The sequence below is a fragment of the Sphaerodactylus townsendi genome, linkage group LG01 (assembly GCF_021028975.2).
Source record: "Sphaerodactylus townsendi isolate TG3544 linkage group LG01, MPM_Stown_v2.3, whole genome shotgun sequence".
NCBI classification, from domain to species: domain Eukaryota; kingdom Metazoa; phylum Chordata; class Lepidosauria; order Squamata; family Sphaerodactylidae; genus Sphaerodactylus; species Sphaerodactylus townsendi.
The window spans coordinates 153183382-153416305 of NC_059425.1; the positions used below are offsets into that span (position 1 = coordinate 153183382).

Consider the following 232924-nt stretch of genomic DNA (forward strand, 5'->3'; position numbering starts at 1 on the left):
TCCTCCCTTTTTTAGAAGGGGAGGGAATTCTTAGATTGGAATATAGGACGCCATCCCTCCCCCCTTTAGGAGAGGGGAGGGAACCATAATAGCAGATTGCTGAACGCCATCTATCTTACTGTAACTTATTATATTTATTAGAAATGTTTTATGGTTGTCGCTGCTTTTAAATGTTTTTACTGCTTATATTGTTTCCTTTTATGCTGTACACCGCCCAGAGCCCTTCGGGGATGGGGCGGTATAAAAGCTCAATAAATAAATAAATAAATAAAAATGTAAGTAGCTAGCCTGATAGCTGTAAGCTACTCAACAGACTGAGATTGAATCCAGAAAAGATGGAGGTCCTGTGGCTGGGTTGGAGGGAACCAGCTGAGGGGTTTCAACTGCCTCAAGTTGACAGTGTGGTGGTTTAGCCTGCTTCAGCTGTCAAAAGCCTGGGTGTGACCTGGGCCTCCATCCTTATCTATGGAGGCCCAAGTGCCACACATGGCAAGGGTAGCCTTCTTCCAGCTCCAACAGGTACAGGCAGTTGGCCCCTTACTTGTCCTGTTTGGACCTAACCACAGTGCTCCATGTGACAGTCACCTCCAGACTGAATTACTGTCACTCACTCTATGTGGATCCAGAAACTAAAACTGGTTCTGAACATGCCTGCAAGGTTCCTCACTGGAACACAGAGGCGTAGCTACAATTGGGACATCCGGGGACAAATGTCCCAGGTGCCCACCATTGGGGCGCAGAAAATTGTGGGCTCATTTCTAATGGGGGGGGTATTTTTAGTGTTTTTAGGCTGTTGGCCAGCAGGGGGTGCAGTTTTTAGGCTAGCGCAGGGGTAGGGAACCTGCGGCTCTCCAGATGTTCAGGAACTACAATTCCCATCAGCCCCTACCAGCATGGCCAATTGGCCATGCTGACAGAGGCTGATGGGAATTGCAGTTCCTGAACATCTGGAGAGCCGCAGGTTCCCTACCCCTGGGCTAGCGGCACCAAACTTTCAGGCTATTGTCAGGTGACACTCCTGATGATACCAGCCAGGTTTGGTAAAGTTTGGTTCAGGGGGTCCAAAGTTATGGACTCCCAAAGGGGGGTGCTCCCATCACCCATTGTTTCCAATGGGAGCTAATGGTAGATGGGGCTACCCTTCTGAAAGTCCATAACTTTGGACTCCCTGAACCAAACTTCACTAAACCTAGGTGGTATCATCAGGATATTATCCTGCTGATACCAGCAAGGTTTGGTGAAGGTAACTTTGAGAGGGTCAAAGAAGTGGTCTGCTAGATTATAATGCGGGTGGATCATATGCAATGGTGACTTTGAGATGACCTGGTGCAAAAAAACATTGTATGGTCATGGTGGGGGAGGGTGGCTGCCCATATGGGAGGGCGCAAAACTCAGATTTTGCCTTGGGCTCCATTTTCCCTAGCTACACCTCTGCTGGAACAACACTGTTTTGCACAAACTGCACTGGTTATCAGTGAAATTTTGGATCAGATTCAAGATGTCAGTTTTTACTTTTAAGGCTTGTACATTCTGGGGTCCTCATATCTTTAGAACCGCATTTCCCCATGTCAGCTAAGGAGGAAACTTTGTTCTTCTATAGTAATCATTCAGCTGAGTCCCACAAGCAATATGTGGACCAACTTATCTGAATGCCCAAAATACTTAACCTGAAACTTATCCATGAGGTGCCCAGAGACGCTGATCCCATCCTGGATGTAGTGGAGCAGACTAACTTCTCACAAATGAAACTGCAGACGGTCAAAGGTATCATTCACATTGCTGCTACAGTCTGGACAAAGGGGATTGGTTTGTGGCTATAGATCTGAAAGATGCTTATTTTCATGTGGCAATCAATGAATGTTACCACCATTACCTCAGGTTTGCTGTGTGCATCCAGATTTATGAGTTCTGTGTCATCCCTTTCGGTCTGTCATGAGCCCTAAGGGTTTTCACTAAGGCAATGGCAGTGGTAGTCAAATACCTATCTTTGCAAGGCTGCACTATTTTTCCTTACTTAGATGACTGGCTTTTTGTCTCCCATTCCATAGGAGCCAGCTAATTACTACACTGTGCACATTTCAGGCCCTGGGGCTGGTGGTGAATATAGTGAAATCTGAAATGCAACCTACTCACAGGCTGGAGTTTATAGTTACCATCCTAGACTCAGAGGTTGGCTGAGCAATTCTCCCTGTTAATAGGGCTAGGACCATTCAGAAGTTAGTGGCTGGTTTTCACAGGAACCATTTTCAGAAAGCTGTTTCTATCTTTAAAACTTCTTGGCTTAATGGCCTCGGCTATGTCTATAGTCCATTTTGCCATACTACAGATGTGATCCTTACAGAACCAGTTTGTTAGGGCATTTAGGATCAATGTAGATCTGCAGTGGCCCCAGTTGTCTATCTCTCGATATGTCTTGAAATCACTGCATGGCAGTATTGCTATTGATATCACATACAATTAAATTTCATTTTAATAAATAACAAACAACCATAGATTTTATGGAGCTCATTAGAACAAATGAATGGAATTGTCAAACAGCAACATCCTGTCCTTCATTGAACCCCTCCTCAAAACTAAAAATTGAGACGATTGTGATTTCACCGAGAAGAGTTATCTACTATTAGAATGTTATCCCATTGTTCCTCTAAGGAGCTCACAGCTCCTCCAAAAAATCCTCTGTAAAATGGGTGATTTTGAAGAGTGGCTTCCCCAAGATCATCCAGTGATCATCATGTCAATGTAACTAAACTCAAACCTCTCCAACACTCTAACCACAATATCATACAGGCTCTCTTTAAAAGGAAAAATAAAGCAAACTCCATGTTCAATTTCTTCCATCATAACTTCCCAAATAAACCACAAGCCCACACTCAAAATTGCCTAGAATGCTTTCTTGGCAATATATACTCTATGTGGCTTTATCTAAATGGTCTCCAAACCCCCTGAATAGCCTTCTAAATGAATTTAATAAAAATTATCTTTCCCTCTCTCTCTACAGCTACATCTGCCATCTGGTTTCATAACTGATAAAACTTTCAAATAGTGGTAATACTGTATTAAACCACAGACTGGTTCTACCAAACATTCCAATTTGCTGCCTTTACTCCAACAATTTTGTTTTCTTCATTGCTCTTTTATGAGAAAAATTGGAAACATGATCTCTAAAATAACGTTAAGCTTACTGTAAGGAATGTTTATTTGCCAATAAAGAAGTGGTCTACTAGAATATAATGCAGGTGAATCATATGCAATTCTTCTTCTTAGAGGAATTAATTTTGATTATGCCCATGTTAGACTAAAACCTCAAGACAACTGGATAGCCCAAGCTAGGCTGGTCTTGTCAGATCTCGGAAGCTAAGGAGGGCTGACTCTGGCAAGTATTTGGATGGGAGAACTCCAAGGAATACTGGGGTCATGACGTGAAGGACCTTGAGCTTGTTTGGAGGTTCTAGCAGGGGAGCGCAGCTATCGTATACCCTTGACCAAAGAACGGTACACTCCTTCTATCTGGGATGGTCGTCCTCTTCCACCGAGCGCGCAGCTTCGGGAGGGATGCACATGGAGCGGGGAGGGAGGTAGGGGACACCCGCCTAGCCAGCCAGATCAGCCGAATCAACCCTGGCGATCAATGGGGTGACAGATGTCGCAGCCAGATCGCCCTCACATCCATGACGCAAAGGCAGGCAATGGTAAACCATCTCTGAATGTCTCTTGCTGGGGTCTCCATAGGTGTGACTTGACAACAAAAAAAAGGATTAAGAATCTATTACAGGGCTTATCCAAGAGTGTGAGCCTTGCTGAATGTGCTGTTCACATAGTTCTTAAGGGCTTGGGACCATGGCAGTGGCGTACCACTAATGGGGACATGGGGTATCCCATATCCCTGGACGCAAGCCGTTTCATCAGATGACAAAATGGCGTGTGCCCAAGCCAATGTGCCGCAGCGCCCTACCCCCCTCTCGACCTCCCTGCAGACTGGCTTCTGCTCTCCCCAGGCCCTGCAGGCTCCCCAGGCCGGGGGGCAGGGCTAGGTGGTGGGCGGCTCAGGCGGGTGCCGTGGCACAGGCCAGCACAGGAGCCAGCTTGTTGCTGCAGTGCCCATCCGAGCCACCCCCCTGAGCCCGACCTCCCCCGACCTCCCTGCTGGCTTCTGTAAGTGGGGCGCAAGGAGCCAGGCCCGGGGGGGCGGGGGCGGGGACGCAGTCATATCCCCAGGCACCATTTAGGCCTAGTAAGCCACTGGACCATGGTGCTGCTTAAATGGTTTGACTCTTTTCCCAATGATCTTTTCCTGCTTTGTGGAGATAACTATATGTCACAAATAAGTAAATTGGGGCAAATAGCATATGCAGAGGTCCAGGAAAAAAGCACAAGCCAGGAGATTAAAGTCTTCTTCGCACAACACCCTGGGCATAATCCAACCGACATCCCCCTCCCCACAACTATTTTTCATGGGCATTTCTATCTACTACATTTTTACCATTTTCCTCCAAGATGCTCAGGGTAAAAATGCACCCAATCCACATAGCATGTAACGCTTTGCTTGCGAACTTTCCCGAAAAACAGGTTTGGGAAAGATCGAAGCAAAGCAAGAGAAAACCAGGGAAGACATTGGACAAAGCATTTTCAAAAACTCACCTGGCCTTTTCAGTCTTTTTGAGTATTTAATTATAGCCATTTTTCCCCATCGCTGTATCAATAGCAGTTATTAGTGCAGAATTATTGGGATTTAAATAGAGCGCTTATTCCAATAACCAAACAAAACATTGTTAAGTATAAGAGTATTAGAGTGAGAACTTCCATGGTGGGAGAGATCAAAGAGCTGTCTGGCCTGGCTTTGTCGTTACACAAAGCATGCTTTTATAAATCTACTCCCACACTGGGTAACACTTATTCTTAAACAAAAGGTTCCCATTTTAAGCCTTTGTTAGGCACCAGCTTCATTTAAACTATGTACTTTATGTACTTGCTTCAGCACAGTAGTATCCTCTTTGAGATGACGACTAGAACTATATACAATATTACAAATGCAGCTATATCATAGATTTATTTATTTTTGATGGAAATATAATTTACTGGCTCATTTTCACTGTTATGGTTCACTGAATCATGTTCTTTTATTATGAGTCACTTCAGTCCTTTCCATCATATCAGTGTCTGTGTTCAAATGTAGGTATATCACTATTAATTTCCAAGCTCCCATTATAGAGGTCATAAAATGATGCACATGGGAACTTCCCCATTCAACTGTCAACTGAAGTAAACAGGATGTATAATAGGAGCACTATTGTGCAAACAGAGTTCTGCATGCATGGTACATGAGTATCTTCTTTCTCCAAAGAGACCAGGAAGGGTTTTAATTCCTCTAATACCTTCTAGGCTTGATTATCTTCTTATATGTCTGCCACTCTCCTGTTCTCTGAGATATATATTTCTCCAAGATACACGGTTGTCATCCCTTAAGTCTCAACTGTCTATTAAGATTATTTAACCAGAGAAGAGAAGTGACACTATGTGATTGAAATGATAAGAGTCTAATAAACAGAAATAGAAAATTACCACTGGCTAGGAATTGAAATTCTTCATCTATTTTGGCTTATAGACAACCTGCTACAGACTAAGCCTTTCAATTTCTTATTTTAACAAGTGAAATGCCCATCATTAGCCGCAGCCACAGACCAGCTCTGGCCCACCCTGGCCAGCATCCCTATCAGCAGGGAAGGCAGGAGGCAGCCTGCAGCTGTGGCAAACAGCTCAGCCAGCGAGTGGTGCACCGGCATGGAGGGAGCCTCTGGGTGCCGTCCATATCACAATAATGTATAATCTATATATATATATATAAATGTAACCGTGTGTTTGTTCATCACACTCTAACGCCGAAACGGCTGGACCGATTGCTCCCAAATTTTGACACAACGTGGCTTCCCATTGAGGGCAGGTTTTGCGACCTTCACCGGGCTCGCAGGTCACAACAGAGCCCAGTAAAACACATGTTTCCCCAAACCTGCGGCGGACCAATGAGGGACCGCCGTACCGGGGGAGGGGGCGTGGCTTGGCCGCAATCACCGCAGCGTGCGCACTCATGCCACGCGAGCCAATCTGCTGCTGGAAGCACCCGCAACACACAGGGACAGGAAGGAGGAGCGTTCCAAGCCACGCCATGGGAACAAGCCTCTCCCCTTCCTCCTCCCTTCCGTGCGTGGCTCCACACAGTAAGCCACAGCAATTACACTTATTTTAATAGTGTTTTTAATTCTTGTGCTATCGTTTTATTACTAGGCCCACTGTGGCAGCTATGGGCAGGAGGAGGGAGAAGGGAGATATGAGACTATAAAGGAACTGCTCTATGGACTGAAGAATGTCTAATTTCCCACCCTGGCCTCTTCAATAGATTCTTTAAATCCCAACTGCCCACTATCAAATAAAAAAGGGACATAAGCTTTGCTTGAGGATTTGATAGCATCTAAGCTATGTGTTCCCTAGAGGTTTTTTTCTTTGGGAACCTGCTAGATCAAGGGTGTAATTAGTTGTGAGCTAAACAGAAGTAATCTTTTCCTAGATATTTGACTAGCCAGACAAGACACAGATAGATACGAACAGCAAAGGTTTATTTAGCAGAAACTGGAGTATTTAATAGGCTAAATGTTTCATGTGGATGGCTTCAACATATAAAGTAAAATGGGCTCTCAGCTTCATTCCCAAGAGTCACAAACTTTCCCCCAATGAAAGTAATTACTTTGTAGCTGAGTCTCAAGTAAAGTGAATAAACCCTGACGGAAGAATTGATTCCCTTTTCTCCAGACAGGCTAGCTCAGCAAATTGAAGGCTGCGCTTTTTACCACACAGACCTCCTCTCCACAGCACCTGTAAACATAAGTTAGGAAAGTACAGTACAGTAGTTGAAATAAGCTTTCTTCCCTAAGCTGACCCAAACCGTAACTAAATGCCAAATAAAAGCCTGGCTAAGCTAAGATCCTTATCTAGAGCTATGAAATCCCTGTCTGAAGGAGAGAGAAAAAGCCAAACTTCACCCTCCTTAAACTGAGGCTGACATTCCCCTCCCGTTCAGTGGACTTTGATGGGCTCCGATTGGCTGACTTGGAGTTGCATCAGGCCAAAATCACAGGAATTGGTTCAAAGCACTGGAGGAGTGGTGGGACTTTTGAAAATGGTTGCCACAGCCACCTTGACACATTTTTCATTCAAAAGTCAGGATACCATTTTTTAATTATGAATGATAGTGTGCAGAAGCACAGGCACCAAACTCCAGGCAAAATTCCTTTGCCTGCTTTTTGATTTCTCCGCTTCTCCCACTGCCTCCTTTCCCACCGCTGTTCTTCCATGCCCTCCTCCTCTTCTATCCTATCTCCTCCAACTATGGTCCAAACTTTCCCCTCCTCCACTATCACATTTCTCCCCCTGGATATCTCACTGCCCCCTTTCTTCCTCCCCCTCTCACTGGGAGAGAAAAAATAAATCAGCCAGAGGAGGCAGGCACTGAACACTGGCAGTGTTTGGGCCCAGAAGAAGCAGGCTGAATGCCCACCTCTTCTAGCAGCAGTGGCGTAGGAGGTTAAGAGCTCGTGTATCTAATCTGGAGGAACCGGGTTTGATTCCCAGCTCTGCCGCCTGAGCTGTGGCGGCTTATCTGGGGAATTCAGATTAGCCTGTGCACTCCCACACACACCAGCTGGGTGACCTTGGGCTAGTCACAGCTTTTCGGAGCTCTCTCAGCCCCACCCACCTCACAGGGTGTTTGTTGTGAGGGGGGAAGGGCAAGGAGATTGTAAGCCCCTTTGAGTCTCCTGCAGGAGAGAAAGGGGGGATATAAATCCAAACTCTTCTTCTTCTTCTTTTTCATCTGTTGTGGTGGCAGCACCCACAGCTGCTGCAACCTCTCAGTGGTTCCTTATCCCACAAATTATTTAATACATATACAAAGCAGCTTTATACAATAGCTGGTATTCTCGCTCCAATGCATTTTTCACATTGCCTGTCTGCAGGCAAGCTCACTGTTGGAGACAATTCATTCATGACAGCCAAGACTCAGGAGCACATGATCGAATTTGCTTAGTACACATTTCTCAACCCTTAATATTCTTCAGCCATGCTCTGAAAGGCCTGATTCAGCATGGCTGCCACTGAAAAACATCTCCCACGCAGTTGGCCCAAAAGCGATACAATATGTTCATGCAGACATCAGTACTTCCTATGTCACTAACACCTCCGCCTGAATTTTAGATTTATTGATTGATTGCATTGCATTCCACGTAGAGGTAAGTCAACATGACCATCTAGATGTTAAGGAGCAAGGAACACCACAGAAGTACTCCTTGATATGCATACACGTTATTATTTATTTGTTTCTTTTAGAGTCCAGCTTTCTCATAGAGACATATTCAAGTTTCTGAAGACATTACTTGAATGTCTCTCCCTAACAATTAAGTATAAACATAGCTAAATATTCAAGTGGCAGAGTTTCAGGACCTCTTCTCCCTCCCATGGCTTCTTGCCAACTTAATAAATGTCTTGGAGGCTCAGTCTCATAGAATGTAAAACTTGAATACTTGGGACAGCTGTTCTCCCACCCTGCGCTGACTGGCCTGTTTGGTTACAGCTCCTGGCAGTGATCCACAAGTGCCACACATACTATAGCAGCAGTGGATAGCTCAATGGGTGTTCCTACCAAAAAAAAAGAAGCATAACTGGACACTTTAGCCTCTCCGAGAATCCTTTTGTGATCTGAGAGGGTAGATACAGATGAGCGTGTAACTGAACGATATGTTTGTAATAGATATTGAATTGATCATCCTGCCATATGGTAAAAGGAACTGGATCCTAGGTAAATTAGAAGAGAAGAGAATCAGAATGAGGGCTCAACATTAAATTCATAGTCATCATTTGGGCTATGCTCAGCTGAGCTGTTCGTCTATTCCAGGGATCTGCAACCTGCGGATCTCCAGATGTTCATGGACTACAATTCCCATCAGCCCCTGCCAGCATGGCCAATTGGCTGATGTGAATTGTAGTCCATGAACATCTGGAGAGCCGCAGGTTGCAGACCCCTGGTCTATTCTTTTCAACCATCTAAAAGTCATTAAGCAACTAACTAAATTGAAAACTTTTAAAAGAACACACATAACAATTAACAAAAAACTAAACGAGAAATACTAACTTCTGTGAACTTCCAAAACAAGCTTTCAGAATTCAGACCATAAATTCACTCCTACACACTACCAATCCACAAGCAAATATTTTATTGTTTATTTATTTTATTTACAAAATTTATGTCCCACCTGTGTCCGCAGAATGGCCACCAAGGCAACTAAAAATTAAAACATACATAATAAAATCACATTATAAAATCATTAAAATCCACCCTCCCAAAATATTCACATCATTAAAACAGTTAACAAAGAGCAAAAATTGTTGTTGTTGTTGTTGTTGTTGTTGTTGTTATTAATTCAATTTGATAAACCGCCCTACCCCCAGAGGGCTCAGGGCAGTGTACAACAAAAATACATACAATAGCATAAAAACCACAATTAAAACATTTAGCAGGAAGAAGGGGTCATTGAAGGAATACCATATGGAAGAAAATGAGCTTCCCCCTGCTGGCAGAAGATGGCAACAGGCGATGGATGAATCTCTTTGGGGAGAGGGTTCCAGAGCTTCGGTGCTATAACTGAGAAGGCCTCCTCCCACCTCATGCCTCCCATGTAAAATCAAAAAATAGGGGAACCCAAAGCATGACCTCAAAAGATTACTACAGTGGTCAAGCAGGTTCATAAAGAGCAGTCAGTCCTTCAAGTACTTTGGTCTCAAACTATATCAGATCAACAACAGCACCTTGAATTGTGCCCAGAAGCAAATTAGGAACTAGTGTAGATAGGACAAGAGGAGAGTGACATAATCCCTACAACCCGTAATCAACATCCTGGCTGCAGCATTTTGTTCTAACAGAAATTTCCAAACACTTCTCAAGGTCCAACCTATGTAGACTGTATTTCAGTAATCTAATATAAATGTTACTAGGACATGAATCAGAGCGACCAGACTTTTTTTCCCCCTAGAAAGGCCACAGGTGGCTAACCAGATGAAGCTGGTAAAAGACACTCCTGGCCACACAGCTGCTATCTGTTTAGCCAGGTCCAAGACAGAATACTTCCAGACTATGTACCTGTTTCTTCAAGGGAGTGCAGCCCCATCCAGAAAAGGTGACACCTTAAATCCCAGCTGACCTTCAGCTCACCAGTAGCATTTCCATGTTGATATTAAGCTTTCAGTTTATTACCAAGCATCCACTTCAAAACGGTCTCTTGGTACCAATTCAGGGTTTCCACAGTGTCTCTGAAATTAGCTGGAAAGGCAAGATAGATTCATGTTTCATCTGGATATAAGCGACAGCCCAGCCTCAATCTTTGGATAATTTTATGAATTGGTTTCACATAGATATTAAAGAACATAGGGAACCACATGGAATCTTGCAGAACCACATCAGCCAAAACTCAAGGGGCCAAGCTGCAGTCATTGAGCACCACCTACTGAAACATATATTCCAGATAGGACAGGAATCAGCACAGAAAGGTGATCCAGAAGGATACTATGATTAAGAAGAAGAGGAGTTTGGATTTATATCCCCCCTTTCTCTCCTGCAGGAGACTCAAAGGGGCTTACAATCTCCTTGCCCTTCCCCGCTCACAACAAACACCCTGTGAGGTGGGTGGGGCTGAGAGAGCTCTGAGAAGCTGTGACTAGCCCAAGGTCACCCAGCTGGCATGTGTGGGAGTGTACAGGCTAATCTGAATTCCCCAGATAAGCCTCCACAGCTCAGGTGGCAGAGCTGGGAATCAAACCCAGTTCCTCCAGATTAGATACACGAGCTCTTAACCTCCTATGCCACTGCTGCTCCTTAACAATATCATAAGCCACTGAGAGGCCTAGGAGAATCAACATAGTTGCCTTCCCTCTGTCCATTTCCTGGCATTATGGTGACCTACATTATTTCAGTCCCATAACTAGACTTCAACCCAGACTGAAAGGGATCTAAACAATTTGCCTCAACCAGAAATGCCTGAAGATGTCCAACCACTACCTGTTCAATCACCTTGTTCAACAATGGAACACCTGAGGCTAGTCAATAATTATTGAGATCTCTCGAGTCCAGGGTCGGCTTCTGGGAAATGAATGCACTACAACCTGTTTTAAGATTGGATCAACAGCCCCCTCTCTTAAGAAAGCATTAATTACTTCTCAGACCCAGTCAGCCTCCCCCACTCCACCCCATGCAGGTTTAAGTAACCTCAAGCCTGAGCTGAAGCAGTCTACCCTTTACCTCTTTCCTGAGGTGTGAAAAGCAGACAGAAGGCAGCAGCAACAAGAGAAGGAGGTGGGGAGAAATGAGAACACCCAAGGAGAGAGTAACTCATGTCCATCTACCCCACTTTTCTTGGGAAGCCAAAGGAAAAACCACACTTTCCCTGCTCTTTGAAACAGTGGAGATTATCAAATTGATGGGGTTTTAAAAGGTATGCAAAAAGATTCTTAAGTAGCAGAGTTGCGCAGTGGCGAAGTAAAGATACACAGGGATGTTGAGTTGCTTTTCTATAAAAAATATACTTTACTTAGCAAAAAGAAGGGAAGGGTTATGGGCAGTGGTAGGATTCAAATAATTTAACAACCAGTTCCGAAAGGACTCAGTGGTGGGATTACAACCAGTTCTCTGAACTAGACAAAAAATTAGCTACCGGTTCTACCGAACTAGTGCAAATAGGCTGAATCCCACCACTGGTTATGGGTATAAAACAAGAAATGCTATACTAGCAAATACACAGTTAAGACTGCTTCTTGTTTGGTTCTATCTGACCATGAGGTCATCTCCTCGTGTTCTGTTCTACACTCTTTCAAAAAAAGAAAGTCAGATAACTTTATAACCTCTGATATACATGCTTGCTAACATTTAAGCAATGGCGATTTACTGACAAATAGCTGATCAACAGACTGGGTCATAAAACAGTGACCTCTCTACCTTGTTTGCATACAAACAGTTAACCCCTTTGTAGCTGGATTGTGACAGACACAAATAGCAACACAGATATGCGGTGCAGTGAGTGTGGGAGTGGGGAAAAGGTGTCTATAATAAAAACTGTTCCAAAGGGAATGTAGGCTCACCATGGGGCAGAGCACAAGTCCATAATGGGCCACAGAGTCCAAGACTGAACAGATGTGAGAGATTTTGTCTTCCAAGTGCTGAGCAAAACAGATGATTACTAAGGAGTCTACCTCCTTCTACAGGCCAGTTGCCAATGGGGTTATGACCACCTGAAACAGTTCTATTGGCCAACACTATTCAGATGCAATTGGTGAGAAAGTGCTATTCTTTGCCAAGGCTCCAGTTCAATGCAAAGTTACTTTGGAATGATTCCTAGTAACCCAAGAATGCTCATTTATGTTCTCTTCCATGCCCTCTTCACCATGATATTATACTTCTGGATTTTCTCAGTTCTCAATGGGCAAACATGTGAAGCAGTGGAAACTCCCAAAGTTATGAGATGATAACATAGTATTGTCATTTTCAGTGACATTTTTAGTTATCTGTAATGTATATATCTATACTTATTGGGACTGTCTAAGATTAAATAGGACTCACAGCAAAGATGGAGACTCGCAATATTTCTACTAGCAGTAATAGCCAGTGACTATCTCCAATTTGCATATTTTCCTCTGTGTTTTGACCAAATATTTAGAGTCTTAGACAAAGAACTATAATTAGCGATATCTGTTTTAACTGCTTTTGTTTTTATTTTCGGCTGTCTCATTTAATGTTAATTAAAATTACATGCATGAATATTATTCATATTATCATATTACTATACATATACACATATTATTATGTATGCGCATTAATATTTATATAAAAGGTTTGTAACAAAATGTGCATATTGTGATTTTAAAAGAATTGTGTAATATTTGTTCATATCTTGTGCCTTACAAACATCAGAAGTTTATTCTATGTGGCTCTTACATTAAGCCAGTTTGATCACCCTTGACACCCTATCTGCAGCTCAATCAGTATCCAAGGGAGTAGCCCCCCTCACTTTCCATGTAGCAAGAGTCAGACCGGAAGGCCTCTGTTGGGTTCAACATACTTGCTTGGCTCCAATTTACATTTTGGCTGATTTGGTGGAAAAGTGAGTCTCTGGTCGATTCCCCATGCACAATTAGAAGAAGAAGAGTTTGGATTTATATCCCCCCTTTCTCTCCTGTAGGAGACTCAAAGGGGCTTACAATCTCCTTGCCCTTCCCCCAAGATACGTGCTTGTTACTCCAAATATCCAGGTTTCCTGCAGAACTCCTCACTTCACCAGCGCCAAATGCGCATTCATCCCATTTCTAGCGCCCCCCCCCCCCCCCACTCAGCACGTGTTATTTTAGAACCTGGAAGAAAGTAGACCTTTTCTAAAAACCCTTGGGCAATCTGGAGCAGTGGGGAAGTTGGGGGGGGAATCCAGATTCGAACTACCCACCCTTGCGAGTGACATGGAGCCTCCCATCCAATCAGGACGCAGTGGGCTGTGTGTGATGCGCGCGCAGCCCTTTTTAAAAAAATTTGCGGACCGGAGATCCACATGGATACAAAGCAATGTGTGGCCAGTTTTGACTGATTGACTGAGTAGAAGGCAATACAAAGCAGTGCTACACATCGTATCTCTGTGGATCCGAGTACATGGAAGTGTGCGGAAACAGGGATTCGTTTTAATCCCCCTTTTCTTCATCTCCACGTAGAGTCGTTCTGCGCATGCTTACGCAGATGTGGATCCATCAGTTTGAAAGTAAAAAAATCCTGCCCCAGCACAACGCAGCAGCCAATCAGGATAGGCCCTGAGCGGATCGCGTGTTTGATTCGCCAACAGTGGGGACTCCTGCATGGCTGCTGCGTTTCTGGGAACAAGGGGGCAGAAGCTGCAGTGGGGACTATGAAACCGTGTTCAAAAGGTCCCGAATCTTACCAAACCGGTTTGTATCTACTTTCATTTTTGAAGTGCGGAATCGACCTCTATTGTATTTTGCTTTTCAGTTACATTATTGTTACATTGCATTTTGGAAATGGAACACTAGGGAAGGATAGTGCTTATGTTTCCTTGTCAAAATAGCTTTCTGTTCTTGCTTGCTTCGTTGCTGCTGATGCTGCTTTTGCTGTGGGAGGGGTCTCTTTATTCTTGATTGATAACAGTAATTTTTTTCATGAGTTGAGGAGTAAGTCTGCTTCAGCCAAAGCCAGGCTCAGGGTGGCTAACAGTGTCTCATATGCATTCAATACAAATCAACTGCAGAACAACTTTGAACAGTTCTAGTCCCAGACAGTCATGACAGCAAAAAGACTTAGATTTTGAGAGTCTTAGGCCCCTTCCGCACACGCAAAATAATGCATTTTCAAACCACTTTCACAACTGTTTGCAAGTGGATTTTGCTATTCCGCACAGCTTCAAAAAGCACTGAAAACAGTTTGAAAGTGCATTATTCTGCATGTGCGGAATGAGCCTTACTGTTCCTAGGTGCAGAAAGCACAACGTGAAGATGCTGGATGTGATCCTCCCCCCTTTTCATCTTCTAAGGATTTCTACAGGAAAGTCACTGTTAGTATCTACAGCAGTTTACACAATCACTTTTCCTCAGATGTGTCCCAACACATATGCAAAACTGAAAAGTTTGCTGTAGGAGAGGATGATGGTACATACATTCCAAACTATTACAAAACTAACTTGGATGCTGCCTAACTACAGCTTCATTGGGACATGTTTTTGGATATTGCAAGGGAGCAGAAAGTTAAACTTTCAGCTTTTTGTGATGTGATTGATTTATTCAGTGGACAAAAAGAAAATGTCTGTGTAAGCAAATATCAGAATTAGCTAAAGTCGTCAGAATAGGCCTTACCATACCTCTTTCCTCCTACACCTCAGAAAGGTTGTCCTCATACTTTTATAGAATAAAGACCTTCCTACAGTCAAACCTAAGACAGGCAAGGCTCAATCACATGGCTCTTCTTCAATGGCATAAACAGATCTCTCAGGAAATCAATAGCATAGAACCAAGGAAGCAGGAGGTGCGATACACCAGGCGTGCACCCCTGTGGGGGCATAGCAAGGGTGTGGAGGGGCGTGGAGGGATGGCAGGGGCACAGGGCACACACGTGCCCCAGGCACAGTTCCCCCTCACTCCGCCCCTCCAGGAAATTGATCTTAAAGTTATAGCTAATTAGTTCATTTGAAGAACATCAATTAGAACAAACACATTCATTATCTAAGTACAGAGTGTTTTTTTTAATTGTAACATCTTAACAAGTGGGTTGTACTTAGATAAGGCCATCTTTATAGGACATTGGGGAGGACCAGTGGGATATAACAGGAGAGGATGCTTGTCGGAAGGTAGTAGGGGGTTAGGAGAATATTTGATTGAATTGTAATTTTTTAAAAAAAATTAAAAAAGAAACAGTTTGTGATGTTAATTAAAAATGAAAGTTGTATTTCAGCTATCTGAAGATCATTTGTGGGAGCTAAATGTGTTTTACAAGATGAACCTAAAGATCAGAAATTAACTTTGCACAGGAATGCAGTCATTTCCCATAAACTGATTTATGTTTTTAAGGTGGAGTTTTTAAACTATATGCTAAGAAATCAAGAAAGCTGTATGCTAAGAAAGCAAAATTTAGGTGGCATGACCATAGGTTTTCTTTGGGACCATGCCTATGGGCCCTGTTCTGAATTGCCTCAAAATGTACTTGTACGCACTTACAGGATATGAGTTTGCAGTGAGTAGAACATAGCTACTACTCTGAACTCTCTACACTGCCCCTCCCTAAATCCCCCATGGCCCCACCTCCATAGATAGTGGCAGTGGAGGCTCCACACTGTGATACCACTGGGCCGCTGTGATACCACCCCCAATATTGGAAAGTCTACAGACCTGGCATGGGCAGCATATAACTTATCCAGAATGGATAAAAGATTAATTGGGTGGTAATTTGCAGGATTCCCCCTTATCCCTTTTTTTGTAAAGTGAGATAGCAATATCTTTCCTCCAAGTCCATGGGATGTTCTTGGATGTGTTGATCACTTTAAATAATGTAGCAATTACTGGATCCCACAATGTAAGTTTTAAACAAACTTGCAGGTATATGATCAGGCTTGGGAGCTTTACTGGGTTTTTACAAAAAAGCTAGATTTCTGCCTGTCACCTTTTCAGGAGAAGGGGTGAGGCAGAGAACTAAAGATTCCCTCGCCTTTGCCTCTTGAATAACAGGGACTCTGTGAGATGTCGACTTTAAAAAAGACCACCCTTCTCACTCACTCACCTGCGTGAATGTCATTTTTAATTCTTTACAAATTTCCCACCCTGCCCATCGAACTAGTTTGGAAAAAGTCTGAAATTTACATTGCTTGTACTTAGGCAAAAACTACAGGCTCATTAGAATGTAGCTGGCTGCAAGCAGTTATAATTGTATGAATGTTCAATTATGTAGCCAGGGAGATTCATTATAAAGCTTTTAGAGGTTTGAGTGGTATTATCCAACCACCAAAATCAATATGAAACAGCATGGAGTGAAATCCCAACTCTTGTGTTCATTAGCTCTCTTTGAAATCATTGTGAACCTCTTGCTCAATTAATAAATCTGATATAGAGATCTTAATGACTGCATATATCTTTCTGAGGTTTGTTTTTAATTGAAGCAGTGTGCAACAACAATTATTTAGAGTTAATATGATTAAAGAAAATATAAATGCATGGCTGCTATGGAAAACAGCAGCCCAAATCTCTTCGGCTCATTCCGCACATGCAGAATAATGCACTTTCAAACTGCTTTCAGTGCTCTTTGAAGCTGTGCAGAATAGCAAAATCCACTTGCAAACAGTTGTGAAAGTGGTTTGAAAATGCATTATTTTTGCGTGTGCGGAAGAGGCCCTGGTCTCTCTTCTCTCATATAAAACCATTTAGTCATGCTACAGGAGCAAACAGAGCCGTGGAATGCCAAAAATAGATTTACATTTTGAGCACTCACATGATGCCCCTCTGCTCATTAAAAAAAAAACCCACACAATTGGGTCACACATAATCTGGAAGAACCCAAGTTTTAAAGAAAAATACCAAATCCTACTAAAAATTATGGACCCCAGTAAAGTAAAGAACAATTATCAGAGGAAAAGCAAGGTCCAAGTAGCATGAGAGCAGCAGTGGCGTAGTGGCTAAGATCAGGTGCACTCTGATCTGGAGGAACCGGGTTTGATTCTCCGCTCTGCCGCTTGAGTTGTGGAGGCTTATCTGGGGAATTCAGATTAGCCTGTGCACTCCTACACATGCCAGCTGGGTGACCTTGGGCTAGTCACAGCTTCTCGGAGCTCTCTCAGCCCCACCCACCTCACAGGGTGTTTGTTGTGAGGGGGAAGGGCAAGGAGATTGTAAGCTCCTTTGAGTCTCCTACAGGAGAGAAAGGGGGGATATAAATCCAAACTCTTCTTCTCTTCTTCTTCTTCATTTTAGGCTGCTGCAGTAACCCAAAATGGCCTTTCACATTAAGGCAGGGGTGCCAGCTGCCACCTCAATAAAGGAGAAGCAGGAGCTGAATGTAAGGGGGAACCAATGGTAAGAAATATGTAGAAGGGAATGAAGCAAATGGCAGTAGAGATGCAAGAAAGGTTTCCAACACTACCTTAGCAAATGTCAGATTTACCACTTCTGGGTAATACTCTAGGCTGCTTCTAGGATCTTTACCATAGAGATCGGGGGAACTACTACTGTCACTGTGTGGAAGCTGTGTTTTCCTCCTCAGTTGCTTGGGGGCGAGGAAATGGGAGACCTAGATAAAAGAGGAAAAATATAAACTGAAGCACTGAGAAAATTAGAGAGGCTAGATGCTGTCGGTGGAGTAAGTTGGACCAGCAGGAAGTATGGGATTTCCTATTTCACACCTCACATGTCTACCCATATTATGTCATCAGAAGTGTCAAGACAGTGACAGTTGCTTCTGGCATTATATGGTTCCCCAGTGTCCATGAATGGCAATAAATGAACCAAAAGACAGCAGGTAATGAAGAACACAAGAATGTGCTATCACTGAGTATGTACTATGGAGGGAAAGACCAGGAAGAAGAAATGACCCATGGTCCCATAACATTTAGTTTCAATCTAACTTGGCTTTTAAGCATAAGCATAAGCATTTTATTGTCATTGTGCACGCACAATGAAATTTACAGCAGCATTCCTCTATGCACACTATTTCAGACTCATACCCCATCCTCACTTTCCCCTTCCTCCACCCATCCCTACACAGCCCCAAACACATTAACACGAAGCCGCAGAGTTTAGCATAGCCACAGCTCTAGAGTAGAAGCTGTCTCTAAGCCTCTTTGTCCTAGTTGTCTGAAATACATACACACACACACAAAAATGTATTTTTACAAGGCAATCTTAGTCATTTGATCCCAACAGAATGTCAATAACAAAAACAGTTCTTCCAACCATCACACATTTCTTTCAAGAAAGAAAATGGATTTTAATACTGTGATCACTATTGTTTCATTTCCCCCTTTTCTCCACTAGATGGTGCCACAAAACATCAAAAATCCAAGCTGCTGTTAACAGCGAGAAACTGATTGGTCTTTCCAATCCATGTCTTTCCCTTCTCAAAATTGACAGCTAGTGCAAGGACAAAACCTTCCCAAAAAGGACTAATGTTCTAAATAAGGCTTTCAATAATCAAAGCACAGCTGTCTGATTATGATGCCCATGTGCTCTATTTTATGCAAAAGAGGGGAGAAATATCTCTCTCAAGTGGGAAGAAGCAGAGGCAAGGATGCAATTTGAGAGACTGAAGATTTCAGCTCTATTTCTCAATAATTAATATTCCTTTTTAAAATCTTGGATTAATCTTTACCACTTTTCTTTGAATGACATCTCATAGGAACAGGGACAATCACAAATTTCCTGAGGGACAGGAACAGTTCCTGTTCCTGAGGGACAGTTTGATTTTCAAACTGATCCTTATTTGGATGTACAACAGGCATTCAAAAACAAACTTGCAGTGTCAAGAACAGATGACGCATCACAAAAATGCCACTCTTGTTCTAGGGTGATCTTATTCCTTAATTTGTTGTGTAATGTTCAGCAAGTTGCTATATTTCTCTAGCAGTTTTTATTTATCTCGTTTGCACCCTCATTTGGACTGAAAGAAGTCCAAACAGAAATTTGGGAGGAAAAATTAAAAGAATAGGCTACAATGGTCAAACTGACAAATCTTGTAAACAGAAAGCCAAAGTCTGCATTTGATGAGAAGTGGGAAGTATATTTTAAGTATATTTATGCAGAAAATTAATTTTAAAATTATTTTTTTAAAACGTGGAAGGAAAAACGGAAAACAGAACAAGCAGTTTTCATTCAAAACCGCTGAGCCCCAGGCTGCCAATGGAACACATGTGGCTTTGTATCAAGAGGTTAAAAAATCCATAAGTAGCCCAAAGCCAAAATGGTTGTGTCTGAAATGATGCAAAAAAAAATCTGTTAGCAAACAGCTGCTTAAACAGATTATAAGGGTAGTTTGAAAGAGAGCTTAGTGTCTTGATTCTATTTCTTCTCTCCCTCCTGCCCCACCCCACCCCATATCAGAATAAAAATATCAGCCCTCTTCTGGGAATGTAGCTTGGTAGCCTATTGACCACCATGTATAAACCAGTGCTACCCTAAAATTATATTAATCCATCCATAATGAGCATGATTACTATTTTGTCCGAAAGGGTGAAATGCATGAATTTTTAGCCATGTGTGCAAAGGCTAAAAACCCAGCATTCACACAGCATGCGTGGTCAAAAATATCATCTGAAAAGGGCTTAAACAAACAGAACAAGTGGATTTTACCAGGCCTGCCGTGAAAAACAACATCCCCATATGGGGCACCCTCGTAGAAAGCACACTCCAGCAGAAACGGTTGTTTTACTGAAGGAAGCTCAGCCTTCAGCACATCATCCTCAAAACAGCAGTATCCTATCTAGGTCAGTCAGCACTTTGAAAGGCCAGAAGCACGAGAGCAAAGGGATTATGTGGTGTCAGTACAAAACTTGCTTTCCCTAACCATCAGCTGCTTTCTTCCCGGCCATCTGCCTCCTGGCAAAACTAAAGCCTCCTTGAAATGCAGCACAATACTTCTATCTCATAGTACCACCCCTACATCATCTAATATACTGGAAATATTGTTCAAACAAGAGTCATTTTCACTGATCCTTTAAATCTCAGTCCTAAATACATACATCTTATAAACTAGCTGCTCAAATGCCATTCTGATTTGTACAAACCAAAATGCAAAGGTTTCTTGTCTTCAGCTAAAAAGGTCTACAGTCAAGACAAAGGGTTCCACAGAACTTCTGGTTGCTTTGCATTACTTACAAGTCATTGCGCTGTCCAGTGGATGGACATTGACTCCACTCAGTTTCTTTTTAAATGTTAGGGAATTTATTTATTTGAAACATGTCTATGCCACCATTGCACCCAATTAGGGTGTCCAAGGCAGTACACATAAAACATTAGAACAATTATGAAATAAACATTTTAAACAACACTATAACAAGGGAGGAGGACCAATAATTATTATTGGGGCATGCAAAAGAAAACATACAAGTCTTCACTTAGCAGTGGAAGGCACCAATAGAGGGAGACAAACAAATCTCCTTGGGGAGGGAGTTCCAACTTTTGGTGCCATGATCAATAAAAGCCTTATAGGACCACTGTGATAATCACCAGCACTTAGCCTTATTTTCTGCAAGTGGAATGCAGCCCACAAGGAGTTAAGTAAGGACTGCTTGTGAGTGGCGGGCTGTGAAAGGCAGAATTCTAAATGCTGCGTGAGAAGATTTGAAGGTTTGTTTTAACAAATCAGAGTGCTAGAGTGAAAGGGTGTGTGCCGATTGGGCTCCATTCTAACTCTGTTTGAGGGACTAGAGGGTCAGATTAAAAGGAGAATCTGTGCTATGTCCTTGGTGAAAATAAAAATAGTGACACTAAATAAACACACAGATTGCTTGGTTGTTTCACTCTGGCCCCTTCTGCACATGCAGAATAATGCACTTCAATTCACAACTGTTTGCAAGTGGATTTTGCTATTCCACACAGCTTCGAAGATCATTCAAAATTGATTGAAAGTGCATTATTCTGCATGTGCGGAAGGCGCCCCTGAGGAAACCTCCACTCAGATACTAAGCAGTGAAGCTTATGAGAAGCTGGGGTTTTTAATATCGAGATAAAGAGTAGAATTGGCTTCCTGAAGGATAACTGAATTCTTGCTCTTTGAAGTTATGTATGGGTTAGACGTAACTAGCGGAGAGGATTGTCTAGAAGTTAGTGTTTTAAGGAACTGGGATTAAAAAAAAAATACTTACCTTTTCAACCAAATAGTAAAACCAAAGGAATACAGAGAATACTGGTGTGTGTGCCTTTTTAAAATAAATTGAATGTATTATCTTGAAGACAGTAAACTAGTGACCTTAGCCAAACTTGCAGCCCTTATAAAGAAAGATACTGTAACTACTTGAATATAAGAACCACTCAATACCAGCCTCTTGTTTATTAATATTTGTTCCTTTGCTCAAATATTTCTAGTTTATGTAAATAAAATCTTCTTGTTCCATTATATTACTTTAGAGAGCGTCTAGTGCCTGCTTTTTATTTATTTTTTTACAGAAGGAAAAGGAGCTATTTTTGTGTCCCCTCAGAGAGGTTTTCTCTGCCTGAGTGAGAGGTGCCCAGCTGAGCATCTGAAGAACATTTTTACGGTTTAATATCAACATAAAGGTGGGAGAACACAAAGTGAATAGAAATCTATATATATAAAAAGCTAACAGTCATGCCCTAACGCCGAAACGGCTGGATGGATCGCCCCCAAATTTTCACATGACATCCCTCCCTGTTCTGGGCAGGTAATCGGACCTTCAAATCACCGAAAGTCCATACCTGAGCCAGGTTAAACGTCTTTTTCCTGGCGCACCAGGCCATGAAGCTGGCTCTGTTTAACTGTCACCCTTAGAATGTTCGTGCAGCATGTCTGTGGCCTGAGGGGTTGGTATGCCCTTAGAATGTTCATGCAGATGGGCAGATATGAGCAGTTAAAACAGTAAATAGGCAATACTGTTAGGTAATACAAGTGGAAGTGAAACACATACACACTTTGCCATGTGAGACGTCAGGTGGGGTCCCCCCCCATACATGCAGGTAACTTTCACTCTCTGTGCCTCACCCACTGCTACCACACAATACACGTACTCTCATACACATCCAGCTCATCCTCACACACCTCACTCTGCCCTCCCTCACATCCAACCACCACTTACCCATTTCCTCACCCATATTCGCCACAGCTCTCTTTTACTAAAAGCGAGCTGGAGTTTGCTTTTTTCTTCTAAGAAAATCTGCGGGGTGGGGGCAAACCAACACTACTGGCTCCACTTCTTTTGCACATGGCCCTTTAAGAACCCAGGGAACTGGCCTCGATCTGAACACCTCACCACCCTGTCTCTGCTGCCTGACTGGGATAGCCTCCTTGCCCCAGTTCTGCCTTACCCAAGCCAGGACTATGCGTGTCAACCAGCGTCACGGACAGTGGGATTCGCACTCTGGACAGTTCCATTGTGGAATGGAAAAGGTTACCTTATACCAAAAAAAACAAGACACCACCATATAACAATGTGAATTGAAAAGGGAAAGAGGGATTCCATTTGACCACCCCAAAAAGCTATGCTGCGGATCATTGGACCTGCATGGACATCTGTGTGGGTTGCAGACTGTGATGAGAAGGACAATTGCCACAGCAACGCGTGGCCGGGCCCCGCTAGTAAAGTAATATCAGAACATTCATGCTACTGCATCACAATATTAACAGACCAAAGGGCTACTCAGGCAAAGCATGCTTGACAGTTGGACCTTTTGGAGGGAAAATCTCCTCAGGGCACTAGTATGCAGAGGAAGGCGCTTGGGGGTACAACAACAACCATCTTTCTAGTTTTAGATGGCAGGGACAACTGAAGCAGAACCTCCAAAGATGATTGGAGTGAGTCAATTCATATGGGAGACAGTGGCTCTTAAGGTACACTAGTCCCAAGCTGTACAGGGCTTTAAATACCAGTACCTTGAATTCATCCTGGAAGCAAATTGAAAGCCTGTGTAAGTGGAACAAGACTGTAATAAAGGGATTCGGGAAAGGGATTTGGGAAATTCAAAAGAAAACATGTGTATTGGCTGTCATGGAGCAAAAACTACTCCACTAGGCTTAGGATAGGATGTGAAGTAGGCCAAGGTCTTGTAAAGCAGAACAGCCTTAAGCACGCTAAGGCTCCTTCCGCACATGCAGAATAATGAACTTTCAATCCACTTTCAATGCACTTTGCAGCTGGATTTTACTGTGTGGAATAGCAAAATCCATTTGCAAACAATTGTGAAAGTGGATTGAAAGTGCATTACTCTGCATGTGCAGAAGGGGCCTAAGAGCTGCAGCAAAGAGATGGTTTTTAATTCCACCCAAGGCAGAACTGAACAGTTTTGCTCCATGACAGCCCAAATGCCTGGGGCGATTAGGGTGTATTAGAAGGCGACCAAAGTTTACGTAACTACTAAGTGATAAAGCTCACTCAGGCCGAACTCCCACTGAAATTTAATCTAGAAACAACCTTGTTTCAAAAGAATCGGCACCTTTTCATCCAGGTTCCAACATCCTCACTGCAGCATGTTTCTAGTGAAGACGTCTAGGCCTGCCCCTTGGGGGGGGGGGGTGCCTGCTGCCAGGGGTGCAGTTGTTAAGCTAGCAGTACCAAAATTTCAGAGTATCTTTAGGAGACCCTCCTGATGATACCACCCAGGTTTTGTGAAGTTTGGTTCACGGGGGCCAAAGTTATGGACCCTCAAATGTTTAGCCCCCATCTCTTATTAGCTCCCATTGGAGTGTTTTTCCCCCCAAAAAGGTGCATATACAAGCAGGTCCAGGAAAATCCCGTGATAAGGGGGGGGGAGCGCCAGAAATGGGACTGATCTGTGTTCTGCGGTTCGGCAGTGGAGAGATCGCGAGGAAACCTGGATATTTTGGGTGACTATCCCTGGATTAATCGCCAGTGGGCAATCACCCTCAGTAACTTTAGAACTATCACTGTGTTCAGACATCATCTGATCCCTTTGAGATGAAAGCAAGCCTAAAGTTTCTTTATTATTATTATTATTATTATTATTATTATTATTATTATTATTATTATTACTATTACTATTATTATTACTACTATTACTATTCTTGGACTGCAATGCTACCTCCTCCCTCCTATCCTCAATCTTAGAGCTGTAATTGATGACTGGTTTAGGAAGATTGATTTAGGAACTCTGTAATCTAAACGCAGTTTGCTGTGGCATCTGAATGTAGGATTTGGAATGAACTAGGATTTCATTCTTGAAAACTTGGTTGGTAAGAAACAAAACCCAGTTTGCTGAAGGACCTGGTTTGAAGATTACAACAAATCAATGTTAGATAGAAGACTCCTGAAATCAGGAATCTTCCACCCTGATTCCATGAGCAAGGCAAGGGAAAAGGGAAATGAGTGCATGCTATTCTGAGAACAAACCAAGCTCATTCTCATAGGAATACAGGCGCTGTCCTAGCATATTTCAAAAGGTAGTTGCTAGAAGTAAAGGGGTTGCTTTTGTTCAGTTTGATTTTCTTTCTTGTTGCTAGGTGGCTTTGTTCAGACACAGGAGCTTGGAATCAGTCTCCAAACTGGTTGTCTATGAACATAATGCAGTCATTGAGTATAAGCAATTGCTGGTGCTATCCTGAATTTTTATACATAGGTTGTCCTGCTGGAAATTAGTAGAAATAACAAATGCAAGGCTTGCAACCAAATCCACTTTAGTGTATCTTATTTTGAGATTCATTCTCAGTCCATGAATAGATGCATTGTTTTAAAAGTCATGCTATAAATATTCCTAGTGGTTACATATGGGGGAGGGGGAATAAATATGCCCCCAAATTAGACAAATACAGGTTTCACAGAGTGAAAATGTTCTCTGCCTATTGAAAGAAAAACATTTGGAGTGAGAACACACAGCTATCCTATTCTGTTGTTGAATGGCTTCCAGACAGAGGAACAGTGGGGATAAGAAAGGGTTGTTGTTTTTAAAGGTTTCAGGAACTATTATCAACTCAACTATTATCAACTCAAGACCAACAGGCAGAATTTCAAACACACACAAAGAAATCCATGAACTTGAATGTTACCAGACCAATCCATGGAGGGGAGACTTTGTATTAAGACAGTGATGCTGCTACCCATTCTGTCAACCCTTGGGGTGCCTAGCAGTGAAGTGCCAAAATGGGGAGCCCATTCTCTGCATTGTCTCAGTGTATCCACATGGACTTTTCTGGACTTGCTCTCATTCATATCTATCATATAAAGCACCTGACTCACACCCTTCCTGAAGGGATTAAGAGAGCACAATGGCCCTGCCCTGAAGAGCATTCCCATCTCCCACTTGGGACTATACATCCCTGCAAAGACAAAGGACACGTTGATGTGTTTGCCCCAAGTATGCCTGCCCAGTATTAACCCAATGCTTCTTTCTCTGACTAATACTTCTCTAATGACTGTCTAATTTGCATTGACATTGTTCTATAACTGTAATTTTATCAGCTACCTTCCCCCTTTCAGGCACTCCGGAGTTTGGGTCATCAACCTACTGCCTCAACCCATTAGATTAATGATCCAACCATTCAGGTTGTTGCCTGTCTCTTGTCTTTCCTTGGAAAGGGCCACTCTGCATAACCCCAAGGGTCCCTTTTTCCCTATAAGAAGCCCCCTCTACCAGCAGCTCTTGTTCAATATCTTTGGACCCTTCTCTGTCTGTTGATATTGTTCCACAATGTGTTGTTCTTCTACCAAAGCTAAGTGTAGGCCACTTAGCTCTGTTTATCAGACTATTTTGCTTCAAGATCAGGTAACTATAAGCCTTAGTCCCCAGTTCCCTCATCTATTCCAGGCCTATCCACTCAACACTGTTTATACCTTAGGTCCCTGTTTTGCTGTTTTGATTATTGTGTGCTTGTGTACCCCAATTATCCCTGATTAAAATTGTCAAACTTTATTCGCTGTCCTGCAGAATTTCTTGCAAAAGCTGACTTTGGTAAAACATAGGCAACCAAGATCTCGAGCTTGCCCAGCCTTTTGCTAAGCCAACAGTCTGCTCTCACTGATTCCCCACTCTAAAAGGGAGAGACTCCCACCATTTTGGGTAACACGCATCTCTTCTTTTTTTCCCAAGATCTGCAATGAGCAGTCTCTTACAGTCAAGAAATTGGCACCTTTTTATCTAAAATGGGACACTAGTGCATTTCAGTCATATCTGTGATATAGCAAGGAATTCCAGCATTTGGATTAATACAGGGAGGATTTTTTTTAAAAAAAAGAGCAACCTGAAAAATCACATTTCTTCAAATGCCACTGTACATTTTAAGATGCGCTCATAGGGCAGGAACTTGAGAGTTCAATAATTTATTCTTATATTCAGTAAATGGTGCAATGTTGTGATATGTTCACCATAAAGTACTGGCTCATACTTAGTAACAGAAGAGTCCTGCTGAATCAGATCAAAGGTACATCTGTTTCAGCCTCTTGTTTAGCACAGTGATGAATGAGATTCCTCTAAAAGATATACAGGCCATAATCATCTCCTGCAGCACCAAAATCAGAACACAGAAATTTTAACTAGACTTAATGGCTAATACCACTGATTGATTTTAATTTATTAAACTTCTTGCTAAAGCCACTGAACAACTAAAACAGCCACATTTCATAGTATCCATAGAATGTAAATTTCAGGTTTCTATTACTTCAATTTGCCTCAGGGCAGTGCTAGCAGGGGAAAGGGGCCTTTCAACTGCCCCCTTTTTCACAAGCCTAACATCTGCTCCCTCTTCTGGCTGATACTTGAACTGCTTACTAGCAGCTATACTGAACATGCTCCTTTCACTGATTGGATTTTTCAGAAGATGTAGCTGCCTCTTAAAGGTAACTCCAGATATACAAGCACAAGGCCAGGATCACATATTAATCAGAATGTGGTGGTATAACAGACTGCAAATAGAAAACCACATTTTAACATGTTCCCTTAAACTTAAAAGCTCCCTACAAATAGAAAGCTAGACTAGCAAATAACAAGAGGGCAGTACTGCACTCCTGCACTGGTTTTCTATTCAAATGAGTTATGTTTGTGCCAAGAAACATTCAAAGCTGGAATCTACCACTTGCAGTCTGTGGTAATGCAATCTGTCCTGCTATCTCATTTTCCTGCATGCAGGCTTGCCACCTCTTGCTTGGGAAATTCTTGGAGATTTGGGGTGCAGTTTGGAGAATAGAGGTGGAAATGCAAGACTGTGATGCTACAGAGTCCAAGAATGCCATTGATCATAAAGATCTGATAAAATCAAATTGGCATATTAATCACAGAAAGATAGTTTTAAAGAACGTTTACAGTTCTGATGCTGGTAAAACTAGCTGTCGGATGGTTCCATAATGGGGGATCCACTACTGAGGTTGACCTGGTCCCTAGCCTAATAGATGAAACTATCCAAAGATTATTTGAACAAGTGAGGAGAAGGACATTATGATCCTTCAAGCATCTTGAGCCCATAGTGTAAGATGCTTTAAGGGTGACCACCAACATCTAAAATTTAGCCTAGAGACCATTTTTGTTACAAACCCATGAAGTTCATGTAAAATCCCTGGGGCAGAGGGGATTCCCTGTTTGGCACAGCCAGCTCCTGTGGCGCGAGAGCAGCACAGAGCAGGGCACCGCTGCCATTCCTCCTCTGCCCCAGGGAGAAGGCAGCTGCCTTCTCCCTGGGGCAGAGGGGGTTCCCTACTCAGCGCCCCCCACGGTGCCCCCCCCGCAGGCCCCCCCTCACACACACACACTTACTTTATCAAACGGAGCAGGCTTGAGTAGAAACCTGCCTGTTCCCTTCCAGGCTTCAAACAACTTGGTGGAAACTACATTTCCCAGGGTCTCCTGGGAAATGTAGTTCCAACAGGCCATTTGCAGCCTGGAAGGGAACAGGCAGGCCTCTTCTCAAGCCTGCTCCATTTGTTAAAGTAAGTGTGGGGGGTGCCATGGGAGGGGGCAAAAAGTCACTGACTCACATATAAGTCGAGGGGGGCATTTTTCAGCTTAAAAAAGGACTGAAAAACAGCTTTAAAAAGGACTTATACGCGAGTATATACGGTAAGTAATATGTATTTGTTAAAAAAACAACCTTACCCACATTTAATGTTCAGTTTTCTTTTAACAGCATTAATAACTGCTGTGTCAACAGCTCCCCCCCTCCCCAATATTGTTTTGGAAAGTAGGTCTAAGCAAAGTAATGTGAGCAATTTGGCAGACATGATGGAGGTCAGAGGGCACACTCTGTGCTGTGCTTGAAAGGATCCACAAGCACTTCGCTCATGTTTAAAGACGAAAAAGGGTCATATTATTGGGCAGGCATCCTTAGCTGTGTGGTATTCATAGTGCTTTTCTTTAATTTTATCCTGTGGCTTCCAAATTTTGTTGGAAAACAAAGAATCTTTAAACAATATTTGTAATATCTTTGTAACACACTGTTGATCACAAAGTGAATTTGCTGAAACAAAAATAAAGCACCAAAGATGATGGAAACCCTGCTGGAAACAGTGGAATGAACACTAAGGATTTCAACAAATGTTGGCATGGTCCTCTCTCTTCTTCACTGCAAAGATCTCTCCAGGAGAAACCACAGATTTCTAGATCAGTTGTCTCTTTCCTTGGATGACTGCACATACTAGCACATTTTTGCAGAAAACCATAGGTGTATACAAGTCTACTAGTAGTAGCTCTATGTGCATTAGGGTCCCTATTTCCTGCTGCGGTGTTCTCAAATGTTTATACCAAGCCTACATATGTATGTACATAGGGCTGTCTGCAGACAGATGTCTGGGTGTAGAGATGCCTGAGGGGCAGGCCTAGTGAGGACACTCCCACTTCTTTCTCAGAGGGTCAAAATACACAATATGTCTGAACCATGCCAAGTCACGGGTGTCCTGCCTGACCTGCAGTTAGGCACACAGTATGGAACTCACCTGTGTTCATTCACTCAGTGTTGCACAGAGCATTACAAAAGAAGGAGGAGAGTCAAGTTTCCTTTCCCATCCTGCCTTTGGCACCAGGAAGAAGACTTTTTGCCCCTTTTCTGTGGCTCATTTTGCCCTATGAAGAACATGGCAGGAAGGAAACGAGGCAAAAATGGGGCAAAAAGCCTGTCCTGCTGCTGTTTCTGCTGACAAGGGCAGGGCAGGAAGGAAACAAGCGCCTTCTACCTCCATGCCTCACTGAGCAAATGAGTGCTGTTGCAGGTGATCCCCTCCAGTGTATATCTGATTTTCTGGCTCCTCCTTGCTTTGCTGGCTCCTGGCTCTATTCCTTGGAACTCATCTGTATCTACCCCCAGACATCTCCAAGCCTCAAACTCCAGATTTAAGGTTGTATGTCCCTTCCTAAAACTTCCCAGTATTCTCCCTTCTACCTTTCATAAGTCTTAGTGTGTACATATGTGATTACTTAGGAAATAAGTTCTCAGGTTGTTAGTGTAGGTTATTTACATTTTTTATTTTTTTTTGTTCTGTATACAATAAAGTTATCTGTTTGTGTTTAGTTGTATTGGGTGACCTTGTGCTAGTCACAGCTTTTTGGAGCTCTCTCAGCCCCACCCATTTCACAAGGTGTTTGTTGTGAGAGGGGAAGGGCAAGGAGATTGTAAGCCCCTTTGAGTCTCCAACAGGAGAGAAAGGAGGGATATAAATCCAAACTCCTCCTCCTCCTCCTCCTCCTCCTCTTCTTCTTCTTCAGTGTTCTCTTACATTGTCTTCATCATTTTATTTTGTGGTATGGAGGTCCACCCTGCTATACAGAGGCTAGTAGGTGTTACATTATGCCTTTATAGAATGCTTTAAAAGCTAATGTCTTCTTCTCTGAGTCCAGTTTGGGTAACAAGACCTGAGGAAGGTTAGGGGTGAAGCCTTTCCTACACTGGAAGATGGCTGGCTGGAGAAAGAGAGTCCAGAAGTGCTGTTAATTCCCTCCTCTGTAGTCTCTGAGACTGCCACCAAAACCTGGTTGATCAAAAGAGGATCCTGAAGGGAGTGGTGGCCCAGGACCCCACCCTGGAGGAAGAAGAGCCAGCCGAATGAATGAATGAATGAATGAATGAATGAATGAATGAATGAATGAATGAATGAATGAATGAATGAATGTGTATATATATAGGTTGTCTCTTCATTTATGAAAAAATGTGCTTGAAGGTTGTCTCTTCATTTATGAAAAATGTGCTTGAAGAACTGAAAGGATAGGATTTCCCTCCCTATTTCTAATGATGCAAAGTAAGAGAAATTTAATAATAATTCACACTTACTCAATAGTGTTGTACAGTATCTGGAACCACAGAATCACAGTTTTCTATGAATATATTAAAAAGTACCTGATATTAATGCTAAGGCAAATCTTACTGAATCCAGCTTAAACCTTTCCTTTCTTACCTCACTGGCAACTTTGGCCAACACCATTGGCTTTGCAAGAACATTAAAAGCAAGTTGCTCCACCCCCCCACCCCCCCATTTCCACCAGTCAGAATTAACCCACTGTCATTAATATAAATACATTTGCAGTCAAAATCTGTAGGAAAATGGTGGTAATGAGACTGGCAGTTGAAGTATGTACTGAATTTTCTTCTTCTGAAAGTACATTGAAGCACTGATAGACTGCTGTGAATCTGTGAACTCCAAATACCAGAACGTACTGCAGTGTTTCCCCACCAGGCAGCTATTCCTGTTCCCTGCTGTGGGGCACTGTGTAGAAAAGTGCTCTGTTACAGGCGCATCAAAGACTATTTTGCATTATAAAGCTCCGGAAGGTGGAAATTCACCTCCCTGCATAGCTTTCAGGCAATTCAGAAAAAAACAGAGCAAGCACACTGAATACTGTTTCTCACATGAGACAGGGAAGACACTGAAGAGTGTTTTTAAAGTTGCTCAAGTGAATTTGGCCTGTAGTTAAATGTAGAATATTGTTAGCTCAAGAACAGCTATTGCTTTCTTGTCTTGCTAGCTATGCTTTCCCAAAGTATCTGTTCTGTCACAGAAGCAGTCTATGTACCTTGGGGAAGGGATTGTGGGCCAATGGTGGAACATCTGCTTAGTATGCAAAATATCCCAGGTTCAATTCCCAGCATCTCTAGTTAAGGATTGGGTAGTTGTAGGTGATGTGAAAGGTCTTTATCTGAAACCGTGGAGAGCTACTGGCCATCCAAGTAGACAATACTGAATTTGATGGACCAATATAGTTGACTTTAGTATAAGTCAACTTCATAGCATCCAGCTGTTAGGGCCCTGCGGGACCTTGGGGAGTTCCGCAGGGCCTGTAAAACCGAGCTGTTCGGCCGGGCTTTTGGGGAGGCTGGCCGCTGAGTCCGCCCCTCTCTGTTGCCCTGTGTGTCATCGGCTTATCTGAAAATCTGCCAGTCCCCTCCCAGGGTTTTACCGGACGTCATCTACCTAATTTATTAATTATGGAAAGGTTATTGCTGCTACCGTGTTTTCTCAAAAATAAGGCAGTGCCTTGTATTAATTTTTGCTCCCAAAGATGCGATATGTCTTATTTTCAGGGGATGTCTTATTTTTCTGTGTTCTGTTCGTCGGGCATGCTTCCAAACAAAAACTTTGCTACGTCTTACTTTCGGGGGATGCCTTATATTTTGCACTTCAGCAAAACCTCTGCTACGTCTTATTTTCAGGGGATGTCTTATATTCAGGGAAACAGGGTACTGTTTTTATTGTATTTATTGTTTTAATTGGGATTATTCGATTGTTTTAGTTGCAATGTATTGTGTGTGGTTGCCTGTAAACTGCCCTGAGCACTTCGGGGGTGGGGCGGTCTAATAAATTGAAATAAATAAATAAATAAATAAATATGTACCAGCTCATTACCTCCCTGACTCCCCACTTCTGTGAGAACATAAGTGGCATAGAATTTTTAAAATAAAGACTTTTAGCATGCCATGCCCAAAGGCAAATTGTGCATGTTGTTAATGAGAACAAAAACAGAAAATCAGCAAATCAATTAACAAAATAAATCAAATCAGAAGCCAACAAGCCAATTACAGCAGGAGAGGCAGAAATCAGCTGGATTTTACTGTGCAGAATAGCAACACCCACCTGCAAACCATTGTGAAACTGCATTGTAAGTGCATTTTTCTGCATGTGCAGAAGGGGCCTGCATAGGGCACTTGAGTATTGGTCATAACGACTTGCCCGTTGGTGGAGGATAGAGGAATGATGATGACATCACCATCTGACAGCTACACCATCACCATCTGACAGCTACAGATCCTCTCCCTAGTGCAGTGATTGGGGTTGATCAACATATGGCTCATTATCAGTAATGGAACTATGTCTGTTTCTGATACATTTTTTACTATATATGTTTTATTTCAATGGTTTAATGGTTACAATGAAAATGTGGCATATAGGGAAGCTTTGGCCCTTTGGTTTGGTTTTGACAAATTGTTACCTTAAACCCACAAAAGGAGACTTGTTCCTATCCTTCCCACTACCCATTTCTCACCACAATGGCTTGGTGCAGAGAGGAAAGATGACACAACCATTCTAGAATTATACAGATAAAGATGGGAATCCGAAAACAACAATTCAGAGCTGAATTCAGAGCTGATCTTGTCTTTTCTGGCTGACTCAGATCTCCCATTTTAACTGATAGACACGAATAGAAGAGAATTGCACTTCCAATTCAATGAGAGGATATGAAATTCCTCTTAATTAAATTTCTGTAACAAAATTGCCTGTTCTACCTCCATAACAAAACTGCTGTCTTTCTTCCTAAAGACTAAAATTACACCTTGATAGGAAATTTCATCTATTACTTGTATTGTCTAATTTAGCACTTGTCTTGTCTACCTTGCAGCACTTGGGGTGGATTTTAAAAGTTATTTATATCACATTAAAACAAAACCTCTGGGGAAACCTAACCTCAGCAGTTATAAAATAAGTAGTGCTTATTATTCCAGAACTAAGGATGAATTTAAGCAATAAAATTTCCCACCCGTTGATTTCTGCAGCTGCAAAGTAATTGAAATTAAGTAGGTGGAGGTTGCCTGAAGAATTCCAATGGCTAATAGCAATTGCTTCCCAAATGTGGGAGAAAAAAAGCTTTTTGTTTTAATGATGTTGTTGAGTCTATTGCTATGTTGTCCCATTAGCTCTAAAATTACATTAAGGAATCATGAAGAAAGAGGAGAAACCAATTGAAGCGAAGCCATGACTATTTCTTCACTGGGTATGCAGCTTCCTATTTGGAAGAAAATCGAAATACAATATTCAGGGTCTGTGCAAAGTCTTCTGGGAGCAGACTGTGTCCTTTCGACTCTCACAGAGTCATGGGCCCTTTCCTTATGGTGTTGGCCAAACCTTGCAGAATGCTCTTCAAGTGATGGCTGAAATAGGATTTCAATTTAATAACAATAATCCGTTGAGAAAAGATATGGAAGATCACAGAGCTGCCACAAATTATAGGCGAGGCTAGATTTTGGATTAAAAACGGGTTGCCAGAAAGAAACATTTAATTAACTTGGGGGAGTATGTAACCCCTATGATCAGAATGGGTTGACCCAGAAAGGGGTGGAGACTCTAAGCCTCAGAAGGCTGCAAAACTGGTGAAGTTGGAGGAAGCAAGGCTACCAGGCTGGGACCTTGATTTAATCCGTTATAAGCTCTTAACACCTTGTTTAAGGTAATTGCCAAGTTGTTGGGAACTAGTGGGAAGGGAGTTGGTTATTTTTGCTATAATTGTAAATGTTAGAATTTATTGTTTCAGGGCTTGCTATGTATGTAGTTGATGGGAGTTCGTTTGGGGACCTTCATCATCTTGGATCCCATTCACCAAGCCTCTGAAGTCTTCATAAGCCAACCACCAGCAGGAATTGGACTTTGCATTTATCAGTAGTTTGTCAAGATAAGGACTTGAAATGCAACTTAGAAGGACTGTAACTTGTTAATGTTAAATGAAAATGTTAAAAGTTTTATTTGTTAAGTAAACCATTTTGTTTTAAAATTTAGTTCTTTGCAACTCCTTCCAAGTTCTGCCCCACAGAACCCACAGTTAGAGGTTACAAGTACAGTACTCAAGCTTTTCAACAAGCCAAGCAGCCATCTAATTTTATATTTGTGTGTGTGTGTGTGTGAGAGAGAGGGGGGGGCGGGGGGAGAGATTTGCATGTGCACTCTAATCAGCAGCACGTTCTCCCATCTCTGTAAGGGGAAACAGCAGCTCTGCTGAGGCTAGGCCTAGGAGGAAGTTCTCCAGTCAGGCATGTTTTTGCTCCTTTACAATAACAGAGCTGGGAGGAGATGGTGAAATAATGACACCTACCACGATCCTAAATGCTTGTCTGTGCTTAGCTTTTTACGTATATCCTGTCCTGTTTTTTCAAGCTTGTGGAGAAATTGCTCCTCTCCCCTTCCTTTCCCCCCCTTTTTTTCCTCCACTCATCACATCAGGTATTATAGATTTGGAGGACTTTAGAATTCCAGATGAACCATCAGGAAATGCTACCTGACCTAGAGGGAAAAGATATCTTGACCCAGCCTGACCAGGTCAAAGGAGGGTGGGGTCTGGGATCTGATAAATTGCTGGGAGTTGAGGGGTGAGGGCTCTTCTCTCTTTCCTTCTGCTGGGGAGCCGACCTCTTGCCTGGGCTGTGAAGGGCGCAGCCATTTTTGGACCATATGCTCAATCAGGTAATGGGAACTCTTTGAGAATTGCAACCTTCTAAGTTTTATATGTCTACCCTATGTTCAACAACTCCTAGCTAGGGTATGTTAAGAGACAGAGGCAGGGGATTTGCAGTTTCATCTCCTTTGTTTTGGTGCTGTGCTAAAAGATACTGGTATCCATTTTCATCTATATATATATATATATATATAAAAAGCTAACAGTGTTTTTGTTGATGATAGTATAACTCAGTAACTGCCCAGCCACCTGAACATGGCCCACCCACCCTAGCAGAGGAAGGGGAACTTTAGGGAGGGACCGGCCGTGTTGCCATGCAAGGGAACGGGAGAGAGGGAGGGGAGCAAGGGGCCTCTTGCCCTCCCCTCCCTTGCAAGCATTGTGCAATGACACACGTTCGAACCGTTCGCTTCCCCTTTTCTTTCTTTTTCACTTCACCAGACTCAGCCACAGCAACGCGTAGCCGGGCACGCTAGTTTTTAATAAATACTTTTAAACCTTTGATGTGGAGAACGGTTCTCTGTACCACGAATGCCCCACTGTCTTGATTGCGCTATCTAAGTAGAAGGAGAGAGAGGAAGGCTGAGCAGCTTTACCTCAAGGATCTCCAATCTACCCTGTGGAACCCAGGAGAGGGGAACCAAGGGGAAACTGAGGCAGAGGCCTCATGGTTGAAAAGGAGGAGGAGGAGGAGGAGGAGGAAGAGTTTGGATTTATACCCCACCTTTCACTCCTGTAGGAGACTCAAAGGGGCTTACAAACTCCTTTCCCTTCCCCCCTCACAACAAACACCCTGTGAGGTGGGTGGGGCTGAGAGAGCTCCGAAAAGCTGTGACTAGCCCGCCCAAGGGCACCCAGCTGGCGTGTGTGGGAGTGCCCAGGCTAATTTGAATTCCCCAGATAAGCCTCCACAGCTCAAGCGGCAGAGCAGGGAATCAAACCCGGTTCCTCCAGATTAGAATGCACCACTCTTAACCACTACACCACTGCTGCTCCTGATCTTCCTCAGCGGGCAGTCCTCAAATGATCAGGTGGTGGCAGCGGTTTACCCAGAGAGAAAGCCCAGGAAAGGTTGGCAACCCCTGGGAGAGTGCAGAGAGTGGAATAGGGCCTGCCAGGCAGAGCAAGCCTGTTTCGCCTCAAAGCTTAAAAGCAGATCTCACTACATCAGGGAAGAGACGAAATACTGTATATATGCAATTCCAAATACAGAGGTAGGGGCTTCCTGCTTTCTACTTCCTGGGATTAAAACAAAATTCTTTTTTTGCATTCTGGCTAATACAGAAGAAACGACCACACCCAAGTGATACACCTGCCCCTCTGAAGATCATATTAAAAACAACTGGCACACTACTACTAATGGTAGATTCCACCTATATTCCCATGTTGCAGAAAGATATTTTAAAACAATGTGTTCTTTTGAAAAGGAATATTGGCTCCTTCTGCACATGCAGAATAATACACTTTCAAACTGCTTTCAATTCTCTTTGAAGCTGTGCGGAACAGCAAAATCCAATTGCAAACAGTTGTGAAAGTGGTTTGAAATGCATTATTCTGCATGTGCGGAAGGGGCCGCTGTTAAACAGCGCTTCTGCCTGAAATGTCAGTGTTATGTTCTGTATTCTGCAAGCAGGGCCTGTCAGGTCACTTTCAGTGGCAGTGCCCACAGGCTTTGATAATGAAGCTTGGAGCATCAACAGGCACTCGAGGCAAGCAGTTAGAACAGTCACATGGCTCAACCTTCTGTGGCAGCCATTTTGAGGTGGCATTTACAAGGTGCCTATAGACTAATAAAGGTTAGGGACTCTGGACTACAGCATTGCATGACCTCTTTCACTGGTGTTTTTAAAATGCTACTGGGTAATTTTTCTTTCACTCAACAGATTTTTTTGGATCTAAACCCACCATTTTTTCCCTTATTCTATCTAAAAGGCAAATCCTACTTTAAGGAATTTAATTCTTTCCTCTTCATTTCATGCCCTGCAAAGGGAAACCACAGTAGAAAAAGAACAAAGAATGTTCTACACTTCAGAGCCCTGAAAGGATTTCACCAGCTTGGCAAAATCACTTTACATTCACTGTGCTCTCCTGAAAGAGTTGCCTGGGCAGGGAAATACAATCTCACTGCAAAGAGAAAAGCCAGCATCATCTAAAAACTACATCTCATATGCTTGTTCTAAGAAAGACTGGATTCAGAACTTTTGGTATCAATAGACAGGTCCTTGTGAAAACAGCATAGACACAGTCAACTCCCCCGCCCCCCCTCCACTTTAAACTATCCATCTGAACTTTAGTCAAGAGTTCTTTCAATCTGCCCAAGTGGGCATCACGGCTAAGCTGTTCTCAAGTTTCTGTTTCCCCACCCTATTAACATCTATGACTCACTGAACCTCCAAAACAATCATTAACCATTCTTGCAGATTTTGAAACAAAATGCTCAAATTCTGAATGGCTCACTCCATTCTAAGCACACAAAAATCACACTATAAGGAAACAAATTGATCTAGTAAAAAGCACATTCATCTGAACCACCTACATGTCGATTATTGTATCCCAAGAAGCTCTTTCACAAGAATGAACGTGATTCGCTTAGAAGCAAAACCCACAGAGTAAGCAATGCATGACTTGGGCTATATAAACAGAATGGAGAAAAGCAAGGAAAGAAGTCTTACAACTGCATTCAAGCACCTGCTCCATATCTAGACTATAATCAGCATAAATTGCTCAAGGAAGGCCTACAAGCCTAGTGAGTTATTTCCACTGGAATGTTTATTCAGCTGCAAGTCCTGCCTTTGTTTGTTTGTTTGATTTATATCCCACCCTCTCTTGACCAAGATTGGGCTCAGGGTGGCCCACAATTTTAAAACTTTATTTATGTCTTTAGTTTATTTCTATCCCATCCTTCAAATAAATCCCTGGGCAGGTAAAAACAATCTAAAATGCTTTCTGCATTGCAATATAAAAATTCCTAAAATCTAGATAAAAGTTCCTAAAAAACATACCTAAAAATACCTAACCAATAAAAACAATTAAACAACACTAAACAAAACCACACCCAAACCTTCCCCAAATTCCACATCCCCCTCCCCCAGGTACAGGTGGAGGTAAAGCTCTGAAAAACCTTAATGGTCTAAGGGTAAATGGCATGGATCAGTCAAGTTCCCAGGCAAAAATGATGGTCTTAACCAGGTGAGATAGGTGTGTGGTCAGTGGCATATCTCTTCTGGTCACATAGGGGTGCAAAATTGGCCCCCCACGTAACCAGGAAGTCCTGTTGCCTCGCCGTTTTTGAGCACGCTTGACCCCGCCGATATGTCATCGACATGGGCAGGGTCAGGGGCGCTTGAAGACCACAAGGCAGCACAACTTCCTGCTGCCTCATTGTCTCCGAACATCCCTGACCCCGCCCATGTCAATGATACATCGGCGGGGGCGAGGGCGCACAAAAAGAACAAGGCAGCAGGACTTCCTGCTGCCTCGTTGGCTCCGAGCGCCCTTGACCCCACCCATGTCGCCATGGACATGGGCAAGGTCTAGGGTGCCCGGCACTCCCCCCCGCTCCCGGCTGGACTCCCAGCCAGCAGCCTGCAGTCCCTTCTGACCTCCCCTTCGAACAGGCCAGAAGAGACTGCAGTCCACGGCCTCAGAGACCTGCTTTTATAAGCACTGAGGCCAGGGGTGGGGCTTGGGGAGCAGGAAGTCTTCAAGTGCCCTCGTCCCTGCCCGTGTCATTGACATGGACAGGGTCGAGGGTACCCAGCAGCAGTGGGGGGGGCAGAGCTTGGGGGGCATCCGGAGACAATTTGTCTCCAGGCGCCATTTACCCCCAGTACGCCTCTGTTTGTGGTGTCTATGCCTCTGTGTGTGGTGTCGGTGCCTATGGGACCTTTAATGGGAGGGCATTCCATAAAGTGGGGGCTATCACAGAGAAAGCCTTCGATACAGCCCCCATCCCCTCACCTCAAAGTGGGAGAGGACCAGTAGCAGAGCCCCCACCCCCACCTCAGCACCTGGAACAGTCTGCCGGGGAAAGGGCAGAAGGTAAATTTAAATAAATGAATTAATGTATGACAGAAGGCACTCTTGCAAGTAGTTTGTTCCTAAGCTGTTTAGGGCTTCGTAGGTCATAACCAATGTCTTAAATTGAGTTTGCTAGTGAACTGGGAGCCAGTGCAGATCCTTCAGCACTGGCATAACATGTGTATGGCCTGTAGTATTAGTCAGCAGCTGAGCTGCAGCGTGCTACACCAGCTCCAGCTTCCTGACCGTCTTCAAAGGTAGCCTTACATAAAGTGCATTGCAGTAGTCTAACTTGGAGGTTACCAGAGCTTGATCAGGTCATTTTAGTCCAGAAATGAGCAGAGCTGGTGAACTAGCCAGAGATGTTGGTAGCCCCCTCCCCCCCGGCAGCCAGAGCTGCCACCTATGCCTCCATACAAAGCTGTATACACAGGAGGACCCCCAAATCTCTCACCTGATCCTTTTGGTACATCAACACTCCATCCAGACAAACGTGACCTCTATGGACTGGACCTTAGAAGACAAAACAGCACCTCCATCTTGTCAGGATTCCACTTCAATCGATTCACCACCATCCAGCCCATGACTGCCTCCAGCACCTGCACTGCCTCACCTAATGAAGATGGAATTGTGAGCAATGACTGCGTGTCATCAGCATATTGATGGCAAGCCACACCTAACCTCCTGATGACTTCTCCCAGTGGCTCCATATAGATGTTGAACAGTTCAAGGGACAATGCTAAGCCCTGGGGAACTCCACAAGACTGCTGTCAGGGCTCCAAACTCACATCCACCACAACTACCCTCTGGAGCCATCCACTAAGGTAGGAGAAGAACCACTGTAAAACAGTGCCTCCTGCTCCCATTCCCCACAGACAGTCCAGCAGGATACCATGGTTGATGGTATCAAAGGACACCAAGAAGTCAAGGAGAATCAGCAGAGACCCATGATCCCTGCTCTCTCTCTGATGAAGCATCAGGGCAACCAAGGCAGTTCAGTGCTGAACTCCCGCATGAAACCGGATTGACATGGATCTAGATAACCCATTTCTTCAAGTATACCTGTAGTTGATCCACCACCATCTTTTCCAAGATCTTGGCCCAAAGGGGGATATTGGCCACTTGCCTATAATTGACATTGACTCTGGGATCAAGGAGGTCTGCTTGAGTAGGGGGCAGGCCACAGCCTCTTTCAAGGCTGACGGCATCACTTTCCCTCTCAGCAAGTCAATAACCATCTCCTGGACCCATCTGGCTAACCCCCTATCTTCCCGACTAGCTTTAATTAGCCACGGTGGGCAAGGAGGGTTACTTGTCTACATCCTCAAGTGTCAATAATTGAAACTGATCCCAAGAAACTGATTAGGTGGTGCTGTGGACTTCTCCATAGGACCACTCATCCTGTTGGAGTCCATCTTTCTGTGAATGTGGGTGATTTTATCCTGGAAGAACCTAGCAAATGCTTCATAGCTGGGTCCCAAGCAAGGCGATGCCCCCACTTTCCTGATTGAGACAAATAACCCATTTACCATCTGGAACAACTCAGCTGGACAGCTACTCACGGACGCAATGATTGCAGAGAAAAAAGCCTTTGCCACCACCACCACATGGTAAGCCTGATAATGTATGGTCCGATTCACAGAGATTTTCTCCATCTGCACTCTAATTATCACCCTTCCTCCTTCACTGCCTTCAGCTTCACCGTCTACCATGGGGATCTCTGGGCTCTGTGGGCTGGGTGAGGGCACCTCTTAACGATCATGTCCACGGCCCTTTGCATCTTGCCATTCCACAGCAAGGCCAAGGTCACAGCAAAAGCACATGACATGTTGGCTGGGAAATCCCCCAGAGCCCTCAGAAATCCATTGGATTCCATCTTGCTTTAAGAATAGACCATTACAATGGGTCCTTCACCCCTGCAGCAGATGAGTAGCCTGAGTCCAAATTTCACCAGATAATTGTATTGTATTATTTGATTTGTATACCGCCCTCCCCCAAAGGGCTCAGGGCGGTAAACAACAACAGTATAATACCAAACATCAGTAATCATAACATCAAGCAAAAAAAAATCAATAAACATAGTGTCAATAAACATAGGACCCCACCCCCTGCAGGTGTTTCCAATGGGGTGGGTGGGGAGGGACTCTCACTCCTTCCCATGGGCAGCAGGTGGCAGCTCATCAGGTGGACTTCTGCTTGGCTGGCAGGCAGGCAAACCAACAGGGAGGATTTGTCCCAGGCAGGGCTGAACAAGCTGGTTGCCTTTGGCTGCTGGTGGAACTCCAGCTAATGATCCGTCTAACAGTTGTTCAACACATCCCTCCACTAACAGATCACTTCCTGCCCACTCAGTGGCAAATACCAGGTCTAGGGTCTGACTAAGCCTTTGCCTGCCACCTGTCTCAACCTTGGACTGTCTAAAATGCCATAATTGCCCCTGCCCAGAAGGACTGAGTTTCTACCCCCATTTGCTCCCCACTCCCTCCCCCCCGGCACACGACCACATCCCCAGCCACTGAACAGTCCCAATACCCCCTCAAATCCATCCAGCCTTTCTATGGCAGTGTGCACCCTCTCACCTAGGAAACAAACAGGGGCTCCAAGATCCCAATCAGAAACAGGGCAGCACTCAGGCTGCTACCCAGTGTGGTGCCAGACACCCATGCCAACCTACCCCCTTGGCTACTGCCCCCTAAATTTCTTGGCCCAACCTTCCAATGTTGAGGTACCAGTTTACTCCTTCCTCCAACCAGTCAAACCAATTAAAATCTCACTATCATCCTACTCTGCCACACTATTCCTACTGGAACCCAGCTCCTACCCCTTTCCCTCACTACAATTCTTCACCCAACCCAACCCAGGTCATCTCCTAAATACAGTTGCTACAACAGTCTTATGGCTGCAGATCCTCTCTTCAGCCTCCAGCCAAAGCAACCTCCAGTTGAAATGGACAGGTAAAAGGGGCAGTGTTGCGTCCTTGGCCAGAGCAGTGTTGGGTCATCTGCTGGTTCAGCTCAAGAGCTCTCCTCTCCTAGCAGCCCTTGGTCTCAGCTGTCTCTATTTGGAGTAGGCAGGTGATAGGAGCAGCATCGTGTCCTCTGCTGGAACAGCTCAGCAACTCAACAATCAATATTTCATATACAATTAAAATCAAATTCTATGTCACCACCTGGATGAGTACCAAGAACATAAAGAAGGGAAACCAATCATACCCAGCTACTAAAGAAATAAGACAAACAAGATACATAGGAATACATGTAAATAAAAATACAGTAAGAATAGAGGGTAGAGTGGTGCGCAAAGATGTAACCATTGCTGCCTCAACCATAGGCCTGGTGGAACCTCTCCAACCTACAGTCCCTGCAGAATTGAGCCAGATCCCTCAGGGCCCAGGTCTCAGTTAACTGATGGGATACAGGCTGAATATGAGATCTTAATGATTTACACATAAGAACCCTCGCTGTTGCACTCTGAGCCAGCTGAAGCTTCTGGAGCAGTCTTAAGGGCAGCTCTGCATAGCCTAGAAGTGACCATTGCATGGGTCACCATGGCTAGGGCAGGGCAAAATAGATGGGGCACTAACTGCTTAGCCCAACTGCTTAGGCCAGTGAAGATGAAAAAAATGCCAGTCTAGCTGTATTGGCGACCTGTGCCTCCACAGAAAGGGAGATATTCAGAGTCACCTCCAGGTTCTTGACAGTAGGTGTAGGCGTCCCAATTCTGAATCTCCCCAACCCAGTCACAGGATCTCCATCTTCAGTGGATTAACTTTCAGTCAACTGCTTCATTGGCAGTGATCGTGATTCTATGATTACAATTAAGAGAAGGAGGTTGTCTATCTGGACATATTCAAGATACATCGTTCTTGAGTCTTCAGCCAAGTAGAAGCACTGCATTCTTCACCCTTTGAATCCCTATGATATAAATCTCCATGAAATCTGAATATATTGATTAAAATGAATTCCAAGGTAGAAAAAATGACAGACAATAAATGTACTCTTCTGGCAAACCTAGGACTTTTCTTGAAAGTAGGATGGACACACGCACACACACACACCAAGTTAACAAAAAATAAAAATAAAGCACATTAACAAAATGTGAAATAGTGCAATTTTCTAACTGTGACCTGAAGAGCACAAAAAAGTTAGTGTGGCACATTAAGAAAGGACACAGATAAATTGCAAACCTCTATGAAGGAGCATTTGCTTTTTGTTTGTATTTATTCCAGTACAGCATAGGCCAAAGTACATAAAAAGCTTTATGGAGATTTTTTGTTTGCTTGTGCATTTAAAAACAGACCAGTAACAAATTACATTTGTTCTGCATGTCGTTTACATGACTTGTGCACAGTGTCCAAAGCATTTGCATGAATTGGTGATAAGTGGCAGCATCAGCACAGTCACTGGAGGGAAGAATTTATCCAGATGTTGCCATTAGGAATTCAATCATTACAAAATACCAAGCCAGCTTCCTGAAACATTAATGTATAGTATCCAAGATGTGATTCTATCACAATAAAAAGAGAGAGGCAGAGAGAAGTAGGGCTAACAGTGTTTAAGATATTATTTTAAGTGTATCAGCCATGTGTTGAACACTGGCTGGATTGTGTCGGAAAACAGGTCAAGTGTTCAGAACTGCCTAGAATAGAACAGGCCTTATGATGACACAGTTGGCAGTAATCCTGCATTCAATTTATCATGTGTTAATAGTCTCATTGTAAAGACAATCCCATAGGACTGATGGCAGGGTGGAGGGTAGACTCTTTTTTCTGTTCCTATGGAAATACTTTTTCAGTTATTGCACACAATTGTCTAATGGCACCCTAGGCAGTCTAGCATGCAATGTTTATCTGAAGAAGTTGTTGAAAGGAACTGTATGATTGTCTGAAGAGTCTAACACATAATGAACTAGATGGTCAACATACTTTGGAAAATAATGAGCCATGGTGCACTGAGGAACTTCAAATCATCTTATTCATGGCTTTAAAAAGAGGGAAACAAAGGATTGGATCAAACCAGCATTCTGAAAAATGAAACCTTTTCGACCATAAAAAGACTATATTGAGAATCATGGGACCCACATCTACAAAAGCCAAGTGGAGCAGGAGCTATAGTAAAATGGGGATTGGAATAAGAATGAATGAAAAGACTAAATCCAACTCAGTATGTTACTCTGCAGATACCTGCTAGATACGTACAACCAATTTTTACCTCTTGTCTACCCATTACTATTTTGATAATTAAAACAGCAACAGGAAAGGAAACCTATTCATCATACTTATACTCTCGCTCTCCTAGGATGAAATGTTATTCTTTTTTACTGTGACTTCACTGAAGACAGAATCTCACTATTGACTGATAAATGCTGAATTCTGTGCAGTGTGTGAGAGCTAATAAATCATGAGATATAACATTGATTTTGGCAGAATTCTGGAAGTTCTTGATAGGCCAAAACATTAGCAGAAATAGTCTATTGTTTAGACTATGAATTTTGTTCTTGGGGAACTTAATGCAAATTATTTCCAAAAAATAGTAACAGAAAATTTACTTTTTACATGTAGAACACACGTATCAAAACACATCATAATCCTTGATGCTAGGGCCAGAGGTTTTCTCTTATCTCCCTATAGCATCCCCCTTTTTTCTACCCACAGACTTCCACAAACTACACTTATAAACACTTCAAATTTTAAAAGCTGTCAGTGTGGTGTGACACACTGTTGAGCATGGGATGAGAGGTGTTGTTCCTCCTCCACAGCTGCCCATTTTGTTCTTTTGACTGCAGCTGCCGTTGTGACTTTAAAAATCATTAACTCATTCCATTAAAACCTACACTAACAGGAATTTCACTGAAGTCAATTAAATTCTTTATGACTAAATTCCCTGCAGGTCAATAACTCAAAAGCTATTTACTCTGCTGTACTGTTGCCTTTCATGGGGTGACTCTAGATTAATTTGACAAGTGCCATCTTTTCCCTAGCTGAAATAAGTATTGCTTTCCAATGGATCTGAACAGGCTTTTACAAAGCATTCTTCTACAGCTTGGGTCCTATTCTGCTATCTGCTTATCCGAGGAATTCACAAGTAAGGCCCCTTCCACACATACAGAATAATGCACTTTCAATCCACATGCAGAATAGGGCACTTCAATCCGCAACTGTTTGCAAGTGGATTTTGCTATTCCACACAGCTGCAAAGTTCATTGAAAGTGGATTGAAAGTGCATTCATCTGCATGTGCAGAAGGGATCTCAATGTCACAATTCAACTGTGCTTACACATTAGAAATAATGTAAGTTTGATGCTGGAGTAAAGACAGAGTATTGCCCTTCAAAAAGATTGCTTTATTCTACCAATGCCCTTCAAATGCTTCTGCAATCATAAGAAGGAACCGTTGTTCAGTAGCATCCCCCCATGAGATTGCTAATGCAGTACATGAGCAGTATCAGTCACATCATTTTTTTAAACTCATAGACATCCACAATTCCAGCCAGAAGACAATTGTTTTGAAAGAACCTAAATAAAAAGTCTTATCTGCTTCATGCCAGACCTTCACCTGCTGCTAGGGACCACTTTTAGCAGTGGGTGTGGGCACAGGTTTGGGCAGTGGGCACAGTTGGCAGTGGGCACAGGTTTGCCCCAGACCTCTTCCCTTTGCTGACAGCCAGCATGTCATCTCCCCCACCCTCAATTCTCTTATGATGCTTTGCACGCTTCCCCCTTGCCCTACTCCCGGTTGCCAACTCCTTTTTGCTTCTCTAAATGCTTTTATTGATACATCAATATCGAGCTGAGTCTCTTTCTGGCTTCACCTAACCTGATCTGCTTCTGTCCTCGCCAATGATTGGGAGGGTATTTTTAAAACTTTCTTTCAGAGAAGCTTTTTTTAAAAAAAATATGCCTCTCTTTTGCAGCAGCAGTGAGAGTGAGTGGGTGTTTGTGTGTAGGGGAAGGGAAGGGAATATCAGCAAAATCTGTGCCTTTAAGGTTGCTGATGGGCAGAGTTAAGAGAAGCAACAAAAGGAGAGGCCGACTGAGACTTCAGGAAACAGCTGCACGGCAGGCACTGGGCTGCCTCCTCATGTGTAAAGAAGAAATGTGAGGAGAGCCCTCTGCAAGCTCATTGTGCAGATAAGAATCCAGAATTAAGTGTTCACTGCTTCAAATTAAATGTCACTGAGGAGAAAAATAACTTTAGCAATAATAAACCATTCATGAGTTGAAGGCCCAAGGGAACAAAAATACAATTCCTCTGATTGCTAACCCAAAGCAGGAGAGGGAGGTGCTTTTTAATGGGAATAATTTATTCTTTTTTAGCAACTGAAATTGTATCAGGTGTTTATTTACAAGAGAACTTGTTGTGCATAGAATAGTCATTAGATACCACACAGTAGTTTTATTCATTAAACAGGTATGATTAGCATCACTCCCACACAATTTCATGAAGAGTCTTTGATAGATCAAATATAAGGTCACTCCTTTCCCAGCTTTTTCTGTGAAAGGTTTTGTGGAGCTTCCTGGATTTGTATGAAATGATGCTGAAGCCATATAGTCTAATTGCTCACTGTGATTTCCATTCACTGTTTATGTGTGGTCAAAATGCTTGAAATTGAAATTAAAACTCCTGAGGAAAACCCCGGTTACTAGGGTCTGTGTACTAGAAAATAGGGGCACCTAAAACTTTGAAATCAGTTTAAGGAGTGCCTTATCACGTTGCCAGAAAAGTCGCTCATCTGGATATGATTTTGAGGACATCACATAAAGGAAACTACATTTAATGGCTTGTAATTAAGTCCAGATTATGGTATGGGAAAAACTCATGTGTTTCACTTTGACTTCAAAGAAAATGCAATTTTACCCATGTTGCAGCATTAGAGTTTTACATCTGTTTCTGGACTGTATGAAACTGTGGAGATGGAAACAATATCTGTAAAAGTTTTGATCCAATCTGCTTACAGGTTTTTTTTTTACATGAATGGGCTATACATAAATGCTTGCTGAATATACAGAGGAAGGCTGTTACATGGCAGAGCCAGGGCACAATTTAAAGGTTTGGGGGAATTGAGCGGGGGGGGGGGGGGAATTGAGCGAGGGGGGGGGGTTAATTCAGCAAATGAAATAACTTCGGCAACTTCCTGGTTCTGATCCACAGCACAATTTAAACATTATTAGGTATTTAAAATGTCCTCAGTAGAACTTTATGAAAGGGCTACATCAGGCTCCATGTTCAGGAATATTCAGGAAACTACATGTTGTCATTCAGTGTCCTGTCATGTACATCAGGGCATGTTTTTGATTTTTAAAAAGCATTCCACAGCCTACAGGACATTTGATTTTCTCCTTGCTTGTGACATAAAGCAATCAGTTGTACGTAGATCAATCTTAGCTGATGGGTACAAAACATACCCTACAGAGAGAAATGGATTGTATGTAATTTTCAACAATTCAGTGAATTAATTTGCAGCACAATCCCTGGGGGGCAGGGGGGGGGATGCCAAAGGCATCCAATGCCTTTGGATGCAGTGTGGGCTTCTGCATGTGTAAATGCCCTCTCCAGGGCACTTACACCAGCAGAGGTACACATTTGTTGTCTGCCAGCTGCGACACCTTGTTTCACACCACGCTTGCACTCTGCTCCTGCTATGCCAGCATTCCAGGGGGTGGTACCAACCTTAGTCAGCCTCTAGACACCCCCCCCCCTTCGGCCCCCATACACTGGTGGAGTTGCTGGCAGAAATATGCCACGATTTTCACAGCCTATTTCTATTCTCCCCTATGGGAGAGTTGGAGACTTTTTCTTAAAACTCACACTTTTTTGGGCTTCCCATGCTGTGGCAAAGACCTGTGGAACAGGCAGAGTGGTGCTCAAGTGGCGCTGTCCCAGTATGCCCTAGCTCTGGACTGCGCTGTTGTTTCTTTGGGCCCACCCTTGACAACATTAGGAGGACAATCCACTTGGTCTTCTATAGACACTGTGAACTGCTTAGCCCTTTGTAGTACTCAGTTCATGGGAAAGCTGCCATGGGAAAGAGAATAGGCAGAAAGAAGCTCTTGCATACAACAATACAGCAGAGGACTCCTGTACAGGAGCTGGATCAACAATACTTGTCTAACATTGCACCTTTCTACTGAATTCAATAGGCTATGACTCCCCTTAAACAGGTAAAGATACTCCCCTGTGCAAGCACATTACTGTGAGGTGATACCACATCACAATGTTTTCTGGGCAGACTTTGTTTACAGGATGGTTTGCCATTGCCTTCCCCAGCAAGCTGGGTACTTATTTTATTGATTCAGAAGGTTAAAAGGCTGAGTCAATCTTGAGCCACCTACTTGAAACTAACTGACTTCTGGCAGGATCATGCCAGGATCAAACATGGTCATGAGCAGAGCTCTTTGACTGCAGTACAGCAGCCTACTCTTCTGCGCCACAGGGCTCCTATAACTCTTCTTAGAATTGCACTTAATACATGGATTTCATTATACCTATTTCAGTGGATAAATTTAATTAAAATAAATTTCTAAAACACATGATTTTTCTTTTTAAATCTCAAGAGTGTTTTTGAGATCTTTGGCCAAAACATACCAGGAGTTCTCTCCACAGAATCATTTAGCCCTCAGACCTTTTAGACTGAGGCTATGGCTGATTAGACTGACAACATTTATTTTGAATAGGACTGTCAACTCTAGGTTGTGACATTGCTAGAGATTTGGGGATAGATCCTGGGGGGTGCGGGATTTGGGGAGGGACCTTAGCAGAATGTAATGCAGTACAGTCCACTGTCCAAAGCAGCCATTTTCTTCAGGGAAACTGGTCAGTGTTGCCTGGAGATCAGTTTTCATTCTGAGGCACCTCCAAGCTCCACTTGGAGGTGAGAAACCACAATTTGGGTTCCAGACCTTTTTGGATGGATGGCACTTAGGATGTGTGCGAGCAACTTTTGTGCCTACTGGGCAATTTCTCTACCCTTAACTCTGCTGCTTTATTTATTAAAAAAAATTACATCTGTCCTTACAATGGCCACCAAGGAAACTAAAAAATTAAAATGAATATAATAATATGACAATTTTAAACCGTTTTTAAATTGTAAGCTATCTGAATTCCTTGTTTGGTGCTCAATGTCATACAAAACTGCGGTGATTTTGCTTCTAAAAATTCTTCTAGGAGCTATCAATTATTACTTTTGATATCCCAGCTGCCAGTTCTTTTGTTGGCTTTTCACTACAATTTGAGCCTCACCCACAGGCCTAGGAAGTTGTAATGTATTGGCGTAGTATTTGTGCGGATGTTATCGTTATCATTAATCTGCCAACACAATTCTCCCACTATCAGTAGGTGGTATTTTAGAGAAGTTGCTTGTATATCATACGTTGGAAATAGTATATAATGGTTGGTAAAAAATATTTTTAATATTTTGCTTAACAAAATTTTGAAAAAAATTTTTTGATTAAAATATGCCACAAGATTTAAAAATGTTCATTGTTATACATCCTTAGGTTTTCCAGAACAATGGCTGTAAAGCATGATTGAATGGCCTTAGTCCAACTATATACTATATTTATTTTCTTGACAGTTTTATCACATCTGTTCTTTTAAGAATCAATATCATTTTTAGAAACCACTAAAGAGAACTGCTTTCTTTAAACCCATTTGGTCAACATTTTTAAAAAAATCTAACTATTGTTTCACCTTGGTTTGCATACTTTACTTTTATATTTGTATATTTTTATTCTTACTTTTCAACGAATATATCTTGCATACTTATTAAAGCAGAACTATTTTATTAGGGTTTTATATATTATTGCAATAGATTTTATTTGTCCCTCAACTTTTTTTGGCTTATTGACAGTATTCCCAAAACCTAATATATGGCCAATTCTAAAATGTCCATTCATTTCCTGTCTGTCCATCAACAGATTGATCTTGAAGTATGTTTTGTTGCTGTTAGGACAAGGGAAACCCTGTTAGGACAAAGGAAACCCACTCTACTATGAAAACTTGCTTGGGTGACCTCGAGCCAGTCACACACTTTCAGCCCTGACCCAGGTTAGCATTTGGATGGGAGACCTCCAAGGAATATCAGGGTTGTAACATGGAAGCAGGCAATGGCAAGCCACTTCCAAATGTCTCTTGCCTTGAAAACCCTCTGAGATTATGAATTGGCAGCAAAAAGGTGACATTTTAACAAAATGAAAGCCAATAACCCACAGGGCAGCTGCTGCGCGCTGGCAGCTGGAGCGTGTCAGGGCAAGAAATCTTGTCCCGAAGCGCTTCCTCCCTACCATGCACCAAGAGAGGAAGTGCGCCGGGGCAAGATTTCTTGTCCCAATGTACTTCCTCTTGTGCCGCTTCTTCTTGCTTTCCCCACGGAAAGCCAAAGAATGTCTGGCGTGGCTTCAGTGCCAGAGCGAGGCAGAGCCGCCTGTGGCCAATCAGTTGAAGTGTCTTCAGTGGCCCTTCTTCGAACTAAAACTTCTATGCACTATAAGCAGCAGGGCCAAAGTTCAATTTTGCTGAATCATTATTAGCATAAATACTGGCATGGTCCAGCTGCACTGTGAGTGTAGTTCCCATGCATGAAGGCTGCTCGCCAGACTGCACAGAATCCTTTGTTCCCCTGCCTGTCCTCCTCAGCTGCACGTGAGCACAAACACAAGAAGCATGATGTCTGTTTGCCTCCCTTCATGCCTCAGTCCAGACCACTCTCTTTCCTCCAATTAGCAGGAATAACTTGAGGGGGGATGCTGGGCAGACAGATGAGAAGACATCTTCTATAGCTCTATTTTTTAAAAAAATTCCACTGCACGTGTTTGTATTTTTGGACAGGCAGAGGCTACAGAAGAGAACTACCTTTCAAACATAGTCTGCCTAGTTTACATTGTGATAGGACGTCCTGCCGTGGATCAGTATTGACTGGTGCTTGCATCTTTACTTTTTTTGCAGGCAGAGGGAGTGGGAAAACAGGACTCTACCAAGTTCATGGGAAACTTTTTACAAGAGCACTGTGCCCAGTGTAGAACCGGACTATTGTGTTGCTCAGATCTATTTTTTCTAAATAAAAATCTTTATCTGTGGTAATGTTTAAAAAATCAATATGGCAAATTAATCTATTGGGTTTATAGGTATAAAAAAATGTAAACACCTTTTAAAAATATTTTCTGTTTGAAAGCTTACACTTGGGAGTTGAACCGAAGTGGCACTTTAGAGACTTTGGTAAAATGCATTCTACTGCACTCCTGCTGCTACACGCTAACAAGGTTATCAGCTCAGACTTTAAGCCCAATCTGGGGTTTGTTTGTGTGTGTGTGTGTGTGAGAGAGAGAGAGAGAGAGAGAGAATGGGCTTGTGGAACATAAGTGCAGGGTTGCACTTGTGTGTTTGTCCATGCCGTCAGCGTATGTGACACTTACACCAACGGGGTGAGCAAACTGGGAGGCAGACAGGCAGGCAGTGTAACCTTGACAAAACCAGGCCTGGAAGAGAGCCCAGCCCCCAGAGCAGCATTGACATCCAGGATGACACCAGCATGGCTGGAGTGTTCTGAGGGCATTCCCAGAAGCGGAATCAACTTTAGTCATCTTCCACTGGGCTTTCAGCCTGGTGAAGCTCTTAGACTCTGGTGGCATAAGTCCATTTTGGGCCATGGAGAGCTTTCAGACAACCGGGGTTTTGATGATCTTCACTGCCTCCAGGAGGTCTTCTTGAGTTGGCGCAGTGGCATAGTGGTGGAGCCATCCCCAGCTGTGGCAGCATCTGGATCGGACTGCCCGAGATTGATAGGAAAATGTATTTCAAAAGTATATTGTCAAAGGCTTCCACATCCAGAATCAACCGGCCCTTGTGGGTTTTCCAGGCTGTAGGGCTGCAGTCTGGTGGTTTTAGCTCCTAACGTTTCTCCCGCATCTGTGGCTGCCATCTTCAGTGGCATGTCATGGTAAAATTTATCTCTGTAGTACAGTGTGCCCCTCAAAATCCACTATTAAGTGATTAGCATAGTACGGACTGTGCCATGGAGAGAAACACATCTTACAGTGACATACCTCTGAAAACGCTAGCCATAAATGTGAATGACCATTAGGAGCTAGAACTACCAGACTCTGGCCATATAGCCTGGAAAACCCACAACAGCCAGTATGTTGAAATTGACTGTTATTCACTCACTAACTTGAAACTAATTCCCAGAGTGGGACCTATTTTTCAGTAACATGCCACAGACTCAAGAGTGTTTGGATATAAACTCATACCAGAGTTTCCAACATAAAAATCCACATCTAGAGTCCATAAACCATAATCTGAGGGAGAAAGGAAAATGAAGGGACCTATGAAAGGGATCCTAAGCAGGCCTACTCAGAAGTAAGTCCCATTTGATTTAAAAGGTCCTGCTCCCAGGAAGGGGCACTTGGGAGTATAATGTAACAGTGCTATCCTAAGCGGACCTAATCAGGTCTACTCAATAGGGCTCATACCCAGAAAAGCATTCTTAGGATCACACTGAGATCCTTGTTTTGATGCTTGCTGCAAGACAAATGGCCTTTGGAAGTAAGGGGATATTCAAGAGCAGTTTAAAACAGGAAGATATCAAACAGCCAACAGGCGAGAGTCCTTCTTTGGATCCTTGTTTCCACATGTGAACATTTCAAATTAAACGTGAACTGTAATTATTTGTTTTGATTCAACTTCATATAATGTGGAAAGCAAGATGCTGTAACTTCCAACAAGCTATTCCTCTTTGAACATACTGCTGGGTAAGCGATTGTTTAGGAAAAGAATTAGGATGGAAGCAAAAGTATATGTCCTGCCCATGTAATGAACTATTTTCTCAGTGTCGTGTAATGAACTAGGCAAGTGAATTATTTGTGACAATTATTCTGTTTTCCAACCTTGGGTGCTCTTAGAACAGAATGAAAATACCCCTTAGCTCCTGACACGTACAATGGAAAAGCTATTTCTTGATAAAATTGGAGCATTTCTTTGTGTGCTTCAAGAAAGCCACATTTGTTTTTCATTGGCTTGAAGTTAACAGCAGTGAACCTAAGGAAAAGGAAATCTCCCCACCATGAATTTGCTGGCCTGTTCAGTTTCACCAATATGCCAAGATCTGAACTTGAGCATTACAATGCAAAACCATGACTGAGAAACAACACTGCTAAGAACAAAGCAGAGCAAACCTTTTTGATAAATGCACATCTTAAAAACTGAAGCAAAGTGAAATTGAATAGATCACACAAACACCCCTTTTAAGTTCAGTTTTCCTCTCTTCTCAGGCAAACACATAGTTCCAGCCCTTTATGTCAGACTTCTGTAAAATCATGCACTGTGGTTGCATCTTCCTGAGGCTGCACAAATGTCATGTCTTCAATAAAGATTCTATTAAACTTGTCAAACGAAAAACAAAACATTGTAATCCAGAGGATCCTACACTACTTCTTTTAACAGAGAAAACTTTCGGTTTTATTCTGTTAATTTTCCTAAAAGGGTAGCTGGAACCCCCCACTCCGCTCCAAGGATCCAGAAGGGAGCAGAGAACCAAGATCAGAAAGTGGCCAGCCTAGGCCCAAGGCATATGTACAAAAGAACCCCTTCATGGAAATCCCTTTTAAAAGCTTTCTCGTTCCAAAATTGTAGGCAGCTGCAGAATACCTCTAGACTGGAAGGTGGCACGGACATTGCTCAACAATAACTCTATTTTAGCAGCTTTTCACCGACTGGTTCTATAGGTATTAAGAAGTGGTTTCTTTTCTACATAAAGTATGCTAGGAAGCTTAGAACGGTTGCAGCCAGCTGGTCAACACTTTAGGTGGGACGCCACAATTAGCCTCCATAGCAGTGCATGCATTGTGTGAATTAAGGACATCTAACAGTGGGCTTCAGCTAGCTTCTGTAGCTACAAAGGTGCTATATAAAGCACAGATGACTTTTCACCCCCTGGATTTTCCTCCGCTGCCTGTATAGAGCCCACCACCACTGAATTTTAGAGGACACAAGACCACATTCACCTCCTCTGATCTTTCCCTTGGTGATGTTCCTGTACTACTAACATCAATAAACAGGGCTGGGCCCTAGGATGAGCTGTATATTGGAAAGGCCACCTCTCACAACGCCAGCAAGCTCTCTGGCTCCACTGTTTTCTCTCTCTCTGGCAAGGTAAGCACAAATGGGAGGAGGACCCCTTTCACATCAAATGGGGCCTTGAGCGGTTCTGTGTCAAAGGAGCCTTTCAATCCACCGTCTGCTTCCACCTCACCATTCTGGGACAGGTTAAAGCACAGCATTCCAGTCCGGTTGACGCAGAAGATGGTGGTGCCCAAGGCAGCACAGCGGAAAGGCTGGACAGGGCTGCCGCTGGGGCGCAAGGATGCACACTGACTCCAGTGCTTGGCCACTGTATTGTAGCGGAAGACCTCCACCCCCCCAGCCTGCCCCTGCTCCCCACGACTGCTGCTGACATCAAACCTGTAGATGAAGTTTTTGTAGGCCACCATGTCAGCCGAACGTCGGCGGCTGCTGTTGTAAGGGCACTCCTGCCATTCATCCCGCTTAGGGTCATACTTCAGCAAGCGGTAGAAAAGAGATCCACCTGATACATAGATCTCCCCATTGCAGGTGGTGGCTTCATGCGCCACTGCAAAAGCGCCTTTAGGCAAAGGAGCCACCGGACTCCACCTATCTGCCCGGGGGTCATATTTCTCCACTGTGAAGAGGCATTCGCCCCCCACGGCATAAAGACAACCATCCAGGGCCAGGAGTTTGAGCTGCGAGCGAGGCTGCCCCATCGGCTTCACCTGACTCCAGGTGTCAGTCAAGGGGTTGTAGCAAAAAACTTTGTCGGAGAGTCTTGCCCGTTGGTCGCCGGAAGATGCAGAGATGCCTCCAGCCAGGAACAGGTAGTTGTAGAGAACGCACATGGCGCACCCCTTGGCGTTGGCCTCTTCAGGCAGGCGGGTCAACACCCTCCACTCTTTGGCCGCCTCCTGGTAGATGTAGAGCAGGTAGCCACTCTCATCCAAAGACACCACCGAGGAAGGGCTCTGCGGGCGGCTACTCTCGCGGCTCTGCGGGCGGCTCCCTCCGCTGAGCCTCTCGAAGGCGTCGCTCACCTCGGCCACCAACAGGCAGGGCGTGCCGGCCTCCAGGCGCCGCCGCAGGATCAGGTCCCTCTCGGCGCCGCTGAGGCGGCCGTAGACGGCGGGCTCCCGCAGCACCTGCAGGTAGTGGTCGCTCATGAAGCGGTAGGCAGCCTCGCGCAGCTCGGCAAGCCGCTGCTTCTTGGCCAGGCTCAGCAGCTGCAAGCAGTTGTCGAGGCGCAACTGGGCCCGCATGGCCTCGGCGGCGCAGTGCAACGCGCACGGCATCTGGAGCACGCGCGCGCCGCTCACCACCTCGGCCAGGTTGTCGTGGCGCACCTCGCCCATGCGCGCCGTGTACATGTACTCCAGCAGCAGGCGCAGCGCCGCGTGGCTCACGCCCTTCACCCGCAGGATGTCCCGCGAGGCGCGCGCCCGAAAGTAGTCACTCTGAGCCGCCAGCACCGCCTTGTGCGCCCGGATCCGGTGGCCCGACACCTCGATCACTAAGTCCGGCTCCTCCGAGAGCTGCGCGGCGCACGGGGCGAGCTGCTGGCCCGACGGCGGAGGGCTGTGCGCGCTCGTCGGGGCCGCCCGGCTGCTGCTGCTGCTGCTGCTTTCCTCCTCCTCGGACTCGGAGGCCGCGTTGTTGATCTCCCACTGGCTCTGCACCACGCGGCGGCTCCCGCAGGAGGACGACGGGGACGCTGCGTCGGGATCCGGCGGCAGTGCTTTGTCTGCGCTGCCGGGCGAGCTGAAGCACAGCGAGGAGCTGAGGCCGCAGGCCGCCTGCAAGGGGAGCTCCGGCGTGCTCGGCTGCCCCACGCCGCCCCCGTTGCCTTCCATCGCGACGCTGCTGCTGCTGCTGCTGTCCGCCGGCTCCGCGGCGGCGGCTTTCCCCGGGGACGCTAGTGGCGGCTCCATCTCCCCGCAGCGCTTCTTGGCCTCATTGGCATTCCCGTTCTCACCTGGGGAGGGACACAAGACAGCGCTGAGTGCTCCTCTAGGCTGAGCCCAGCCAGCCCACCTCCCTCCACAGAGCCGCGGCTCAGCCAGGGTCTCTTCCCCGCCCGCCCACCTCTCTCTTTCCCCCGGGGCGACTTTGCAGTTCCTCCGTGCTTTTTTCTTTTGCTTGCTCAACTGCTCACTTGGCGCTTGGTCAATTTCCGGACTAAGTTCTCGCCCGTCGAACGAGGCGTGGCGGCAACACCAGCAGCGGCTACAGCCGCTCACCGCTGAACTTTTGAACCGCTCCGGGTGTAGCCGATGTGGAGAACCCGGCAGTTTAATCGGAGCAGAGATTGCCTGGGAAAGATTAAAGTACAGGCAAATGTCTCCACTGCTTATCGAGGTGAGGCTCAAACCGACAATGGGATTTTTTAACCCTTTCTAAGTAATTTCCCGGCACTGTGTCAGGATTACACACTGGATCAAAAACAATTATTCCCCGCACTGTCTTTGTCTCCCCTAAATGTTAACAGAAAACTTTTTAATAGGGGCCAAAATAACCAAAGTTCTACACTAAAACAAGTGTAATTCTGTACCCTTGCAAAAATTATTATGCTTTTTCTGGTCTTGAAAAAAAGCAAGGCAGGGACTTTAAGTCCTTGGGTAAGCCTGAACAGCCCTCTGGATTCTGAGATTTCATAAGGGCATAGCTAACTGGTTTAAATCCCCCATAAAAAGAGTACAAAACTGAGTCCTCACTGGGAGTCCCTGCAGATACACTGTCCTCACTCTTGTTAGAGCCTCTGTGCAAAGCCACCGGGGACTAGAAACTTGCTTGAATTCCAGTCAACGACCATGCTCTTCAATATGCATATTAGTTACTGATTTCTAATTGCACATGTTAAAACAGTAAAATACTGTATTATCCTCAAATAAGAATTCAGTCATGCAGTCTATCTCAACACTATGCATAACTTCTGAGAATTAAGCTCAACCTTTGGTTCATGGCTTGTGCATTTAAGTTTAACCACATAACAAAACAGTAGATGCATACATTTCAGTGCATGCCCAAGTTTGTCCATCTCCCACCCCCCAATAATATGTGAATCTTTTACCAGTACTGTAAGGGTTTCCAAGGACAGGTCACACTTCACAGATACTGAAAAGCTCAGTCAGGAATTGCAATTAGCAATTCACTGCTCCACATACTCAGACTCAGCCCAGTTAATGTCATACGTTTCAAAAATGCCAGTTACAGATCCAAATTTTTGTACAGTGACTCTCAGGTCTGTCAAAAAAGCCAGTAGCAAACCAATATTGTGCAAATCCCAGGAACCATCAACTGGGTGCCACCCTCTTGCTATATTAATCTATGGATCATCTATGAATATGGAGGGGGGGGCTGAAAATACACTCCATAGGCAGAATTTTGAACCCTTAGTTTCCCATTAAGTCTGCCCAAGCCTAAGCATTTCCCAGAAGCCCATCCTAGAGATACTACTATTAAGGTTGAGCTGACAGTTGGCTGAGTGATCTTTTATAATTTTGCACAAAGCATGTACACTACTCAAGCCTCTACTATTGGGGCATAACAGAAGAGGAACAGGAGGACTTTTGCTTCCTTAAGTTTGTGTGCTTAATGGCTCAAAGTGATTGTGATTAGGAATTCCTTTCTGATTAATGGTTTTGGTTCCTGCACTCAAGAATACCAGAGACAGTGAAGGGGATTCTTGCTTCCTAGGCAGTTTGATGTTCTGGGTTTCATTTCCATAAGCCACATGGGCAGAGAGGTACAGGAAGTATATTCTTTTTTTGTTAAAGGAGCAGGCTGGGGTCCATTTTTTTTTAAAAAAATTGCAGATATGAAAATCTATTTCCACTAATGCAAACATCAAAAATCACAGAATCACAATCTGATAAGTATTTTAAAAGAAACCATTGTCTCATTGTAATTAGAAGTGTTCAACCAGATAAGCATGTGTATGTGCCATCAAGCCACAGCTAAATTATGGCTACCCATGCAGTCTTCATCGCAAGGAAGGTTCAGCGGTGGTTTACTGTTGCCTGACTGTGTGTTTGGTTGTAGAGTTCTGAGAGAACTGTGACTGGTCCAAGGTCACCTTTATGTGGAGTAGGGAATGAAACCTGGTTCTCCAGATTAGAGTCCACTGCTTTTAACTACTACACCACGCTGGCTCTCTCAACCAGGTGGGGGCAAAGATATATTCAACCTTGAGTGAATTTAGGTAACAATCTTAAGCAGGTCTACTCAAAAGTAAGTCTCATGTTAGATAGTGGGTCTTACTCCCAGGGAAGTTCCCTTAGGACTGCAGCCTTAATCACTTAAAATATATTAACTGACAGCCCATTTGATGATCATAATAATACATTAGTTCATGGTCCTGCTACCTGAAGTTCTGGTGATAGATGGCATCTTTTGTACTCCTTCCACGCAGAGTGCTTGGGAAATGTCCCTTTTTTGAAGATCAGCAACTCTCAACTACAGGCATTCCAAAATTTATTTCTACGGCTATTTCAGTAGAATAAATGAACTGCAGTACTGTATATTTTCAGAATTTTGGCAAAACAATCCCCCATCAAGTTGTCCTTTTTGGTCAGCAGGCTGGCATCAATACTTGCATATGAGCTTCAATTAGATCTTGTTTTTTTACGCAGTCACCATTCATCTTTCTTCCACCTGCATAATAAAAGAGTTTTGAATTTTGCTCAGTTTTAAAATGAAACAATTCCCATGCTTGCATTTTACTTGAATCAACTCTGAAGGGAGCTTTTATGTAACTACTGTAAATACTATAATTGAGTTCCCTTTAATCCCATAAACTGTACATTTGCTCAGGCATTTCTGTTACCTATTATAAGACCCAAGGCTGCAATTCATCGTGTGCGTGTGCGTGTGCGTGTGCGTGTGTGTGTGAGAAACACAGGGCCTATATTCAATTCTGGAAATGCGCAATTAATCTCAGGGGTGTTTCTAGCTAAAACAGCATCCAGTGCTTACCCTGGATGCCATGCTCCCCTACAGCTGCAGGAAAGATCTGGAAAGAAAGCTCCCCCTCTCCCTGGGCAAGCAGAATATGAAGTCAACTCCAAAAAGGCTTGGACAGGAGAGGCGGGTACGGGGATACTCTTGCATGCTGGGCTGATAAGCCTGGGATACAAGATCACGGACCACAAACGCCTCCCTGAGCCTGGTTGCGGAGGTGGGGCTCCAAGCACTTCTCCACTCCATCAGCCCCCAGTTCGGAAGGGTCCCAGAGATGGGTAGAGGTGACAAAAGGGCAGCAGTGAGGACTCACAGCCTTGCTGTCACCCCCCCTGCTTGCTCCAGGGGGGAAGTCAGTGGGAGACCGGCTGAATGTGTCCCATGTGACACTAGAAATTGGCTCCTGGGTCATATGCCCCCTCTATCCCCTTCTAGATGCATCATTGATTAATGTTGTCTAATTTGGGTGGCAATGTGCATTTCTATCAGCATCAAAAGAAACATCCCATCCATTCTGCAATGCTGAAATAAACTCTGTCTGCAGACACACTACATTCTCATCGACTCTGTATTGACTCATCAATCTCTCTTGTTGGATCATTCTAGTCTATCTACAATCTTTACATGGAGTAGGTCTAAGGAACACTTTGTGGATGTAGCATAAGAAAAATAATTGGAACTTATAAAGTAGAGGTCTGAAAATTTAAATCGTTAGATTTAAACTGATGATTAAGTTAATATTATCTAATGTGTATACCAACCCCCGGCTGCCATCCCAGAGACAACACTACATTGAATAGATAATTTAAGCTGCAATCCTAACAACAATTTTCTGTGGTCAGCCTGTGAAGAAAGAAGTGTCTTCCTAGCAGCTAAAAGGTGAGCCTTAAGGGGGGGGGGGGGCATTCCAAAAGTGAGGTACTGAAATGTGGTTTTGTGTTACCACCCTTCTCACCTCTGAAAAATCCTATACATTATTTGTAGCAAGCCTTTTTTTTTCTTTCTACTGAGGGGTGCACACCGTCTCCTAAGATTTTTGAGGTCTGGGTTAGTTTTGAATACCATAAACCTTCTCTCAGTTTCCAGGTGCTCTACAGGTAGCAAATATATACATTTTGGGTTTGCTGCTTGAGGTAAGTTTTGTGGACGTGAATGTGCTAGATAGATGGCTGAGGCACAGAGGTGGCCGAAGTGGGTACCACATCGCTGGGACCAGAGGCGTAGCTGGGCCAGAGTGCGTCCGGTGCGCACTCTGGCTTTTTCGCTGTGTGTGTGGGGGGGTAATCACGCTGGGGGCCCCGTGGCACCCCCCCCCTCTCCCACTCACTTTAGAAAACCGAGCAGGCTGGAGAACAGGCCTTCCTGGGAAATGTAGTTACCACCAGAACAGGAAGGCCTGTTCTCCAGCCTGCTCAGTTTCCTAAAGTAAGTGTGTGTGGGGGGGGCGCCGCAGGGGGGCCGCTGTGGGGGGGAATCACGCGGCACCCCCCCTGTCTAGGCATGGAGGAGGGGACGTGAGACTGGAGGCAGGGGAGATGGCTGGCTCAGAGCCCTTCCCCCATGGCTTTACTCTCCCAACCCAATCAGGTCCTACCTCCCATTACCACATCTGAGTCCCCCACCAGCCTTTTCTGGCCCAGGTTACCTTGGAAGTAGTATGGGAGATATGTGGGCAGTATGGGAGATGTCTGCCACCTAGGCTTGCATACGGCCCACTCACACTCTAGCTGACCTGCCTGCTTTGGAAAGGTAGGGGTGGGGTGTACTTTTTTGGGGGTCTGGGGGCACAACTCCAGAGCTTGCCCCAGGTTCAGATACACTTCTGTATATCAGTGTTGTGGGAATACCACAATTGATTTAGGCTACATTAATGAAACTGTAAGGAAGCAACAGACATGAGGCCTCCAGCAGCCATGAACTATGCTGACAGATTTGGCAATGACACACTCGCTACATCCTGGCCCTGTGCCCCTAATTTAACAAACTAAGGAACAATTTGGATAAGAAATTTTGCCAGGAAGAGGCAGCCTTCAGAGACGGTATTTTGAGAAAGGCTATTGGCCTACTTATCCATTTCTTTAAACATTTCCCAAATTGCCCCATAGGCTACACAGGCTTACACTGCACATTCTTGCAGTATAAGTCTACAGGCCCAAGGGCCAGCTTTCCTGGGCTGGAATGCCGGTGGAAGCCAACTAATGTCAGCCCCACCCTCAGGAATGCCCTGGGCCACCCCCTCTCCTTGCTAGCATCCAACTGAATGTCAGCATCGCACCGCAGCGGCCCCAACATTTCGGTTTTGCTGCTGTGGAGCTGAGAGGGGCCAGCCACTGATGCCTCTGCCCTCTCCACCAGCAGGGGTACCTCTTGTGCCAGTGGAGGGGGCAAATGTGTCAGCCAGGCCCTCTGCCACTGCCTAGGTGCATTTGGTCTTCCCCCATCTGGATTACGCTGCCCAGTTACCACTGATAAGTATCACACTTTTCTGTGCTACATCTTATTTTTGACAACACCCTAACCTTCAAAAGCACCAATCATCAATTTTTGTTCGTGAAAGGGGGACAGATAAAGTATATTTATCTAGGTCTGACCTTGCATACATACTTGTTCAAACAAAATCATTAACACTGGGTTCATGTGTGGGGTCTGTCAAGAACCTGAACAAACCCTTGAGATTGTAGGATGGACGAAGGCTAATAAAGTGAAGTTCAACCCAGACTAAAGTGTGATCAACAGTTAATGAAAAAGCTGCTCAGGGAATGTGGTACCGGCCTGTTCTGGAGGGGTTCTGTAATTTCCCTGCAAAGCAGGTTTTTAATTTGAGAATACTGCTGCATCCTGGCCTATGGCTAAGTCTCCTCCATGGCATGCAGCATCATTAATCAACTTTGACCAACATGCCATTCTTCATGATCTGGTCACTGTGATCTTTGCTCTGATCACATTCAGGTTAAATTAGTGAAAAGCTAATTGAAGACTGTCCAGTCCAAAATGTGGCAGTTAAGTTGCACAAGGGAAGTTGCTCAATAAGACACAGGGCTCCTATCATCCTGTGTTGGAAGACCTGCATTGGCTGGCTATTTGTCACAGGGCTGATAGTTATCTTTGAAGCCCTTAAATTGCCTAGGACCAGAGTACCTCATAGATCACCTTCTCCCATTCTGTCTAGGCCTCATATCTCAGGGACTATATCCTCTGTATCTCCACCCACAGAGATGACAAAGTGTATCTCCACCCACAGAGATGAGAAAGGCAACAACTAGAGGTGGGACCTTTGTGGTGGCACCCCACCTGGGGAATACTTCCGCTAAGAAACTTGCTTGGTGTCTATGTTACAGGGCTTTTATGTGCCAGGCCAGAAATGTTTGATTTACTCAGGCTTTCAAATGAATTTTTGTTCCTTTGTCTTGTCCTCTCCCCACTTTTATATTGTTGCTTAAATGTTTGTTCTTTGTTGTTGAATTTTATGTTGTTCGCCACCTTTAGCAGACTCTGGAGAGTATAAGAGAAATCTTTCAAATAAATAATACAGCCCTCAAGTATTTATTTTAACAAAGACTTAACAAGGATCTCTAAGATTGAAAATACTGCCAGCATCTTCAATTTCCTGAAACCTTTTTAAAAAAACCTTGAACATATAAAATTGTTTACCATACTAGCACTGAAAGGAAATGAAACAGAGTAGACTTTTACAGCAAAAAGGGTAAAATCCAATTACACACTTCAAAGTCGTTCTGATTTCAATGGAAGAAAATTTTTGAACTCTTGGAACTGCTACAGTTAAATCGGGCACAACTGACTACATCTGACTAGATAGTGCTCTGAAAGCACTTCAAGGTGGATATGAAAAGGAAAAAAATACCTTTCAGGGCTTTATAGTGAACTTCAACCTTTCTTTTAAATTATTTTTTAAACCATTTCCTATCTTCAAGACTGAAAATTTCCACATGGGACAGTTCAAGAAGACCTTTGTTTGCAAGTTAAAAGTTGTAGCCAAAAATGGAGTTTTAAGACATGTTGCCTCAACTAGCAGGTGTATCTTGAAGAGCTTAGATAATTATATCCTCAGTAAAAGTGCTTATTAAACTTCTTCCTGACCTCTCACAAAGACATATTACACTTCCAGGATGCTTTCAGTAGTCAAAATTACTTCATTTAAGCAAGTATATGTTTTTTTTCCAAACGAGCCGAACAACCAGAGCTTCCAAGAATAAGTTTTCCTGATTGGAGACTACACAAATTTAGCTGTACATAAGAATTATTTTTAAGAAATCAGGGAACGATCATTTCAACATTTAATAACAGCTTACATTTGACAAATGTGAAAACATATGCTCATGAGATATAAGGAAGAAATATTTGGGGACTGGTGGCCCTGAGGGCCTTTCTCTTGACCACAAGTCATTTTATGCAAGGTGATCAGGGTTGCCAGCTCCAGGTTGAGAACTTCCTGTACATTTAGGGGAGGAGGAGATTGGAGCTTGGAGAGGGGAGAAACCTCATTGAGGTATAATGCCACAGAATCCATCCTCCAAAGCAGCTGTTTTCTCCAGAGGAACTGATCTCTGTAGTCTGAAAGTATTTCAGAGGAACTCCAGGCTCCACCTGAGGGTTGGGAACCCAAAAGATGACACTAATGTACCTTCATGGTTCATAAAGTAGAAATATATTCATTGAGCTGCTGCTGCTCCTTCCCATATGTTGGGATGCAAGCCCATGGCAATTCTTGGTATAGAGTGGGGAGATACAGTTTCTGAGGTACACCCTACCAGTCATGTCCCTATTACTGTCACAGACTTAGTTCAGACTAAAATGGATGCTGAGTATTAAGTCTGGACTTTGTTACTAATGGAGGGGGGGGCTCTGCTCCCCACATTCCTCTCCACCCCACCCCCTAATACATGGCAGTAAACAACGCCTTTCCTGAAGGATTTGCCATTGCAATCTGGATAACAAAAGCCAAAGTCTTGGAAACGCCACAATTATCCTCTAGCTCACAAGGGGTATGCAAGTGTTAATCTGCCTCAACACAACCACCTTTCCCGAGTCCTTTCTTCTCTTCTAGACGATCTAATCATAACTTTTCCTGTCCTACTACCAAAGAACCATCAAACCTTACTTGGAATTGGAATGCCCTGAGTTGTAAATTCATCAACTCTGCCTAAAACTTAACTTTACGATATATGACTTAGAGAGTAAAAATACAAAATATGAATAGAAAACACCATGAATGTATAAAATTTTGTTTTTCTTTTCTTTTTTTTACTATATTTTTCTTAGAAGCGGAGATGAGATGTATAGTAAGGGTCAATGGTTAAACCTAAGTTTTGTGTAAGGAAAGTTGGAATTTTTTTTTTTTACTGAATTTGGATAAAATTATATAAAGTGTTTTGCTTATATATTTTGGAACCAATGTCATATACCCATGGTGGCGAACCTTTGGCACTCCAGATGTTATGGACTACAATTCCCATCAGCCCCTGCCAATTGGCCATGCTGGCAGGGGCTGATGGGAATTGTAGTCCATAACATCTGGAGTGCCAAAGGTTCACCATCACTGTCATATACTAATGCACAAATAAAAATTAATCGGACAATTGCAAAAAAAGAAAAGAAAAGAAAATCCCTGAGACTTAAGAATTGGATTTTCCCTGGGCCTGACTCATTTGAGCCATTTTCCACAGTATGGTTTTCTTCCCCCTTTGTCCAGGAAGGCTGCCTTTCTTAACCATTGCCAGAGGGCTAAATTTTCTTATATCAAGGTCTCCCAAGCAAGGGACCCTCACCTTTTGGTTCCCGAACTGCCTTTGTTCAATTCCTATGTGCCTGACGTCACCCCTCTCCCTCTGTATCCAATGCAGGCATTTGATGCTGCCTCCATGGACTTTTCTTCTGGAATTGGTAAATATCACCCTCCCTACAATGACCTCTACTATTCCACTCTATCTTTCACCTCTATCTATATCCTAGGCTCTTTGAAACTCTGTGTGTGTGTGTGCGCACGCGTGCGTGCTCTTTGCCAAACTGTGTGTACCTTTTATTATTTTTGTTCTTTGGTACAATTGATAAGTTTCACTTAAGTACTGGTTTCCTATGGCTTTCTAAAGGGAAAAAACCCTGTAAAACGTAGATGGAAAAGATCCCAGTTACTTGCCTTCTCACGGTGCAAGGTCTGTCCCCACTAATTCCCCAACCTATAGTGGGACAGACCCCACTAATTCAGGAAACACATATACAACGCTGTGGCAAAACTAAGACCAAATTGGGCTGCATCTCACATACCATATTCTCATGTTTCCTTCTGAAAATTTTCAACTGCATAGCCTGAGTTTTGGAATATTTGTTCCAACAGATATTCTCTGCTACTGTGTTCAGTTCATTATCCCATTATGTATCTGCCTGTGTCAAGAATATGCCTGAACCGATTAGGCCATTCATCTTATCAGCTGTGGCACAGCTCAAGGCAAAAATATGACACTGTCCCACTCTAGATTACACATATGGTGTCTTAGTGTGCCTACATGTAGTGTGGTCTGTTGGTGAGAGTCAGTGTAGAGGTTGGATGGTTGATTGTCATTGGAAATATCCAGTGGCTTCCATAGATAACCATGGGGCAGTCACCTTCTCTCTTAACTTAAAGCATGGATTGCTGTGAGGATGAAATGAAGGGAAGGACTATGTACAACACCCTGAGATTCTTGAGGGACAAATGGAGCAAAACTGTGAAAAATCACATGTTTCTCAACCCACAGAGAAGAAGGCAAAGTACACCCACCACATATCAGATGTGAGCTACTGCCCTCCTGTTCCCACCAAGCCACAGACTGCCTGTTCGGCTAATGGAATCAGTGCCACAGTTTAGGCACTTATTAAGATAGCTTAATGCAATTAACTACTCAACCAGCACCATGGTCATAGAGTTGACCTGTCATTTTCCCAACATGTTATGAAAGAATGAAGGGGGCTAAACAAAAACAGTCTCTTGAACTTTACCAAAAAGTACATTAGAATGGAGCTCTGAAGTGGCATAGGAGGTTAAGAGCTCGTGTATCTAATCTGGAGGAACTGGGTTTGATTCCCAGCTCTGCGGCCTGAGCTGTGGAGGCTTATCTGGGGAATTCAGATTAGCCTGTACACTCCCACACATGCCAGCTGGGTGACCTTGGGCTAGTCACAGCTTCTCGGAGCTCTCTCAGCCCCACCTACCTCACAGGGTGTTTGTTGTGAGGGGGGAAGGGCAAGGAGATTGTAAGCCCCTTTGAGTCTCCTGCAGGAGAGAAAGGGGGGATATTAATTCAAACTCTTCTTCTTAAATAGGACAATAATGATAGATAAGATGGTCTGAAAACCCTTGATAATCCTTAATTTTACATTTAAGTTAAACCTTGCTTGAAAATGTAATCATTGATGTGATTTAACGTATCCTGGGAAGCTGGGGAACAGTCTTTCTCTGCATACTTTCTTGTAATACCCTGGTTGAGGGAAGAAGTTAATAACCAGTGTATATTGCCACTTGGCAAAGGGTTGTGATTGGTCAGTCTGTATGTCCTCCCAACTGTGTGTGTCTGTTTTGCTGAGCAGAATTTGGGGATACAGATAAGGCTGAAATGAATGCCTTTCCTTCTTCCTGTGTCTGAACTTTTTACCTTTCAGCTTTAATCATAACAAACATGGCATTTGAGTGTAGAACCATTTCAGCTGACAGCTACAACTGTCACAGCATTAAACAGGCACTGGTGGTCTTGTTTCACAGTGCAAAACATCCTCTTGTGAAGTAGTCTGCTCTAACTTCAGAACTGTGCCAACAGGAGGTGGCAGAATTTTTTATTAAGTTGTATTGACAGTGCAGATCTGCAGGATTTCATCAGCTGACCTCTAAAATAAATAGAGGTTTCTTTTAAAAAAAAACATCAAGTCAGAGCCAGGATTCTTTCTTTTTCTTTTTTCTTGTTTTGCCTAAATGACCTTGTTATTTTCTTTTTAGGAAATGTGAGCTCTGTAAGTAATACATTAAAAATGTTGTGGTTGAACTTAGACACTCTTAGTGAAAGTCTGTGCAAAGAAATAAGGAATTACAAAATCTAGGCAATAACCAAGAAATAAGAGATCCTCAGCAAAACTGTTCTAATTTAAACTGAGAGATGCAGGCAAAAGGGAACTGCAGTGCAGAGTGAAAATCATAATACAAGTATCAGTATTATGTTTGCTACTCCACAGCAAAAAATACAAAATGCAAGGAATGAGAAAAGTGAGAATTTGCCATTACTGACCAAAGAACGAATGTAAGATACTGGATGACTTGAATAGGATAAATTCCCACACCCCCACTGGGTGCATGTTCTCTGACCAACTGATGCAGGCAGTGTTCCATATTCTGCAATAATTTGGAGAAGGTTAGCTCTAGTTGTTATCTGATCTCTCTAGGGCCCCTTCCACAAATGCAGAATAATGCACTTTCAATGCACTTTGCAGCAGGGTTTTACTGTGCGAAATAGCAAAATCCATTTGCAAACAATTGTGGAAGTGGACTGAAAGTGCATTATCCTGCATGGGTGGAAGGGGCCTAGCTTTGGTGGGATATACATCTGGAACCTTATAGCACATCAGTTCAAATTTTCCAAAGACATATTGCCAAGCAAGCATTCTTATATCCTTGTTCACAGGTAATAGAACAGTGAACGTGAAGTCAAGGTTCAACTTAGTAGTTCCATTCTGTTCGCTCCTTTATTCAAAACCGGCGCCAAGGCAGAAAGGAATGTAGGAGCAAAATACTGACCAAGCATTTAAAATCTGGGCATGAAGTGACTAACTGCTTATACTAGCAGAGAGACGCATCCATTTGTTTTACATGGAGGAGGCAATCCCAGGGTAGGAGGAAATTATCTCACAGGCAATCCCAGGGAAGGAGGAAATTATCATGGAGATGGAACCCAGACTGGCCCTATTACTCATCCACACGTAAAGCAAAGGCCATTACTGAGAAAAAGTGGGCCACCTGACTCATAGAAGACTGAGCAGATGTCCTCACTGTTTGTCTGCAGGGCAGGCAGCAACAGCTCTTCTCTCAGCCTTTGCTTCCAAGAAAACAAATCCTAACTCTACAAGCAGTGCAGAACTAGGACTGTAATTGTAATCCCAAACCAGAGTGCAGGAATTCAGGATGGCACTGGGCAGCAGGTCATCTGTTCTCTCCCAGTCCAACCTCTGAAAATTTTTACCTCAATTTGGGACCATCACAGGATCACTCACATGTTTAGACTCCCGCTGCAAGTTGGCTCTTACAGAGGAACTAGGATCTATGGAGGAACAAGAACATTCATCCCCCCCCGCCCCTCCCCCCCTATACTGGTAACTTGCCCCAAAGGCCTCCACACATTAAGGCAGAGCTAACAATGGCTCATAAAGTATTTATCCTTTTCCCAAGACCTGATCTTTGCTCCCCACTTGAAGATGCAAATAGTCAGGCAGCCACATCACAACATTTGTTTGTATTGATAGGATATGCTGAGGACTTTTAATTGGCTTTCCACCTTTTTTTAAAGCTGTCTTTCTAGTCTGCTTCCAGTCTGAGGACTGTTTCATGGATGTTTAGTGTGCTATTTTATTTGTGGCTTTTGTGTCTTAATATTGGCATTTCTTGTGTTGCTTTATTTTTGGTTTTCACTTTATGAGCCACCTCAACCAGATCTCTGAAAAAATGGCACATTCTATATGTTTCTTATAGTTTTGAATTTATAAGATATAAGTGTTTCAACATGAAGAAAAGGGAAATCATATATTCATGATCTGCATCCAGACAGGCCCAGCACATCAACTTCTAAACAGAAAGAGAAGTATCAAAGTCATCCTGTGGACTCTAGAAGTATATACACAATCAATTGATTCTGTTCCATAACCTTTTCCTATCTGTTTAATACACTTTATCAAAAGCCCCTATCACCTGAGCCTGCAAACTGCTCTATCTACCTTCACTCTCTCCCGTCTGACCCTTATTGTCTTATTTCCTCCATGAAGCTCAATGCTTACTGGGCACATACAGATACAAAAATTACACTAATAATTCCTCTTCACCTAGCCCACTTCTACAGAAACAAGTGCCATCAAATGCAACCAACTTACAGCAACCCAATCAAGGGGCCTCCAAAACAAGTGAGAAGCAGAGGTGGTTTGTCACTGTCTTCCCCTACAAAGTCTTCACAGGTGGTCCCTTATCCAACCCTGCTTAGCTTCCAAGAGCTGGAGAGATCAGGGTACACCATGATGCCTTCCCTCCACCATGATGCCTTCCCTCCACTATGCAGTAGTGGCATAGTGGTTAAGAACAGTGCATTCTAGTCTGGAGGAAACGGATTTGATTCCCCGCTCTGCCACCTGAGCTGTGGAGGCTTATCTGGGGAATTCAGATTAGCCTGTACACTCCCAAACATGCCAGCTGAGTGACCTTGGGCTAGTCACAGCTTTTCGGAGCTCTCTCAGCCTCACCCACCTCACAGGGTGTTTGTTGTGAGGGGGGAAGGGCAAGGAGATTATAAACCCCTTTGAGTCTCCTACAGGAGAAAAAGGGGGGATATAAATCCAAACTCTTCTTCTTCTTAAAATATATGGAATGAGAAACACCAGACATTCAAGATGGATTCAGAAAAGGAAGAAGTATAAGAGATCATATTGTGGATTATGTTGGTTGGTGAAGCACACAAGAGTTTTTCATAAGAAAATCAGCTAATGTTTCATAGATTACTGCAAAACATTTGTCTGTATGAATCACTTTGGTTTAAAAAGAAATGGGTGCGTCACAACATCTAATTGTTTTGATGAGCAAGACAAGACTATTGGGGCAAAATAAGGAGAAGCAAAATGAGTTCCGATTGGCAAAGGTAGAAGAAGAAGAGTTGGCTTTTATACCCTGCTTTTCTCTATTTTTAAGGAAAAGGAGTTGGATTTATATCCCGCTTTTCTCAACTGCAAGGAGTCTCAAAGCGGCTTACGAACTCCTTCCCTTCTTCTTCCCATGAGAGATACCTTGTGAGGTAGGCGGGGCTGAGAGAGTCCAGAGAGAACAATGACTAGCCCAAGGTCACCCAGCAGGCTTCATGTGTAGGAGTGGGGAATCAAACCCTGTTCTCCAGATCCACTGGTCTAAACCACTACACCAAGCTGGGTCTCAAAGTAGCTTACAACTACCTTCCCTCCCCACAATGGATACAATAGGTGGGCTGAGAGAATTCTGAGAGTTGTGACTATCTCACGATCAGCCTGCAGGATTCATGTGGAAGAGTGGGGAATCAAACCCAGTTCTCCAGATCACAGTCTGCAGTTCTGAACCCCTATGCTACATTGGCTCTCTGGGAAGCTCAGCATTAAGGTGCCAGACAAGGATGTGTTTTTTCTCCCTATTGCTTTAATCTAGATGCAGAATATATCCTAAGGAAAAGTGGATTAGATTTAGATGAAGGTGGAGTTAAAACTGCTGGAAGGAATATTAACAATCTGGGATATGCAGATAACACCTCATTACTGGCACAAAATAGTGAAGACTTGAAACAACTGATGATTATAGCTGAACAGCAAGAAAACAAAAGTAATGACTTCTGAGGAATTACACAACTTCAACCCGATGATAAAGAAATCGTTCACGATTTTCTATTTGTTGCCTCCATCATCATCTAAAAGAGAGACTGCAACCCAGAAATCAAAGAGACTGGGAAGGCAGCCATGAAGGAGCTACAAAAGGTTCTTAAGCATAAGGATGTGTCACTGGCAATCAAGATCAAGCTAATTCAAGCCTTAGCATTCTCCATTGGTATCTATGAATTTGAAAATTGCACTGTGAAGAAAGCTGACAGGAAGAAAGTTGACTCATTTGAAATTTGGTGTTGGAGGACAGTTTTATGGATACTGTAGACTGCCAAAAAGACAAATGAGTGTGTTTTAGATTAAATCAAGTCTGAACTCTCCCTAGAAGCTAAAATGAGGCTATTGTACTTTGGTCACATTATAAGAAGACAAGAGTCACTGAAAAAGACAATTATGGTAGGAAAAGCAGCAAGCAAAGACGATATGGGTTGATATGAGATGCCAGCATGAGATTATAGGAGTTGATTCAATCAAGGAAGTTAGGGCCCTCAATTTGTGAGACATGAGAAAGGTTAAGTCATAAATTCATAGGGGTCCCATAAGTCTGCACTTAACACACACACACAAACACACACACAATTTGCTACTGGAAATTTGAACTTGGAATATATGAATCAGTTCATCTTCTAGTACATACACATCTTCTCTAGAATTTTTTTCACAGTGATTCAGAATTTAATTGGGTGGGACAGACTCACTTGCCAAAGAAAATGACTATCCATTGCATAAACTACAATCTGCCCATAATATAATTATGGGTATAATCAGGGACCAAAGAAAGATCGTAAAAAATTGTCAAGTTGTCTGTTATCTTCAAGGAACCGGCATTACAGTAAATCAGTGGATTCCCAAATGTTTTGAGGTGGTTGTCCCCTTGGCTTCCAGGTCACATCCCTAGTGCCTCCCCACACACCTCTTTCTTAGTTTGAGGTCTACTGCCAATTCAACTTCTAACACTGTAAACACACATATGTGTTTTACAAATAAAACATGACCTAAGAAAAGTAAACCAATGTACATGACAAGTTCTCAAGCCTGCCTAAAAGCTCTCAATCCGGGCTGGCAGAAACCCTGCAGCCTGTGCACTTTTTTTGCAAAATAAAAATAAAATAAAATTGCTAAGCAGAAGGGCATTGGGGTGAGAGAAGTGGGAGGGATGCCTTGAGGCCCCATTAGGGATCTGGGGGACCCAAGAGGCCACCAACCCCAGCAGCCCTTCCTCAGCCTGGGTCAAAAACATTCGGCATAGAGGGAGTATGTGCTTTCTGTAGGGGGAGGGGGAGACAGCTACGTAGGCCTGACCCTGTAGGGCTTGGTGTATATGTGTCAAGCTCGTTTCCTGCCGCTCCTGCCCAGTCTGCCAGTCACCATAATCCCAGTCTGCCACAGGAATCTGGCCTGAGCATCTCGCCTCCCCCGGCCGCCATCACTCCTTCCCATCACGGCAGCCAAAACCGCATGGGCTGGGCAGCTTCCAGTGAGGGTCTACTTGCCCACCTCAGGGGCTGCTTCACAGGGCTATAAAAATGCCGCCTCTTCTCCTCCCCCAACCCCTCAGCCAGGGATCCTTCCCCACCCCTGCCTCCCAACCTGCTCCACAAGCAGAGGTGCATGACAGAGGTGCGAAACAATGCTTCTTGGGGCAGGACTACCCTCTTTGCAAAGGTTGTTGCCACTAGATCTGGGCTGCAGCACTGGTGTTCTATCCCTAGAACCTTTCACCCACCAGCTGGCCCAGGAATCCCTGCGATGTCACCCTACTGGCCCAAAATTATCTGCCACCCGCCTACTTCCCAACATTCCTCACTGCCCCTCTTGATGTTTCCACTGTCCCCAATGGGGCAGTAGCACGCACTTTGGGAATCCCTACTGTGAATGACTTCCAGCAGTTTCTCCTGATTATAAAACAATAGGATAGTTACAGGCTCCACTTTGGTTGCAACAGCTCTATAGATCCTGTATCTTTTAGTGAGATCCTAAATATGTGTTCTCAAGAGTAAGTCATAGGCTGAATTTGCATATACCAATTTATCAAGCAATTACAAGTGGCCATGGAGATAAGTGAATTGCAATCACATTTCAAACCTTTGTTTTTCACAATATATGATCTCAGCCTGAGTTCAATGAAGTGTGCTCCAAACTTAATAAAAAGGTTTAGAATTTGCAAACTTACTGAAAGAAAAATTCACAGCTTTTCTAAAGTCTAATTTTAGCTTCTGCTACTAAGGCCTCCCTGGATTTTCTCTTAAAACAGAATAATTTAGGAATTCTGGCAAACTGCACTGTGCATGCTCGGTAGATTTCCATTCCCCTGTGCCCTCTGTTTACATGGGATTATTTTCTTCTGAGGTAAAACCAGGGCAGCTACAAATGCTATATAATCTTGCTTTCCTGTAGGGGTGAATTTCCTTCACTTAAGTATAGGTATGAAATGCCAGTGACAGATCTGATTCCTGTAACTGAAAATCGAGGAATTACCGTATGTGTAGGCCCATTACTCTGCAAATAATTTAATATGTACATCCCTATGCAAATTATATTCAATTGCCTAAGTCATCTTCCCCTGTGGTGAAACAGTGTCTCTGGCTTTACTACTCTCTCTCTCTCTCTCTCTCTCTCTCTCTCTCTCATTCTCTCTCTCAACAGAACTACAGTTCCCAAGATTCCCTAACTTTACACAGTTAAGAAATGCAATCAAGCTACTAGGGCTACACCATTTAACTGAGTGAGGATTCTTTCATCACAAAACTGTTACAGACTATTAAGGTGTTTCTTGATTAATCAAGAAGCACTTGTGATTAGTTTGAAAACAGGCAGTTATATTAAAAAAATGCAGATGGATGGCATCACCTCACAAGAGGCATCCCCCTTACCCCATTCTCTGATATATGAGAAGTAATGCCTTTGTTTTTTCCAAAAATGATTCTTGCTACAAGTAGAGTTGCCAGCCATCAGGGGGTGGCTGGAGATCTTCCGTTATTACAACTGATATCCAGACAAAAAGAGATCAGTTCATCTGGAGAAAATGGCGCTCTGTGGCATTTTACCTCACTGAAGTGCATCCTCACCCCAAACCCAACCTTTTTCAGACACCATCTCCCAAAACTCCAGGTATTTCTCATCCTGGAGCTGGCAAACCTAGCAACAACATATAAGCTTATAATCTAAACGCAAAGAGCATTTTTTTTCATTTTGCTTCCAGTGCAAATGTTAACTGATTAATTCATCAACAAACGTGATTTACTGACCATGATTTCTTCAATTGGATGGACAGTCCCAGTAGCTATGCTCTGAAGGTGGATTTAGTTGACCATTCATAGCAGTTTAGAAATTCACCACAGCACCTGAAAGATTAACAGTGTCAAATGTAGGAAAGTAGTAGACTGAGACCCTACCTGCTGAGCTTCTAGGAGGTTAAGAGCTCGTGGTAGGAGGTTAAGAACTCGTGTATCTAATCTGGAGGAACCGGGTTTGATTCCCAGCTCTGCCGCCTGAGCTGTGGAGGCTTATCTGGGGAATTCAGATTAGCCTGTGCACTCCCACACACGCCAGCTGGGTGACCTTGGGATAGTCACAGCTTCTCAGAGTTCTCTCAGCCCCACCTACCTCACAGGGTGTTTGTTGTGAGGGGGGAAGGGCAAGGAGATTGTAAGCCCCTTTGAGTCTCCTACAGGAGAGAAAGGGGGGATATAAATCCAAACTCTTCTTCTTCTCCTCCTCTGGTTGTGGTGGGTTTTCCAGGCTGTGTGGCCGTGGTCTGGCAGATCTTGTGCCTAATGTTTCACCTGCATCTGTGGCTGGCATCTTCAGAAGTGTATCACAGAGAGAAGTCTGTTACTCCTCCTCTGTTCCTAAATGCTGGACATACATATGAGCTCAGCTGGCTCCAGGTGTTTTGGGGGGTGGGGGCACTAAGAAAGAAATCCTACAATGAGGCCCCCAACCCAAAGTGTTTCAGAAGTCCTTAACCTCTGCCCTTCTCAGCACATGTATACACGCCCATTTCTACAGTGTGCTATCTCTCTGGGGTTAAGGGAGAACAAGATATTATCCCACAGACCTCTGTGACATCCCAGGGGGCCCTGAGGTGATGTGGGATGAGATGCTCTTGTGCAAAAATGCTATGATTTATCTCAAGAAAAAAATGGATATTATCTCAGAGGCACCTTCAACATCATTCTCATTTTCTGGTGGGACAATCATTCAGAAGGTGCAGATCTCTCACGTAAGTGCTCTACTTCCTTCTCCCAGGAGATCCTTCCATCAGGAAATGGGAGGCCATCCCAGAAGCAGAGGCCTTTCCCCAAATCCCCTGCTGGAGGTCCTCCAAAGTCACCCAGCAAGCTTTCATGGTAGAGGGTGGGTTTTCCCACTAATTAAGATCTGCATAGGCATGAAGAGTATGAAATGGGGTGCTTTCAAATTAGGACTCTCCACACACATACACTCAAGGGATACAACAGTCCTATTAAGAAGTTAAACAAGACAGATGGGATTGCACAGCAGAGAACAAATATGGCTGCATAAACACTAAAAATTTAAGGAGCATGGGCCAGTCACAGTTAAGCAGCAATCTTACAAGATAATGGGCGGTGAATCCTGAAGGCACTTAATGTCAGCATGGTACAGTCAGTGGTGGGATCCAAAAATTTTAGTAACAGGTTCCCATGGTGGTGGGATTCGTAGCGCCAATGGGGTGGGGCGGGGCACAACAGGGGCGTGACCAGGCATTCTGGGGGCGGGTCATTCCTGGGCGGGGCTGTGGCAAGGACGCAGTTGCTGCGCCGGTCCTTGGGCGGGAAACAAATGCACGCAGGCGCAGGCTGCCACGCACGCCGGTGCACCTTCTGCTAGACCAGGGGTAGGGAGCCTTTAACAATCAAAGAGCCATTTGGACCCGTTTTCCACGGGAAAAGAAAACACTTGGAGCCGCAAATAATTTTTGACATTTAAAATAAAGATAACACTGTATATATTGGGTTTTTTTACCTTTTACTCCACTCATTCTGAGAGGCGCATGGATGCACCCGCCCTGCAGGGCGGGCAAGGATGGGGCCAGCGGCTCGGCCTTGCCGGCCGCCGGGAAAGCACCCGCCCCGCTCGAACAAGGCGGGTGAGAGGGGAAACCTGCGGCACTGCCCAGCCGGCCGCGGGCAATTGGTGCGCCCGCAAGGATGAAGCCGGTGGCTCAGCCTTGCTGGCCGCTGGGAAAGCACCCGCCCTGCTCCAACGGGTCGGGTGAGAGGGGAAGCCCGCAGCGTGGCCTAGCCGGCCGCGGGCAATTGGTGCGCCCGCCCTGCTGCCTGCATGGTGGGCAAGGATGAAGGCCGCGGCTCGGCTTATGGAGCCGCAGTGGAAGGGCAGAAGAGCCGCATGCGGCTCTCGAGCCGCAGGTTCCCTACCCCTGTGCTAGTCTGCTTCAAGTTCTGCGCACTACTGCTGAGAGGAGGGGCGTGACTAAGGCAAAAATCACATGGCAAAATCACCAATTAGTAACCCCCTCTCAGCACACACAAATAATTAGTAACCTACTCTCGGGAACCTGTGAGAACCTGCTGGATCCCACCTCTGGGTACAGTGGTTAGAGGAGGATCTGAGAGACCTGGGTTCAAGTCCACCCTGTACCATGAAAGCCTGCTGGATGATTTTGGGCCAATATTTTAGGTTAACCTGATTCACAGGGTTGCCATGAAGATAAAAACAAAGGAAGGAAGATTGTAAACTGCTTTGAGTCCCCATTGCGGAAACAAATCAGGGTACAAGAAGTAGTGGGCTAGCTCCAGGGTACAAGAAGTAGTGGGCTAGCTCCTATAGCAACTCTGCGGCGCACATGGTGAAACTTTGCGTTGTCAGAAGATACATGTTCTGTGATTAGTGGAACAGATTTGTAGAAGCGGAGCCAGCAGTATTCTTTACATCTTCAGAGGCAGATGACACTTCAACATAAACAAATGGTAGAGGAGTGTGACTTAAAGGACTTGCAATCTAAGTTTCAGCAGAGGAAGTGAGGGGTGGGGCAACAAGGAAAATGTATGAAGAAATTATTCAGAAGGGAATGGGGGGTTGCTGCAAAAAGTTAATGGTTCGGTTAAGGAAGGAAGGGGGCAGAGTCATAGCTGTTCTGGGGAAGGAGTTCTACGAATAATGCAGCAAGGAAAAGAGAGTATTTCCTTCTTTCCTTGTCCCATACAAGTCTTTAAAATCAATTTAACGTTTTTTTTAAAAGCATACACAGTTGGATCAAAGCATGGAGATGTGAATATAATCCTTCTTGCAAATATCTGTAACGGCACCTCTCCCAAAATCAATTTTTATTTCCTTGGAGGGCTTTCCAAAAAGCCTATAAGACCAAGCCAATTTAGACCAGTTTGCATGAAACCTTATTTTCAGCCCACATTCCCTAAGGATCGCTAACCACCATGATGCGAGGCAATGTTTACTGAGTAACTCCATGATGGTTTGGTGGTTTTCGAAAGCAAAGACATTTCCTAATAAAACATTAATCGCACAACAAAGGCTTCCAAGGCTTATATCGAACATAATTTTTCACAATAAAAAAATCCTTTGGGAGAATAGTGCCCAATCACTTAGCAGGCCACAAAGGGATGGAGCTCAGGATGAAAAACCCACAAAAATAAAACGAAGCTTTGCAGAGAAGAATATGCTCGGAGAGCCTGCAGTCCTAGTGTGCTGGCTAGGCAGTGAAGTGGATTAATCGGGATTGCGGGAAGAGAATGAGGCGAAAACATGATTAGAAGTGACACAGTTCTAAATCTCCCTTCACACGCACACATTCCGGCTGGATCTCTCCCCCCTGCACGCTATTCTTTTGCAATACCGCTTAATTAGCCGTTGCATTAGGACATCTTAGACAGATTAAACCATCGTTTCTCAGAGGATCCAGCAAATGCGGAGCGCCCACCCTTTCCAAACACATTTGAAACACATCTGAAACGAGCTCCTCGAAGCAAAGCAACAGCAAATGATAATAAGGATCGTAATGCAAATTAAAGTTTATCCCTGCCTCTCGTCGCCTGCCTGTTTCCTGGCGTCTCTTCTAACAGGGTAGTCTCGGGCCCTGGCGAGCCGTAAAAAAGGAAAGGAGGTCTGTTTGCAGCCCGAGTCACGCCAACCAAACAAGATGCATCCGTTTCTGCACAAAAGGAGAGCTCAGAGCCATGCAAGCCTCACCTTCTGCTAGACACCCCAGCCGGTGGGTCTACAGATCGGCTCCACCCGCCGTGCCATCGCAACAAGGAAGCCCTGCGCCCCAAAGCCCTCGCCTCCGCGCCAAACGCTGCTTTGCAGCCCACGCGCCCGGGGATGCTCCTAGCCGGAGCCTGGCGACGCAGCGAAGCCCGGGCGAGAGCAGCCAGCATCCCTCCCTCCCTGCCTTGGCGCGGAGAAGGGGGACGTCCCTGCCTGTGACTGGCTCCGAGGGCTGCGCGGGAGGGTGCTTGTGCGGGGCGGGTGCGCGTGCCAAAGAGCGCGCGCCACCGCCGGGCCCGCCGCACCTGCGGACGGCTGCGTCTGGCCATCCGGCTGCAGGGGGCAAGATTGCTGGGGCGCTGGGCAGGGAGGCCTTTTGTTTGCAAGCGCTGCTGCTCGCTGCGCAGCCTGGGCCACACTGAGCGGCTTGATGACCCTTTGTTCTGGGGTGCAGGGCGGAAAGGTGTGGTCGATGCGGTGGCCCGCTTCTCCTGCACTTTAAAAATGCAAACAACGCACACGCACACACCCTTTTTTCTTTTTTTGAAACGGGGCTTTCTTTTCCTAGGCTGAAGAAGAATCCTGCCCTGTGCCTCCAAACCCTGTCTTGCATTAGAAAGGCGGGCTTCTGGGGGCCCACACCCGTGCCTGAGAACAGCAAACACTGTAAACCTGTTGCTGCCTAGTAGGACGCGAGGCTTGCTTTTCAGCCGAGGACAAGCTCGTCCTTTCCCAAGGCAGCTGCAACGCCCCAGCTTCCAAAGACCAGCTCCTGCAGCTTGCTGATTGCGGGACACCGCGGAAGTGGGGCCAGAGGTCCGAGTTTAGCCATTCATGGGGATGCCGCCCCCCACGGCCAATGCAGCACAGGATAGTGGCGAGGTCCCCTCGGCCTCTTCCTCCCCATCCAAGCGGCGCGCGTTCACTCTTGTTCGGAACGGAGGCCGCAGAAGCTGCGGCTGGCTCCGCCCCGCGAAGGCAGGAAGAATATACAAAAAACAACAAACCGCAGGGCAGCGGAAAGCCATTGTCATCCTTTCTGGAAGTACAATAGCACGTGGCTGTGAAAGAACAATAGGAGTGTGTGTGGAGGGGGATGTGCTTGCGAAGTGTCGTGCCAGCATTCTTTGGCCACGTGCAAGGGCAGCTGCAGGGAATGGTGATGTTCCAACCATGTCATCCCTTCCTGATAGTAAACCAGAACTGAGGAAAATTGACTGGACTTGGACATCAGAAAACAACCGGTAGGGTTCAGTGAGTATACACACACAACACAGGATCCAAGGGCATATTCTCTATCTGTCTATCACCTGGAGGCCCATAAGGAGTTTCAGAGGGGGGGGGGGGGGATGACAACTGGGCAATCACACTCTTTACCCCAGAATCTATTAAACTCTGAAGCTTGAGCTGAATTTCCCTCCCTCTCTACTGACAGTTGTTCTCAACATTCCCTGGCCTCAGAAGAATATTTAGGCCTCATCAGATCAGGTGAATCCATCAAGCTATATTTTTTGCACACTTGAGCAACTAGTCCAAATAGAAAACTTGCCAGGTTTTGTGACTTTCACACCCCACGCAGGGGTTGACTGGATTACTGCTATACACAGTGATGTATCAGTTTCAGAACAATCGTTTTACCTGACTATAATACATCAGAAACACAGCAATAAAAGTATTAATGGCTAAAACATCACATCAGCAAGCATAAAACCTGTTGAACATAAAACGTGTTGAACAGCTTCCAAATTCCTGGTGATGGTTGAAATTGTCATTTTCTACATTCAAACAAGGAGAAAACTTCTTTGAGTGCCCTGCTCCAGCTTTTCCCAGACAAAAAAAAATACCTCAAAAGGATGGCATCTAGAGCATCCACAGCTCAAAAAATCTGAGGTGTCCAGTTGAGAGAATACTGCAAGGACAGAGGTTTGGTAATGTGTCCTGGATCTTACAGGGAATACCCGTACAGTGAAGTGAGCTCCAAAAAATATGGAGAATCAGCACAGGGGCCAGAGCGAGTGTCAGATTAGGGTCAGGGAGGCGCAGGTTCAAATCTTCTCTCTGCCATGGAAGTTCACTGGTTGATCTTGGGCCAACTGCTCTCCCTTAGCCTAATTTGCCTCACAGAGTTCTCATTGTGATTATAGAATAGGGTGGGGTAGAAGGATGTAAGCTGTTTTGGATCCCCACTGGGAAGAAATTTGGGGTATAGTTTAATAAATAAATACATAAATAATAGAGTACTAATATTACATGCTCCCTATTGATTCCAGACAAAAAGTGACCTGGAGCAGTTGAAGCATATGGTTTTTACACAGAAGAAAATTCCAAAAATAATTCCGAGTGGCTTCACCCTTGCAGTTTTCCCTGTTTCATGATTCTCCTGTTCATTGCTGGCATTTCCATACTTCCATTGGTCTCCAATTGGAATCCCAAATTTCCAGATAGTTTCCAGATCAAATCATTATGTGGTGCTTCCTTTTTTTATCTATGCTACCTTCTGCCTGAGAACATACAAAAATCACACTGGTCAGCCATATGGCCATTGACACGTATTGACAAATGCAGGGTGACAGTTGACATGCAGTGGCTGGACATGGTCAGTGCAGCATAGGACCAGAACTTTCTGTCGAACACAAGCTGTAAAGTGAAACATTAGCCAGCAGTTCTTGTTTTATGCATGACTTCTGGACTATTTGCTGCACTAAAATCCACCCTCATTATACAAACATTGACTATGTGCAAGTATTTTCCGTTCACTATAAAGTTATCCTACATCCTGGTACTTGACGATGGGAAGTGCCCACTGAATTATAGGGCAGTGATTATCCCACACTCAGATCTCATTGAAAACTCAATTTTTATTGGCACTCCCAGGGCAAAGGTAAAGGCTTTCTAGCCACATAAATTCCTTTCAAACTTTTTGTCAGATTTGAATAAACAAAAGCATAGCTTTGGGTTTACATTTTATTTAGAAATGAACCGGGCTAGTGTAACTTGCTCTACACCAGTTTGCCCTTGAGATTGCTCCGGAAATTGCAGCTGGTCCAGAATGCGGCAGTGAGAATCCTTACCGGGACTCCATTACAAGCACACATTCAACCTGTGCTGTACCAACTGCACTGATTACCAGTTGAAATCTGGACTATCTTCAAAGTTTTGGTATTAACCTTTAAGGCCTAAAGAGGTCTGAGACTGTCTCATATCTTCAGGACCAGTGGTCCCTGTATCACTCCCCAAAGGACACTGCTGTCTTCTGGAAGTAACCTTCTGGTAGCCCCCGACCCCAAGGTGTCTGGATAGCCTTAACCAGGGCCATAGTTTTTTCAGCCCTACCCCCGGCCTGGTGGAATTCTCTCTGTGGTGAGACCAAGGCCCTGTGGGACCTAGCACAGTAAAATGGAGATGTTCCACTGGGTCTTTGGTTGAGGCAGCTGTAGCTTATTTCAAACCTTTCTGGCCTCCCAAACTTTTTACCCATCTGGGCCTTTTCTCCTCCCTTCCATTTTTACAAAGATAAATTTGAATTAGAAGGAAGGTGTTAGGAATGGGGCATTGTTTAATAAGTCTGATGAACACTATTTTAGTGGAATATTTTTAATAGGTCTATGGAATTATTTATTGAATGGCATTTGTGTGGAATAGTTTTAATTGTTAAGCACCCTAAGACCGGCTTAAGACCGGTCTTAAGACCGGTCTTAAGCCCTAAGACCGGCACATTCTTATGTGCTATGAGTATGACAAAACTGCTAGCATTTGTTGCATATCTCAATAAACTTAGGAGCATAACTTTCAAATCCCACTAATTTCAGTAGGAGAGATGTAAGCTTATTCTTCCATGGAAAGCAAAGTAATGTAAAGGCAAATTGAGTCATGCCCTGCATTAATATTGCATCCGAACCAAAAGTACAGTTACAAACAACAACAAAAAACAAAGTAACAAAAAAAATCTGATTTGGATGCCTGAACTTCACCACCAAATTACGATAGAATCCTGATGAAAAATAATGTAAGCCTTGTTTTGAATTTTCTAATTTTCTTTAATGAATTCAATCATGAGTTCTTAAAATTCATTTCATAAACTTACAACGAACCATTTCACTAAAACAGTTCTGATGAGTGATATCTCCATATAATAAAATTAGACACTGCAGAACCTGATGAGAATTACTTTTGACATCTTGCATTTACGTCCTTCCTTCTTCCTGTTTTGTTGCAGTGCTTCAGTCCTCAAATTCATGCAAACTATCAATCACATAGCAGATACAAATGATGATGCCAAACATCTATTTTCCTTTCATTAAATTTTATTGTATGATCACAATTGGAAGATGTTCAGATCTTAGATCAGGTACTGTATCCTTGAAACAGTCAAGCTTGTGTTTACGCTAAATCAGTGCTGTGTACACCAAAGCTTGTTTCAGAACCATTAGGGGAGATTTAGATAACACAGCCTTTTCCCTTCACTGCAGAGTGACTCTGCAAGATTGCCAACACTTTTTGGGCTGGGCGCCTGAACTCCTTCCAACAGGTCACATTAATCAAGCAAAGATTTGCCCGTCACTGTGTTGTCTTACTCTTGTGATTGCCTCTGAAAGGAGCTACAATTTCTGCCTGTGAGGTTCGCATTCCTTATTCCTTCATAAACTTGTAGTTCTGTCGACACCTCTCAGATTTCCAACAGAGCTCTGGAATCAAATGGCAAATGGCATGGGGATCCAATTGCATCTTGCGGGGACAACGATCTGAAGGACAAAGTATACGACGAAATTGCAACAAACCTGTATTTATGGCAAATTCTGGAAACTCTCCAAGCCCCCCCCCCCCCCCAATTAATTCAATTGATCTCAGAAAAGCATGAGTTTGCTTGAATAGCCTCTTGAATTTTCTTGGTGGTTCTATAGAAACACCACCCATTTCAGTAAAGATGCATTTGGACATTGTTAGGAATTTTTCCTTGGGATAACTACCCTTAATGAACTTATGGAATTAATATTTCCCAAGCAGTTAAATCTGACTCCATCATGTAGAATTTACTCTCTTTTTTTCTACACATGTGCATTAAGCAAAACAATAGAGGTAGAATCTTTTTTGTCTGATAGGGAAGCTTGCTACATGATGGGCTTTTCTGCACCCTTAAATAATGATATTCCAGAAGGATCCACATGCTTTTCAGCTCATAAACTCTCCTTTGTATATCCTGCTTCTTAGCTTATACCGTGGCAGCCCATCTCATCCATGTTTCAAGCCTGTCTGGTAATGGATCTATCCCATTTTGCAGCTTTTGGTTCAGCATTCTGACGAGGCTTTTGATAGACTCCCATTAAAGTCCTGCAGCTCTTGAGCATCTGCTGGATTTGTTAGGGGTGCTTTTTGAACTAGGTTGTGTTGTCGAAGGCTTTCATGGCCGGAATCACTTGGGTGCTGTGTTGTTTCCGGGCTGTATGGCCGTGTTCTGGCAGCATTCTCTCCTGACGTTTCGCCTGCATCTGTGGCTGGCATCTTCAGAGGTTGTGTTCTTTGCTAACAATCCAGTTCATGTTTTCCAATTTAAGCTTTAATTAAAAAAAAAAAACACTTCATTTATATCTTGTCTTTTTCTCCAAAGGAGATCCAAAACAATTTACTGTTCTCCTTTTCTCTGCTTATCTTCATAATAGCCATGTGAAATAGGATTAGGCGGAGACTGTGTGTGGCCCAAAGGCACCCAGCAAGCTCCCATTGACAAATGGGGCAATGGCATATCTAGGGGAAAGAAGAGGGGGCAAATGACCCAGTCATGGGGGGGGGGGGCATTTTTGCTACTGCCTTTCTCTCACCCTGGCACAGGCCAGTCCAGCGCTCCTACACTGGCCTTGTCTTTTCCTTCAGATGTGTTGCCAGTCTTGGCATTGTTCACTTGGAGAAAAGTAAGGTGAATTTTAAAGGAAGTGCCTTTAAAATTCACCTTACTTTTCTCCATCTGAGCAGTGCTGGGGCCAGCAACACACTGTGGACAGACACAAGGCCAGAGTAGGAGCGCACCCTCCCTGGCCTTGTTCCTGCCCTTAGTGGGTTGCCGGCCTTGGTTGATTGACTTAGAGGAAGATTTGTAGGGGGTTTTTGTTTTGTGGGGTGGCATAGTGGGGAAGTTCGGTGGGGGTTGGGGCAGGGGATGTTTGGGGGTGGGGGGAGTTTGGCTGGAGATGGAGAGTGCAGCACCCAGGGCTAGCCCCAGGCACCATTTTTAAAGGTATGCCACTAAAGTGGGAATTTGACCCTGGTCTCCCTAAAGGGATACTTAACCGCCTAATCCAATTCCTGGAGGCAGCCTGGGATGGTGGTGTTGCTGCACCACCGCTCTCACCTCCAGAAGGCTCCCAGGCGGTGCAGGGAGCGGCAAAAAACTCCAGCTTCCTGAAAGCCCTCCATAGAGCTAAATGGAGTTATGCCACAAAAGGTGGCTAAGTCCATCGACCATCCTGGCAGTATTCCCAGGACCAGAGCCTGGTAGAAGCTGCCAAGAAACCCTCTGGATTGCTCATAGTTGCATCGGCTTCCACATTAGGCCAATGCAGCTGTGGAAATGGCAGCTGCAAGTGGGTTGGGCATAGCAGAGCTCTTCTGCACCCGCATGTCTCCCTATTTGTCCTTCCAGTCAGCATCAATGTTTCACAGGTCGGGAGAGCAAACTTGTAAAAATGAGCCTGCACCACCTCCTGTGGCCATTCCACCCCCACCCACCCCCCAAATCTGGATTGGGCTGCCCGCATTCTGCTACACTTTATTACATGCCCACATCACACATAGAACAAGGGCATTTCTGTATTTTCCAAACTATGATAATACATATGGTTGCCAATAAACTTTTAAATAATCAATAAATTAAAAATAAAACTCCAGGGACTGCATAATGTATTTGCTTTTGAAAGTCTGAGACATTTCTAGCCAACCCCGATAGACTCTAAGACATTTCTAGCCAGCAGAGACCAAAGTGTGTGTGTGTGTGCTCAGTAAATCTCAAACTGTAAAATGAGAACAACACAAGTACAGCTTTAAAGACATGTTTATTCACAGGGTGCTTACAAAACATTTTTTCAGAGTTTATTTTGGATATAAATGCAAACTTTTATGGCTCAGGTTATAACATTCATACTATTAAGGTTAGAAAATATTTAACGAACTGTAGTGGTTATACATTAGTTCCCCTTCCTCCTGTTTTGTAAAGACTTCTGCTTTCTCCAAGTCGAATCAGAACCAAAATCTGGTCCACCTAGCAACACATTCAGCTATATTTGTTGACTCTAGAAATACCTCAGCATTGGCTTGTATCCAACACTGAAACCATGCGGTATCGTTTTGCAACGTATTACAAAGCAAATATTATCGTTTACTTGGTTACCAGTTAGTATTTCAGTTAATGTACAAGTCTGTAAAATACTTTAAAGCTATTCTTTTCCATAATATCTAGCAGCATATACTTTGTATATAGGTCTATACTTTATTAGCGGTACTCAACAGCAGAATCCAAAGAACTGGTCAAGGGCCAAGTGAGCCCAGTGATATTTTTCACTTGGATGGCTGTCCCCAAAGCTCTATCCCAGATAGTTTTTGAAACCTCCATCAAAGTCAATAGTTCGTAGGATCTTGGCAAATGGCAATAAAAGTCAGTGAGTAAGACTTGTAGCTTAACCAGCTACACTATTTTTTTTGGTGGTGGTAACCTTGACTCACATGCTAGAAGTTGTTATTAATAGGAGTTATTAATAATCACTCCCATATGATATTAATAGGTGTTATTAATAATCACTCCCATATGATATTCCAAAGAAATGGGAGCACACAAGGAGCAAACAGTTAAGTGCCTACATTCCATTGAAATTAGTTGATTTCAGGAATTATTGAGCTTTGCTGGATTGCGCCTAAGGCAAGTGCTTGATTCAGATCAGAACTTGTATGTTTCAAAAGCATGTGCGGCAGCATTCCAAACAGCACTGAAGTCAACATAATTTATTTAAACATATGTAAAGAATGGGCAGATGTTGTATATAATTTGGAATTGATCTAAAAAACCAGGGCTGAAACTACTATGGTCACTTCTAGCTTTCATATAAATCCGCCAGCTCTCTTTTTGATCTGTGTCCATTGATTCAGTAACACAGGACTCAGGGATCATGTCTGCTCCTGAATGTCGACTCAATAACATTTTGCTTGAACTGCTAACATTTGTATCGTGTCCTGGGTCAGATCAGACTGAACTTAGGATCCCTTAAGTTTACACAGATGAGACTGTGTGTCAGTCACAAATGTCACATTGTCAGCCAGCATTCAGAAGTGTACTGGTTCTCACACCCTTAGCATCTAGGACCAAGAACACTGAACTCACATTCCGACCTTCTTCATTTGGCAGTATATTTGCTGATACTGGAGGCTGAACTAGATGTGACATCACAGGTTCTATGAACTTATCTCCTGTTTTGTTTTAAGAGGAAATAGCAGCTGCTGGTATGTATGTGTCAGATGAGTACCACAATGTGGAAGGAAGAGGCTTTAACTCCTTCAGGATGATCGGAAAGGTATAAAATTGCCTGGAAAAGTTTTATCTTCCCAATGTGAATTCCTCACCACAGTGCTTCCTCACCACAATGCCACATCAAGGACAAATCGGACACAATCCCACTACTCTTAGCTAGTGAAGAAATTTTGTTGCAAGTAACCACAAACTCTACTGTCCTATTCCTCCAAGTTCAATCATTTTCAAAATTCCAAGAGTAACCCATTATGTTGTTTATAGAGTATCACAAGCCAACCCCCACTTCTCGCTATGCAACTTGAGTTCCAGCAAGATCCATGTTCCAAGAAAGCTCTCAACTCAAGAAATGGCTGCCAACACCACCTTGCAGTTGATTAGAGAAGACAAAATGGCTCCTAGCTTAAACTGGAACATGCTGGGCATGTACCTGTTGACTGAGTTAGCTAAATCATAGCTGTGTTGGACTTTGCAGACTAGCCGTTTTTTGGATTCCATTTGCTCAAGCTGAAAGAAAGTGGAGGATAGAGTATGTGCAACTGGTGCATCTTGCTCCAGTTAAACAAATTCTCTTTCTTTGCAATATGGCACTATGGCAGGCTTCTTTCCCTCACATATTATGCAGTGGATTTTACCTACAGTCATGGTTAAAGTGAACATCAGTTGACCTTAGACCTTGCATTAATGTGCACTTTTGGCAAGCATTGAATAAATTTGTATAGCACTGAACTCAATTTTACCATATGAGGTCATCATGGTCTCTTCATGTTACCGTTCTTTTGAGACGATTCTTTCCAAAGCTTCATGTTACATTTATTTTTTTTTCTGCGATCCTTCCCCTGCCCGCAATTTCAAACATATACAATTTACATATCAATGGCAAACACTCCATTGCCAGCAACAGAATGTTTAATTAAAGCCCTGAAAGAAAATCTGTTACATATACCTACTGCTTAACTAAAATCTGCATTCAGCATAGGAACATCAATTGGTAAGAAAGCTCTAAAAAGAAATGTGTAAAACGTACATTACATGTCAAATTTTTTTACATTTATTTTCTGCACAGATTTAAATACTGGACCTTAAAATTAGTGTTTGTTTCAAAGGGGTATAAATCTGTGAAACAAATATTTTACTAAGTTGCATCTTTTGTGTGCATGCCTTGAGGATAATACATTACAAATTATCTCTGCATTCTGAAAATTGAGACTATACTGGAGTAGTTATTGCTCAAAAGTCTTGGGTAAAACATGCAGCACATGCATGATATTGCTTGGCAAAAATAAGTTTCTTAAGAAAGCAAAGTCCATCAATGGAATTCTGTTTGTTTCTTGACTCTTATTTAGGGCTGTAGGCCATACAACTGAAATATAAATAATGGCAACATTGTGTAAAAAAAAAAAAGCTTAAAATGAACTGAAGTAGTAGCAAAGTTATATTTCTGTTACATACAGTTAGGCAATTTCAGCAAAGTTCTCAAAGGGAGGTCATAGGATATCTTTAGAGGTCTTCTTATCTGAACAATCAGTCCTATTGACATCTACATAACTAGTCATACGGGTAGACCTTTACAAAAGTGGGCCTTCGCTTAGAACTTTTCCGAAATTACATCATCACCACCATTTTCTTTCAAAGAGACATCATGACGATGACTTTAGACTTCTGGAGCTAAAGCAGATGTCATTTGCTGAGTTGCACTGTATCATGACTTTAGATATTTAATAGCGGAATCTGCCAGATCATCACAGATGAAACCAATTCGTCTGGTCGCTGTGGCTTACACTTCCTGTTCAGTCTTCTATGCCCTTGGCCTCCAGAGATGACTAATACAGAAACTGCTTTCCCTCCTTTGGATCTATGTTTTTTACTCTGATTAAGAGCGACATCTTTCAAAAGGTCATACACAGCGCTCTCCTCAGGCCTTTGTTCGGTGGTAGAGGATCCATGAGATAACGTTAGAGACCCTGAAGATGAGGAGATGTCACTTTTTTGAGCAATAGAGCTTACCGAATCTCCTAGCCAAACAGCATTGTCATCTGCGTTGCTTAAGGAGGAACCAGGCTGCTCGTTGTGAACAACGTTCTTTTGGTCATCATCTTTTGATGCCGAGTGAGACTGACCCAGGCCATGCCTTGATTTACTTTTGCTTCGCTTGTTTGTCACAGAGGCCATTGCGAGAAACTTGACTGAACCATTATGTGCATGGTAAGAGACCATTCCCCTTCCTGCAGCCAACATAAAAAATAATAATAATTAAGAAGCATTTTCATTACCCTGGTCATTATTTTGCTGCCATTAAGTTCTCACAACAACTGAATAGAACTAGACCATGTTACAGTGCCTTTACATCAAGGCCAAACATGGGACAACAACCATATCCTCGATGGGGTAACGACCATCATCCTTGACTTTGAAGCAGAACTGCTGGATTCCTATTGTCCCTATAATATCCTCTCCTCATCCATAACATATAGTCTCTAAATAGTCTCATGTTATCATGCTGAATTTCCCTGTCTCTGCCATCTGCCACCAATACTGTGGTGTAAGGAAAGGAAACACATCTGCACACACACAATAGGAGGATTGGCCAGTCACAGTGTTTGGTGGCTCCTGTGTAAACTTTTCCTTTACACAACAGAGAGTCGGATTCTTCCACAACTTCCTGCCCACTGTCTTAGGAGTGAAGCATATAAACAGAATTAAAATGCATTGGAAGAGTTGGATAAGGCACCTACCATATACCAATGACTTTCTGACTAGTACAAATCAGAAAAAAATAAGACACTCGGAGCTAAAATTGACATACAGTTCATGCTTTAATCTGTTTTTACAACAGCATGAGTAAAGAGGTCAGCTGACTTGTTTTTGCTATCTTAACATTATACGCTTTCTCTACAATCCACACAGCCAAAGACCTTGTTTCCAATCAATCCTACCCCACTGTTTATCTCTTTACATAATGGTGCTGGTCTCACTGAAGTAAAGTTCTTTCTTAGATGCCAGGCAACAGCTTTAAAAATTAAAGTTCCTGCAGCATAATGGCATATATCCTATTGCATATTAAATTACTATCACAGACTCTCTTCTTACCTTTTGACTGAAGGAGTTGTCCTGCAAAGCAGTTGAATAGCTGTTAAAAACAGTTTAACAGCAAAACTGTGCAAGAAAAAACTGTGCAATGCAAGATGCAATGCAGCAATTGATCATAAAGAGTCAAATGTTGTGTAAGTTCCCAAGCCATAAATGTGATCAACAAACATGTGGATTACCAATTCCCACCTTCTCCAAGTTGCACATATTGGCATGATTAATAGGCTACCTAGCTAGATCTTTTGTAAAGAGGGACAGCCATGGGATAGCATTAACTCCTTTAACAGCATATGTCATTTTTTTGTATATGAACAACAAAATAACTTTTACAATCCCCTCTCCCTATTTAACTGCATTATGGTGAAGCTTGTAGATTTGAACAAAGAACAGTAATTCAGTTGACCACAAAAAAAAGTAGATCAGACATTCTACTTACCAGTTACTTTTGGAATTCCCTGCAAACGAGGAACTGGTAGTGCTACTATAATCCCTAGATTTGTCCCAACTAATAAGAGGCCATGGCATGCCAGCAAGCTGGTTACAGAAACACGATGCTGTCCTGCAAGATGTAAAGTACATTGTGTTGCTCTATGATCTTTGTCATTACAAGACTAATCTTACTGCAAATAGAGTACATATATAAAACCCTGCTTTACTCAAACTTATTTTTTGCAAAAGCTGAATGCTAGTGAATTCACATCTGGTTGGTTAAGTTTAGTTTAGTTTATTCAATTTATATCCCACCCTCCCCCGAAGGGCTCAGGGCGGCGCACAACAACAGTATAAGTAACAATATCAATATCAGCAATATCAATAATAGCAAACATCAATAAGCATCACAATATACAAGAAACATTCATAGACATGGGCAATAAAGTCAACAAAATAACAATATCGTACATTACAAAATATTCAATCACACAAAATTTATCAATAACATGACCCATTAGCATATAATGTAACAGTATCAGCAAAACAACAACAATCATGACATATACATAGCTAAATACCAATGGATATCAATAACTGGTACACAATAACATGCCCATATCATTAATTAACAGAACATCCATAATCGTAATCCTAATGATATTCTTCACAATTGCATAAAAAGTTGCAATGGAACGCTCATGTTTTAGAGATATTTTGAAAGGACAACTAACCTTAGTTTTAGAGTAATGTAAATCAGTCATGCACTGACAGGTGAGCTCACAATATGCCTGTGGCTTCAAAAGGACTTCTCTAAAGCAACCCTGGCCACATGTTAGATTAGTAAACAAATGACTGCTGTTCTAGCAGTAAGCATTACATTGTTATGGGAGAACTACTGTTTTCCTACAAAGGCACAATGTAATCAGTTCCATTCTACTCTGAAAGGAAAGTGTGTGTTTTCAAAGGATGAGTCCTTATTAAAGATGACCATTAAGGAACAAGGAATGAGGTCTGTTCACATGCTAGAACGCCCAAATGCTTCATCAAAACTGATCAGAGGGGCAGCCCAGAATGAAACTGAAAAGGTTCCTGACACTGAGTTGATCTCAGCTGGATAGAAGAGGAGAGTGGAAGGCATCTGTCAGGGAGAAGTCATTAGACCTCCCAAATAATGCCAGAAGCACCAGTGAAGGTTGTTTGTAGAAGTCAAATTAGCCAACCAAACATTAATTAAAAAGTCTCTTAGGAAACAAGAGAATTACAATGTGGAAGGCTGGTCTAACAAAAGTGTGACAATTCTGGAAGGGCAAAGCTATGGAAATCTGCTTTCCCTAACTTGCAAATATTTACACAACTGTAATAAACTGTAACTGTTTTAATAAGTATAACAACATTAAATTCAATAAAACCATAGTGTCAGGAAGTGGATTTTTCATGTGAGTGCAGCTTCCATGCATGTCAACTAGAACTCTGGAAAAATCAGGATTCTCATTCATGTCAATAGAAGCTGTACGCTCAGGGCAAATCCACACATTGTCCAGTTCACAAGAGACATCAATTGTGCGGATCACGATCCTGGGTCACATGAATGGAAAAGAAGAACAAAAGACCAATTCCTGGCACTGATTTACAGTTCAAAGAGAACATCACGAAAAGCACTTTATTGTTTGGTTTTAAACTTTGGGGCTTGTTATTCTTGACAAACATGATCATCACACTGCTGTGAAGAACTTGGCAGCCCTCCACATATATCTTTGAGTTTGTTTGTTCTTTTAATTGGAAGACCCACCCAGATCTGCTACAAAAATGTGTACTTTGGTCCTAATTTCTGTGAACTTGGCAAAAAAAGAACTATGCATTTTTTGTCATATTTCCAGTCCTGCAACATTCTACCACCTTATGAAGCTTATCGGCCAGCTGTGCTGTGTGCCACAAGCTGATGAGGGTAGAACAGATTTCTAAGCTCCTGGCACTCAAGGAACGTGTGCGTTCTCTTGAAGCCAAGGTGGCAAACCTGGAGAAGCTGAAAGAGGCAGAGAGGGTGACAGACGAGGCTTTCAGGGACCTAACAGTCGGGTCCCACTCCCAAGGTGACATCTCTTCAGATGTCATGGAGAATGAAGGCCTTGGGGATGGAGGGTGCCAGTCTGAGGTGGGGGAAGATGCTCCCTTAGATGGGATCCCTTCCTTAACTGGTGATCAGCTATCCTCTCGCACTGAGGATACCCCTCGGGGAGGTGGGGGGCTCCTTGTAGTGGGTGATTCGATCATTAGAAATGTAGAGAGTTGGGTTTGTGAGAGGCGTGATGACCGCATGGTGACTTGCCTGCCTGGTGCGAAGGTTGCGGATGTCACGCTTCGTCTAGATAGGCTTTTAGACAGTGCTGGGGTGGAGTCAGCAGTTGTGGTCCACATTGGCACCAACGACATTGGGAAATGTAGCCGGGAGGTTCTGGAAGCTAAATTTAGGCTGCTAGGAAACAGGTTGAAGTCCAGGACCTCCAAGGTGGCATTCTCAGAAATGCTACCCGTTCCACGCGCAGGGCGAGCTAGGTAAGCGGAGATACAGGGTCTCAATGCGTGGATGAGAAGGTGGTTTAAGGCAGAGGGTTTCAGATTTGTCAGGAACTGGGGAACCTTTTGGGACAAGGTAGGCCTGTACAAACGGGACGGGCTTCATCTTAACCAAAGAGGAACCAGGCTGCTGGCGCTCAACATTAAAAAGGTGGCAGAACAGCTTTAAACTGATCACTGGGGGAAAGCCGACAGGAGCTGAGGTGACTTCGGTTCGGAATACAGTATCTATGGGGATGCAGACAGAGAGGGAGGTTTTTCTAAATCAACCACATATAAGTGAGGAACATAGCAATGTGCATGTGACAAGGGATAGTGTCTACAAAAGACTTGAGGGTAAAGCACATAAATCCCAGGTTAAGGACAGAGACAGGGTATACAGGTGTCTCTATGCTAATAGTAGAAGCATTCGACCTAAAATGGGGGAGCTAGAGTACAGAGTTTTGAAGGAGGACTTTGATATAGTGGGCATTACAGAGACATGGTGGAATGAGGAGAACCAGTGGGATGCTGTTATACCAGGCTACAGGCTCTATAGGAAGGATAGGACAGGGCGCATTGGGGGTGGAGTTGCCCTTTACATCAAAGAGAGCATAGTATCACATAAAATAGACAATGCAAGGGGAGCTGGTTCCCCTACAGAATCACTGTGGATATCAATACCAGGTGTGAAGGACAGTTTAATATTAGGAATATATTATCGTCCCCCCTGACCAAAGTGCACAAGAGGATTCTGAGATGGAAAAAGAAATTAGAGAGGCCAACAAAAACAAAAATGTAGTGGTAATGGGTGATTTTAACTATCCCCATATAAACTGGAAAAATGCATGTTCAGGTCATAGTAAGGAGAGAGCATTCCTGGATATGCTAAATGACTGTGGTTTAGAGCAGATGGTTGTGGAACCAACCAGGGGAGAGGTGATCCTAGATCTAATTCTATGTGGGACCCAGGACCTGGTGCAGGAAGTCAGTGTTGTTGAGCCGATAGGGAACAGCGACCACAATGCTGTCAGATTCAGTATCTCAGAATGCGAACAAGTGGCAACTACTAATGTAGTTACATTAAGCCTTCAGAAAGGGAAATTTCTCAAAGATGAGGAGGATAGTGCGCAGGAAGCTGAAAGGGAAAATCAAGAGAGTCAAAACTGTCCAGGATGCTTGGAGGTTATTTAAAAACACAGTAATAAAAGCTCAGCTGGAATGTGTTCCACAGGTTAGAAAAGGCAGCACCCAGTCCAAAAGAAAGCCACCATGGTTAACAAGAGAGGTTGAGGAAATTATCAGAAAAAAGAAAATGTCTTTTAGAAAATGGAAGTCCAGTTTGGCTGATGAAGAATATGAGATGGAACACAAATGGTGGCAAAAGAGAAGCAAGTTAGCTGTAAGGGGAGGCAAAAGGATTATGAGGAACGCATGGCTGCGAACATCAAGACCAGCAACAAACAGTTCTTCAAGTACATCAAAAGCAGGAAGCCAGCAAGGGAAGCGGTAGGCCCATTAGATGACAAAGGAATAAAGGGTGTGCTAAAAGATGGCAGGGAGATTGCAGAGAAGCTGAATGAATTCTTTGCATCTGTCTTCACCCAAGAGGAGGTGAGGAACATTCCTGCACCTGAACCAAGCTTCTTAGGAGGCGAATCCGAGGAACTAGCGAAGATAGTGGTAGACAAGGAAGAAGTTCTGGCAGCCATTGAAAAACTAAATGTTACCAAATCCCCTGGCCCAGATTGCATTCACCCAAGAGTTCTTAAAGAGCTCAAGCATGAAATTGCTGATCTTCTCACTTTAATATGCAACTTATCCCTGAAATCAGGCTCTATCCCTGAAGACTGGAAGATGGCCAATGTCACACCAATCTTTAAGAAAGGATCTAGGGGGGACCCGGGAAATTACAGGCCAGTCAGTTTGACATCTGTTCCTGGTAAATTAGTAGAATCTATCATTAAAGATAAAATTATAAAACATGTAGAAAAGCAAGACCTGCTGAGAAAGAGTCAGCATGGCTTTTGCAGAGGCAAATCCTGTCTTACAAACTTACTAGAGTTCTTTGAGAGTGTAAACAGGCATGTGGACAGGGGTGAGCCGGTGGACATTGTCTACTTGGATTTCCAAAAGGCTTTTGACAAAGTTCCTCACCAGAGACTGTTGAGAAAACTCAGCAATGAAGGAATAAGAGGGGAAGTCCTCCTATGGATTAAAAACTGGTTGAGAAAGAGGAAACAAAGAGTGGGTGTAAATGGGAAGTTCTCACAATGGAGAGATGTAGGGAGTGGTGTCCCCCAAGGATCCGTTTTGGGACCAGTGCTCTTTAACCTATTCATAAATGACCTGGAAGTAGGGGTGGGTAGCGTGGTGGCCAAGTTTGCAGATGATACCAAATTATGTAGGGTGGTGAGAACCACAAAGGATTAAGAGCTCCAAAGCGGACCTTGATAAATTAGGTGAGTGGGCTCAGAAATGGCAAATGCAGTTCAATGTAGCAAAATGTAAAGTGATGCACATAGGGGCAAAAATCCAAACTTCACATAATATCGCTACAGGGGTCAGTGCTATCAGTCACAGACCAGGAAAGGGATTTAGGCGTCTTAGTTGATAGTTCCATGGGAATGTCAACTCAATGCATGGCAGCTGTGAAAAAGGCAAACTCTATGCTGGGGATCATTAGAAAAGGAATTGAGAATAAAACTGCAAAGATTGTCATGCCCTCTTATATAAAAGCAGAGGTGCGAACCGCGACTTGCCAGGAGTACTGTGTCCAGTTCTGGCTTGCACGATCTCAAAAAGGATATTGAGGAGATAGAAAAAGTGCAGAGAAGGGCAACAAGGATGATTGAGGGACTGGAGCACCTCCCTATGAGGAGAGGCTGCAGCGTTTGGGACTCTTTAGTTTGGAGAGGAGGCGGCTGAGGGGGGGATATGATTGAAGTCTACAAAATTATGCATGGGGTAGAAAATGTTGACAGAGAGACATTTTCTCTTTCTCACAATACTAGAACCAGGGGGCATTCATTGAAAATGCTGGGGGGAAGAATTAGGACTAATAAAAGGAAACACTTCTTCCATAGCGTGTGATTGGTGTTTGGAATATGCTGCCACAGGAGGTGGTGATGGCCACTAACCTGGATAGCTTTAAAAAGGGCTTGGACAGATTTATGGAGGAGAAGTCAATCTATGGCTACCAATCTTGATCCTCCTTGATCTCAGATTGCAAATGCCTTAACAGACCAGGTGATCCGGGAGCAACAGCCATGAGAAGGCCATTGCTTTCACATCCTACATGTGAGCTCCCAAAGGCACCTGGTGGGCCACTGCGAGTAGCAGAGAGCTGGACTAGATGGACTTTGGTCTGATCCAGCTGGCTTGTTCTTATGTTCTTAATATAATATGGGAGCCTGCTGCACATGGAGAAAATTTAGAACCTGCGTACATGGGTAAGGAACAGGGTTACCAACTCTGGGCTAGAAAGTTCCTGGAGATTAGGGGGTGCAGCCTGGTTAGGGTGGGGAATAATGCCATAGATTCCACCTTCCAAAGCAGCCATTTTCTCCAAGGGAACTGGATAGTCTGGATAGAATTTATAACTCTGGGAGATTTCTTGACCTCACCTGGAGGTTCACAACTCTATTGGAGGGATTCTCCAGGGCTCAGACTCCAAATGCATAGGTTTTACCCATGAAAGAAGGAAGCACAACTCAGACAAGTTTCTGGCCTTTATGAGAAAGGGCATCAGTACAGAGAACCCAACATCAGTTTTTCAATGGGCAGAAATGCTGTCCTGAGCTAGAAACAGAAGTCATATTGCCAGTTGTTTCCACTGCCACTACCCACCCTTCTCAGTCACTGTTGTCAGTTTTAGTAGTGGGGAAACCCCAGCACTCCAGCTGTGAAAACTGGAGGCACTCAGGGCAGCTGTACATAGGGATGTGGATCAGCTTATTTTCACAGTATGCCTGGTAGCTTCCTTTTTTTTTTTTGGTTTATAACATTAAATGCTACAATATAATCCCTACTGGCAGCTGTGCTTTAAGCAACACAATTGAAGGGACAACTGATACTAGGGTAAAAGTTATGGTCAGCACGTGCAAAAGGAGTTGGCCAGCCTGCTGTTTTGCTCGACTGCAAAACAGCTGTCTGTGTATGTATCAGTTTTTTTCTCCCCAGAAACTCCAGTTTGTTTTGGAACTCAGAGTTGCCTGTTGCACTTCCTTGGGTAGTGGATGCTTAGAGAATTGATCATTAGTTGACATTTAATATCTTCCTTAGTTGTGGACATGAGCCCTTTCCGTACATGCAGAATAATACGCTTTCAATCCGCTTTCAATGTTCTTTGAAGCTGTGCAGAATAGCAAAATCCACTAGCAAACCGTTGTGAAACTGGATTGCAAACGCATTATTCTGCGTGTGCAGAAGGGGCCATGGATGAGATGGCTGAAGCAAATAAGTCGAAGTACGGTCTGTCTGTCTTTCTTTTGCAATAATGATACTACAGCAACATCACAGTAAGGATTTAATTTCTCTCTGTCAAATAAATGAAACCAAAATATGCAGATATATGTATGTGCATGCACAAAAATACCTTAGTTGTGCAAACATATTTTTGATCATTTATTTTATGTCAACAACATTTGGATTTAGAAGAAGAAGAGTTTGGATTTATATCCCCCCTTTCTCTACTGCAGGAGTCTCAAAGGGGTTTACAATCTCCTTGCCCTTCTCCCCTCACAACAAATACCCTGTGAGGTACGTGGGGCTGAGAGAGCTCCGAGAAGCTGTGACTAGCCCAAGGTCACCCAGCTGGCGTGTGTGGGAGTGTACAGGCTAATCTGAATTCCCCAAATAAGCCTCCACAGCTCAGGTGGCAGGGCTGGGAATCAAACCCGGTTCCTCCAGATTAGATACACGAGCTCTTAACCTCCTACGCAACTGCTGCTCCTCTGAGGCGCTGCCAGTCCCTCCCAGCCTTACGACTGGGTGCCGCTAAGATTGGGTTGAACATAACTGTATACTTAGGCCTGGTTCAGTTTTTACCTTTGATAGAACATCTGCAATGTTTTCATGACAATAACATATAGAAAAGGGCAGAGGGCTCAAGGCTCATGACATGCCGTGACTACAGCAAACTGGCGATTTGTATCAGCAAAACAATATTGTTTCCACATGTGAAAATTACAAGTGATTATCTCGCAATCTAACATCTTGAAAGCAGAAAGCAAGTTTGGGAATCAATGGTTGGAAGTGAGGTCAAATGGAAATGTCCTGCTCTTAAAATGATAGAACTGTTGGGAAATGAGGAAACACCTGTATTGACATATGAACTTCTAAAACCTCCCCCACATCATTAATGTAAGGTGGCAAATGTACACAATTGTTTCTATGCACCTTCCTAGATGTGTATATACTGTATAGTGCTCAGCCTTGTACATTTTATTTCCACTGCTGAATCACTACTGCTCAGTTCAATATATGATCATTTACATTTTATATGGTTTTTATGGATAACATAACTTGGATCCACACTTTTGAGGTTGTGTAAGATCCAGAATCATAAAATTAACTTCTTCATGTTAGCTAGTCTACATTAGCATGCCTAATGTAAGTAATCTTTGACCAAAGACTTTGACCTTGTGAGGCCCTGCCACAGTGTCATCTCTGGAAGTGCCCTTCGGGGGTAGGGCGGTTTATCAAATCAAATCAATCAATCAATCAATAATATTAGTTCCATTTGAGGTGCTGCCAGTCCCTCCCAGCCTTAAGACTGGGGGCCGCTAAGATGGGTTGTTATGCTGCATATCGATCTTAATGTTTTTAGAGGTATTTTAAGTAATTTATTGACTGTTATATTGTTTGGGTTGTGAACCGCCTCGAGCCCTTCGGGGATGAGGTGGTCTATGAAGGCCAATGAGATGAATAAACAAATAAATAAGTAAGTAAGTAAGTGAGTAAGTAAGTAAGTAAGTAAGTAAGTAAATAAATAAATAAATACAACAATGTGAAGCTACACTGGGCACAGCTATGCACATACAAGGCCACAATTATAATTTTCAGGCTTTGAGACACATTAGGTCTTTCAGATATTGAAATGTGGCCAATACTTAGCATACTGCTTAAGAAAAGAAAGAGAGAAAAGAAGAATCTCTGCAATCAAAAAAGGCCATAAAATTGTATAATCAGAGAAAGAAGTATGCCAACAGATATGCCAACAGATACAAGAATTTTTGTCTGACCTATATAAAAAGATGGTAGAGACTATCAAGAAGTGAATGAATCTCTGGTGGAGGTACCAACCAAAAATTTTACATCTGAATACAGAAAAATATTGAATCAATGAATAACAATGCAAAAAATAAATCCATCTATTAGAAAAAGATAAAGCACCAGGACCAGATGGACTGACTACATCTTATTTTAAGAGGTTTGAGGAAATATTAGTTGTACCTCTTCAGAAGCTTATGAAAGAGATTCAATAAAATTTTACCACAAACATTGCAAGAAGCAAATATAACTTTGATTTACAAAAAAGACAGGTTTCTTCATTTAGGTATCTTATTCTGTGTATCTTATTCATTCCACCTTGTCTTGGAGATGTCCTAAACAATTGGACAATTTAGTTTGGAGAGGAGACGTCTGAGGGGGGATATGATTGAAGTCTATAAAATTATGCATGGGGTAGAAAATGTTGACAGAGAGAACTTTTTCTCTCTTTCTCACAATACTAGAACCAGGGGGCATTCATTGAAAATGCTGGGGGGAAGAATTAGGACTAATAAAAGGAAACACTTCTTCACGCAACGTGTGATTGGTGTTTGGAATATGCTGCCACAGGAGGTGGTGATGGCCACTAACCTGGATAGCTTTAAAAAGGGCTTGGACAGATTTATGGAGGAGAAGTCAATCTATGGCTACCAATCTTGATCCTCCTTGATCTCAGATTGCTAATGCCTTAACAGACCAGGTGCTCGGGAGCAACAGCCGCAGAAGGCCATTGCTTTCACATCCTGCAGGTGAGCTCCCAAAGGCACCTGGTGGGCCACTGCGAGTAGCAGAGTGCTGGACTAGATGGACTCTGGTCTGATCCAGCAGGCTAGTTCTTATGTTCTTATGTTCTTATGGACACTCAGAAGTCTATGGCTACTATGAAGGCAAGTATGAATTATGTGGTTTTTCTCTTAAAATGGGGCAAATTATATTCCAAGCAGCTACTAAGGCCATCATGGTGGCTAACAACTAAAATGATGCATGATAAAATTACATTTTTAAACCATTAAAATCACCCTCCAAATATATAGACAAACAATTAAAAACAGTTACTATATATATAAAACATAAAAACAGCAATTAAAACGTTGGGTAGGAAGGAAGAATCATTGAGGGAATGCCAAGTGAAACAAAACCCGTCTTCACACACTGGCAGAAGATGGCAACAACCGGGGGTCAGATGAATCTCACTGAGGAGAGAGTCCCAGAGCTTTGGTGTCATGACCAAGTTGCCACCTGCCTAATCTCAGAATTATGATCTTCATACTATAAACATGCAGCTGATGCTGAGGGAACAATATTTTTTTCTAATGTTACCCACTGAATTTGTCACCAAGATTAAATTTCAACTTCCACTCTGCTAAATCTTACTCACTGGCTACAGTTTTCACACCATACTCTCTAATCTAGGATTTACCTCCGAGGTGGCAAATTAAAGGTTTTCCCCACAGCGAATCCTATAGTCAACTGAACAATATTGGTATTCTGAGTTCCAAAAGATATCTAAAGATTGCTAAATAATATTTCTGCATCGCCAGATCTGGCTCAAATCCACCAATCCCCTTTCTGATGTTACTTGCAATATTAAAAATTGTGAATCAAAAACTCAGCAGTACCAAACTATCTTTACTGGGCTTTCAAAGCCACGAGGCTTTAACTTTCAGAAAACTGTTCAAATACGTTCTCTTTTTTAAATATTCCATTATGAAAGCCACTTGAGATTTAAAAGAAGTGAATGCCTGTTCCAAAACGGAAGCTTGTTGTACCTATTCTTTTCCCTAGTGAGGAAATGCTGTGTTTCCTGGAAACTGACGGGAGGCAGGAAAATGTATTTGTTACATTACAAGATAATGAAAGGAAACTTTGTTACATAGGTAAACTAATGTCAGTTGTAAAATGAACAAATGAAGCATTCCTTCAGAGTCAGCAGGATCCTTGTGTAGACATAATGCTTTATGAAATAAAAACATTCTAGAAAAATAATGTTTAACTGCAGGACTTATACAGAAAATACCCTATTGACGAGTTTATTAGTTTAGATTACTATATAAGACTCTTACAAGTAAACTTGGACTGGTTATAAACATGGATGGGAACTCTGAAATTTACTGGAAACCATGTCTATAGTTATGTATGGCTGTATACAGAAGTGTAAACTCTTACTATTTTTGTTACCTACAAAATTTATACCTTGCCATTCTGCCCAGTTTGGGCTACTAAGGCAGCTGACAATAAAAACAAACCATTATAGAAACATGTAATAAAACCAATTAAAACTAAAATATCCATTAAAATATAGGGCACAAAGGTAACTGGGATTGCTAAGGTATAGAAGGGTGATCAAATAATAAGAGAATTCAAATCGTGTCAATACTGAACACCAAAATCTAAACACAGACTCTTTGAGGCACAGACATTAAAAAAATCATTACCAAACTGTGTCAGAAGTTATATTTGCTGGCTCAATTTCAAGCAACTCTGGACTGTTTTCACATGACGCTTTTCCCTATGTTGGAACACACTATGCTCCTGCTTTATTGAGGTGCTGCGATATGATACTGTACTTCTGAAAATGGTTCCTGGGGTTTCTTTTTTAAGCCAGACAAAGGAAAACCTTGGCAAGTTGGAGCTTCTGTGCCAGCAGGAAAAGAAGGGTCGTTTTCACTAGCAGGAAGCAGCATGGGGACAGTGGCATGTGAATACTGTCTCCGCCCCTTTCGATCCCTCTTGCTTCTGCCCCCACTGCACAGGGGTGCAGTTTTGCACCTCACATAGAACTAGGTGGATAAGGCTTAAGTGCAAAGAAATAAAGTCTGCATTTTGTTGTCATACTGCAAATTTTCATTAGATTGTGTATAGAGCAGGTAAGGATAAGACCTTTATTGCTGTTTGTAGCTGTATAAATTTTGCTTGATCCCTGGCCCTTTTGCGCTGATCAGAAAAGCGGGGGGTGAGTTTCCTGGTGCAGTTTAGGCAATCTTGACAGGGGGCTGGTTGCCTTTTTCAGGGTGAACGCACACACCTTTTCCCCACATTGCACAATTCTTTTTGTGTACCCCCAAAAACTCTGGCTTGTTACTCTTGGGGTATGCATACTCTAGGTTGGGAACCAATAAGCTACTACACAGACAGTAGAACAGAGAAAATCTTTGATGTGGAGTAGCAACCAGAGTTTCCGGCAGGAAATGAAATGTTTTGAGCTAAAAACTATGTGGAACTCCATGTAGGAAACATTTTATTTCCTGCCGAAAACATTTTATTTGGTTTGTGTGAAAAGGGCCTAATACGAACTTTCGGAATGCGATTCAGCAGAACCTTTTTAATTCAGAAGAGGAACATTTTGTTCCAGTTATTAATGAATAAACATATTAATTGCAGGAAAATTAGTTCTGATCTAAGAGGTCTGAGTAGAAAGACTACCACAACAAGTCTCCAGGAAACTGGGTAATCTGGGATTGCTGTGATTTGATTCAAAATACTTCAAGACTGATATATCTTGATAATAGATTCATCCCCTGCATCTAAACAGTTTCTTCAAAGCCTTGAAAGTATTTCAATCCTTGAAGTCCTTCCTTGTAGACTGACATCTAAAATGTTTAGTACAGGAAAAAAAGTTCCTGCAGGTTCCTCAACAAACAAATGCTCATTCTAGTGCTTGGATACATCCCCTTTTTTTTCACACTATGCACTGCAAATAAAGCAGAACAAAGTTTCAACTTTGTTCTGATGTGAAAATGAGAACTTGAATGGCATTATGAAAGAAAGACAGGGACCAGAGTTATACCTGTTTGAAGGGGCAAGATAGCTTTAAAACTGTGTTTCATCCAAAGAACTCAAATTACCAGTCAGTGAGAAATCCTCTTTTGCTCTTCGAGGAGTACTAAAACGACACATTCCATTCTTACTGTAGTCAAATAATATCAGTCTTGTATTGCACAGTCTTGGTGCAGTGCATGTTTGTAATGAAAAACTGCCTTCATCGAAATGCCAACATCGATTTTGTCCGCGTGTGTGCATTTACACTGCATTTATACTGCAAGACATCACTCTGGAATTTTCAGGGTTTTTTTAAATCTCTCCTCCCACAATCACTTTTGATTATATGAACACAATTCTCCTAACTCCCACTAGAATAAGAAAAAGCAAATACTGGGATTTACTAGGATTCTTGTCCCTTCAGCCCCATTGTTTATAAATTTCTTTGCAGTTCTTAAAAGAATGATTGTGAAAGCTCCTAATGAAAACCTATCCCGGCAACAGTATACCCGAAACTTCCATTTTGTCTGAAATGATGACTGAAATACCTATACCCATGACTGTGACCAGAAAGAACAATGCTAAAGAAAGCATAGATGGCATTAAATAAGCATATCTGTACCTGGTACCATATTGTGAACAAGTGTAGCAACATTCACGTCCTGGAGGTGCTTAAGGGTTTCTGTGTGGAAAAGGCGAAGTGTAGATCCTGATGTGAAGGCAATCCAAATTCCAACTCCTGCCACAGCCATTTGGGAAACCACCATCCCTTCCTCTTGGTGGGCTTCAAAGTGGCACTGAGCAGATAGAAGACAATGGTCAAGGCACAGAATGACCCAACTCACTACTCTGTATACCATTTTGCTCTCAGGTAGGAAAGAACATGTAGTAGTAATACTGTTGAGTAATAATGTGCAATGAACACTCTCCTCTGCTATGTTCTTTTCTACGGCAAACAAGGCAAAAGCACCCGTGATGCAAAACTCAGATTATTATTAGGAAACTGCAACTTCGTCATGAGTAGCTTATTGTTAAACACCCACTAGAAATCACTTAGACAACCAAGAACTCAGATCTTGTTTTCTAGAGACTAATTTTTAAGCCTGAGAGAACACCTCCAGATAGTGGGGTAGATTCAGACTAAACTGGCAGTTTCTTCCAATTCCCAATGCAAACCCGTTCATGTGATTCCCCGGAGGTCCCCTGCTCCTCACAGCAGCATTGTGTGGAGATCAGTGAGTTGCAATGGGACAACAAGAGACAGGAAAGTTTCATTTTGCCACTGGAGAGCTTAGTTTGAATCCAACCCAGTATGGATTGGATCCAACCCAGTATAGATAGTTTGGATCCAACCCAGTTGAGGATAAGAGTGTTAGCTAGAGAGATCCAGGCCCAGATCCTAACTCAGCCATGAAGCACCCTAATGGCCATATTTCAGCCCCATAGGAGAGAACCACACATACCACTCTGAGCCCCACAGGAGACAGCTGAGGTAAAAAGGTTAACAAATAAAATGGACGGCAAAATGAATGGGGATAATATCAATTTTTTAAACATTATATGGTCCTTAAAAACAACAGGATTTCCTTTGCATTACAAAACAAAGAGGCCCCTAGTCAGTGCCTCAGTATTTATTGCATGGAAACCTGGATACCTAGATATACGTCTGCCATTCCTAAGTGACTTTGCTGGGCACAAAAAATAATGACAAGGTGTGATTTGGCCTAAAGCCTACTTCCCAGAGATGAACATTTTAACAAACTGTGGAAACAGTCCTTCACTGCATGACGTGTTCCCCTGGTACAAGCAGCTTCCATTCATGCATTAATAGTGTTTTACAGTGAGACAGAAAGCACCTAGCACTGAGGGAAAGTGTTGCACAACCAAAGGAGAGGCTTTGCAACAGTCAAACACGTGGTACAAACAGCTTAGGTTAGGATTCAAGCCACTGATTCAAAAACCCATTCCATTTATTTTATATCTGAAAATAAAAATCTTCTGAATTGATTCCAGTAAGAACGTGGGCAAAAAGCTTCAATTGAGGATGAAAATGATCCTACAGATAAACAGTTCTGAATGCTGTCTTTAACAAATGTGGGAACAGATGGCACTATCCAAAGTAAAGAACACAGCAGTGAAGGAAAAAAATCACATGGCCAAGAAAGGTGACATTAGTCTTGTCAAATCAGGAAAAGGTACGTGAACTAAAATCCACTTTAAAAAATCTGAAGTATTAAAATGTCGTATGCTTTTACTAGCCTTAATTTAAAGATGCATTCAAAATGGAGTTTACACAAGAAAAATTAAATAATGTCATTATTAGGGATAAATTAAATCTATCAAAGTGGGTTATTTGGGGATCACTGGTTGCTGTGTTACAATATCATCATGTGATACCACGCAGAAGTATTCCTTTCTTTATTATTAATATTGGTTAACTAGTATTATAAATATTAGTAATTTAAAAGATGTCTTGGGTGCTGTGTGGTTTCCGGGCTGTATGGCCGTGTTCTAGCAGCATTCTCTCCTGACGTTTCGCCTGCATCTGTGGCTGGCATCTTCAGAGGATCATGCCAGCCACAGATGCAGGCAAAACATCAGGAGAGAATGCTGCTAGAACACAGCCATACAGTCCGGAAACCACACAGCACCCAAGTGATTCCGGCCGTGAAAGCCTTCGACAATACATTAAAAGATGTCCTTTGGACATGGGGGAAGAGGCTTTTGGATGCTTCTTGAAAAAGTAGTGAGAATCCAATGAGAAATATTGGGATGCCAGGAAAGTTCAGTACCACAGAACAGCTGTGTCAACTTGTTTGCATAGCTATTACATCTGAGAAATACACAGTATTTCTTTTGCTTGTAGATTAATCAGTGCAGGCAATGTAGGCTCATCTTCTCTCACGGCTTGTGTCAGCAACTGAAGAGCTCAGGTTCTTATAATGTTATTTCTCAGTGTGCCTCTATATTAAAGAAACAAAAGATTTTCCCCACCACGCACAAAAAGCAGAACACCTCTGGAATAAGCCAAGTAAGATGCTGATAAGTGATGCCACTAGGCTTGAGCAAAACAAAAAAAAATGGTAGAATTCGACTTGGGTTTTTCAGGGTTCCTGGTAATTTCCTGATAAAATATCTGATTCAAGAAACCCCAAAATATTCAGGTTTCCCACTGCTCAAATTAGAGTCCATTTAAACCGATAGGGATTTTTTGGGGGTATTTTTGTGGTTTTCTGCCTGTAGGGGGTACATTTTAAGGTAGGGCCACCAGACCTTTTGGGTGGCTTGAGAAGACTCTCCTGATGAGACCACTCAAGTTTGGTTTAGGGCATCCATTAATTTTATGGGCATCCAAAGTGGGTGCCCCCATCTCCCATGGTTTCCAATGGGAGATGAGGGCAACCCCTTTGATGACCCATAGCACTGGATCACCTGAACCAAAATTCACTAAACCTGGGTGATGTTTTCAGGAGGGTCTCCCAAAGCCACCCTGAAAGTTTGGCACCTCTATTGGGAAAAATTTACAAATTCCCCAGATTCTACTATTAAACTGACCTGGCTCTATTGTAGCCACTGGGGAATTTCTGGGTGTGTATGCAGGGAGCACAGTTTTCAAGATAGAGGCACCAAACTTTCAGGGTGGTGTCAGGTGACCCTCCTGGTAAGTGCATCCAAGTTTGACATTTGGTTCGGGGAGGGATAGTGCTATGGGTCCTCAAAGGGGTAGTCCCTATCCCCCACTGCCCCGTGACTCAAACTTCACCAAAATTCAGGGATCTCAGAAGAATTTCCCAAAGACACCCTGCAAGTTTGGTGCCTCTGCTTTAAAAATTCACCCCCTACAGACACCCCCAGAAATCCCCATTAGCTACAATGAAGCTAAGTCAAGATCCAAGAATCTGGCAGTCTTCAGCGACTATCTATGGTGGGGGAAAATTTTACTTTTTCCCCTCCAGAGAATTATATGGGGCTTTTTGTTCTGCTTCATGAGCTGTAGATGTTATTGGAGGCTCTGGTGGGAGTCTTGCTCTTGGTACGGGCATCAAATTTGCCACAGGTCTGCTGGGGACTCTCCTCACAGGAATCAACTAACTTCGCTGAAGTTTGGGTGGGTTGGGGCCCAATTCTGTGGGCACCACGTTTTCCTTCACATGTGTGATTGCCTTGCCCCACCACCAAATAAATCATTGATTGATTGATTGATTGATTGATTGATTGATTGATTGATTGATTGATTGATTGATTGATTGATTGATTGATTGATTGATTGATTGATTGATTGATTGATTGATTGTGGGTTTGGATGCAAAAAAGACAACAACAGTGAGCAGAGTTCTACTGGAGGAAGCTTCCCATCTTCAACAGACCTCTGCTTTACCCAGAAAGCTGTTTTTAAGGTTTAGGAAACACAGAAATCCTGCAGAACACAACATAGTAGAAATCAGAACTCCTGTTTCACAAGCTTACAAAGCTTTGGATTAGAGCTGACAACTCCATGCTGAGGGAACTGAGCGGGAATATGATGTCATACAGTCCACCCTCTGAAGTTGCCATTGCCCCCAGGGGAAATGTTCCCTGTAGTTTGGAGTGCCGTTGTAATCCAGAGAGATGTTCATACCTCACTTGAAGGTGGGCAGTCTCACCTTGGATCAAACATTGTATTTATTACAGCTTGATCTCACCCTTTCTCCGACCAACTTACAGATCAATGTAAAATGTTCTTCCCCTTCTTTAACAAGCTTATAAAGAAAGAAATTAATAAAGAAACAAGCTTATAAAGAAAGAAAGTAATAATGACATATAGCGATTGGCTCAAGTTCAATGGGTTGGATCCAGACTAAAATTTCCAGTGGCAGAATGGAACTTTCCTAGTCCCCTGTCCCCGTCCCCCCCCCCCACTGCAGCTCACTGATCTCCACAAAATGCTGTTCCTGGAGCACAGGAGACCCTGAAAAATAATATGAGGAGGTTCTGTAGCAAGAATGGGAAACTATTAGAAACTGCCATTTAAGTCTGGATCCAACTGAATGGTTTCATGGGTAAATTTGCATGTATACATATTTGTTTAATGTGCTTCTATGCTGCTTTTCCATATCACAGGCCCTCAGATTAAAATACAGATTTAAAAACAATGAATACAACCAACAAGCCAATCCACAACAAAATCCAGGGAGATACCGAGCTCAACCCAACCTTGTTCTAATGGTTCTTCCTTCTATTAATGTACTGAATTATACCTTTTTCTCTCTATTTTAATAATTCCTGTTTGAAATCATAACTGGTTGAGCTCGAAACAGCTCTGTGGAATTCAGTGGAGCTGTTTTTGATTCACATCCAAATTGAACAGGCAGTTAATGTCAGTTTTCAAAAATGTTTCTGCTCAGTGGGATTCCACACAAATTATAACCAATGTTACTTTTTAAAATCTCTCAAGAAATAAACAAGGGAACTTCTCCAGAGAAATAAAAGGTACATCGCAATCTAAAAAGCTCACACAGGCTGCTTGTTAAAATAATCAATATTGATGAATACAGAAAATAAATCACACTGTTATTTCAAAACACCACCTGGTTAGACATTTTTTTTAAAGCCACCTCCCAGAACCATGGAGAGATATTGGATAGGACTTTGATTTCTGAGAAACTGGTTGTAGCTATAGCTAGGCTTATTTTTAAGTAGCTAGACTTATTTGTGTAGATTCTGTGCCTTCCTGGATCAAAAAGACTCTGTCATGTCAATCTATGCTTCTATAAAATCCAGGTTAGACCAATATACTATATACCATGGAAGAGAACTAGAAAGCTCAGCTGGTGCAAGATATTGCTGCCCATCTTTTAACAGACGGCGAAAAGTTTATTCAATGAGTGATGTGCAAAATGCACTCACTACTGGAATGTTTTTGGTCCCCATTCAAGGTTCTGGTTTTGAGCTAGATATTCTTTGACAACTGTGTTACCCAAAATCCTGGGGTCTGCCCCTTTTAGAGAGGGGAAATAGGAAAGGCAGACAGTGCTTTAATGAGAGGTCAGGTAAGCGCGAGATCTTTGTTGCCAACTTTTACAGAGATGGGTCTCTGCAAGAAATCCACAGGAGAATGAAGTAAAAGTTTAACAATTTGATTGAGAAACTAAAAATAATGAAGTACACAAATCACAGCGGCAAAGAATTCACACAGTCTTAGGATGTACTTAGAGTTGAGTGGATAGGTTTGGAAAAGTAAGGAGTTTGGGGGGAATAAATAGTCTGTTCAAGCAGAGCCCAGCAACCTATGCTGAGCTCTGGTAGAAGAAGAAAGATAATGCACTGGGGACAGTATCAACTAGACAGAAAGATGTCCAGAAGAAGATTGAACACTGCGTGCTGGCGAGGAGGCTAGTTATAGGGAGAAATGGGCCCTCGGGTTATATTAAGTGACCCTGATCTCCCAGGACTTTCATCTTCTGGAGGGAGGACAAAAGAGGGATACTTAAGTGTCAGACACTTAAGTTAAGAACTGAATAGTTAAAATTAATGGCTGGACACTTGGCTTAATGGTCTAAGCCTGGGAGTACCCAGAGATAGAGGGAAGCTGACCCAATCACAGTTTCTAGACAATGCCGAATGTAAATGAAGGTGGTCTTGGGAGAGGTTAGTTAGAGATTAGAAACATAAGATTAATATTTCTGGAAGGAACTCCTTGATGATCTTGGCATAGTCATTGTTTCACTGAGGTGTGTAGACCAGGACTGGAGATGGGAACTAGCTTTCCCAAGCTGGTGTATTATTTTCTTCTAATCCCTTTAGGAGAAGGGTGAGACAGGTTATTTTGCAATGCTGATGTTGGCAAGGGCTAGTTTAGACAGGTTTTCTTGTCCTTATGCAGCCAACGCAGATAATTCCCTCTATCCAGGCTACCCTTGAGATTCCTCCAGAAGTTGCAGCTGGTTCAGAATGCAGCTGCAAAAGTCATCATGAGGTACTCATGGAGACCACCCCACTGCCTCTGAAGCCTGCAGGCTTTAGAAGTGGTGCGGAAGAACTGTGTAGAGGGATCAGTGACCTGATCCCTGCACGCACTCTGTTGACTGGGCCATGAGAATAGCTGAAAGTCAAAAAAAGGTGAAATGTCTTTCATCTTTTTTTGGCTTCAGTGAGTCCACCCTATCCAGATAGCCAATTTTTTTTAATTCAGGCTTTTTTTGCAGGGGAGGGAGGGGGTATCTGGCTTGGTTGATGTACAGCCCTGCTTCTACTGATGAGGCTGCACAAATTCCTTGGAAGTTCTCTTCAACTGTGTAAGCAAGAAAGGAGACTAATAGATGTTTTAAATAAATAAACAAACAAAACTTATTGAACAAGCAGAAGAACATATTTTGATTTAGTCTGACTTTTCCTTTAAAGTGGAGCAGGACACACACACACCCCGCCTCCATTTCATTGTTTCTTACAATTTTAATAACTGCCAGTTATCTCTCTTCAGCAAATGAACAAGAGTCTGTATATCAGGAAAGCTGCAAGAAATTTGAAGTGTTTCTTTTAATCAGCCTGTATTTACCAGCTGATTTATTATACTTCCAATGTTTGCTTCAGTGCCCTGCTGAAATTCAGAGACATAATGAAAGGGCATACATAGGTCTATGCTGCAAATTACTTTAGCCTAGAGTGATATTTGGTTGCCACTGCTTATAGTGTACTGTTGGATTTGTTGAACTGTTTCCGACCCAAGTTTTTCTTCCCACTGTTGCCCCTTTGACACAACATTCCTGGGTGACTGAACACACTTAATGAACAGAGAGGGGAAAGCCGTATTGTGACAGCAAGCTGCGTCCTTTGTGCATCTTCACTTGAAGGTGTATGAGGATTCTGCATGCACACAAGTAAGCATATTTTAGTTTGCTGTCCTTTGATCAAGAACTTCAGAGAGGTTCCTGCACGCTCACATTCCCTAGCAAACAGGTTCTTCGTACAAAATCAAGAGAGGACACAAAAATCAGACATGTAGCTTGCCACCACAGTGTCATTTCCTTTCCAATACACATTCAAACTCAATGGAATTATGTTTGAAAAGGGCTCCTGTCTACCTCTCTCAGGCTACACAGAATCAAATGAAATATTCTTAGTCTATCACCCTTTATATCCCACCTTTCACTTGTGGCTGAAAGTGGTTTACAATTCCAAATTTCAAATCATACAGTGTACAGTACTGGGAGAAACTCTGCGCTTCAGAAAAAGAATGGACATAAATTGCATTGATCAACGAACCAATATTTTTAAATGATCCTTTCACATATATTACACATACAATTACAGTCAAAGTATAAAGCACCACTGAAAGTAGTAACTAGGTGATATACTAAAACACAAAGCCACACTAAAATACAAAAGAAAAACAAACCATATGTGTATACAGGTAAATAATGCTTGGGGTGGGGAAAAATGGGCCTGGTCTTTTCCAACTTTCCCCTCATTTGCCATTACTGTGACATGTGAACTGTTTCTTTCTTTCAGCAGAGAGAAAACATATACCCACAGAGACTATGGTGCTTTCCCAAATAGCATAAGAGAATATAGCACTATGGTTGTTGCCAGTTTAGGGAGTTCTTTGTTTCTTCTGTCAAAGAAAAAGAGAACAGGTATTGATGTCACAGCCCTCCACTTGGACTTTCCACAAGGGCAATGTGAGAATCTGATGAAGTGTTATGGCAGCTGTCCCTGCAAATACTTTCTGTTGGCTCTCTCTAGAGCTCTGTCTTTGCCTTTTCCTCACACATCCCTTTCTGAGGCCTTTCCTTCTCTCTCAAGTGCTCTTGCTCTATGGCAACCAAAGAGTTCCGCCACATATTTCGAATCCCACAGAGGAATCTTTTAAAACTGTGGCGCCTGAGATGCCCCGCCATTGTTATGGCAGCCCATTGCATAGTTCCGTCATTCTCTTCCCCCCACTTACACACATAGTACAGACCCTTTTGTGATTCCTGGCCCAAGGAGGGGTGCCAAGGACTGAGCCAGGCTTTCTCAAGCATAGCAAGGCTCCAGATAAAGGGCCTCATTGTTCAGGAGAAGCAACTGACTTTTTACCACTTTGGCAAGAGAATGAACAGTAGTTAGGAATACTACCAAGGAACATGAGGTATTCTTGCTTATCTAGCACATTTGAGATGCCTTTGTTTGCTTTTTAAAATAGCACCGTAATGTGTTTTTTCCACAAAAATATGGACGAGTAGGATTATTCTAAGTCAAACATTGTAATAATTTTTCTCAGAATACCAGGATGAAAGTTCAATTTAATAAACTTGATGAATGTTGAGTTTTTATGGGAATTGGACACCTATGAGATTGAAGCTGCAACTTTTCTGATAAGGCAATTTTTTAAAGTGGGACTGTGCAGGCAAACCAAACTTGGTATTCTCAGACCAGTCACACTCTCAGCCGAATCTACCTCACAGGATTATTGTTGCAAAGGCTTGCAGGAGGGCAGAACAATAGTTGTAAGCCGTTTCGGGACCCCATCATGGAGAAAAGTGAAGTGTAAATATCTAAACAGAATTACAGTATTTACATAAAACACACATGCTAAAATACACTCAACAGGAAAGTAATGGTGAACAGTGGAATGAATTCCTAGAAGAAAGCTTGTACTGTGAAATCCTAATCATTATTAAAAAAACATACTTAACCCTCAATACTGTGCACCACAGCGGCTGCCTGGGAACTACAGAAAAGAGCACTTGCTAATCCGAGTATACCAACTGCACTGGCATCACCAGTATGAGCGTTCCAGACAAATTTCACACGATATTTTGTTAAACTCGTGCCTAGTTTTTCCTCAATATTAATTTTGTAATCTATTTTTAAATTCATAAATTTAAGAAAAAGGAAAAGAGCACTGGCATTCCTATGCTGGCATAGGAATTGTATTAAGACAGATTTGGGCAGGTCTGGACATTTCTCTTGCCCAAGGAAACCAGAGTTGGTGTGGCTATAACAGCATTTGGCTTCACTGTTCCCACTCCTGCCAGTACAGTGCTGTCTCAAGACACTTAGGAGCTGCCTTTGGAGCCTATTCGAATGACTGAAGCTGGCACAGCTTTAATTCGCAGGAATTTCTTTGGGGTGGGGGGGTTTCTCCATTGTTGAGGATAGTACTTTTCATAGCTGCAGCATCCTTTAAATATTTAAAAGTCAAGTGTTTGTTTAAAACAATACAAGCATTCTTAGTTACACGCAGACCTAAAAACAATGGAATCACAGATGGCACATGAATCTTCCAAAAGGTCTTTGGCCAGAAAATCATATTTAAAGGACCAGCCTACCTCAGGCTGACAATGGGATTCCAAGAAAGATTCCAAATGACGTACACACACTGTGGGCGGAAGGCAATAGAGATACAGAGGAACATGCCAGCCAGTTTGCTATTTTGTCTTGAAAACATTTAAAAGACCAAAAAGGAAATAAAAAGCTTAAGGGCTTTGTTTGTTTAGTGAGGACTACTAGCATCCTTAAGCAGAGGCATAGCTATGGCTGTGCTGTGAAGGGGCAGATAACAATTGACAGATACTGTTGTAAGCTGGTGGGCGGCGAAGGGGGAGAGATAAGTGTTGCCCAAGTTGGTGACACACGCAGCACCTGAAAGTCTCTCCTTCTCATGTCACTTGTTCTATAAAGCAAAACAAAACACTGGGGAAGCTTAGGAAAGCTATGGGCATACATTTGCCCTGATTCCCAAACTGTGGAATATCTTAAATATGCAATATCAACCCCTCCTTCACCACCATTACTGTTTCTATATTCACACTGGTGGATGCTAGTGGGGAAAACTGATTTCTTAAATGTAGATGGGAGGGAAGGATGTGTGTTATAGTCTGATCTCATCAGCTCTTAGAAACTAAGCAGGGTCAGTACTTGGAAGGGAGACCATTAAGGAAGTCTCTGCAGAGGAAGGTAATGGCAAACCCCTCTGATTCTCACTTGCCTTCAAAGCACTTAGATGGGGTTGCTTTAAGTCGGCTGTGACTTGATGGTGCATTACACACACAAAGGTAGTTGAGAGAATAAAGAGAGCTGTTCTTTATGCATTGCTGGTCACATCCCTAAAATTACTTGAAGAACAGAAGCTTGTCAGATTGAACTCCCAAGAGTAGAGAGAACCTGAGGAGAATCTGATCATCTCCATTTCTAGCCTGATGCTGTCTGTTGCAATGGGTTGTTCTGTTTGTTGGCATTCTGGCATAGAGAGGTAGGAGACCTAAACTGGTCTGGTGACTAGGCAAGATCAACTTCTTACCCAGAAGATGGCTTTCTAGATGCTAAATTGTTTGGATATTCATTAATGGAAATCGTGGGCATAGCTTCTGCATATTGCTCATATTTATTAATGCCTCCCTGCCTTGTACTCAGAACATAACCTGCTGCTCCATCAATATACAACTTATAAGCCTCAGTACTTACATTATCCCAGCAGCTCATATTACTCCATAGAATAGGCCAAAGTATGGTTGCTATGGGTCCTGTACTACCAGGATAACTTGGCTAAATAATAGATATTGGTGCAATTAAGAGAGGTAGGACTATCTTTAAGTTTCTATTCTGTAGAAAAATGGCCCCACTTTCATGGAATTGCATTTTAAGACATCTGTTGTCTTCAAAGCATGAAAGCCACCAACCAAACTGAAAGGATACATAAGGCATACCTTTAGTTAAAAAAAAAAAAAAAGGTCCAGGACCCAAGTATCATATATAAACATAAGGTTACACTATAAGCTATTACTGCAAATACCACACACTTTTGATACCTTAACTAACAACAGTGCAACAATTGTATTTGCTGAAAGCTAAAATATATATTGTCTCATTTATCAGATTCTCTATGACTTAAAAAAAACAATAAGATTATGTGAAGAGAACATCTTCATGTAATAAAAGGCAAATCTAACACAGAAGGTACATGAGTAACAGATTTCTATGCAACTCAGACTAGGTGAGAAGTAGCTCTCTCTGCCATCTTTAGTTCAATCCTTTCTTTAAAATGTCCAGTCATTGAATGGCGTAATGTGACCACTGTATGAAAAAAAATGGTTTAGAGTACAACATGGCAGAGGAATCACATGTTAACAAGAGAATGTGATTCAGACTATTTCACTTATCACAGCAGATATGAAGTAATGATTCTCCCTCTTTGTTGCCCCCACTCACAAGAGTTGCCAAATCCAGGTTGGAAAATTCCTGGAGATTTGTGGATAGATCTGGGGAAAGGAAGGGAGGCCCATAGAGCCCATCCTCCAGGGGATGCCACTTTCTCCAGCAGGATTGATCCCTGCTATCTGGATAGCAGATGTAATTCCAGGAGATCTCCAGGTCCTACCTGGAGATTGGCAACCTTGCTACCTATTCAGGCCTATCATTAATGAGCAATGTCAAAAGGCAATACCGAAAGCAGGATTGACTTGAAAGTGCCACTTTAAACCCTTCTTGAATTGAAGACAAGCAAGCTGGAATCCAGTGTGAATCATCCATGATTAGACTGCCAGTTTTGAAGAGAAAATCGCGTCAAGCCTTTAAAGCGTTACTCATTTTCTTTAGCGCTACGCAAGCTATGAGGCACCATAAACAATTCAAATCCACAGGAAAAAAATAAAAACAAAGTTCTTCCCTGCAGGGGCAGAGCCAGGTGGAATGGCGCCTGGGGCACACGTGCACCCCCGCCACGCCCGCATACCGCCATGCGCCTGGGGCATCCCGCTCCCCCCACCCCGTTGGCGCTACACCACTGCCTCCCTCTATAGGTGTCAGTTAACCAGTATGAAAAGCATATATTTCACATCGAAAAAAAGTATTGTAAAGTGGAAAAAAGAACTGTTTACCTCCACAGCCTGCGTCTCAGTACTAATTATAAAAATTTGTCCACCAGAAGCAGCCCAAATGGTTTCTTCCATGACAAGAAGACTTCTCACTGGCAAAACACCCAATGTCACTATTTTCTGGGGTTCTGAGTTCCAGGATCCATCTTTAACAAAACAGAAAGACACAGGAGTACATAAAGAAATACACATCATTTGTACTTGCGTGCAAAGAGAAAGAGAGAGAATGCTCCAATATTTGTTCTTTGCCAGTACGACAGTGCCCCTCTTGTTCAGTGTGCACTCAGCTATTTTTTTCCTTGCCTCACTATGGTCTCTGTTCAAACAAGTTTGGCATGTTTTGTATGCCTCAAAACCACAGACAATAGCATGATAAATGAACAAACAACAACAATGAATGCATGTAACCATGGGCAACAATGGCTTTATCACACTGGTTTCAAATCTCTGAAGATACTGTCTACCCACAGCCTGTGACTGAAAAGGCAGATCTATGTCAGAAAGGAAACAGTATATGAAACAGTTCCAGAAAATCGTATGGTGCTTCTGTCATAAAAAAAACACACAAGTTGTTGTCACAGGCAAAAGCTTTAATCCCAGTTTTCAGCTTTCCCAAGACCGGAACTGCTCCACTAATTGGCTAGCCTCTTTTTGAATGTTTGGCAGCTTTCTTTGAGCCATTCTCTACAAGAAAAGGGGGCTCAAATATTATTCAGGCTATTTTTTGCTATTCCCTCATGATCTTTGCCACATGTTCAATTTGATTTGAGGGAGGGTCTCTCTCTTTTGATGTGGCCAGGACTAAGATTCCTCTTTCTGCTGTTTAATAGGTTCTCTCAGCAGCATTACTGGTATTTCAACAGTGCTGCCAAAACAGCCCTGAGAGTAGTTTGTTAATTGAGTTGTGCAACGGTGCATAAACATTTGTACATCTATTATCATGAATAGTGACTGTTGACTGGGCTTTTTTCCATGACCGGGTAGTAAGATTTAAAATTCACAGACGGCAGTGGTTACAAGGAACCTGCATCCAAGGTATTTAGGGGGAAAAAATCATCTGATTATATTTAGGACTCTTATTGTCCTCACTGATCACCAAAAGGATATCTGTGCCCATACAAGTAAAGCACATAGCTGGAGGTTTCTGTTTTACATTATAGCAGCTCTATGAATTGACAGACTTCTTGAGCTCTGGGTACTGTTCTCACCTGCATGTGCACACACTTATACTTCCTAGATCATGACCTTCTTCAATAGTAGCAACCTTCATACTTTTGGGACCGCCTTTCCCCATATGTCCCTGCACAGCCTCTGCGTTCGGCAGAGGCAAATCTGTTGGTGATCCCCGGCCCCTCGATGATGCGGCTGGCCTCCACTCTTCCTCCATCTTTCTGGGCCCTGTGGGATCTTGGTGAGTTCCACAGGGCCTGAACGACTGAGTTGTTCCACCAGGCTTTTGGAGGGACCGGCCGCTGATCGGTGCACCCCCTCTTTCTGTTCTACTTTACATCTTGGGGCCCTTTAACATCAATGGGACCCACCATTCCCCCTCCTTGGGAGGGTTTTTTAATGAGGGTTTTAATGTTGGATGCCGATAAATTTGTATTGAACGCTGTATTTTAAATGGATTTTAGTGTTATGGCTAATGGAGCCTATATTGTTCATTTTATAATTTGTATTTTGTTTGTGTGCCCCATCTGTTGTTGCTGTATTTATGTTGTGCACTGCCCAGAGCCCTTCGGGGGAGGGGCGGTATATAAAATTAATTATAAATAAATATCACAGATCTGAGTTGACAGAAAAATGCGTAAAGGTAAAGGTAGTTCCCTGTGCAACCACCAGTTCATTCCTGACTCATGGGGTGACATCACATCAAAACATTTACTAGGCAGGCTGTGTTTACAAGGTGGTTTGCCATTTCTTTCTCAGTCGACTACACTTTACCCACAGCAAGCTGGGTATTCATTTTACTGACCTCAGAAGGATGGAAAGCTGAGTCAATCTTGAGTCAGCCAAGTGAAACAAACTTCTGTCAGGACTGAATTCAGGTCATGAGCACAGCTTTGGCTGCATTACTGCAGCTTACCACTCTGCCTCCCACAGACAGATCGCCTCGTTGTGTTAGATGTAACACATTTCTCCTGTTGTATTGAATTAAAATGTTTAATCTGGACTTGGGAGTGGACAAGCGCATAAGCCTTTTAGCAATGGCTGACAGATCTTCAGCCCGCTCTAGTGTTAGTTAGTGTATACAGATCTGAAGCGTGGAAAAAATTGCCAGGTTATTTCTTTGCACCTTGGGAGTCAATGATCACAAAAGGCCTCTGAATTGACTCTCCCCACAAGTTCCAAGGGGGGGAACACCATCTGTGACTTCTAGAAAAAGCCAGATAACATTTAAGATAAGCAGTCTAACGCTCTGCTTTTACTGTCTTCATGTTTATGCAAAAACTGTGAGCTGCTAGCACATTGAAGAAGAAGAATGGCACTGTCATTTGCTTTGATGGGGTCTGAGTCCAAGTTTGTTTCATGCTCCAACTCCAGGGTTGCTTTTAATTGGCCAAGTACCCAGGGTAGAGCCTCAGAACAGAACAAGAGGTGGGGGCGTTCCTCACCATCCAATTTCCCCTCTGCTCAGCCATTTACCTGTTTCCTGGTATCTTTGAATGGGTCCAGCTCTTTCTTCCTGACTGCTTCTGGGCATGCCCTTCATATTCTTCCCCAAAGCCAATTCTGGGCTCAGCCAATCTAGCCTTGGGGACTGACAAGCCCCTTGGCCCAATGGATACTTGTCTTGGATTGGTGAGCTCACTGGCCCTTCTCCCTGGACATCTTTAAATAGCTGTCTGCCTGACCTGACCCGCTCTAAGAAGGTGAGTGCTGCTGAGAGCTGGCTGGGCTCCTTCAAGCTGGCTGACTCCTGAATAGACTCTATTAAGGCCAGGTCCTGCTGCAACCCAACAGGCATCTTCCCCAGCTGTGAGGCTTGCTGACATAGCATGTCTTTGGTGGGGCTTGCAATCTCTAAGGTGAAGGGCAGGAGTAGAGGCATCACCCACAGAAAGGCTGGAAAAACAGCTTGAGCATTACAATGACTATAGCTGAAAACTGGGGGGGGGAAACCCCAATGCAAATATGGAAAAATAACAATTGATTTGATATGCTTTTTTGTTAGCCTTATGCTTGGACTTTAACTACCACAAACACATTTTCTCACTTCAGCTCCCTGCCCTGCACAAAAAAACTGTTCCTTTGGGGGAATCCTCCACAACAACGTAGAACACAACAGAGGAAATAAAAGTTATACCTTCTGATTTGGTGTAGATGACAATGTTGCCATTGACAAGGCCAACAAACAGACAGCTGGATTTGTACGCCAGACTCATAACAGTGGACTTTTCAGGAGTAAAGAAGTGCTGAAGTCGAACTTTCTTTGAGCCTTGACTACTTTTGTAAACGGAGATGCTACTTAAAAGTAATAGGAGGAAAAAAATAATCCTTGTGAAGTCATTTTTAAACTTTAGAAATTTCCTTACAGCAACAAAGGCTGAAGCGTTTTTCAGTGTTACGCAAGAAGGACAAAACCTCAGAAGGGAAACAGCAGTTGCTGCTGCCTCTTTTCTCTTCCTTGTAACATTTACACGAAACAGTGCACAGCATGAAACCATCACACTGTACATTATCCTCCCCTAGCTCACAATGTGTGGCAGGGAAATGCACAGCATACTGGTATCACATCATATGTCGTTCATATCAAGCATTACAAAGCAGAAAGAGACAGAGTATCTCTATGACCCTTGTCATATCGAGTTTAGAACTTCACGTACATTTGGAAACAGAAATTCTAAAACAGTATTTTGTCCTGTGCCACTGACAAGGCTTCACAAAGACGAGAAAAAAAGTCCTTTTTTCATGCCAGTCTTGCAGAATTTCTCTAGAAATCCACAATCTAGTTCATTAGAACAAAGGTAAGCCTCAGATGAGAAGCTCAAGACTGAAGCTCCTGGTACTTGAAGGAGTTCAATTATCAAGTGGCCAAGGGTCTGATTTGCATTAGCATTATGGTGCACGATGTGCGTGTCGGACCTTTCCTCCTGTGCCGTTTTCCCAAACTAAAACAGCTCTGGAGAGCTACTACTACTACTTTTTACAAATTTATGTTTACCCCAAATTTATGTTTACCCTTGGGGCCATTTCAGATCAAGATAAATAGCAGGGTAAAAGTTTTGTGCCATATTCCCATTCTGAATATGCCCTCTCATACCTGATAAATAAATTTTAAGTAGCACTGTGCCACTCCAGATACAGAATTCTTAGTCTTAAACTGGTTTGCCTCTTGGTGTTTAGAATAGAATGGTCAGTCATTCTTTATTTGGTCATTTGACCAGCGTAGAACAGAATGGTTCATCGGGTACAGCAACAAGAAACCATGACAATTCAGCAATGATTCATGGGTTCAGTGGCATGACTAACAGTTGCACAAGTGTAAGTTTTTAGATACTGTGCACATTTTCATTGGCTTGGTATCAAACCTGCATGAATGAGAAGAGGATATAAGTGTGTGCTATCAGCAGAAACATGCATTTATATTTCCTGTCATGACAGTGAGCAGTTGTATGAGGGGGTTTAATAAACATGGCAGTTTATCAAGGCAGGTAAATTAAAGCCTTCAGCTTGAAAAACTCAAGCTTGCTTGTTACTCAAGGTCCTTCAGTATCTGTATCTGCATGTTGTATAAGTTAAGCAAGCTAATAAATAACTGTTCTTGGTTTTCCTGTCTCCAGAGCAGCTGTGCAGTTGTGTACAAAATGGGCTGAAAGGGACGGGGTGTGATTGGTACATAGTTTCAGTGATGAGGATCTCAAAATTAGCTTACTTATGGATGATTTACTCTGTGGGACCACAGCCTTAATTTAATGCAATCTGAATAATTCTCCGTGCTGAACAATACACACACACACACACAAAGATCTCTCTGACTGTGCTTTTTGTATGCACCAATACCTCCCTCCATAGTTGCTTAATGAGCAGACTTCCTAGTTTACTTCATTGCAGGGGGCAATTCTATGCAAATATACATGCAGACAGCTGAAAAAAAAGTCTTTTAAAAGCAACAGATCTATCATACACATTGAGGAACTGTAATCTAGCAGCTCTTCATATTCAAGATGTATCTGATCCCTGTCTTGTATCTATTCTTATATATCTATTCTTACACTTGCAGGATGATGACAGGTAATAAATAATATCCTGTTCACAGAAATTTTAAAAAAAGAGAGAGAACTACCTTCCTTCTTCTGTGCCCAGGCAGACAGTTGGCACACTGGGAGGTTTAGTAGGCACATCTTCCAGATCAGAAGGCACTTCCAAGCCTTTACATTTCTCCACTTCTGGAATGTAGACCATGCAAAGAATTCGCGATTCTACATTGAAGCATTCAATAACTTTTGGGCTGGAGTTTTGAAATGACACAATGGCAATTTGGCCCATTTGATTAGTACAACTGCCAATCTGAATCAAGGAGAAAAGATTAATGCCCTTCTGTAGCAAGATGCCTGTAAACAATTGCGTATGTATGGCAAAGCAAATTAAAGAAAGCTTTGCAAGGTTTCTGCAGTTAAAAAACACAAGCCTAGGTGATCTCAAATTTGCTCCACAGGTTTTTCCTACTCTCCCATCCCCGTCACCGTCCCGTCCCCGTCAAATCACTTGAATATGCTTTGAGGATGGATTTCAAAAACATTAAATGGGCACCCACAACAATTGGTGGCTGTGGTAAAAGGAAGGAAAGAGGTACTTCAACTGAAGGTTACATGATCCATTCTTGTCCGTCTTTGGCCCAACAATCCTTCTCAATACATTCAACTTTTTTTTAACCTTATTTAGTAATAGCCTTACCCAGTCTGGTTGTAATCCACTTCCACAGTTCTACAACTTAGCATCCTTACTAGTTAGATACCTTACAGCCTACATCATGTGGTCTAACTTGGTGGTGGAATATGCCATCAAGTCACTGCTATGGTAACCCCGTAGGGTTTTAAAGGAAAGAGGCATTCACAGCTGGTTTGCCTCTGCTTGGGCTGAAAGTTCTAAGAGAACTGTGACTGGCCCAAAGTCACCCAGCAGGCTTCATGGGGAGGAGTTGTGTATCAAACCCATTGTATACCTTAGGGAAAAAAACCTTACCCACAGAAAGCCATGTTCTATAGAAAGGGAATCTGGATCACTTTCTTCACATGAGTAAGGTTCGGGATTATAAGCTGCACATTCAACCTTTACCACAAAAAGAAAAAGAAAAGAACAAAATTGTTAGTGCAAACAAACTGATTTCCCTGGTTAGTCTCTTTACAAACCCAAGTCTGAAGTTCGGTGGTAGCACCAGCAACAATGCAGACAAGGAATCTTATGTACGAATTTGATGCGTGTACTCAGATCTTACAGGAAGTTAAAAAGGAAGAAACAAGTGAAGAAGAAAGGTAGATGCAACTTTAGAAATAAACAAACACCTGTACTGTAATCTAAATTGAGTTGGGTCTACCAGGGATGTTCTAGATTTCCTCACCATCCTAGCTATGTATGATGAAGTGCTTTTGCTAGCCTATCACAGACTTAATGTAACAGTCTTCTGACCTGCACCCTGCCCTGCCCTTCTTTCCTTTAACTTTAGCCCTTCCAATTTGAAGTATGGAAGCCTGGCCTTGGGCAGGGATCATGTTGCTTTGGTGCTTGATATTCCAAAGTGCAGCACAGAAACTCATTCTACTTCAGTAACACCACGTATATAAGCATTGTTTATTTTATTTCTTATGTTTATATCTTGCTTTTCAGTCGCAGTGGCTATCAAAGCAGCTTACAGTTCCAACTTGTAAAGATGTGATGCAAGCAACAACTGTTACTATAGATACAACCTGCATAATTTTGACTGATGGAGCAGCAGAGATCTATTTTTGGAGAGGAGCGAATCCTTGCCTACGCTGGACAGACACCACCAGGCTTCACTAGTTGGGTGCTGGAAATGGGGAATAGACATTAAGGGATGACACAGTCACCCTTGTTCCACACTCAGTTCTAGGTCCTTTCCCAAACCTCCCGGCTGCTGCAGCTCCTGCTTTTGTTCTTTCTACTCCCCTCCTGTTAACAGCAGAGGTAGAATGATGTCACTCAGGCCAAGCAGTTGACTGGCAACCCAAACTCTTTTCTCTATAGTCCTCTTTGTCCTCCTTGGCAGCTGCAAGAAAACTTGGGAGGGAAGACAATGATTGTTCAGGTCTTCTTTGTGGATTTCTTACGGACCCTGTCAAATACATTTTGCATGTTTTAATTTTAAAGAAAAAGCAGCTTGGAGAGGCGGGATCTGGCAAAGCAGAACCAGCTAAAAGGAAGGGATGTTGCTTTTCTGCTGTTGTCAATCTGCATTTCCTCTTATAATGCCAAGATATGTTTTTTCTACTACACCCCCCCCCCCTCTTCAAAACTGCTCTTATATGAATCTGTTTTTCCCTGGAAGCACTAGCCGTCATCAGCTGTGAAGTCAGTCTCTGAATGAATTTGCAGTCAGTACATAACAACTCTGAGACAGTTGTCTAGAAGACAAGATTAGGAGAGAAGAAGTAATAGCCAGCTGTAATCTTCTTAGTATTTACAGAAAGCTTGTAAAGAACTTGCCTGATTCATTCTTTGCATCTCCCCATCCAAGAAATATCCCACCCACCCCCGGTAAACTGCAAAGTGGCTGTGTGCATATTTGGGATAATACTGTCATCCCACTAACAGCAAACACAACAAAGAAAGGAGGGGGGCACCATCAGCCACAGACACCTCCCCCCGAAAGACACAGACCTCACAAGAGGTACACTACAAAACAAGTTATGGTCCAGTCCAAAAGGATTTTCTTCAGGACAAGATACTTGCACTAGCACCAGTTCACTTTTAGAACCAGCTTTCCAAAAGAGTTCACCAAATGAAGGGCCCCAAAGATTTGGGGCTGTGTCAGAATTGAAGAACAGCACCACTAAAAAATTTTAAATGATGTCCAAGACAAAATTTGCATATTCTTTACTTTTAGAAACATTTTTTCAACACTAACTGAAACATTTGTGTAATGATGATTTATAGTGAGAGACCATGGAAGGGAAAAGAAGTTGACACTCTATTCCACTGCTAATTTGGCCTCCACTGCTAAGTTGGCCTTTGCTTTTCAGCACCCAAATAAAATTTCTGATATTTCTTACAGCTAAGACAGGAGCGTTTGGGGCCTAAGTACCTGAAGGAATTCTTGTGGAAAAGTCCAGGATACCAAAATATATTTGACATGTAGTCTTCTTAGCATCTAAGATTATTTGAGCCATATTAAACCAGCAGAACAGCAGAGATATTTTGACCTGGTCCACATTTGTGTTCCTCGTATCTGCAGCTAAGGTGACTATAAAATAGTCATGGTTTTCACCTGTGTAGTGACAATCAGTACCAAATTATGTAGGGGAATTAATAAGACTTAAGTGAATATGTGGACTTAACTCAATGAAGGTATAAATCAGCCCAGTAACTGAGAAAGGGAATCCTTTCAACCAAAATATTTACTATATTCTCAATGATCAATTACGCTGACAACAGAAGAGAATCTTACCAATACATGTCATAGAATATACATAATTCCATTCCATCCCAAAAACAAAACAAACGATTCACCTTGAACTCCTGTTGTTTGGCCATCATCACAGGCATGTGTTTAACAAGAAGAGGGTGCTTCTCCTTTTTTATCTGATTCCCATCATCTTCAATGCAGAACCAACCCAACATGTTCTCTTCAACTGGGGGGAAACAACACTTTGTTTTTAGCTGATAATGCAGCTTCAGTACATAAACAAGTATCTCCAGGACAAGAAGGTGAGAACCAGTGGATTCAAGTCCATCTGCCTCCAACACTGGTAAGGTGGAGGAGGAATGGCCACACACACCCTGTCCCCTTGGCGTTCCGCCACTGGTCCATATGGACAACCTGATTTCTAATATGGCCCTTCTGAGGCCAGAAACAATTCACTTCTGCTGGCAGAAAGCTGGTAAAATTCCTTTTTGAGTTGAGTTGAATAAAAAGAGAGGAAGAGGTGGTCTAGGACTACTTTACTGTCTTATACCTTTTCCATTTTGGAAGCACTAGTCAGAATCAACTATTTAAAGACTCTAGTTCAAAGGTAAGCAGTCTTCATAAAGCATCAAGAGATGTTTTCTAAAATGTACCAGCCAAGTTGTCTGACCAGTAGAAGAAATGATAGACAACATAGGGTGATTACAGAGATTACAGAGATTAGGGCTGTTCAGAATGCTTATTTGCAATACTTGACACATTGCTGCTGCAATCATATGCAGAAATATAGCATGGTTTTAATTTTTGAAGTACATATTTTTGGCTATAATTGAAAGTCTAAAATTTTATAATCTGACAATTTGGAACAGGTAGTTTTTTTAAAAAGAAAAGACACACAGAAGAAATCAGGTGTATATATCTAACTGCTGTAACCCAACTAGCAATTTTTAAAAAACCTTTTCTTGCTTTTATGATATGAGCACATTCTCATATCATACCAATAATTCATTTTAAAATACTTCTGTTTCAGAAGTGTGCTACAGGTCTTAGAAGATAGATGCTCAATAAACACAAGACCACAGTCCTGAGCATGTCATTCTTTGATTCTGACATCTACTTTCTATGTAAAATTAGCTTCAAGGGTTACTTTTCTCTAATTCACTGATGCTAGACCATTAATGGTCACTTTATACTCTGTGAAAAAAATCATGCAACAACCAATTCTACATCAGTGTTATATAGCTAGTCCACAAGCGTCTACTGTTAAATAACTGTAGCTGTTTCAAGTTCACCGAAACAAACTCTTACCCAAAGCAAGCTTGGCCATTTGTAAATTGTTGATCCAAGACTGTTTGATTGCAGGGGTGAAAGTATTGAATACTGCTGTAAAGAAAGTAGGCCGTCCAGATCTGACAGAAAATAAATTAAATAATTCATAGGACTCCAGAAGAAGAAAAATACAGGTTTTACAAGTAGCACAAAAATAACTGGAAACCTCATGTCATGTCTTGCTTTCTCAACAAGATTAGCACACTCACAGATGGGAAGCAGAATTCATCAAACTTCAAAGACCAGTCAGGTTAATTAGGCAGGAAATGATGGAAAGACAGAGCGGCAGAATCAGATATATATTTCAAAACTGGGCCCTATGCAGAGGTGGGATCCAGCAGGTTCTCACAGGTTCCAGAGAGTAGGTTACTAATTATTTGTGTGTGCCGAGAGGGGGTTACTAATTGGTGATTTTGCCATGTGATTTTTGCCTTAGTTATGCCCCTCCTCTCAGCAGAAGTGCAGAGAACTTGAAGCAGTCTAGCAGGAGGTGCACCGGCGTCCGTGGCAGCCTAAGCCTACGTGCATTCATTTCCCGCCCAAGGACCAGTGCAGAGGCTGCGTCCTTGTCACAGCCCCGCCCAGGAATGTCCCGCCCCCGGAGTGCCCGGCCACGCCCTCGTTGTGCCCCACCCACCCCCATTGGCGCTACACCACAGTTTGAATCCCACCACCATGGGAACCTGTTACTAAAATTTTTGGATCCCACCACTGGCCCTATGTCTCCCACAAAGTTCTGAGAAGCAGTTGAAAAAGACCCCCCTAAAAAAAAATCCAACACCTGTGCTTCTTCCCCACACTCATATCCTACCTCCATTTCCTTGTTCCTCTACAGCTCTGGATCTCCTTTCAGAAGGAAAGAAGGGGCATTGTCTTCCCCGTCACCATCTTTTCTTGAGAACTGAGCTACCCCCCACTGTCTGCACGGTAGTTAGATTTTACTTCAGAAGATCATTACTCACTTGTCCGGCTTTCCTGGAAGTTGAAGCTGAATCCGACAGCGGTCTGCAGCTCGGATTTCATCTTCTTTTTTCAATATAAGTTTTTGCAAACCCGAACTCCAGTCATGTGCCACTGACTGATTTAAATTCTAGCAGAAAGGGAAGAAAGAAAACCAGATCCAAGTACTGAATCAGATTCAAGGTTTTGGTATCAACCTTCAAAGCTCTAAACATTCTGGGACTGTCATAGCTGTGAGACTGCCTCTCCCAACATGGCACTAGCCTAGCCGAATGCTCTGTTTCTAATGAGACCAGGACCCTGTGGGATTTATCTCAGTTTTGCAGAGCCAGTAAGCTGGAGATGTTCTGCCAGGCCTGTGGATGAAGGCAGCAGTGGTGTTATCTTAGCTGGCCTCTCTTTTCCTTTTCTCCTTTTTTTGTTTTGTTCATTTAGGTTTATCAGTTAGTTTCCTCCCTCTTTGGGTTTTGGGTGGGTGGGTGGCCTTTAATGGCATATGTTACAGAACTTAAAATAAGGATAAAATACAGGATAAAATAAAGGAAGATTTTGCATAAGGGAATGGTGCCACAAGGTCAGATTGGATATGTAATGTATGCAATGATTTTATTGTATATGTATGTGAACTACACTGAGCCTGTTTTGATGTGGGGAAGCATGTCTACAAATCCAACACACACATAAAATATGCTGTGAAGTGAGGTTCATTTCCAACTTTTATTTCCAGTAAGGCTACGTTTTACAATGTGAAGGATTAGGGCTCCTTGAGTCACTATTCACTTGTGGTGAAACAGAACCATGTAAAGGTCAAGCTAGACATGATGACTTTAGAAGATCCATTGCTATTTTGTAATGTGTAGTTGTTTAGAGCCCAATTTATCATAGTGTGAGAGGGCATTTAGCTCAGCCCCAGTTCTATGAACTGAATCATACTCACCCAAAGATGTGTGTTTGTAGGTACCTCTGTTTCCTTTTGTAGAGAAACCAACAATTCCAGGGAAGTGTAATTCAGAGGGCAAAAAAGGTGCAAAGGCACAAAGGTAATATTCTTTGCAGTGTTTAGCTTGGCTCTAAAACTCAAAGGCTTGACTTTTCTTTTAGTGGCACCCAAGCATCAGAAGTAACTTCAAAGGTGACCTCTACCTAACAACATATTCATTAAATTTAATCCACTTTATGGCCCAAACTAGAATCAAAGCAGTTTTCAGTTAAATAATCATGGTGTAGATTTGGGGATTGGGGGTGAGGGGGGCATCATCAAATTCATATATTTCCATCTCTTTTAAATCCTGGAATGAAATTTCTCATGCACGTACTAATTGAAATGTAATGTAATAATTTAACAATAGTTTAATTAACTATTTTAATTGAAAACTGAAATGTGTCCTAACGTACTAAAATCCAAACTGTACACTGGCAGCTAACTAACACTCCACAATTCAATGTGATAAAGGAATAGGGCAAAGTTCTTACTAACCGTTCCTCACTGTTCTTATTTCTAAATTTGAAATCCTATCTCCAAAGGTTCCAATATGCAAGTTAGCCCACTGGAAGAAAAAATACCTGAGGGGGAAGACACTAAAGAGGACATAAGAACAGGCTGGAGAAGGTTCAGAAGTCCTCCAACCGTGCACCATTTTGGCTCTTTAAAATGTAATACTTCTCCCTCACACACATGTCCCTTAGATGAATGGACATATGAAGCTGCCTTCTATTGAATCAGACTATTGGTCCATCAAAGTCAGCGTGGTCTACTCAGGGTACTTCGCACATGCAGAATAATGCACTTTCAACGTACTTTCACAATTGTTTGCAAGTGGATTTTGCAACTTTGCCCAGTAAAATCCTGCTGCAAAGTGTATTGAAAATGCATCGAGAGTGCATTATTCTGCATGTGCAAAAGTGCCCTCAGACTGGCAGCAGCTCCCCGGGGTGTCAGGTAGAAGTCTTTCACATCACTTGACACCTGATCCTTTTAGATGGAGAAGCCAGTGATTGAACCTGAAACCTTCAACTTGGCAAGCAGAGGCTCTTCTGTCATCATGTGTAGCTTGGGCCCAAGAAGCAAGACAAAAGAATATAGCAAAAGGTCAAACATGAATAGCCGACCGGTCTGAAATGACACTAAAATGGAGACTAAATAGCACAGCACTGTGATAACGTAATATCAATGCCACTGTGATAAAGTAATAGTCATAGTAGCATTTTCTTATTTAAAAAAACCCTGTTTCAAGTTTCCATATGAAATTAGCAGCTACTGAGAAAATGCTTTTATTATTACAGTAATGAATGCATGAAAATAGCAGGGTAAAACAAACAGATCAGCAAGCCACACATAATCTACTTATAATCTGAAGTTAAACCTTTGAAAATAAACTAATTAGGATATCAGCAGATTGTGTGCAATTTCTCTCACACTTAATAGCTAAGTTAAAGCTAACAGGAAGCTTTAAACACAGAAAGAGATATGAGAAGCAACTCAAGTTACACTAGCTGTTACCTGGTAGTGTCCTTTTAGGCTGCCTATCAGTTGACTAATTTGGCCAACTACATTCAAATCGTGCAAGAGATTCTGTAAATCATGGTACAGTTGTCCTGGTCCCATATAAAGCTTGTCTGAAAGATATTAGAATAAACAATTATGCACATACAGCAGGACAGGATGTTAATACATCTGGTTCTGTACATCTGGAACATTAGGTATGGCATCTCCAGCTAAAACGACAACAACAGAAGGAGTTTATCTGGTGTTACTGATTCAGGTTCACAAAATAAAGAATTGGCCTTTAAATCTGAAGCTGTGCTGGGGAAACAGGTGGCTTAAATTAGACCATGTATTTTTGGTGTTTCCATTGTCTTTCCCGCTCAGATGCATTTGTAACCTATTCATTAATGCAGAACAAGAAACAGCATAGCTTTGGTAATTATAGGCCACAATACTCCCAAAGCATTAAAGCCATCAAAATAAAGTCGACACAGTTACTACAGGATACCTGACATGAACTGATATGTTATCACACTATTTTATCCCTTCTGAAGCAGTCACAGTTGTATTCCTGGGTCTCCAGCGCACACACATGTACACACACACACAAAGACATAACCTTCTGTCATGGCTACTGGAAGTACTTTCAACCAAGTAAGTCCAAAGCATATACATCTTACTACCTTTACTGCATCAACTGCTATTAGATGCTGGACCTGAACAGGCAGGATTTCTAAGAACTAGATTTAGATTAGATTAGATGTGGCTGGGCCAAGAGCTGTAGACTCTTAAAACTGATCTCCTTTCCTCCCACAAAGCTTTTGCTGCAAGCTGTTACACACACATACACACAAATCATGGCGCTAGCTGGTCAGTTTAGGCCATGCTGACATTTTGGACGATCTGTTAACTAGTTCATGGAGAACTTTTTTCCCCACTTCACAATGTCTCCAAGAGGTAGGTATAAAGTGGGCCTATTCCTTGACGGTTATTCCATAACAAGTTGACAGGAATGGGACAGATTGTTCACAGTAGGTAGGGAAAATCAGAAAGCACCTAGAGGAACGGAGCATGGTGGTTGTCCCCTGTACATGCATCTCATGGATTCTTATGGAACAACCTTGGTGCAGAGCAGTATCACCTAAGCTGGTAGTGATGTATCAGGGGAGAATGATAAAGAGTGACAGTGATAGTTGCCATGAGTCTGCTGGGGTTAGGACAGTGATTCTCAATCTTCCTAATGCCGCGACACTTTAATACAGTTCCTTATGTTGTGGCGACTCCCAACCCTAACATTTATCCATTTTACAGATGGAGAACACTGATGCAGAGAATCTTAGGCGACCCCTGTGAAAGGGTCGTTCGACCCCCAAAGGGGTCCCGACCCCCAGGTTGAGAACCACTGGGTTAGGAGATTTCCCACCAGCAGGAGGCCAGATTGGGTAGCCAGCATGACATCCCTTCTGGGGAGACCTGGAAGTGACATCACTCTTCTCTAGAAACTGCCAAAAAACTTCAACCGTTTGACCAGAGCTTCCAGTGATTCTTAGAGAGGTGTGATGTGAGTGACACCATGCCTATGCTACTGGCTGCCCATGCCTATGCTACTGGCTGCTCACACACACACACACCAGCTGCGCCTCATGTTTGCTACCCCAGTTTCTCACTGGGTGTCAGACTGGGCCGGATAACACTATGTGCAGGTTGGCTGGCACAGTCAAGTTTGAAGCCAAGATGGATCCTTTTAACAAACACTACAATTGGCAGGCTACCTGAAACATGTTAGAATATTTTATTACACAGATCAGTAATTTAAATAAACTAATTAAGCCCGTATAGTTTTCTCATGTGTTCGTGAGGGAAGTGCCTTGGGCAGCTGCACCTATAATCTTTTTATTACCACACAGCATTCATATAAATGACCCATGTAACAGAAGCATAAAAACACAAAACCCAAAGAATAATGCTGAAGGACCAAGGGCATTATGTTCTAAACAAGCTGGCTACACTTTGATCTTTTGTTGAGATTTGAATGCAATCTTCCTGTTTAGACATGTGATGGTAATATTCATGCGCTAAATACAAGTGACAACATGGGAAATAATAATTTCCTAACAATATACAGCATTATTGAGATGAAACACAAAGCCAGTTGTACCCTAGAATAATCCCACAAAGATTGGTACAGTAAGATGCTTCCAGGCAGACATAGTTCTCATAAGGGCAATTATGCCTGTCTTGATTGTGCCTACTGAGCCATCTGCTTGTAATCAGACAACAGACTGAAACATGCAGAGATTCAGTGATTATAAGGAAAAAGATACAGAAAATTGCACGTATGCAGAAGACCATCTCAGGTCAGCTACAAATCTGTCATTCTACAGCAAAGACTTACTGGCTGTGTGAGAGATGATGACACAACCAGGATATAAACTTAAACTATGGGAAACAGTGCTTACAGCTAAGATCATAAACCAGACACTCAAACGTGTAACATATGTTTTTTTGATTTACTGAGATATTTATTTATTGGGATATTTATACCATGTTTTTCCTCCTCAATAGACCCAAATCAGTTCCCCCACCCTTTCATTTTCTCCTCATAATAGCCACTTGTGAGGTTGCTTGGGCTGAGAGTCCAACTAGTCCAAGATTACCCAGTGACCTTGCATAGTAGAGTGGGGGTCTGAAACCAGGGGCCTTTCCCCACTTACGGTTTGCGGCGCGCTACTCTCAGCACGAGTGATTTCCGCTGCGGGGTTGTGTTCCCCACTGCCCCACGCTCTGCACGGGGCAGTCAGAAGGTGCCGTTTCTTCAGCGCGCTGAGGGGACGTGAGAGCGCAGAGTCGGGGCGGCTGCGTTGTCGCCGCCCGGACTCGTGGGGAGAGCCGCTGGACCACGCACTATTTGGGGAGAGTAGCACGCAGCAAACGGTAAGTGGGGAAAGGGCCCAGGCCTCCCAGATCTTGGTTCAAACCTGCTGTTTTGTCTCCAACTGATCTTATGCTTTCATTGCAGAATAACAGTTATAAGATGCTAACAGATAAGCAACATCTCCTGAAGGAGACAGAGTGAATATTTTGAAGTGGGACTGTATTCTATCTCGAGTAGTAAGCCATGATGTACTTGTAGTGTAATCCTAAACAGAGTTGCACCCTTCAAAGGCCATTGACTTCAGTAGACAGAAGCATATGCTTAGGGTGGCATTAGTCAGTAGAGGTATTTATTCTGAGGCAATACCACTTCTGAATGAAAGCTGTGCTATTTCAGAAGAGACGTTTGCTTGACTGAACATTTCCCATGCCAAACAATAAGTATGGGAATTTGGTATGTCCGGAAGAAACATCCTGTATGCTAGTTTTCTACATGAAAGGAGACATTAATTCTTTCACTTATATTCTGAAGCAATAAAGCCCCAGAAGGCCTGCAACAAAGGACTCTCCTGAATATAAAGCGCTGCTCATCCATTCAGAACGAATATTAGATTTTTGAGGTACATTCTATAGCCTACTACCCTTTGAGAAGGGCCACATTTAAAAGGTGTAGATTTGGATCAGAGGCAGGCAACACTCAGCACCTGTGAGGAGTCCAAATCATTTTGCTTGGCACCACAGTGCTCTTGCCTCATGTTTCAAGCTTGAGTGAGGACAGGCTCAGCTCATGGGTGGAAGTCAGAGCAGGACTGTCAACTTCAGCTTAAGAATCTAGAGATTTGGGGGCAGAGCCCAGGGAAGGCAAAGTTTGGGGAGAAGAGGTTTCTCAGCGCCATTTCCTCTAGGGGAACTGGTATCCGTAGACTGAAGACTAATTGTAATGCTGGGAGGACTCCAGATCTTGCCTAAAGGCTTTCGCAGTGAAACTCTGAAAGTAGACTTTTGTGCTGATGCTCCCCTGCCCATTTAGGACCCTACTCACAAATGATCTTCAAGGAACAGACATTACACAGATTTTATTTTCTTCTATTGTGATCACATTTATAAGTGTGCAAATTAACACCAAAAAGCTGATGTTTTTCTGCTGATTCTTCCCAAGCAGTCTTATTTTAGCGTCTTGTGTGTAATATCAGGGGAAGGTTGTTGGGCCTCCAGGGGAACCGGTTGGCCACTGTGTGAGACTGGACTAGATGGACCACTGATCTGCAGAGATTTTCTTATGTTCTTAAAGTGCTGTCAAGTTGCAAGAGGCTTTTGGCAACCCTATGAGGCAACCTCTGCCTCCGCACAGTGACCCTGAATTACTTTACTATTTATTTTCTGGAAAAAGGGACATCCTAGAAGTCAGAGGTGACCTGTGGCACATAAAAAGAAGTTGTCTATGAAGAATCAACCAAGTAACCAGTGGCCCAGATTCAGCGCTGCATCAGATGAAGGAATGCAGAGTTCCCCTTCTTCCCATTCCCTTAGCACAGTGGTTCTCAGCCTTCCTAATGCCGCGACCATTCAATACAGTTCCTCATGTTGTGGTGACCCCCAACCATAAAATTATTTGTGTCTTGGTTCCTAAGACCATCGGACATATGTGTTTTCTGATGGTCTTAGGTGACCCCTGTGAAAGGGGGTCGACTCCCAAAGGGGTCACGACCCACAGGTTGAGAACAGCTGCCTTAGAAGCTTTTTTGGCCCTGGGGAAGATTATTGGAGGGGGTCACAGGGTCAGCATGGGCAAACCCCCATGCAGATTGGGTAGCGATAGCAAGAAGAGGAAGGAAAGCAGGATTGCCAATTATTGCATAATACCAACTGACTGTGCTGAGTTGTCCTAATCAAGTAAACAAGCTTGACAACTATTGGTACTAAATCTAAAAATCACCTTTCGATTCCTAGACAATTCAACCAATATTATCTGTACTGTAATACAAAGAAAGACAGCAAAAGCCCCTTTCAGTCCATAAAAAGGCAATCAAAATCCTTCCTCATCTTAGTTAGAAAGAAGGGACAGTTTCAGTACCAGTTCAGCTGTCTGTCTCCAGCTCTGAAGATTCATTATTCATGTCAAAGTCAGTGATAAAGCAAATTAGATTTATTTTTAGCTCTTGCTGCTGAAATTCCTGCACATTTTGTTATGTAAGCGACGCTCTTTACAATTGTACCACCCCACCTCGCAACAATAGACATTTTATTTGTCTTCTCTTTTAGTTAGAAGTACTGTTGCTGTTTCCATGGCTACTTCGGAAAGTTCCCTCCCACCTCCCTCGGACCACATTTTAACCACAAATTGAGAGTGAATATGCAAGAGAATGGGGCAGTGTGAATGGTTCTGGAGCTTGCTTACCATGACAAATTTGATCCAATTCATTAAATGTATTTACAATAAATATGGGATTCTTAATTGGAGAGATATGTGAAGACTCAAACGAGCCTGGAATCAAAGAACAAGGTTTTAATCGACAGAAGTACAACCACTTTTTTCAATATTATAAGAAAGTTGAAAGAGGAAACGTGGCTCAAATTGTATGTAAATTCAAAGCTAGATACAGTGAGTCATGATTAAAAGAGTTGCAGACTGATCTAAATGCAGATAAGGAAGCACTTGCAACAACCTGCTATCTTCAATTAAAACATTCTTTAGAGCTCTTCAGGAATTCAGCAAAATTGGCAAGATAAAACAATGCACCGGAACTAAACTTTCTAGGAAACCAAATTGCGCTGCCTGCAGATCTGATAATATTGAAAGTTTGCTTTGATCATCTGTTCTCAAATGGGCCCTTTGCAAATGAACACTAGCCACTGCCAGGGATATGATGTTTTCCCATTCATGGGAAAAGAGCATGTCAACATAAACACATATGAAGAAAGTCCTTCTAGCTTTTATTATTGTCATCACCAACATCCAAACACAGCATTTAAAAAAATTGCAACATTTTGTGCACACCATTTCCATTTTCTGAACAGCATACTACAGCCAGAACAGCCCTATTTTTTAGTGTTCTTTTCTGGAGGGAAACCCCCAGTTTTCCAATATACTGGTTCTAAATTACAGTTTCTTTTTTATGATAATATACTCTCAGAACGAGTTAAAGCTGAAACTCAGAGTAGGAATCAAGTGGAATCCTCCTCCCCAAGGGATGTATGTCTGTGTAGGTGAGTGTCTGTATTTAAATACTGCATGTGTCATGGCAACGTCAACAAACTCTAAATGTTGACCACATAACTATGCATGTTCTTACTGAGGCATGCAAAGGAATTGACATAAATTATTTTCAGTGTTTTTACTCTCAGCTTCAATGCTGAATGCAGATTAGATGCTCTTACTCCAGCCACTTATTTCTCTCAGTATACCTATGAGAGGAAATGGAAAGCAAAGGGAGTTTATGGCAAGGAAAGAGCTTTAATTGACTACTCAAGTACAACAATGAACATTAAAAATGAACAATGATTTGCTCCACTGTGTTTGAAAGTTCTTAAAAAGCACATATGTTTGGTGGTGCAATGAGAGCAAGGTAGAGATGGAGAAACTAGGAGTGGATTTTGTATTGCGAGAAAGGACTATTAGCTTGGTGCTCACTTAAAATCTTGCCCAGGTCCATGTTCAAAGGCAACTTGTTCATAAATCCTAAATCCTCTTATTCTACAGGAAAAAACTGACTTGTAGAAATGATTTTTGCCATCTCATTTTCTCCACTACAGCCTAAGCCCCTGCCTGGTCAGTTTAGGACAACAACAAAAACAACAAGGTTGGTGAACCCAGGGGTATCAAACTCGCAGCCCTCCAGATGTTCATGAACTACAATTCCCATCAGTCCCTCCCAACGTGAGCATTGGCTATACTGGCAAGGGCTGATGGGAATTGTAGTTCATGAACATCTGGAGCAGTGGTTCTCAACCTGGGGGTCGGGACCCCTTTGGGGGGTCGAACGACCCTTTCACAGGGGTCGCCTAAGACTCTCTACATCAGTGTTCTCCATCTGTAAAATGGATAAATGTTAGGGTTGGGGGTCACCACAACATGAGGAACTGTATTAAAGGGTTGTGGCATTAGGAAGGTTGAGAACCACTGATCTGGAGGGCCACGAGTTTGACACCTGTGACTCAAAAGCATGGGATGTGGTATGAGGGACTGCAACCAGAACAGGGAAGTGGCAGAAAGCGGCTCCCAACTCTTCCACAAGTCACAATTGAGCTTGCAGAAGAGAAGACAGACTCAAACACATGAACTTGCCGTGTACTGAATCAGACCATTGATCCATCAAGGGCAGTATCATTCACTTAGACTGGCAGGCGGCCTCCAAGGTCTGAGGCAGAGCTCTTTCACATGACCTATTGCCAGGTTCATTCAACTGGCGATGCCAGGGACTGAATCTGACACCTTCCACATGCCAAGCAGATTGCTCTACCACCGAACCACAGCTCCTCTCCACATTCCCTCTTTTTGTTGCAATGACTTGGCCAATGTTCTGTTTCTGTTATCTTCAGGAACTCAAGGAGTGTGGAGCAAAGAGGAAGTGGCAAAGAATAATTTCTGCATATCTTGCACTAATAGAGACTCCAACCTTAAGTGTGTGAGGAGGCCAGAAGAGGAGGAAGAGACCAACTTGCCTATAACAAGGGGGGTACAGAACATATACAGTTTCAGAAAATATCTGAAAAGTTCAAGGGGAAATGAGAAGTAGATTGGATAGCTGCTCAGAAGGGAACAGTTACCCTAGCTAACTGCTCCGTGATCGTTAACTGTAAAAAGGGACCAATATTCTCTGCATGGATTTGGACACTCAATTAACTATGATTAATTTAATTAGTTCAGAGTTTTGTATTACATTTAACCATACCCACAGGTTTAACTCAATCATCATGTAAAACCATGGATTAAACTAACAATGGTTAAGGTAACTGTCTGAATGAAGGCCACCTCCATGCATATGGTTAGACGTGGTCCTTCAAACCAGGAACTGACATTTGTTAACCACATAAGAACATAAGGACAAGCCAGCTGGATCAGACCAGAGTCCATCTTGTCCAGGACTCTGCTACTCGCAGTGGCCCACCAGGTACCTTTGGGAGCTCACATGCCACAGTTAATCTTAATTTAATTCTGGACTGTCCTCTAGTGATGGTCTTCCATGGTACAGAGAGACAAAGAAACCAGCATTTGTTAAGGCAAATCAAGAGATGTGCAACTATAAACTGAACTCATAGTTAAAATAAACCACGGTTTTACATAAGCTGGCATCATAATGCGACGCTGCCTCTATGTCAGGAAGGATCTTCCAGACATCAAAAGGGCCCTGTGTTCTGTTTTGTTAATGGACCTCCTGTCTCTTCTCTACTTTCGGTTTCCCACATTCCATTAATTTAAACATGTAACAAACTAAGTGCACCCAAGTGCTGGCTCCTGGTGCTATCTCTTTACTCCGGCCTTAAGAACTGAAACATTCCTGTCTTGTTTTACTTTGCCTTTGATGTGGACTGTGAAAGGTGGGAGGGGGGAATCTTGGGCCTTACCAATGTCTGTCAATAAAGACTTCTGATTTGAAATTTAGAGTCCTAAATTGATCTGCAGACCCAGGGCTCTACCTGTGCTCTACCCTACCAGTGTAAGTAGGGCCCTATACAGTGGTGGGATTCAGCAGGTTCGCACCACTTCGGCAGAACCGGTTGTTAAAATGGAGCTTGTAAACGATCAGTTGTTAAATTATTTGAATCCCACCCCTGGCCCTATATGCCCAGGAATTAAATTCTGAGCATGGAACTTCCAGACCAAATCTATAGACAGGTTGCATGTAGGGATAAGAAAACTTTTTATGGGTAAATGGGCTTTTTGTTAAATAAAGTATGAACACAAACTGTTTACTATATATCTGTTCAGAATGAGTCTCTAGTACCCAAAGAGTCTTACACTACAAGCTGCTTAGCTAGCCCTAAATAGTACACTGTTCTTAGCAGGATTAATATCCAGCACTTTTCAAAGCTCTTCTTCAGTTCTTTAGCCTCATTGCCACCAGGGAATACCACTGGCAGTATCCGTATATCGAGCAGCAACATGTGGCCCACACCTAAGTCTGCAGATAGCCCTACATCAACATTAAACAGATTTTTCTGCAACCTCAGAGGACTCCCTAGGTTTGCAGAAAAATATGAAATCTTTAAAATAATAAATTGGGGGGGGGGGGTTTAAATCCCCCCAAATAAAAACATTGCAGACAATGCAACTACCTACCTCCACCTCAGCAGTGGTGACAGGAGCCAGGATCTAATGCAGGCCTGGAAACAGTGAAACTATGTCAGACTTGGTGGCAATAGTGCTGATGGGGAGAGAGGAACCTGGGCCTCAAGCTACAAGACATACTGGGCCCAGCAGCAAGAGAGGCAGCAGTGATTGGGCGGGGGGGGGGGGATAGCCAGGCCTAGCAGTGGCAGCAACTGCAATAATTGCAGGGGGGAATTTGAACCGGCCAAGCAACATAAGCTACAAGCTGTGATAGGGGAGTGGTGATGGGGAAGAGAAGCTGTGGTGAAGTGAAGTGAAGCTGGAAGCTATGCTTGGGCCTTCAGAGATGTTGGTGAGGTGCCAGTTCTGAAAAATCCCTGTTTCTGTTTGAAAAACCCCACCTCATTTTTGAAAGCAGGCACACAGAATGCGAGACTTGTAAAGTCATATTTTGACCAGTGGGCTGGACAATATGGGAGGAGGTGGTCCTTCAAGTTTACTTTATCGACCTGATTATCCACCTAAACTGACCAATTGAGAATTTAAAAATGCGGTAGATGAAACGATACTTTAAAACGTTAACCTAAAACGATAGGGCATCTTAAAATGCTTCCTCAAAGCAGTCCAAATTAAAGAGTTTGAAAGATGCTTATATTGTGGATAAGCCTCTAAAGTTTTAATGAGGCAGAAAGTTTTTCAGGCAAAGGAGAACCTGGCTTTGCAACCGATTCAACAGATACTCACATGGGAATCACTGGACAATAGCACAGCGGTCTGCTTTGCCCTTGCCCCATGTATCTGCCTGCCATTTTTTGCTACATGAGCAATCCTGCATTTGTAGGGTTGCCAAACTGCAGGTGGTGATTGGAGCTCTCCTACAATTACAACTTATCTCCAGGCAGCAGAAATCAACTCCTCTGAAGAAAATGGCTGAAGACTTATCTCCCCACAAAAAAAATTCCCAGATATTCCTCAACCCAGAGCTGGCAACTCTCTATATTTGTGCATTCAATGGTTGAATCCCCACTACCGTCTTAGCCAGGTTTCAGAACACAAACTAACCAGGTTCGAGGGACGTCCTCCCCATTGCTTGCGTGGCAGATTCCGTTTCTGGTACTCGTTCTCCCCTTTAATCTGCGTTCCGGCAGGACCTGGTTGCAAGTGGCATAGACCCCATTAACACGGTTCAGCGCTGATCCGAGGGGAGGGATGAGGGTTGAACCCCTGACTTGTTTCCTGCCCTGGAGTGTAACGCAGAATTTGGGCAACCAATCAGCACTGCGATGCACACACAGCCTTTCCTTGGTTTTATTTCCGCTTTTGCGATCGGCCAGCCAAAGGGGATGCAAACATTAAACAGTCAAACGCGTAACTTTGAATTGTTCATAGTTTACACAGGTAACGATTAACTGTTTCCACAGTTAAACAGTTAAAAGTTAAACTTTTACACGCTGGTTTTTTTGATCACACCCCTACAATGTACGTTTCCACAGTGGGAAAAAGCCCCACCCCATCAAGGCATGCCAGCCAATCAGGGGAGACCGGCAAAGCGAGCTAGCCTGGTAGTGATGATTGTTAAGAGTTCTGCAACCGAGTGTGTCTGCTGTGTGCTCGCTGTGGTGGGGAGGGAGAAACTCCGATGAAGAGGACACAATTTCACAACGAACAGGTTTGGATCTGCTTGCAAATTTCAAGTGGGGATTCGACCAATGCTCTCAATGAAATGCAAAACTAGAGACCAGGAAGAGAAGGTAGGGCTGCCAAACCAGTCCTATGCTGTGCTTGCTGCAAAAGAGCTCAGCCCTAAGGAGGAATGGACACACTTCACTGATTGAAGTGAAGGCAGGCCCAGACCAGCTTTACTACAGTGACTTTCTCAGACATATACATATTTTATGTGTTTCTACTCTTCTTCTTGAGTCTCCAGAGCCTTGCAGTTAATGGACATGCATCTAAGTACCTTTGCCAGGTAGCCGATGGACCCCAGAAGATGATGAAAGCTGACAGAGGGTATGAATACTCACTGGTAACAAAAATAGCCCCAACAGGCATGTTATAACATCTTATTTTTTGTAAGTTCTGCTACAAGTGCTCAGCAAACCAAAGAGAATGTTCACAAGTTATTATTCATTTTTCAGAGAGCATACCATAACAAACAAGTAATTCTCCAGATAAAGTTTTGAAAATCCATTATTTTACAGAATTTACCAAAAGTAAAATAGAATACAGAGTTGTAAAAGTCAGCTATATTGCAACACTTACTCTCCTCACAGGAGAGATTTTGTAAGGTAAAAAATTTGAGAGTTCAAAATAAGGACATAATTAAATCAACTAAGGACAGAATTAAAAATAAGGAAAATGTTTTCAGAACAAAACTGATCTATACTAAGTAATCCTTAAATACTTAATTCTCCTAAATGCAACTCAAACAACTTCATACCCTCCGTTCTCTCTTAGAGCTGGACAGGGTATAAAATGGAGGCAACTAAAATGTGTAACTAGTTAGACAATCCTTCCTACTAGGAAAAACGAAAATAATTTATCTCGGAGAAATGGACTCCCCCTCCTAAATTAAGCCCAACATCCCAGCTCACAACAATCTTTCAGCCTTACCTATCTCTCAAGATTGTTGTTGAGAATGGCTCTTTCTGCACAGCCAAAATAAAACATTTTGAGAAAGGAAATAAAACTATGCCTCCAAGGAGTTTCACACAGTTTTCCTCCAAAATATTTTGAAAACAAATTATGTCAGCCTCAAAACATTTTATATGAATCCACTAAGCTAGCGATCTTCTTCCTTAAAATATTTTTAAAATGTTTCCTCCATGTCTGTGTGTAGAAACAGGCAATATTTTATTTCTCCTGTCTGAATTTGAAGCTCCATGCTCCCCTTCAATTCTGCTACTTTCGTTTTTCTGGCTGCCATTTTCTGAAATTTCCTACTGACATTCTGTCATCTGGTATCATAGATGCCCACCATTTTTGTCATTGCTGCACATTGATAAATTAATTATTGTCTGCCAATTATGCGAATGTGCCATTTTTCCTTTTTTAAAAAATATATGTCGTGCATTTGATGCTATTTAGATTTGACATCAGAATTTGCAAAGTTTCAGATATCAAGTCTTCAGAGCATTGAAGAACTGTTTTCACCTGAAACATTTTATTTTTACGGGCTATGAGAACAAAGCCCACAAAAACGATTCTTTTCAAAACGTTTGCAAAACATTCAGCAAATGTTCAAAATGCTTTGTGTGGAAATGGTCAGAATAAGGTGGAGGAGAAGAGAATGATGTGAAAAAAACCATTTGTGTCCTGTTCAGTGGGACAAGCAGGATGTAAATCAAAATAAGAAGTAAATAAAAAAAATAGTATCCCAGTAATATTTATGTAACGTTTCCTACAAAGGAATCCCCATACAGAGCCCACTACAGTAATCCAAACTCACAGTTACAGGAATACAGATTAATGTGGTAAGGTCAGCAGTATCAAGAAGAAACAACAGCTTTCAAATCAGATGTACACTGTACAAAGCCCTCCTAGCAACACCACCAACCAGTTTCTTAAGGAGCGACTGAATCCAGAAGCACTCAAGGGCTCTTCATTTGACTGAATGGGGTCAATCTGACCTATCCAGCCTAATTAGATCAGGCTCCTCAAGAACATCTGCCTTGCGAACCAACACCTCTTCTATTCAACACATCTTCAATGTATTTATACTCCCACCAAAGGGAGAACACATTCTTAAAAGAAGATGCTCTAATTTCAGAAGAGAAGATGGACAACAAGCAGCCAACCATCAGTGCCACTGATAGCAAATGCATCAGCCTCTTCCATAACTCCTTTTCAGATTTCACATGTAACTGTCATTAAAGAAAAAATGTACATCAACCTTGCTGCTGGACATCACATCTCACTTTCTCCCTTCCTTTCTCATGCTGAAAACTGCAGTTAAATGCTAAGTTATACATGGTATATGAATGTGGATACACAGGTCAACCAGAATTACTCCATCATGTACACAATAACTAGGATCCCACTGCAAGGATTAAGTGAGGCTTAGAATACTAGCTAGTACAGAGAAACTAAGTACCGATTCACAGGTTACATTGGTCTGTGTGACGACGCCCCCCCCACCCCCACCCCCCCAAAAAAAGTCCTGTTGACAATGAATATTCTACGTTTCATGCCCAGGAATTGATTCCCAAGCACATGCAGGGACAAGAGACTTAAATCTCCTTACCATTTTCCCAGCCTGAAATGGTCCTGGGGAGCCAATGTTCACTCTGTGGGTTAAACATAATATACTGATGGCTTACATATAAATAGGGCAAAAATAGTGCCTGGGCCATTTCAGATTAGGAAAACACTACCGATTTGTGTGTGTGCGTCCATGCGTGAGCTTAAACTCTTCTCTCTACATGTGCCTGAAAATTAATCTGGCTACAGAGAACTCGGAACACATCAGTGGACATGACACATGGTGGTATGAGGATTTTGTAACATTTCACCTAGCCCAATTCCAGCTAACCTGCACATCTATATTATTACATCCCAAGATGCAATTTGGGTGGGTTTCTTGGCGCAAGAAGGGAAGGAGAAGAACAAGGCACATGCAACAAGACTCACTGGCACTAATTTTATTGCAAATACACATGACGCATAAATGCAAAAATCTGAATTTGATCATTGGAAAGCATATATGACCAAAAAGGTTCTGGTTCACTAAAAAGCTTTTGTGGCAATCAATGTGACAGTCTTTAAAGGGTTATTTGGCTGTTGTTCTTGCTGCAACAGTCTCATACGGCTACCTCTCAAGAATAAACTGAATTCTAGAAACCACTCTTATGTGATCCATATACTATGAGCCCCAGAGTTACTTCTGACATTCAAAGAAGGATCTTCAGGGCCACAAAGGATGCATGAATGGTTCCCAGTTACTCCTTTTCCTCCTCCAGTGCAACGTGCAAAACAGCACATTACACATGTTCCCTTCGGAAACAGACAGAAGCTCTACAAGACCCTGCTCAAAAATATGCAAAAAGAAAAGCATGAGTCACTGTCTCTTAGAACATCTAAAGCTGCCCCCTCAGTAGTTAATAAACACTAATGATAAACCAGGGTTAGATTTTGGGAACTGACAAAAGAGGTTAGGTTTGGAAAGGAGAACTTATTCTTTTTAAAAATATTCTTTTCAAAAATAAAACATTCCATCTTGTGTAAAGGAGTTCTAACAGGAGATATCTGCCCTCCATCTTTTGTTCTTACCATCAGAACCCAGAGAACATTTTGCAACACAGAGAATGAAAAGAACAGGCTAGAAATGTCAGAATATTTAGACTTTGTTCAGTGGAGGTAGTCTAACTATCTGCAAGATTATTTACAACCCATGTTTTTGAAGCTCTGCAAATGTTATGTTAGGCTGAATTTTTATGGTATTTAGGTGACATGGTGGCACCTAAAAATAAAAGGCCGCACTTGAAATTTGTAGTCATTTTTTGTGAAGGGGTATCCCAAAGAGTGTGCGATTCTCCCAACCATGTTAGAAAGGAATACAGAAGACATGTAAGTTGTATAAAATCATAAATACAGAATCTGATCACATTATTATGGATATATCTGGGGGATACTCATCTCTTCAAAAAAATACCTGAGCTGTGGTCCAGATATGATCAGGTAGGCCCCTACTCATAACATGTACATTTCCCATTTATAAGAAAAGGTAAAAGGAATATCAAAACTGTACCAAAATCTCTTCTGCATGAGATTACCTCTTTTTTTCAGCTAAGGGGATTTTCTCAAGGATGTACATTCTTTGTCTAATTCCAAGCAATGCAAGAACAAGTCTAATTCCTAGCAAATGCAAGAACAAGCAGAACCCGGACACCCATTACTTTGTCAAATGGCCTCAAAACTATGGCCTAAATATGGCATGGGACCACAAACAGAATAAGTTTTCAGAAGAGATTTCCAATGCTGTACTCTTTCTGATATCCCTCCGGGCCCCACCCAAAGCAACTCAAAGTCAGGAGGAACTGAAGGCTGCAGCAAGAATATGGAATCAGCACAAATTCCTCCCACAGATACACGCACGCACACACAGAGACATACAAAGGGAAAAGACTTGGCTCCAGCTGTGGAGCTTGTTCTGCTTATGCCAGATCATAGGCAGGGATTTCTGATGATTTTCCTCTCGCTGCAACTTCATCCTGCATCCTGTTTTTGAGGATCACCTGATTTTCAGGAGCAGCTTTTAGAGGTGGATGGGGGTGGTGCTAAGAAGGAAGAAAATATATTTTTGACCAGCTATTTTTTTAAAAAATGCATCCATTGTGGGTGTGAGGGTTCTGAGAGGAATTCCCTTCACAAATGCTCTTAGGAGCCTTTCAACCATGGCTTTTAATCCTAGTGTGGTTAAAGCATTTATTGAATTCACACTATGAATGTAAGGAAGAGCTCTAGAAGATCACACCTTCCAAATGTTAAAGACCATGTTTTTTGAACATTAAACATTTACCTCATGTACACCAGAGTGAGTTGCATAGCACTGTAGAGGTATTGCTCAGAACTTTTCACACTCCTTTCAACATAGTAACTAAAAATAAACTTGGAGCATTACTTACTTGGTTTGGCATTAACAACAATATTCTCAGAGGAATGTTGTGGAGGGAATCTACAGTTCTCGCCTTGACCATCATTACTCCCGTATTCTATGACTTCCACATGTCCAAGGGGCACGCTCCATTTTAGTAAATACTTTTGGCCAGTCACAATGCTGCTGCTTTCATGAGATGAACTAAAATGAGAATACAAACAAGTAAAATGGCACCGACTGCCAAATATTCTCTCTTTTGTATGCAGGGTATGTTTTCCTCACATTGAACACACATGAATGTGCCTTACACTAAACTAGATTATTGATCCACCATTGTCTTATCAAGTTTGCCAGCAGGTCTCCAAGGTTTCAGCTGAAGATCTTTCAGATCACCTACTACCTGATCCTTTCTTAAACTGGAAATGCCAGGGATTGAACTTGTGACCTTCTGCATGCCAAGCAGTTGCTCTACCACTAAGCCATGGCTGCTACCCAATAAGGGATAAGAACACACCACAGAGCTCTCTTTAGTCTTGTTTTCAGTGTACAAAAAAATTTCACAAAATGTACTCACCATTTTTTAAAACTTTCCTGGAGGGAAAAATGTTTTGAGCTGTTTCTGAAAAGTAAATAAATGTTTCCTGGGAAAATACTTTTTCCTACTTAAAAGATCAGCATTCCACCACCCAAAATGAAAAAAAAAACCCCACAGTTTTATTACCTTCCATTTGCTTTCCCCATCCCATGGGGGTCTGCAATTTGAGAAAACACCCTCCCAAGCAATTCCCAGATCACCACGGGCTGTTTTTGTGCTGTGATTAGCCAGGAAAACTACTCTCAAATCAAATACAGTAGAACCTCGGTTTTCGTTGGTAATCCGTTTGAAAAGAATCGGTGAAAACCGAGGCAAACTTTTCCACAGGAATCAATGTAAATCCAATTAATCCGTTCTACGCACTCCAAAAAACATACCAAAAACACATTTTTTGGTGAATAAACACAGTGTTTAATGCTGAAAACAGTAACAAACAATAACACTAGGACCAGATTCAGAGCCAGTGGACCAATGTTGCAACAGAAAGCTGTCCAAAGAGGTCTGTTTCTGATGCCTCTTTAAGATTTGTCTGAAATGGGGCAAGACATTGTCATTAAACAAGTTGCAGACATGGCTTGCAGCAGCTTTGTCCGGGTGATTTTTCTCCACAAACCCCTGCACCTTACTGCAAATTGATGAAAACCAAGGCAAACTGATGAAAACTGAGTCAAATTTTTCACTGAAAAAATCAATGAAAACCGAACCGTTGAAAACCGAAGGCAGTGAAAACCGAGGTTCCACTGTATAGCATAAAAGGGAACAGTAAGAAGGATAATGCATAAGGAGCTGAAATCCACACGCAAACTCTACAGATAAATCTTACAAAAAAAGTACAAGCAGAAGTACAGGAACAATAATATCTCTTCGTTTCACAGATAGCAGGGCATTAATTTTTACCTGCGTGCCCCTTACATGTAGAAGCCCTCAAGCTTATTTCTGCAGCACCCTGGGTAACTTCAAGTGAAGCTACAGTCGCCACAACTGGCACAAATTTTTATGGCTTCTCTTTTCATTCCGCATTTCTAATTGGTACATAAACATAGGCCCTGTTCAGAATGTCACAGCCAGAACAGTTGCCATGGGGATACTGCCAAGAAGAATTTCTTTGCCGAGAACGGCCCAGCCTGCCCACAGCGATTGCAAATATTTGCCACCTACACCGTGAAGCAGCCCTCGCCTACATCCCCAAGAGAGGGCAGGAAACACACATAACTGGATGGGGGCAAACATTTGCAAAGCATGTAGGTCAGGCAAGGATCACTTGCAATTAGGAAACCATTTTCAATATACAGTTGTCGCAGATATGAGCATGTGCTATGATTTCCATTGTCCTACAGCTATTCTACTGGGCATTTTATTGAAGATACACTACAATTATTATTCAGCCATGCTTTGCCAACCTAAAGTAAGGAAGAAGCCCTCTACACACAGTAAGAGGAATACTAGATACAATTCTGTCCAAAATAGGGCTTAGAAGCTACATTTTACCTCATGATATTGTTCCAGGCTTTATTAGTCTAACCTATTGAGGCCTTATAATGCTGTGAAATAAATGGTGTTTATCTTGATTTTGCACAGACTTTTGAAGCAGACTTCTTGAGGTTTTGCCCTTTGCTGCATTCACCTTGCATATACGGACAGAAATGTATTTCCAATGTGATTGCAATGGAAGAGAAAGTGATATACAAACAGGAAAAAAAGTTTGTTGGAAAAAGAAGTTCCAAAGAAACACATGCTTGTATCCAACTAAATATTTCTGCTCATGGAAGATGGGGCTAGATCCTCCCAGCAAACCCTCCCCAATTCCCACCAGCACTTCAAAGGCTGATGGGAGAAAAATGGTGTGTGTGTGTGTGGTGGCATGCTGGCATCATGCCTGTGCACAATACTGGTGTACAACCAGGGAGTGCCTACATACACACACCAATCATCCCTGCCGGCAGGGAGAACCTTCCATCAAAACAGCACAACTTTCTTGACTCCCTGCCTCCCACTCCTGTTGCATTCCAAAATGCCAAAACACTTCTGGAGGATGGGAAATCTCTAAAAAAATCACGAGTGTGTGTACATGTTTGTATGCGTAAAATATCTCCAGCAGAAAGGGAGAACGGCAAAAGTTGTTCTTCTGCTGTTAATGGAAATTTTCCATGGGATCCAACTCACAATTCTTAAATTAGATCACTTAGAAATTGTAACAGAATAAAAAAAAAATTTTTTTACTAAAAGTAGTCTATGTTTTCAACATTACAATCAGAACATTTTCCTGTCTAAAATGGCAGGCTTTAGAGGCACTATTTTTATCTGGATTTTAGCAAAATTAAACGTGGATCTGTTGTGTGGCACATTTTAAGTTAAGGGAAAGTGTGCAACCAGGTCTCAGTTTTAAGATAAGTGGGCTACTATAGAAGATGTGGTTGCACTAGAACAAAAAAGAAGAAGAAGAAAGCTTGTGTACAATTTTAGGCTAAAAAGACCAAGGTCCAACACAAATTGTGAATGACATAAAACAGCCCAATCATGAAAAATGACAAAATTTAGGGTTGCCAAAAGGCCTTAAGAGAAATGTCCTGTCCCTTTAGAAGAGGGTTAAAGAGACATTATAAATATATGCCAAGTGATGTTATTTATCTCCATGCCACAAAAAGCAAATTTCCAACAACTGAGGGAAGAAGTTTCGCCAGTGGGCAGTCCCAGGGGAGGGCAGTGGACAGTCCCAAACAGAATGACACATTTGGGGAAAGCTATGTAATGCCATGATTCCGCCTGAATGCGTCACAACACTGGTCTTTTATTCAGCATCAAATCCAACCAATTATGAAGGAACAAGTGAGGACTTGCACGAAACCTGTCTCCTTACTTTTCATTCCTCCCTTCTCTCCCCCACCTCTCTCACTGTCTCTCCCCCATGTCTGTCACCCCTTTTCTCTTTCTGCTCCTCCCCCACCTCACCACTCTCTTTTGTCCCCCAACCCAATCATTCTCTTTCTACCTTGACCCATCATACTTTTTCGCCTCCCACCCAATCACTATCTGTTGCTTTCTTTCTGCCCATCATTATCCTCTCCTTCTGCCACCCACCCAACACAGGTGGGCACACCGTGGATACTAACCCCCTCATCACTAATGCACATGCTGCCCAGCCTGTTAGCATCTCACCCCCCACCCCACCCACATTTCTCTCCCTATATTAGAATAAGCATTAGCATAAGGAGCTGTGTCAAATTATTATCCTATGTCAAATTACTGAGATATCTGCATACTGGCAGGGAGACTTGATAAGAGGCTTTTTGCAGTCCATATTTAGGAAGTGAACACTGAATCTTCACATGCAAAACATGTGCTTTGCCACTGAAACTGGAAGACCTAAAATGTTAATAATGCAATGCGTCTCCCATAAATCATCTTCGTGTGTTTATATGTTTTGATTCATTGTTCTAAAGTTTGACTTGTTTGACATGTTTGTTGCTTTGAAGGCCCTGAGCTAGCTCCAAAGGTGGCATAGACATGCTCTCAGTAAACAAAATAATACAATTACAACACTAAGCTATCAAGAACACTGTTTCTGGAGCTCAACATGGAAACCTCCTATCATCATCAGCATGTGTGCACAGCTGCACATACATTTTTTCTCTCTCATGCTTTCTAGCACTTATTTCAGAGAATGTGAGCAGAGCCTTACCGGACATGCACTGTAGCACACATTAATACATCATTTAACATGAACAGCCGCCGTTCTTTGGTTTTGATTATTTCTCCTCGGTCATTGTAAACAGTTTCCAGCATATCATCTGTTCGTATGAGGTATCTGTTGCCACTGCTAAGTAACTGAAGTACAAAAATAATATATTAGCCAATGTGCAATATAGCTCTCCTTCAACGGTGCCTATGTATCTTTAAAGCATACATGAATCCATATAAACGGTATGCCATTCTTCTGTTAATCATGTTCTGTGCTGAAGACATCATATCATTTCCATCAGTGGCACTTCTTTACTATTTGCTGCCCAAGTCACCACCTAGCTTTTCTGCAGAGCTGTTTTGAAAATGGAGCAAAAGATCAAGGCTTCAACCTCAAAGCCTCTTGAGAGGTCTAGTAACAGGACTACTAACAGGGCATAGTGACTTTTCCTTCCACGTCTGTCTTTCTTTTGTCTAGGCTAGCAACTCAAAGGCCTATTATAATCTCCCTCTTAAATGTGTAACACCAAGGGGAACATCCACCTAAAGGTACTCAGTTTTACAACATAAAAAAGAAGGGCTCATAGCACATTCATCAGCCATGCCTGTGTTCAGAATGGAACCGACAGAAGAGCATAGTGGCATAAGAGCATGATCAGACTCTTGGTCTTGCCCCTCACTGCTCGCTTCTGTGTTGAAAGGCGGTTTGGTGCAGTGGTCAAAGTGTTGCACCAGGACTGGGGAGTTAGGAGCTCAATTCCGCCCCCCCCCCCTCTGCTAGGAAGCTCATTAGTGTCCCTTCACTATCATCCAGTCAGAGCTGTTCCTCCCATTGGGCAAAGTGGGCAGCTGCAGGGCGCCATCTTGTGGTGGGCGACAAAATTGCAGGTTCGTTTGTGCGGGATTTTGTATCTTCAGTGTTTTTTCCGTTTCTGGACTGCAGGGGGCACAGATTTTAGGCTAGCAGCACCAAAATTTCAGGGATGTTTTGGGAGACTCTCCTGATAATATGACCCAGGTTTGGTGAGGTTTGGTTAAGAGATTCCAAAGTTCTGGACTCCCAAAGGGAGTGCCCCATCCCCCATTGTTTCCAATGTGAGCTAATAGGAGATGGGGGCTACACGTTTGAGGGTCCATAACTTTGGACCCCCTGAACCAAACTTCACCAAACATGGGTGGTATCTTCAGTAGAGTCTCATGAAGATACTCTGAAATTTTGGTGCTGCTATCTTAATAATTGCACCCCTGACAACAGGCACTCCCTAACTTTCCCCAGATTCTCTTTTTAAATCCACTCCCTTCCTGCCAATGCTTGTTTTCTTTCTTTCTTTTATTCTCTCAATGCCTAATAAAGATGATGATGATGATGATGATGATGATGATGATGATGATGATGATGATGATGATGATGATTAAATCCACCCCCTTCGGCATGGATTTAATGGGAGAATCTGAGGTCCCCAGTTTTAACATTGAAAGGGATGCTGTTTCAGGGTGGGGGAGAATCCACCCCAAAATAGCATCACTTTCAATGTTGCTTAAACTGGGGATCCCAGATTCTCCCTTCAAGGTGGATTTAAAAGGAGAATCTGGGCTCCCTAGTTTAAACCCCATTGAAAATGATGTTGTTTGGGGGTGGATTCCAACATCACTTGTTTAAACTAGGGAGCCCAGATTCTCCTTTTAAATCCACCTTAAAGGGAGAATCTGGGGTCCCCAGTTCAAATAACATTGAAAGTGATGCTGTTTCCCCCAATTTGGGGGACTGGATACAATACCATAAAATGTTTTCATAGCAGTAATAAAACATTTTGAAAGCATTTTGAAAATGTTTTCCAAAAATTATTTCTGCTGTGTGGCATGGCCCATTGCTGTGTTCAGATTTGTGAGTTGGGGGATGTTCTATAATGTGATGGTGACTTTGAAACAACCTTGTGGAAAAAATCACATTCATACAGCACAGAAAAACCAAAACTTTCCACACCATACAAGTGCAAAAACCTCTGCATTCCAATCCATTTTCTCAATGAAGGAACTAGGAGAGAGCAAACTGCACTGTTCCAACCTTGTTTAGATATCGCTCATTCATGGCCTTTGCGATCTGTTTTATTTCACAGCGCTGATCTGCATCCTTTTTCCTTTCATTCAGTTTCTCTGCCAGCATCTCCAGCTCTGTGAGAGCCATCTGCAGTGGCAGTCTGTCAGGGTGGCCTTTAATAGTGTTTTTTAACATATCCTAAAAAAAAAAGAAGAAAAAGAAAAAGCAGAACCTTCGTGAATTCGGGCTCAACACAGTCCAGGATGCTTTATCCTCTGCAATCAATCATAATGATCATCCCTGCTCTGCCCCATCAGTGTATCTGCAATCTATCAATGGAATCCATTTGACAGCACAACCTTCATTTAAAGCATAACAGAACAGGGACTTTCTTCACGATCACAGAATTTTATGGAACCTATCCAGAGGAGGGCAACCAAAATAGTAAAAGGTCTGGAATCCCTACCCTACAAAGAGAGACTTAGGGAGCTGGGGATGTTTAGTCTGGAGAAGCAAAGGTTGATGGGGGATGTGAAAGCTAAGTTTAAATATATGAAGGGATGTCATGTCGAAGTGGGAGCAAGCTTGTTTTCTGCTGCCTCAGAGACTAGAACACAGAGTAATGGATTCAAGGTGCAGGAAAAGAGATCTTTCTGACCGTAAGGGCTGTTCAACAGTGGAATTCACTGCCTCAGAGAGTGGTGGAGTCTCCTTCTTTGGAGGTTTTTAAGAGGCTGGATGAACATATGACAGGAGTGCTTTGATTGTTTGCATGGCAGGGGGTTGGACTTGCTGGCTCTTGTGGTCTCTTTCAACTCTATTATTCTATGATTCTATCCTTATGTGAAGATTGTCAAAAACCCCAAAGTGGGTCGGTTGTATTGTCACCTTTGTGTGGAGAGTTTTGATGGAACATTTGTTTTTGAACAAATGGTTTATATACCTCCTTGAGATAGTATTATTTATCTCCAATATTTATTCAGAATTGCCCGATGAAATATTCAGTGGTCTCAAATGAATAACCTTAACTCTATCTCAGTTTCCCATAGCCCACAATTAACATTTCAACCAATCTCTTTTTTTTTCTGGCCAGTACTTCTACAATACATTGCCAAAGCATATCAAAGATTTCACAGATATCTATCAGAGCAGAAGATCCAAGAGAGAAATCCCCCATACTGTTAACACCATGACTTGCCTGTAGCAAGAGGATGAATTGAGGAAAACGCTGTATGGGTTTCATCATTAAGCCGTAGAGTGTAATTCTATCAGGACTAGATTCTTGGCATAGCTGCAAAGAGGAAAGTATTAATTATTTCTTTGTTAGCCATACTGTAAGTACTGCTTGTGAGAAAATCAAAATGTTATGCTTTTAAAACTGGATCTGAACTGGAGATATATATTGGTCGTTTCCCCACTTCAGAATTAAAGTGGAGGCAGACCGGGCTCGTATGAACCAGGTGTTCTTGAGCGCGGGTTAATGTTCCCCACTCCAGTTTGTCCTTTCTGCTGCATTTTTTTAGAAGCAGCACTCCCCACGGCTCCGCTGTCTGCAGTGATTGGCAGGTCAGGTCTCTGCTACGATTGGTTGGAGTCCTGTTTTGGAGGCTGAACCTTTCTTTTTTAAAATTTTGCCTTCCAGGAATCAACGTTGAAATGTTCCCATATGCACACATCATCACAAAGCTGCCCAATGTGATTTCCCAGCTTTTGGTGCTGGCTTTTGATTGGCCAGCACGCTGCGGCGTGAAAATTTGCTGAACTTCCTGGTTGTTCATTTGTGGCTTCATGATAATGTGGGGACAGAAACTGTGGGGATTCATTGTGCTGTGTTTTGAATGAACCTAAATAACAGTGGGACCAATTAATCAGAATCCCGCTGCTTTCAGCCCAAACAAAAAAAACCTTGTCCTGGTAAAAAATCAGCCCCAACTCCTTCGTAGACTATTTTTTTCTTTAAAAAAAATTAGTCGTCCCTGGCAGGATTAGAACTCACAAGATTTCACATTGTGGCACAAGCAGACAGAACACTGCATTAGCTAGGTAAGCCACAGCAACTCTAGTGGCAGATATGGGTAGATACTAGGCTTTCATTGAGTGCTCCCTTTCATTGCTATGTAAATGACCCTATGTTGCAACATAGGGTCAAATACACAACGATCTCTTCTTCCTTATTGGGCAAAAGGCTACACATCACTAACAGGGACGGGAAACTCAAACCCCAAATTCACCCCCAGACTTCCCCGCTGCCCCGCACTCTGCGCGGGGTTTTCCTAAAGGTGCTCTTCCGTCCAAGATCTTAAATGACGCGCACTGAGGAGAAAGGAGAGCGGCAGAATTGGGGTGGCTGCGTTGTTGCCACTGGTGTAGTGGGGGGTGCAGCCGGACCCCAGGTTATTTGCTGCCAGTAACCCGCAACAAATGGTGAGTGGGGAAACGACCATTGTTCATGGACCAACACTGGTGAGAGGACTGTGAAGTCTTCACCATTAAAATAGCACAGTGTTTGTTCTGGGATGTCCTTAGTTCAAATTTTACCTGTGTCATGATACAAAAGGCACTTTTTTTACCAGTCTGTAGTCCCTGTCAGCAATATCAGGTGTTTAACAAAGTGATTTTGCGAGGATTACAGTAAAATAATGTATGTTACATACTCTGAATGCTGGAAAGTATCACAGTAGTAGTACAATGCATTTTTACAATGCATTTTTACTAGATACATAAAATTGGAAATGGAAGTTTGGCTATGCGTGTGCTCTCACAATGATCAAATGTGAAATATTACTTAAAACTTTGTCTTAGCAGAGCGCCAAAGAATACTGAATTTTAACTAATATAAAGTAAATTTGATTGATTTTGCAATGCTAGAAGTTGTAGGGTACACTAAACAAAACAGTCAATTACTGCAAGTGATGGAGCTTCTCTTATTACCAAAGACAGCTTAAACAAGTAGAACCCAAACAGACTAATTTTCCTTAAAAGGATGTTAATCTGTAGAGGTAAAGCAGAAGGTTCTCCCAGTGCATTACTACCATACTTCTGGGACATGAGATATCCTCAGGAAAATATGATTATAGTAGAGGTTTTGTTGAAGTGCGACTTAACAGAATATAAGATATCCCTGAGAGATAAGATCTTTGGGAGCAAAAAACAATATAAAAGTTATATTAATTTTTGCTCCCAAAGATGCGCTATGTCTTATTCTCAGGGGATGTCTTAGATTTCTGTATTCTGTTCGTCAGGCATGCTTCCAAACAAAAACTTTGCTATGTCTTACTTTTGGGGGATGCCTTATATTTTGCACTTCAGCAAAACCTCTACTATGTCTTATTTTCCAGGGATGTCTTATATTCGGGGAAACAGGGTATTAATCACAGTTACATCCTTCGAACTCCGCCCCACTGTCCAGCAGTCAAACCCCAGGAATATCTGGAACCAGACAACCTCTGCAGAGACAGGCTGGAGCTGAAGCAACAGACTGCAAGCCAAAGGTGCCAACTCAGATACTGACACAATTCTAGCAGGAGAACCACCTGTTGAAGTGGCACAACCCCTAGAGCAGTGGTGGCGAACCTATGGCATGGGTGCCAGAGGTGGCACTCAGAGCCCTCTCTGTGGGCACGCACAAACAGAGTCCCCCCCCCCTCACATCTAGGCTGGCCTGGGCCACTGGACTCTATTAGCATTAAACCTAAGACCTAGTTTTGGGGAAGCAGTGTAGGTAACCCTGTTAAACCCCACTGATTTTCATGTGAAGAACTAAAGTGCGCTCCTTTACCTGGGAGTAAACTCGGTTGCTGGCAATGGGGCTTGCTTCTGAGTAAAACCTCCCAGGATCGTGATTTACCCTTTGGAAGAGTTGCACGGTTGCTTCAAAGCAAAGCCACCGACTACCACCAAGCTTACTCCCGAGTAACATACACCTCGGAGCCAACCATTTTTTCTAAACTAAAACCTCAGTATTAAGGTTAAATTGCCATGTTGGCACTTTGTGATAATTAAGTGGGTTTTGGGTTGCAATCTGGGCACTCGGTCTCAAAAAGGTTCGCTATCACTGCCCTAGAGAATGTGATATCCCAGATATGACTGGAAATTGTGGCAAGGACACTTTGGTACACAACAGAAGAATCTGTTGAGCCCACTCTTCGTAATCAGTGAGTGGGCACAGAGTGTGTACAATTTACTTGTAATGAATGCATTTTTAGTGACATGCATAGTTACAGTATATATACATGCGTACATACACATACGGTACATGAATATTTTAAAAAAAGATATACTAACACATATGAACCCATTCCGTACTATTTTGGGCTTGTTCAGTGCAGAACAGATTAATTAGAGGTCACTGAAAGGATAAAGCATTCATATCAGCTAATCACAGTTGCTATGACAGTCCACCGAACTGAGCTGTGTACCAATTAACAAAACAGACCCATCAAATGAATGGCTCAACAACACAACACTCAGGAAATTCATGACAGGACCATGGATGTTTTCAGTCCCCAACTGGCCCCCAATTGAGAAAGCTGAAAACCCAGATAAGGATTTCCAGTCTGGTATATTTATTTACTTGTTTGATTTTTCTACCACTCTCCCTGTAGCTACCGTCTCAGAACGGTATCCAATGTGGATTTACAATAAATATATAAAATACAATATAAATACACTAGAATACAGTGTAATCAACCATGCTGCCTAAAGATAATCCCAGCAAGACTGGGCTAGTCAGTTCAGTGGAGATCACCAGGTCTCCAATCAACCAAACAGAAAGAAAAGGGACAAGAGAAAGGGAGGTCAGGTAAGGTGTATAAACATGGCCTCCGTTGTCAACTGTAGGCCTGGGGGAAAAGTCCTTTCTTACAGGCCCTGTGGAATTGTGATAAGAGGTATAGTTAAGCATCTAATCCAGTTAGATTCTTCCCTTTATTTAAAGACCCATTTTGTTCTTAACCGCTCAGACATTTTAACCTAAATGCACTCACCTTTAAAAACTCGAGGAAGGCAGGCTTTGTGGCACACGTCTTCTTAAGAATCCCTACTGCTGTGCTAAAATTGTTCACATATTCACTATACGCATCTAGTACCATGGATTTAGAAAACTGAAAGTACATAAAAATAATAGCATTAGAAATGTAGCTCCTCCATAGGAGCTAGTACTAGTCAGCATGGAATATCCAGCATGTCTATTTTAACACATATACAAAGAATGTTCACACTGTCCCTAAAAACAGCAGCAACAAATTACTGACTCTATTTGGGGTGCCCCCTGTTGGCTGGGACTTCTGCTCAGCCCTTCCTAGAAGCTGGAGCCTCCAGCTTCCTGCAAGTTTTGAAGGCCTCCAAAGTGAGGGAGGAGGACTCATTGATTTCCTCTCCCTCATGGCAACCTTGGGAAGCTTCCCAGTGTGACATGAACTGCCAGCCATCAATTTCCTCCTCAAGTCCTACCCACAGATCCCTAACCCACAGAGCCAACCAGGGCCTCTGGATCTGGGCCAAGCCCACCTTTCCTTGGCCCTAGAGGCTACCTGTGCTGCTTCTCCTGCCAAGACTCCCCTGGGGTCTGCCTTGCCAGCTTCCACAGAAGCCGAGACCCGCGACTGATTCCTCTCCACCTCCTCCAAAGTGAGTGTCTCTTGGAGTCAAGGGAAGCCAGTGTGTATTGTCCCTGGGATGCCTAGGGTCTGGGGAGGTGGCTCCAACCAGCCCAAGGCTGTCCCTGCCAAGCTCAGGGACAGGGAGTGTGGCTAGCTGGCCTGGGTGACTCAGGGCTTCCTGAGTGTTCTGAGGGCTGTGGTGGCAAGGCCAAGTAGGTCTGGGCAGTTCAAGGGCTTTCCAACCATTCCAGAGATTGTAGGGCTGAGGCTAAGCAGCTCCAAGTGGCTCATGGACTTTCTGACCATCTTGGAAACTGTGGAGGTGAGGCAAGGAAGCCCCAAGTGGCCCAAGGGCTTCCCGGCCATCCCAGAGATTGTGTGGGGGTGGGAAGGAGCAGCTTTGGATGGCATGGGAGTGTCCCAAGTGGAAGACCCTCACCTGTCTCAAGACATGATTAGAACTTTTGCAAAATGACAATCTGCACTTTGCACAGATCAGCTATATGTACTTTCCTCAGTTTGTCACAAATAGGATGATGCTCTACAATTCTTAAGGCTCTAAGGGTTCACATAACATTACTTCCACCCTCACCCAATGATTGATTACTTACTGATGCTACAAAAACATCTCCAATCATTTCAACAGAATCCCACTCAGAGACACGACTGGCCAGAGCTATTTGGAGCATCGAATGGCACTGAAGAATTTCTTTAATCCGATAGAAGACCATCCTTAGTTTTCTTTCACTCAATAATTTCGGTTCCATCTCTGAAAGCGGCTTCTCATATTGCTGGAGCAAAAGCAACAAATATTACTTAAATAATCATATCTAATGAAGGATGGTTTAAAGTCATGTTTATAGTGAAAAACAAATAAACAGGTATGAATAGATCAGAAAAGCAATGAGTTTCACTCTAGTTCTAATGAAATAACAACCGATCTGTGTCTGAGGTTTTTTTTTAAAAGGTAAAATGTATTTGCTTACCTCTAGAATCCTTTTGAGAGCATCCACATAATTCTTCTCACTGTCAACAACAGCACCTAAAATATATCTTCTCACAACCTGTTTGATAAAAAAAGTAACAAATATCACACTTTAACAACTACAATTAAGAGATACAACAGCACAAGGTGATGATGTTCACTGATGATGTTATGTGATTGGTTCAAAGACACTGGCAAATATAGAATTCATGTTCTGTGTCAGCAAGGACTGTTATAAGAAACACGCACTGAAGGCAACCCCTAGAAAGATAGCTTTTGTCCACGTTACTGATGCACACTCACAGGTACCTCTTCTTGAGTACCTTTAGGAGAAGGCTAACATAAAGTCAATTCACAGTTTAGGATGCATCACAATATCAATATGATTTTTTTTAAAAAAAAACCTTAAACACCATGTTTACGAATACGTTCAAGATAATTTATGCTCAAACTTTTACCTTCCTACTTTAAAGATGTGCTTGCAGTGCTTTTACTTATTTAGAAATATCTCTAAGAGAAAATATGAACGTAAGAAAGAGCCTGCTGGATCGATAGCTAGTTTTTCTCCTGAGTTTCTTGGCTTGCACCTATAGTCACCAAAGTTCACATCCAGCAGAAGTCTGCCTTCCATTATTGCACATTTTCATGGTTAACAAGACTTTAGTCTTGCTGATGCTTGAGGGGCAAGCAATTAAGGGAGGGAGGAAAGAATGGGGAGGCAGAGCCCCAATAACAGAGAGCAACCAAACACCTCGGCTGGAGAGAAACTTTATTGAAACAGCTGCTTTCAGAGCCTTGACACAGCCCGGGGCCTTAATCCCATTATCAAGCAACCCTACAGTCAGCAGATAAATATTAGGTGACTCCATCTGTCTGCTGATATCTCCCCTGTACCCTATGCCAGCCAGTCGGCTGGGCCAGGAGGGAGGACATCCAGGATGGCTTTTAAATGGCTTCCATATGGGCTCTGGTCACTCAGTGGTCCCTTTGCCACTCAAGATGAGGGTGTCCTTGACAGCCTCCGAGCTCAGCATGTCTCCCAAAGCACTCACCCCAAAATCCCTTAAAGGGATCCTTGAAGGGAAAGGGGCACGCAAGCTGCTCCCCCCTGCCAAAGAATCCAGCTCCATGCTGTTACTGTCATGCTTTGATGAATTATAGTGTGTTCTCTGAGCACTAAAACGAGCAAATGGTAACATCCAAATCCTAAAACAGAGGCTGGTAACAATCCAGTGTTCTTTTTTGTTGTTCATCAAAATATATGATCCCCTAAAATATCTGATGATGGGTGTGAACTCCATCTTTAGGCAGCATTCCCATTTATAGTTACAGGATGCTACAAACATGAGGTCACTTTATGGGACTAAAGTTTATTTAAACCAAGTACACTTCAAGTTAAGGACAGTGCAATTAACCTGAAAGAGAATACATGAATGTCAATGTGTCATTGTAAGAATGGGCTTCTATTGAACCAATGAATTCTTCCCAGTAAACTGCACAAAAGGAAAACTGAATGATTCATCTTACATCCTGCCATGTATTGTGTGGAAATAAAAACTTTGGATGTCTCATGCACTAACTCATGCAAAAATGACAGTCACTGTTCTCTGCTTTTTTCCCTGTGGAAGAGGGGAGACCACTGTGGAACACTATCACCCTGAAGGAAAGCTTGTGTCGCTCACTTCTGTGCCCTGAAATCAACAATTTATTTATTTATTTATTTTGAGTTTATACCGCCCTACCCCCGAAGGGCTCTGGGCGGTGAACAACAGTCTAAAACATACAATCAGATCGATTTAAAATAGATACAGCGTTTAAACATATAAAACAGCGTCAGCAACAAAATCCAATTTTAAAAACCTCCGCAAAGGAGGGGGGAGGGGTCCCATAGATGGTGGAGGGACCCTAAAACAAGAACTAGAGTAGACAATATTGCGACAATGAGTGGAAAAGACATCTGGAATCAGTCATTCAACAGATGATGCAACACTTCAAAGCTTTCAGAGAAAGGGCAACAAGTTGGTCCTTTCCCCTAAGCCTATCAATTAATTATTCAATAGTAATTTCAGTTCCCTTCTTCGCATGCCTTCCCATCTATAACACCATATGGTCTAACAGCTTTAATTCCTGAAAAGTCCAAAAGTTCACAAGCACTCCATCACATCTTAACAACTCAGCCTGGTGGCCATTACAACATACCGTAGCCTTGAGTTCACTGTGAAATAATTCTTTCTGCTGCCTGTCTAGTGTCCCCAAACAGTGGTTTCAAATTAACTAGCCCTCATTAAGCATTTTTTCACATTGCTTGGGATTTTTTGAGGGGCAAGAACTGGCACGACCATAATTTATCTTGTCATCTCCCTATAGAATAGCTAATGCTGTAACAGCTTGTACAAAGGCTGACTTCAATTTAAAATACAGATGTTTACTGCATACTGTGATTGGTTCCACAGGGGGCAACGATATGTTAATGTGTCTCTGACAAATGATAAAACAATGCCAGCGGTCAAAGGTTTGTTCCAATTACCATTGTAGGTTTATTTTTAGATGGAGAAAACAAGCCTTTCTGAACTAAAATAATGACAGGAGACGGGATGAATCATTAATCTAGAAAATCTAGCCTTGCACATTGAGCAGCTAAGCACACAGGTGGAGAGTTAAGCAAGAAACAGGCATCTTATTTCGCCCCCATGTGGTAAGGAGCCACACGTGCAGCTTTCAAACAAATATTTTTCCTAAGCATACGCTACCCCAGTTAGCCTGGTGGTGGAAAGCGCCATCAAGTCACAGCTGATTTATGACAATCCCATAGGGTTTTCCAGTACAGGCTTGTAAATAGTTGCTCCCTTGGCATTGAGTAGCAAGTAACGTCATCACCAGGGAACCAAAGAAGGAAGCGTTACAAAATACAGTTTCCTCTCTCTGAAGCCACAAAAGTGTAACACAGGTGTACGTGGGCAGTTACATGAACAAAAATATCACGTAAATAGATCCCATGCTCTTGGAGCCTAAGGAATTCTACAGGTAAAAGTTACTTATTCTGCCAATTTTACTTTTTACTGCCAGTTAAAAGTTTAGACTTTTACAGATCTGCAAAAAATAAACTAAAATAAAGGAAATAAGCCCGTCAAAATTTCTTAAGTGTATTAATTAACATGCCATCTGGAAAGAGTTGAACTATAATGAAGATGCAGATTTATATGATTATGTTAAGTTCAGTTGATCTGTGGGAATAAAAATCTTAGGGCATTTGAAACACTGTTTCAGTCAGCAATACTAAATAAAATTTGGGTTTTGTTTCAAAGTTGAATGTGATTTTTTAAAAGACTGCACGTTAGAAATACACAACCAAAGTACAAATGGCTCATAGCGTGTCTGTCAAATAAATGAGCTTTTACATTCAACAGTATCTAACGGACAAACCTGTTGCTGTGATAAACCATCAGGCATTGGAGTCATGATTGCCTCTGGGTGCATGCAGTCTACATCAATAAATAGTCCTTCTTCCAGAGAAGATGATCTGTGGTCTAGAAATAATTTAACATGCTTGAATTTCAGTGTTAATTCACATATCTGAAATGATGTTCTTAAATTACATGACGAGCATGCTGTGGAAGTCAATTGCAACAGGGAAAAACTGGCAGCTACGGATATATTTGTGGCTACTTTCAACTTTGGGTTTGAGGTACAGTTCAAAAGTTGCAAAAGCATGTAGCTTTGCAAGAAACAATACTTGGAAGCAGTGGCGGAGTGGCAAGGGGATGGGGGATGTATTGTGCACCGGGCGCACACCTAGGGGCCCCAGAAACGCCTCTGGCTCCCTCCCCTCTTTCCTCTCTATGCCCCCGGGCCTCAGAAGCCTCTTTATCTTCTTCTCATTTGTTCTTTCTAGTATTTCAGGCTGAAAAAGCAAGCCTATTACAGTTCAGGTTAAAACTGCCTGAGGAATTATTAGTTCCCAGGAGACCTTGGGGCTCACAAGGTCTCCTGGGAAGTATAGTTTCTCAGGCAGTTTTTAGCCTGAACTGTGAAGAGGCCTCTTTTTTCAGCCTAAAAAAGCACTAGAAAAAGAAAAGGAACTAAGGTAAACGTGGGAAGGGGCGGGGGGGGCGCCACAGGGGGGCCATGGGGGTGGAAAAAACACACTGCGCACTGGGCGCAGTTTGGCCCAGCTACCCCTCTGCTTGGAAGTGTGTAGCAGAGACTTCACAGCTGGATCCAATGAACTCCAAATGCTTCTGTGTTGGCAGGGAAGATCTTTCCCACTCTCCTCCTTCCTCGCAACTTCTTTTGACTGTTGAAAAGCTGGTAGTGGGTGGGTCTTGTGAACAAAATGCCATTTGTCATAGGGGAATGCAGCCAGAAGTTGCCCCCAGCTCCCTCTTTTGCCTGTAGTTCCTCCGATATAAGAAAAATGAGTCAGTGTAGCTGCCCATACCCCATGGAATTTTGTTCAAGGATCCCCTAATCTCCAGCACCAGCTTTTCAGGAGCCAAAAGCAACTGCTGGGAAAGATAAATCTGTATTCACAGGTGCCTTTACAATCATACCTCACAGGAACTAACACAAAGCATAATTAAGCATCTACCCATCATTACTATTTTCTAGGACAGTGGTGGTGAACCTATGGCACTCCAGATGTTCATGGACTACAATTCCCATCAGCCCCTGCCAGCATGGCCAATTGGATATGGTGGCAGGGGCTGATGGGAATTGTAGTTCATGAACATCTGGAGTGCCATAGGTTCACCACCACGGTTCTAGGACATGTCCCCCAAACATTTCTTAACAACACACAAATACATACTCATGACAAGCACATCTTCTGCATGACATGAGAACTGGACCCAACATTCTACATAGTATGCTTTTACGATTGAGAAATCAACAAGTACACACTTCATAGTATGTACTCATTTTGACCAAGTAGTGGAAAAAGGTGGCCCACATGTAGCTTTCAACTAGGTACAGATCTCTTGTGTAGTCAGTCATATTAACATTGAGTACTCTTTGTGAAGGACCCTGATGAAGTATGTGTTTTAAAAAGCTACCTGCATTCTGATTAAATTTCTGAAATTATGATTCATCAGCAAAAATATATGACCATCTACAAACAAAAGTCAAGCTCAGTGACTTTGTAATAAACAAGTCAAACATTATCCAGTTGGTAAAGGTTAAATAATTCCTATTAGTGTCTGAAAATACATTTGTTCACTGGAATGTTCATTTATCTTCATGTCTGGAAAACACCCAGCCATACACTTTCATTGACATAAAAATGCATGACATAATACATAGTGGGAATTTAAGATATTAAATGACAAAAGTGAGAATGGCCCATTTTTACAATAACAAATGTAAAAATAGCACAATTTATCTCCCATTCTTATCATGATGCAACTTTATGGCTTCTTGCAGAAATCTGGCCACTCTCTCATTTAATTCAAGATTGGAGTTATTCAAAAGAAATCTCAATTTAGCAAAATCAGGAAGTTCTGTCCTATGTACTAGAATAGGGCTTATTCTAGTATTCTAGGACAGTGGTGGCAAACCTTTGGATCTCAAGGTGAAAAGGACAATAAAGTAGAGCATGCTGGATAGTTTCAATGCAGTCCACCTGACAGGGGCAATGCCTTTCAGAGTATGCTACATTTTGGCATCTTCCATGAAGAACTACAGATGGCATAAGCTAGCCAATCTATTGATTTGGATTCTGGAGATGGAAAATATAGTTGGCGATTTGACCTATTTTGGATGGGATCCCCAATCCCAAAGGGGAACAGGCCTTATTGGCTACACTATTAAATTTTTTGGTTCAGTCCCCAAAAGTATACATTTTATTGTTTTATAAGCCTCAGACACTGAAAGTGAATCCATGGATAAACCAAGGGATCTAATTTTTTCTTCAATTGAGGTTCAGTAGTTAGAGAGATTAGATTCTGAGAGCATTTGGTAAATAAGGCTAAGGGGATCGAGATTATGATGTAATGTTTAGATGCATGGAAAGCAGCCCAACTGCCCACTATTGCGCCCCCCCCCCAGGCCAGCTGCTTCCCACTCTGCATGCCATCCCCCCCGTAGGGTGTAGCAAGGGTGAAAAACGCCCGGTGCAAGGGTGAAAAACGCCTGGTGCATCCTCTGTCCCATCCCGCCTGGAAAGCCTTCGCCATGCCCGGACCGCCCTGAAACGCCCACACACACACCCCACAGGGTCGCAAGGATGGTACATCACACACCCCCTGGCCCCCTTGGAGCTATGCCTCTGCCCCCCGTCAGCCTGCAGGCAGGCAGGCAGGCAGGCAGGCAGGCAGGCAGGCAGGCAGGCAGGCAGGCAGGCAGGCAGGCAGGCAGGCAGGCAGGCAGGCAGGCAGGCAGGCAGGCAGGCAGGCAGGCAGGCAGGCAGGCAGGCAGGCAGGCTGGAAACAGCCAACATCCTAGCTGGCCGAAGTGAAGGCAGACTACAGAGCTGTAGGAGACTACAGAGGAAGTGCTGCTTTGAAGCACCTCCAAGAGGAACTAGCTGCTCTGGCAGGGTGGCTGGGCACTGTTTGGAGAGCCCCCCTGGCTGCCCTTGGAGTGCAAAGGTGAGTCACCTTTCCAGACAGGGACAAAGCCCAGGAGAATGCTGGGGCGGAGGTTTAAAAAGAGGAGTTACAAAAAATGCCAGAGCTCAGGGGACATGGCCCAGAACCTGTTTGGGAGCATTTCAGACTGCATCTTCCCAGCTTAGCCCTAGGCAGTGTTTTCCAAGGTAGTCCAAGAAAGCAGGATTGGGCTGAGGCGGTTCTCCCTCCCTACCAGGAAGCGCCCCCGGGCAAGCCCCATTGCACTGGTAAAGTTTGGTCATTGAGGTTTTTGTGCCAGCTCCCATAGGAACTCGAAAGACACTTGGAGCTGGTAGGGTGCTGCTGCTTTTTGCAACTGAAGACCCTTGAAGACTCCACTGAAACACTTGCTGACCTAAGGGGAGGGGATGCTGGGTACAGGTAGTCTTTAACTGGGCTTAGAGGGGTGGGGGGATGGGTTCAGATGTTGAACTCCATTGTAATCAGTGTGCACCTTTTTTCCTCCTCTCCCTTTCTCCCAGTAAGCCACAAACCTAGCAACACCTCAGCCTGTTGACTCAGCTTGAGGGTTTATGTGACAATTTGAATCTTAAAGGCCCTAAGCTGGAAGTGGCTCTAATTGTGAGCAAACTGAGGCATTTTCATTCAAATCATGACCCACACAAGCACCAGCTGGGCTTCTGGGGCTACCACCACAATTCCTGGGCTCATGGCTGAGAAGTGTGGGTAAGCAGCAGGAGCTGCTGCAGCCACTACCACGACAAGGAGGAGGAAAAGCACGGGACAGCTGCGCCTGGTGAGTGAAAGCTTAGAGCAGTGATGGTGAACCTTTGGCACTCCATATGTTATGGACTACAATTCCCATCAGTCCCTGCCAGCATGGCCAATTGGCCATGCTGGTAGGGGCTGATGGGAATTGTAGTCCATAACATCTGGAGTGCCAAAGGTTCACCACCACGGACCTAGAGTGTGTTGGAGGGGCACCGGGGGAGGGGGCGTCAGCAGCCTCATCACAGGAGGGCACAGTTTCACTGCTTGCCCTGGGTGCTATTTACTGTAGGTGTGCTCCTGCCTGTGGTCTCCATCTTCTGTTTTCTTGCTGACCAGCCAAGAGGGTGTGAGCCTACCCTGCAAGTACAGTGGAAAGGAATGATGTTCACTAACCCCAAGAGCCTCTTTCGACATTGCGGGCCGAGGCGTGGCCGGTCCCGCTCAGGTTACCTAACCTCAGTAATTGAAATAACACCAGACAACATTTTGTGTGGGTAAGAAAATTGGCCATAGCTGAAGAATTTATTGACAGAAAGCAGTAGAAAGTAAATGGCGCAGCATGGAGGGGGGCTGTCCCCCAGAGTCATCTGATTCCTCCAGACTGCCAGCTGGAGGAATATACTGCAGCGGAGAGATTAAAGTGAGGCATACCAGACCGGTGATCTGCCCATGACGGGTGCCTCCCTCCAACCCTCGCTAGGGGTGCAAGCACCTTAGTCCACCGTGGGGCGTCCCAACCATCGGCTTGCTCCACCCCTACCTCTTAAGGAGGTGTAATAACAGGGGAGCTCTTCCAGCTCCCCCTTTCAGCAGATCACCCCCCCCCCGCATGCGCAACCCGCAATCCGGCTATGACAATGAATTTAAGCCAAAACAGAAAACTGAGTTAAAGGGCTCAGGTAGGTGGGTCACGATCGGCGTCCCGGACGGAGTGGGCCCTGGACCATGAGACGGGGCCTTATGTAGGCCCTGCCTGGCCCACAATGATGATGTGCTCCCCCAGGTCTCACGAGAGCATGCTATCCAATCAGGGCCCGGACCTTGCGCATGCACGAGACAGGGGCCGAGGCTGCCCGGCCTTCGCACATGTGTGAGCCGGGACCTGAAGCCGCCCCTTCTGCCCACGACTGGGCAGAAGGCCTTCGCTGGGGCTCCCACCCCTCCACAATGGCGGCTGTGTCTTAGGGGTAGCCGCACTTTATTTTTTACTAGAATAGGCCTTAGCCCTTTGACCCAGGATTACTGTCTGTGTCACATTAGAACCATTAGTACTACTTTAATGGAAGCCAGTAAAATGCATACATGCCTTGAGAATAAAATTTATATCACAAGGTATCTTTCCATCCACTCAGAGAAATACTTTTGTTGGATTTAAGGGCTGTTACCTTCCTTACAGATAGACTGAAATGTATACACAACATTTTCAGTTTTTTTTCCTAGCACAGATGTTATCTGGACCAGCATTTTCCTGTTCTGGAAATTGTAAATATAATGTTCTATTTTACGGTTTAAAATAAACCTATTTTACATTTATAATCCATTTTCTTAAATGTCTTCCTGCTATGCAAATGACCGATTCATGACTGATACAGAGACCCAGTGATGCAAAACTGAAACATAGGTGGGCATAGGTCAATTCCACTTGCATAAGATCTTTTGTAGCACCTAGTGATTTCCTCTTTTTATGTGCAGGGTGCACAAATTAGCTCCACACAATTTTGTGCAAGCAGAAGCACAAGAAGGGACATAGTTTGACTTAGCGCAAGTCGTACTACAATCTCTGTTCTGTGCTTCCACCTGTGTAACAGCTCCAGGACAAGTGGGAATTCTGCACTGTATCCAACCTGAACACTATATATTTTTTGCAAAATATGATTCTAAGGATAGCGTAGGGTTGTTTCTGATCCTAGTCAACCCTCAACAGCCATCTGAAAACTTTACACTACTGATCAATTTCCCATCGTAAATGTTGTAACTGCATTGAAGATGTATAGAATCTGTGAGGCGTTAAATATGCATGGCCTGTAATATAGCTAGCAATTTCTGACCATTGATATAGTTGTTAGTGTCTATGAAAACAAAAATGATAACTATATACCTTGACCAATAAATGACTTTGTTTTGATGAATGATCGACCTTTCTTCACCGCAGCTTTAGTTTTTTCAAGACCATCTTTGGTGCCTTCTCTAGCTGCCCTCATTAGCTTTTGCATCTGCAAAATAGTAATAAACACATTCTACAAGGTTAGTGAATAACAATAGCAGCATCAAATGGATTTAGAAGTGCCCTAACAGACACTACATGCTTTCTTGAAAAGAATAATGTCAAGTGGCGGAGGCCAAGGACAACATTTCGCACTATGCATTCATCATTTACTTTAACATCCAACCTTTTGTCCTTCATTTTTTCCCCAAAATAAAGCTTCTGCAAATGCAAATATTGTGAGTCACCCCATAGCAGGCCAACTTGGCTCAAAGGCTGTAATTATTTGGCCCGCAAAACAACTGCATTACTGCGTATGTTCTCCAGTGATGAACTCTTAAAATAAAGGCAAGGGAATGATCCTGACCCACCCAAACAAAAAGCAGACAATCTGCCCATATGGAAACATCCACACACAAATGAGGAGATGGATCTGGAGGAAAGGAAGACTGGGTTGTCCCCTGATTTTTGTTTGCATCCTTGCACAGTTTTAAAAACCATCCTGCCTAGCCTGGCCCTCTCCTTCTATTCAGTATGGCTTTTTCCTAACTGTGCTCTGCTAGTACAGAACAGTGTCAATGCTACAAAGGAATTATAACCATATCACCAGTTTCACATTATTATATCAGAATGCGTCTGAGCTGAAAGATGAGAAAGCTACTTTATTCATATCACCTCAAAATTTAAACGAATGAAGACTGATCTTTCAACAGAGACTTTCCCCAAACAGATTTAGCCATGAAGATACATTTAGACAGATCACACTGCAACATCAAAGTTAGAAATCACTTTTTCTGTTTAATTTTCAACGCATTAAACGAAGTGAAACAAAGAGATGCTGGCTCACACAAAAGTCCTTGACAATGTTCTTTTCAGGCCAATGGTCAAATACAATATGAATACATACTGTCCAGTTTTCCCCCACCAGTCTTGTTTACTGAAACACATATTCATTGTGCTTGAAGAACAATCATTTTTAACATTTATCTTGTTACAAAAATCAGCTACGCTACCTTCAGCTCATGTTTTTGCCTTAGTTGCTGAATCTCTACTGCTCCCACCGTGTTTGCCATCAAATCTCTCATCTTTTTTTCATAGTGCTCCTTTAAACGGGTTAGGTCATGAGAAAGCTATAGCCAACAAAAAGATACAATCTTAAACTTTACACTGAATTCTTAAGCCGTAGCATGCATGATGGTGGCCAGATAAGAAAAGGGTTTGCAACAACCAGTAAAGCTGATAATTATCTGCGGTTTCTATTAAAACTACATGGGGGAATTTGGTTCATTCACAGGCAACAGCGGTGCTCCAAAAGATAAAACGTAGGAAGTTCTGCTCATCTGAATAAACACAACCTTGCTAAGTTATATATACACCATCATTGTAAAACTTGTGTGAATAACATATAGCAAATGCTGCACTTCTCTCAACATATTTTTATGATCTTAAACATGCAATTTAAACTATACAAAACAATATTATGCAAGTCCACTTTGGAGATATTTCCAGCTGCTATAAATCAAACTAATCCATTATCATCTGCCTGTTTTAGCTTGCTGTGATTTAAGAGAGAATGAATCACATTTGGCTGTCTAAGAGATCGACCTAAAAGAGTAATTATAAGGGAAGCATAGTGACAAATTCAAACCAGTTTACAGATTTTTGAAATCTAGGCCAGGGACCGGGGGGGGGGGGGGGGCCTTGGGTTTAAACCCCTCTCATTACATGTCCGGCTTGCTTGAAACAATGCATGGAATGGAAAAGCCGGAAAGCCCTCCGTCACCGAACCCACCCCATAAAAAATTGATACCTACATCACTGATCTAGGCTCGGAAGAAAAACTTGCATGTCTTAAAAGTCACACGTGTGTTGCTATTAATGAAATTTCAGCAAATAAAAAAGTTAATCACTATATTGTAAAACTTCATTTATTTGTGTTTATAAACTACTATAGGCTTGAGGGATTTGGTCACTTTTCCTAAACTGGCTTTTTGTCTTGCCCTTTAAATTATAAGCAGAGGATTCACAAGGCTCACAGGTGGGGGTTCTCCTTCTTCCCCTTTTTATTTCTTACCTGCTCTCAGGTTCCCACTTCCCCTCCCCACAGAGGGCCATGAAAATTTAGTGGGGGGTATCTTGCCTGCTTCTCCCCTTACTCTGCCTTCCTTCCCACTGCTTTGTCTGCATGCCAGCCTGCCCCCTGCTGATCTGCCCCCAACCCAGCACACTCATTCCACCTGTTGTCTTGTAGATGGAATTGGTGGGTTTTTGGAGAGGAAGGGGAGTGGTGTGGCTCTGCCTTTTCTATTCCCCCTCTCTACCTCCACCTTTCTGGGTCAAATTACAGCACCGTAGTTCCCTCCATCTCCCTTGGAAAGCCAACAGAAGTATAATATCGGCATAACCATGGAAAACATTTCTCTGTTAAAGCAACCCTTCTTTTTTAACTTTTTGGATTTCTCCACAAACCTTGGGGCTTGGACCAATCCTTTGATTTAAAGATCAACAGTGAAGGTCATGCTGAGAATTAGATATAACAAGTGGGGGACCTGCAAGCTCTTGAGGGGGCATCTCATTACCCCCTCTATACTTCTTTGTAACTATTTCTTCTTTCCTTCTGGCAGCCCCCCATAGCCTCTCCTCTTTTCCTGGTTCCTTATCTTCTTCCTACCCACCCACATACCTTTAGCCACTGTGTCATACAGTGGATGATAAAAATAAATTGGTTGGTAAAACAAAGTGCGGGAGGGGTGGGGGAAAGGAAATATGATAGCTAACAAACCCAGAAAATCTTTGTTCGTCACAGAGGAATGAGGGACCTTTTCCAGGGTGGGGAGGGGATGTTGCCTCTCAGTCTATTCCCTTCCCTCCCCTCCCTCCATGGTTCTGTTTTACAGAAACCAAGTTTGGAAATGCTTAGCAATACTGTTGTAATTCTGACAGGTAGGTGGGGATTCTTTCAATAAAGCTACAGGTGTTGTTTCTATTAATTTTGACAGCTTTAATCCGCTGATATACAGATTTTTCTGTGCACCTGGGATTTCCTTCATGTTTGCAGAGAAATCTTTCCTGGACATCATAACGCTTAGGGAACTACGGTGCTTGGAAGACTGATAAACTAGAAGAATGTGGCTGTGAATTTACATACTTGTCTTCTGTGGTTGCCACGCAGAAAGGAACTGGGCATTCCATTTTTGCACTCTGAGTCACTTTGTTCTTCATAGCTTTCAAACTCACTAGAACTCCATCCATAGTCTAGAGAGCTATTTCCACCTTCATCACCATTCTCAACGTCATCGTAAATCATCTCCTCTGTATGCATTAATTCACAAAATATTATTTTTAAAGCTATGAAAAATATCAGATATATTACCAATAGAGCCTCAATACTAGTAAAGAACATTAACATGTTTATTGTCCACAGCTTTTCTACCTCAGATTACTCCCAGGTGGCTTTCTCCCCCAACAACTATTGTTAGTTAAGAATCAAATATTATTTGGGGATGCAACATGAAATCATTTTAGACATCACAAGTCTATTTAGCCTCAGTAATATATCTGCATGTATTTTGGTGATGCACATGAATGGACCTACCATTTCCAAACATACCATTACCAATGAAGTTATTGGCTGAATTACTTAGCAAATGTGAAGTGCAATCCTAAGCAGAGTGACACCACTGAATTCAAGTGGACTTAGAAGGGTATAACTTTGCTTAGGATTGTACTGGTAGCCTTCTGGCGTTTGCTAGTCAAGGAAAATGTATTGTCAATGTCTTTAATAGTTGGATTCAACTGGCTGTTGTGGGTTTTCTGAGCTGCGTCGCTGTGGTGCAGTAGTCTTAGCTCCTAACATTTTGCCTGCATCTGTGGCTGGCATCTTCAGAGGCATGTCCGCGTTAAGATATCTTTTGCTCTGTGGCTCTGTAACATGCCTTGAAGATGCCAGTGACAGATGTGGGCGAACATAAGGAGCTAAAACCACCATACCATAACCATACCATAACCACACCAAAACAAACTGTGTAGGTAAACTTTCTATTTTGATTAATTGAAAGAGTAGGAATGAGGGATTTGAATTTCCCCAGACTGTTTGGATTTGATGTCAGAAGATTATTCACTTGCAATTGCTGTACATAACTTTTTAAAACAAATACACAATACCTATGGCAAGATATTTATTCATTATTCATAATTGTCTACAGTGTAATTTCAAGTCATTTAAAGACAAACGGAAAACATTAGCAGATGGGCCAATTTTAGAGACACATTATTTTTATAGTATGAATTAATCCACCTGTCAATACTTAATTGGTGCAACTCTTTTGCTTCTTCACAACAAGCTCCTACCTGGCTCAGAGTCTGAATTTTCTCTTGGTACATCATCATATATTACTTCATCTGCATCTCAAAACAAAACAAAACAGATTATTAGCAAACTCTTTAAAATACTGACCTGAAATAAGCATCAAATATACAATCAAATTAAAGTTAAATAGAAATATCAACAATAATATGCATCATATAAATGTGTGCTTTCTCCGCTACATGGGGAATATAATAAATTCTTTTTTTAATTTTAATTTTGCCATCAAGTTGCAACTGATTAATGGCAACCAGGTAGGTTTTTAAGACAAGTGGCAATCAGAGTAGTGAGCAGTCCTGTTATTCCTAGGCAGTCTCCCATCCAAATACTAACCACAGCTAAGCTTGCCAAGATCTGATGAGTTCAGACTAGCCTGGGTTATCCAAGTCAGGGCAATCAATTCCATTACTATTTTATAGTTTCACGTTCACTGGATGATAGAGGAAAGGATTAAGCAGAACAAATCCTTTAGCACTCAAGAAGAGCCCTACAAGGTCAGACCATTGGTATATCTAGTCCAGCCACCTGTCTCACACTGTGGACAACCAATTCCTCTGGAGGTCTAACAACAGGGCACAGAGGTCAACACTTTCCCTAATGTTACCTCCTAGCATTAATATTCAGAGGTTTACTGCCTCCCAATGTGGAAGTTCCCTTTAATCATCATGGTGGTAGCTACTGATAGACTTATCCTGTATAATATTCGCAAATTCATCTTTGTCTGTGGCTATCACTACATCTTCTGACAGTGAATTCTATATTTTAATCACTTGTTGAGTAAAGAAATATTTCTTTTTGGTCATCTAAAATGTATTGCCCATCAAGTATTTTGGGAGAGGTTCTTTCTGTCCACTCTAACCTGTACATAATTTTATGGACTTCAATCATGTCTACCCGCTGCATCATTTCCTTTCTAAACCGAAATGGCCCAGACTCTTCAGACTGCCCTCCCAGGAAAAGTGCTCCAAACCCTTAAGTATCTTGCTGAAGCTTTTTTGTACTTTTTCCAGCTCTGCAATATCTTTTTTGAACAGCAATCAAAGCTTCCAAACGAAGCCACAACAAAGATATGCGCGGGGTCATTACAGTAACTTCCAGTTCATCTCCTGACTATCCCCACCATGGAGCTTGCTTTTTCACTGCTGTCATACATTCAGCTGACATTTTCATTGAGCCATCTGCTACAACCCCAAGGTCTCTTATAACTGTGCAGTCTCAGAAAGGTTAGACCTCAATTGTGTGTACTTATCTTCGGGACTTTTTTTTTGGTCCCAGTGTGCATCACTGTCAAAAACCTGACCCGGTCTTTGGGTGGTAGCAATGCTGAGCCCTGGGCCCTGAACCAGTACTCAAAACTTGGGAGTACAATTCGAAATGGACCCAGGATTTTATTTATTGGGACTGTATGATAATAAAGAATTGTTACCGCATAAAAAATTAATAACCTATCTTATTGCAGCAGCGAGAATGATTATAGCAAAAAAAAAAAATGGAAATCCACTGAAATACCAAACTTGGAAGACTGGTTAGAGAAAATTTACATATTTATGGACATGGACTATATTTCATTATCATTACAGGCAGAGGATACAGAGAAGAGGGAAGAGGAGTGGAAACCATTGAAAAATTATTTTAACTTGAAATATAATGTATTAAAATGAGACTAATTAACTACCCATATGTTATTATTTTCCACTGTAAATTGTAAAATGACAACATATTAATTTTGGAAAGGGAAGTTTTCTAAATATCAAATAATGGATACCAAACTTCCAAACGGGGAAGTAAGATTTTTTAATTATGTTATAGATAATGTCATTGTATAGTGTCAGGTGATTTTTTCGTTTCTTTTCCTTTGTTATTGATGTTTTGTATGTCGGAGCATGTAAGTAGATGGACGTACTGTTGATGAAGTGACATTTATATGGATATAATTATTAATTCTAATAAACTTTATTATTATTTTTAAAAAACTCAAAAGACAAAAAAAATTATATTTAAAAGAATAGTTGTAATGCAGAAAATTAAAAGGCATACAGCGGACACAAAATCAGATTATGTACTGGCCTGAACCTTCTGGAAACAAGCTTACTCTTCCCCCCTCCCTTAAAAACTGAAACTTGTTCAATTAAAATACCAGTTTGCATCTGAAAGAAAATAATGTGGATGATCTTAGACCAGCTAATTGGAGTAAGGTCCTCTGATCTCCAAATACCAACACCAGCAGTTTGAGCTATGTGGAATGGTGAGAAAGGAGAAATGGTTTTTGTTAGGCCTTTCAGCATTCAAAATGGAGTCTCTCTGGACGATAATCACATTACATTTATCTACACTGAACTTAATTTGCCACACTGTTGCCCACTCACCCAATTTGTGGAGATTCTGTAGCTTTTCACAGTTGCCCCTGGTTGTCACCATCCTGAATAATTTTGTGTCATCTGCAAACTTGGCCACTACACTGCTAACTCTCAGTTCTGTAAAGTCATATAGATTTCCCCTCAGGATGCTTTGTTCCTCTATATGCCTAATAATTTTATCCTGGATTACAATTTTTACTAATTTGCTTGGGACAGATATTCGGTGGACTGGTCTGTAATTTCCTGGCTCCTCACTGGACCCTTTTTAAAAAGCCAGTATAAAATTTGAAACTCTTCAGTACTCAGTACGGTGGCTGATTTTAGAGAAAAGTTGCATACTCTGGTTAGCAGGTCAACAATTTCACACTTGAGTTCCCTAAGATAAAAAAAAAGCCAAATAGAATCTGACATCAGGAGGATCTGGGTTACTTGCCCACAATGACGGAATAAATAATAAAACATTTAAAAATTAGAAAATGTGGGAATGTTGCTTAGGAATCTAAGCTGATGAGTAACTACCCTATCCTTATAGGAAGGATACTGAATCTAGCTTGAATGAAGAAATCAGTTTCTTATGTGTCCAAGAATCCATAAAAAAGAATGAATTCACCCCAAATTAAATCAAGAAGTTGTGCTTTAGTGGTATAGTTCTAAGGTGGACTCCATGACATCTCTAATTCAAGAATCACAGAAAGCAGCTGTTGAGGGAAAACCTTTTTCAGGAAACTGGACATATCATTCTGACTGCAGCCCGTCAGAGCAGACAATATTAAACTAAAAAAGAAACAGTCCACAGATTTATTCTCAACTATGAGCCCAGATTCAATAACTTATTTAGAATCACCAATACTTACTCTCCATCCACTCAGTGGCAGGACTGGCAGCCCATTTGACTAAGGCATTGACATGTTTATTCTCCTGATTCTCCTCACTTGAAAAGAAAATGTAAAAGATTATTTATTATTTGTGTATGCTTGACATAATATAGACTATAAATATATTTGTTTTAAAAATCTATCTCTCCCCTTCTGAACTAGCAGGGAACTAGAATGCAGAATTCACAAATTCTGCTCATTACAAGCCCTTCAGTTAGGTGCAAATGACATAAACATTGTATGGTGTCTCAGCTTGGTGTAGTGGTTAAGAGCAAGTGGATCCAGGTTTGATTCCCCACTCCTCCACCTGAGTGGCAGAGGCTTATCTGGTGAACCAGATGCGTTTCCACACTTCTACACTCCTGCTGGGTGACCTTGGGTATGTTTCTGGAATTCAATCTCACCAAATGGTGACAACATAAACTTAGTTTGTTACTCCACTTCAGTTATAAACCTCACCAAAGAAGGGATCCAATTCACAATTTCCTCCCACTGTTATCTGAATTGCTCTGGTTTGTGGTTGGAGGAAATGGCTGATAACAGACCAGCTATATGAGAGGTGGGTAGGCAGTTTCCGCCAGTGTATACAGAGGTCTACACCCCAAAGAAATTCACTCAAAAACTAGAATGAAGGATTACAATTTTACAGAGGAATTAAAAGTAATAAAAATACACACTCAGGTTGCAAACACACACATAGGCTGATCACAGACAAGGTGTTTGCTATATGGTGAAGGTGAATGTCAACATGGCAAGATTTCTTGTACGGATGCATTTTCCTTAGCCCCGCTTTCACTTTCCACACTCTCTGTGGCAGGCGAATCCACTTATATAATGATTTTACTTTTGCTTTGCTGCCATAGCAGGACAGATGTGCCAGTATCATTGTACACTTGCAGTAATGTTTTCTTATAGACACATGCACTTTTAGAATGCAACAAAGGCATCACAGATACCAATGGAATAATGTTTGGTTCTTGTTAATCATATTGCTAATACGCTCCACCCAGTAGCCTCAATTCAGCAACCTGGGGTTGACTGCATTGCTTAACAAGATATTAACTTCTAATTTAGTCCAGTATAATTATTTCTTTGGAAGCACTCCCAGCAGTGAGGAGTCTCTTTCTGATCTACATAATGTAGCATGTCATAAAAGAGGAAGTCCAAAGAAGATTTCAAAAATGATCCCTAGCAAGAGTCAAGAGAAAGAAAAGCTGGCACAAAGGCAAAGTTAGGCTGATTAAAGAAACGCTGATGAAGCAGAGGAAACTGGCTTGAAAATCAAAGAGTAGATATGGGGAACAGAATGGCAGAAATAAAGAAAAAATGACCTTTCTGATGCAGTTCACCTTTTATAGAGAGTCTATTTCATGAATAAAGGCTTGTAAAATTTGTAAATTACCTGTTCTGTGGATCCTCAAAGCTCTGGGAATTTGAAAAACAGTCTTCGGCAACTATCTGAACATTTGCTACAAGGAAAGAAAGTAGAAGTTCTCTCAGTAGAAATGCAATTATTATTTTTCACTCAGCACCAATATTAATACTTCATCAATAAAATGTTTTGTAAATGAACAATGAGAAAACAGATATAGATCTGTGAGCAAAATCCAGGACAGCCAACATCTCCTTTTGATTTTTGAACCACTTCCTTTTACTGGAGTGTATCCAACCATGCAATTTATTGGAGTGTATCCAATCATGCAAAAGAACAATAGCATTTGCAGAAGAGGGAGTAGAGATTTCTCCCAATTCTTTCCTTTCAACAATTCTTTCTTTAACATTGTTCCTGACAATGCTGATCACTCCATCCCCGTAGAAATAGGGGAGCAGAGAAGTAAACAGCAAAGAAGGAAACAGGAAAGTTCCACAGTTTGAATTTCACAGATGGCTGAAACATTCTATTAGTCTATTCAGTAATCCTATTAGCAATGTCAATGTCATTAATCCTATTAATCCAGAGTAACGAAAAATGACGCTCCATATTGAAAGTCAAGAATAGGTAACATGTAAAACCGTGACAGATGTAAAGGTAATGTGTCTGGAAATATATACAAATCAGAAACGAAAGGCTCTAATTTTCACATTTCACTCAGATCCCAACAAATTTCTTTTAAAAAACAACAAGAACCAGTACCTTTGGGCAAAGTAGGCAACTATATACATTTTTGCTTTAGAGAATCTGCACAAAGCATTTTAGCCAAACAAAATAATCTGTTCAGCAATATTCAAGAATTTGGATTGCAAATGAAGTCTGATATACAAAATGTACAGAGAAATTCTATTAGTGAAAGAGGTTTCTCCCATTTCTTTCTTCTATTCTTAAATGTAATCTTGAACAAGACATTATAACCTCAGACGATAAATCCCAGAATTATACTACCTTCTTCATCCACAGATACGTTGCGTATAATAACAGGACTTGAGTACGCTGGCAAAATTAGTGGTATATTTGATGGTACAGCATAGCCACAGGGTACAGGGACAGAATATCCTCCTGATAGACTAGGGCTTATACTTCCATCTTGTGGACTTGACTCTGGTGATGATAGCTCCTTTTCTTGAACTAGTGAAATGGTTATGACAGAGTAGGGGTTTACCCTTGGCACAGCCCCTTCTGAATTGGCTTCTGCTCTCTGCGTTTTCTCAGTTCCAGTTACATTTTCTGCAGTTTCTTTGAAGTGGAAAACAGTTTTAATTTTATTTCAGAATTGTAGTCAAAATTATGTAACAAATGCAGTCCACTGAAGTCAACGGATCTAAAAGGCTGAATTTTTCTTAGGACTGCACTGTAAATTATTTAATATTGTTTCTACTGCAGAATGAAGCACTATAATCTACAACATACCACATTCCTATTGCAAAAATGTTAGGGCATTCTAAACTGAAATATCAACCCTTAGCTAAACTATTCCATCCTGTGTTGTAGCATGACACACTGAAAAATCAGAATATTTGTTTCTTCCAGCCTATTTATAAGGGATCACCTTTCTGATTAACCCATAAGACAGTAGTATCTGATTAACCAATAAGACAGTAGTATCTGTGTATATTTAATTCTAAGTTCTATTTCTGACAATAAAAGGCAGGGGGACGGCTATGGTAATTTCTGGGTCCCTTTTGGCTTTTGTGGAAGTTCTCATTAGGGTCAGGCATAGCAGAAACCACAGGATGACTAGATACTATCTGTCTGTATTACTCACTTAAGGCGGGCTGTCTGCTACTATCAACAGCAGCCACCCTATTAAAGAAGAGAAGGAAGCAAGAAAGGGTGAGAGGCTATGGGATATTCAGGGAAGGAAAATAAGAATAATGTTGAAGAAACCGTTGGGAAAAAAATGGATGAAATTTTTTTTAAGTTGAAAGAAGAAATAAAAGATGAAGTTGTTGTTATTATTGTTGTTGTTGTTGTTGTTGTTGTTGTTGTATTTATAAACCGCCCTCCCCCAAAGGGCTCAGTACTGGTTCCGGGCCCACGACTCAGCATTGCTACCACCCAAAGGTAGAGTCAGGTTTCTAAAGTAGAAATTTTACCAAAGACTTTTTCAGATCATAATCTGAGGAAGATGCTGTATTAATGGATAATGCAGCTATTGAAAAACATTTTATAAGTATTTTTATGATTTATATAAAGAGAATGATGTGACATCAGTACAAATTGGTAAATATTTTTAAAATTAACTAGAATTACAGATTTTTGGAAGCTATAAAAAGGACTAAACTATAAAGTGCTAGGGCCAGATGGACTATCAGACCTAAAATATTTTGAGGTTGAAATTGTACAATTGTTGCAAAACACAATAAATTCTATTTTACTAGGTGGTAAGATGCCAGAGTCATGGAAAGAGGCTAATGTAACATTTACCTAAAGAAGGACAAAATATAACTTCAACAAGAAATTACAGACCAATATAAGTATGGAATAATGATTTAAAAATTATTTACAATGTTCTTAGCAAAAAGATTGAAAATAATTTTGCAAGAATTTATTTATGAAGACCAAAGTAGGTTTTTACCTAAAAGATAATCCTGGGGCAATATTTTTAATGCTTAATGTTTATGGGTTGTGTAACCCACCCAGAGCCCTTTGGGTATAGGGCAGGATATAAATCTAACAAAATAAAACAAATAAATATTAGAACCATGTTAGATATTTTGGAATATTTGGAAATATATAATGAAAAACAAGCTGCTGTCCTTGGATGCAGAGAAGGCATTTCACAGCTGAACTGGAATTTTCGGGGGTGGGGGTTGGGGGTTGGGGGTTTTACCCCCAGACTATGGAGATCTATAGTGTGAGTTGCACGGGCTACCTTTATACACAGGATCCCATGTGAACAATACTTTGAAAATATGAAAGTCATAGCAAGCTACAACCATCTCACTGTTTTACTCTCATGGACACAGGGTTGCCAAACTTCAGGTGGGGCCTGGAAACCTGCCAGGACTACAACTAACCTCCACACTAGAGAGATCAGTTTCTCAGGAGTAAAAGGATGTTTCAGAGGATAAATGCTGTGGCCTTACACTTCAGTGAGGTCCCTCCCCTCCCCTCCCCTCCCCTCCCCAAACCTCACCCTTTCCATTCTCTAAATCTCCTGGAATTACCTAGCCCAGAATTGGCAACCCCTCTATATATACTTTTCTAACCACAATGAACATTTGCACAAAGCACCAGAATATTCATTTACAAATAAACAAGCAATGGTCTCATAGAGAAACCTACCTGCAGAATTCATCTGTTCCTGATCCACATTATTCCCAGAATCAGAAATAGATGGCAAAACAGTTTGTCTGTCAGCTTCTGGTATGTCATCTCCACTATCGAAATCAAACCGTTCTCCTTCTTCCTCTTCTTCATTGGTAGCACTGGCGGTTAATTCGTTTTCTAAAACTGAACACAGTGTTTAATTTGGGGTGGATTTGTTTTTTTTATTAACAAGGTTGCAATTAAATGGCCCATTTGCACAGCAAATGCTCAGATATTTGCTAGGACAACAAAGCTACCATAACAAAGTAGGAGAGTGTGTAACTCATGTCATATCCACTTCAATATATTATTTTATTTCTATTAAAATGTTTAGAATTTAGGGCCTAGAGCTTTATTGAGGGAACTGCAAATTCCTTCTCTGGACCAAGCAACAGGAATAAAGCAGCAGCAGCAGCAGCAGCAGCAAAAGCTGTGGAAAAGCACAAAAGGGATGAGGCAGATCTGCACTTCTTTCAATGAATGCTGTAGACTTGCTCTTTTCTTTGTGTTACTGGGCATTATCTGTTAGGACTGCCTTTGTTCAGAGAACCCGATCTGAAGGGCACTGAAGATAATGTTTCCACAAATGTTGCTATATTCATAGCCATTATGATTCAGTTTTACCTGTGGCTCTAAAGTTTATGATAAACGTTTGTTAAGATGAAAACAGTAATACTTCGAATGTTTCCTTTTCAAAGTCATTTCACAATTGTCCACCAAGTCACAAGGGTACTGTCATTTACTGACTTGAATCCTGTCCACTCCCCAACTCTCCAGGTGGGGAAAAAAAATTTAGGAGAGGAATCTATGGCCCCTTCCACACATGCAGAACAATGCACTTTCAATCCACTTTCAATGCACTTTGAAGCTGGATTTTACGTTGTGGAATAGTAAAATCCATTTGCAAACAATTGTGAAAGTGGATTGAATGTTCATTATTCTGCATGTGCAGAAGGGGCCTATGTGGCCAAGATTCTGCTGAGTTACAAATATATACATTGCAAACGAAAGTTTCATTTTCAGAGTCTAGAAAGATCTCTTTCGTCAGAATGGCATGTCAGAGCAGGAGGACAAATCTTTCACTTCTCTGGCACTGATTTTTCAGACAAGAACACATAGTTTGCTGTGTACAGATATCCCAGGTAGGCCTATCTCTGTCATCCACATTGCATGGGCATTACCCCAAAGTCTTTTTAAAAATTCCTTTACTACATGTTTACCCAACTCCCTGAAGATTTTTCAATAACGTGTGTGTGTATGACATCAAGTAGCAGCCAATTTATGATGACTCTGTAAGGTTTTCACAGCGAGAGATGTTAAGATATGGTTTGCCATCACCTGCCTTGTGTGGGCTGGTAGAGTTCTTAGAGAACAGTAACTGCCCCAAGGTCGCTCAGCAGGCTTCATGTGGAAGAGTGGGGAATCAAACCCGGTTCTCCAGATTACAGTCCCCTGCTCTTAACCATGGCCCTTTCCCCACTTGCCTTATGCTGCGTGCTACTCTCCTCAAGTAGCGCGGGGTCCTGGGGTATTCCCCACTACAGGGGCGGCGACAATGCAGCCACCCCGACCCTGCCGCTCTTGCGCCCCCTCAGCACACGGCATCCCTGCCGCTCCTCAAAACGGCGCCTTTTGATGGGGAAGCCTGGGCGGGCGCCAGAGATGACGCACGCTGAGAGCACCACGCAGCAAAGAGTGGTCAAAGGTAAGTGGGGAAAGGGCCCATTACACCATGCTGGATCTTTTCAATAACAGCCTAAAATAACATTTTCTCAGGTTAGGGAGGGGGAATCCAGGCACATATTTTCAATCAAGATTATTTAACATTTTCCAGGTAAAATTAGGTAGAGGCAACCCTTTACAGATCTCATACCATTCTCCAAACAGTAAAAGTTTTTATTGATTTTTCAACAAGTTAACATGCAGTACATACTCCTTAAGCCAAAAGGTCATATAAATTGCATCTCTTGACTATTTTCTTTGTCACAGCAGTAAGCATTCTTGCAAGATGTTCGATTTCTCAACAAGCTGAGCCAGTACTGCTCCTATTTCCACCATAGTAACACCTTTTATACATTGTTAATACAACATAGTGTGATCTTTTACTCCTCTAAAAAATAAACGGATATTTATTGTCAAATTAAGGACTCAATCTAAAGGAAAGGGTACAAAGCTGCAATGGAAACGGAGTGACTCCAGTGCTGTCATCCATGCTAGTGTGAGTGGTACAAGTGGCGTCGATGTGGTGCCAAAGCAGTCAGACTGGCGCACAGGAGCAGCACATCAGTGCAATACCCAAACCTGGAAGTCAAGCCAGACGCCATTGCTGCTACACCATTTAGGCATAAACCAGTGTCCAGGTGGGCATATTGAAGACTGTTTCAACCTGGCAACATCCCCTCTTCAAAGTGCAGACTTACACATGCAAAAAGTATGATATAAGTTGTTCAAGAGAATGGGGAGAGGTGAGTGTTTTTCCCCTCTTCTGATGCCCATGACACTGATTCCCCCTTTGGTTGTGGCACGGTCCCCAGCTGCCTCTCTACTTCCTCCCCCTGCCCTTGAATTGGGCTGTAAACCATCTTGTGTACTCTAAGAACTTCAGAAATCAGTATCTCTTTATTACATAACAATACATCCGCCAGAGGTGAAAAACAAACATTGTTGTAAAACTGAAACACCAGTATGTTTTTTTAAAAGTTGAACAAACCCACTGCAAAAGACTCTCAATAAGACAGACTTCAGTGTTTTTAGGTGTTTTGTTCTGGTTCTCCCCTTTAATGGGATGTCCTTGGAGTAGGAATCCTGACAATCTCCAGCTACCCTCTGGAATCTGGCAATCCCATGTCTCTCCCTTTTTCTTACAGCTGAAAAAACTATGGTATGTATGCTTAGATGGATTCAAGCTACTGATGGACAATGTCTTGTTATTTATCCCCAGATTTTCCTCTGAAAAGAAGAAAATACAGGAGGTGGGTGTTATCTAGTAATATGTGCATGCAGCCTCAGAGCTTGCACATTATCCATCCACTTCATTCCCATTTCCTTCTCCCTTGAGGGTTCTGCACAGCATTGCTTTCCCATGCACTTATACTAGGTGTTGTGTAAAAGGGATTCTATCTAAAAGAGGAAAGGTCAGGGAAATAGCTACAATCTATGGTATGATAACAATAGCTCATCCTAAAGTCTTCCTAGATCAGTGGTGGTGAACCTATGGCACGGGTGCCAGAGGTGGCACTCAGAGCCCTCTCTGTGGGCATGCGCAGACTGCCCCCCCCCCACACACACACATCTAGGCTGGCCTGGGCCACTGGGCTCGATTATTAGCATTAAACCTAAGACCTAGTTTTGAGGAAGCAGTGTATTGCTGTTAAACCCCACTGATTTTCATGTGAAGAACTAAAGCACGGTCCTTTACCTGAGAGTAAGCTCGGTTGCTGGTAATGGGGCTTGCTTCTAAGTAAACCCTCCTAGGGTCGTGATTCACCCGTTGGAAGAGTTGCACGGTTGCTTCAAAGCAAAGCCACCGACTACCACCAAGCTTACTCAACGGAGCCAACCGTTTTTTTCCCCTAAACTAAAGCCTCAGCATTCAGGTTAAATGGCTGTGTTGGCACTTTGAGATAAATAAGTGGGTTTGGGGTTGCAATTTGGGCACTTGGTCTCGAAAAGGTTTGCCACCACTGTCCTAGATTAATATACTACTTGGTTCCTAAACTAAAGCTCAAAATATTGTTAAACAACTGTATGAATTCGGAGTACTCTGGATCCAAGCATATCTCTTTAGCAACATTTGCACCCAGGACTGTGCTTTATGAACACACTGTTCCAACATAGCCAATCTTTCTCCCATAATTACATGCAGTGCTTGCACCTTTTAAGCACCTAGAGATTCCTTCAGACTAATTATATCTGTTGCACTTTTGAATTATTTAAACCTTAGGTAAACCTAATTTATCTAATGTAATTTAATTACATTTTCACATACACCCAAAGAAATAAATCACGTGTTAAGAAGAGGGAGAAACACTCACATACATACCTATATATCTACCTACCTACCTACCTACCTACCTACCTACATACATGACATAAGTCTTTTCCCAGTAAGTATCTAATGATTTGCACTTGTACACACACACAATGTATAGTTTCACCTGTCCACTACAAAAACTGAGTTACAGAAACTGAATAACATGACTAATATAACATAAAACTAAACCTGCTAGGAACAGAAATTAAAACGTGTTAGGGAAAAGTATTTATCTGAACTGGATAGCCCAGGGCCAGCTTGATCTTCTCTGATTTCAGAAGCTAAGCAGAGCCAGCTCTGGCAAGTATTTGGATGGGAGACATCCCAAGAATTCCTGGGTTGTGGTGCAGAGGCAGATAACGGCAAATCACCTCTGAATATCTCTTGTCTCAAAAATCCTATCAGGGCTTGTCATAAGTCACATGGGACTATCAGTAATTTACATTTTAAACAAGTCAAACTGGGACCCACAAAAAAATTGTGAACAAAGTGCATCCCATTTCCCTCTTTGCTTACTTCTCTCTCTCCCCACTTCTGTAACAATCTTCACACTATATCTCTCTCCACTCCTTCTCTGCCAACCTACCTCTTCTCAATTGGCCATGCTGGCAGGGGCTGGTGGGAATTGTAGTCCATACATCTGGAGTGCCAAAGGTTCGCCACCACAGGGACAGATAGACAGATCCATCAAGGGTGGGAAGTAGCAGAAGCTGAACCTGGGATCTGTCATAGTCAATGACGGTGCCACTACAGCTAACCCTGCTTAGTACTATGCTGATGAAGGCAATGGTCACTTATGACAGACTCCATCGAACTTTTGAAGAAGAACCTACAGTTTTAGAAACTGAACTGAAAGATTCACTGAGAGCAATTGGGATAATCAAATCACCAGGAGTACATGGGATGTCAATAGAGCTCTTCCAAGCCATAGAAATAAAGTCCATTCAAATCATAACAATAAATGTGGAAAACAAAACAATAGACTGGGAATACTCAATTTACATTCCCATTCCAAAAAAGGAGACATCAAGGACTGCAGCAACTATCGAACCATTATATTAATTTCTCATGTGAGTAAACTGATGCTCAAAATCTTACAGTGAAGACTGTTACCATATATGGAAAGGGAACTGATTGATGTTCAAGATGGATTCAGAAAATGAAGAGGCTCTAGAGATCATATTGCAAATATATGTTACTACAGCATACAGGAGAATTTCAGAAGAAAATCAGCTTGTGCTTTATGGATCACAGCAAAGCTTTTGGCTTTGTGAATTATGATAAACGATGGTTGGTTTGAAAAGAAACATCTGATTGTTTTAAGATGCAATCTGTACTCTGGACAGCAGGCTAGTTTTAGGACAGAATATGGAGAAGCAAAATAGTTTCCAATTGGCTGACGTGTCAAACAACATTTCAACTCCTTATCCCTTCTAACTTTATGCAGAGCATATCATAACAAAAACAATTAGATTTAGAGGAAGATACCGTGCACATTGATAGAAGTAACATTAACATCTTAAAAGCTGACAGTGATGAAACTGAAATTGTTCAAGACTTTCTGTTCTTCAGCTGTGCCATCGATCAAAAGGAAGGCTGCAAGCAAGAAATCAGAAAGAGATTGAGACTGGGAAGGGCAGCCATAAAGGAACTAGAAAAGTTTCTTAAGTAAGGATGGCTCACTGATGACCAAGATCAACATAATTCATGCCATAGTATTTCCCATTAATATGTATGGGTATAAAAGTTGGACAGTGAAGAAAGCTGACAGGAAGAAAGTCAATTCCTTTGAAATATGGCGTTGGAGGAAAGTTTTATGGATACCATGAACCACTCAAAAGTGTGTTTTACATCTAACCAAGCCTGAACTCTTCCCAGAAACCAAATGACTAAACTTATGAGAAGCTAAGACTCACTAGAAAAAACAGTAATACTAGGACAAGATGAAAGCAGCAGGAAAAGAGGAAGGTCCAGCATGAGATGAAGAAAGCCACAACCCTCAGCCTGAAAGAAAGGCTGTTAACTATAGGTACAAGGTAGCCTTTAAGCACAATTAAAATTACTAATTTCCAGAACAAAATTTGCAACAGTTTCACAAAAGAGCACATCAGAGCTGTTCAGGAAGTAGGGTATCTTATAACACTCTTGCCACTGAGGACATTGCAAGAAAATGGAATTCATATATTTCATGCATATCTTATTGAATTTAGGGCATGCAAACAGAGAGTGGTCAAGTGTTTCAACAGTAACCTAATCACAAGAACAAACCCTTTCAGAACGTTCCATATTCTTAAATCTCCCATCCAAAAGAGCTGGTGGTAACACATTACATCTTGCAGTAGCCAAGGCTCTCCTCTGGGATGAAGATATGATGCCATAATTCCATGCTCACATGGGATTAATAATGTAGTCGGGGAACAGGTTGTCTTGGCTGCAGGAGTCAAGTTATGAAAGTCAAGATCCAAGAGCCTGTTCCTAACTAGTCTGAAAGCTTCCACATTTGTTATTTATTTATTTATTTATTGTTTAAACTTTTATACCGCCCCATCCCCTAGGGGCTCTGGGCGGTGTAGCATAAGAAATGATTCCAAGGAGAAACCAATAGCTTCAACCTTTCTAAGGATCAAAGCATACCATTCTGAAATAAAGTGATCTGATAACAGAGAGGGAATATTATTGGATCCCACTAGAAAATGTATATGCAGACAACATTTTATGGCCCTTATCCATGCCAAGGTCTCTAGAGTTGTTTGGCCCATCTCTATGCACAACACAGCATAAGGCACACATCTAGGGAGCCCCATTAGTTTCCGGAGGAACTTAGAATGTAATCAATTAAATGATTTATTTATTGCTGAAATCCAAACGGGGGAACCGTACAGTAACAAGCAGTGGCGTATCTACCTAGGGACAAGGCGCCACTCTTCTGGTCACATGGGGGCACAAAATCAGCCCCCCCATGTGACCAGGAAGTCCTGCTGCCCCATCATTTTCACGCGCCCTTGATCCTGATGATGTGTCATCGACATGGGTGGGGTCAGGGGCGTGAAGACTACAAGTGCCATCGACCCCACCCATGTCACCATGGACATTGGCAAGGTCTAGGGTGCCCGGCGCTCCCATGCTCCCTCCCTCCCCCTCCCTGCCAGCTGGGCTCCCAGCCAGCAGCCAGCAGTCCCTTCTGACCTCCCCTCTAGGCAGGCCAGAAGAGACTGCAGTCCCCAGCCTTGGAGACCTGCTTTTATAAGCACTGAGACTAGGGGTGGGGCCTGGGGAGCAGGAAGTCCTGCTCCCCAAGCCCCACCCCGTCCTGCTCCCCAAGCCCCACCCCCGGCCTCAGTGCTTATAAAACAGGTCTCCGAGGCCAGGGACTGCAGTCTCTTCTGACCTGCCCGGAGGGGAGGTCAGAAGGGACTGCTGGCTGCCGACTGGGAGCCCAGCCGGTGGAGGGGAGTTGAGTTGGGGGAGTCAGGCACCCTAGACCTTGCCCATGTCCATGGTGACATGGGCGGGTTGAGGGCGCTTTGAGACAACGAGGCAGCAGGAAGTCATCGACATGGGCAGGGTCAAGGGCACCCGGCAGCAGTGGGGGGGCAGAGCCTAGAAGGCGTCCAGAGACAATTTTCTCCGGACGCCATTTACCCTCGGTATGCCTCTAGTAAGAAGCCTCAAAAACCTTCAGGGCAGCAGGACTGTTAACTATAGAATGTTTTGAAGGTCATTAATTCATAGGGTTAGAAGTGACTTGATGGCATTTAACACACACAAAGTACTAGTAAAAAGGATTATTTTTGAAGGGAAGCTTCAAAGGAGTTTCACCCTTTGGATCCATGTGGTTTACCCAAACACAGTACTTCCTCAGTTTTAATTCTAATGTCACCTGTTTGATTTTCATAGGTGGCTCTATATTGTATTTTATGATTAATGCAACCTAAATCAATTTCCATTACAGATACTTATTTCATTCATTTTCTTTGACCAAAGTTCTTCTTATCTTTCCTTTAATTTTCTGGTGAGGTACAGTGTGAATGTTCCACTTGGCAAATTATCTTCATTAGCTACCTTTTAGATCATAAGTTATATGCATCAATTCATACAGTTAATGCATGAATTCTAAATTATAGACCTAGTATCAACAAGATGTAGAGATCATCTAATTCAACTGCTGTACTAATTTAAAACATGGTATGAGGAATGAACTGCAGGAACTACTAAACTCCATTCTCAGTTTTCTGAACTTGAATGTGCACATGGGTAGAAGAGACAAACTTATGATTAGCCTGAAACTACATTGAAATCAAAATCACCACAACTCTAATAGGACTTTAAGTATCTCTATATCTATCCTATAAACACTATTCAATTCAAGATGCTGATATCACCTTTAAAGCTTTTAAACCTGGGACAGTATAAAACTGCCCATCGTTTTAGATCTGCCCAGTGCTTTCTGCTGCCAGTTTTGTCTCCATCAGGTTGTCAGTTTCCAAAACAAACATTTGCTCCGCAAGCAATTAACAAGAGATGTTATTTAACTTCATGCCATGAAAAGCTTCAACTGCCCACTGCCACTCATTAGGCTTCTATGAAAGGGAGAGGACATGTTTCTCCTGTCCAGCTGGCAACTTTACTTCCACCTAGTTTGTTCATCTGGCTTCCACCCAAAATCAGGCCTTCCTTTGTGCAGCACTCTTGAATAGCCACCCTGAGAGTTATCTCTAATTGTTGTTTAGTGAGAATTTTTAAGGGTTTTTTTTTTGCATGTGTGTGGTGGGGTATTTAGTTTTTGATGTGCTTAATAGACTGCATTTTAAAAAATTCCTTTTTAATATTTGTGCAGTTTGTTTAAATTGTTTATGCCATTACAGCTTTTGGCTGCTTTGAGCCTTTGAGAGGCAGAGTATTTATAAAAATGGAAATAGTTAAACAATGTACTTTCATGCCAGAAAGTCTGTTTCTCTTTCCTCTTGAAAGAGTGTTTTTTTAAACAAAATATCAATGATTTGCTTTAACAGATTTGTTTTCCCTGTTATTTATGAGAAAGAAACAAGATCCCCGTCCTTCTATTTCAAACAGAAGTTCAGACACCAAACAAGTAACTAACAGCTCCCCAAACAAGAGACTATTCATAATTACAATTCAGATGTTGTTCTCATTCATCTCCAAGCTTGGCTCCAGTTTTACCATCCTTTTTAACTGTCTGCAAGCTCAAATGGTCATTTCTGACAAACCAGGCACAAGCAGAGATCAACTCACTTTAGTGCTGGGATTCAATTTAGACAATATTCTTACATACAATGGCAAAGCAGGCTTAGTCGTACAGAAATGTGATGCTCCTAATTTCTATTTCCAAAAAACACAATAAAAAAGCAGTTTGAAACCCACCAGTAAAACCAACGTCAAGTGAAAAAGTAAACTTTAATGCACTATTTAATACTCCACAATCACAACAGTCCTTAGGAATTAATTTTGCTAAAGAATTTTTTAAAAAGCAAATTCTGTGAATAAGGATGCTTACACTACATTTTGAGTTCTACTTTATTCGTGCCAAATTTTACTATTAATTCAAATGCATACTTTGCAGTTAGATGGGTATAACGGGCTTGTTCCCTCCCTTTCACAACATTAGTAAAGCAACATCAGCTTCCGGCCCAGTACAGGGATTCTGACTGGCTCTGATGATTTCCAGACAGCAGAAATAACACGTCCTGCAGACAGTTTTCAAAAAGATCGGTTTTGGCTTTTTTTTTAGTTCACACACAGCCAGCCAAAAGCGGTGCCAGCTAAAGCAGATCTTTTTTCCAGCCTGCTGCATGGAGCTCTTGTCAGTTTCGCAGTTGCGCCTGCCATTTCGTGTGCTGCTGCAGAGCTTCTCCGTGTCTCCAACTTTGGTGAAGGTTTCCACTGAGGTTTCCTCTGCTTGCAGCTCATCCACACGGTATCTTCACTGTAAAAAGCAGATGAATAAAGTTTGTTTTGCCTAGCGATCCTGTGCATGTGTTGTTTTTCATTTTTTTGTTTTGAGGGGATGTCTGCGAAGCTACAGTGATACAAATATGCAGATATTGCAGTTCTCTAATCATGTTGCTGTAGCTTCACAAACATCCCCCTCAAAAGAAAAAAAGGGGGGGGAGATGTTTGCAGGACTGCTAGGCAAAACAAACTTTACTCATCTACTTTTTACATGGAAATCGCACGTGGATGAGCTGCAAGAAGGGGAAACCTCTGTTGGGAACCTTCAGAGAATCTTTGCTGCAGCACACAAAATGGTGGACACAAGAAGCGAAAATGAAAGTAAGAGGTTTGGGCGGGAGACATAAAGCATTCCCTGCCTGTTTTGTTCGCTCCCGCAGGCAGGAAATGTCTTCAACCTGGGTTGGGGGTCAAAAGATCACTAGTTTAATGATTTTTGAAAAACCCAAGGTGAGAGAAATAAAATGGTTGAAGACACTTTGGGGAAGAAAGCTGTGTGAGCTTCTTCCCCAAAACACTGTTTAAAATGTCCCCAAAATATTTTATTTCTGCTGTGCAGAAATCATCTCTATGTCAGAGAGTGAGGCAGGATATGTCTTCTAGCTACTTAGGACAGCAGAGCGCAATACAACTATTAATGTTGACACTCAATGGCTTTAAACCTGTCAATCAAGCCTTCAGATGCATTTTTGCATAATGTTGCAACATCACCCATTCCCAATGACAAATTACTATCTTTTAAAAATGAGCCACAGTTTATTTCTTTTGGGCAAAGCTCGTGTTCATACTGGTTCATTTTTAAAGGAAGTTGGTTCCTTGGAAGGAAGAACACACACAGCTGTGCCCATATAACTTTTTGTCTTTGTGTTCAGAAATCTTTTGATACCTACTGCAGTTGCGCTTTGAATGTTGTTTACCCCAGGAGTAGGAAATCAGAAGCCAGAATTCTCCCTTATCACATTTGTATCTCTTCCTTCTCCAGGATACTCCAGAGCCAATCACTTATTTTCACAACCATGTCATAAGTTGGCCAGGCTCATTATTTTTGAAATGTTTATCTTATTGCAAATCAGCAGCAGCAGCAAAACCTTTATTAGGCATAAGCTTATTGCAAATCAATTGCAGCACAGTACAATACACAGCAGTGCAGCTCAATACATAGCAATTTCAATACCTTGAGTGTACCCAACTGTTGAGAAACCCCCCAGTGCTCATCTATACTAAGTTTAATATACCCCAAAAGATTCTCCAGAGAATTCTGCACATATCATATTCCTATACAAGAGTCAGCATGGTGTAATGGTTAAGATCAGCTGCCCCTAGCCTGGAAAACCAGGTTTGATTCCCTACTCTTCCATATGAAACCTGTTGGATGATCTTGCGCCAGTCACAATTATCTTTCAGGCCTACCTACTTCACAAGGTGTCTGTTGTGGGGGGAGGGTGGGGGGAGGGAAGGAAGGAAGGTGATTGTAAGCTGCTTTGAAATTCCTTACAGTAGAGAAAAGCAGGCTACAAAAACCAATTCTGCTTCTTCTAGATCTGATTTTACCCCATCCCATACACCCATTACTTGATTGATTATAGAACACAGCCATACTATGGAAAATAAGACACATTCCTTTACAAATAATATTAGATGCATTCTTGTATTCACACAATGACCCCTCTCCCCTGAAAAACATACCCATTTACTAACCTTCTAAATTTATTGCATCGCAGGATAACAAAAACAGAGTTCCGGGTCATTTTCAAAGTATTGGTGTTAACCTTTAATGCCTTAAGCAGTGCTGGACCTACAAATCTTTGAGACCGCATCTCCCCATATTGCCCTCAAAGGCCCCTCCGTTCGTCAGAGGGGAACCTTTTGACAATCCCCGGACTGAGAGATATCTGGCTGGCTTCAACAAGAGACAGAGTTTTTCAGCTCTGGCTCCGGCCTGGTAGAACAAGCTACTGAGTGCTGTCAGAGCCCTGTCACAATTCTGCAGGGACGTGGCTATTCCATCAGGCCTTCTCCATCTAGCCAGCCGGATCGAATGAAGTAAGATCATCTTCTTTTGATCTCGGGGGAGGGGGGGAGGTGGTGGTGGAAGGGATTACTTATTTGCCATCTGTTTTTAACATCCATTGAATAATCTTGGCGTTATAGTAGCACTGTTTTAATGTTTGTATTTTAGATTTTATGTTTTAATGACTGCAATTTTATGTTGTGACCCACCCTGAGCCCTGCGGGGATAGGGCGGGATAGAAGTAAAATAAAATAAATACGTAAATAAATAAAAATATTTCAGGCACGATATTTAATAATTGGAAAAAACTATTAGAAATGATGCTTCCTCTATAACAAACTGCTGCCAATGAATGAAATCACCGGGTAGAATCTCATCCTATTAAACACACACAGCCTAAAGTGTCTCTTATGCCAAAGCACAAGAAAACAGATGAGTCAAATTTTAATAAAAACAAACAGATAAAAACCTTTTATCATCCAAAATGTTAATAAAATAGCTGAACTCCTCCCAACCAACCCCAAGGGAACAAATCAGGAAAGAACTAAAAACAAAACAAAATTCAGTGATATTTTACATTTCACATGAAAAAGAAGTATAACTTTAACCTTCTGATTACCTTCAGGGGGTGGTAGGGGAGGGAATTCTTCTGTATCCATAGTACAAAGTCCTTTACAAAATGCTGTAAAGACAGTAAATGCCCCTGCAACAAAACATTTCAAAAGGTAAGCACCACAGAAGTAATAAGAATATCATACATTTGCTGCCTCACAGCAAAATGATTGCAGAGGAGAGATCTGAAATTATGAGAACATATGCTCAAATTTGTCCTATCTGTAACAGTTAAAAATAATATATGATATAATCCTTGAACATGCATAAGTTTGCCGCGTCTGCTGTGACTACCTTTTTTTGGCACTGCGTTTACTGGCAGGTTTACAAGATTTCATTCCTCGCATTATAGTTTGTGGTTTCTCCAAAGAGCTCAGCATTTTGTACATGGGTGAGACAACCAGTATTTCAACAAAATATGAACTTATCCCAGAAGGAGCTGCTTTTTAAGTTGAAAAAGCACAAGAGAAAACATAATTTTTTGTAATTTCATTGCAACAATCTAAGTTTTGCTCGAGATATGACTGGAAACAAGCAGTGTATAAGTGCAATAAAATAAATAAATTTTAAAAATGTTTTATCCATGCCCAAGTGAACCAGGAAGAGTTGTGGTTCAGTGATAGAGCTTCTGCTTCACAAGTATAAGATCCTAGGCCCAAATCCTGACATCTCTGGTTAAAAGAATCAGATAGTAGGAGAGACCTTTACCTGTGACCCCAGAGAGCTTTTGTCTGTCAGAACTCACTATACTGAGCTTGACTGACCATTAATCTGACTCTGTTCTCAAAAGTGCAGCTTCAAATTAAATCCTAACAGTGAACAAAGAAATGGGAAAGTAAAATGTCCATATGAAACCTGGAAAATAATGCATTTGTTAATACACAATGCATTCATTTTCTTTCTCACCTTTGTGACAAAAATCACTTGTAACCTCACTGCAAGCAGTTTTTCATCAGTCTTGGAAAATATTAAAGAATAACTGTTCCAGTTTTGCCATGCTTCCCAAGTTCTTGATCAATATCAGAATGTCAGTTTTAGATACAAGAAAACTGGTTCTGTTTCATAATGAATCAATATTGAAAGTCAGCTTTTCCCTTGTATGTACCTCAGTAGGACAAGAAACTGAGGTAGAAATTATTCACATATCAATAAAACAGCAACACTTAACAGCCTGCTTGTTTTATATGTTCATGCTCTTGCGCCATAGAACCCTTTACACATTGCAACTCACTGCCCAACAGTTTTCAATTATAGGAGATGACTGGGTGTATCTCCAACATTTCTCTCAAAACTTCCTTATAGGGATGAGAGTGGAGAATGCAAGATTCTCTTCTACAGTATTATCAACACTTGATATTACTGAGCTAAAAACATCGTCTTGACTTTTTATAATTGTGTGGGCTATCAAATTTGTGAGAACGACATTTCATGTAATGATATTCCTAGTTATCAGAGGCATATCGGGGGGAAATGGTGCCCAGGGACAACACCTGCTGCAGGTGCCCCCCAACCCCTCACCCTGTGCTCGGGGGGGGGGCTCTGTTTCATAATGAATCAATTTTGAAAGACAGCTTTTCCCTTGTATGTACCTCAGTAGGACAAGAAATTGAGGTAGAAATGATTCACATATTCCCCCCACCATGTGCTCAGGGGGGCTCAGGGGTGGGGCTAGTGGCCGGCTCCTGGGCTGGCCTTCTGCTACTGAGCCCGTCTGGGCCACGCTGCCACCCTGCAGCTGCCTCCTGCCCTCCCCAAGCTCTGGGGTGGGCAGAAGCCGGCCTGCAGGGAGACGGGGGCAGGGCACTGCAGCAAATACACAGTGCCCCCTCACCGGCACACCCAGCCTCTCCCATGGCGCATGAGGCCTCTCCCCTGCCAGGGGATCGCACCGGCACGAGATGCCTCCTGGCTGCGTGGCCTCTCCCCTGCTGGGGGATCATGCCAGTGCACCTGGCCTCTTCCACTGTATGCAAGGCCTCTCCTCCACCGGGCATAGTGCCAGTGCATGAGGCTGGGCAGTCACGCCAATGCAACAGGCCCCCCAGCTGTGTGGCTGGGCCTGGCCTTGGTCACTGGCGAGCAGCGCCATGGCATGGGGAGAGCTGCTGGGTGTCGGCTGGGTCCCCACACCGCAGGAGAGGCCAGGTGCTGGGACCCGGCCAGTGCCCAAAATTCCCTCTCATCACCAAAAGGCATGTGCCTGGGGACATGAAATACCCTACGTCTGTATAGGTGGTACACCACTGCTAGTTATCTTTTTCTTGTAGGAAAAACCAGTAGTAAGCACAATATATGCATACCATTTGGGCTGTACAGATTTTTTAAAATGTTCTTTGGCAGCAGCTACCACCACAGCACAAGGATCTGGACTGTGTTATTGAAGTTAAACTGTGTTACTGAAGTTAAGCTGTGGCAATCATTTTGTGGCTGCCCCCTCCTGTGGCAGCCATTTTGTAATGTCCACCATACCACATCAAAATTTCAAATGTGCCCATAGACTCAAAACACATTGGGAGCCCCTGAACTATTTAATAAGCACACAGCTATTTTGGTATGCTTACTTTTCAGAAAGTCACAGTAGCCCTGTGAAAAAGTATACTCTCTATATACATACATACTATATGTTCCCATGTGCAGACACATGTTTGCAGTGAGTGGTATACACATAGGCTTTGTAAATTATCGGAAATGTGACAAAAAAACAAAGATTGATGTGGACTATCATTCTGAGCAAGCTTGTTTTAGATCTGAATTGCAATTTGGATTGGATTAAAAATAAAAAATACAATACATTCCAGCCTCTCCCTCCTGATACAGTCCATTGCATCCTATTATAAACACTTCCCCCTGAAATTCAGTGGGACACCCCCCCCCCCACGCTCCGATACCAGAGTTGGGGGGCAATGAGAGGACTGCAATGCAGAACTGCTCTTGCACTAGTGGAAAACAAGATATAATCCAATTAAAAATATATTAATACCATTCTTGTGGCAACTATGTATTCAGTTCCTATGGAACAGCACAGGAAATAAATTGAGCCTGTACATGTACAACTTACGTTATTTCCTATGAGACAGGACACATGAAATCTATGCTGAAAGGTTTTTTTATTTAGCATCTCTGAAGTTGAACACATTGCAGAGAAAAGAAAGAACCACTTGTGCTGTGTGCAAGGATGTTCAGAGAACATTTGTGTGCTACAAAGAGGATATTAAAAAGGTCTTTTCTGAATAAGCAGACAAAATGTATCCCAACTGCATTTTAAATTCTTGCGCTACTCCCACAGTCTTGATCTCACTATAATATGAATGGGGGGCTACTGCAGAGAACATACATCTTCTTGTTATTTCTGTTCTTTTTTGCCTGTCTGAATATGTATTCCAATGTAAGAATTCCTTTCTTACACAAACACCAACTAACTTTTTAAAAGACCCATAAAGTGGTGGGGTCCTGTCTTGGATTCAAACAACTGTGGATTGGACCTCATACAATTCCAACTTATTTTAGCTATTTGAAATACCACAACTGCTCTTTTGAGGGTCAAAAGGGCATTGAGAAAGCTGTGGGGGCTGCAATGGATAGGGCAATTGAAAAAAAATTGCTTTTGCCATGTCCTTACAAAAAGCTGTGTCATTCACCCTTCCCACTGCATTCCCATTCACCAAGTGTGTGGCTGCCATAATGTTTAAAAGGTTCATTAATTTAGCATATTCATTAATTAAGTATATCAACCCAATTCAATAACCCGTTGCCCTGTTTCTGCTGTAGCAATTGGCTTCTAGCACACCATGCCAACACTTGTCACATCAAGCAACCAGATTTTGGTATCATAAACTTTCAAACTAAAGATAAACTTGTTGACATCTTAAATATTAACGCAAACATGTTAAGAGCCTACAGGTATAATCTTTTGGATCTGCATCAGAGGCAACTGAAAAGCATACTGAATTAATGGCGAGTTTCCAAAAAAAACGATCCGTGGCAAATATATCTGACCAAAGATTACGTTAGATAAATACTGTCTGTATTGCCATGGGTGGGGCTGGCAACTGCCTGGAGAAAAATGTCCTGCCCCTTTAAAAGAGTCTTAATGAAATATTATTTATGTGGTGATGTTATTTACCTACTAAAGGGGCAGGACATTTTTCACTAGGCCTATTGGTAACCCTGCCTGTGGACTATCTACTGGACCCAGGAACAAGCAACTTATCACAGGTATCAAGATGCAAAAGCCATCCTCCTGCATCTCACTAGGATAATTTAAAGAGGTAATACATGTAATCTATTTTATACTTTATAACCAACTGAACTATGAAATCAATGAACTTGAACCTGAGTAGCTCTGCATAAGATTGCACTGTACATATACTACCTCAAGGCCCAATCCAAATTGAGAGGAGCAGAATGGGCTTTGGGAGCAGTGCAAGTTTACACCAATGCATTTGCCTGCCCCACTAGCATAAGGGACACCAATGCTAGTGAGGAGAGCAAATAAGCATGTAGCCGCGCATTACACAGCTCCCTGGCTCCCAGATCCAGAAGAGCCCTGTGCTTGGAGGCAGTGCGGTGTCCAGGAGTATGCCAGCACAGGGGGTCGGTGATGGGCTGGGGGCAGTCTCAGCTTCTACCAGGCTTCCTGCCCAGGAACACCCTTCTCCACAGCCACAGACTTATGCTATGCAAAAGAGTGGTGTTCGCCTGTTTCCCCAGTGGGAATATTCTGGTGGCAGGAGGGTTTTTCAAATGTCCCTCCTCCCTGAGCCATACAATGCTCCTTTGAAGGTGGCGTGGTGACGCCTTCATTGTGCTGCCCCTGACTGTGGTAGAGTCTCCCACATCTGGATTGTGCTGCTCACTGATTTGCCTATTATCCATCAGCACAGCTTCTAGAACAGGGGTCTGCAACCTGTGGCTCTCCAGATGTTCATGGACTACAATTCCCATCAGCCGATGCCAGCATGGCCAGTTGGGATTTGTAGTCCATGAACATCTGGAGAGCCACAGGTTGCAGACCCCTGTTCTAGAACATTGAGGAGTCTTGTAGCCCAACTATGTGCAGATTTACTCAAAAGCAAATTTCACTTTGCTCAATGGCTTTTGCGTCCAAATAGGCATAATAATACCGCAGGTTTAGCCACCAGCCAATTAATCTAAAAAGAGGCTTTGGCTCAGTGGTAGAACATCTGCTACACATGTGGAAAATTATCATTCAATCACTAGTATCTCTAATTTTTAACAGAGAGTAGTTTATGTGAAAAAAATCTCTACCCCAGGAGAGTCACAATTAGGCTTGCCAGCTCCAGGTTGGAAAAATCCTGGAGAATTTTGGGGTACAGCTGGAGAAGGGTGGGGTTAGGCAAGGGGAGGGACTGCAGTGAAATTTAATGATATATAGAGTTCAACCATTTTCTCCAAGGAAATTGATCTCTGTAGTTGAGATCAGTTGTAATTGTGGGAGATCTCTATGCCCCACCTGGAGGCTGGCAGTCTTAGAGGGACCAGTTGTTAGTGATCTAACCCACCATAAGTGATGGTGATCTAACCCACCATAAGTAATCTAGTGATCTAGTGATCTAACCCACCATAAGAAAGTTTCATATGATTGTGCTCAGTGTTTTTGCATGTGAAGAGAGAGCACAAAACACATATCTTGTTCCTAAACTGATAATTTGCCAGTGAATGCCCATTTGGATGGCCAAAGTATTGGATAATGCTTCCCAAGTTAGTAGGATCTACCTCGCTGCAAACAAATATACTCTGCTTGTCAAAGCAACCAGCTGATATGTTTGCTTGCTAAGGAAATATATGTACTTCCACACAGGATCAATAATTTTAAAGAACTGTCTTTGGGTACATGTGTCTTTGTATACAAATTAATATGTGCAATTGTTGGTGGTATTTTGTTAATTAGATTTTTAATATATTACAAACATTTTAAAAATATGAAAAGCACAAATCATTTCTGGAAAGTCACTCTTTATATTCCCCTTTATTATATTTCTGTAACAGAAAGCAGGGAAAATTCTTAACCCTGAAAGGTGTTCTAGCGTATTCTGGGGGTTTGTCTCAAAAACGGGGTGCTTTTTAAAGAGTACAATGAATAACTGAAACAGATTTTCTAAACAGAAGACTTCTATTCACTATTATACAACTGGGACAGTGTTGCACTGGTTAACTGCTCACCCACACATTACATTAAGCTTTTACTATTCCGATAGATGGCTAATGTCTGGACATCACTCATTGCTGCCACTTTTTAGAAAGCCATTCAATATATAATACAGATCTATTTTCCTATGCACAGACATGTAAAATCTGCACATTTTACTTCATCATAATGTACATTTGTTATTTCCAACATGACAAGTGTTTCCTACAGATTCACATGAATGTCTTATTGCCCATGGCTGCTTCACACATCAGACTAAAAAGCGCTTAGTTTTAAATTAGATCTTAATCTGAATGTAAAACCAGCATTAACTTGTATGAACAACTAGCTTCGCCCATTAATAGTTTTTTTAAACAGGACACAGAAGTGTCAAATTCGATCATATATGCTTCTAAAGGAACCTCATTGAGAAACATCTGCCTTCAAGAAATGTTCATTTACAATATTATGGGGCTACATACTTCTGCCTAATTTGTGGATTGGTTGTCCTCATTTTCCTCCTCTGCTTAGGATGGAGAAGGTACTCAACCGCAAAATCCTAAAGCTACATTGTCCTTGTGCCAACTTTTTAATTATGAATGAGCAAGAAGTACTCTACTACAGGGGGGAGAAGGAAGGTCAAATAAGCAAATATGTTTAAAAATATGTGCAACTAAAAATCAAATAAAAATGAAAACATGAGAGAAGAGATAAAGGGATATCATTTTGCCTTATATCAATGCCCTTGAACATAATGGATACCAAACTGAAATGCCTTGCAGACATAGTGAAGGAAATAGGAAGTAAGTGTCCTGGATTTCAGTCTTCTTTTAGATTCCTGCTGCATAGGATTTTTCATGAACATATGCCCCACACAAAGCTGAAGAAAGGAGATGTTTCAGTTTTTCTATTAAGGTGTCAGTTCTGTGCCAAGAGACAACATCTATAATTTTAATACATTCAGAGCAGCAGCGCACCTGCTTTTTTGCTTTCTGCTTGCGGGACACAATGCAATCAAGATTGTGAAGGTTGAAGTTAGTGAAGGAAAAGCCCTGCCTATGGGCATGGGATTATACTAGATGACCTTGCAGTCCCTTCCAGCTATATGAATCCATGATTATTCAAAACAAGCTTCGCCTTCTGCCAGAGAAACAAGGCTCTGCTTGTGTGCGTACAGAGGCAGATAAACTGCGTATAAATGTATATATTTTTGGTATGAGTAAGACAACAGAACTCCATATTGCGCATATTGCAAATAATCACTGCAACACACAAAACACAGCTTCACTAATAAACCTGCAGACAGAATACAGCATTAATTGACTTATAGAAGTCACACAAAAAGGAAAGTGAACAGAATAAAATCTCACATAAGAGGACAAATAATATATCCATCACTCTCTTTGCACAAGGCAGCCAAACAGGACCTTGTGACACACAAAGACTAGAGAATACCTGAAACTGCTTTGATTTGATGAGAACAGAACTAGCTCAGATAAAGATATGTTGGCTGGGGAAAGCTGTTTATACCAAATGAAGAAGGGAAAGACTTGGCTCAGTGGCAGAACATCTGCTTTGCAGTTCCCAGTTCAAACCCGGAGTCTCTAGTTTTAAAGGATCAAGAAATATGAGATACAAAAAACCCATAAGAAACTTATTTCTTCCAATGATCTAGTTAATGATAATCATTTAGCATCATTATGTATTTCTGTATAGTATAATGAAGTGGTCTGCTCTAAGTCCTTTGGGTGATCAATGAGCTGGGAACAGTAGCTTCCTTGCAGAATCTGGAACTGGGTAGCAGCACCTGTCAATCTCTGCCATCTGATCACACGCCAGGAAGAATTCCAGCCCCATTGTCAGTTCCTCAGGTGCAGATTTCAAATCAGCCCAGGAGCGACATGAGTCCAGGACACGGGGGAAAGTGACACTGGGAAGAGGAATGTGGGAGAAAGTAAGACAGTGGCCAGAGTGGAAGGTGGGAACAGATGGTAGAGAGACTGCACCAAAGCAGAAAGCAGAGGGAGAATTCTGTTTCTCTTTAATGTGTTGTGGGGGTTTCCAGTGAAGACAGCAACAAGTAGCAACCCCTCTGGGACACCATTTTATTATTACTAGAAGCTGAATGGTGGGCCTTAAGATTCCAGCGCATGAAGCAGCTGCTCCGGACACCAAGACATTTAAGAATCATTGCAGTAGTTAGAAATATATTAAAAAGATGTCAGAAACAAGGCTGTAGCTGCAACCTAATATCAGATCTTAACCTGCCAAGCACTGAGACAATTCACATGCTCTAGGGCCTGTCTTCCCATCACCATGGCCTAACTTTCGAAGTTCCTCTAAGAATACTGTCAATGCTAAAAGCTGTACGGCTATGATCATGTCAATATGTAAATATTGCAAATGTATCAATCAGTGGTTCAGATCAGATGAATGTTTATGTGGGTGCAAGGACTTCTGTCCACAGAGCATGATTTCTCTACTTCTCTCTCCCACAGCAGACCAAATGCCCCTCCCCATCCTATTTCCCCAGGGAAAAAAAGGATTTTGGGCTGCCACAGAAAGGAGGAGTCAGCAAAATTTATTCTGTGGTGGATATTCTTGGATACATGGAAAGGATCCAACTCAAAGTGTTCAGACCCCCTCTTACATTGGAGTGTATGTATAAAAAGGCACTTCAAATGCACATGTATCAAGTTTCTGATACATGAAAAACTGAAAGCAATTTCAAAATGTGCTTGCTTCAGGTCAATATCTCAATCTATATTACTGTCACTGGGATATATCAATTATTTTCTTCTCCCTTTTGGAATACATTATATAATAGAGAAACCAACATTATTGCCTATCTATCTGTATACCAGAACTGTAAGCTGTGAGGTTCAGCTCCAAAGACACAAGTTACATTCTAACCCAATCTTACAAAATCATTTTTCTTAAATTACATGACTAGTCCTTTTCAAATCAGTGGGGTGTTTGTACTATTAAAATGTATTCGTATATCATAAGGGTTCTCCCTGCAAATACCACCTTCAGATAAATGGTCCAGTACACCTTTAGATCAAAACAAAACTCTTAGTTGTTCAGAAATGCCTCAACCAAGCCTCCTGAACACAAAAATCCATAGCACCTATATCAGTGGTGGCGAACCTTTGGCACTCCAGATGTTATGGACTACAATTCCCATCAGCCCCTGCCAGCATGGCCAATTGGACCTATATATATGTTGGTCCTGACACCACACCCAGCTTCAGCACTATCTACTCTTTCTCGCTAGTGCTGCACAGAACTTCAAGATGCCCATAAATCCAACTTCTAGGCTTGCAGCTTCAGTCAGTGGCAAGACTACCTAGGGACAAGGTGTACCCCTTGTCCCCGGGAGCCACTCTTCTGGTCATGTGGGGGGTACAAAATCAGCCCCCACGTGACCAGGAAGTCCTGCTATCTCATCGTTTTGCGTGCCTCAACCCCGTCCTGCTGCTCCAAGCGCCCTCAACCCCACCCTGGACTCCCCCCTCCCTCCCCCTCCACCGGCTGGGCTCCCAGCTGGCAGCCTGCAGTCTCTTCTGCCCACCATTTCTGCTCTTCTGCCCACCCCCATCCTGCTCCCCAAACTCCACCCCCCGGCCTCAGTGCTTATAAAAGCAGGTCTCCAAGGCCAGGACTGCACTCTCTTCTGGCCTGCCCGGAGGGGAGGTCAGAAGAGACTGCAGGCTGCCGGCTGGGAGCCCAGCTGGCAGGGGAAGTGGGGGAGGGGAAGTGGGGGGGAGGTGGGAACCCTAGACCTTGCCCATGTCCATGGTGACATGGGCGGGATCGAGGGCAGTGGGGGCAGAGCCTGGGGGGCATCCTGGAGACAATTTGTCTCCGGGCGCCATTGACCCCTGGTACGCCTCTGGCTTCAGCCAGCTATTTTCCCCGAAAAGTTTCTGTGTCCATTGATTAAAAGCTCAAACATGTTCTTTAGTATCTTCCCAAACGATTGCATTCCTAACCACAGAATTCAGAACTACTTCTACTGTCCCTCTTTGCCTTTCCTTTGCCCCTCCCCCCCATTCTCAACCAGAGAATCATTCTGTATGATATATTGTATGCCTCAGGCTTCATGTTCTTCCCAGAAAAGATTCATTCCAAGCTACCTTAAATAACTCAAACTTGTCCACATCAGTTGTTCTAGCCAAGTAACAGAAGCACATACCATTCGAGAGGAGCACCTTTCCCAGCCTGAACTTCAACTTGGACGGTATGGTGTTTGCATCAAATATTAGATAAATCACTGAAACTCTGCCCAGCTAGAATTTTAAGCCCTGGATTCCTCTGAGTAACTAATTCTCTCTCAGTAGATATCTTCCGTACAAAGGTTGCTTTTCTTTTCAAGCTGGTTAATTATATAATTATCATTCTGGCAGTTTCTCAACAATTTTGAATGGTGAAATAAAATGGGGTTAGTCAGATGGTATTTTAACATAGTATCATGAAGATGCTATATGAACAAACAGGATTAGAACCCTTTCCATTTTCAACCATGCAAACCAGAGTTTATCTACGGTCTTGTTCCTCAAAAAGATATGTGCTTCAACAAGCTACAAAGAAGCATTTTGTTAGTGTTTTATACTACTAACCTGATTCTGAAATATACACATGACCCTTCATAATGTAAATTTTCCAAGTTTTATATGTATATAGTATTAAAACTATTAATGTAGTCTACAGAAATTGTGTAACACTTAGTTACTGAGCAGTGTATCAGAACAACCCTAGTTCATACCCTGTCACAGACATGAATTTATTAGGCTGATAAAAAAAAACCTTCTCTCTTTCAAAGTTTCAACCATATATCCAAATATCTAGTCTACTCTATGGTAAGGATTAATGTACATGCAGGTCCTCCAGTTATTTGGATCAAGATGCAAATGGAATGACACATGAGCTACTCAAACTTTAGGATTTATGGCACGGAATTTACACTGTGAATAGACAACAATCTTAGACAGGGGTCTTCAAACTATGGCCCTCCGGATGTTCATGAATTACAATTCCCATCAGCCCCTGCCAGCATGGCCAAGCGATAGGGCTCATGGGAACTGTAGTCTATGAACATCTGGAGGGCCATAGTTTGAAGACCCCTCTTTCTGACTACTGTCAAAAATAATACAATTATCCTAAATCAATACCCTTCAATCCAGGGATCAGGCTCTCAGGTGAGTCATAGATGGATTCCGCACATCATTTGTATAACGGGTTGCAGTCATTATAAAGGAACCGGCTTTCCTTTTTCCCATTTGCATGTGTGCCCTTCACCCATTCAGACAGCAACTGGAGCCCATGGAAACAACTGGGGTTGCTTTCGAGCCTTTGCATAGAGATGTTTCGCCTTTTTTAAAGTCACCTGCAACACACATGTAGCTGTGCAGGCATACAGAATTGTCCCACAATTCACCCAGCTGCACCTGCATGGCTGCTCATGTGCAACACATGAAATTTTTTTTAAAAGAAATAGGGACCTCCCTACCACAGCTGGGCAATAATAAACATGTTGCTGTAGATCTATATTGCAGTCATACTTGCTGCCAAGGGGAGAAAACGTGCTTGGGGGCGCTTGGGGGTGATTTGTGCACTGTTGGGCGCTCAGAGAATCTGTCCACAAAGTGCTGTGACACCTGTACAGAGTGGCGGGCAAACGGATTCTCCCTGAATACAGTACAATTCAGAAGTATTTACACACTGAAGGAACTGTACTTGGAACTGAAGCTTAAAAACTTGATTTTGCTTACTAAATTAAAAAAAAATCCTAAACTTCAAAGCTTAGGAACAAATATTTTAATTCAACAGTCAAACAACTAAAGCACAGCTAAGAAAACAGGTTTTCTTCTTGGTCCATTTCTGGAGAAAACTGCTGAGCAAACAAAATACCATGAAGCTCTATCGCTCTGACATCTGTACTGTGCGCTTATATGCATTTTTTTACCATGACACCACCAATTTCTGAATCCAAAAGTGCCTACACACCCACTCACTGTCTATGAATCATTGCTACACACAGGGAAAAATAACAAAGAGAGAACGAACAGATCAGGGAGGAGGTTACGAAGGGAACAAACCTTAACTTTTTTCCTCCCCTTGCAGGAGGGAAGAAACCACATCCATACACAGCGACTGCTGATGAAACTCCCTGGGCATCTGCCTGCCAAGGATGCAATCGGCGCCTGGGCAGAACTGTTCAGACTGAGCCCTCCAGACACGTCACTAAACTTTCTCCTCCAGCAGCTCCCCCCACCCCACCCCACCCCACCCCACCCCACTCCCCCTGCAAGATGCGCCCAAGCAGCGCGTCCTTACCATCAAGCAAACACGCTTTTTATTCCTCGAAGAACCCAACGTTGAATTTCACCTTTGTGCTTCAGCGGCAGCGGCGGCGGCGGCGGCGGCGGCGGCTCCCGCTGCCTCCTCGGCTACTGATGCAGGCTTCACCGCCCCTTGGAAACATAGATGCACAGCATTTCTTACTAGCCCAGCGAGGACGTAGCCCAGGCCCTAAAGCTCCATGTGATTGGAGGGTTAGGAGATAATCCCGCTATCCCGTTGGCTCCTTGGGCTGCCAGTCTCTCCGCCGAAGAGGCGCGCGGGGAGAGCAGAAAAGCCTCCCGGGGTCCTCCTCTCCTTCTTTCCACGCATGCATCGCATTCCTAGAGGCTCACGTGACTCGTCCTAATTGCTCTCCTTTGTACAGCTGTGTTGTGCGGCGTAGGAGCTGTCAGCGTCTCCCTTTCTGTCGTCTCAGTCGGGGATAGACCAAGCCGGGCATCGTGGGCTTGCTGAGCTACCAAGCAGACAGTGGAATAATACTTTCAATGCAGAATGTGTGAAGAGAAAGAATATTTTTAAACACCAGTTGTCTCTTTTTAATACATTTCTCATCAGTGTATTAGACAAAAAGAAGGAAATTCCCAATGGAAGCCTTCTTTCCCAGTGTAAACAGCACACTCCCGTTTTAACCGCTTGTCCAATTGTTACGGCTAGTTGACTGGGCAATTCTAGTTATTATTTATGGCCAGTTGCAACTGTGCAAGTTTCTCTTTCCAGGGATGGATGGTCCATGCTGGGCTTGGTGACCTATAGAGCAGTCAATGGAATAATACTTTTTAATGCAGAATATGTGAAGAGAAAGAATATTTTTAAACACCAGTTGTCTCTTTAATACATTTCCTATCAGTGTATTAGGAGGGAAATTCCCAATGGAAGCCTTCTTTCCCAGTATAAACATCACACTCCCATTTTAAATGCTTGTCCAATTGTTACGGCTAGTTGACTGGGCAAGTCTAGTTATTATTTATGGCCAGTTGCGCAAGGATCTCTTTCCAGGGATGGATGCTCCCATGCTAGTGCATGCATCCCCACTGACTCTTCGTTACATGAGGCGCTGTCTGTCCATGACTCAAACAACCAGAACAGAACTGGGAAAGGCAGGGTGTGCACATACGCAAACAGTCCTGGCCCAGGAAAGCTATTCCTCTAAGGAAGCTGCTGCAACACACACACACCAGAGAGAGAGAAATTATTGCTGTACCAGACAGCTTGTGCAAGACAACAGAAGCCTGACTTCTTCCTATGTTGTTCTGGTGGTGTTTAGAAACATATAACAGGCATGATAACAGGATAGCCATTTCCTTTCCCCTTATATCTGTCCCTTTAAAATAATACACAACCTGCAACTGGTTGGTTTCTTTATAGCTGCTTCTCTACTTTGAAAAAAAGCTGCATTGATTGGATTGCATGCAATGCAAAAAATTGAAAACACATGGGCTGCTCACAAGTTACAGTGAACACATACACTCCATGTTCAGTTAATTTTTGTTTGGATATGTTTTGAGTAAATTTAATGCTACATTTAATGCACATACAGCACACACATTTATCCAGGTAGTGGTTCTTGGTTTCATTTGTAAAGTGAGCATACATTGGTTCTTTCTTACAAACAATATGTACTTCATTGTAACATTTGAGCAGGTCTAGAGACTCTGTTTTAAAAAGGGAAACCCTTAAAGGTAACCCCTGAACGTAATAGTAAACTTCATCCTTCTGAAAGTCCAAGATGACCAAAGTTTTCCTTATGTGGCTCTGCTGGTGCTAGGAAATAGGCATCAGGTTGTATTTTCCAAGCTTTGTACAGATACAGTGAGATTATCTCACATTTTCTAAATGTACAAGTACCCTTACAATATTGTATGCAACAACTCAAGGCTAAGTTGCAGTTACTGGGGCTAGTAGCACATACAAAAAATGTTCCTTGTCGGTGAAGTGAGAAATGACTGTTTAATTAGGGTATTTTACAAAAACCTTCATGGATGGGTGCAGTCACAAGTAGAAGTAGAAGGAAGCTGAATATATAATATTAGGTTTTAATTAACAAACCTTCCCCACCCCAGTAATATTTTTGTGGGGGGGGGGGTAAGAAAAATTGCTTCCTTCCTTCTCTTAAACTACCACATTGGAGACAGGAGCTTACTCTGTGCTGTTTAAAGGAAAGACACTTTCAATTCATGCATTCATCCAGTTGAAAGATGCAGAATTTGTTCTTTCGTCAATGTACAAAGGCCACAAAGAAGTGTTCTTCAAAGTCCCTACCCTCTTTAGACTGATTCAACATTTTTCAAACTGTGAAGCCCAAATTAATTTTTCACAATTTCCAGCATAGCAGATGTTACCCTAATCAGGAAGCTTCCACTTTGGTTGGGGGAATTAGCTGGAGACAGAGAATGAGAGGAGGTATTTGGGATTGATGACCAATATATATCAGGATAGTCCTGGGTGAAACTCTCAAATGAGCAGGTGATTGTATAATTAAAATATGATTTTATTAAAGAATAAAAATAGTAAAACAAAGGGCAAATGTGCTGGAGAAGGAGATACTTATCCAGGTAGCTGGGTGCTGCACAACTCCATGGTGCCTGGCTTGGATGCAGCATCCATTGCCCAAGCCCCCAAGCCCAAAATACTGCAGTGGCCTTGCCAGGGATGTGCTGGGGTGGGGGAGCAATTGCTGTTGGCCTCCAGACCCCATTCAACCCCTTTGCACCAGCTGAGCTACTGGCCAAGATAAGTCACAATTTTCGTGGAGTGTCTCTATTCTAAACTATGGATGAGATTTTAAAAGCTGTTTGGGCCTCCTGTGCCACAGGAAAACCCTTTGGAGCAGGTGGAGTGGCACCAAAGCTGCACTAACTCAAATTTCGGGATCCCTGCTTTACTGAAATATGTTAGTGGGCCTCTCTCTCTTTTTTTAAGATGTCACTTTCTCAAAGAGGAAAAGCAAACAGAGAAAGCATAATTATAGAAGGTGGAATGTTGTGATACCAGATTTCAACCAAGCTTAGTTCAGTGATTTAATGTGGACTGCTTTTGAAATAAGAAGTGCAGTTACATTGCTAAAGAAATTTAATGAAGCTTTCAGATGACAGTAGTTGTGCTTTACAGTGCTAATAAGGAAGCTCTCTTTGCTTAAGTTTACATACTAACTATACGAATATGCCAAATGGCATATTAAGTGCAAGCAATCTATGGCCAGCTTGTTTGGCGAGTCTCATTAACAAGGACACAAGCCAGTGCATTTTGAAGAAACACACATTTATTAGTAAGTCTGCTGATGGAAAGTCCAAATGGAGGGAAATCACACTCTAGTATGTCAAATGATATTTATTATACATTCTTAAAAAACTGTTTTTAAAGGCAGTTTAAAGTGGTTTCTACATATACTTCCATAAAAAGCATCCTTGAGTTAAGCAAATAACAAATAATTAATCAGGAAGGGGAAAAAGTATAATCCACAGTCTCTCAGTTTGGAACCACAAAACCACATTTGCCAGGGTGGGCAATGGCGGATTGGCTTGACTAGCGACACTTCACAGGAGTGGCAACCTGTGTAAACAAAAAAACTGCAAGGAAGCCTCCTGCAAAGTCAGAGAACCAGCCGAAGAGTAAGCAGTTCGTGCATAAAAGGCCCATGTTTTCTTCATAAGATCTACTTCAGTATTTTAGGATCCTAAGCAGGTCTACTCAAACATAAGTCTCATGTTATTCAGGGGAGCTTACTCCCAGGAGCATGTCCTCAGGACTGCAGCCTTAGAATCAGAAAATGGACCCGGGTTTACACATTGGTTCATTATCCCTATTACCAAAAGGCAGGATGTCTTGTCGTTTTCTTTCCCGCTCTGCAATTTATTTTCAATCTGTTTGGAAAAAATGCACAGTTCCACTAAAATGCCAGCTGCAGATATGCACAGTGGCACAAGGGAAATATTTCTGGGTAGATTCAGCCCACTTTGGTGACAGGCTTAATGGGCAAAGGCAATAAAACAGCAAGGCATGAGGCAAAAACGAGAGTTGTTTTATACTATATGATGAAAATATTTCTTGTTGGTGAGAAACAGATGTACAAAGTTCCAACAACCAAGTTACCATTCTTGTTGCCTCATCCCATTAGGTAAGCTATGGCTGAAGTGAAGTTCAACTCTGCTTTTACCTGGAAAAAAGCTGATACAGTAGAGAAACCGCTTTCCATGCCACTTCAGGCATGAAGGCTAACCTCAGTAGCCAGCAAAACAAAACACTTTTGACCAGAGTTTCACTGATAAGTGAATGTGTAGCTTTCAAAAACTGAAATGTAACATTATATGCCTCTTTGGAATGCTGATGTAGCATTGCAGCCAAAAGCCTCTCTACATTTATAATAAGCATTCTGGGATGTGTGTGCATGGCAAAATACTCCTCCACCCCCAACCTTCTATCTGGGAATAGAAGCAGAATTCAGAAGCAGGTCTTTTTTGCAAACTTAAATAACATAAACACACAAAAGAGGCCCCACACATGGTTCTACAAAGGGCTGTACAGATTCTTAACTATTAATATGAATCAGAATATTTCAAGGCCACTGAAAAAGTCAGCCTTATCTACTGTATGTTCTATGGAGATACATTACAAGTGCTCTCCAGATCTGTTTCACCGGGAATATAACCATCATGAGTTTTCCTAGACACTGACAAGTTGACTATTCTCCGTGCCCTCAACTCCTTCCTTAGTTGTCTCAATGTGAACTTCCTCATCCTTTGTATACATTATTCTCTCTGTAAGAAAGAGATGTAGCACAATTTCATGCAACTGCCAATGGCCGTTTCTGCACGGCCCTTTAATGGCGCCCTGGGGACGGGAAATACGCCGCCCCCAGGGAGCCATTCGCACAGCAGCGCCAACCTGACTCCGCTCCCTCTCCCCTAGGGCGGCGTCAGGCCGCCCTGAAAAACAACCCTTTAAAGGGTTGTTTTTCCCTCAACAGCATGTTCCCGGCGGCGCGGTGCGAACAGCACCGCCGGGAACACGCTGTTTCCCTTCCCCGTCCGACTCACCTTGTCCCCATCGTCGGCCTGCTGGCCGTCGAAGCCCGCCCACACTGTCCTCCGACCCTGGAGCCGCCCCTGACGTCTGCCCGACCTGCCCGTCTGCCGGCCTCATCAGGAGGCCGCTACCCACATGCTTGCGTACATGCGGACGCGGCCTCCGCCTCCACGCCGGCAGAATTCTTGCCGGCATGGAGGCGCCTCAACGGCCGTGCAGAAACGGCCTTTGTATCTCATTTTTATGATAGTGAAATAAGCATAAAGTTGGATTAGGTTTATATTTTTTTTCAGATTTCAGAATTAATAAGTACTTTTGAAGTTTCTCCATTGATGGAATGATCGCCTTTAGGTGCATCAGAAAAATAATCATTTCTTCAAACTGCTTTCTAGAAATATTATGGAACTTCCATAGTATTGGGCATCATTACTTTTCCATAGCTGCTCAGCCATCAAAACATTACCAGGAATATAGTGTGACAAGATTAAATTTCCATGGTTAAAAAAAAATCAGTTAGGGAGTGTTAGAAGCTAGGGTAAATATTTTGGACAGTCTAACTAGATGGACTGAGAATCCAGAACATTTGAAAGGATTTAGGTGGGACTGACTTCTGCCCTGGGAACAGGTGAATAGGACAATCCGAAAATCTTGATTTCATGGCCTAACCTTTGAGAGTTACCAGGAACTTGTATCATGACTCGTGGCATCTGTCTGCTGAATCAAAATCATTCCATTCTGATTCAAGAGAACTGCAGCTAGCAGTAAGCATTTGAGGAAAAGATGCTTAAATGTAACTAACATCAAGAGTTCTGTGGCTTCAGTGTCAGCCTACTGCAAAATAAACCACAATTCCAAATAATTGCCATTCTATGCTGGACTAGAACTGGTGATTTAGAGATGTCCCGTTCGAAGGTCGGACTTAATAGACTGCTTGCTAAATGATTTAGAGATGTTCTGTGGTTACATTTAGTCTATTGTTCCTTAAACATTCCTCATGCACATATCCTCCCTCTCAAATTAGTACCACAATGCTTTGTTTTACAGCCCAACATAATGCTTTCTTTTACAGGCCAACATAAGGTCTTCATAACTGCTTGTTTCCATTAATGTCCATTTATAGTTCATGTAGAAAACAGAACTGAGTGATTAACTTACCTTTAAAGTATACTTCTACTCAGCATTAACAATCATTTTATTGGTTCATTTCAATCTACTAATTTCATGAGCAAGTGTTAGTGAAAAGAACACCTCATTGAAGCCTTTGCAAAACATGCTTGCATAGTCAATGTAGTGCAGGGGTCGGAATGTCAGACTAGGATCTTGAAGACTCATATTTAAATCCCCACTATGCCACTGGGTGATCCTCGACTCAGTCACACACTCACAGCCTAGCCCACTTCAAATGGTTGTTGTGAGGACAAAAAGGAAGAGAACAATGGGCATTTCCCCACTTACCTTTGCTGCCCTTTGCTGCACGCTACTCTCAGCGCGCAGCATCTCTGGCGCGCGCCCGGGTGTCCCCATGACCCTGCGCTGTGCGTGGGATCATCAAAAGGCGCCGTTTCGAGGAGCGCCAGGGATGCCGCGCGCTGAGGGGGCGTGAGAGCGGCAGCGTCGGGGCGGCTGCGTTGTCGCCGCCCCTGTAGTGGGGAGTGCCAGGGGACCCCACGCTACTTGAGGAGAGTAGCGTGGGGATTAAGGTAAGTGGGGAAAGGGCCAATGTAAACTGCTCTGGGTCTCCAATGAGGATAAAGGCATGATATAAACAAAGTACATAAATAAAATCAACAGAAAGTAGACGGTTCTTCTGCACCCAACATTACTTATTTTTCAAAGGAACACTTGCAGTAATTTTCATAGAGAATTTTGCATTTGTGACTGATTTTACATTCTTATTACAGCAGACAAACTATACTTCACAACCGCCAGTAGGTGTCAGTGTTCTACAATGCAACAGATGCAATGAAAAATCTTCAGGTTTTTTCTGACATCTAAAGGGTATCATGGTAGTTCATGTTACAAAGCAGTTATGGAATTGCTTTTGAATGTGCAAAATACCTTTCAGCAACATTTAAGGAAGGCTGAATCCACATGTCACTGGATATCATGTAACTGTAATAATTCACTCCCTGGATTTCCCTGCCTAAGGGAAATCTAGGAGTAAAATGATTATAGCAGGGCAATACTCAATGCCACATGAATTTTACCTAAATATTTAAATGCCCCAATTGGAAGGTAATAGTTGAAGGATGTATACTTTGACTTTTAGAATCACCCAATTTTATTTGTTATAATTACATTTTATAGGTTCTTTTAATTGTGACCCCCACTAAAATTTGGGACTGGAGCAATTTAGAATTTCAATAAATTGAAATGTCACCTAGCACAATCTCAAGAATTTATCAGATTCCCTGTCTTGCCAAATATAAGATGCAGTCCACAGCTGCTGTGCATAATATTTATATTACACAATTCACGTTTGAATTAGTAGTTGTTCCTTGTCTCTGAGCTAGTAACTACATGCAGGTCAAGGTCTACTATGAACAAAAGAACCTCAGTTTAATATATCTGAAAGTACCCTCCCTCAGATAAGCAGGGTGATGGTGGTGGAAATGAGAACATTTAGAGTCAGACTGCCACAAACAGACCCAAACAAGGAATGCATGAGAATAGTCACAGTCTTTAATTATACTACACTACCCTTGCAATGTATTTAAATAGCTTTTTCCAGTTTTATAGCGTTTTTCTTTGCCCTGACTACTTCTACTTAAATTGAATAAGGAAGTGTCTTCATGGGAAAATTGGGTGGAGGGGGGCTCACAGGTAGCAAGCCTATGCCAGTTGCATCCAGCCAAAAACCAAGGGTGGGCTTATATCAGTGTTTCTAGTAGAACTCCCATGACCCACTGGTGTGTGTTATATTCAAATTGCTGGGAGGACTCTGCCCCCTCTTCCAGCCAAGACCACTAAGATAGTAGGATTCCTCTTATTTTGGACTTAGTTGTTTTCATAGGCACCTGCTTTTATGGCCCAGGTACCAGAGGATATGAAACTTAGGAAGTTTTGATAAGTAACCAGGTTGCACTATTCCCAGGAATGAAGGGTGTTGCTGCAAGGAAGTGCAATTTTCCCCAGCTCAGTGGTTCAATAATGAAAGACTTTTCAACACCTGGGTAAATTGCCTATAACTCTATCTCACCAAAAGAAAAAAAAATGGTAACTTCATTCGCCACAAAGGCCAACACTGTTAAGGAAGTCATTCTCAAGACTAAGAAGATTGTTATTGGAATAAGCTACATTAGTGTATTTACAGATACCATATAGTAATTAATCATGTGGCAACCACTATTTATTATAAGTGCAGAATGATGTCCATAATACTAGGATCTTCCACTCCAAGAGACAGAAAGGATGACAAACTTTTTTTGTATTTTACCCATACAATGAAACTGTGTTATCAATTTACAACCACTATTCAATCTCATGCTGTGATAATGGAATACACTTTTTAGTAGTAGAGCCAGACTTGCACTTTTTAATACTTTATAGGAAGAATTGCATTCTGGCCACACAACCACTGGCATGTTAAACTGAGTTAATGTTCAGGACTCATTGTATTAATGCTTTCGTTTACATCACAAATTATGACTAACAGATATAAAGTTTGTAAGTGTATGAAAGTGTCTAGAAAATAGAGACAAACATTCAGATCGTGAGACAAAAACCAAGAACATCCATCATTTCTGGAAATCTTTTAAAGTGGCAGTGAGACAGAATGGTTTCCAGGTCTGTCACCTGACCAAGGTGCTCAAGTGGGAAGTTCTAGAAAAGGCAGGTCAACCACAATTTTCTGTTCTCCTGCATTCACCTGAGTTTTCTGTATTTACCAAGTCATAATTACTGAAGTTCAGCATTTGTCAGTAACATACATATCCAATCCAGGCAGCAATCCCATGAATACTGATAAGGAACTAAAAATAAATACATTTTAGATATCTTAAGACCTAAAAACAAAGCTTTGTGGTCCTAGCTGTCTAGCCCAGGGGTCAGTGACCTTTAACACCCAAAGAGCCATGGGGGCATGGCCCTTCCCCCAAGCCCCACCTCCAGCCGTGCAAGCTGATGGACAGAGTAAGTTGCAGAGGTGGCTGCACTTACAGAGGATGCCCCCAGCCAGACAGGTGACAGCAGGTGCCAGATGAGGGAAGGAGGGGAAAGGATGCCGAAGGGAGGGCGGAAGGAAGGAAGGAGGGGGCAGGACAGACAGTGGCGGTGAAGTCAACGATGGCAAGTTGCACTTGGGACGCAGCGAGCGTGCCTCCTTCCCTGCCCCCTCCTTCCTTCCTCCGGCGTCCTTTCCCCTCCTTCCCAGGCGCCAGATGAGGGAGCCGCAGTACAAGGACAAAAGAGCCGCGTGTGGCTCTGGAGACGTGGGTTGCCAACCCCTGGTCTAGCCCATGACTTACAACTGTATAGAAAAGATACCCAAATTCAGCATCATAGCTCTTTCGTTTGCACTGGTTTTCCATTCAGTTTTTGGGAGGAACCGTTTTTCATTGGTCTATCATTAAAATTCCAGTCAATGGGACAGACAAGCTGCTTAGTCTTTTTGTACGTCCAGTAAGGGTTAAGTACAATTGTGACAGCACTTAACCCCGTCAATATAATTGCAAAACGTAGGTGTCCCAAGTTTTCTTGCACAGCGTTCCAATTGGAAATGCACACCCACCATATGTGGTATGAAAGGATCATGCGGCAATGAAACATGTGAATCATCACCCACTGGTTTGCCTTCCAAAAGAAAGTTTTAGCCCAGCCAACCTAGGAAAAAGAGAGAGAAGGGAGAAAGTTAGATCCAACAGAATCCACTATTTTCAAGCATATAAATACATTTGCTTTTTATAAAGGCATAGGAAAAAATCCTGGTCCCTGTGCCCCATTATCCAGAGGTGATCCAGGCTTCTTCAGTGGTGGCCACTTCACCTTTGGAATATTTTTCTCCTTGACGTTCATCTAGCATCTACCTCACTTGCTGTCAGATACCTGTCCAAATTATTTCTTTTCTGCGAGATATTCTGAGAGATATTCTGAGAGATATTCTCCTTTTTACCTCTCTAATGGTCTGTTTCTGGCCTAAAAACTCTTTATTAATATTTTAGGCTGTCTACCCTTTATTCATGCTGTTTTTATACCTTCGTTTGTTTTAGTTCTTAACTGCCCCAATCCTAATGCTGGTCTATGACTGAAATAAAGACTGATGGATTAACTGCTCCAATCAGGACTTTGGAAAGATAGCATACAAATTTTCCATAATTCAAAAATATCCTGCTCTTCCTCCAAGGAGCTCAAGACAGTGCTTATTGCTCCTTCCTTCCATATGGTCTTACAGCAACTTTGTGAGGTAGACCAGACTGAAAGGGCATGGTAGGCCCAACTGGCTCACCCTGTGAGCTTTGTGGATGAGCAGGGATTGTGACTATACTGGCCCACAGACTAGACATTTGGTTGAGGAAACATCCTTGGTATTCTAATGACCAGATTCTGACCTGTACTGCATCTGCCCACCATCCACTGAGTCACTGCTTCTGATAAGCTCGCTCTGCAAACAACTGTATGTTGAGCAGGATTCCTCTACATCCCTTTCTTGCTGCAGCCCACTGAGCCCGCCCAGTTGTATTTAGTATTACCTGAATTACTCAAAAATATGCTCTTCCCTTAGCTTGGGCTGAATCACATGGTTGTTCTGAATACGTATCAACAATATCTCACCTTCAAAAGCATCCAGGATATGCAGGTGAAAGGCGTGCTCATCTCAAGTAGCATTCCCATCAAAGGTATATAATGTCCAGACTGTACGCTGGTCATCAGACAAAAAAGGCTACCAAAGGCAAGCAAATGATGAACAACTAAAAATAAATCAAATGTCCTGAAAACAACATTAGACAAATGAACAGCTACATTTTCAAGCAAAAAGAAGCCAGAGGCTATTAGGCAGGTAAACCAGCTCCAGTCCTGCTGGGAAAACACTTTGTCAGCCTGAAAAACTGGATCTAGAAGCAAGGCCCATAAGCCAGCAACGCAGCTCTGAACACCAAACACACCTCGGGTGGCAGTCAGATTCCAGAAGACTTTCTCCTTTGCCGGCAAGGCACGATAAGTGATGCATATAATTGAAGATAAATAATGCGAGAAAAAAAATACTCCCAGGTAGATGAAAAAGCCAGCGACCACTAGTTTCAGGCGAACTTCCCACAAAACATAATCCCAAGAAAAAATGGACCTTGATCCCACATCTTCTTGACCCATGTTTTCAGTTTATACCACAAACCACTTTGTGGGTACTTGGGAGGAGCCCACACTTTGGGTCTATTTAAGGATCTTGAGCTGCTGTTCTTATCGGTGACCAAATCCACTTTGCTATCTGCATAAAAAGACACACAAAAAAGATTTACAGATATTTTTTATGTAGTGGCAAAATCTGTGGATACTTAAATCCAGAGACTAGAGCCATGAACAGACAACATATCTTTCCGCAATCCTGAAGAAAACCCCAGGTTTGTTGAAAAATTTGAAATCTTTACTAAAAACCCACTGGGGCTACCCCTCCCCCAGCAAATAACTGTATCATAGTGCCCATACTTTTTTCAGGTCCCTGTCCACTTGGTTTCATAAACTCATCCACGTGCCCCCAACCCTATAAAAAACATTGTTCAAAATAGTTGTTTGCACAACCCACTAAAAAAAGACAATAACAATAAAATTCAAAACAGTAACCATTAATTGCACATTTATTCAAAATTCAATTGCAACTTTTTAGTTTATTCAACAAAATAGATAAACTTGATACAGTGATGCCAGCTTTTCAAAGTCTAGTTAGTAGCAATTTAGCAGGAATTTTTATTTAGTAATTACTTCAGTAAATTCTTAATGTGATGGGTGGGCTGGATGAGGTGATACCAGCTTCCCAATGTCTGGTTTAAAGTCACACATGTCTGGTTTAAATGTCTGGTTTGAAGTCACACATTAAGTAATCAGGAGTCTATTTCTTTACCTGGAGAGAAACTGAATGACCACACTAAAACTACATTCTACCGAACAGGGCCAAGCATGACAGGAACTACATAGCAAAATACTAGCACATGACTTGTGTGACTCACTCAGGACTAACCACAAGCCACTGTTCAACAGCAGCCACCCCTCAAAAGCCAGTGTAGTGTAGTGGTTTAAAGATTTGTTTTTAATACCATTTTCTCTACCTCAAGGAGTCTCAAAGCAGCTTACAACACCGCAACATGCACCTTGTGAGGTGAGTGAGGATGAAACAGTTTTGAGATAACTGTGACTGGCTCAAGGTTACCCAGAAGGCTTCATGTGGAAAAGTGGGGAATCAAACCTGGTTCCCCAGAATTAGAGTTTCAGGATCAGGGAGGCCCAGTTCAAAACGCTACTTCACCATGGAAATTCATTGGATCAACTTGAGCCAGTTACACATTCTCAGACCAAATCAGGGTTTTGAGGAGGAATGATGTAGGTTGCTTTATGTCCTCATTGTGGAGAAAGGTGAGGTAATGCTTAATCATTTCAGTTGCTCTTTTCCAGTTCTACCATGTCCTTGTATGAAATGGAGCGACCAGAATTGTACACTGTATTCCAAATGATTGTCATGCCCTTATATAAAGCAGTGGTGCGAGCGCACTTGGAGTACTGTGTTCAATTCTGGTTGCCACATTTATTTATTTATTTATTTATTTATTTATTTATTTATTTATTTATTTATTTATTTATTTATTTATTTATTTATAATTGGTTTTATATACCGCCCCTCCCCCGAAGGGCTCTGGGCGGTGAACAACACAATAAAATAATAGTTACAATAAAACCCCCATTAAAACAACAATCAATATTATTATATTGGCATCCAATCATAAAAACAGAACTTCATAGATCCACCCTGGAAAATAAAACAGAGAAGCGGAGAACCCAGAATGTAAAGAAAAGGAGGGGGAAAGGGGAGGGGGCATCAGCGGCCGGCCCCTCCAAACGCCCGGTGGAACAATTCAGTCTTACAGGCCCTGCGGAACTCTCCAAGATCCCGCAGGGCCCGGATCAGTTGGTGGTAGTGTGTTTCCCACCGAGGCAGGGGCCAGGAGCTGTAAAAGCCCTGGCCGGGGTAGAAAAACCAGCCGCATCATCAAGGGGCCGAGGACCACCGAGTAGAATTGGCCTCCTAAGCGTGCGTAGAGGCCGTGTAGGGACATATGGGGGTGGGGAAGGTCCCGAAGGTATGAGAGAGTCCCGAGGCAGCGTAAGGCATAAAGATAAGCACCCATACGCTTATGAATGATTAAGAACTCAACTTTGGGAAGCCGAGGTGCGAGGCGTGCGCTTTGCACAGGTTGGATATGTTCTCTAAAGGCACCACCTGTGAGAACACGCGCATACGCATGCTGGACCAGCTTCAGCTTCCGAAGCAGGAAGGCGTCAAGGGAGAGACCCGCACTTATAGCGAGTTACAGCGGTCTAACCTAGAGGGTGACCGTTGCATGGATCACGGTGAAAGGATCCGCCTGGGAGAGGAAAGAGGCCAGCAGCAGGGCACACTCAAAGATGGAAAAACGCAACCCGGGTTATATGGAGCCACCTGGAGTGCTCCATTAGAAAGAGGCGGAGCCAGGTGGACCCCCAGGTCTTGAAGCGGAGGAGGCCGGTGCCAGCCAAAGGCTTCCACTCTGGTGAGGTTGGAAATCCCACACCTCCCCACAAAGAGCCCCAGCCAAGGGAGGGGATACCGTCTTTGATGGATTCCGTTTTAACCCGCTCTGTTGTAACCATGCAGGAACCGCCGCCAAACAGTGCTGTAGGGCTGCTGGGGGGATGACCTGCCCCCCCCCTCCATCGGCGGGAGGCTAGGCTGAGTGTCATCGGTTGTACATCCTGTAAAGGATATTGAGGAGATAGAAAGAGATGCAGAGAAGGGCAACTAGGATGATTAAGGGATGATTGGGGGCACCTTCCTTATGAGGAGAGGCTGCAGCGTTTGGGACTCTTTAGTTTGGAAGGGAGACTGGCTGGCGAGGGATATGATTGGAATCTATAGAAAATGTTGAAGCCAGAGAGAAATTTTTCTCTACTTTCTCACAATATAGGGAGAACCAAGGGGCATACATTTAGAAATGCTGGGGGGAAGAATTAGGACTGTAAAAGGAAACACTTCTTCCATAGCGATATGTGTGATTGGTGTTTGGAATATACCCACCCACAGGAGGTGAGCGGTAGCCCACTAACCTGGATAGCTTGCAGGGGCTTGGACAGCAGATTTGCTGGGAGGAGAAGTCGATTTATGGCTAACAATCTTGATCCTCTTAGATCTGAGATTGCACATGCCTTAACAGACCAGGTGATCGGGAGCAACAGCCACAGGAGGCCATTGCTTTCGCATCCTGCATGTGAGCTCCCAAAGGCACCTGGTGGAGGCCCACTGGCCGAGTAGCAGAGAGCTGGACTAGATGGACTCTGGTCTGATCCAGCTGGCTTGTTCTTATGTTCTTAAATGCCACCTCCCTCTAGATATGTACCAGGCTGCTAAGAAACTGTTTATCTGTTTATCTTCCAGTCATAAATATTCCTAGTACAGAATTTGCCTTTTTAAAGAAAGTTGATAACTTCATGGAGTGATCCACTGCAAACTCAAGATCTCTTTTCTCCTTAGTCACCAACAATTCCACCTTCATCTGTGAATACTTAGTCAATACTTATGTAGAGGTCTGTAGAAAACAAGTTACCGAGGTTGGTAGCCCTAATACGCAGATAGGACAGTTGCAGCAACAATTAAATCAGAAACATTTGAACTGTAAAGAGCACTCATTTCACCATCAGATATCACTGCCTTATGTTCCTAGCTAGTGAACTGAAAACCAACAAACAAGAACATCCTATCTAAGTTGGAGATTTACAAAAATTAGAAGCCCACAGTTCAGTAGGCAAAACGACTACGGCCTGAATGAAAGCTCAATGGGAATGCAGTTTTTGTTAGATCTCAGAAGGGAAGCAGGGTTGGCCCCTGGAGTATTTGATAGGAGACCGCCAAGGAATACCGAGGTCCCAGCATGGAGGCAGGCAACAAACCATCTCTGAATGTCTTTTGCCTTGAAAATCCTATGGAGTCACTATAAGTCAACTGTGACTTGATGGCAAAGGAAAAAAAAATATTCAGCACAAGCTTTTGACCTTTCTGGCACAGCAAACGTCTTCTTAGTAAGCAGAACTTTTATCAAGAGGTAAGTACTACAGAATAAACTGCAGAGCTCAGATTACCAAATAAGAATGCAGTTGGAACACAATTCTCAAACATAATTGGAGAAAATACAGAGGCCTGTTTTAGTTCCTGTGCAACCACATACAGTTGCCACCAGTTAGCCAGGAGAGGGACTGTAAACTCCAGAAGCTACAAGGCGTCATTTTAGCATGCAAGGAGTACCTAACAAAGGTGCCAAGTACTGGCAAATACAAACCAAAAGAGTTGGATAGGAACTGATGATGGGAAGGCAAATCACATCTTGAGACTCCCAGTCACCATTAGGCAATCTGAGTCTGGAGAGGATCAGCAATTACTGTTTCCCATATGAGGAATTTCAGCGTATCATCTCCGTTTTACTGAGGAGCTAAACACTAAATAGCAGTGACCAAGAAATCCAAATTCCTTATTCGAGGGGAGAGACAGTCAATCATTGTATACAGCAGCCTGTATCTGTTAACTCTGGCATAAGAACTAGCCTGCTGGATCAGACCAGAGTCCATCTAGTCCAGCACTCTGCTACTCTCAAGTGGCCCACCAAGTGCCTTTGGGAGCTCACATGCAGGATGTGAAAGCAATGGCCGTCTGCTGCTGCTGCTCCCGAGCACCTGGTCTGCTAAGGCAGTGAGTTTTGAGAAGTTAGGAAGAGACTGGACAGAAAGTTTAGAAAGGAGAGGCAACCTCGCAAAGCTTGAGAAAGCATTACAATCGTCATAGTAAATTTTCAAGGAGGGTTGGGGCGGGGGCTGCTTCTGATCTACAGGCCTTGCCTATCATCTTAGGACCAGAACAGGAATGCATGCGCAGATCTCTCGCCAGGGTTTCCCTGGTGCCTTAACGGTAACGCTACCACGCCTTTCTCCAGTTTCAAAGAGTGAACCCAGAAGGCTCCCAAAACGCAGAATCAGGCAGCGGAGAACCGCCTCTTCCCCGCCACCCGGGCATCTTTCACGCAACGGCCCCCTCCCCAGCTGCAATTGCCACGGGAGTCCCACGGCTGCGTAGCAAAGCCAAGTGCGTGTTTGCAAAAGCCAGCTTCTTGTGCGCGTTTGCAAAGGCAAGCTCACTCACCGGCTAGGCTGTGCGAAGGAAGCAGGCCTCCGTTCCGCCGTCGCTTCTCGTCATGCGCTCCGACCTGCTGACCGGCAGCCTTCGGATCGGCTCAGTCGGGAGCGCAAGTTGTTCCCCATCGAGGAGCCAACCGCGTGCGGAAGACAAAAGCGCTTTTACTCCGGCTTAACGCCTCCAGGGATCCCCCCGCGCGCTCGGACTCCCTTTCGCTTTGCACTAAGTGCCAGTCGCTCGGCGCAAACCATTTCGCTCTGCCGGTGGGAGGGGAGGAAGAAGAGCGGACTAAGTAAAGATGCGATTGCACCACACTGCTTATTTGTGCCGTAAGGAATCCCGGCTTCGTATCAAACACGGTTTTAGTTTTTTTAAAAAAATGCATGCAACGTTACCCAATAAGCACGTGATATCCAGAGCAGACGGCGCTCCTCCCAAATGCATTTCCGCGGCACTAGGACCGAGCAGAGCCCCAGTTTGTTAAATAGGAAACCGCTTGCTAAGCAATGCGTGACCCAGCTGACAAGGCTCGCTGCTGTCCAAAACAAAGCAGGCTTGCAGTGGGGAGGGACTCATGCCTGTTTATCCGGCTCCTGCTAATGGAGTGAAATGAGTGCGCATGGGTAAGATCCAGGGGCAAGCCTCACTTCACTTTTAAAGGCTCCGAAATAATTAGGTGCCGCCTGGAGAATTTACGAATCCTTAAAACCAGGCAACCGGCAAATCATTTAGCCGCCAGTCCGCAGCTTCTAAGCGCTGGATTGAATGGAGCGGTCATTTGCGCTTCCCCAGGTGAGCTGTTTTCTTTGAAGGCATATGCTGGACACCTGGATTTTGTGGGAAAGCTGTATTTAAAAAGAAGAACTGACAACTAAATGCAGCACGACCGGCTGCCCGCACTGAAGTCTCAGGGTTGATATGAAGATAAAATGAAGGAAAGGGAAAGGATGTGACTTCTTTGATAGAGATTTTATAGCTGCAGGTAAATTGAAGGGGTATGGTAAAATTATCATCTGGCTATTTCTGACTTATGGCAGGCAGTTAACGTGTCCAGCATATCACCAATTATTGCTAACTGAAGGCCACAGACCTTCTCATGTTGGGTCAGTCGCCTCTCTGCCCCGGGGAGGGCAAATCCACCAGGGCAGCCAAGTGCTACTTCCATGGACGGATTTGCTCGCCCTTCCCTTTTGGCGGGGCCAAAAATCTCCTTTATGGAGATTTGATGCAGACCCCCTTTTGGTTGATGGCAGAGCCAAGGAACAGAAAATCTTTAAAGATTTTACTTTCTTCGTCGTCAGCCTGAAAGCTGTGTAATTCCTTTGGTCTGCTAGATGTTTGGATGTAATCCTGCTTTGGCCTTTCTGCTTTAACCTCCATCAGTAGTCATTTCAGGTGTTCACTGCCTTCTGCTATTATGTAACATCATTTGTATATCTACCAGCTATTACGCGTTTCGCTTTCCACCTAATTTCCCTCTCGCATATCTACATCGATTCAAGCTTTCCTCATGCTACGCCCTGCATACAGATTGAACTGGCAGGGAGATAAAATACTTCTCTTGCATCATTTCATATTGCTAGTCCAAATCTTCCAATAATTTGATTCTGTTTCCTACGTTGTATTCCAGCTACCTATAATCTTGTTTTAATGTGTGATCAGTTTCTTCCTGGATGCTTGCAAAAGTTTTTTTTTATTTCCTCCTCATCAGCCTCTGAATTTGGAGGCATATTGCTGAATATTGGTTTTGGGATTTACTGAAACTTCTTCTGGAAGTCTGATATTATTTCCAGATCAGACTTTGGCATTGTAAAGCAACCTGACAGCCTGTACCTGCCTTGCTCTTGATAAATGGCTGGGTATGCACCTCGCTCTGACTTTTCTTCTCGGCTTTCTATCGTTACGCCAAATGCATAAGCACTTTGTAATTTTGTGTCCTAATCTAGTCTTCTTTAGCTCACTCCCAGGACGGAAATGGTTAAACATTCCAATGCTCATTTTACAGTTTCAAGCTCACCTTGATTCATGCTTCTAATATTCCATGTGTCGCGTAAATGCATCAAACAATACCGACTTTCGCGCATCTATTTTTTGCATTTACCAGATGGCATCTCGCTTTTGGCATTTAGGCTGGGTGGCGGTATTAAGAATACTGCTGCTCGTCCTCCACTCTTTCCCAGTAGCTGATTGAGTACCATCCGACCTGCAGATACTATCTTCCAGCACAATATCATTGTTCATTTTGTATTGTCTCATTTTGTATTGTTTTTGTGTTGTTGATCAGAAGTGGTTTGCTATTGCCTTCTTCTGCACGTGTCAGGTGTGCAGAGCCTGGTCTATGTAACCAGTTGCAACTTTCAGTAACCTGTTTGGGTCCCTGCTTCAGATCTGCACTGGATCAAAATCTCCTACTATGGACTCATTGCCTAGCTAGGGCTTAAGTTTCTCTCTCCCACACACACACACAGAAGCATATCAAAGTTGTGACTGATTTCTCTGGTTGACCCTATTACTGTGGTTCTTCTAAAAGTGGCACCTGATGAGTCCAGGGCGCTGAACAAAAGAGTGTTGATGTTCTTTAACAGCAGTGGGTGTTTCTGGAATGAAAGTTGCTGGTCTCTTGCTAGCTCTCTTGACGAAGGATTCATCCGATGTTGCAGAAGGGTGACTGTCTAGCTGAGGGGAAGGTACAGATGTTGCGGAATTTAACAAGTAATTAGCTAATTAGCAGGATACAGGCTTGTCCTTAATCTTTAAAAGTCAAGACACTTTTACAGATCCAGGGTCCATACTGTTTGCTTTTGCATATTTACTCTGCTTGCTTACTGATTAAACAAGGTGTAGAAGAAGAAGTGGTGTTTGGATTTATAACCCACCTTTCCCTCCTGTAAGAAGACTCAAGGTGGCTTGAGACAGGGTGGGAGAGGGCAACACACACACACACACACACACACACACACACACACACACATACACGCTTTCCCAGCACCATAATCCTGATTCATATTGCCCCCTCCCCCAGCTGCTTTTCAAGGTCCAATAACGAATTTGGCATTTCAACAATGGAACTCTAGTTTTGCATGTGATTTGGTCCTGACTTCTGGCTAAAGCCCCAGGGATATTGTTTGTTTTTCTCTCTATAGCGCTTAATTTGCCGGTCCGGCACTGCTTGGATCGCAATGCACAAAATATATATGTGCCAATACTTCCAGTTCTTAATTGCGCAGCGGTTCATGATGAATTAATAATAAATAATCACTATTAAAAGGAAGCCATTAAAAGGCAATACTGCAGGAACGAAATTCCGAAACATACTGGAGGCAGTCTAAAAGAATTCAGTTGTACAGCTGGAGCTAGAACCAAGAATACAAGAAATGTTTAAAACAAGGTGAAGCCAAATGACTCTAGTGCATTTTCAGACAAAGAAATTCAGCACATTTAGAACTTTTCAATGCTTCAGGATGTTGGAGGGTAGCATGTGCTGGATGTTTATTACCAGTGGTTAAAAAGAGGCCATCAGGATGATTTAGTCAGTTAGAACCCTACATTAGTACCGCAATTATTAAAATCACAAAGTGGAAAGTGTTCACCTATGCCTCAGACGAAACCAGATACCGCGCGTATATCTGGTTTTGCTATTAATGTGGCTTACATATTAATGCGTGTGACGCAATCGCCCTGATTGCACCATGCATTATAAGTTGTAGATTTTGCTCATTAGCGGTGAATTAGTGCTCCGATCGCGGCCAGTTTTTTCCTTTTGCAGATAGCGGGCCAGTAAGCAGCAAAGCGTGCTAATGAGCAGCATGGGCAGCAACAGAGTTATAAAACTAGTGTCCTGATCTTAGTGCACTTCCAGGCATTAAAAATCAGCCAGCTTGGTGCCTGGCACCTCTCATTATAGACAGAGCTTCTCCACTTTTCGCAGCTTAATGCCAAATTATGCATCACTTGACCCGCCGGTGATATATCAGATCTCGAGAAGTTCGTAGGGTGAGGCCTGGTTGGCACTTGGATGCTGGGGCCTTAAGAAAGTCTAGTGTTGCTACATAGAGGCAGGCAATAGCAAAACACTGTCCCTCTCTGGTCTTGAAAAGCTAATGGGGTCACCAGAAGTCAACTGCAACTAGATGTCAAGATAAAACAAAATAAAATGAATACCGTCAGAAGATTACCGGGACCTGCCTGGCGGGATTTAATGAGTTACATTACCTAAATTCCTATAGATTAGATAAAACATATGCGGCAGATTAATAATGTAACATACCCAAAGGTAAGGTGGGAAGTCTCTCCCTTTTGAATTAGCCAGGAAGACTCTTGGCGTTGCAAAAGGTGGGGTAATACAGGATCTTGAATGCCTATGTGTACAAGAATCTTTATCTCGAAGAAACTAAAGTAAAGTCACCAGAAATCAATTTTAACCGATGACAAACCCAGCAACTACGCATGAATATAAATGCAGCCGGGTTTCCTAATGTGCAAATGAAGCCTTTAAAAAATCCCAGTCTGGATTTTTGGCCCTTATGCAGATATGAATCCAGCTCACACAACCTGAGGTCTCCTATGCTGAATGCATCAGGAAAATCCACCATTTAAAGCAATTCGGTTTTCACTCATTTTCACTTCCTCTGGCCCGAAGCCCCACTGGGTTGCTTCGCCAAAGTTTGCTGTGACTTAGGTAGCGAAATAAAATGAAACGACTGGCCAGAACCAAATCAGTGTACAAAATTAAAATATAAAATGTCTTAGAATCAAACAACTATTCTACTCATAATAAAGTGCAAAGGAATGAAATGTCCCGACGATGAATCTTCCACCAATGGGGGAACAGCACTCATGAAATGAACCCTGCTCCCCCATTGGCAAGGGACATCCCACCACTCTCAAAAGGAGCACATCTGCTCCGGGGCCACAGAAGCCCTCTTCACCTTCCCCCCACCTTAACGAACACCCTGGCCCACAGATCAGATGACCTGCAGGCCGCACAAGCCCTCCTGCCTCCCCCGCAACCCCCAACCATCCAAATTCTGCCTTCCCTCCACCCTGAGTCACACCTTTCCACCCTCCCACCACCCCAAGCGTCACCTTGCCACCATTCCCCACTTTTCTGGCCTCCCTCCACTCAAAGCCACTCAGTTCCATCCTCCCCCACCAGAGGCTCATGTTGCCGACCTCCCTTCACTCCAAGCCACTCCTCTCAACCCTCTCCCCATCCTCACCTTCACACCTACCCCAAGCCACACTTCTCTTACCTCTCCCACCTCCAAGCCACAGACCCACCAATATGTCACCAATATGCGGATGACACCCAGCTCATTCTATTGATGGAAGGGGGGGGCGGCCTTTGCCCCTGCAGCTCTGCAGCATTGTTTGGAGTCGGTTGCTGGTTGGTTGAGGCAGAGCAGGTTAAAGCTTGATCCAACGAAGGCGGAGGCAGAGGCATAGCTAGGCCAGAGTGTGTCCGGTGCCCCCCCTGCGGCACCCCCGCCCCCTGCGGAACCCCCCTCACAGCAGCCCCCCCCCCCCCGCGGCACTTCAATCCACTTACTTTTAGGAAAGGAGCAGGCCGAAGAAGCCTGCCTGTGTTGCCTGGGCCTGGTAGGAACTACATTTCCCAGAAACCCCTGGGAAATGTAGTTCCCACCAGGCCCAGGCTATCCTGGCTGGAAAGCTTCTTCTCAAATATTCCATTACTAAAAGTAAGTGGGAATCTTCATCGCCAGTGGGGGATTTTCCTGCCCCCCCCCACGTGACCAGAATTGATGCGTCCGGTGCGTTGCGCACCCCCTTCCCCCTGGTGGCTTTGCCACTGGACGGAGTTCCTTTGGCTGGGCCAGGGGGCGAGACCGAGGGATTTTTAGCCGCCTGTTTTGGAAGGGGTCGCGTTGGCCCCGACGTCCCCGGCTCCCATAGCCTGCAGGGGTCCCGCCTGGACTCTTCGCATATCATCGTGGAGGGCCAGGTGGCCCGTATTACCTGGGATTTTCGCACGTTTTCCATCTTCACCAGGCCCAGAAGCTGGCTCCCTATCTGCAGTCCGACCTGGCGCACCGATCCATGCCCGGCGATCATCTCCGGGGCTGGATTACGCTAAAAGCTCTACCCGCATTGCCTTCCCTAGCAACTAATCCGGAAGTTGAAGCTGAATTTTTAAAGAATAGAGCAACTCGGCTTTTTTTTGACAAGTGGTAGTTATTCCCCAGATCATATCACCCCCATGCCGCTGGAGCCTGAGCTGGCTTATAGTGGAGTTCTGGAGCATTTTCAAAGATTTGGCACTCCCCGGTGCATGCCTCTGGGACCACATGCCTTATGTTCCACATAGACTGCTGCGTTCAGCAGGGGCGGAACTGCTGGAAACCCCTGGCCTTGACCCGGGCCAGGGCCTTCTGACTCTAGCCCCTGCAATTGAGCGCTCTCCCTCCAGCTGTACAGGCCCTGCGGGATGGTGGAGTTCCGCAGAACCTATCAAGACGGAGCTTCATTCCACTGGAGCCCCTGGTCGGGCTGGCCACTGATCTACCATCCCCCACTGGGGGGCTGCCGGTTTTTATCTTAGCTGGAGGGCCTTGATTCCATCTTGGGCCCTGCCTCTCCCCTCCCGGCTTTTCAATCGGGCGCCTGTCTTTAAATTTGCTTGCTCTTAACTTTGTTGATTTAAATTTTAAGTAACTGCTGCTGTTGGAAATTTGTTTTAATGGGGTTCGGTTTTATTTATGTATTTTATGTGCTGTTATTGAAAACAGTTGTACTGTGAGCCGCCTCGAGCCCTTTGGGGGTGAGGTGGCCGATGATTGATTGATTGATTGATTGATTGATTGATTGATAGATAGATAGATAGATAGATAGATAGATAGATAGATAGATAGATAGATAGATAGATTGATTGATTGATTGATTGATTGATTGATTGATTGATTGATTGATTGATTGATTGGCAAGTGTAGTACCAGGAGCAGGGGCCATGGCCTGCTACAGCCCCAGTAAAGCCAACTGAGGGGGAGATGCTTCCTGTTCCACCCTTTTCTAGGGCCCATTGCATCTTCTCTACAAGGGGCTTTGCTGCTAGTTCTATTATAATGCTAATAATGGCATGTGTTTATGAAGCAGATGGTTGTGATCCATGACCACTACCACCCTAATGACCCTCTAGAATTCAAGGTCCTGCTGAAACACAAACTTTTAACAACAGTTTTTCTTCTTGTTTGGCTTTCCTTCTTTGCAAAGGGTCTGAGAAGAAGTAAATAGGTATACCTTTCTTACTCTGAAGATATGGCTAACATATCTAAGAAGAAGGGAGAGAAAGAGAAAGCAAGCAAGAGATCCTTGTAATAGAAATAGATAGCCTTAAGTTAATTTCTTGTTCTTTGGAACAACATCTCTCTCTGGCTCAAAGGAGTCCTGCAACCCGTGAAATGTCTGGAGCTGCATCGCGGACATAACTTTTCAATGGCCTTATACTGCGGCTCCGCGTGGCTTGGAGGTCGGAGGGTACCATGGGTGTGTCCCTTCAGAACAGCTGCCACCGCACTTTATGCATGCAGCCACCATCCCCCCTCTGCCCCACAGAGCAGGCCGCTGCCTGCTCTGTAGCCGGACAGAAGGGAGGACTGGCACTGCGGCCTCCGCCTCCCAGCACTGGAAGGAAAGGTGAGTGGAGGGGCCGAACTGGAGGCGGCTCCATGTGGAGCCACCTCTCTGGCTCGGTAGATCTTTGGGGCCATGGAAAATGGGTCCAAATGGCTCTTTGGGTGGTAAAGGTTGCCGACCCCTGCTCTAGCTAAACCAAGTAAAAAACTAGGTCTGCAAACCAGAGAAACAGTAATTGAGATCATGCTACTTCTTTAATTATGAGCAACGAACAATTAGTCTTTAAAGAAAAATCTTGTAATGCTCTTCCAGGTCCATTTGTTGCCAGACTGACCTGTGGTGGACCAAGGGCCTCTGTTTTGATACAGTGGCACGTCTACCACCTCATCCAACCAGCAGCAGTGCCAAAATAGAGTAGCTTGTGTTGGGCAGCCTTCAAGGAAAAATAACTTTGTCTGGACTTGTCTCTCTCCCAAGCAACTTGCATAATGTCCTCTCACATCCTTCCTGACAGGATTAAGACTACACAAAAAAATTTTTTGTGTGGAGAGTGTCCCCATTTCCAGCCCTGGACCATATGCACCTGAGAAGACAAAGAGTGCATTAATGTGCTTACCTGCCCTGTATCGTACTATCCAATGTTTCTTCCTCTGAGTAACACTTTTAATGACCACCTTACTTTACATTATCATTGTTTAACAGCTCATAATCTAATCAGGCACCGTGCCCTCGAGAACATCAGGCTGATGTCCAAGCCAAGTGAACTGATGATAAGCGCTATTCTAAAGATTTGATGTACGTCTCCTGTCCTTCCCAGGAAGGGCAGGGAATCCCTTTTTTCTAGGGAGATTTAGGATCCTCTGCATTTTCAGGGGGTCCATTTTTTCTCCCACCAATAAAGCCACTGTGCAATAGACAGAGGTGTTCGGTATATCTGGACAGCTTTCGCTATCTGTGATACTATTTCACAGCACTGTTTCTTCCAAACTTGTAAGTGGAGATTCCACTCGGATTTTCTGTTCCTTGTGGACCATTCCACTCCTACAGATCGAATTGACTGCTTTTCTTACTACCTATATTCCTTATCTATTTTGGATCTAACCCTCCTGACTACAACCATATCTTAGGACCTTGAATTAACATTGCTGCTTTATTGTGTGCTTGTGTACCCCCATTTTTATCCCTTAATAAAAATTGTCGAACTTTTGTCTCATGCGTGTTTCTATACAAAAGCTGATTCTCGTATACATGGGCATTCAAGATCCCATGTTACCCCACCTTTTGCAATGCCAAGAGTCTTCTCCACACTAAAAGGGAGAGACTTCCCACCACTTTGGGTAACACATTATTAATCTGTCATATTTTTTACTCACCCAAGGAATTTAGGGCAGGACAACTCATTGGGTCCTGCTAGGTAGGTCCTGGTACCTTCTGACGGTATTCATTTTATTTTGTTTTATCTTGACATCTAGTTGCAGTTGACTTCTGGTGACTCCATTAGCTTTTCAAGATAAGCGAGGAACAGAGGTGTTTGTACATTACCTGCCTCTATGTAGCAACACTAGACTTTCTTGGCGGTCTTGCATCCAAGTACTAACCAGGGCTACATATCCTCCAAGTACTTAGCCTCCAATATCTAATGAGGCTAGCCTGAGCCATCCAGGGTAGGGTGGATTTTTATTCACTGTCCATGAAACTGCAGTCCCAAGTGAGGTCTTTTTTGTTTTTGTCAGATTCATCATATTATTTTTCATTTTGCTTGTGAATTGCCCCATTGGATAGTTGAAGAATATTGATGGAATGAAATTCATGCCATTCCTACTGCCTTAGTATTAGGGAGAGTACGCAGTTGTACAATATTTGCAACCTTTAAAAGCTTACTTCGTGTGCTCCAGACACAGCCAACTTACTTCAGACCAACCTGGTCAACAAATACTGAAATTGTAAACAAGATAATAGGATTGTTTGATGGAACAGATAATGAAATGCCGATCTGGTCTAAGTAGAGCTCACAAGATATAATTTGCTCATCCTTTAATGGAAGCTCAGAGGACCTATATCCATAGCAACATGCTTGAACTCTGAAATGCAAAGATGGTACCTTCTTGCAGAAACCTACTACCGGTATACCTGAAGTCATGGGACTGAAGTCATCCTTTCCCATTTCACCACAATAAGCCACAGCAATGCAGAGGGAGAGGGAAGGGAGGGAAGGGGAAGGGTGGCATGCAAGGGGAGGGGAAGGGTGGCATGCAAGTGGAGGGGTGGCATGCAAAGGAGGGGGGCAGCATCTGGACATGACCCACCCACCCTAGCAGAGGGAGAGGGAAGGGTGGCATGCAAGGGGAGGGGAGAGGTGGCATGCAAAGGAGGGGAGGGAGGGGGCCCATCTATGCACAAATGATTGTAAAATGTTTGATTTCACCTTTCAGCCTTTCTGTCATGTTCTATTTTTAGAACAGTGACCAAAGTATGTCAAGTACAGGGTGGGCTCCAAATATTGTTGGGGAGGCTGTGGAATACCTTCCCCTGTAAAAAAAAAAAAAAAGCAGAAATTTCCCAATGAAGCATTCCATCTAACCCAGGATCAGGTATCTTCCTGGGTTCTTGCCATCTAGCAGCCAGCCAGGCGATTAAGCAGCCTGGCTGATGCCAATGTGAGTGAGCCGGAACAAGAAAGCCTGAGAGCAACACATAGAGTAGTCCCGAGAGGGAAGAGGCCGGAGCAGGGCATTTACCACATGTAAAAGAGTTTCCAACTCTGGGTCAGAAAATTCATGGAGATTTGGGGGTGCCATCATGTAACTGCAATCAATGGCCATTGGGTTCCTCCTCTCCCTCGAGCCCCCACTGCACATGAACGGAGCCATTGCCGCCATGCCTGGCGGGCCGGATAAATGCCTTCAGGGGGCCACATTTGGCCCCCGGGCCGTAGTTTGGGGACCCCTGATGTACTAGAAGGCCATGGAGATGAATTGCCTTTTGTTTTTAGTTTAGTGGATACATTTTTATTCATAAGCATTTTAAATTATTGTTGCTTTTTAATGTAATTTTTATTCTAATATCACAGTCCTAAACTGAGTTATACCTTTCTAAGCCTCGACCTTTCTAAGGTCACGAGTGTGAGACTGCTTAGGATTTCCCTGTTAAACTGTTATTGGGGACTTTTTTGACTTTCTGCTGAAAGGCTGAATCTGGTTTTCACAAAAAAAAGCATTTCATATTTTATTCCAGACTAATACACATAACCATTTTCAACTTGGAAAATAATAATCAATAATTCCCTTCCATTTCCTAAGCTCATCTATATATAAAAGAACAAGGGTGCAGCCCAATCAACATGTGGGGGGGAGGGGAGGCAGAGATTCACAGTGACTGGGGCTAGTGTAGCCATGTTGCCTCCAACAAACAATGGGGAGGCTTAGCCCCAATACTTAGGAAAGGTCTGAAACTCACCATTATAATTCAATGGCCTATGCATGCAGTTTTGTGGGTATAAATTGCCAGCAGCAAAAGGGGGCATTCAGTAAAAAAGTTTTGGGAGAATATTTTGAAATATGTAGAACAGTTAGTAAAAGTAAAAATTGTAAACAATGATTTATTAATTGTGTGCATAATAGATGATATAAGAGTGAATAGAAATTTGGAACCAATGTATAAAATAATTATTAGAGCAGCACACGCAGTGTTGGCGTTGGGCTGGAAAGATAACAAGAAATGGACAGTCTCAAAATGGTTGGAATATATTTGGGAACAAATTCAGTTAGAGATTTTTGAGAGACTGGCAAAAATACACTATGGCAAGAGAAACTAGAAGATATTATGAAGCTATGGACATTGTATGAAAAATGGATGGAAGAAGCTGGATTTAACGAAGAACTATGGAATAAGAGTATAAGAAGAATGAACCTTCTGCTGCTTGTTTGAAATAATCAATGGAAAAGAGGGGGGAGGGGGTGAAAAAGGAAAAATGTATAGTTGGAACAAATATATTGAATGTAGCAAATATAATAATATTCTATACAATATTTTTTTTAAAAAAAAAGCAAAAGGGGGCGTTCCTGGTCTGAAAGTCCTCAGAAAGCCAACTAGAGGACTCAAGTTGGATTTAAAAGAGCCTTAAAGATCCAGGACTTCCGGTGCCACGCTGAACGGGGCAGCAGCAGCTTCACAAGCCGCTCGCAACTTTTATCTCTCCTTTAACTAGCAACAAGGGTCCCAGAAGTTCTGGAAGACCCCATCCTCACATATGAAAGTGGGGAGAAGCTTTTCAAACAAAACCGGGAGCTACTGGTAAAGAAGAAGCTGAGCAAGCTGAAAACAGTAGTGCCTGTGCGGTAAAGGAGAGAGGGGCGTCCGCCATTAGAACGCACCCTTTAGCCCTACAGCTCAACACTAAACTTCAAAGACAAAGGGAGGAAGCAGCAAAGCTTTCTCCAATATAATCTAAACAGAAGCGAGAATACTTCCCAAGTAAGTAAAATACCAACACAGGAAGACATAAGGTTAAAAACAGACGTGAATTACAACTGAGTACATAAAGGAAAGAAAGCAGCAGCGGCGGCAGTAGCAGAGAGGACCTAAAACAAATGTGGTAAAAGCAAACGGCATAAAATACAGAGCACAGTATAGCTTAGGAAGACCTGCCACTCCAGGAAAGACAAAAGACAAAAGATTATGGCTACAAGACGTGCCAACACAAAAGTAGGAAATGGAGAAGGGAAAACCCCTGATAA

The 232924-nt window shown here is 42.8% G+C and overlaps 3 protein-coding genes across 9 annotated transcripts; all 3 read right to left on the minus strand.

Moving 5' to 3' along the window:
* Window positions 1-43083: 43083 nt before the first annotated feature.
* KBTBD11 (kelch repeat and BTB domain containing 11) lies at window positions 43084-78641 on the minus strand. 3 transcript variants are annotated; one of them, XM_048497623.1, is made up of 4 exons: window positions 78422-78641; window positions 73789-73884; window positions 58312-58600; window positions 43084-55922 (listed from the first exon to the last, which is right to left on the minus strand). In XM_048497623.1, exons 3-4 carry the CDS (start codon window positions 58334-58336, stop codon window positions 53983-53985), a joined length of 1965 nt encoding a protein of 654 aa, XP_048353580.1. In that variant the 5' UTR covers window positions 58337-58600; window positions 73789-73884; window positions 78422-78641; the 3' UTR covers window positions 43084-53982. The 3 variants fall into 3 exon arrangements, with proteins under 3 accessions (XP_048353580.1, XP_048353575.1, XP_048353588.1); XM_048497618.1 differs by lacking the exon at window positions 78422-78641 and adding an exon at window positions 77732-78415; XM_048497631.1 differs by lacking the exons at window positions 58312-58600; window positions 73789-73884; window positions 78422-78641 and adding an exon at window positions 56033-56243.
* A 6132-nt stretch (window positions 78642-84773) lies between these two features.
* ARHGEF10 (Rho guanine nucleotide exchange factor 10) lies at window positions 84774-204367 on the minus strand. Of its 5 annotated transcripts, none has more exons than XM_048497661.1 (29): window positions 204191-204367; window positions 191711-191794; window positions 179054-179221; window positions 176711-177001; window positions 175733-175799; window positions 174310-174386; window positions 171083-171133; window positions 169881-170044; window positions 167746-167862; window positions 166628-166742; window positions 160616-160719; window positions 157194-157271; window positions 156819-156998; window positions 155593-155709; window positions 151806-151898; window positions 150635-150805; window positions 148571-148716; window positions 144325-144497; window positions 128572-128687; window positions 126074-126201; window positions 125091-125191; window positions 123887-124008; window positions 121385-121471; window positions 120486-120709; window positions 118506-118666; window positions 115202-115344; window positions 102985-103159; window positions 89782-89904; window positions 84774-88480 (listed from the first exon to the last, which is right to left on the minus strand). In XM_048497661.1, the coding sequence occupies exons 2-29, from the start codon at window positions 191748-191750 to the stop codon at window positions 87966-87968; spliced, it is 4047 nt and encodes a 1348-aa protein (XP_048353618.1). In that variant the 5' UTR covers window positions 191751-191794; window positions 204191-204367; the 3' UTR covers window positions 84774-87965. The 5 variants fall into 5 exon arrangements, with proteins under 5 accessions (XP_048353618.1, XP_048353609.1, XP_048353600.1 ...); XM_048497652.1 differs by having other exon boundaries at window positions 118506-118663; window positions 171083-171139; XM_048497643.1 differs by having other exon boundaries at window positions 171083-171139.
* Window positions 204368-212570: 8203 nt separating this feature from the next.
* CLN8 (CLN8 transmembrane ER and ERGIC protein) lies at window positions 212571-221129 on the minus strand. Its single transcript, XM_048497693.1, has 4 exons — window positions 220994-221129; window positions 220605-220855; window positions 215009-215660; window positions 212571-214060 (listed from the first exon to the last, which is right to left on the minus strand). The coding sequence occupies exons 3-4, from the start codon at window positions 215543-215545 to the stop codon at window positions 213737-213739; spliced, it is 861 nt and encodes a 286-aa protein (XP_048353650.1). The 5' UTR covers window positions 215546-215660; window positions 220605-220855; window positions 220994-221129; the 3' UTR covers window positions 212571-213736.
* Between the last annotated feature and the right edge of the window lie 11795 nt (window positions 221130-232924).

Excerpts from the sequence above, each read along its gene's own strand:
- ARHGEF10 (XM_048497643.1), bottom strand. The coding sequence starts at position 191,750 with ATGGATACAGAAGAATTCCCTCCCCTACCACCCCCTGAAG. Across the intron at positions 177,002-179,053 it reads GGAACAGATGAATTCTGCAG|AAACTGCAGAAAATGTAACT; the intron begins GTAGGTTTCTCT and ends TCCACTTCAAAG. Across the intron at positions 175,800-176,710 it reads CGTATCTGTGGATGAAGAAG|CAAATGTTCAGATAGTTGCC; the intron begins GTAGTATAATTC and ends CTTTCCTTGTAG.
- CLN8 (XM_048497693.1), bottom strand. The coding sequence starts at position 215,545 with ATGGGTCAAGAAGATGTGGGATCAAGGTCCATTTTTTCTTGGGATTAT. Across the intron at positions 214,061-215,008 it reads TATCCTGGATGCTTTTGAAG|GTTGGCTGGGCTAAAACTTT; the intron begins GTGAGATATTGT and ends TCTTTTTCCTAG.
- KBTBD11 (XM_048497623.1), bottom strand. The coding sequence starts at position 58,336 with ATGCCATCTATCACCAGAACTTCAG. Across the intron at positions 55,923-58,311 it reads ATCTATCACCAGAACTTCAG|GTGAGAACGGGAATGCCAAT; the intron begins GTAGCAGGACCA and ends GTCCCTCCCCAG.